Consider the following 288,358-nt stretch of genomic DNA (forward strand, 5'->3'; position numbering starts at 1 on the left):
TGTCGAGTACCAGTTGCATTAGTGCACCTAGATGTTTCATAGTTACCCTTATCCCCCTGACAGGGGTCAGTACCTGGATGTTTAGTTGTCCCTTCCCTGGCTGTAAAGTTTGTCAAATGTGCCTCTATCTGGTCTACTCTTTCCCTAACCCGTGCAAAAAGATCTAGCCTTTCAAATAATAAAGTTAGATTTTTTAAATCGTTCCCCCGAAGGTCACTCTTTTTGCTTAGGTCTTCTTTAGACTTCGTGGTACCTTTCCTCAGACTAATTGTTTTTTTACCCTGTTTGGCCAACTTGGGGATACTTGATACAGTATTCTTTGAAGTTTTCATACTATCTACTACTCCCTCAGTCCCTTTGTTCGATTTATCTATTGGGGTCGGGTTTTTTTGCCACTTCTGTGGTGGTTGGGAAAAAGAGTCAGGATCGCTAAGTATTGCATCGTTGGTGATGTTTTGGACTCACCCATTCTGTGATGTTTTATCATCTGTGCGCTCTCTTGGCATCCCAAACAGTCCTGCAGTTGTATTACCTGACTCAATAATAGTGCTTCATGTACCAGATACTATTGACTCTTCTACTGACGATATGTGTTTCTCTAATGCCCCCATTGCTACAGTGAGGTAACTTATTAGAGTTTGTTTTGTTTGTTGTGTATCGGGCAAGTTTTTTTTCCCCAACGGGTGTTGCACGCTTACCGCCTTTCTTTTCCCCATTCTTGAGCTTAATGTGTATCCTACAATCCTACAATCCATCACAATCAATTGCAATTAGTCACCGATCTCAGTCCTTCCTGGGGGCACAGAGAGATAGTCGGTCCTAATATAGCTCTGAGGTAATCAGTTAGGCCTTCATGTAAGCGTACATATGTATGCAAAATCCAGATTTTATATCATAAACCCCCCCTTAATACCACTTTGCCTAGTAGATTGTGGTGCTTAAGTCACACAGCCAAGAAATGAGGCCCAGCCCAGCCTCGCATAGGCTCAGTCGGGCTCAGACGGGCCCGTCTTGGCCCCATGTTGGCCCCGGACTGCGTCCCGCACGCGTCCCGTGCAGCGGGGTTGCTTGGTTAGATTTATGGCGCTCCTGTGCCCGTAGCCCCACCTCATGCACACCGCCAGGGACCGGAGGGAAAGTTCAGGCTACAATGTATCCAGTGACAGTGTCCAAAGAAAGGCTCATGCTTCGCCGGGTTGCTCGATTAGATTTATGGCGCTCCTGCACCTGTAGCTCCACCTCACGCAGACCGCCAGGGAACGTTCAGGCTACAATGTATCCAGTGACAGTGTTCAAAGAAAGTCTCACGCTTCGCCGGGTTGCTCGGTTAGATTTATGGCGCTCCTGCGCCCATAGCTCCACCTCACGTAGACCACCAGGGACCGGAGGGAAAGTTCAGGCTACAATATATCCAGTGACTGTATTCAAAGAAAGGCTCCCCAGTCAAAGATTTTACCTTTTGATTTCATCTCAAAAATGATGATCAAAATCCTTGGGTCAAGTTTGCAGGCTGTATCGGGTGAAGTTGTCTAGTAGCTGGAAAACCATTTGGATGAGGTCCAGGTGAAACCATCGTTTGAGGGGGAAGAAGTCAGACCAGGAAAAATTAAAATTTTGTGGCAGCCGGAGTTGTCTACTTGTGCAGATACTTTTCATGACTTTGTCGTATGAAGATTTCTACCTTCTGGCTTAGGGACTAATTATGAGTTTGGCTCGCTCCGGCAATGCAAAATCCGATGTTGAATCGCCTTCCAGATCAGGACTTTTCTCCTGGTCTGGCGAGCAGTTCTTTGGTGTTTTCACGGTGGTGCCTATGAAATAGGCATTGCAATGGGAACATCAAAATCAGTACCTGCTGCAGTCGATGCCGTACAGGTACTGTGGTGCATGCACATAGGAGCGCACAACATGTGCCCCCCCTCCATGCATGCCCAGGCCCAGAGGCAACAGGAGGCCCTGTAGGGCCCCCTTTGTTTCCTCTCCTCCACGGTTTTCATGGTGGTGGAACCGCCATGAAAATGGTGGAGAGGAAACTCGTAATATGCTTTGCAGGACCGCGGCAAGCATGCCAAGCCTCAAGACCTAGTTGCAATAGGGAAGTTGGAAGACTGCTGCACCCCTGAGAGTCTGGTGGTCCATAGACCACTAGACTCATAATTAGCCCCTCTTTTTTATGGATCTTAAATCCTCCAACAGGGAAATCCTGAAGCTGCTTCTTATAAAGTCCTCTCATAACTGGACGCCTTTGCCGTGAGGTCCCGCTGATGCTGTAGAAGTCTTGGAAGTGCCAATTTTTCAGACTTTCTGGTGCAGTCTCTCCCAGTCCTCTAGGATTTCCAGGGTCTCAGGGATGGTACTTTAGAGTCAGGACTCAGTCCAACAGAGGCCACTGGCTGGGTTCAGTCCAGTTCCAGTTGCAACTGGTCAGCTGCCTACTCCGGCAAAAAAGTCCGCTTGCAGGTTTTTGTGCAAATTTAGCCACACAGGAGATCAGATAATAATAACCCTTGGAGTCCACTTCTCAGTCCTCGGTACACGTGGGAGCAGGTACAGCTATTCAGGTCTCCTTACAGACAATCCTGTTGTGACAAAAGGGTGAGCCATGCATGCATCAACTGCTCTGCACTCTAAAGTCATGCACTCCATTTTCTTTGAGTCTAAGACACAAAGGATGATCCTATGAAAGGGTGTGTGGAACAGCAGATTTGGGAAAAATGTATTGATTGAAGATTGATTATAAACTTTGTCAAAAAACAATAGGCAGTATTTAAAAAAAAGGTTTTTGCAAGACTTTTTTTTCAAAAACTTTCATTTGCAGAAGACATCTCAAACCAGATGGAGATTTTGGTTGTGTTATTCTTTTGCAAAACCATTTTTTATATTAAAATCTTGCCCTTTGTGTTTTTTCAAATGTTATCAGTTTCATGAACTCCCCAAACATTGAGAAATGTTACCATAGATGTCCTGGCATGGTCATAAACAATGTTTCCAACTTTGCATACACATTACATATACATTGCCTGTGTTTGGATTGGGAGATCAGTAACTGTACTGAAGACTTAATCAAGGCCACAGGGGGTGTAGAATAAGTCTATTCTACCAGGAGTGAACCAGTGACTGGAGAAACTGACATTAATAAATAATGTGAACAAACTATATTTTTTATCTGTTTTGCCCCTATTATTACCCCTTCCTCACTATTTTGATGGGGTGATTACCACCAGCTGGTAATAACTGCCTTTGCATAAACAAGATTATGTCCTGTGTCTTTTGCCCGTAGGGCTAATTTGAACCTAACGCTAAAGTAATGGTAAATGTTATTTGCCTTGTTTTGCACCTAATCATAGGTCTGAATGCCTCATTGCTGTCACAAAACCTATGAGTAAAAAAAAGGAGCACACGTGACTTATACATGTGAATGCAGTATTGGAGAAAACTAGCAAACCGGTATTCACCCTATATAGATCACATGCTATCAACAATAAAATGCCAGAATCATATTTTGCATATTTGTAATTTGCTGACTGACATTTGATTTCCACAGGAATCAACCCACCGGAGACTGCATGATCCGCAAGTGAATTAAACATGGTGTCCATTGCCATGAACACAGTCTTGGTGGTTTTGCTGCTGATACTCTCTCTCATCAGCCAGGCCAAGGCTCAGGTACCAGGATGTTCACTTAAAAGCCCAAAAAGGACCAGATATATCCAGGATGGAGATGTCCTCATTGGAGCCCTCATTCCCGTACACATCAACTGGCAACAGCCTATTTACAATTACACGGAGCCTCTACAAAGACCACCATGCCCTGCGTAAGAATCAGACCCTCATTCTATGTCAATGGCTTGTACATATACATGCATGTGCCACTTGCATCTCACTGCCATCTCTTTGTGATTATATTTGTCTATGCTTTAGTGTGTGAATGTCTGTACATGTGTATATCTCTGCAATGAATAGCAACCTATTAGTGATTTTGTGTCTTTATTCATCTATGTGTTAGTGTCTGACTACATATTTGCTTATGAAAATTGCTATGATTTTGTAGCCTATCTATTATTCAGTAATACTTTAATGTAATGCTTTAAAGTTGTACATTTACTGATGTGTTCAACTGCAAGTGTATGCTTTTGTGACAGCCTATACCTGTGTCCCTCTGCAAACTCCTAAATGTATGTTCTTTAACATCTTTATGTCGTTGTGCACCTCACTGTGCTTCTGAATATTTTTCTCCAAACAACTCTGTACTTCTGTGCGTCTGCCTTCTTGCAGTCTTGATACAGATAACTTTAGCTATCTGTCAAAGTCAGTAAAGGTAACCAGTACTTTAACCTATATCTAGAGTGTTCTCTTGGTCTGTCTTCTGCACATTAGGGCATGCCTTCCCTGCACATTTGATCTCTTTGCTCCTGATTTGTTAGCTTTCCTTCCTATTCAGTTGTACTTCTCACCAGGTGTCAGGTGGAGATGAACTCACTGTAGATGGTGACTCAGCAGGGTCATGTCGTGCCATTCACTGAATCTGCCAGTGCTGAGTCTCTTCAAAGGGAAGAGCGGCTGGCAGAGTGGGAAAGTGTACTTGTGGCTTGGCGCAACACCTGGTGCATGTGGAGAAGAGAATATAAAATGATACCTGACTATAGGACTGCATTTCCCAAGACAAGAGAAATTAATGGGGGAGTAAGTCACTGTAATTCATACAGGAGACTGCTATTGATATGTTTTCAATACTCAAATACACAAAGCTTGCTCACCTGCAGGTTAATCAAGTGTCATATTGCAAACCAATAGAGATCTCGAAAGATGTGATTCTAAAATTCTGTAATGCTTGCAATAGTTTTACAAAATATGTACCCAGTTGATACAAAAAGGTAAATAAAAATGATCAAATTGTACTAATTACAAGACTTAACTCATATATTGATTGACACAATCTTGTAGTATCTAAAATCCTCCTCTGGCAGTAACAACCCTGGACTCTGCCAAAGCTCTTGACAGGGTCAAATGATTCAAGTTATGGGAAGTATTGGCTCAATTTTGAATCAAACTTATGCCAAGTATCTTCCTGCATTCACACTACAGTAAAACAGTAAAACCTGCATCGTTAAAGATTCAAACCCAATGGAGTAGATGTTCCTATGGTGAACAAGATGGAAAAGTATTAAAGTTTATTTAACTGGAAACAAATTGTCGAGATATTCTAATGTAAAATATTAAGGTAAATCAAACGCCCGAGCCCTACTAACTTAATTTTAATTAGATTTTGTAAATATTTGAAATGAAATTAAAATTATTTTTCTGAAGTTTAAATTAAACAAAAGTCATACCTAAATGAAAAAACTATATGTGTTATTATGTATGAACATGCTTTAAAAGAATAGAAAAGAATTACTATAATGTAATTCTATTTTTATACAAATGAATATTACTGTAATTTTAACATTCAAAAGATGTAATTAAACATCTTAATACAAAATAATAAATATGTTTATTTTTAGGGGTATATTTTCATTTAATTTAACATTACTTCCCGAGGCATTTTATTTTAACTCCCCACCTTCATTAGTTTCTATGGCAGAGTGTTGCGGTACATGTGGTTAGTCTTTTACTGTTCTTGACTTACTCCAGCTCTGAGCTGCACCTGATGGGACTTTTTTTGGCTGTAGTAACTTTAGAAGTGCAGTTTTTAAATAGTCATAGGCTAACTCTTTTGTGGGTGGGTGCATTTCCCTTTTTTAGTCCCTCCCACACACACACACCCCTACCATTTAGTAGTATGTGTTCATCTTTTTACAGCCCCTCCCACTGGTCCCTCCCACATCTACTACTAATTACTAAACTTACTTGTGTGACGATTTCCCCATAGAAAAGCTAGGATAGGTGGAGATGGAGATGTCTACTATTAGTTGGGGAATTGTATTTTATAGTAAGTACTAGTACTGTAGTACTACTTAATGTTCTACAAATACAATTTGTGAACACAGCCCTTGGTCTGTTGATAAAGAGAAATGGGTGAAGGAGTAAAAAGATGGATGGTTTATGGTATCAAGCAAATGCTATGAATTTGCAATCTTTTCAAACAGCAAGCAAGGTATGAATTGGCTTAATAAATTTACGTTTGCTATACTTCCTGGAATAGGTAAGACTTTAAAAGCAGCTTTTATGATCAAGTTTATTTAGGGTTTTATGTACACAAATATTTAACATGTGCCCATTTTAAAGGTTCCCATAGTAAATCTGGGGAAATACTGAGACCATTGCCTGTCCCACCCAGACCTTGGCATATGGTTTCAAGAGATTTTATTGTTGAGAGACCCAGTAGTCAAAGTTGTATGCTAATTCGAGTGGTTGTGGATTATTTATCTAAAATGGTTCATTTTATATCTTTGTTAGAAATGCCCACTACCAAAGATTTGGCACAGGTTTCTATACAAAGGATTGCCCGAATACATGGTGTGACACAGGTTTGGGTCACTGACAGAGGGTCTCAATTTACTTTTATAGTTTAGTCTTTATTATGTAAAGATTTAGACTTGAAAGTCTGTCCACTAATTATCACCCTCAGATGGACAGACAGACTGAGAGGTTAAATCAATGTGTTCAACATTATTGGAGATATCAAGCCTTGCAGCAAGATGAAGATTAGAATAAAACATTGTGTTTAGCAGTACTAACATACAATAACATTGAACATTCACCTATTGGAATGTTTTCCATTTGTTGTCTGGCCATCATCATCGTTGGTGCACAAACACCTATGTGAATTAACTAAGGGATGGAGATTAGCAGAAAATTCCTTACTAAAACAAGTTATAAATTCCACGCAGATCATAAACCAAAAATATTTTCCTATATATTGTGAGAATGAACAGTGTGTTAAACTGTGTTGTTCACTGACTGAGGTGTGAAATTTCTACATTACCCAAAAAGAACAAGTGATGGACGGAATGCTGAACAATACAAACATTCAACCCCCAGTCACAAAGTTCTGGGTTTAAACCATCATTTTTTGCTCACCACGCCACCCCAGTTCGGACCCAGCCATATCACTCTTCACCCTGCTCCTAATGGGAACAGTCCAGCCTGAACAGCCAAGTCAGGTCATCCCCGGACTGAAATCAAGCATCCTTGGACTGCTCTCGGGGTATCAACCCTCATCAGCCAGGCTAGTTTGAATCCAGTGGTGCAGTGAGCATGGGATCCATGTCTGGGCGTACCCTTGACACATAGAGCGACAAAAGCAAAAAGAACAAGTGATGGACAGAATGCTGAACAATGCAAACATTCACCCCCAGTTAAAAAGATCTGGGTTTAATCCATTGTTTTTTTGGTCACCACGCCACACCAGTTCAGACCCAGCCATATCTTGGCAAATCAGTCTTGACCCTGCTCCTGATGGGAACATTTCAGCCTGAACTGCCAAGCAAAGACATCCCTGAACCAGAAATAAGCATCCTGAGACCAGTTTTGGGGTATCAACCCTCATCAGCCAGGGTAGCGTGAATCCAGTGGTGCAGTACCCATGTCTGAGTATGCCCTTCGTAAAACCAAAGGAAATGATGGACGGAGTGTTGAACATTGCAAGCACTCACCCCCAGTCAACTGATCTGGGTTTAATCCATCACCGTTCTTTAGCCCACTCTGCCACCCCAGTTCAGACATGGCCATATGCAAATCAGTCTGACCCTGTGCCTCATGGGTACAGTCCAACCCGAACTGCCAAGCCATGTCTTCCCTGGACCGGAAACAAGCTTCCTAGGACCGGTTTCTGCCATAAGTTGGCAGGGTATGCTCAGACGTGAGTCCCTTGCTCACTTTGCCACTGGATTCAAGCAAGCCTGGCTGAAGACGGCTGAAAGGCCAGAAACCGGTCCTAGGAAGCTTGTTTCCGGTCCAGGGAAGGCATGGCTTGGCAGTTCGGGCTGGACTGTTCCCATGAGGCACAGGGTCAGACTGATTTGCATATGGCCATGTCTGAACTGGGGTGGCAGAGTGGGCTAAAGAACGGTGATGGATCAAACCCAGATCTGTTGACTGGGTGTGAGTGTTTGATTGGTTCTGATGCTCCGTCCATCACCACCCCCTTTTGTACCGCTGAGTATGCCCTTCCCAATTTGGGTGACAAAAGCAAAAAGAACAATGATGGACAGAATGCTGAATAATGCAAACATTCACCCCCACTCACAAAGATCTGGGTTTAATCCATCATATTTCTGCTCACCACGCCACCCCAGTTCGGACCCAGCCAAATGCAAATCAATCCTGACGCTGCCCCTGATTGGAACAGTCCAGCCCAAACTGTTAAGCCAGGTCCTCTCTGGACTGGAAACAAGCACCATGTGACCCGTTTTGGGGTATCACCCCTCATTAGCCAGGCTAATTTGAATTCAATGATGCAGTGAGTACGGGACCCATGTCTGGTCATACCCTTCCCACTTAGGGTGACAAAATACAAAAGTGCAAGTGATGGACGGAATGCTGAACAATACAAACATTCACCCCCAGTCACAAAAATATCGGTCTAATCCATCTATTTTTGCTCACCATGCCACCCTATTTCGGACCCAGCCATATGCAATCAGTCTTGACCCTGCTCCTAATGGGAACAGTTCAGCCCGAACTGCCAAGCCGGGTCCTCCCTGAGTTGGAAACAAGCATCATGGGACCCGTTTCAGAGTATCACCCTTCATCGGCCAGACTAGTTTTAACCTAGTGGTGCAGTGAGCACAGGACCCACGTCTGGGCATGCCCTTCCCACTTAGGGTGACAAAAGCAAAAAGAACAAGTGATTGAGAGAATGCTGAACAATACAATTAAACCTAGATCTGTGACTTGGGGTGAATGTTTGATATGCTTAGCATTCCGTTCATCAGCTGTTCTTTTTCCTTATATTTACATTACCCAGCACCAGGCTACCTAGGGGGGACTTATATGTAATAAAAGGGGGTTTAAGGCTTGCCAAGAGTGTTTAAATGCTAAGGCGACATAGCTGTTTAAAACTTCATTCAGGCTGCAGTGGCAAGCCTAGGATACATTTGAAGAGCTATAATAGACTTATAGGTCCCTTAAATATGTCAATTGGGTATAAGCCAATTTAACCATGGTTAGAGGAGAGAGCACAGCAACTTTAGTACTGGTTTGCAGTGGTAAAGTGCACATAGTCCCAAAGCCAACAAAAACCAATTCAGCAAAAAATGGAGGGAAAAAGATGAAAAGAGAGGGCCAGGTCCAACATTGCTCCAAATACTGTGGCAATTCAAGGGAATGCTGTAAATGATCATTAAATTAATGCAAGTTTAGATTTATAAATTGGCAGAAAACAATTGCAATATTTAGTAGTTTGGAAGGGGTTTGGCCATAAGGAATAATCACAAGAACCAGCTTCCAATATTCGTGCTCCACATTTGTTATGTAAATTCTGCGTGAGACATCCCGAATACACAGGAGTGCTGTTGCAGAGGTAACAGCCCTTGGGGCAGAGCTCTCAGAAAGCAGAGGTGGAGAGATGGCTTATCATTGGTAGTTACCTAGCAGGAGTGGAATGCAATACTCGAAAGCCACCTTTGCCAATTCTGTTCAAAGAATTGAGAAGATTGCAGCATTTGGAAAGTGTTGATGCAGCCAGAAAAAAGACTTCCACGTGTGTGAAAGACCATAAGGTATGATGCCTGTGTGTGGGGACACATTTCCCAAGAACCCTTGAACTCTCACAATGTTTGCCAATCGCTAGGGCTATCTTGGATTATTGGAAATCATTTTTCTAGTGCTTCATTACATCCTTGCTAAGCAATCATGCTATAATAGGTTGCAGATAGGACCTCTTTCTTTATGGATCTTTGATTTGTTTTGGAAGGACAATTACATCCCCTAGAGCTTTTTCAAAATAAATTCTGTTACAGAGAAGTAGTCTGGATATCAAGTAATTAAAAAAAAGAACCGTTTTTGCATAGTTTTATAACTATTAAACTTTTTGGACATTTGATTATTTTTTGCACAACTGAAATAATTCCTGCATCAAGTTTAATTCCAGAGAACATGTATAGGTATATGTAATGCACAATTACATTGCCCAAGATTCAAGTCAGACTTTAAGCTAATTATTGTCGCAAGACACATTCATAGGAATCTATAATCAGTTGTCTTGCCATCTGGGATGGAGGTTGGTAAGCAGTTCAGTAGTCTCCTATATCTTGCTATATTTAATTTTCAGGGAGGTCAGCTTCATATGAAGAACAGAGAGAGTTCATAACACAGAGATTTTTTTAAGGTATATAACATTTCACTGTTCAAGGTTTATGCCGAGCATTCATGGCAGGTAACCAAAGACCTACTATTTGCCATTAGTTACCCATCCTGACTAAGTCTGGGTGGTGAACTCCACTCCGCTCGAGGAGTTTGTGGAGTTTTCTGTACTTCGCGTTACGTGGAGCTGAGTTTTTTCTCTCGCTCGTGTTCGCCAACATCAAGTTGGTGAGCACGAGTGAGAAAAATACACTTCCCAGCGACATTTGTCCTGTTCGCGATTGTCAACATCAAGTTGGCGAACGTGGAAAATCAACCCTCTGGCGAGATTTCTCAACGCGGTGGTCAGATTTCTCATTGTGAGTGATCGCGTATGCTCGCGACCGCTGCCGTTGAGAAACTGTCTGTTCGTGTTGAGAAAGCTGCCGCTCGAGTAAAAATCTACACAAGTGACAGAAAGGAAGCAGCGCCTGCTTGCGCTGTGCATGGTGCCAATCTTGATGATTGCACAGTGCGTACAAGCACCTGGCACTGAATATCACCACGAACGGCATTTATCTTATGTACTCTGCATAGCGCAGCAGAGTTTTTTATGCACAACGCGGAGTTCTGCGTAGCAGAACTCAGCAAACTCCACCCAGGCTTAATCCTGACCTGCAGACATCCATACCCAGCAGAGTGATGAGGTAGAGTGAAAATCTCCAGTGTTTCCTCTTCTGTCCAATTTCCATTTCCACACTTCAAATATTTGTCTATTGTGTAATACTGTGGTGCGGTGAGTAGTGTATGTGATGAGGGTTATTCAGATATTTTGTAGTAAAATAATAATAATTTTTCATCTATATTAGCTTTGTAACATTAAATTGCATTAATATACATGTTTTAAAAAGTCAAAATACATTAATTTATTTTAACAACATTTACTATGGGGTTCTATTTTAACACCATGTGTGGTGCTGGACGTATTCCAGGTTTAAGCTGGAGTACCGCCACTATTGTTTTGGTCATTTGTGGGTTCAGGTCCTTTAGAAGTGCAGTTTGTGAAATGGAATGTGGGTGTAGATGGGTGCATGTCCCACCTTAAACCCCTTCTTACCCCTTGCTGAGCCCCTCCCATTTTGTATTAAGTATTTCCTATTTTCCATACACTCCCCTATCCCTTCTACATTTACTGCTAAAATGTGTGTGCACAGTTCTCCGCAGACAGGGCAGAGATCTGACAACATGAAAGTTAGGGGAAATTAAAACCTCTGCTGGTATAGTAGTGAATAGCATTTTATGGTAAATTAGTACTACTGTAGTACTATAAAACGCGCTACCAAAAACAGTTTGTGAATAGGCACCATTATGTTTACATTTAACATGATGCAGCATGCTGGTCATTTAGGAATTCTATTTCTCTAATATTTATTTCAGATATTCTGTTCCAAGATGGCCACCATTTTGCTTATGCATGGAACATGACTAACCCTGGGCGTAGTTCGCGAAGTAGCACTTCGCGAAGCTACGCAAAGTGCAGTTCGCACTACGCGAGCTACGCGTAGCACTTCGCGAACTGCGTAGTACCTTGTTCGCACTGTGCCAGATGTCGTTTTCAATGATTGCACAGTGCGGACAAGCAACCGGCACTGTGCAATCACTGAAAATGGCATCTTGCACAGTGCAAGCTGTAGTTTTCTGCTGCTCGAGTAGATTTTTACTCGAGCGGCAACTTTCTCAACGCGAACTGGTAGTTTCTCATCGCGAGCGGTCGCGAGCATACGCGACCACTCGCAATGAGAAACCTGACCTCCTCGCGTTGGGAATCTCGCCGGGAGGTTTATTTTCCATGCTCGCGATCGCCAACTTGATGTTGCTGATCGCGAACAAGGAAAAAGTCTCGCCGGGATGTCATTTTGCTTGCTCGCGGTCGCCAACTTGACGTTGAGGACCGCGAGCAAGCAAAAAATGACCGCAGCACTACGCAACACTACGCTACGCGTGTTCGCACTGTGCTACGTGCAGTTCGCGTAGTGCGAAGTAGCGCGAACTTCGCGAGCGTAGCGTAGTGCTTTACCCAGGCTTAAACATGACACAAAAGAATTTCCATCTTGGAACAGTATTATTATTTTAAACAATGCAAAAATATAGAATTCCAAGATGGTTGCACTATGGTATTGTCTTCGCCAGTCTTCATGCAAAGCAAATACCTGCATTGGCAAAGTGAAACTGATTGGCTTTGTCACTTCTGAATGGTGTTGCAAATGTTGTTTGCTATGCAGTCTTACGCTCTTTATTTCATTGTCTTTTGAAAACTATTGGCAGTCTCTTAAATGTCTGTGTTGCAGTCTGTCTATTAATCTTCTCGTGTTTATCTGAATATCTGTGCTTCCATGTCTGTCCTACATCTCTATGCTTCTGCATATTTCTATGCCTCTTTGCTTTTGTTCCCATAAACCTCATTAGGTGCTTGTTTCAACTTGCATATTTGCACCTGTATGTGTGTGTAAGCTTTGACTGAGTTTGTTTGTCTCCATCTTCTGCATACTTGTCTATATCTCTATGTCTTGTGCCATTTAGGTCAGCGATTTTGTGAGGATCCACATCTGTGTGGTCATCAACACCCATTTTCGGTTTTGAGTATTTCCGCACATCACTTTGTATCTGTGCTGCTATCTTTATCTGAGCATGCAAGCCTGTCTAGATAGTAAACCCTGTGCATGACCCTACATCTGTCTTTGTTTATGTGTGGGTCCATACATGTCTGTGCTTCCATGTCTCGCTGAATATCTTTGTGTTTCTGCTGATATATACCTTTATTGCTTCGTGTCAATGTATGGATAGGACGCAGATTTTCTATCTTTGCATGTGGCAGAGTATTTTGGTGGCATTGAAATATGCTGTGCAATTCATCTCAACTCGCTTTGAATCCACAGTTATGGTTAAACTGCCTAATTTATATGCCCGAACAGGCCCGCACACTGTACAGAAACAAAGCAGGAACGGCTATTGAGTGCCTAATTTAGGGTTGGGTGGAAATGGAAACCAGGAATTCTGAAAAGTGTCCTAAATCAGAGCACAACTCTCTGGTAGAAATTTCTTCTACATACTGTGCCTATTAGGGAAGATCTTCCACCAGTGTATCACTCCCAACCATAAATGCAGGCCAGAGTCTATTCACAATTCTTTGATATTTGGTGATCAAGCATCTGTTACAGTGCTGCTGCTGCTACTGCAAAAGCCATAGTGTGACTCATGCACTTCTGTTTCCACATCCCCTTCTCTTCTTTCGTAAGTGTGGTATGCCCTTCCCTATAATCTAGGACATATTGCAGAGGAATAAATCCTCCCTAAGAAGCAAAAAGGTCAAACTGAAGCCCCGTGCTCCTGTAATCTCTCCCAGTGCAAAGTACATTAGGTGCCTTATTGACCTCAGTTCTATCGGTTAAATGCTTAGGCTTGGAAAGGTAAGCACTTCAGGTGCTATGCTTGCAATTTCAGAATTTATGGAGGGATGTCCTACCTTTTCATGAAATTGTAAAACTCTGCTCCGTGGAACAAGGAGCTGCCATCCGCAAGCATCAAGTCTGAAAACTAAACCTTGTTGAGTGATCTGCTGGAAACGTCTGTCAATTCTGGGTTTGAAGATTATACTAGAGATGTAGAGTTATGAGATTAAGTTTATGGGAATAAATGTCATGGAAGAGCACCTAGAGGAGAGTATTAGTAGTAATGTGGTGGGGTATGAATATATGACAGTAAATGTCTACACACAGTTCACCCCAAGATATAGTAAAATGTCCAATGTAATTAGCCTTAGGTGATAACTCGTAATTTTCTGTAATCAGATCAGCCTGTCAAAAGCTTGACCTGCTGTGACTGTTTTGCCTGGAGAATGAATGGTTCTGAGACCTCAGTAGTGGAGTCAGGCTCTTGAATTTAGTTGACCCCTTTGCCTAGGCACTATTCTTGTGTTCTGATTAATATTTACCATTGAAGCAGGTCCTTGGACTTAGAAGACTTAACTGGTATGAGGGCATCACACTAAGTGCTGATCTAGCTTTGTCTCATAACTGAGGATGAGGATGAAGTTCAGCATGTTATTTTGAAAGATTTCTCCTTCGAACCTCTGAGAGTGTATGTGGCTGCCACTGAGAGACAGCTAGATCATCTGTTGGCCAATAGATGTATAACCCCCTGACAACATATTTGACATTCCTTGGGTACCTCAAATTGAACCAAGGCATTAGGACATTGTAGGTTCCTAGGAAAGACCCCAGAGGAGTTCCCAATAACATGTCTAATAATTCAGCTTTGTGAGTCTCTCCATTTCTAGGAAAATGGTCTCTTGGAAAACAGCAGATCTCCAGAGGCCTGTGAAAGAACAGTTTCTTTAGTTTACTTATCAATTGTTTTTAATATGTTTCAGAGTTCCTATTAGACCAAATGCCCCAATTGCATGTGCTTCCCCCCAAAAAAATCGTAAGCATTCCAATCGAAAAAGAAACATACTTGCTAAATGTGCTTTAAACTCTAAAATATCGAGCGTGCGATATTGGACTAATATGTAATTTGACAGACAGAGATACAGCCACTGGATGTAGGTTAAAAATGTTAGTTTAGAATAATTTAGGCTTTGAGCCCAGGACAAACAGTCCTCCTATCCAGTCCCCTTGAGCGGAGAAAAGGCTGCAAACATGTTTTGGGAACCCACTATCTTCCTTTTTAGCACTATAGAGCGACATCCAACAAGTTGAAAGGAAGAACGGACTGAGAATGTACAAGTATTTACTTTACCTAAAAACATTTTAAAAATGTACAACTATCGATCGGATTTCTTCTGGGTTATCTTCAACCCTGGTTTAAAAAATATCCATCCTCATTTGAATTTCTTCCATTCAACCTAGTCTCCGGCTCATCTGATTTGTGACAAAGTCAATGTTTCCTTATCTTGTTCCATCATGCAATACTTATCTTTCAATGATTTCTGTTCTCTCTCTTCAGGTTCAGTGTGTTGTCCTATGGCTGGGTCCAAGCCCTCATTTTTGCCTTATCGGAAATCAATGCAGACCAGAGCATTCTGCCAAATGTCACGCTGGGGTTTTTGGTCTATGACACATGCCTGATGCTTGAGCACTCTCTCCAGAGCACTCTGCAGATGCTGACAGGGCCGGAGACACCAGTTGTAAACTACCAGTGTGGTCGTGGGCCAGCAGTGTCCGCCATCTTGGGAGATGCAATATCCACTTACTCCATAGCAGTGGCTAGAGTTCTGGGTCTCTACAGACATCCTCAGGTATGTATTTCAAAATTTCAATTTTTTTGTATGTTAATATTACATATTACTATGCTAACCAGTTCTGTATATCATAACTAAAGCAGGCACATGGGTCAGCAAGCAGACACCAACCAAATATAGATCCACTTCCAAATGTTGAAGTAACACAGATAATGTAAGAAAAATACAAACAAACAATAAATGCTGTAATGTTGTTCAAGAATTTAACTTACTTACTTAAAAAGAAAAGACCTTTTGATTAAACATATTAACATTTGAACTCACTCCATTCAAGTCAAGTAATTTTTGCCTAAGCAATTTCTGCTTCGGATTAAGGATTTTACAGTTGGAGTTTATAAAGATTTTGCAGCCAGTCTTCTACCAAAGGAGATTTAAGGGCCTGATTACGAGTTTGGAGGTCCCATGATTTTCACATATAAAGAAATAAAAATATTGGAAACAAAAAACTTGTCAACTTTAAAAAAACATAAAATATATAAACAAAATAATGATTTGCACAATATTGACTACATTATTATCACCAATACAAATGAATAATCATCAATAAAAACTTTAGACAACAGTTTTAACATAAAATATTTACTTCAAATAAACAAAAAATATGTTACACATTTTTACCTGAATACATCAACCAAATATTAAACATTCATCCCAAAAAACTGTACACCTTAAATACATACAATAACTCTACCAAAACATTGCCTGCAAGCATTGAAATGAACCCTAGACATTAATAAATATATATATATATATATTCACTGAAAACACCATAGGTTTCAGGGGCGTTTTAGTTAGCTGGACATTTCCCTCGTACAAAACCCTAGAAATTCCCCTGTTATAGTTAGTTCAGCTAACTATAACTCACGCCCCCGCAATGCACTGCTGATGATGTCACATATTACATCACTCATGACATGGTCAGTGACATCACTGATGACATCACTGATGACATCTCAAATGACATCATTGATGACATCACTGATGACGTCATCCGTGTGATAAATTAGTGCATCTTCTCACACCCTAATATAACCTTTGATACACCGACTTAAAATTTCAGACGGCCATTTTGACAACCATAGATACTCCAATACCAATAACTACTCACCCACTCATTGACTTTTAGGTCTACATACATGTCCACTCACTCACCTCTACAGTCACTCATACTTACAGTCACTCTGTGCATTTATACACCTATATAGACACTCACACACCGCCAACCATCCATTGAGGTACTGACACATCTAGTCAGTCATGCAAATAATTAATCACAGTCCAATTTACCCACCTATACAGTTAAACACACTCAAGTTCACTTACTCATAAAAATACTAACAAATTCTGTGTCTTCCTGCAGAAAAAACAAACAGACCATGACACAGATATCCTTGCACTATGGCGTATACAGCCACTCCCAAAATCTCACACACTCAGATATAGATAGTTATATACTCTTTCACACATATACACTGCGTTTCACATATGTAGTTACTGACACATGTACAACTGAGATATACATTCAATCACTAACACACCCATACATACACTCACCCAACCATACAGTCCATCACAGATGCACTCTTAAAACCATGCACCCAGTGAATCACCCACTCACACATCTAGTCACAGAGTCACACACACCCTACCCACACAAACACTCAGGCACCCATACAGATACTCAGACAACTAATCAATAACCCATATAGACACTCATATAGCTATTTACAAAACCACGCAGCCACTTATACACCAACACACAGACACATACAGACATTCACACAGTTTAGTCACTAGTCTGCAGTAAGATACATTTAATGACTCACTTATAGAGTCAGTTACGCACCTAGAAAATCATCCATTCACACACTTGTACACCCACTTATTCTTCAACAGGCCTTTCCCTATGTATATTAAACATAATAAAACTGTTCAGAAACACATACTCAATGGATGATGTCATCAGTGATGTCATCAGTGATGTCATTTGAGATGTCATCAGTGATGTCATCAGTGATGTCACTGACCATGTCATGAGTGATGTAATATGTGACGTTATCAGCAGTGCATTGCGGGGGTGCGAGTTATAGTTAGCTGAACTAACTATAACAGGGGAATTTCTAGGGTTTTGTACGAGGGAAATGTCCAGCTAACTATAACGCCCCTGAAACCTATGGTTTTTTCAGTGAATTTCTAAGGTTTTTTAAATGCCAATTCCTAACTATAACGCCCCTGAAACCTTTGGTTTTTTCAGTGAATTTCAAAGGATTTTTAAATGCCAATTCCTAACTATAACGTGCATGAAACCTATGGTTTTTTCAGTGAATTTGAAAGGTTTTTTAAATGCTAATTCCTATCTATAACTTATCTCTGAAGATATCATGAAAAGCATTCTTTTTTAAAAGTAGGGTGCACATTAGTTTTGTGGAAAAGCATCTTTGTGATTGGTTAAGAAAAAGCAGTTTCAACGTGGAGTATATATCATAGGATAAAATTTGCTCAGCTCAAACACACCTGCTACTTGCATTTGGAAGGCACTGTTCGAACTTAAAACAATCGTCAACTTTTAACCTGCACGTGTCGTTAAATGTTCAAGAAAATGTTACAAAAAAATATCGTAAAGTTTTAAAAAATTGATGAACTTTTAACCTGCACGTATTGTAGAATGTTCTAGAAAGTGTGTTGATAGAATACGTTGCACTTCTATGTGTTGTTGAATATTAAAAAAAACGGTTCATATGGAAAATTAAAAAGAAACCAATAGAGAAGTTTTGAAACCTAAAAGAATAAAGGAACTATTCTAATTTATTCTTTACATGTATTTATGTGTGCAGCAACACAATTATAGACACAACAGCACTAGGAAGAGGAAGAAGCAGGGAGTGGGGGGAGGGGGGGAGATGGGCAGAATGGCACACATGCACAATTAAGTACAACACACATATAGACTAACAATGGCCAAAATGAAACACACCAACAAGCAGCACAAGTCACACAACCCGCCAACATCACACCACTGAATGAGCATAGAAGTGAAAACCACGCTGCATTCATACAGGATGTGTACAAAGGCCAGTCGTTGGTGTTGTGGGATGTCTGCGACCGTGGTCATCATAGATGAGATGCCCAGCATGTGGCACATGGTCGAGTTCACTGTGTGTTATGTTGCCAAACGGCTGCTCCTCCCTCCCACGAGCCCCCACACTTTTGTATGGTGAGCTGTTGTATCTCGTGCACTCGTACGGCACGCCATTGTAATGCCTATTTGCGCATGGCCTGCTACATTCCAACTACAACATCACAGTGCCGTTTGGAGGTGGTGCATGCCACTTCACAACATCGACTGCTGCGGCTCTTGTAACAGGCCACACCAGAACACAGAGACACACTTACCGCACTTCCTGTACACGGACATGTCCGAGACACCCCGTTCCCCTTGCCAGATAGGCACACCCCTGCACTGACCTGTGAACAACAGACCAGCACACGCCAGTTGTGCATGCAGGAGGATGCGTATGTAGCTACACATCCAGGCTCACTGCCAACGCTGAGGTGACAGCACACTGTGATGTTGCAGGGCTCGTGCCTATCATGCTAAGACAATGACCACAGGGACCCACTTACTAAGATGTGGGTTTGGGGGGCATTGGCGGTCCTGGAGTTGTTGAGATGAGTCTTCTGGCCCTCATGGGTATCCCTGTATCATGCTCATTGACTCTATGGCACCTGTGGGTGTTCTGGTGTGGTTCTTGGCTGTGTTTCCTTTCATGGTGCAGCTAGGTGTCCTGCTTAACACCAGCAGAAAGCAGGTGTAAAATCCCTGGTGCTAACGTGTCTTATCGCCGGAATTTGTTTCGCATTGCAATTGGTGTGAAAGTTGTGATGTGATTTTTTTCGTGTGCACAACAATATACGAACTGAGCAGTGTATCTCGTCAAGATCCAGCACCTGACACACTATTCTCAATCAATATAAATACAATGAGATTTCTTAATAGATTTTGTGTGTACACTGTAAGTGCAGCCAATACCTCAGTGCAATACAATACAGGATTTTAGTATTTAGAATAAATCGCAAAGGTGCACCTCGTGTCTTTTTGCATGGGAACGGCTACTCTCCATTTCATTATCAGCACTTTAACGGAAGTAAAGTTGAGATAAATCTAACACACTATTCAGAAGTTGGTGCAAACTGCAGATATCACCAGTATTCCAGCGATAAGTGCACCATGGTGGACTCCATCAAATAACAGTAATAAGAACAAGAAAGAGTCACACAGCAGTTAAGAGAACAACCAAAAACTTTATTAATTTTTTTTTCAATCTTTATTTTTTATAATAATAAATATATAAACAAAAAACTATTTTCAAACTTTATTTTTTTATTAACATATATATGAACAATAAACTAATAAACAAAATGTAACAACAATAACAAAAAACAACAAGGCGGAACACTACTGTGGGGACAATGGATGTCGGCGACAGACCTGGAAAATAAGAAAGATTGTTAAAAAAACAACAACATGGTATTCTCAACAAAATACCACAAGAAACAAATCACAGATATATAAAATGCATACAGCTAACAAAATTTTATAAGTTTAACTTACAAAAAGAATCTGAAGAAAATGTTTTGCAGAAGGCACCACACCAACAACGTATTTCTTCAGTGGTGAGGACATTTTTTCCAATGAGCAAACAAAGACCAATGCCACCTTCTTCACTCGCAAGATTTGCCAAAGAGTTCTGTTACGAGGGGATCCTAACAAAAAATACTCGTGCGGCACAGCAAGTATGATGAAACACCTAAGGACCCTTCATCCAAACAATCTTGCACGAGAAGAGTGCAAACAGATGAGAAACACTCCTGTTCTGTATCTGTAAAAAAGAATCACAAATAAATGTATATTAACCCCTTCGCTGCTGCGGACATTCCGCTGCAGCGCTGGGGGGGGGCAGGGGGGCAGCGCGGTGGGCCTGTGCTCATGACGGAGCCGCTCCGTCATGAGCCACAGTCGAGCTGTGCTCATGATGGAACGGTTCCGTCATGACTCCGCCCATTTGCGTTGTCCCCCCGCACAGGCGGGGAGACAGCGCCGCGCAGGCGGAGCGGCCGCCAACGGGCATGTCATGACGGAACCGTTCCGTCATGAGCACAGCTCAACCGTGGCTCATGACGGAACGGTTCCGTCATGAGCGGGGAAGGGGTTAATAACTTTCAAATTTATACTATTCCACTACTGTACAAACACATTTTATATAAAAACTGACTAAGAAACTATAGCCCTGAACCACAAGTGTGACGATCGTTAAAACACTACATGCACAGTGCATACTACTTTGAAGCAGTTCCTGCCCTAAAGCCTACCTCACTAAAAGACTACATGCTAACTGACTAAATGATTACAGTACAATAAGGAGACACACTGGGTGAGTAACAGGGTGTTTGCTAGAAGAGTATGAATACTAACTAGGGAATTGAAGGTGTGAAACACAACTGTGTAGGTGATTAGAGGACTGCATCCATACTGCATAGGCATTTAAAGCAGTCCATGTGCTAAGGCCTGGCTCACTGCATGACTACTTGGGTACTGACTGAATGATTAGAGTACAGCAAGGAGAGTGCCTAGGTGAATTTATAAGTGCTAGGCTTTTCGCACAGGGAATGGATTAGTACTTGGTACTGAATGGGTCACTAGAGGAGTGCAAAGGCAGTGTCAAGTGCTGGACTGTATGGATACTGACTAGGAAAATGAAAGTGTGAAAGACAAGTGTCTAGGTGGTTAGAAGACTGCATGCATAGTGCATAGGGGTTTGAAGAAGTCCATGAGCTAAGGCCTGGCTCAGTGTGTGAATACTTAGGCACTGACTGAATGATTAGAGTACTGCAAAGATAGCATCTCGGTGAATTTATAAGTGTTTGGGTTTTAGCACAGTGAATGGATTAGTACATGGTGCTGAATGGGTCACTAGAGGACTGCAAAGGGAGTGAGAGGGTATTTCCTGGAAGTGTATGGATACTGATTAGGTAATTGAATGTGAGAAAGACAATTGTGTAGGTGGTTAGAGGACTGCATGCATAGTGGATAAGGGTTTGAAGCAGTCCATATACTAAGGCCTGGGTCACTGGATGAGTACTTGGGTACTGACTGAATGATTAGAGTACTGCAAGGAGAGTCCCTGGGTGAATTTATTAGGGTTTGGCGCTGTGAATGGATTAGTGCATGATGCTGAATGGGTCACTAGAGGAGTGCAACGGCAGTGACAGGGTGTTTGCTGGAAGTGAACGGATACTGACTGGGGAATTGAAGGTGTGAAAGACAAGTGTGTAGGTGGTTAGAGGACTGCATGCATAGTGGATATGGGTTTGACGTAGTCCATGTGCTAAGACCTGGCTCAGTGCATGAATACTTAGGCAGTGACTGAATCATTAGAGTACTGGAAAGAGAGTGTCTAGGTGAATTTATAAGTGTTTGAGTTTTGGCACAGTCAATGGATTAGTACATGCTGTTGAATGGGTCTCAAGAGGACTGCAAAGGAAGTGACAGGATGTTTCCTGGAAGTGTATGGATACTGACTAGGGAATTGAAGGTGTAAAAGACAATTGTATAGTATGTCAGAACACTTTTATTTGAAGCAATCTATTTGGTACTTAGAAACTGACTAAATAATCAGACTACTTCTAGGACAGTGCTTAGGTAAAACTTTTAAATTTCCAGTTCTGCCACAGTGAACAGAATAGTACATGGTACTGCACCTTAGTGTCAAACCCTGACTCATTTTATCAATGCATAAGCAAAGACTAGCTTCTAATGCTACTAAAACTTGACAACATGAGAGGTTTTAAATTAGTTATCTGTCAGCAAATACACGGTGTTACCAAATGCTTCTCTCACAGTGGTTCTCAAATGCACACAGACTCACAGTGTGATTCTAGACAACAACCACTATACCTAGGAGTTTACCAAAAATCATTCACTACTCTGGAAGAGTTAATGGTACTGCACACAATCTACATATTTAAGTACACCACATCAGTGTCAAAGCATGACTCATTTAATCAACGCATAAGCAAAGACTGGATTCTAATCCTACTAAAACTTCACAACATGACAGGTTTTAAACCAGTTATCTGTCAGCAAATACATGATGTTACCAAAGGCTTCTCTCACAGTGATCCCAAATACACACTAACTCACAGTGTGATTCTAGACAAGCACCACTATCCCTATGAGTTTACCAAAACTCATTCACTACAGTGCAAGTGGGAAGGGAACTGCACACAATCTGCATATTTCACAACTGCAATTTACTGTCAATGCCTGACTCATATAATGAAAGCATAAGCCATAACTGTCTTCTAATGCTAATAAAACTTGACAACATGACATGTTTTACAACACTTATCTGTCAGCAAATACACGATGTTATCAAACACTTCTCTCACAGTGGTTCCCAAATACACACAGACTCACAGTGTAATTCTAGACAAACAACACTATCCCTAGCAACTTACCAAAACTCATTCACTACAGTGGAAGTGGTAAGGGAACTGCACACAATCTACATATTTCACAACTGCACTTTAGTGTCAATGCCTGACTCATTTAATCAACACATAAGCAAAGACTGGCTTCTAATGCTACTAAAACTTGACAACATGACAGGTTTTAAAACAGTTTTCTGTCAGCAAATACACAATGCTACCAAACACTTCTTTCACAGTGGTTCCCAAAAGCACAAAGACTCACAGTGTGATTCTAGACAAGCACCAGTATCCCTAGGAGTTTACCAAAACTCATTCACTACACTGGAAGTGATAAGGGAACTGCACACAATCTACATATTTCACGACTGCTCTTTAGTGTCAATGTCTGACTCATTTAATCAACACATAAGCAAAGACTGGCTTCTAATGCTACTAAAACTTGACAACATGACAAGTTTTAAAACAGTTTTCTCTCAGCAAATACACAATGTTACCAAACGCTTCTCTCACAGTGGTTCCCAAATGCACACAGACTCACAGTGTGATTCTAGCCAAGCACCAGTATTCCTAGGAGTTTACCAAAACTCATTCACTACACTGGAAGTGATAAGGTAACTGCACACAATCTACATATTTCACGACTGCACTTTAGTGTCAATGCCTGACTCATTTAATCAACACATAATCAAAGACTGGCTTCTAATGCTACTAAAACTTGACAACATGACAAGTTTTAAAACAGTTTTCTGTCAGCAAATACACGATGTTACCAAACACTTCTCTCACAGTGGTTCCCAAATACACACAGACTCACAGTGTGATTCTAGACAAACAACACTATCCCTAGCAGCTTACCAAAACTCATTCACTACAGTGGAAGTGGTAAGGGAACTGCACACAATCTACATATTTCACGACTGCACTTTAGTGTCAATGCCTGACTCATTTAATCAACGCATAAGCAATGACTGGCTTCTAATGCTACTAAAACTTGACAACATGACAAGTTTTAAAACAGTTTTCTGTCAGCAAATACACGATGTTACCAAACGCTTCTTTCACAGTGGTTCCCAAATGCACAAAGACTCACAGTGTGATTCTAGACAAGCACCAGTATCCCTAGGAGTTTACCAAAACTCATTCAGTACACTGGAAGTGATAAGGGAACTGCACACAATCTACATATTTCACGACTGCAATTTACTGTCAATGCCTGACTCATATAATGAAAGCATAAGCCATAACTGTCTTTTAATGCTACTAAAACTTGACAACATGACAGGTTTTAAAACAGTTATCTGTCAGCAAATACACGATGTTACCAAATGCTTCTCTCACAATCCTTACCCAAATGCACACAGACTCACAATGTGATTTTAGACAAGCAACACTATCCTAGGAGTTTACCAAAACTCATTCACTAGTCTGGAAGAGTTAATGGTACTGCACACAATCTACATATTTAAGTACAGCACGTCAGTGTCAAAGCATGACTCATTTAATCAACATATAAGCAAAGACTGGATTCTAATGCTACTAAAACTGCACAACATGACAGATTTTAAAACAGTTATCTGTCAGCAAATACATGAAGTTACCAAATGATTCTCTCACACGGATCCCAAATACACACTAACTCACAGTGTGATTCTAGACAAGCACCACTATCCCTATGAGCTTACCAAAACTCATTCACTACAGTGCAACCGCCAGTAGATAATATATATATATACATATATATATTATCTACTGGCGGTCGCCAGTAGATAGTTATAGTTAGGACCGTGTTTCCATAGGAAATCCGCAACATTCTATTTGGAATAACTTTGGCGCCGGTTGACGAATCCTCGCGAAATTTTCAAAATAGGTGGGGCGCTCCGCTCCGCTCCTACCCTGTAAGTCTCGGGGGGATTCGTCAAGCGGGGGCTGAGAAAAAAGGGGGTCCCAAAACGCATTTTCCCCATGCAATTTTCCATAGGGACCTTTAGTCCAAGGTACAGCCCGAACGGCTGAACAGAATTACTTGAAATTTGGCAGAGAGGTAGTCCTCAGATCAGGGATGTGCCGTTTGCATATATGGAGTCAATCTGTTCAGTAGTTCCTGAGAAAATTGCAGTTAAAAGCACATACCTATCTATAGCCGCGCACCGTGCGAACACCCTAACGTGCGCGAGCGTAATTGTGATTGGTGGTTACATGTTAGTCAACGTTCGAATCAGTCGAAATCAGGAAGTGTCGGCCGCCATTTTGTTTGTTTTCAGTGCGAGAGTGAAAAAGGAAGGTGGCGAACGTGAAAAGGGGGCAGGGTGGAGAGTTCCTGACCCCCTAGCCTTTGTCAGGGGGTCCCTGAAGGACCCCGAAGGCAGAAAAAAACATTTTAATTTTTTTTTTTTAAATCGCGGGGGTGCGCGCACCATGCGCGCACAGTGAAAAACCAAAAAAAATACATATATTTTTTTTTAATATGTATTTTATTGTAAAATAAATATATAAAAAAAATAATAATACATACATAACTTAGCATTTAAAAAACCGTACAAATTCACTGAAAAAACCATAGGTTTCACACACGTTATAGTTAGGAATTAGCATTTAAAAAACCTTGCAAATTCACTTAAAAAACCATAGGTTTCACACATGTTATAGTTGGGTGGATATTTCACTCGTAAAAAACCAACGAAATTCCCCCGTTATAGTTAGTTCAGATAACTATAACTCGCGCGGCCGCCACTCTATCACAAGGATGATGTCATCAGTGATGTCATGAGTGATGCCACTGATCATGTCATGAGTGATGTAATATGTGACGTCATCAGCAGTGGATTGCGGTCGCGCGAGTTATAGTTATCTGAACTAACTATAACGGGGGAATTTCATTGGTTTTTTACGAGTGAAATATCCACCTAACTATAACATGTGTGAAACCTATGGTTGTTTAAGTGAATATATATATATATTCATTCAAATTGTCCACAGACGAAGCGGCACACAAAGGCTGGCAAACCCCTCCAGCAGGAGAGAATTCTTTATTAGGCAGGCTGCTTCACAATCCTCGTATTTCATAAGTACTAGCCCAACGCGTTTCGGAGCCTCGGTGCTCCTTGATCACGGGCAAAATCAGCTGGCAGACGCAACCAACCAACAGGCTCTATGCATCATATATAGCCCTGCATGGGCCGCTGCATTGCCTTCTGGGACTTGTGGTTGGATGCCAAAATATTACACTGAATGTGTTCCGCCTTCGCCTTCATTATTTTCACCGTTCTCCATAGAACCTCGGGAATCATGAACGGCCTCATTAATGCACAAACCAGCCTTCCTGCATAGCGGTCTCAAGAATCCAAGACCTACAGTCCACATAGTTAATCCCAGTGGTGGTGCTCGCTTCCCGACCTGGACCAGCCGCAAAAAATATTCATTCAAATTGTCCACAGACGAAGCGGCACACAAAGGCTGGCAAACCCCTCCAGCAGGAGAGAATTCTTTATTAGGCAGGCTGCTTCACAATCCTCGTATTTCATAAGTACTAGCCCATCGCGTTTCGGAGCCTCGGTGCTCGTTGATCACGGGCGAAATCAGCTGGCTGACGCAACCAACCAACAGTCTCTATGTGTCATATATAGCCTTGCATGGGCCGCTGCATTGCCTTCTGGGACTTGTGGTTGGATGCCAAAATATAACACTGAATGTGTTCCGCCTTCGCCTTCATTATTTTCACGGTTCTCCATAGAACCTCGGCAATCATGAACAGCCTCATTAATACACAAACCAGCCTTCCTGCATAGCGGTCTCAAGAATCCAAGACCTACAGTCCACATAGTTAATCCCAGTGGTGGTGCTCGCTTCCCGACCTGGACCTGCTGGAAAAAATATTCATTCAAATTGTCCACAGACGAAGCGGCACACAAAGGCTGGCAAACCCCTCCAGCAGGAGAGAATTCTTTATTAGGCAGGCTGCTTCACAATCCTCGTATTTCATAAGTATTAGCCCAACGCGTCTCAGAGCCTCGGTGCTCCTTGACCCCCTACACTGCCGAACACCACTGCACTGCCCTAAACTCTGAAACACCACCCCCAGCACGACCCCCTACCCTGCCCGAACACTACTGCTCTGCCCTAAACCCTAAAACACCGCCCCCAGCACGTCCCCCTACACTGCCCGAACACCACTGCACAGCCCTAAACCCTGAAACACCACCCCCACCATGACCCCCTACACTGCCCGAACACCACTGCTCTGCCCTAACACCTAAAACACCACCCCCAGCACGACCCCCTATACTGCCCGAACACCACTGCTCTGCCCTAAACCCTGAAATACCAGCACCAGCACGACCCCTACACTGCCCGAACACCACTGCTCTGCCCTAAACCCTGAAACACCAGCCCCAGCACGACCCCCTACACTGCCCGAACACCACTGCACTGCCCTAAACCCTGAAACACCAGCCCCCGCACGACCCCCTACACTGCCCGAACACCACTGCACTGCCCTAAACTCTGAAACACCAGCCTCCGTACGCGGCTGGAACATGGCGACCGCTAGACGTTAGCGGCCGAAGGCAGAAGTCCGGAGGGCTGCGCATTCGCTGGAAAGCTGGCGTGCGAGTGAAGCGGCAGGAGACGCACTACACACCACAAACCCACTACGGAGAGACGGTGCATAGCGGGAATAACGGGAATATTGTTTGTTTAGCCCGCGGCGGAGAAAAGTAGGCACTTACTAGGTAATGCTTGCGGAGCTTGTTTGGGACGAGGGGAGATGCCTGGGAGCACAGCTGACACGCTGGGAGGAGGCAGCAGGGAGCAGAACAAACAGGGTTTCCCTGTTACAGTTGGGAGCCGAGAGGAAAGGCTCGAGCAAAGAGTCGGCTGTACAGACGAGCGGCCTAAGAGAGAGGGGAGGAACCCCCCTGCTTATGGAGAGAGAGACCCTTAAGGAAGGTGAGGCACCCTCCAGGTATACGCTGAGGACCAGAAACATCTGTGGTAAGAGTTTTCTTTCTACTTTACCGGATACTTTGTCTGATTTACCACAAGGGGAAAAGACTGCTGCTAAAGTAAAAAGAGGGCGACAGGGGGGCTCCTTCCAAACAAAAGAGACCAGGGAGACCATTAGGAAATCCAGAGAGGGAAGGAATATAAGGAAATCCTCCCTTCTAACTGCAAGAGTAAAAGTGACTCCTTCACTTAAATCTTTTTTTCGTGTTCTCCCCAATATGGAGAAGGATAAAACAGTGAACACAAGTTCTTATCCTGAAGAGTGTTTACCTAAAGATACAAGGTCGTGCAAAGCTAATTCGCCAAAGATTAATGGTATGGAAACCGCTGCAGGAAAAAGTCCTTCTAGTGTTTTAGGAGTGGAGAATAGGGTCTCACAACAGGATATAATAACAATTCCAACTAGTAATAAATACTCAGTTTTAACAGTAGTTGAAGAGTTGGAACTGTTACCATCACTACAAACGCGTGCGCAAAATCCAGAATCAATTTCGGAATCAGACAGAGATAATCAAGATTGTGTAAACTCTCCAGAAGGAAGAGTATTAGAGGAGGAGGCAAAGTCGTCACTGGCTAATATTCTACTGGAATTGAAGAAGGATATTAAAGAGCGTTTTGAAGTGTCAGAAGCTAATCAAACAAATATACAAGCATCCTGCCCATTATTGGCCCAGAAACTGGACGAGGTTACAACTCGCACAAAAAAATTAGAGGAAGAAGTCAGCGCCGTTAGACAAGATGTTGTGAAAAATATAACTGAGATCTCTAATCTGGGGAAACAAAACCAGATGTTAAGAGATGATATAGAGAGAATTGAGAATCATTCCCGAAGGAATAACATAAGATTTTTGAATATTCCTGAAAATGAAGAAGGCGCAGATACGAAGGCTTTCATTATTGGCCTGCTTCAGGAAACGATTCTGAAGGATAAGGCGGAGATTAATCTTGAGAGCAAAATACAGAGGGCGCACAGAGAGCCGTTTCGTCGTAACCCGCAGAAAACTAAACCCAGAAAGATTTTGGTAAATTTTCTTTCCTATAACATCAAGGAGGAGATACTAATGTCTGATGTATGTAGGGCTACAGAACAAAAACAGTGGGAGTTAGGTGGGAAGATCGAAGAACTTAGAAGGCTGGGAGCGAAAGTCCAGTTAAAATTTCCCGCTATGCTCCGTATAATGTGGAACAATAAAATGTATAACTATCGCTCAGTGGAAGATGTTGATGTATTAATAAGCAGAATGTCCAATGAGAATGGGTCTAAGTAAGAAATAGTGTGCTAGCTCACCAGCATTTTTCTTAAATGTATAAATAAGTTGTTTGATATTCCCTCCGGACTGTCCGTCAATAGGCATTGTTATGCCTAATAATGTAGGGAGGGTTCCTTGGGGGGGCACAGTAGTATTAAAATTCTTACTTGGAACGTGAATGGTATGAGATCTAAACCTAGACAGAGACGAATACTTGAGTATCTAAAGAATAGCCAGGCACAGGTAATGATGCTACAGGAGACGCATCTCTTGGCAAGTGAGAGTAAGGAATTGTTCGGGAAATATGGGTGGCTGCAAAATGTTGTTGTTTCAGATCAACGATTTTGTTGTAAGGGTGTGGCCATTTTGATTAAGAGCGGTTGTGGAATAGAAATATGAGAGTCAAATACAGATAGTTCAGGTAGGTGGGCCCTAGCCCAAGTCAGGTGGGCTGACATGGATTTTTTATGTATTGGCTATTACGGCCCTAATGAGGATAACTCTCAATATATTGTTGATTTAGAACTTAGGATGGCAGCAACCTCAGTTCCTGTAATCCTAGGTGGCGATTTTAATGTATTATTAGACCCAGTGTTAGATAGGTCTACAAAAAGAGAGAACATATCTGTCCCTAGAATGAGGAGTGCTCTGAAAAACATGATATCTGATTTTAATTTAGTAGATGTATGGAGGCATGTGAAGGGTAAGATAAGGGGCTATACATATCATAGTAAAAAATACCATCACTTTTCAAGACTTGACTATTTTCTAGTGGAAAGATCATTTTCAGCAAATATTAAAAAGATTGAGCATCTTCCCGTCCATATCTCAGACCACTCACCAGTAATGATAACTGTACAAGCCCAGAGTCCACAACCCCTCAGAAGATGGACCTTAAGGCGGGCATTACTATTAGAAGAGGGGGTGGAGAAAGCCTTAAAGGAAGCAGCGAGGGAATATTTTATTAACAATCAAGACACTGCTCCCTCGCATATTGTTTGGGATGCCTTTAAGGCGTATATAAGAGGAATTCTAAAAAGCCTAAACATATCTGAAAATCGGAAAGCACAAATAGAATTAGAGAACAGTGAAAAGGAGATCGGGATTTTAGAGGAGGCCTTACATTCTATGAGTTCAGAGGAAGAAAAAGCGAGGATAGAGGAAAGGCTGTCTGAGGTTCGATTGGAATTCAAAATGAAAATAGATCAAAAGTATAAAGCTAGATGGCAAGTGGCAAATATAAAAGAGTTTGAATACGGGGAGAACGCCGAAGCCTTACTTGCATGGAAAGCAAGAGTGGAAAGGTCTAGAAATGATATAAAGGAGTTAAAAAGGGAAACAGGAGAAAAGATGAATAACTGGGACTCTATGCAGGAGCATATAGTCACAGTGTTTTCACAGTTATATACGGAAAATATTGTTGCTAACCCTGCAAAATCTAGATGTTGGCTTAGTACACTCGATCTTCCGTTACTGAGTAAAGAAGGGAAAGACATGTTAGAAGCCCCAATTACGAAAAAAGAGATAGAAGGAGCAATAAAAAAATCTAAGAAAGGGAAGGCAGCAGGATTAGATGCTCTCCCGGCAGAAGTGTATAAAAGTTTAATTGACAAAATATTACCTGTCTGGGAGAAGCTGTTTAATCAGATATATGGAGGGGAGGTTCAGGCTCCTGATTCATGGCATGAGGCTTCTGTGGTTTTAATTTTGAAACCTACTAAGGATTCTACAAAGGCAGAGTCTTAGTGGCCAATCTCCCTGCTAAATGCTGACTATAAAATCTTTGTCAGCATTTTGGCAGGGAGATTATCCAGAGTAATCCCCCAATTAATACATGAGGACCAGAAGTGGTTTATCCCCGGAAGGCAAATGTGTGAGTTAACCCAACAATTAATAGAATGAATTGATATGGCGACGGAAAGATCCATCCCCTTGGCGGTGGTTGCATTGGACGCCGCTAAGGCGTTTGATCGAGTCTGTTGGGAATAATTATGGGTAGTCCTAGAGCATTTAGGGATGGGACCTCACTTTATAGCTACACTAAAAACATTATATAACAACTGTACAGCTAGAATTCTTCTAAATGGAACCCTTACTAAAAGTTTGAGGGACAAGGCAGGGCTGCCCAATTTCGCCCCTGTTATTCGATTTATATATTGAGCCATTTGCCCAGGCACTTCGTCAAGATAGCCAGATGAAGGCTTTCCGTGTAGGAATGTTTGAGAAAAAAATCTCATTATATGCGGATGATCTACACTTATTCACATCAGATCCGGTTATAACGATCCCAAGAGTCGAACAATTGGCGGCTGAGTTTGGGGTCTTATCGGGTTACTTGGTAAACAGAGATAAAACCGGGGTTATGTGTTGGAACACTCCTGATTGGAAAGGGAGCGTACAGACAGAGATCAGATATCTAGGAATTAATATCCTCAATGAAATACAGAATGTCCCACAGAATAATCTGGAAAGAATTATAAAGGAAATTGTAAAAATATTGGGAAGGTAGAAGAATCTGCCTTTGACGATATATGGGAGGGTTAATTTGATCAAAATGGTCATTCTCCCGAAACTTACATTTCTTTTTAACTGTATACCTTTATCTTTTCCGAGTGGACTAATAGACAGAGTACAGGGTAAATTGGGTAGTTTTGTTTGGGCAGATAGGAGAACGCGTATGTCTTGGAAAAAATTTAGACGCAGACTGGCGGAAGGAGGGCTCGCATTACCAGATGTAAAATTATATTGCATGGCATTTCAGTTCAAAAATTGTAGGATTTTACTATGTACAACAGGGCATTAGGTATGGGGTGGATTGTGTGAAGAAATGATTAAAGAGTGGGGAGGGAAAGGATTTTTGTTCAAGTTTGATGCAAAAAAAAAAATTTTTAAGATAAAATTAAAAATATTGAAGGCAGCTCTGTTTTTGTGGGTTAAGATTAGGAATATGTTAGGAATTGGGTACTATTCAGGGGGGTGGGGCAATATGGGACTCTCCAGGCACGCCTGAATTCCTGCAGGACCAATTGAGTGTCCCATTGAGGAGGGCAGGAATAGAGGTTTGGGGGGACCTGATAGCGATGAATGAAGTGGTCCCTTGGGAAGTTTTATGTAGTATGACAGGGGGATCCTTGTCCCGGTTTAAATTTCTCCAGCTGAAGTCTTGGGGGGAAGCGAATAGATCGGAAACAAAAAGTTTTTGGGAGTTTGAAATGAAATTAAAGAACGAAAATATAATAAAGAAGGAAATTGCTGGATGGTATCATGCATTACTAACCTCCGAGGAAGAAAAAATCAAGGCCCCCTATAAAATCTGGGACGAGGCGATGCAGATTCCTGATCCAAAAAGAGTTTGGCATCTCTCTTTCAGGCTGCTTTACAAAACAGTTAAACCAGCAAATTTGAAGAGAAATAATTTTTTCACGGTAAATAGATTATACTGGACTCCAAAAAAACTTAGCAAAGTTCGTGACTGATATCCCTCCCAAATGTCGCAGGTGTGGATTGCTTAGTGCTGATGATAAGCACATGTTTATTGAATGCCCCTTATTAGAAGAATACTGGACTGAGGTTGGTAGGATAATCAACGAAATTCTTAAGATAAACATCGAAGTTAACCTCTTATTAGTAATGTTCGGGGTAACAGATTCGTCTTGTAAGGACATTATTTGGGACAAACAAGCTTTGTTATTTTACTTAGTCCTTCTTGCCAGGCGGGAAATCTGCAAGAAATGATCGGAATCCTCTCCACCACAAGGGATAAACTGGTTGCGAGCAGTAAGAAGAACGGCGAAAACAGATATTGATTTAGAGCCCAATACACGATTATACTAAAAAATGTGGGTGGCCTTCCAGATTTGGGATGGAGACATAAGTGAGTAACCCCTACTGTCCAATGATTACACCTGCGGGGTCTGTGCAGCCAGGATCCTGGAAGTGCACGAGCGCAGGAGTTATGGATGTAATGCAATAGCCTGGAGAGGTGCGGATTGGTAAACAGGCTACTAATTTGCATACAAAGGTGGTATGAGGACAAGAAAAAAAAAAGAAACACCAGCCTCCACACGACCCTCTACCCTGCCCGAACACCACTGTACTGCCCTAAACCCTGAAACACCAGCCCCCGTACGACCCCCTACACTGCCCGAACACCACTGGTCTGCCCTAAACCCTGAAACACCAGCCCCCACATGACCCCCTACACGGCCCGAACACCACTGCACTGCCCTAAAAAATGAAACACTAGCCCCTGCACGACCCACTACCCTGCCCGAACACCACTGCACTGCGATAAATCCTGAAACATCACCCCCTCTACACTGCCCGAACACCACTGCACTGCCCTAAACCCTGAAACACCACCCCAGCAAGACCCCCTACACTGTGGAAACACCACTGCACTAAACCCTGAAACACCACCCCCAGCAAGACCCCCTACACTGCCCGAATACCACTGGCCTAAACCCTGAAACACCACCCCCAGCTAGGCCCCCTACACTGCCCGAACACCACTGCACCACTGCCCTAAACCCTGAAACACCACCCCCAGCAGGACCCCCTACACTGCCCGAACACCACTGCACTGCCCTAAACCCTCAAACACCACCCCCAGCACAACCCCCTACATTGCCCAAACACCACTGTACTGCCCTAAACCCTAAACACCACACCCCTGCATGACCCCCTACACTGCCAGAATACCACTGCAGTGCCCTAAACCCTGAAACACCACCCCCTGCAAGACCCCTACACTGCCCGAACACCATTGCCCTAAACCCTGAAACACCACCCCCACCACGACCCCCTACTCTGCCTGAACACCACTGCTCTGCCCTAGACCCTGAAAAAAAACCCTCAGCACGTCCCTCTACACTGCCCGAACACCACTGCTCTGCCCTAAACCCTGAAACACCAGCACCAGCTGGACCCCCTACTTTGCCCAAACACCACTGCTCTGCCCTGAACACTGAAACACCACCCCCAGCACGACCCCCTACACTGCCCGAACACCACTGCTCTGCCCTAAACCCTGAAACACCAGCCCCAGCACGACCCCCTACACTGCCCGAACATCACTGCACTGCCCAAAACCCTGAAACACCAGCTCCAGCATGACCCCCGCCACTGCCCAAGCACCACTGCTCTGCCCTAAACCCTGAAACACCAGCCCCAGCACGACCCCCTACAATGTCCGAAAACCACTGCACTGCGCTAAACCCTGAAACACAAGCCCCCGCATGACCCCCTACATTGCCCGAACAACACGGCACTGCCCTAAACCCTGAAACACCAGCCCTCGCATGACCCCTTACACTGCCCGAACACCACTGCACTGCACTAAACCCTGAAACACCATCCCCTCTAAACTGCCCGAACACCAATGCACTGCCCTAAACTCTGAAACACCACCCCAGCAAGACCCCCTACACTGCCCGAACACCACTGCCCTAAACCCTGAAACACCACCCCCAGCAGGACTCCCTACACTGCCCGAACACCACTGCACTGCCCTAAACCCTGAAACACCATCCCCTCTAAACTGCCCGAACACCAATGCACTGCCCTAAACTCTGAAACACCACCCCAGCAAGATCCCCTACACTGCCCGAACACCACTGCCCTAAACCCTGAAACACCAGCCCCAGCAAGAACCCCTACACTGCCCGAACATCACTGCACTGCCCAAAACCCTGAAACACCAGCTCCAGCATGACCCCCTCCACTGCCCAAGCACCACTGCTCTGCCCTAAACCCTGAAACACCAGCCCTCGCATGACCCCCTACACTGCCCGAACACCACTGCACTGCCCTAAACCCTGAAACACCATCCCCTCTAAACTGCCCGAACACCAATGCACTGCCCTAAACTCTGAAACACCACCCCAGCAAGACCCCCTACACTGCCCGAACACCACTGCCCTAAATCCTGAAACACCACCCCCAGCAGGACCCCCTACACTGCCCGAACACCACTGCACTGCTCTAAACCCTCAAACACCACCCCCTGCAAGACCCCTTATAAAGCCCGAACACCGTTGCACTGCCATAAACCCTGAAACACTACACCCTGCATGACCCCCTACACTACCCGAACACCACTGCACTGCCCTAAACCCTGAAACTCCACCACCAGCATGATCCCCTACACTGCCCGAATACCACTGCACTAAAACCTAAATCACGACCCCCAGCACGACCCCCTTCACTGCCCGAACACCACTGCACTGCCCTAAACCCTAAAACACCACCCCCAGCTTGACCCCCCACACTGCCCGAACACCACTGCAGTGCCCTAAACCCTAAAACACCACCCCCGGCACTACCCCCTACACTGCCTCAACACCACTGCACTATGCTAAACCATAAAACACCATCCCCAGCACTACCCCCTACACTGCCCGAACACCAGTGCACTGCCCTAAACCCTGAAACACCAGCCCCAGCACGACCCCCTATAATGCTCGTATACCACTGCACTGCACTAAACCCTAAAACACCAGCCCCAGCACGACACCTCACATTGCCCAAACACCACTGCACTGCCCTAAGCCCTGAAACACCACACCCAGCACAACCCCCTACACTACCCAAACACTACTGCACTGCCTTAAACCCTAAAACACCAGCCCAGCACGACCCCTCACACTGCCCGAACACCACTGCACTACCCTAAACCCTGAAACACCACACCCAGCAAGACCCCCTACACTGCCCGAACACCACTGCACTGCCCTAAAATCTGAAACACCACCCCCAGCACGACCCCCTACACTGCCCGAATATCACTGCACTGCACTAAACCCTGAAACAACACCCTCTGCAAGACCCCCTACACTGCCCGTACACCACTGCCCTAAACCCTAAATCACCAACCCCAGCAAGTCCCCCTACACTGCCCGAAACACCACTGCCCTAAACCCTGAAACACCACCCCAGAAAAGCCCTCTGACACTGCCCGAAAACCACAGCACTGCCCTAAACTCTAAAACACCACCCCCTGCATGGCCCCCTACACTGCCCGAAAACCACTGCACTGCCCTAAACCCTGAAACACCAGCCTCAGCATGACTCCCTACAATGCCCGAACACCACTGCACTGCCCTAAACCCTAAAACACCACCCCCAGCTCGACCCCATACACTGCCCAAACACCACTGTAGTGCCCTAAACCCTAAAACACCACCCCCTGCACTATCCCCTACACTGCCTCAACACCACTGCACTATGCTAAACCATAAAACACCACCCCCAGCACTACCCCCTACACTGCCCGAACACCAGTGCACTGCCCTAAACCCTGAAACACCAGCCCCAGCACGACCCCCTATAATGCTCGTATACCACTGCACTGCACTAAACCCTAAAACACCAGCCCCAGCACGACACCTCACATTGCCCAAACACCACTGCACTGCCCTAAGCCCTGAAACACCACACCCAGCACAACCCCCTACACTACCCAAACACTACTGCACTGCCGTAAACCCTAAAACACCAGCCCAGCACGACCCCTCACACTGCCCGAACACCACTGCACTACCCTAAACCCTGAAACACCACACCCAGCAAGACCCCCACACTGCCCGAACACCACTGCACTGCCCTAAAATCTGAAACACCACCCCCAGCACGACCCCCTACACTGCCCGAATATCACTGCACTGCACTAAACCCTGAAACAACACCCTCTGCAAGACCCCTTACACTGCCCGTACACCACTGCCCTAAACCCTAAATTACCAACCCCAGCAAGACCCCCTACACTGCCCGAACACCACTGCCCTAAACCCTGAAACACCACCCCAGAAAAGCCCTCCGACACTGCCCGAAAACCACAGCACTGCCCTAAACTCTAAAACACCACCCCCTGCATGGCCCCCTACACTGCCCGAAAACCAGTGCACTGCCCTAAACCCTAAAACACCACCCCCAGCTCGACCCCCTACACTGCCCGAACACCACTGTAGTGCCCTAAACCCTAAAACACCACCCCCTGCACTACCCCCTACACTGCCTCAACACCACTGCACTATGCTAAACCATAAAACACCACCCCCAGCACTACCCCTACACTGCCCGAACATCACTGCACTGCCCTAAACCCTGAAACACCAGCCCCAGCATGACCCCCTATAATGCTCGTATACCACTGCACTGCCCTAAACCCTAAAACACCAGCCCCAGCACGACCCCTCACATTGCCCAAACACCACTGCTCTGCCCTAAACCCTGAAACACCACACCCAACACGACCCCCTTCACTACCCGAACACCACTGCACTGCCCTAAACCCTAAAACACCAGCCCCAGCACGACCCCTCATACTGCCCGAACACCACTGCACTACCCTAAACCCTGAAACACCACACCAAGCATGACCCCCTACACTGCCCGAACACCACTGCACTGCCCTAAACTCTGAAACACCACCCCCAGCACGACCCCCTACACTGCCCGAATATCACTGCACTGCCCTAAACCCTGAAACACCACACCCAACACGACCCCCTACACTACCCGAACACCACTGCACTGCCCTAAACCCTAAAACACCAGCCCCAGCACGACCCCTCATACTGCCCGAACACCACTGCACTACCCTAAACCCTGAAACACCACACCAAGCATGACCCCCTACACTGCCCGAACACCACTTCACTGCCCTAAACTCTGAAACACCACCCCCAGCAAGACCCCCTACACTGCCCGAATATCACTGCACTGCACTAAACCCTGAAACACCATCCTCTGCAAGACCCCCTACACTGCCCATTCACCACAGCCCTAAACCCTAAATCACCAACCCCAGCAAGACCCCCTACACTGCCCGAACACCACTGACCTAAACCCTGAAACACCACCCCAGGAATACCCCCTACACTGCACGAAAACCACTGCACTGCCCTAAACTCTGAAACACCACCCCCTGCATGGCCCCCTACACTGCCCGAAAACCACTGCACTGCCCAAAACCCTGAAACACCAGCATCAGCATGACCCCCTACAATGCCCGAAAACCACTGCACTGCCCTAAACTCTGAAACACCACTCCCAACTGGACCCCCTACCCTGCCCAAACACCACTGCTCTGCCCTAAACCCTAAAGCACAACCCCCAGCACACCCCCCTCCACTGCCCAAGCAATACTGCACTGCCCTAAACCTTGAAACACCACCCCCAGCACGACCCCCTACACTGCCCAAATACCACTGAACTGCACTAAACCCTGAAACACCACCCCAGCAAGACCCTCTATACTGCCCGAATACCACTGCCCTAAACCCTGAAACACCACCCCCAGCATGACCCCCTACACTGCCCGAACACCAATACTCTACCCTAAACCTTGAAATACCATGACCAGCATGAACCCCTATACTGCCCGAACACCACTGCACTGCCCTAAACCCTCAAACACCACCCCCAGCACAACCCCCTACATTGCCCAAACACCACTGTACTGCCCTAAACCCTAAACACCATACCCCTGCACGACCCCCTACACTGCCGGAATACCACTGCAGCGCCCTAAACCCTGAAACAACACCCCCTGCAAGACCCCTACACTGCCCGAACACCATTGCCCTAAACCCCAAAACACCACCCCCACCACGACCCCCTACTCTGCCTGAACACCACTGCTCTGCCTTAAACCCTGAAAAACCACCCTCAGCACGTCCCTCTACACTGCCCGAACACCACTGCTCTGCCCTAAACCCTGAAACACCAGCACCAGCTCGACCCCCTACTTTGCCCAAACACCACTGCACTGCCTGAACCCTGAAACACCAGCCCCCGCACGACCCCCTACACTGCCCGAACATCACTTCACTGCCCTAAACCCTGAAACTCCATCCCCAGCACGAACCCCTACACTGCCCGAACAGCACTGCTCTGCCCTAAACCCTGAAACACCAGCCCCAGCACGACCCCCTACATTGCCAGAACACCACTGAACTGCCCTAAACCCTGAAACACCAACCCCAGCACGACCCCCTACACTGCCCGAACACCACTGCTCTGCCCTAAACTCTGAAACATCTGCCCCCGCACAACCCCCTACACTGCCTGAACACCACTGCACTGCCTGAACCCTGAAACATCAGCCCCCGCACGACCCCCTACACTGCCCGAATACCACTGCACTGCCCTAAACCCTGAAACACCAGCCCCCGCATGACCCCCTACACTGCCCGAACACCACGGCACTGCACTAAACCCTGAAACATCAGCCGCCGCATGACCCCCTACACTTCCCGAACACCACAGCACTGCCCTAAACCCTGACACACCACCCCCTCTACACTGGCCGAACACCAATTGCCTGCCCTAAACTCTGAAACACCACCCCAGCAACACTCCCTACACTGCCGGAACACCACTGCCCTAAACCCTGAAACACCACCCCCAGCAAGACCCCCTACACTGCCTGAATACCACTGCCTTTAACCCTGAAACACCACCCCATGCGAGGCCCCCTAAACTGCCCGAATACCACTGCACCACTTCCCTAAACCCTGAAACACCACCCCTAGCAAGACCCCCTACACTGCCCGAACACCACTGCACTGCCCTAAACCCTCAAACACAACCCCCTGCAAGACCCCTTATACTGCCCGAACACCACTGCACTGCCCTAAACCCTGAAACACCAGCCCACACATGACCCCCTACACTGGCCGAACACCACGGCACTGCCCTAAACCCTGAAACACCAGCCCCTGCATGACCCCCTACACTGCCCGAACACCACTGCACTGCCCTAAACCCTTAATTACCACCCCCTCTACGCTGCCCGAACACCACTGCACTGCCCAAAACCCTAAAACACCACCCCCAGCATGACCCCCTACACTGCCCGAACACCACTGCACTGCCCTAAACCCTAAAACACCATCCCCAGCACGACCCCATACACTGCGTGAAAACCACTGCACTATGCTAAATGATAAAACACCACCCCGAGCACGACCCCCTACACTGCACGAACACCACTGCACTGCCCTAAACCCTGAAACACCAGCCCCAGCATGACCCCCTACAATGCCCGATCACCACTGCACTACCCTAAAACCTAAAACACCAGCCCCAGCAAGACCCCTTACACTGCCCGAAAACTACTGCACTGCCCTAAACCCTGAAACACCACCTCCTGCATGACCCCCTACACTGCCCGAACACCACTGCACTGCCCTAAATCCTAAAGCACCAGCCCCAGCAAGACTCCCTACACTGCCCGAACAGCACTGCTCTGCCCTAAACCCTGAAACACCAGCCCCAGCACAAACCCCTACACTGCCCGAACACCACTGCACTGCCCTAAACCCTGAAACACCAGCCACAGCACGACCCCCTAAACTTCCCGAACACCACTGCACTGCCCTAAACCCTGAAACACCAGCCCCAGCACGACCCCTACATTGCCCGAACACCACTGAACTGCCCTAAACCCTGAAACACCAACCCCAGCACGACCCCCTACACTGCCCGAACACCACTGCTCTGCCCTAAACCCTGAAACATCTGCCCCCGCACAACCCCCTACACTGCCCGAGCACCACTGCACTGCCCTAAACCCTAAAACACCAGCCCCCGCACAACTCCCTACACTGCCCGAACACCACTACACTTCCCTAAACCCTGAAACACCAGCCTCCGCATGACCCCTACACTGCCCGAACACCACGGCACTGCCCTAAACCCAGAAACACCAGCCCCCGCATGACCCCCTACACTTCCCGAACACCACTGCACTGCCCTAAACCCTGAAACACCACCTCCTCTACACTGGCCGAACACCAATGCACTGCCCTAAACTCTGAAACACCACCCCAGCAACACCCCCTACACTGCCCGAACACCACTGCCCTAAACCCTGAAACACCACCCCCAGCAAGATCCTCTACCCTGCCTGAATACCACTGCCTTAAACCCTGAAACACCACCCCCTGCGAGGCCCCCTAAACTGCCTGAACACCACTGCATTACCCTAAACCCTGTAACACCAGCAACAGCATGACCCCCTACACTGCCCGAACATCACTTCACTGCCCTAAACCCTGAAACACCAGCCCCAGCACAAACCGCTACACTGCCCGAACAGCACTGCTCTGCCCTAAACCCTGAAACACCAGCCCCAGCACGACCCCCTACATTGCCCAAACACCACTGAACTGCCCTAAACCCTGAAACACCAGCCCCAGCATGACCCCCTACACTGCTCGAACACCACTGCACTGCCCTAAACCCTCAAACACCAGCTCCGCACGACCCCCTACACTGCCCAAACACCACTGCACTGCCCTAAACCCTGAAACACCAGCCCCCGCATGACCCCCTACACTGCCCGAACACCACAGCACTGCTCTAAACCCTGAAACACCAGCCCCCGCATGACCCCTTACACTTCCCGAAAACCACTGCACTGCCCTAAACCCTGAAACACCACCCCCTCTACACTGGCCGAACACCAATGCACTGCCCTATACTCTGAAACACCACCCCAGCAAGATTCCCTACCCTGCCTGAACACCACTGCCTTAAACCCTGAAACCCCACCCCCTGTGAGGCCCCCTGAACAGCCCGAACACCACTGCACCACTTCCCTAAACCCCGAAACACCACCCCCAGCAAGACCCCCTACACTGCCCGAACACCACTGCACTGCCCTAAACCCTGAAACACCAGCCCCCGCACGACCCCCTACACTGCCCAAACACCACGGCACTGCCCTAAACCCTGAAACACCAGCCCCCGCATGACCCCCTACACTGCCCGAACACCACTGCACTGCCCTAAACCCTGAATTACCACCACCTCTACACTGCCCGAACACCACTGCACTGCCCAAAACCCTAAAACGCCACCCCCAGAACGACCCCCTACACTGCCCGAACACCACTGCACTTCCCTAAACCCTAAAACACCACCCCCAGCACGACCCCATACACTGCGTGAAAACCACTGCACTATGCTAAATGATAAAACACCACCCCCAGCACGACCCCCTACACTGCCCGAACACCACTCCACTGCCCTAAACCCTGAAACACCAGCCCCAGCATGACCCCCTACAATGCCCAAACACCACTGCACTGCCCTAAACCCTGAAACACCACACCCAGCATCACCCCCTACACTGCCCGAATTCCACTGCACTGCCCTAAACACTGAAACACCAGCCCAGCATGACCCCTCACACTGCCCGAACACCACTGCACTGCCCTAAACCCTGAAACACCACCCCCAGCATGACCCCCCTACACTGCCTGAACACCACTGTACTGCCCTAAAACCTAAAACACCACCCCCCTGCATGACCCCTACACTGCCCGAATACCACTGCACTGCCCTAAACCCTGAAACACCTCCCCTGCAAGACTCCCTACACTGCCCAAACACCACTGTCCTAAACCCTGAAAAACCACTCCCTGAATGACCCCCTACACTGCCTAAATACCACTGCCCTAAACCCTGAAACACCACCCCCTGCAAGAGCCCCTACACTGCCCGAATACCACTGCCCTAAACCCTGAAATACCACCCCCAGCACAACCCCCTACTCTGCACGAACACCACTGCTCTGCCCTAAACCCTGAAACATTACCCACTGCAAGAATCCCTACACAGCCCGAACACCACTGTCCTAAACCCTGAAAAACCACTCCCTGAATGACCCCCTACACTGCCTAAATACCACTGCCCTAAACCCTGAAACACCACCCCCTGCAAGAGCCCCTACACTGCCCGAATACCACTGCCCTAAACCCTGAAATACCACCCCCAGCACAACCCCCTACTCTGCACGAACACCACTGCTCTGCCCTAAACCCTGAAACATTACCCCCTGCAAGAACCCCTACACAGCCGAACACCACTGTCCTAAACCCTGAAAAACCACCCCCCTGAAAGACCCCCTACACTGCCCAAACACCACTGCCCTAAACCCTGAAATACCACCCCAGCACAGCCCCCTACTCTGCACGAACACCACTGCTCTGCCCTAAATCCTGAAAAACCACCCCCGGCACGTCGCCCTACACTGCCCGAACAGCACTGCTCTGCCCTGATCCCTGAAACACCAGCACCAGCACAACCCCCTACACTGCCCAAACACCACTGCTCTGCCCTAAACCTGAAACCCCACCCCAAGCACGACCCCCTACACTGCCCGAACACCACTGCATTGCCCTAAATCCTGTAACATCACCCCCAGCAAGACCCCTTACACTGCCCGAAAACCACTGCACTGCCCTAAACCCTGAAACACCACCCCCTGCATGACCCCCTACACTGCCCGAACACCACTGCACTGCCCTAAACCCTAAAACACCAGCCCCAGTAAGACCCCCTACACTTCCCAAACACCAACGCTCTGCCCTAAACCCAGAAACACCAGCAAGACCCCCTACACTGCCCGAACACCACTGCGTTGCCCTAAACCCTGTAACACCAGCCCCAGCATGACCCCCTACACTGCCCGAACATCACTGCTCTGCCCTAAACCCTAAAACACCAGCCCCAGCAGGAACCCCTACACTGCCCGAACAGCACTGCTCTGCCCTAAACCCTGAAACACCAGCCACAGCACGACCCCCTGAACTGTCCGAACACAACTGCACAGCCCTAAACCCTGAAACACCAGCCCCAGCATGACCCCCTACATTGCCCGGAAACCACTGAACTGCCCTAGACCCTGAAACACCAGCCTCAGCACGACCTCCTCCACTGCCCGAATACCACTGCACTGCCCTAAACCCTGAAACACCAACCCCAGAATGAGCCCCTACACTGCACGAACACCACTGTCCTAAACCCTGAAACACCACCCCCATAAAGACCCCCTACACTGCCCGAACACCACTGCACTGCCCTAAACCCTGAAACACCATCTCCTCCATGACCCCCTACAATGCCCGAACAAATACTACACTGCCCTAAACCCTGAAACACCAGCCCCAGCATGACCCTCTACACTGCCCGAACACCACTTCACTGCCCTAAACTCTGAAACACCACCCCCAGCACGACCTACTACCCTGCCCGAACACCACTGCTCTGTCCTAAACCCTAAAACAGCAACCCAGCACGTCCCCCTACACTGCCCGAACACCACTGCACTGCCCTAAACCCTGAAACACCACCCCCAGCACGACCCCCTACACTGCCCGAACACCACTGACCTAAACGCTAAAACAGCACCACCAGCACGACCACATACACTGCGTGGAAACCACTGCACTATGCTAAATGATAAAACACCACCCCCAGGACGACCCCTACACTTCCCGAACACCACTGCACTGCCCTAAACCCTGAAACACCTGCCCCAGCATGACCCCATACAATGCCCAAACACCACTGCACTGTCCTAATCCCTAAAACACCAGCCCCAGGACGACCCCTCACACTGCCCGAACACAGTTTCACTGCCCTAAACCCTGAAACACCTGACCCCGCATGACCCCCTACACTGCCCAAACACCACTGCACTGCCCTAAACCCTAAAACACCAGCCCCAGCAAGACCCCCTACACTGCCCAAACACCAACGCTCTGCCCTAAACCCAGAAACACCAGCCCCAGCGAGACTCCATACACTGCCCGAACACCACTGCGTTACCCTAAACCCTGTAACACCAGCCCCAGCATGACTCCCTACACTGCCCGAACATCACTTCACTGCCCTAAACCCTAAAACACCAGCCCCAGCACGAACCCCTACACTGCCCGAACAGCACTGCTGTGCCCTAAACCCTGAAACACCAGCCCCAGCACAAACCCCTACACTGCCCGAACACCACTGCACTGCCCTAAACCCTGAAACACCAGCCACAGCACGACCCCCTAAACTTCCCGAACACCACTGCACTGCCCTAAACCCTGAAACACCAGCCCCAGCACGACCCCTACATTGCCTGAAAACCACTGAACTGCCCTAAACCCTGAAACACCACCCCCAGCAAGACCCCCTACACTGTCTCGTGGTGGTGTCCGCTGCTGCGGATCTATGCAGCTGTTATGCGGAGCAGTAGGGGCTTTTCATCTAGCAAGAGCAACTCTACAAAGACAATTCTTTCCTCGATGAAAACTTTGTTAATGGATTCAAGGCGGCGACCCACATGGGTTTACACTAACCACCAGTCCCATAATGCAACATCAATACTCACTTGAGTGACACCTGTTAAAGGAAATAAATGAGGGGTTATACTGGTGCTGACTGCTTGCCTTGTTTCTTTTAAGACTGTCCATGAGGAAGGGCGCACGCCCGAAACGCGTTGGACGGAGGGAACGTTTGAGGAGGATGTTCGTGGTTGCTGCTTTTGCCGATGGGCGTTTCCCTGTCTGCGAGTGCTGTCCCGCCGAGGGGCAACTCTTTTTCTGACATTTATGTGGCCGGCACGGCCACGGGACGGCACCACCACGAGACCCGAGTGGGTCCGCTGCTGCGGATCTATGCAGCTATTATGCGGAGCAGTAGGGGCTTTTCATCTAGCAAGAGCAACTCTACAAAGACAATTCTTTCCTCGATGAAAACTTTGTTAATGGATTCAAGGCGGCGACCCACATGGGTTTACACTAACCACCAGTCCCATAATGCAACATCAATACTCACTTGAGTGACACCTGTTAAAGGAAATAAATGAGGTGTTATACTGGTGCTGACTGCTTGCCTTGTTTCTTTTAAGACTGTCCATGAGGAAGGGCGCATGCCCGAAACGCGTTGGACGGAGGGAACGTTTGAGGAGGATGTTCGTGGTTGCTGCTTTTGCCGATGGGCGTTTCCCTGTCTGCGAGTGCTGTCCCGCCGAGGGGCAACTCTTTTTCTGACATATATATATATATATATATATATATATATATATATATATATATATATATATATATATATATATATATATATATATATATATATACAAACCAACAGAGTTGCCCCAATGGAAGAGACGGCCAGCTGAACTTCGTATTGCTCACTTTAATGAAATGCTGTAGATACATTCAAATGGAACAGGTTTTGCAATGTTCATCGTCACCTTAGCCAGACGCGTTTCGAGTTTCCCCTTATTCATTGGCGTTCGGTTCAGCAATGATTCCAGGCAACCAGGTGCTGCTAATAATATCTCTGAACCTCCCCCAGTGGGTGTGGTCACTCCTGCGGCCTTGTGGTTCATGTAGTTACACCAACAATAATCCTCAAATGAGTTTTGCCCAGAGTTCGCTTTTGAAAATTAATAAAACCCCAGTGGGTGAAAACAACAGTTCCAATCCAAATGCGCTGCAATTTTGTGCTTTTCATTAGGCATCACCTCCCGTAATACCAATGACCTCTCCTGAAGTCATTACGGGCCCGCTCTTGCAGTGCGTCTCTTCCGCGGCTGGGCCAGCCACTACTATCCAAACCAACAGAGTTGCCCCAATGGAAGAGACGGCCAGGTGAACTTCGTATTGCTCACTTTAATGAAATGCTGTAGATACATTCAAATGGAACAGGTTTTGCAATGTTCATCGTCGCCTTAGCAAGACGCGTTTCGAGTTTCCCCTAATTCATTGGCGTTCGGTTCAGCAATGATTCCAGGCAACCAGGTGCTGCTAATAATATCTCTGAACCTCCCCCAGTGGGTGTGGTCACTCCTGCGGCCTTGTGGTTCATGTAGTTACGCCAACAATAATCCTCAAATGAGTTTTGCCCAGAGTTCGCTTTTGAAAATTAATAAAACCCCAGTGGGTGAAAACAACAGTTCCAATCCAAATGCGCTGCAATTTTGCGCTTTTCATTAGGCATCACCTCCCGTAATACCAATGACCTCTCCTGAAGTCATTACGGGCCCGCTCTTGCAGTGCGTCTCTTCCGCGGCTGGGCCAGCCGCTACTATCCAAACCAACAGAGTTGCCCCAATGGAAGAGACGGCCAGGTGAACTTCGTATTGCTCACTTTAATGAAATGCTGTAGATACATTCAAATGGAACAGGTTTTGCAATGTTCATCGTCACCTTAGCCAGACGCGTTTCGAGTTTCCCCTTTTTCATTGGCGTTCAGTTCAGCAATGATTCCAGGCAACCAGGTGCTGCTAATAATATCTCTGAACCTCCCCCAGTGGGTGTGGTCACTCCTGCGGCCTTGTGGTTCATGTAGTTACGCCAACAATAATCCTCAAATGAGTTTTGCCCAGAGTTCGCTTTTGAAAATTAATAAAACCCCAGTGGGTGAAAACAACAGTTCCAATCCAAATGCGCTGCAATTTTGCGCTTTTCATTAGGCATCACCTCCCGTAATACCAATGACCTCTCCTGAAGTCATTACGGGCCCGCTCTTGCAGTGCGTCTATTCCGCGGCTGCGCCAGCGGCTACTATCCAAACCAACAGAGTTGCCCCAATGGAAGAGACGGCCAGGTGAACTTCGTATTGCTCACTTTAATGAAATGCTGTAGATACATTCAAATGGAACAGGTTTTGCAATGTTCATCGTCAATTTAGCCAGACGCGTTTCGAGTTTCCCCTTTTTCATTGGCGTTCAGTTCAGCAATGATTCCAGGCAACCAGGTACTGCTAATAATATCTCTGAACCTCCCCCAGTGGGTGTGGTCACTCCTGCGGCCTTGTGGTTCATGTAGTTACGCCAACAATAATCCTCAAATGAGTTTTGCCCAGAGTTCGCTTTTGAAAATTAATAAAACCCCAGTGGGTGAAAACAACAGTTCCAATCCAAATGCGCTGCAATTTTGCGCTTTTCATTAGGCATCACCTCCCGTAATACCAATGACCTCTCCTGAAGTCATTACGGGCCCGCTCTTGCAGTGCGTCTCTTCAGCGGCTGCGCCAGCGGCTACTATCCAAACCAACAGAGTTGCCCCAATGGAAGAGACGGCCAGGTGAACTTCGTATTGCTCACTTTAATGAAATGCTGTAGATACATTCAAATGGAACAGGTTTTGCAATGTTCATCGTCAATTTAGCCAGACGCGTTTCGAGTTTCCCCTTATTCATTGGCGTTCGGTTCAGCAATGATTCCAGGCAACCAGGTGCTGGTAATAATATCTCTGAACCTCCCCTAGTGGGTGTGGTCGCTCCTGCGGCCTTGTGGTTCATGTAGTTACACCAACAATAATCCTCAAATGAGTTTTGCCCAGAGTTCGCTTTTGAAAATTAATAAAACCCCAGTGGGTGAAAACAACAGTTCCAATCCAAATGCGCTGCAATTTTGCGCTTTTCATTAGGCATCACCTCCCGTAATACCAATGACCTCTCCTGAAGTCATTACGGGCCCGCTCTTGCAGTGCGTCTCTTCCGCAGCTGGGCCAGCCGCTACTATCCAAACCAACAGAGTTGCCCCAATGGAAGAGACGGCCAGGTGAACTTCGTATTGCTCACTTTAATGAAATGCTGTAGATACATTCAAATGGAACAGGTTTTGCAATGTTCATCGTCACCTTAGCCAGACGCGTTTCGAGTTTCCCCTTCTTCATTGGCGTTCGGTTCAGCAATGATTCCAGGCAACCAGGTGCTGCTAATAATATCTCTGAACCTCCCCCAGTGGGTGTGGTCGCTCCTGCGGCCTTGTGGTTTATGTAGTTACACCAACAATAATCCTCAAATGAGTTTTGCCCAGAGTTCGCTTTTGAAAATTAAGTTAAATTTATATATATAAATGCATCACCAATGAAGGCAGAAAGAAATAGCAGCAGATCAAGCATTTCTCACTGTTAAAACATAAGCATGATTAAGACATATTAAAAACATTCATGCCAAACAGTAAAAGCCTCTTTTTGGTAGAAACAGGTGGACAACAGGGAGGCGGGTGGGACAGTGAGGAATCTACAGGCAGATACTGTATCCACCAGAAAAAGCTTTACCGAAGGTCAGTAACTTGCTCTTCTGATGGATACTTCTGCCTGTTGATTCCTCACCTTTTGAATAGAATCCTCAATCCATGCCTCACTCGGAGGAGGGAATCCACCTGACTAGACCAAAAAATCTTGCAAAACAGATCGAGCAAAATGGCCATCCCTCCTAACCTCCGAATCCAATAATAATCGAATAATTATTAGTCGAAATTATATTGAAAATAATACTTTAAAAATACTTTTATTAATGAATTTAGACAAACACTTAAAGGAAAACTTTTATTTATAATTAATTTAAAGATATTTCATACTTTACAAATTACGCCGAAGTCGCGACCCCAGCGCGGCTTTTCAAAATGGCTACCGGAATGCACACAGCCATCGTGTAGGGTGCGCGAAGGGTGCGCGACTTTTGTATAGTATTTAAAAAAAATAAAGAATGAATATAGTTTTCCTTACTAAAAATTATTCACAATTTTTTTAATGTATATATATATATATATATATATTCACTGAAAAAAACATAGGTTTCAGGGGCGTTAGAGTTAGCTGGACATTTCCCTCGTACAAAACCCTAGAAATTCCCCTGTTATAGTTAGTTCAGCTAACTATAACTCGCGCCCCCGCAATGCACTGCTGATGACGTCACATATTACATCACTCATGACATGGTCATTGACATCACTGATGACATCACTGATGACATCTCAAATGACATCACAGATGACATCACTGATGACGTCATCCATGTGATAAATTAGTGCATCTTCTCACACCCTAATATAACCTTTGATACACCGGCTCAAAATTTCAGATGGCCATTTTGAAAACCATAGATACTCCAATACCAATAACTACATACCCACTCATTGACTCTTAGGTCTACATACATCTCCACTCACTCACTTGTACAGTCACTCATACTTACAGTCACTCCGTACAGGACTATTATATGCATTTATACATCTATACAGACACTCACACACCGCCAATCATCCATTGAGGTACTGACACACCTAGTCAGTCATGCAAATAATTAATCACAGTCCAATTTACTCACCTATACAGTTAAACACACTCAAATTCACTTACTGCTAAAAATCCTAACAAATTCTGACGCTCTTATACAATTACTGATACAAGCACACACTCATCCATACAGCCACTCCCGCAATCACACTCTCTCACATATAGATAGTTATATACTCTTACACACATATACACTGCGTTTTACATATGTAGTTACTGACACATGTACAACTGAGATGTACATTCAATCACTAACACACCCATACATACACTCACCCAACCATACAGTCCATCACAGTTGCACTCTTAAAACCATGCACCCATAGAATCACCCACTCACACATATATGCACAGAGTCACACACACCCTACCCACACAAACACTCAGGCACCCATACCAATCAATAACCCACGTAGACACTCATATAGCTATTCACAAAACCATGCAGCCACTTATACACCAACACACAGACTCATACAGACATTCACACAGTTTAGTCACTAGTCTGCAGTAAGATACATTTAATGACTCACTTATAGAGTCAGTTACGCACCTAGAAAATCATCCATTCACACACTTGTACACCCACTCATTCTTCAACAGGCCTTTCCCTATATATGGTAAACATATTAAAACTTTACAGAAACACATACTCACTGGATGACGTCATCAGTGATGTCATCAGTGATGTCATTTGAGATGTCATCAGTGATGTCATCAGTGATGTCACTGACCATGTCATGAGTGATGTAATATGTGACATCATCAGCAGTGCATTGCGGGGGCGCGAGTTATAGTTAGCTGAACTAACTATAACAGGGGAATTTCTAGGGTTTTGTATGAGGGAAATGTCCAGCTAACTATAACGCCCCTGAAACCTATGGTTTTTTCAGTGAATTTCTAAGGTTTTTTAAATGCCAATTCCTAACTATAACGCCCCTGAAACCTTTGGTTTTTTCAGTGAATTTCAAAGGTTTTTTAAATGCCAATTCCTAACTATAACGTGCATGAAACCTATGGTTTTTTCAGTGAATTTCAAAGGTTTTTTAAATGCTAATTCCTATCTATAACTTATCTCTAAAGATATCATGTTTAATGATTTTCATTGGATTTCTATATTTTTCAAATTCAGTGTGTCAATTTCATTAGTTATGTTTTTTTAAAATTCTTTTTTAACACTTTTTTTTAACCCATTTTTTCATTTAAATCTTTTCAAAATTAAAAAATAATATTTGTTTTTATTGAGTTTTTCAAACATATTTTTTATATTTTTAAAGATATTTTCTTAACTATATGTTCAAAACTTTATTTTATATATTTTTCCCATGTTTTTGGATCCGCGCACCCTATGTGCACCGTTCTTGATTCCTACGCGATAGCATCCACGCATGGTATGCGTTGGGTACGTGTTTAGTGCGCGATCGCAATGCGACCGGTACGCGACTCCCAGCCTATACGCGACACGTTTGATGTACGTAACGTGACATTTACGCGCTTCCGCGATGCGTCATCTGCGTCTGTGACGCGGTAGGTGCGCGGATTCCGCGAAATATTTAACATTTTAAAAAACATATATATGTATTTCATGTGAATATTAATTGAAGACAAACTCTAAACTAGTCTTAAAAGTAATATATTTTTACATCTAATCCTATATTTCTTTTTTAATCAATTTCGCGGATGCGCGCTGGGTGCGTGATGCGAAAGCGCAGGGTGCGTGGATCCCATGTGACCTGCAAAAAAAGAGGTTTGATTGGTTCATTACACTTCCTGTTCTAACTATTGAAAGACCCCACCCAATTCAATCAGTCTTCTTTCACCTTCTTTGGAGGAGCATCTCTTTGCAGACAAAAAGATTTTTGCGACTAAGATAACACTTAGCTCTAACTTTTTTTTCCTAACAATGGCTTCAGGGCAGCAGGCATCACCTGCATCTCCTCATACATCTGACGATGAATTTTTGGAGGAGGCACCACCCACACCATGTTTTTCTTCAGTGGTGTGGACATTTTTTACTTTTCCCGAGGGGCAAACGAAGACCAATGCCACCTTGGTCACGTGCAAGATTTGCAAAAGAGTGCTGTCACGAGGGGATCCTAACAAGAAATACTCGTGCGGCATGGCAAGCACCTAAGGACCCTTCATCCGAACAATCTTGCACGAGAAGAGTGCAAACAGATGAGAAACACTCCTGCTCCTGCGCCTTCCACCTCATCGCAGCCGAGCACTTCAAGAGTGCATCCATCAGCCAAAAACTTGGACATCCGTCCTTAATATCAATATTTAAAAGTGCTCTGCACTAAGTGCAATGCGACTTTGTGCTACGGTGAGCAGTCGATCGATCTGATCTGCCGCCGGCAAGAAAGTCACATTTGCTAGTTTTTTTTTTTTGGTTCCTCCTGTTTTGTTTTGTTTTTTTGTTTTTTCCAGAAAAACCCAAAAAATCACAAAATTGTTAGAAAACCCCCCAAAAAATATAAAAGAAGAAAGAAGAAAAAAAAAGTTCTTCTAAGAACTAACTTTCCTGGTTTAAAAAAAGAGCTAAATTTCTTTGTTAGTGTGTGAAAGTTTAGATGAATGTATGTGTAGTATGTAATTGGCTGAATGAATGCATTAGTAGCGTATGGTGAATGTATAAGTGTAGAACTATGAGGAAATGCTGCAGCATCACACAGTAACCTCTTTAACTGCAGTGTGCTGTAGTACTTCCAAAGCACAGGGATGCAACATATGTACATAAATATGTTGCAAATCTATGCTTCTCTCTGCACGGCTGCTTAAACTGCAGCCATGTGGTGACACAGGCACCCTTGCACCATAGTGCAAGGATATCTGTGTCATATGCTGTTTGTTTTTGTGCAGGAAGACACACCTTCCTGCACAAAAACAAACAGTAAAGGCATTTTTCTCCTTCAATGTATGCTGAGCATTGTAGCATGTATTGAGGATATAAAAATGTGGAGAAATGAAAACAATTCTCCTTGTTGTGCTTTCCTACACCAATTTTAGAATGGTGCAGCATTCACACACATATTGAGATTTATGATTTATGATAAATCTAGACATGTGTCTTGTTCTATGAGTATTCCGTGCAATCATGCACAACAACACTTATAGAACACCCTTTCAACGCAAAGTGGTGAGCATAATGAGGTTGTATTTACATGGAGTATAAAAAGTGCACAGAGTGCCTTTTCCTCTCTTTGTAAATATGAAAGAGTGTCTTGCACAATAACTATGTTACAAAAAGTGACATATTTCCAGTTTTAAAATTCCTTGCGAATGATAGAAGGTAAGCACAGAGTTTTGTCTGCAAAGATGTGCAAAGAAGAATGATTGAAATGATTGTGGTCCTTCAATAGGTACAATGGGAAATATTATGAACCCCTCAAATCTCTTTTTTTGCAGGTCACATGATATCTGATTATGGTCAGATTTCAAAGCTACATAGGTATAAACAGAGTGTTTTTAGAAACGTGTTTCAACTTTGTAGCTTCTTGCAGACCTCCTCATTCTGCATATTGAGACTTAGTTAAACTTACCTTCACAGTAATAGGAATAAAAAATGGTATACATTTTTTTCAGATTTTCATTGCAAACTAAATTCATATAAATTGCTTATTTTAAAATTTGGATCTGTGAAAGAAAAGGAAAAAAAATATATAACATGTAATAATACATTTTTTACAACACAGCATAATTTCCACAAAGTAATTTGTTATCCTTTTTTGCTGTTCTCAGAATATATTGAATTTCACTAAAAATAGTGATTTCAATCGTACTCATCACTTAACAGTGGGCAAAAAAAACAATCAGAAAGATTGTTAAAAAAAAACCAACATGCTATTCTCAGCAAAATACCACAAGATACAAATCACAGATATATAAAATGCTTACGGCTAACAACATTTTATAAGTTTAACTTACAAAAACTGTAAATGTTGCCGCTTTAAAATATTCACCAAATCTGATGATACATTTTTGGAGAAGGCACCACGCCCACGACGTTTTTCTTCAGTGGTGTGGAAATTGGTCACGTGCAAGATTTGCAAAAGATTTCTGTCGCGAGGGGATCCTAACAAGAAATACTCGTACGGCAAGTATGATTAAACACCTAAGGACCCTTCATCCGAACAATCTTGCATGAGAATAGTGCAAACGGATGAGAAACACTCCTGCTCCTGCGCCTTTCTGAGTTTCTTTTCTTTTTCTTTTTTTTTCTGGCATGATTTCTCTATTTTTACGTTGAAAAACAGTATCTGTAAAAAAAGAATCACAAATAAATGTATATTAATAACTTTCACATTTATACTATTCCATTACTGTACAAACACATTTTATATATAAACTGACTAAGAAACTATAGCCCTGAACCACAAGTGTGACGATGGTTAAAACACTACATGCATAGTGCATACTACTTTGAAGCAGTTCATGCCCTAAAGCCTACCTCACTAAAAGACTATATGCTAACTGACTGAATGATTACAGTACTATAAGGAGACACACTGGGTGAGTGACAGGGTGTTTGCTAGAAGTGTATGAATACTGATTGGGGAATTGAAGGTGTGAAATACAACTGTGTAGGTGATTAGAGGACTGCAACCATTGTGAATAGGCATTTGAAGCAGTCTATGTGCTAAAGCCTGGCTCACTGCAAGAGTACTTGGCTACTGACGGAATGATTAGAGTACAGCAAGGAGAGTGCCTGGGTGAATTTATAAGTGGTTGGCTTTTGACACAGTGAATGGATTAGTACTTGGTACTGAATGGGTCACTAGAGGAGTGCAAAAGGAGTGACAGGATGTTTGCTGGACTGTAAGGATACTGACTAGGGAATTGAAGGTGTGAAAGACAAGTGTATAGTATGTTAGAAGACTGCATGCATACTGCATAGACATTTGAAGCAGTCTATGTGGTAATGTATGGTTCACAACATGAGTACTTGGAAACTGACTAAATCATCAGACTACTGCTAGGACTGTGCCTGGGTAAAACTTTTAAATTTTCAGTTCTGGCACAGTGAAGAGAATAGTACATGGTACTGCACTTTAGTATCAAACCCTGACTCATTTTATCAATGCATAAGCAAAGCATAGCTTCTAAAGCTACTAAAACTTGACAACATGACCGTTTTTAAAACAGTTATCTGTCAGCAAATTCACAATGTTACCAAATGCTTCTATCACAATCCTTACCCAAATGCACATAGACTTACAGTGTGATTTTAGACAAGCAACACTATCCTAGGAGATTACCAAAACTCATTCACTAGTCTAGAAGAGGTAAGGGTACTGCACACAATCTACATATTTAAGTACAGCACATTAGTGTAAAAGCATGACTCATTTAATCAACACATAAGCAAAGACTGGCTTCTAATGCTACTAAAACTTGACAACATGACAGGTTTTAAAAGAGTTATCTGCCAGAAAATACACGATGTTACCAAATGCTTCTCTCACAGTGGTTCCCAAATGTGCACAGACTCACAGTGTGATTCTAGACAACAACCACTATACCTAGGAGTTTACCAAAAATCATTCACTACTGTGGAAGTGGTAAGGGAACTGCACACAATCTACATATTTTAGGACTGCACTTTTGTGTCAAAGCCTAACTCATTTAATCAACGCATAAGCAAAGACTGGCTTCTAATGCTACTACAACTTGACAACATGACAGGTTTTAAAAAAGATATCTGTCAGAAAATACACGATGTTACCAAATGCTTCTCTCACAGTGGTTCCCAAATGCACACAGACTCACAGTGTGATTCTAGACAAGCACCACTATCCCTAGGAGTTTACCAAAACTCATTCACTACAGTGGAAGTGATAAGGGAACTGCACACAATCTACATATTTCAGGACTGCACTTTTGTGTCAAAGCCTGACTCATTTAATCAAAGCATAAGCAAAAACTGCCTTCTAATGCTACTAAAACTTGACAACAAGCCAGGTTTTAAAACAGTAATCTGTCAGCATGGGGTAAGGACACTACACACAATCTGCATAATAAAGTACAGCACATTAGTGTCAAAGCATGCCTTATTTTATCAATGCATAAGCAAAGACTGGCTTCTAATGCTACTAAAACTTGACAACATGACAGGTTTTAAAACAGTTATCTGTCAGCAAATACACGATGTTACCAAATGCTTCTCTCACAGTGGTTCCCAAATGCACACATACTCACTGTGTGATTCTAGACAAACAACACTATCCCTTGCACTATACCAAAACACATTTCTTCATCTAGAAGGAGTACTACATTTTAGTATAGAAACATAACTCATTTCACAAATTCATAAACAATGACTGGTTTCTGATTCTACCAAAATATAAAAACGGCACAGTTATCTGTCTGCAAACACATGAAAAACACAAATGCTTATCACAGAATGGTTTCTACATGCACACACACTGTCAATAAGATTGTAGAGAGAAAAAAGTACTCCCTACACTTTAGCAGGAGAAATACATTAGTCTGATTAAAATCAAAACAGTCTACATACATCCCCTCACAATTAAATAACTCACCTTTCAAGTTGTTTTGTAGATTAAGAAGTATATCAGTCACACACCAGATATCAGTCACACACCAGATTTTCTTATACAGAATCTCTGCACTGTGCACCTTTAAGCAAAAACAAAGAATGGCAAAGTTTTCCTTTCATTTTCCACACATATACATGTAAACATCAAATCACAATCCTTCACACATAAATTCAAAAGCAAACACACATTTCTATTGGTTAAACATTTCAACCCTTTCCAAATGAAATACATTTCAACCCTTCCCCCAATCTGCCTTCTGCCTGTTACCATAGAAACAGGTCATGGAACACTGTACTGAGCACATAGGTCACAAGTTCAGCACACAATGTTGCTAAACAAGACAGCAAGTGTGCTTGACTTTTCAACATATCAGCTTATCATATATAATGTTCCTTACAATCAGTTTTTGTTAACCAATAAGAATCATGCGTTTAAAAAACAGAAATATACACCCTACCTTTCAGTGTAGAAAGTTGTCATACAATAAGAACATAAGAGGGTCCCTGAACTAATAAATACAATAGCAGGGAATAAACAGTTCAAAATACAGGGGAAAAAGCCCATATGACAAGATAACCTCTGAAAGAACCACAGAAAAATGAACAATAAATGATACTCTGTTTTTGTTTTATTTCTAAAAAATATATATATATATTGTTACTAGTCAGATTCTTTTTTTTTAATAAATCATTTCATTTTTTATACAAGAGAATTTTTTTTACATCACTGACAATAATTCAAACTAAAGTGAACGAAGCAATACAATTAACAAAAGACATATTTAAAAAGTGACAGAAATACAAATTACATCATAATCATAAACAGTTATGATCAATACAATACACAAAACATATAGACATACAATTTACGCCAATAGATACACAATTATGCCGACGCGCGTTTCGGAATCTTCCTTCTTCAGGGCGGTATAAGTGTGAAAAGGCGAAAAAAATGAAAAATAATATTCTACACTAAAACAACACTAATAAAACAATAACAAACATAAATTGGCTTTAAGCCTCGTCACAAGCAAAAGTGTTTTGTCTGTGGAAAAAAGAATAACGAGGTTATCAATGTTCATATATGCGAAAGGTATACATTTATCGAGCACTAAATGCTTCAATATTGCTAGAATGCGCGGAGAGGTTAAAGAATAAAACAAATAAAATAGACGGATATACAAAAGAGAAAAAGGACAAAAAATACAAAAAATATTAATGAACGTCCCTTAGTGAAAAAATAATTTAGACCACAAATGTGAATGTAAAAGGAAATAAGAACGTGTTAAAGGAATTAAAGGCAGTTACAAAGAAATACTAGTTCAGAGAAAAATAATAATAAGAAAGTGCAATCCCTGGAATAACACAAATAAAGAAAACATACTACACACTTGTTATCTTTAATAATGTAACTCACAATCCAATGAAGCCTGGGGAGGATAGAATTTAAGGACCTTCCCAAAACTGAAGACGCAATCAGGTGTCAGGTATAGGAATATCAAATATAATTCACAGTACTGTGAGGAGTCTGTTAAGAGAACATATATACAAAAGTAAATGCAAGGAGGTTCTGTGTTAAAACACACAGGTATCTTAATGCTAGGATACGTACTAGTGCATAAATAATTACGCCACACTTACAAGATGATCCGGGGTTGTCTGGATAAAAATATGGTCATAAACTCGCAACATCAGAGTTCATGCAGGAAATGCCAAATCGCTAATCCTGTCGCATTATGTCACCAAATAATAATATTCTGAAAAAAGACAGAAATTCTTAGTATCCAGGTGGCTAATAGGAGTTGTAATCAGTAGATGTAGAAGACCAACTGTTTCAGACTTACAAGATATTAATAGGTATACTTCCGATGGCGCTGCCAAGAACAAATTGTAAGCGTCCAATAATGTATCCCCAAAGATACGACAACCTCGCTGTGGCTCAGGTTCACAGACAATGTAGATTCAAATCGGTCTAACAGAAAAAACACGAAAACGTGATTTAAACAAATCGTTACCCAAAAATGTCTGGTTTATATAGAAAGCACAAGCTAAAATTAGCTATACTGGTGCAGTAATAGTCTCAAAAGTCAAACTGCAATTCGGACCAAAAGCTGGTCTATTTTCAAAATGGTCTGTCCAAGAAGATGGAGCCAAGAGGTTTTAATATAAAAGGGCCATTAAAGTCTGGCATCCAAAAAGCGGAGTACAAGCTAACGTTCGGAATAGATCTTAACTAAACGACTATTGTAAAACAGAGTCTCAGCAACAAGTACTTACTAGGCTCAGAACAAAATTAAATCACCAGTCAAGGGACGCCAAATAGAGAATTCCTCTTTTACCCCACCGCCGCGTAGAAGGATCTCAGATGGAATCAGGATTTAAATAGTACAGATCACACCTGAAGGCGATTAGGTGACACAGAGAGTCTAGAATTCTAACGTAAATGAAACGTATAATCACGGCCGCCATCTTTAAAGGGAGAACTCCGAGGATCTCGAATTCAGACATAAATGGAGCATATAGTAACGGCCACCATCTCTGAACAGGAACATAAAAAAATAGTGAGTGTGAGTTCACCAAAAACGGTCAGAGTTAAAGTTAACCGCAGGAATATACATTCCCCAAAAAAGTATTCAGAGAATAAATACAAAAACAAAAGAAACGTCGTGAAACGAATCAAGGTATTGGGCTTATAGCAATTCAAGATAACAGGCGCCATCTTAGATAGGGAACAATATGAAGAAAGGGCGATACTCCAACTAATGGTCTGTGCTCACGCAAAAGAATATAAAATAAAATAAAATATATACGCCGTTTTAGAAAGGAAAAAACGATCGAATTTATCACTGTCAAAATAAATCTGTATAATAGGTATAAACAAACATATGCATTTATATAGAATTATTTATACTGGATAAGAAAGATGGGAGAGTATAAACAAAAAGGAGATAGGACTAATCCGAATAAGAAGCCTACCAGTATAACAGCATGTGATAACGGGCGCCATCTTGGGACAGGAGAATAAAAATCAACCAAAAAATTGGTTCATGCTCAAACAGACCATAGATAATAAATAACCTTTAATTCAGGCCATTCAAAAAGACCCGCAATTATTACAGTTTGGTCAGAGAATGTAAAGACTAGTAGGGGAAGATCGAAAAAACGAGGCCACTACAATATATGTAGTATGTCGCCCTCTTAAAACGAAACACTAAGGGGGTAACTGAGGAACCCCCAAGGTGCTATCAAGACATCCAAGGTCAGAGTGTACAGGACAAAATTCAATATTACAAAAATAAATTAGACATGAATACTATGGATCAGGTAATCAGCTAATAAGCGAAAATGGTGATGAAAAGGTAGTCAAAAAGAAAACTGACTACATTGTCAAGTTGAGTTGATACCTAGGAAATATATAGTACATCAGAGGATGGCATTTTCCCAAGGAAGGGATTCATTAAGTCCATTGTCAAAGGTCTGGAGAGTAAAAATCCAAAAGACTTCTCTCTTCTTCCTAAGTGCTTCAGTGTTACGGTCTTTAGGTGTCTTTATGCATTCCAGGATTAACCATTGGAGGTCTTTTATCAGGTGCTGTTTTTCGGTCCAGTGTGAGACTAAGGGGGCTCCTGGACGTTTGTTGTTGATGGATGATTTGTGTTCGCCAATGATTTCTTGTCTTTTTTCCATTCTTTTTTCCTTGGATCCGCGCACCAAACGCGAGAGGATCAGTGCACCAAACGCGATAGGATGCGTGCACCCTGTGCGCATTTCGCCGTTTAAAAAGAAAAAACAAAGGGGCCCCAGGGGGTCCTTCTGGGACCCCCTAAGCACCTCTAAAGGGTCAGAGTATTTCCACTCTGCCCCCTTTATATGTTTTACACACTTATTCCCCTTGCTTCTTCAGCCTCGCTTCTACCGAGGCAGAAAATGTCCGCCAACAGTTCCTGGTTTCGAATGTAGACAGACACTCGACAGCCAATTAGCATTCAGCGCGCGATTGGTAGGGTGCACGCTCGGTTCGGGGAGGGTGTGCTTAAGGTGCGGGTAGGGTGCGCAGATCCTCCCCGGCCATAGATATATATATACTTTTAACTCTAATTTTCTCAGGAACTACTGAACAGATTTACACCATTTAAGCAAAAGGCATGAGTCTGAACTGAGGACTACCTCTTTGCCAAATTTGGTGTCATTCCGTTCAGCGGTTCGGGCTGTAGCTGCGACAACAGATCCTATGGAAAATTGCATGGGGAAAATGCGTTTTGAGACCCCCATTTTTTCTCGCCCCCCGCTTGACGAATCACCACAAACCTTTTAGGGTAGGAGCGGAGCGGAGCTGGCCAAAAGTTTGGAAAATTTCGCGAAGATTCGTCAACCGGCGAAAGACTTATTGGGAATAGAATGTCGCAGATTTCCTATGGAAAATAGGTCCTAACTATAACTATCTACTGGTGACCGTAGATTATATATATATATATATATATATATATATATATATATATATATATATATATATATATATATATATATATATATATATATGCATTAAAAAAAATAGGATTGAGGTACATCAGACTTACAATTGTTCATTTAAAAAGCCTTTGAAGTTCACTGGAAAAACCATAGGTTTCAGGCACGTTATTGTTAGAAATTAGCATTTAAAAAACAAGTAGAAATTCACTGAAAAAACCATAGGTTACAGGCACATTATAGTTCGAAATTAGCATTTAAAAAACTATAGAAATTAACTGAAAAAAACATAGGTTTCAGGAACGTTATAGTTAGTTGGACTTTTCACTCGTACAAAACCATAGAAATTCCAGCGTTATAGTTAGTTCAGCTAACTATAACTCGTGCCCCTGCAATGCACTGCTGATGACGTCACATATTACATCATTCATGACATGGTCAGTGACATCACTGATGACATCTCAAATGACATCACTGATGACATCATCATGTGAAAATCTGATGCACCTCCTCACACCTGAATATAACCTTTGATACACCCACTCTAAAATACAGACCATCATTTTCAAAAATATAGACACATCAATACCAGTTACTAATTATGCACCGACTGATTCCTAGGTCTACATACACATCCACTCATTCACCCATACAGTCACTCATACATGCAGTCACTCATCAATTCAACACTATCATATGCACTCATACACCTATTCATACACTCACACACTGCCACATATACAGTTACTCACACACTTAGTCAGTCATGCAAAGAATCAATCATACTTCCTTTTACTTACCTATGCAGCTATACAGATACAATCCCACTTATTCATACAGATACTAACACCTAATTACTCTCTTATAGAATCACTGACACAAATACACACTCATCCATGCAGCCAAGCTCACAATTACTGACTCTCACATATAGTTATTTATATACACCATCACTCATATATACTGCCTTTTACATATGTAGTTACTTGCACATGTACCACTGAGACATCCATTCACTCACCAACACACCCATACACACACTCACCCACCCATACAGCTGTATCCACATGCACTCTTGAACCCATACACCCAGTGAATCAACCACTCACACATCTATGCACAGAGTCAAACACCTCCCAGCCACCCATACACACACTCAGGCAGCCATACAAATACTCAAGCAAGCAATCAATAACCCATATAGACACTCATGCAGCTACTCACCAACCCATGCAGCAGCTTACACAGTAACAGACAGACTGATACAGATTTCACACAGTTTAGTCGCTAACCCATGCATTCAGAAAGACACATTTAATCACTCACTTATACAGTCAGTCGCGTACCTACTAAATCCTCCATACAGACACTTATACACCCACTCATTCCTCAATACAGCTTGGCATATATATAAAACAAAATTAAACTTTACAGAAACACACAGTCACTGATATCATCAGTGATGCCATCAGTGATTTCATTTGAGATGTCATCAGTGATGTCACTGACCATGTCATGAATGATGTAATATGTGACGTCTTCAGCAGTGCATTGCAGGGGTGCCAGATATAGTTAGCTGAACTAACTATAAGGCCGGAATTTCTATGGTTTTGTACGAGTGAAATGTCCAACTAACTACAATGTTCCTGAAACCTATGTTTTTTTCAGTTAATATATATATATATATATATATATATATATATATATATATATATATATATATATATATATGTTAATAAATGTGTATCTCACAAAAGCGAACTCTATCTCATACATCAAAAATAAAACCTAAATTAGCATTTGCCATACAAGGACTCAACTCATAAAAAACAAACTCAATCTAAACTAAACCAACCAATTAAATAAAACTATAAACAACTTTAACCAATAAAATCAAAGAAAAATTAAACCAACAATATAAAAGGCACACTAATTTAAACAAATGAATATTTAAAAATGACAAACGCTGCAAAACGTGGGAACTTTGCCAGATTCTCTCAATAAATGATTAAAGAAGACATATATACATCTCAACAGCTATACAATCAAGTAATACTTATATTTAAACTGAAAAGTAACTGTTATTAAACTTAAAAATGTAAATTATCAAATAAATATTAACACAGTCTGTAACTTTTATATTTTTAAATTGACGTCCTAAAAGAAAAAAATCTACAAATTCCAAACCAATGACCTTCTAGAATATAAAACAAAAATGAACCAGCAAAAAGATTTAATAAAATATACATAAATACCAAATTATAAACTCACCCAAATAGCGAGCAAAAATAAACCTAACAAACTCACCTCTGCAAACTACCAATAAAATACCATTTATACTTAAACTAACTCTTCTTTCTCTTTCAACAGAAAAGAAAGCACCTGCTTCACGCTAAAACGACCCCAAAGGAAAAGATGCAAAACCATGCAAAACATCTCAACAAAAAATTCAACTAACTTAACAAATTAATACTAATTGCATTTATAACATGTTAAAAGCAAACATGCAAAATGTAAAACATAGATATCTATACTATTATATCACTTACACATACAATGACAGAGGCCGCCACATTTATCACTTAAAAGAAAGCAGTTATTAAATGACTAGAGCTACACCTACAGCCTACAAAGTGCATCATCGTATAATATAAACTGGAAATGTCCTAGGAAACCCGCCTGCCGGATTACAAATTTAATTCAGGGTGGGCCAGCAGTGCTGCGGCAGTTTCATGGCAGTGTTATGTTAGACTCATGGGAGAGCCTAATAAGCATATAGGTGATGAGAGAGAGAGAGCATGCAGCATGCTCTTGCATCATGTTGGGCATGCCACACCCTGCAGGAACAAGGGTGCAGTTCCAGGGGGGATCACAACATGTGCCCCACCGCATGCACCCCAAGGCCCTGAATCGTCCAGGGGCCCTGTTAGAGCCCTCTCACCCGCATGTCCGCTATTCTTTCATGACGGGCTCCCCGCCATGAAAAGGGCGGTAGATATGCAGGTTGGAATATGCTTGGTGGTGGTGACATCGGCTTCACCAGCCGATTCAGGCATTGTCAGACCACTGCCACAGTAGGATCCTTCATCCTGGCGAAGGCAGGAGTCTTGTGGCTGTCCCACCACCATACTCATACTAGGGCAGACAGGTGGTGGTGCTGGACCGCCACAGTGAGTACGACGGTCCCAGGGCCACTGTACTCAATGAGGCCCTAAATATTATTCTAATGCATGCTATGGGAGGGCAAAAAAAAAAAGATAATGTTGTAATTCATGTAAAAAAACACAACCACCCCTCCAAATGTGACAGACATAGAAGTTAGAGAAATATTGCAGGATATAAGAGAGGCAAGCATTAGTTTCCAGGAACCCACAGGGAAAATCCATAAAAATATACTACCTAAAGTCCCCAAAAACATAACAGGCCAACTACCACCTATCTCCACTTTATAACCTTTAATAAAATGAACTGACAAAAGCCACCAGCAATATCCCACCTGCACCTGTAAGATACAAAGGCATACACATATCTGAACATTTAATAATTACACATAATGAGGAACCTTCCCTTTTACATGAGAATCTAAATAATGATTAATGAATCTTAATATTCTCTACAGAAACAACTTAGGGCATCATCATGATGTTGGGAGGAAACGTTCCGCCCGACAACATCTCGGATTTGGGATCTGACCGACTTACAGCCGGTGGTTCCACTATACAAATTTATCACATAAAAAAGATAAAACACATAATCAAAACAATTCCACATAATAATCACATTAAATTCACATAAACAATACATTGTCACATTTCCCACCCAAAATAAATGAGAAAAATAAAACTTACTGTTCTGTAGCTGCAGATCTTACTCCAGCTTATTGTGAAAAAATTGTTAACCACAAAAAGCAAGGTAAATTAATACAAATGCCAAGAAAATTTAAAATTTAAGGAATCCAATTGAACTCCCATGAAGCAATCCAAATCATTTAGGTTTCATAAAAACCCAACAAAAGTGTTCTAAAAAATGAACGGCTGAAGGAAACCTGAAAAAAAGGAAATCTAAGTTAAAACCAATGGTTTATTTTAAACTAAAACTGATTGTCTTAATAAAAAAATCATAAACTCCAATGCCCGTTGAAGGCGCTCATAGACAAACACCTGTAAAATAAATGTAACAAACCCACCCACAATATGGAACACATTCCAAAATATACATTACACTAAGGTCCTGATTACAAGTACTGTGGTCCCAGGACCGCCGTACTCACGGTGGCAGTCCAACCACCGCAAACACGGCAGGCGGTCTGACCATCGGATTACGAGTGCAGCAGTTGGACCGCTCCTAGCCCGATACATGACCACCACCACTGCCAGAATCCTTTGGTGACAGCAGTGTGTAAAGTGGCAAGGAATGGAGGCGGTTCTGCTGTGCCTATTCAAAACTGCCTTTCTGCTGATCTTTTCATAGAGGTGGCCCAATAAAGGACCACCTGCCATTTTTACCCATTGGGCATTGTGATGGGGGCACATGTTGTGCCCCCATGCCTGCACTGTTGTGCGTGCACTGTGTGCCATGCATGACATGGTGCATGGTAACAGCGCATGCATGACAGTGCAGGCTCTGCAATACGCTGGCATTGACTTCAGGCTCACTCTGTGAGCTGAAGCATGCCGCCAGACAGCCACCGGCACACTGCCAGCCCGGCCGCCTTCTCATATTGCAGCAGCTGGGAAGCCACAGGCTTGGCTGGATTCTCCCTACCGTTGCAATGGCGGTCCGTCAGTTGGACTACCTATCTAGTAATTGGCGCATTAATCATCAAAATATAACTGACATCACATAATTTAACATAGCATATTCAAACATTACTAAAACAATGCACAAAAACGCAAAACAACAAAATAGTTTAAAACACTTACAGCAATACATCTAAATAAAGCAAACAGCCAGAACCAACACTTTCTCCATGTTTAAGCCTCCTCCTAAATCACCTTTGCACTCAAAACCCTTAATAAATCCTTAAAAAGGACTTACCTGTTCTGAAGAACAGCAACACATTACCGTGACCTGGTTCCAGGTTCCAGGAATATAGACTCAAAAACTAACACAAATAGATTTTCAAATAGAAGGAAGTGGTCCAAAAAATGTCTGCTAAATGAAAAAAAAAGACTATCTCCCCAAAGAAATGTATGGAAAATATTGTAAAGACGTTTAATAAATGTTAAAAAAAATATGAACAATATAATCATATCAAACAATGTTATAAAAAAGGATGCTAAACTTCTAAACTATAATTAAATAATAGTATAATATATGTACAATTATTTAATATATACTAATAAACCATGTTGAAATAATGTTAAAAATATGTATATAAAAAAAGTTAGGATGTAAACAAATTGGTAACAATGAAAAATAACAGCTGAAAATATACAACGTAGAAATGTATATAAAATGTGATTGACTTTTTTATTATTAAAAACTAATAAAATTATGTATAAACTTGACTTTATGTTTTTACATAAAGTAGATATGTTTCAAAATGAAAAACTATAGAATAAATAAAAATTGAAAACAAACTCTTTATTATACAAAAGGTGTGACATTTACTATTCCCACTGTAATCTAAAACAATTTGGGGGAAGGTGTTGGACACTAAACGGGTAACATTTACTATTCCCACTCTGAGCTAAACGAAAGCTTGGGTCATTAAAGGGCTGACATTTACTATCCCCCCTCCATTCTAAACAAACTTGGGGATGGTGTTGGACACTAAAGTCATGACATTTACTACTCCCACTCCAACCTTAACAAATTTGGGGGAAGATGTTGGACAATAATTGGTTGACATTTAATATTCCTATTCCAATCTTAGTCACATTGGGGAAGGTGTTGAACACTAAAGGGGTGACATCTCCTATTCCCATTCCAATCTAGGGCTCTTTTAAAAAGGTGTTGAACCCAGGTGAAATTTACAATATCCACTTCAAATGTAAAATTTTGCACACAGTAATGCAAATTTAACATTTTAAATACAAAATCAATACTCCATACTCAGACACATTTTTACTATATATTTAAATACAATGTTATCTAAAACACAATACCCAAGACTACAAACCTATATATACCTATTTTAATATTAAAATCTAGAAAACGAATACATAACTATTAATAAATAATATATATTCAAAACGTTTACTACCATTCATAACGTTTAAATCATAAAATTACACATAAAATCATACTACAAAATTAACAATCATAAAAAATGCTTTGACACATTTTAAAATTTGAAAAAGTTACACATTTTTTTCAAACAAGAATACAATTTAAAAAAACAAATTCCCAAAATGTTATAGTATTTGATACAAAATATTTACAATTCAACACTACAACATAACTTTATTTATAAATATTTAACTTTATTTGAAGTTTAATACCATCATTACATATTGTCCTTAAAATTAAATGGAATTAAGCTGTTTACAAGATATTATTATAACAATGTAAATTTAATGAATGCTAAATTATTAATTTCTATATCTTTAAAATTATGACCTTAAAAATAACTGCAAAAGATACATTTTGTGAAAATCTCCCCACTTCTATACCCTAAAACCCCCAAATCCTGCTGGTAACAAAAAACATAAACAATTAATTTTATGCTTTAATACAACTAAAAAGTACACATTTATATTATTAAAAACACTAATAAATAAAAAACAAATATATACAATCAAACACACTACAAAAAAGTATATACTAATGAACACTTACAAATGATATTACATACAACATGTTCTGATAATTATTAATGATATTTAAACAAAACTAAAAATGATATTTTTACCTTTGGTATACCTGTAGACAATATTTTTGTATCACAATATTGTTTCTGGTATTTTGTGCAAATACCAATAAGAAAAAGATCTTCATTACGAGTGACGCAGTCTTACATGGTACAATAGTCTCTCTTGGACAAGAGTTATGGACAGCGACACTGGAACTGAATGTCAGGAGAGGGCCCTAATAATGTGTCAGGGTGGAGTAAATTATGCCGCAAGAAAAGGCATGTTATGCAGCATAATGCTGCTCATTTTTGTAAAAGTATAACCTCATTATTTTGTCATTTTTAAACTTGATAACACTGTCTGGGCATTGGTTGCACCTCATCAGTACCAGTTGAACACACAAATATAGTAATTAGCAACATAAAGGTGACCAGTTCAGCTTTACAAAGGGCCTTCAACTGTGCAGCAACATGTGTTGCTCCATTTATAGTAACATTTGAACTGTTCAAGCTAAAAAACATATGGTTTAAAATCTGCAGATGATAGGTTTTGTGGCAAATGTGGCAGATCTCTAATTATGCAAAAATCGATGCATCCGCACAGTCACATATTTCCAGTGAGCCTTGTTATTGGATATGCAGACTCAAGATGCCATAAGGTTGGGTCTCAGTTCCCTAGAGCTTTCAGAGCTGTTGCAGGGGCTGCTGGCAGCTACACAGCCCATCTTAGGGAAATCAACAATCCCCTTCCCTGCAAAGGCAGAATCCTGCCATCACATGTAGTACTACCAACCCACGAGCTTTCACCCTGACAGTTTTTGTCAGCTCAGGGCACATATAAAATGTTAGTGTTTTTAAATTGAGTAGGAAGAAAAAGCATGGAAAAGGACACAGGGGGATATTTAATATTTTTTCATGCAACACGACACAGCAAGGGAACCTGCATCCATGTTTGACACTGGCTAGCTAAGTTTTAGTAAGTTATCCGCTGTAGAAAATATTTGGATTAATTTGTAATTATTTAGGATGTCATATCAAAAGAAAGAATCTTCATTAGGAGGACACCTGAGGCTTGAGCCGGGTGCACAGTGAGAGCGCGCGACATATGAGCGAGACACAGAGTTGTTTTTAAAACTGTATCATTTTACCTGCTGCCACGAAATTGTTCATTGTTATTTGCACATGAGGATTGCTTAAGCCTTTTTTGCACAGTTCGTTAATTTTAGCTGCTTAAAACGGAGCCGCCATTTTAGGAGCCCTGAGGTTAGCGCTCTAGGCTTCCTCATCAGCCCCTATTTAGGACGATGCTTTCGCGACCGCGCTGAGGACACCTGAGGCTTGAGCCGGGTGCACAGTGAGAGCGCGCGACATATGAGCGAGACACAGAGTTGTTTTTAAAACTGTATCATTTTACCTGCTGCCACGAAATTGTTCATTGTTATTTGCACATGAGGATTGTTTAAGCCTTTTTTGCACAGTTCGTTAATTTTAGCTGCTTAAAACGGAGCCGCCATTTTAGGAGCCCAGAGGTTAGCGCTCTAGGCTTCCTCATCAGCCCCTATTTAGGACGATGCTTTCGCGACCGCGCTGAGGACACCTGAGGCTTGAGCCGGGTGCACAGTGAGAGCGCGCGACATATGAGCGAGACACAGAGTTGTTTTCAAAACTGTATCATTTTACCTGCTGCCACGAAATTGTTCATTGTTATTTGCACATGAGGATTGTTTAAGCCTTTTTTGCACAGTTCGTTAATTTTAGCTGCTTAAAACGGAGCCGCCATTTTAGGAGCCCTGAGGTTAGCGCTCTAGGCTTCCTCATCAGCCCCTATTTAGGACGATGCTTTCGCGACCGTGCAGCGGACGCGCGCAGCGGGCGCGCCTAAGGCAAGCCCGTCTGCACCCGTCCGCGGCCGGCCGGGGACAGGGGCCACAACCCCTGACCAAAAAGGGCTAGCAATCCGCTGGAGTGCTCGGCAACTTCGAGCCTTCTGCCCACCTCTCTCTAAAGCATGTTTACACAGTCTTAAGGCAGAAGAGTCTGGTAATTGTAAAGAATGTCAATACAACTGGCGCATTGAGCCTGCGCATAAGGCCAAGAACAGCAAGCTCTTATGTGGTTTGCTCAACACTAGATCAATGCGGAAGCACAGTCTCGACATTTACGAGCTGCTTATAGATTTGAAACTGGATTTACTATTTCTTACGGAGACCTGGCTCGACCCTGACTCTGAACCTGATATAATAGCCTCTCTCCCCATTGGATACGCATTCGCTCGCTCAGATAGGATTGTGGGCAGAGGTGGTGGAATAGCCATTGCTTACAAACAGCCACTATACTGCCAGCTCGAACCTCTTGCAATTGCTGATAGTGAGACGGGTATCTTCTCCATTAAGGTCAATGAGGGAAACACAATGAAGGGCTTTCTGATCTATCGTCCTCCGGGTCCTTTTACTCAGTTCTCCAATAACCTCATTGATGGCCTGACTGAGACCGCTCTACGTAGAGATAAATTTATGCTCTTAGGCGATCTTAACATCCATTGGGATGACCCGCTGGACAAAGGAGCAACTGATCTTTGTCAACAACTACACTCCCTCCAACTAGAGATTAAATCTAAAGCCCCCACCCATCAAAAGGGACACTTACTGGATCCTATCTTTGCGAATTGGGAAGATATCGAAATCAAGGTTCCCGTTCCTGTTTCGTGGTCTGACCACTTCCTTGTTCCGTTTACATTAACTATCCCTCTTAGCAATAGTCATAAGAGGACCAGCTCTAAATTTATGAGTCGTAAATGGACCGCCTTCTCCAAATCTAAGTTCGACATTGCTCTGTCCATTGGTGGCAAACCAGGAGGTGAGGATGCGACATCTGCATCTGAGAGACTAGATGCTCCTATAAATAAAGCTCTCGATGACATTGCCCCTCTCTGCCATAATAATTCGCACAGAAGGCATCAGAAATCCGCCCCTTGGTACAGTAAAGAACTTTGTTTAATGAAAGCAGAATGTAAACAATATGAAAGACAGTGGAGATTGGCCTATCTCGATCAAGATAAACAAAGATACAAAGATAAACGCAGAGAATATCATACCCAAATTAGGCGTGCTAAAACTAACTACTTTTCCGGTAGGATAGATGAAGCCAATAATTCTACCAAGGAGCTTTTTAAAATCTATAAGGAAATCGCTGTCTGTGGTGCCTCGGTGGACCCGTCCTTGGTCTCAGAAGATACCTGCAATCGTATCGCTGCCTTCTTTTCGGATAAAGTGGATACCATCTACTCCACGTTCTCGGGAGGGAAGGAAAAGGGAGCAGCTTTCACTGAGAGTAAATCAGCAGACATAGGTACGATCAGTCTGACTAATTTCCTTGTCCCTTCCTCGAACGAGCTCCAGCGGATCTGTTGCTCGATTACCTCAGGATCCCCACGAGACCCTGCATCTCCTAAGCTTCTAGCAGAGAGTATAGAGACTCTTGAACCTTATATTAGAGATGTTCTTGATCTCTCTTTTAGCTCCGGCAGTGTACCTCAGAGCTGGAAACAGGCTGTAGTACTTCCGCTCCAAAAAAAAAAGCCTAATCTCAGCTGGGACAGGATGGATAATCTCCGACCCATCTCTCTCCTCCCCTATATGGCTAAAGTGGCAGAAAAGATAGCTAATCTTCAATTGATGGCATTTGTGGAGAAAGCCAATCTGCTTCATACTACTCAGTTTGGTTTCCGGGCCCATCACTCTACGGAGCTTGCGCTACTCTTGGCCACTGAAACCGTTAGGAAAGGAGTTGATGAGGGGCATACTATGGCCCTCATCTTATTGGACCTTAGTACAGCCTTCGACACTGTAGCACATTTCATCTTGCTACAGTGTCTCAATAAAAGAGGAGTTACGGGCTCTGCACTTAGGTGGATCCAATCCTTTCTCACTGACAGGAGCTTTCAGGTTAGACAGGGAGAAGATTACTCTTGTATGTTCCCTCTTAATCAAGGGGTTCCACAGGCCTCTGCCCTGAGCCCCACCCTGTTTATGTCTCCCCGATTGCCACCATGGTGGAAAGCCACAACCTCCAATTAGTGACATATGCCGATGACACACAGCTGATCATCTTGCTATCACGAGCACCTGATGTTGCTGCATCCAGCTTCAGAGATTGCATGCAGGAGCTTGCTTCCTGGATGTCTACTAACTGCCTGAAGCTGAATGGGTCGAAAACTGAAGTGCTCGTGGTGGGAGGTGCACCGAGTGTGTGGTCATCTGCATGGTGGCCAGACTGCCTGGGACCCACCCCTGTGCCGTGTCAACAGGCAAAAAATCTGGGAGTGTTATGTGATACTGATCTCGCCTTTACTGCCCAGATCAATCGGGTGGTTGGAACATGTTTTGGCATGCTTAAAAGTCTAAGGAAGACTCTCGATCTACTTCCAGTCAGTGCTAGGAAGACTCTTGTTCATGCCCTAGTTACATCCAGACTCGACTATTCCAATCTTCTGTACCTGGGCGTGACAGCAAAGGGCCTGAATCGTCTCCAGGTTCTTCAAAACGCCACAGCTCGATTGGTATTGAGGCTTCCTAGACGTACGCCATCTAAAGCCACCTTGAAGACCTTACACTGGCTGCCCGTTAGGGAGAGGATTATTTTTAAGGCACTTTGTCTGTGCCATCGCATTATGATGAGCAGGGCGCCTACTCCCCTCTGCAATCTTATTACCCCCTATAGACCGGAGCGGTCGCTCCGATCCTCGAGCACTGGACTAGCTGTCATCCCCAAAATTCGGAAAGCTCGAATGGGAGGGAGATCTTTTAGATTTCTTGCGGCCAAGAACTGGAATCTTCTCCCGGTAGAGCTGCGCCTCGAACCTTCAGAGAATAAATTTCGCAAAGCACTAAAAACTCACCTCTACCGCTCAGCACTGATGTGACCTTCTGTTTGATTTGCCTCTATTCACTCCTCTCAGCGCGGGGACACACCGGGGTGCGTAACCATGCGCTTTACAAAATTCCATAATAATAATAATAATGTGTAATTGCTAAAGGTTCATGTATGTGTATATCATGCTCTCTTCTAAGAGCAGGTGGGGTATCACTGATATTTTTCTGCTTCTGTTATTGTATCTGAAAATAGTGTAATAGTATAAATATATATATTTTAAAGTTTGTACATTTGTTATTTACATGTAAAAATATCTAACTGCTTGTATTTTATTTACTTACATGTATGTTCCCTTAAGATGTTTCACATGCTTTTGCAACTTTTCCTTTGGGGTGTTCTAATATAGAGCAGGTGCTTCATTTTCTATTGGTTGAAAAAAAAGTCATAAGTTCCATTTTAAATGTTAATTTGTTGGTAGTTTATAGAGATTGGGATCGTTAGGTTTATTTTGATCACTATTTGGGTGAATTTATAGTCTTCTATCAATTTATATATACATTGGGCTTCATTACGATGTCGGAATCGTTTTCTACCGACTCTGGTTCGGGTAGTCCGACTGAGTGATTACGATGTTTCCGAACACCATTTCGGTCGGACTCCCATTGACTTCAATGGGAGCCTGTGTTCTGACCAACAATACAGGCTCCCATTGAAAAAAGGGCTACATCATTAATCTCAATGTCAAATCTAAATACACTACATTAAACCAAACCACACCATAACAAAACATCATACCTCACATTACTTCTCCAATATATCACTAATAAGGCATACCAAAAAATACAACTGGTTGACACCAACACACCGTACAACACAAAGCCCAATGTTCAACCCAAAAACAAACAGGTCAACTAGGAGACCAACAAACTAATGAGAACAGTGAGGCAGAGAGCTATAAGGCTGCATATATATATATATATATATATATATATATATATATATATATATATCAGCAGGAGTGTTTGACTGGCCTTTTGGGCACTCTAGCACTGCCAGATAAGCTAGCTTTTTTGAGCTCTGATGAGACCGAAAAACAACCCTTTCATTTTTTCTTATTTTTTTAAATGTTTATTATTTATACCATGCAATACAGCAATAATCAGTACAGTTCATGAGAGTTTTGCTAAGATCATAAAAATGGTAATAAAACATTCGAAAACATTTAAACAGTTATAGACAAACAAGGTGATCCGATAAGATAATAGCATTAAATATCCTCCGGAAAGATTAAAAGGTACTTATAATCTATATTTGATAATGCAGCCACAATTCATTAAGCCATGAGTCTTAAAGGTACGTCAAATCAAGCTAAAGATTGAATCAGAATAAATTAGTTCACAAAAAGAACACCAAATGGAGGCAGAGGTAGTACATATTACACAGATGTTACATTGATGTCCAAAACCGAGGGCCCAAAGATGTTATGGTATATACAGTTTTTTACTAAATATATAGCCCTTGCCTTTTTTACCAACACTAACTGCAGAGAGACACTGGTGCCAGCACTCCCAGCTACCCCTTAGACGCCCATGCTAGCATATGTCCCCAGATCCTTCTCCCTCGTTTCTTAGCCTGCTTCCCCTTACAGATGTATAAAGCTCTTTCCTGATTGGCAACATGGAGCATACGGGCAAGCCAAGCAGAGTAGGAAGGGGCGTCTGGATCTTTCCTCTTTATAGCTATCAACAAGTGGGCTACTGCCACTGAGATGAAAATAAAATATGTGTAAGTCTGTGCAAAATGGTCTTTCTCATCATAGACTAGGAGCATCATAGCTGGTGAGATAATCACTCTGCACCAATACTTGTTGCAGGAAACTTTCAACTCCCCTTTTTAAAGGGTTCAATTTACCACAGTCTTAAAACTTATGGACAAGATCTGCAGGGCCTTGCCCACACCTTGGACAGTGGTCGTTTTTTCTCTGCTCCCACCCAAATAATTTTGCCGGATTAAAATAAAATTAATTGTTTTTTAGTATTGGGCCTTCAGATTGGCTGAAAGAAAGATCTTTTTAGCAGGAGCAATTAACATACATAAGTCTGTATCGTTTTCCACTAGTTTCCTGGCCCAATTAGATTCAACCTGTACTAGGTCATCTGGGGCAGCCTCAATGAAGATCTTATATATGTGCTTTATCCAACAGTTTCTATAAAAGACAGCTTCTAAAAGAGGGATCTTATCTATAAAAAACACCTCAAGCTTAAGCTGTTTGATACTTTTTGTAAAATTTGGATAGAATTAAAATAGGACAGAGTGTCAATACCATATCTCTCTTGTGGCTCAGCAAACGAATCCATACTGCTCGTATGAAAAATATCCCCTATTTTGCTTATGCCAGCATGATCCCATTGATTTCCCATCCCATCATAGAGAGGGGACGGAAAAGCTGGTGATCGCCACAATGGTGTATATTTATGGAACCTAGGTATCTTCAGCAGCTTGCCTACTTTATGTCATACATTTCAGGCTGCTCAAAGAGACTTTAAGCGTGTTTTTTTATAATAACTAAACTCCAACTGTCATAATAGCACCCCGAGCTGCTCGTCCAATAGCTACTTCGTATATGGAGGGTGGGGCTTCTGCTTCTTGTGTTTCTATGTATGCTTTATCTGGCATAAACAAAATACCCATCTGCTGTAACATTGTGGCCCAATAATAAAATGAAAGTTTGGAACCGTCCAGCCCCCTCGCTCCAAGGGAAGGATTAGAAACTTAAGTGATCTTCTAATTTTCTGATATTGCCATATGAAATTAAAAAACAGTGCATCAAGTTTAAAAAAAAATAATAGGTTCAATCTCAAGAGGAATGGATCGAAATAGGTAAAGAACCATCGGGAACATTACCATTTTAAGAACATTACATTCCCAATAATTGAGAGATGCAGCTTCTCAATTCTTCTTAGATCCCTATTTATTTTAACTATCTGAGGGTCTATATTCATTGGCTGAATGAAATGCACATTGGATGTCATCCCAATCCCATGATAGATAGCCCCTTCCCTCCTACGCGGATCCTGAAGAGCAATGTTCTTAGTACAAACAATCTGGGTCTTCTCTGCATTTACGCAATACCCAGCCTGTCTCCCAAATTCCTTGGCCATGATTTTTATCTGTATAATTGCGTTCCGTGGATTGGGGTCACAATGGCTTTGTCATTAGCATATACTAAGACTTTAGTGTCATAGCCCCGGACCGATACTGCTTTAATCATCTGATTTGACAGAATTGCTCTCAGGAACGGCTCAATGTAAAGAGCAAAAATAATCGTCGAGCAAGGATACCCCTGTTTTGTCCCTCTAGCGACCTCAATCCTTTCGGAGTTCCTGCCCATCATTTGTATTCTGGCATGGGGGTGCCATTACATGGCTTTATTAGCAGTTATTATTCAAGGTTCAAAGCCATTCTGCCTTAAAATGTCCCAAATATAATCCTAGGCAACTTGATCAAAAGCTTTTGTGCATCAAGGAGGATCAGGGCCATCTGATCTCCTGAAACCGCAGCTATATTAAACAGAGTAATAACTCGCATGATGTGATCCGTGGTAACTCTCCCTGGTATAAAGCCATGTTGCCACGGACTTACCAGGCTAGATATAATCTTACCTAGTCGAACCGCAAATGTTTTCGAGTATAATTTGGCATCAGAATTAATAACGGAGATAGGGCGATGTGATGTGCGATCCTCTGGGGGTTTCCTCTTTTTTAGGAAGACAACTACATTGGTGCCTAACCAGGATTGTGGAGGTTGCCCCTTATGTTGCAAAGCCAGAAATAGATCTAATAGTAGTGAGGCCAACTCTGCCTGGAGCATATTATAGAATTCCATGGGGATTCTATCCCGGCCAGCAGCCTTCCCTGAGGCCATTATCTGGATTGCCTCTGTAACTTCTCCTAATGTTATATCCACCTCCAGTTCTTGCAGTATAAGGAGAGTATCCCCTGCTGTCCCACCAGCAGTGCTTCCCCCTTAAAACTCTAAGGTGTTTTCATGTGTTTCTGCCCAGTATAGTTCCCCAGAAAACACTGAAAATATCCCAATAATCTCCTTTGGGTACGTAACGTATGTCCCATCCTTCTTTTTAATCTTGGCTATGTTGTTTCTATTTATTTTTTGTTTTACTCACAAAGCTAAGTGTTTACTAGTGGTCTCTCCATACTCATAGTTATCTCTAATATAGGCCTGGTAAGCTTCGGCTACTTTTTTATTATAATAGGTATTAATCTCAGCTTTGATCCGAATAACTTCTATCTGTAGTTGGGCTTGCAGCTCTTCTTGTCTACAGGTTATTGCAGTCGTATGTTTCTCCTAGAGAGAGGTAAGTTGTTCGATCAGCTGATGGGTCTCATCTTGATGTCTTTTCCTATGGTGTCTTACGAAGCTAACAACCTCACCCCTTAACCCTGCCTTGAACATGTCCCAAACTACTTTCCTCGAAGCACTATATCTAGTCATATAAAAAAATGTTGAACCCAACCCCTGACATGCTCTATAAATAAATCATTAACAAACAGTTCCCTGTCGGATGTCCATTTGGGCAGCAGTTTCATGTACACTTTTGCCATAATATGGAGAACAAAGAGATTTTGATGTGAGAGTATTTTGAGAAACTTCCTAATATTAACATCTCCAAATAGGATGGAGGACACAAAAAAGTAATCTAGCCTTACATATTTCTTGTGGGGAAATGAAAAATATGTATAGCAGATTCCTCGAGGCCCAGACATCCACTAATCCAATTGACAAGAGCTCCCTCACGACCTATATTTCCTTTTTATCATATGACATCAATTCAATATGGGCTGAACATACAATTGCACCAACCAAATATGGAATTATACACATAGTTTTGATTCTTAGCATTATTTATTTATTTTGTTTTTTGTATTAAAAATAGTTTTTTATCATTTCTTTTATCAATTTTACACATAAAATGTATTTAATAGACATATACATGATATACATGTGTTTTTGCATCACAACAACATTGTCATATATCAACATCATAAAACCCCCAGGTAGAGAGACAACAAACAACCTACCAACACATTTTCATACATACACATCTGTTCAACTACATCCATACCGCACTCATAATTATGTATGTCAGGAGAGTGGGAGACATAAGATTATTTTTGGTCTCCTCGACCATTTGAGCTACTGCCTAAAGCAGGATCTGAATAGCAATGGTCGACGCGTTTCGGTGGCTTGAGGTGTAAGTAGACACCACCTTCCTCAGGACCTGCCAGATATCAGACCAGAATCTCTCTACCCAGGGGGACCTAAAAGAATGCAGATATAATAAATATACAGCCCAATAATGTCCAATAATATTATATCGATTGGACCCACATGTACAATATACATTCAACAATTATAGAGAGTGTTACAATGACTCTCTCCAAATAGTGTAAAAAGACAAGAATCGTAGGTGTCTCCCATGTGTCATTACCAAAGAGGAGCCTGTTCATCCTGCCCATACTTACAGGGGGCTGAGTGAACAAAATAATGAGCAAGAAAAAAAAACGTTTTGCATTCTTATTCAACCACCACCAAAAATATACCAAAGAGTGATTATTTAGAGAGAGATATACCTTAAATACCATACCAAAAAGTGCTCTCAACTATACAAAAGTACAGACTGGGCACCATTACCTCAAAATACTATATATACTTACTCCCACTAATACTCCATCGGCAATTAATTTAAAGTTGTCCACTATGCCATGAGTCTTTTTATTGCTGTTTTCTGTCAAGAATGGACAAAGGAGAACTATACTGATAATAATCTCATCCTTAATGTATTCATTATTCCAACAGTAGACTACGAGATTACTCTGCATCTTACCTAAAATTCTCTAACTTGCTGTATGACATGTGCAATTTCAGAAGCAGGTGTATAATCACAAAGGAGAAGTCCGATATAGGGAGCAATAAAGAGGTTTTTATTTTTATTTTCTAATATAGCGAACCTCTATTAAAATAACCTAACAGCAGTTTTTATCTACTGCTTTTTATGATGAACCATGCTTTTTAATGAAGTACCTTTTGCCTTCATTTTAGTGACTCTCTATATCCTGTATTTTAGTGTCTCGCCAGTCTATTTAAAGCAACATCTTGAACGGAGGGATAAGTGCAAGAACATCTTGAACTTAAATCCACCAAACCTATAAAGCAAAATTAAAAGAATTCAGTTGGGGGAAAAAAGGGGGGAAAAAGAAGACCTTTATATATAAAAAAGTCAAGGGCAACATGCTAACGAGTCAAAACAGAATTAGAGAGCTCTCTTCAGTTTAACACGACCTCATATAGAAACAGTCGTTTTACAGCGCGGCACCGCTGGAGGTTAAGGAGGTTATTTCAAAATATCATAAGAAATGTTTTAAACATTCTATACGATCCCACAATTAACTTCACAAAGGGGCTTCTTCACTCGTATCTGTACCTATTGTACCAATTTTAACCTTTGCTCATAACAGCTTGTCTGTTTTTCAACCTAAACAATCCTATGATCGCTTAAGTTGTTGCCGTTTTAAAAAAGATACAAAAAGGCACAAGGGAAAGTCCCCAACTCTGTACACAGTCACTGAACCAAGCTTCAAAAACCTACATCGGTATTCACAGGGACCATACCTGCTCACCACCCACCAACAGCACCTTTAAATAAACTCTCTGTAGAGAAACTCCCATCTTCTGCTTAGCCAGTATTATTGTGGGTGCTAAACCTTACCTTTTTCCTCCAAGTGAGATCCTGACTGGCTTCACAGCAGGGGAACCGTCACGCAGCGTGCCGGATGGAGTAAATAACTCTACTGGGCCTGGGGATTTTATGACCAGTGCCGAAACACAGGAAGGCACGCAAATCGCAGTCAGGTGTGCGTGAGCTACTAGTTGACACTATCGAAGGACTATAAACTCATCATGCATTCACGCCATCTTGGAGTGGAAAATGCCTTTCACAAATCGAGATCTACGTTATTCTAAAACCATTTTTATATTCACAAACCATGATACCTTTCTACTAGTAGTGAATATCATTAGTTAAAAATGAAAAGGAGACATTAAAAAATGTTTCCAATAATGAACTATGCCGACCTTGATGGGGGTACAAGGAAGTCCCCGATGCTGATATCAACCTTCACTAAACAACTCTCGTCCACATTAGATCAAAACAGACGGGAGAGCTATTTTTAGTTAGTTTTTCAATTACCGGCCCCACCAAAATAGGGGGTCCTCTTATTTTGCATACCAGACATCCACTAAACCATGACTGGTTGTTAATGCAGCTAATGCCTTATGGACTTGTGGCTTTCTCCCCTGATATTTATTATAAAGGGATCTACCAGCATCCATATGAATATTTAGATCCCCACATATAATTAAGGGTTCCATCCAGTTCTTCCAGTACCCTGGGGTCATCTTGATTAGATCCATAGATAGTGCAAATTGTCAGCCCAATAGATAGTGTTACAGTTGCCCATCATTGCCTTTTATCTTCCAGGACCCGCCTGGCTGGAGCCAGATTATTTGCCACAGAAATAGCCACCCTTCTAATCATAGTAGTCTGGGTGGAGCAGGCCACCATTGTATATCCTGGGATTGAAATTGATCCTCTCCTATCCCACGGAATGTGGGTTTCCTGTTGACATATTATGTCAAACCCTAGAGACCTTAATGTCTTGTCCACCCTGCGACATTTTACCTTGTCATTAAGACCACCAATGTTTATTGAACAAATAGAAATTCCACCCATACTTATAACAGAAAAACAAACAAATACACATTCTGAAAATAGCTACACTAAAATCATTACATTTTTGCTGGTTCTCTGTTTTTTTCTCCCCCTACTACACCAACCCACCACCATCGACCACCACCACTCTCCCCCTTGCCCCCTCCCCAACCACCATTGCAGACCCTCCTCACCTACCCTATCCCTCCCCCTTTACCTCCCCATTAGCAAGGAAATACCGACCTATTTTGGTCTGTGATGGATGGAAAGTAGCTTCCCCCAACCAGTGGCATTAGTTACCTATCAATTATTTAAGCATAACCTGTTGTCCCAAACCCCTATGCCCATCTACAGGAGCCTGTACATCATTCATGAAAAACCTTAAGAGTGGGATATACTGGTTGCCCTGCCATACAGCCTAGGAATAGAACCCACCATCCACAAGAAACTCCTTGGAAATTAAATCTGAGGTGAAGAATCTAGTCCGCTACCCCCAGATAACTTTCAAGCAGGCCAGGTTCATTAAGAAGGCCTGTGTGCCCTTATCCTGAAATGGATTAATCATTTGGTGCAAGCACCTACGCCGCGCGACAGTTATGTGACATAAATCCGGACTGGTTAAAAATGAAAAGATCTCAACAGACTTTTGGGCTTCCGGCCTAGCTTTCTTGAAAATGTTCTGTCTCAGTAAGTAGTTTCTAAAGTATACCAGCACGGGGTTTCGCTTCAGGTTTTGCTGGCTGTCACAGGGTAAAGGGGACCTGGTATCCTCTTTGGACCTCGTGGTGCCAGTCCCATCCTTCTAGATCGGGAAAAGTTTGGCTCAGCAGCTCTACCATGTACATCCGCATGTCAGATCCTTCCCTTCCTTCAGGAATCTCTAAAAACCAGAGGTTGTTGCGCCTTTCGCAGTTGTCTTGGTCTTCCAGCTTCCACTGGATGTCAATAACCTGGGATGCATGGCCTTCCGTTTGCCCACGGGTGCTGGCAATATCTGTCTCAAGGGCAGCAGCTCTGAGCTCCAGGTCTGACAACCGTTCAGTGATAGCCGTACATGCCTTGGCTATCTTCCTGACAGACCCCTGCAGTTTACGTGCCGCCGCCGGTGAGCAGCGGCTTTCCTGCCGAGCCTCTTCGCGATGTGCCATAACGCACGTTAAAATCGTGTTCAGAGTAAGGGATTCTGCTGAGTGAGCCTCTTGAAGCCCCGTTTCACCACTTCATACCAGCTGATCACCCAAGGAGTAATCCCATTTGAGATCTTCACTGCCTTCACGATCACCTACCTCCTCCGGTTTTCCTGGTCACTTTTTGTTCAGCAGCTGCCAGATCGACTGAACTAGTCCCCGGAAGACTCTCAGTTTCACTTAAATCCGTGCTTGACTCTGACCCATCTACAGACCAAGTTCCGTCTGGTAAGGAGAAGAAACAGTTGTTTGTCTCTGAGTTGTGTTCCCAGTCATTGCCCACTTCTCCCCCCCCTTAGACTGGGGAACTGAGTGGCGGATTCATTTCTCCTTTTGGATTACGCTCACAGGGGCTATCACTCCTCCCCCCGGGGCTTCAAGAGTTTTCATATGGGCTGTTTTCCCTTGTGTGTTATTGCCCGTTGTGACCTTTGCATGATCTGAGATGCCCTCCTGAGGGATTTCTAGTGGTTGGGCGCCTTCTCCTGTGCTTTCCCATGCTGTGTTTCTTAGATTATCCCTATGTCACCCTCCTCTACCAACACCCCTTTGATTCTATCTATTTTTTACCTCCTCTGCTGAAGATCAGGTCTCATGCATCATCTCCCCAGAGGCTAAAGTTAAGGGTTAGACCGGGGCTGTGGCATCCACCGCTGAAGCAACACCCTCATCATGTTGTGTGCGTTCTTGATCCTGTGCATCTCTCTGAATTCCTTCCTGTGCAGGTGGCAGAGTGGATCAGTGTCGATTCTGCCCAGACGCTGACTTGAAAGGGGAGCCGCATAGCAACTCCTGCACAGTAGCACCGAGCAGGCGTTGATGGGAGGTGCGGTCCATCTCCTCTCATTCCCCTCCGCTGGGAGCTCTGTCTAGGTTAGGTTCTGGTGTTAGCACCCCAAACATGGAGCAGAAGTAGACACTGCAATCGGGTCTGCAGTCGGCTCCGACGTGACACTCTGAGCCGGGGGGGGCAATCACCCTCCCCCTACCAGCAGTTGGCTTGGGTTCCATAGCGGGAGCTGTACACAGGATCAACTGCCGGCGTATCTGGTCCACAGGGGCTGCAACCTCCAGAAACACATCGAAGTCCAGCACCAGATCCGCTTGCCACTGCAGGATGACCTCAAAACACGGTAGGCTGAGAGTGGATTCTATCTTTGCATGCACGCTGATCATTGCCACTATGCCCGGCATACTTTGGCACTTATGCTTTCCAGGTATGGCTATAAACCTGCCGCCTGGTCAGGGAGCTACAAAATGGCCATCTCAAGTGGCGGACATCTTCCTCAAAAGCAACCTTTTCAAGTGAGTCCATCTGGTAATGCCAAAATTCTGGACAGGCAAGCCCAGCCAAACACTGACTAGAAGGTTGGAGGAGTTGTTTTTTTCGGGAAAATGACAAACATGAGAACAGAGGGTAACAAGATAGGGAACTCACTATAGAATGACAAGAGGCTGAAGTTCACATGTAAGAAGACATGTCAATGAAATAGAGTCTACTAGAATCATTGAAAAAAACGTTCATCCCAAGCCCAAAGAACAAACAATCTATACACTCTTATCTTATCAGCGTCAAGAGTTTGAAAAACTATTGCTAGAAAGAGAAATTTCTTGTTTAAACACTCTCCGTCTGCTATTCATACACTCACCCATTCTTGCCCATTTTGGAAGTGAACTAGCGTGCAGCTCATACAAAGATCCAAAAGACAATAACAACTGACCATAACTATACAGTAGCTCACTGTCATTCAGCTGAGGGTCATAAAACGTGAAATCTGAGTCACAAACACCCTATGGAGACAACTTATGACGTGACATTTTAATACCTGGGAGGGGGACTGGGAAGGTTGAATGATCTCAGCAAATCCATTTCAAACCTGATGAGCTCGGCTTTGGTGAGAGGTGTCACCTTCCAAGCCACACTTTTTATTACTTCTAAGATAAGGGCACAATCAAACAACCTCCTCCTCCCGAAGAAACTCATTTGGAAAACCAACATGTGCAGACTGAATAGTACCTCATGAATGCTCAAGATAGGAAACACAGCATCAATAAATAGCATAACTTATCATGAAATATTATAACATGATATACTTATTAATGACCACTCTTTGAATGCAATAGGCACCCTTGGCAGACCTTTATATTGGCTAAATAGTGAAGACAGATCTTTAGTGACTGCTGAGATGATAAGTGCCACAGTGCCATGGTTAACATATTTAGTCAGACTTGGCTTTTTAGCCAGAAACATGTGCTTTGTGTTGCTTGTAGTTTAACATTATAAGTATTGACATAGGATTAGCTAAAGGTATCACATATGACTAGGTACTACATTTCAGCTATGCCTCTGTGAGACCAACTTAATAATATAGATAATTGCATGTATATACAATTTAGCTATGGATGCAAAAAAGGAATCAACAAATGTAAAGCTTATGTTTTAACAGCAAACAAGTCACCAATATTTGCAGTACCCTGAAAGCCTTCTTGTCTTGCTTATAGCATGTGACATTTCTTTGACTATAATGACATATTTTCATGGCTGTTGTCTTCTTCCCCAGATCAGTTATTCCTCCTCCTCCCCAATTCTCAGTGACAAACAGATGTTCCCGTCTTTCTTCCGGACCGTTCCCAGTGATGATACCCAGGCACAGTTGCTGGCTGAGCTCGTGATTCACTTTGGGTGGTCCTGGATTGGGATGTTGTCCACAGAGGATGACTATGGCAGACTGGGTTCTCAGATCTTGAGAAGCAAGCTTCTAGAAGCCGGTATCTGCATCGCCTTTGATGAATCATTCCCCATCGTACCAACAGAGTCCAAAATCCTCTTTATTACAAATAAAGTCAAGAGATCCTCAGCTCGTGTTATCCTTGTCTTTAGTTCTGACCCTTATTTGACACCAGTAATGAAGGAACTTGTGAGGCAGAATGTCTCTGACAAAGTGTGGATTGGCAGTGAAGGTTGGTCCACCTCTCCCATTTTGTTAACGGAGGGATTTGCCAAGATGCTGAAGGGCACCATTGGCTTGACCCCGTACACCCGTCAGATACCAGGCTTTAATGAATTTCTGCTCAAAATACATCCTTCTACATTACCAGATGACATTTTTGTGAAATCCTTCTGGGAACAGGCAATAGGATGTCATTGGCCAAACCAAGAATCCTTTGTTGCTCTGCCCAGCGGTGAGCTAATCAAAACCGAGGTCCCATGTACAGGATATGAAAAGCTGGAAAAGTTCTCTAGCAAATACTATAACGACTTTGACATGAGAAGGCACTACAGCATCTACATTGCTGCTTATGTGGTGGCACACTCTTTAATGAACATGGTCTCCTGTATGCCAGGGCACAGGTTATTTCATAATGATATGCGCGCCACTCTCAGTACTTTCAGACCCTGGCAGGTGAGTGGAGTTCATTGTTTCATTGTCAAAAAGAAAATTAATAATGATTTCCTTCACAGATGACGTACTGTACGATAATAGAGGCCAAGGTTCCGGATCAAAAGCCATATAAATGATCATCATCAATCTTGTAACAAAGAGGCCATTTGCTTAGTACAGAGATCACTGTGGGTGATGGTGTGGGAGGACAGAGGGAGTCCAGGCCTGTACATTAATTATAAAACATAATTCATGGCTAACAACAACAATGTTTATTTTGCTGTTTTTAACCTGTCTTGATTGACTTGCAACCCTTTAATTTAGCATATCAATTTGTGAAAATTTAAAAGCAAATATGTATTCAGCTGTTGTTAGTTCTGGGAGTTTTCTGAATATGCAACATATTAAAACTGTTCCACCCTCCAATGTTCCAAAAATAATTTATGGATTGTTTATAGTTTGAAAAGCAGGGTACTTTCTCCTATGCCTGACAGAGTATCCTGGCCACCAAAATGGCAGTTCACTTGCCCTATTTAGGGTTCGGAAGACTGTCATCTTTTCTCCAACAAAGACCCATTGACTGAGTCGATGGAAAGTTTCTTTCGATGGCCCAGGGGAGCAGAAGATATCTGAGGAAGAATATTGCACTGCCCACCGTAATTAGTAAAGATAGTGTGATTACTTCCTTTATTATTATTGAGTGATGATGAGGGAGCGTGAGAAATTGGGTAGTTGGTTGACTGAGGTGTCAGCCCTGGTCAAGCAAAAACCATAATTCTTGTCAGGGTGAGCCAAAAGCGAATCCTAAATTAACTTGTGGTCAACCTCTGGTAGTTGGCACAAAGCAGTCAAACACTAATTAAGTGAGAATGCCACCCTAAAAAAATCCCAAAGTTAGATAAATAGACCTTTCTTCAATAAATAACACAAGATAAAAATGACAAAAATCCAACCAGTAGGACTTGAGATATTCAAATTTAAAGAGTTCAGTGAAAAACCAGGACAAATACACAAGTTGAGACTGACCGCGAAGGAGTGCACGCCGACTACGGAGAGCCAGTTAGGCAAGTTGAAAACGGCACTTTAAATCCTGATTTGCTGAGTGTTGTGAGGATCTGCTGTGAAGATGTGTCACACAGCAGAAGCAATACGTTGGATCTGAGATGCAGCTAAAATGTGATGTGTGGGCCTGCACTGTCATTGACAATCCCATTGGAGGGGCTTACGATGGAAAGTCCGGCATTGATGATGCAGTACGCAGTCGGTGTGATGTGTTGGTTCTGAGAAGCTGCAATGCTGCGATGCAGAGTCTAGCATTGCCGTCTAGGCTTCCATTGACAGGGAATGAGAGAGCCTGCACTGAGAATACGTTGCGCACCAGGTGTTCCAAAGGCAGTTGCGGGCTGTGGCAGCAATGCCGGTCTTTGCAGCAGGTTCAATCCATGCAGCAACTGTGATGTGTCAGTTCTGCTCGGGTTTGCGCCATGCAGCAGAGTAGATGCATTAGCTCTGCTGGATCCACAGAGGCTGGGAAGCACCTTATGCTCACTTCCAAGGGTCCAGGACTGGGGTGGGACAACGTAGCGAGGATGACTCACAGATGGCACAGTCCAGGTGCAGATGCAAGTTTGTTGGAAGCCTTTTATGTCCCTGAGAGCAGTTCTTTCAGAGCAGCAGTCCAGCAGAGTAGCAGTCCATTCAGCAGCACAGTAGTCCTTCTTCATGTCAGAGTATCCACAGGTCCAGAAGTCTACTGAAGAGTTGCTGTCTGAGGTCCAGTATTTATACCTAATTGTGTCTTTGAAGTGGCAAGACACTTCTAGAGGCATGCCTTTTAAGTGAACAGGTTCCCTGCCTTCCTTGCCCTGGCTTAAGATTAACTACAGGGGCTATGCAGCCCTTTGTATGGAGACAGGACACAGACTATTCATGTGTTGGTGGGGCTTGGCCCAGCTCCTCCTTCCCATCCTGGCATTATGGCCCATCCTAATCACCTCTTAAGGTTTGTCTGTCTAGGTAGGTGGAATACACAAACTCCAACTGTCACCCACACCCTCTCATGTGACCTAGAGACACACTGCAGGTACCAAATGGCTAAGGCAAAAACAATTGCAAATTTTCTAAAAGTGCAAAATGAACAGATGGACGGAATGCTGCTCGTCATGCCATTCCAGTTGCTCCCAGCCAAATGCAAATCAGTCTTGACCCTGCTTCCCTTGGGAACAGTGCAGCCCGAACAGCCAGGTCAGGTCCTCCCTGGACCAGTAACAAGCATCCTGGGACCAGTTTTGAGGTATCACCCCATATGAGCCTGGCTAACTTGAATCTGGTGGCATAGCAAGCACGGCAGTTAGGACGACAGATGCAAAAAGAACAGATGATGGATGGAATGCTTAACATTCACCCCAAGTCATAGATCTAGGTTAAATCCATCATTTGTTTGCTCACCATGCCGTTCCAGTTTGCCCTCTGTCATATGCAAATCAGTCTTGACCCTGCTCCCCATGGGAGCAGTCCCGCCAGAACTTCCAGGCCAGTCCCTGGACCAGAGACAAGCATCCCGGGACCAGTTTCAGGGTATCACCCCTCATCAGTCAGGCTAGGTTGAATTATTTTTTTGCTTGCCATTACAGTTTGCACCCAGCTGTAAGTGGCATTTTTAAAATTGTAATTTAAAATCCAACTTCACCCTTAGTTAGGATTTAAAACTACGACTCCAGAGATACCAAAAAGGAACCAGTTACTTGTTCCCATTTGAAAATTACATTTCTAAAATGTACTAGGGTAATTCCTATGATATCCCATTAATTATTTTACAGATTTTATTGGGTTTTAAACAGGCATACAATAATGAGGTGCTGATTACAGGTACAATAGGTGAAGGCAAAGAAGAAAAAAAAAGGAAAGAAGCAAACACTTTTAACACAGTGGCTCATTACTCCCAGTTGTGGAATGGAATAAGAAAAAGAAACATTTCAATGGCCAAAATACCCAATCTCGGCAACCCCATGGTAACAAGTATAATAAAGTTCTTTATTAAACCATATAGTTTGCTTCTATCAGTCCTTGTGCTCTCTGTTCAACTCTAACCCTCCCACAATGAGTCTCCCTCCCTCCCCTCCCTCCAGGTGTATCGCTTATAATCGGTCTATATCTTTGTACACTAGGATTGCCCTATATTTGATCTGTCTCTCGCCCTTGTGCTACTGTGCCGCTAAGGGCTGGGTTGGAGGACAATTGAGGTAGTGCGCCCAGACTAATGTGCTGCAATCGACTGGATTCGGTGTCGGTGTGTAAGGGTGTTAGTCACCATTGTCAGGGACCTCTTCAACTAGGCTGTCTTCCCTTTCCTCACCCGGATGCTTTAGGAGCTCCACCAATGCTATCCATGCCCTAGCTCTTTCCAAAGATTTTTCTCTGCCTGTCCTTTTTACTATTTGCATTCTAACTGCTCCCTTGCATTCTGCTCAATTTTAAATGATATCCCTTTTAGCCAATACTAGTCCCAGATCTAAAAACGTACTCCTGACCTTGTCCCTGGCTGTGTGGGGGAACCAGTGTAGCAGACAGTAACCTGGAGATGCTACTACCTCCCTATCTGTCACATTCGTCAAGACTGTGGTCATTCCTTCCCAGAAGCTACCCAGGTTTGGCCAGTCCCAGAACATATGCAGAAATCCTGTACCCTCCAGATTGCAGTGGGGACAAGCAGCTAATTGTGTAGCAAAGAATTCATTAATCCTGCCCGGGTTGAGGTACGCTCTGTGCAAGACATAGAAGTGCAGTCACTGGAATCGAGCGTTCCTGGTGCTTTTCCAAGCTCTCTCCGCTAGTTCAACCCAGGGTTTTTCAGCTATTGCCTCGCCCGGATCTGCCTCCCATTTGAGACACAACTCAGTCAGGTGCTGTAGTTTTTAATGTGTTATGCGTCTGTAGAGGCAAGTGACCGCCTTAAAGGGTTCTGCTGCTGTCACTAGGTATTAACAGATGGCTGACGTCTGGGGTTCGGAGAGTCCCTCATAGCAGTGTTTTCTTATAGCTGCTGTGAGATTTGAGTGTAGGAGAAAATCTCCCCCTGGCAGGTCGAACCTCTCCCGGAGATCGCTAAATTGGAGCATAGTGCTCTCTTAGTACAAATCTCCTATGGTGGATATTCCCACTGCCCCACAGGCCTCTAGTCTATGTCAATTCCACCATGGGGTAGAGCCTCACATATAGTCAGTAGGATTTTCAGTCCGTAGGGGCACCAAATCCGTGCTCGTCGCAGGGCTCTATTCCAGAATTTGCCGGATGATCCCGTATAGGGAGCTTCAACAGTATCTGCCGTAGGAGCTGCAGGCTCCGGGCGTAGTCCCTCTGGCTGTCCGTCCCCCTGAGTCACCCCGCCATCCACTTTGTGAACCACTGCAGCTGAGCCACAGGATAGTAGGCCTCAAAGTCAGGCACAGCCAAGCCTTCCTCCGCTCTGGGCCACATCAGGGTGCTGAGTGCAACCCTCTGTCTCCCAGTCCCCCATAAAAACCCAGAGATCATGGTTTTGAGTTGGGTATATAGTCGGGCTGGTATCCAAATTGGGAGTGTTACAAAGTAGTACAAAAATTTTGGCAAGGTTACCAATTTAGGAGGGCAACTCGGCCCGCCAGCGAAAGTGGGAGGGTCCCCCAGAAGTTGAAGCTACTTTTGGTGCCCTGTAGCACTCTCTCATGTTGCTTTCCAACAGATCCCCTTGCGTGTGGTATATTTGGGTGCCCAGGTAAGTCAAACATCTATCCTCCCACATCACACCTTCAGTCATTGGTGGCCCTACTCTGTTCGTGTCAACAGAACATGTTTCCTTTGGAAGAACCGCTAGTCTAATACTAATAACTGTATATCCTGTTACACATCACGCTTACAAGCATACAATCTATCAGCATACATAGAGGAAGCAGTATAATTCCATGCCACTAGAATTGAAAACGGTAGTTTTATAAAAATATATCAATTTATTGCTCAAATGGTTCCAGATAAAAGTTAAAAAGCATAAGCTTGGCAGTACATGAGTGAACAGTATTTCTCTTACATCAGAATATTGTCAAAAAACACAAGAATTGCATACAAATAATCAATAAAAACATATATCACATAAAGAACAAAGAGAGTACATGTAAAAAAGACAAAAGACTATGTAAATAAACGGCCCACATCCATGATAATATCATTAAAAGGTTGAGACCGGATACCATACAAAAAATATGAGCATTCAATGGTCCCAGTTTCCTCACAGATTGTGTTCCTTATGTAAAGCATTTCGATGGTGCCTTTATATAGCCATCTTTATCAAGACCGAGTCATTTGTAACTCTCTCAAGCAAAAGTTGAAAACCAGGAAAAGTTTGGCCCACCTCTTGTTGTAGTCAAAATGAAAACAAGACGTATCTGGATTTCGGAATGTCTGATAGGTTCCTAGGGGCATCTACCTCCTTCTATACTATTCTGATTCTTCCAAACAATGTGTGTGGAATCGTAAAATGACCTATTAACCGTTAGATATGGCACCTTGCAATATATTGGGTTCACAAGTGTCAGTGCCAACGGTCGGGTGGTAGAATTAAAGAATCGTAAAACGAGCTGTGAACCGCTAGGTATTGCACATCGCAGTATGTTAGGTTCACCGGCATCAGTGCCCTTGGTCAGGTGGCAGGATTAAAAATCTTTAAAAAGTTCTAGTATATCGTTGGGAAGGTATATGTCCGAGTAATCAAGAGCAGCTGTCGGTACACCTTGTTAGTTGATAGGTTGCCCCAGCATAGATCCCTTTTATAATTAGGGTTTTTACGTCTGTCGGCTGTCCATCCACTTGACTCCGCTCATCGTCCAGGTGAGAATTCTCACGATGAGTGGAAAACCTGGTCATCTAGTGCTTCAGGTCTCAAGCTCCAGACAGGAATTTTGGGGTCTTTCACGGGTCCACTCCAGACTTACCAATATCGGGTTATGGTCTGAGACTGTTCTGGCCGGGTATTTACTAGATCTGACTCCCCCATGCACATCCGAAGAACACAATATAGCATCTAAGCGAACATGGAGCTCATGCATCGCTGAGAAAAAGGAGTAATCCCTCTCCCCAGGGTGTTGGGACCTCCAGGAATCTATCAGCCCCCATCTCCGCTGCCAATGTTGGCAGGCCTCTGCTATTTTATGTATGGGAGCATCGGGGTGTGGGGCATGAGAACGATCCAACCCAATATCAGTCACACAACCGAAATCGCCACTCAGTAGTACTGAGCCCGTCAGAGCCGAGGCCGGTGTTTCCGATAATTGCGACAAGAATGCAGGTTTCTCCGTATTAGGTGCATGCAAACTCCCAAGTACTATGTCTCTGCCATCTAGTCGTCCAGAAACAACCACAAACCTCCCCTCAGGGTCAGTTATCTGTCTAGTGCATTGGAAGGGCACCCCTGCCCTCACCCAAATCAGGACCCCCCCGGCGAAGGCCGAGTAGCAGGTATAAAAGACTTGCCCCCTCCACCGACGTTGAAGTGCAGCGCCTTTCTTTGCTGTTAAGTGGGTCTCTTGAAGCAGCGCAATTGGCACCCCCTTCCTGATCAAGTATGCATGAATTTTGTGGCGGCACAGAATAGTGTGCATCCCCCGGAAATTCCAGGATAGACACTTATTATCTATGGGGATACCATTGTGTGAAGTGGAGCATTCCCCTAGTGATTTCCCCTAGTACGACACACCTGGCCCAAAACAACAATCCCTGAACAAAATGAACCCCCCAATTCCCCCTCCCCAGCACAGGTACACAAAAACTAGTTCCCATCCAAACTTAAACTCAATACTAAGAAGTCTTTTGGTAGTGGTGAGGTTATGTAGCTTACCCTACCAGGCCCAGAACTCTTCCAGGCCGCCCCCCAACATCGTGACTTGTTCGGAAGCCCTAGTGTCCATGCCACCGCTCGTCCGCCGTCATGCCGGGCACCACGCGTAAATCACACTCGGCCTCTCGGAAGACTTCTGATGAACTGCATGGGTCGCCCCTCCTAGACACTTTTGTCTGCCGTTTGAGGCATGGCTTCTGGCAATTTGGTCTCCGAGTCCTCATTTGCACTGACTGGCAATGAACTTTCCAATATGTCCATGTTGGGACTGCTTTTGCTCGAGCCAGGGCTGGTGCCCCCCCTGGCTAAGTTCCGTAATTGCCTGCAGTACTTTGCGCCGCTCCTCGAGTGCTTGCTTCAGTTTGTGCCTTGCTACGTCAAGTCCGGTGATGAATTTCGTCCCTCCTGGCGGGAATCTAGCCATTCCCATGCCTCTTGTGGAGTATTGAAGAGCTGTACTCTCGAGGAATCGGTCACCCGGAGGTGAGCTGGGAACATCATTGCATACAGGATCTGCAATTGCTGGAGCTTTCGCTTGAGGGCAAAGAATGACGCCCACTGACATTGCACTTCTCTGGTGAAGTCCGGGAAGATCATCACCTTATTGTTATCCATCTGCAGGTCCTGTTTTCGGTGGGCTTGCTGAACGATATGGTCCTGGTCCCTGAAGTGGAGGAGTCGTGCCATAATTGGTCGAGGGGGGCTCCAGGCTTGGGTGATCTGGCACGGACCCTATGAGCTCTCTCAAGGGCATAGAAGGGGAAAAGCCCCTCTGGGGCCACCTCCACTTTGAGCCAGTGCTTGAGGAATCGCACCACATCCATGCCTTCTACCCACTCCGGAACTACCACTATTCGTAGGTTGTTTCTGCGGGATCTACAATCACTGTCCAAGGCCCATACCTCTGGGACCTTAACCTTGGCTTCCACCAGTTTCAGCGATTTCTGCAGAATGGACACCGCTTCCGGAATGTCAGTGAGTGCCTTTTTAGTGACTACAACACGTTCTTTGGGCTTGTGATGATCATTTTTCAGCAGGCTGAGGTCAGAACCGATCGCGCAGATTTTCGTCTCCAGCGCCTCGCTGGAGGCCGTAATGGCCTGCATGATGTCCGCTAGAGTAGGCTTCACGGGAGCCGCATCCTTCCCAATCCCTCCTGTTTCATCTTCATCATCCGTCGGATAACCAGTGCACCCCCGTGCTGACGGTAGTATACCCCTTCTTCCTGGGGACTTTTCCCATGTTTCACCGCAAGCGCGCACCCTTCAGGCCCCAACGGGTTCACTTATTCAGGAGGTAACCGGTTAGTGTTCACTACTGCCTATTGGCGTGGCAGAGCTAGGTCAAGTATGGAGTTCTGGTGGTACAATAAAGTTGGTTGCTCCATATGCTAAGCGGCCAGGGGCTAGGGGCTAACGTATCTGCCGATCCGTCCTGGGCCTGTATGCCCCGGTACCCCTCCTCGCAGCTTCCACTGGGCCCTTGCAGTGTCTTCTGATGTCGTCCTGGCGTTCCCTTCTACTCCACTGTCGCTCTCTCCCACAGTGTGGTGGACCACTGGCTCAAGCACACTTCAGTCCAAAACCCCCTCCGGCGTCTTATGGTTTATGTTCTCAGAAACAGGGGCAGTGCGTGGGGTCTGCTCCAAGCGCCTCGATTCAGGATGGGGCCCAGAGGTTCCTGCAGCACAGCCTGATCGGGGTGTATTCTATGGCCTATCAGCCCTTCATATATCAGGGGCCTGAACTGAGGGCCAGCACCGTCTTCATATGTTACTTGATTCTCCTCAGGGTGCCAAGGTCACCACAGTCCCCCCAGGGTATGCCGCCGCACCTCCTCAGACTGCTCCGGTCGGGCTCCCCACCAACAGGCTCACACTTCTCACATCTGAGTGCCAAGCTCTTTCTCAGCAGGGGACATACTGATGTCGCTCAGGAGCGGGCACCCAGCCCCTTTCGGCGTCAATCCGAGTTATGGGCCGCTGCGTAGCTACCGGCCATTCTCCTTGCAGCTAGGGGCTCACTTGGTGACGCGTCCTGGACCTCCTCTCATCTTCGATAACGCCAGGATCCGCCTTCTCAGTTTGTGGTCGCCATCTTGGCTCTTCCTGAGTATCTCCGAGCCGGGGTGAGTTTCACCTAAAATGTCAACGAGAGGGGTCTGCTGAGGTTTTCCCCAGGATCAGCACAATCCCTGGGCGTTCCGACGCTCGGATTGTACAAACTATTCACGCCCGGGGCTCAGGATTAGTAGCATTGGGGGACACGGTGGACGAAGCACACGCACACAGCTTCACTGAGACTCACTTGGAGTCCAGGTGCACACGATCACAGGGCAATCCTCACGAAGGTCTCAGGCTGCACGAAGCACACGCACACAGTGTCGCTGAGACTCACTTGGACTCCAGGTGCACACAATCACAGGGCAATCCTCACGAAGGTCTCAGGATGCACGAAGCACACACAAACAGCATTGCTGAGACTCACTTGGACTCTGGGTGCACACGATCCCAGGGCAATCCTCATGAAGTTCTGAGGCTGTAAGAAGCACACGCACACAGCGTCGCTGAGACTCACTTGGAATACGGGTGCACACGATCACAGGGCAATCCTCACGAAGGTCTCAGGCTGCACGAAGCACACGCACACAGCATTGCTGAGACTCACTTGAACTCCAGGTGCACACAATCATAGGGCAATCCTCACGAAGGTCTCAGGCTGCACAAAGCACATGCACACAGCGGCTCCCAGACTCACTTGGGCTCCTGGTGCACACGATCACAGGGCAATACTCATGAAGGCCTAAGACTGCACGAAGCACACGCACACATCGTCGCTGAGACTCACTTGGACTCTGGGTGCACACAATCACGGGGCAGTTCTTCCGAAGGTCTCAGGCTACACGAAGCACACGCACACAGCGTTGCTGAGACACACTTGGAAACTTTTTTGTTCCTGAGTTTCCACAACAGGGAGCCAGCTCTCCTCGGGACCTTGGAGACACGTTACTTCAGGACACAGCACACAGCAAAGTCATTTCAAGCAGGAGGACACAGCACACAGCAAAGTCCCTTAGCCTCTCCTTAGTTAAATCAGTGAACTGCAGGCCAGCCCCAGAACACACAGCAAGGGTCAGTCCTTCTCTTCAGTCTCTTCAGCTGTTCTTCCTTGGCAGATGTTCCTCTTGAACGCAAAGTAGTTTCAATCCTTTTCAGTCTTGATCAGTCCAAAATTCAGGCGTTTCAGCTCTCATAGTTATACCCCTAAATGTCTTTGAAGTCTTTTTGTTCAGGGGACATTGACCCCTGTCCAAACCAGTTCTGGGTGTCTCCCTCTCAGTGACACCTTCTTCCTTTGAAAGTGGGGGTCTGGGTCCTCAATCACTCAGCAGGAGATGGAGCCCAGCCCAGGCCTCTTCACTTCCAGGTGCTCCTCCTACCCCCTACACTCCAGATGCAGGTCAGCCGTGGCTGTCTCACCTCCCCTTCCACTGGGTCAAGACATTCCCCAGATCCTATCACATTCAAATCCAGACAGTCAATCCGCAACCAGGCAGAGACACAGAGGGGCCGATTCCAATCCTGGAAAAAGGCCGTACGAATCGTTGTACGGAGCGTTTTCTCCGAAAGACTCGTACCCGGTAAACTTTCCGTACAACCTAGGAAGTACGATTCGTACAGAAAGCCTATTTCTGCACGTTTCGTACAAAATACCGTACGGTTAAAAAAAACTTTACGATTCAGATCCGGAACAGCCTGTACGCGACGCCCATACGTATTTAAGCAGCGTTTTCCAGCCCAGCAAGTACGATTCGTCCCTACGTCACTCCGTACGGCTCTTTTTTTTACGGGAGCCAATAACAGCCGTAAAAGCTGAGTCCCCAGGGGTACGAGTCATACAAGCATACACCCCGTGCGTTGTGTATGTACGCACCGTACCCCCAGCGCGTATGTACGCACCGTACCCCCAGTGCGAATGTACGGTGCATACCCCAGTGCGAATGTACGGTGCGTACCCCCAGTGCAAAGGTACGTACAGTACATTCGCACTGGGGGTACGCACTGTACATTCGCACTGGGGGTACGCAGCGTACATACGCGCTGGGGTACGGTGCGTACATACGCGCTGGGGGTACGGTGCGTACATACACAACGGTGCATACATATGCATAGGGGGGCCTGTACGACTCGCACCCCAGGAACAACTTTTCCCGGGATACGAGTCGTACAAACTTCGCTTCGTAGCGGGTAAAGTCATTCCCCGTGTACGGGACGTTTTCCGTACGAATCGTAAAACCGGAAAGTCGGTCCGGATCGTACTTGTACGCTCGGACTGTATTTTTACGATTCGTACGGAAAAGTGTCCAGGTCCGTCTCGTACAACTTTTCCCGATACGATTCGTACGGATCGGACCGATCCGTATGTATTTTTCCCATACGAATCGTACTTCACGGGTTGGACGTGACTTGTACGATTCGTACGGAAAAAATTACGGATAGGAGTCGTACGGAAAAAAAAATTACAGGATCGGATTCGACCCCAGAATTGTTAGAACAAAAACACAGCCACTTCTAAAAGTGGGGTTTCTAAACACACAATTCAAAAACCACCTTCACAAAAAGATGTGTTACACAATCCTATGGGAAGATAGGCTGGAAACATATTACAGAGCCTCCCCCATTCCTTCTTATGGGCAAGATAGCCTTGCAACAGTGAAAAACGAAATGGAGAGTATTTCACTGTCAGGACATGGTACACACCTCAGTACATGTCCTACCTTTCACATACACTGAGCCCTGCCCAGAGGGGTACATTGGGCCTACCATAGGGGTGTCTGATGTGCAGAAAAAGAGAAGGGTAAGGCCTGGCAAGTGGGTGCACTTGTCAGGACAACAAGGCAGTTTAACAAACTGCACGCAGGCACTGCAGTGGCAGGCCTGAGATCCCTTTTCAGGGCTAATTATGTGGGTGGTACAATTAGTGCTGCAGGCCCACTAGTAGCATTTGTATTACCAGCCCTGGTACACATAGTGCACTTTACTAGGGACTTTTACAAGTAAGACAAACATGCCAATTGTGGAAAACCAATTACCATTACACTTTATACAGGGAGCACTTGCACTTTGCCCAAAGCATCTAAGCCAGTAAAAAGCAATCCATCACAGCATCAAAAATGGAGGAGGTAGAGGCAAAAAGTCAGGGGTAATCATGCCAAGAAATGCCAGGTCTAACAGTGGCACAATCAGTGCTGCAGGCCCACTAGTAGCATTTAATTTAAAGGCCCTGGACACAGGTAGTGCTACTTTACTAGGGATGTACAAGTCAATTAAATATGCCAATTGGATATAAGCTAACTCTACCACATGTTAAGGAGAGAGCACAAGCACTTTAGCACTGGTTAGCAATAGTAAAGTGTGCAGAGTCCTAAGGCCAGCACAAACAGGAGATCTGAAGGCAAAAGGTTATGGGGAAACTCTGCCAAGGATGCCAGGTCTAACAGGGAGCAATGCCATGCCAACCTCATCTGTAATTTTGGTGAAATTACATCACGGATTTCCACAAGTATGAAGTCGCGGGTGTATGAAATCTGAGTAGGAGGTTTCCACAGAAGACAGGGTGTACTTACCCCTATTGTAACAACTGTAGTAATTTGCGACAGGTGTTTTGGTATTCCCGTACTGCAGACCATGAAATAGTACCTCTTTTTGACACTTGACTCTCATTACACAATGGAGAGCAGTTCATGGCATACTTAGGGGATGGCAGCACCGAAAGCAAAATTCAATATCTCACTGTTCAGCTAGTGCCTACTTTTTAAAAAGCCAAAGTAGTTAATTACACACACACTATTAAATAGTGCACACAAATTAACAAATTATATAAACAAGCATTTGCAAAGCATTAGGTCTCGCATTTGCAAGATTTTGTGCTATTGACATTGTAAATGACAATGCCTTTTATTTATATGTTTAAAAAACAACAGATAAATAACAGGCATTGTCATTTATAATGCCAATAGCACAAAATCTCGCAAATGCGAGACCTAATGCATTGCAAATGCTTGTTTATGTTACATGCAAAGGATGCTATATCGCAGTATTCGGGAATACATCATATCGTTTCTTAGAGGCTCTGGGAGTACATTGTACGTGCACAACCAGCCGACTAATGCTGTCTGTTGTAGCATCATAGGAATGACCTCAGATGCTCCCCACTCGTCATCAACATAAAAAATACCTCGTGACTCCCCTTCCTGATGCCGTTATGTAAACTGGTCGCAGTGAAGATTGGTATTAGCGGGTGCGCAATGCAATAGGTCTCGCATTTACGGGAGTTAGAGCTATTGACATTGTAAATGACAATGCCTTTTATTTTTCTTTTCGTTTTTAAAACATAAATGAAAGGCATATTCATTTACAATGCCAATAGCTTGAAGTCACGTAATTGCGAGACCTATTGCATTGCAAATGCTTATTATATAATTGGGGGCCTGAAATTGTCACACTTTTAAGAATGTGATGAATGGTAGTGTGTTGGTGCTGCCACTGGCAGCCCTGGCAGGGGCAGTGGGTAGTGCAAACTTCAGTGGCCTCCTGAAGAGGACCCAGGCACTTTAAAAAAAATGTAATTAAGCACAGCACAGATAGATGGGAAATTACATTTCCTCAGTCTGGCCCTTTGACTTATGCTTTGCTGATTTAAGGGGTTATCTACTGTTTTTTGTGTCAAACATTCTGAACAAAAAAGCCCCAAAATCGTGTTTTAAGTCACATAAGTATTTCCATATACTATACTCGTTAGAAACATTTCCTAGCCTGAGTTTTCATTTCACACACTTTACATTTCACTTTTCAATGCAGTGCATTATTGCAATTGCACAGACAAAAGAAAAGCGGCTCACTGAACCTTGTTGCTATCAGGCAATGCACAGTCTCAGTCGAATCACTTCAATGGATTTCTTTTCTAACAGCAGCAAAAAGATGAAAACAGTTATGAGTAAAATTCCATTACTGGACCGTGGCGCTGGCAGCCAGGGACGCAGCCATCAATAGAAAAGCAGGTGTGCTGGTATGGAGGAGCGCACCTAGAGAGGAGATTAAGCGAGCTTCGCTGCCGCCCAGCTCGGCCTCCGCGCGCAGCCCTGTAGATCCACCCTTCTGTGTCTCTGGCGATGCTGGGCCGGAAGCACAAGTTCCGGGAGCGCGCGGCCGCGTGTGCCCGCCCGTTGAATAGGAGCAGCATGGCGGCTGAATTAGAATTGCTAGCTGCGCAGTATGATGGCTGAATTAGAATTGCTAGTTGCTCTTGCGCTGGATCACAAGGAACCGTCACCTGTATTACTGAAATAACCGCTCCGCCGAACCCAGACGCCTTTCTTCCACCCTGCGCACCAGCTAGGCTCGGGACATGGAGATTATGAAGCTTGAGTTTCCACCCCTGCCACGGTTTAAAGAGGACTCGGAGGTAAGAACCCCAGAAGTACTGCTACTGATAAGGGGTGTTGTGGGTACTTATGAATAATGCCAAGGTGTGCTGTGATTACCAGAGACAAGCACTTACTTCGGTGCGCGTTGACGAGCCGGCAACAGGAGGCACAAGCAAGTGCTGGAAGCTACCCTAGCCTCTGTCATTGACCCCTAATACTTTTGACACTTTCAGCAGCCATTGAGGCGTGCTTTGTATATATTTGACATGTAGACATGTAGGTACGGGAATGTGCTGGGCGTACTTAAGACTTGTAGGCACTGAGTTATGGTCTTCATATCACAGAGACCAATTTAACAAGCTGTCTCTGTGGAGCCGACGGGGGGAAGGGAAAGTGAAAGTGCATGAGGCTTCTGAGGACGGAAGGGGGACAGGAGATGTGCACATCGCGTGTCTGTACGTGCATGTTCACGGGCGCGTTCACAACCTCCAATCGCCCTGCGCGTGCCCATCTCCTGTCTCCCTTCTGAGGCAAGTCAGCAACAATAGATCTCGCTGGCGACAGCGCTTTCGCGCTGCGTCGCCAGGCGAGACCTAAAAAGGTACCTGGATGCCTATGGTGACATCCTTCAAGAGTCTCACAAACAACAAGGGGTACACACCAAAGAAATGTCCTGAGCACACTGGCACACTGGCATCCCTGAAGCCTATAAATACTATACCATACATGCGTGTAACATGAGATGAAGCACCCATCAAATAAAAGTCAAAACCTTTAAGAATGGCACGCCTTTGAATGATATAAGGAAATAAATTAATTGATTTACTGTTACCAGGATACATAGCAATAAGGTTCACAATATTCAGAACAATGCAATGTGAGTGTTTCTTCTACCTTACTAGAGCTTAAAAGGTATGCAGCCTTTGTGCATCATCTTTTCTGCTGATGGGCATTTCTCCACCTGCATTAATATGTGTAAATATTAATGCAGCAGCTACAGGTGGCAAAATGCCTGTCAACAGGGAACAAGAGGAAGTGGGGTACATAGGAGTAGACCCATAAATAAAAAATAACATAGGGCAATCACTACAGGGCAAATATTCTTGCCTGGAGTGTATCGGTGTTTGCCAAACAGTGAAACATCCACAACTCAGCTACAGAGCATTCACCGGACCTATTAACAGTGTATCATGGAGAACAGAGATTTTGAAAGGTCCTATATTCAGGAATTGTTAAAGGCTGTAAAGTCTACCCATTCACCACATTCAAGAAATATGCATTTTCATGGTGTCTGTATGCCTTATGGGGCACACCTTTGGCTGAAATCTAGCTCCCTGTGGCTGTGGAGATACGTCTGCAGCAGGGAAAGATGTTTCTTCTGCCTGGTGTCTCTTTTTGCTTCTCACAATACACACGCTGAAGTGACGATTGCAGCTGGAGTTCTGAGGCTTCTGGTGCCCATGTTCCATTTGGTGACTGCCTATTGATGCACTGGACCCATGTGTGGAGACAGACTCTTCCAAATGCTTGACACACTTCTATTCAGCTGGGATTTGGAGCAGGCATTACTCTTGGCATCCCCCATGTTGGGGAAGTGAGCTCTTTTCACTATCTCTTTCTCTGCTTATGCCTCAGTCTTCTGGGTTAAGATGGGACTGGAGAGGAGTGCAGAATGTCAGGGGACCACCCTTGACACATGGTCTAGTTATTTAACCAAGAGGCTACCTACCAGGCAGGATGTGTTGTTGCCAAGGGCATAGTCCACCTCCTCAGGGAAAACATTGAAAGAAGAGTGCCAAGAGCTCAATAAGCGTTGCTCTTGCTAGGCTCCTCATCCTCCATCAAGGGGCTTCTTTAATAAATTTAGCAATAGGGTTTATCGTCTTTTGTCCTTGGTGGGACATTCTGGCCACAAGTGGAATTTATTTTGGGACTCCTAGCCTCTAAACTTTCAGCAAATGTTGGGAAAGTTATTTTAACTGCTCTCCCTCAGATGATGGAGAGCTCAGAGGGCTACTATCCTACTTATTTTGTAAGGATCATTTATGGGTCCAGAACCCAGCTGTCCCCTTCTAGCATCAGGGTTCTGCTTTCTCCTCGGGGTTGCTGGAAATCCCCATGGCCCAGGGTCTTTTTTTAGAAGTACCCTATGGCATTCACGGCAAGTTTCATCACATGCTTGCCTTCCTGGTCACATGCAGAAACTTTGTTTGACCAACAGGAGTCATTGAATCTCCCTCCATGGGTCCCCATAAAAGGATCAGTCCAGAGAAGGTACAGGGGAAACCCTTCCTCCATGGTCCCAGCAAGTCCACCATCTACTGTCTCTTAGTGTTAGTGGAGAAGCTGCCCCTGCAAAATCTCCATGAGCAAGACATGGCCAGGCACGTCAGTCAGTGAGTGAGTTAATTAGTCCACGCAGATTCCTTCCCACCCTCTTCCTCTCCTAGGCAAAGACAAATGAGCAAATTGTCTGGTATGAGGGCTTTGATATACCTTCTGGACAGTCGAGTAAGCAACTTGCCACTGCAAAGCAGTTCAGAACCTGCATCTCATTAAGGGTTGACTGAGGAAAATACTGCAGACCCCAAAGTATGAAGGAGAGCAAATAAAGCTTAAGCAATTTTATATTTTTACTTTGGCACTTTTCATACACAGGGAAGGAGAAATTAATGTGTTATTTATTTTGAGCCAGTGTGAAGTTATTCTTTTGGCACAGTGTTCACCTACAATGTGAATACAGTAAAGTGCTTCATATTTACAGAATAATTGGTGACACCCACAGCAGAAACCTGAAATCAAAAAATTCTGGGAGAAATAGTTCAGGTCATATTTCTGGATTTCAAAATCCCAATTTTCATTCATGGCATAGTTTGCTAAAAGTGTCTTCAAATTTGCTGATTAAGACAGTGCTTTTCTTTCCTTATCACAGTTTTACAGGATGAGTTTATTCCACTTTCAAACCTGGTAGTCATAATTTCACCACATTAAAAATAATTTCAAAGAACTATCCAGTCCATTTATGTCTCCCTTGCCTGTCAGATTCAATGAAGGCTTCATTTATTAATTAACCTCCCTGTGTTTCCATTCTCTTGTGATTATGTAGCTATTGTCCCCAGTACAGGGTGTGTAGAAACATGAGTGACATTACTATGGTTTTTATTGCCAGGATGTGGCCTGGTTAGTTTCTACTGAACCTGAAGGAATCCAGAATGTGTGTGCCTAGAAGGATCCAGGATATGTCTGAATAGTGTGGTTTCCTAGGTACTATATTTCAAAAAGCATTCGGAGATGACTAACCGCATCATGGTGGTGCTGTGTAAAACACTGTGAGTTATAGTCTACAGTGGCCCTGTCCCATTACTTTGCTAAGCAGGTGAAATGAGGATCAGTGATGGTTATGGGGTCATACGGAAACAAGTTGCTTAACTGCTTTCATGAAAACGAGCCTCCGCAGTGGAATGCTTCCACCATTGATGTCTGTCATATATCCTGCTAGTCTTCTATTTATTTTATTCCAGAGAGTGGGAAAATATGGTATTTCTGTTTGGAAGCTGGGAAATTTAGAAAGATATTGAAATGAGTGTACCAATTGGGATAGCCATGCTTTTCCAACAATTATCTGACTAAATCATATGCTCAAACAATGGCCTGAGAAGTAAAAAATACATGAATTTATTTTTAGAAGGTTAGCTTATGCCAATGCCTCATTAAGCAAGCATACACATGCCGCGTAGTAAAGAGGGCACACAACGGATATAGAAAATTAATATGACCCGTTATTTCGCATGCTATTAATTCGCATGCCATTACTACGTGGTTATTACTTAGCAATAACCATTACTACGCAAGTTTTTAGTTTGCATACCTTTACATTGCAAGTGTTAATGTATGCAAACTAAAAACTTGCCTCATAATAAAAACAGACATTTACCCCAACACTACACTAAATACTAAATACAAATACACTACCCTACACATAACAAACTCTAAAACACTTCCCAAACACTACCCTACCCTAAACCCTAAATCACTACCCCAGCACAACCCTGCCCCTACCTCCAGTCCTGTCTCTACTCCCAAACACTACCCTTCCCAACCCCCAACACTACCCTAAACCCTAAACCACTTCCCTACACTACACAACACCACAAAACTACCCTAAAACATAAAACATTACCCCTGCACAAACCTCCCCGACCCCCAGTCCTGTCCCTACACCAAAACACAGCACGACACCCTGACACTACACTAAACCCTAAAACACTACCCTACATTACACTAAGACCGCAACACTACCTAAAACACTACCCTGCACGACACCCCAACACTAACCTAAACCTTAAAACACTACCCTACACTACACAAACACCCCAACACTACACTAAATCCTAAAACACTCCCCCTGCACAACCCTCCCATGACCCCCAGTCCTGTCCCTACACTCAATCACTCAATCACTACCCTGCACGACCCCCGACACTACCCTAAACCCCAAAACACTACCCTACACTACACTAACAGCACAACACTACCCTAAATCCCAAAACACTACTCCTCAAACACAACACTACACTTAATCCTAAAAGACTACCCCCTGCACGACCCTCCCCCTACCCTAAACCCTTAAAAACAAACCCTCTTACCTCTCTCTCATTGTGTCCTCTGTTCTCCTTCCTGCGTCATCAGAAGGGCGGTGATCGTTGCACGTCGTTGTGAGGAAATGCCTCAGTTGCCTCACAAAGATATGGTTCGCATTACAACGCATGCGTTGTAATAACATGCATAGAAATGGCTATGCGTTATTATAGCGCATGTAATGACCGCGTAGAAATGGATGTTTACCATAAAAAATATATAATGACACAAAAACTTAAAAAGTAGGGAAAAATTGAACAAGATGGCATCTGTGTAACACTCTGCTACACCGCCTCCCGCACTGAGACATCCATTGGCCATCGGCTATGCCACCTGGCTAGGGGACGCTGTTACTCAACCCTTCACATCTCCCTGGACGGAGCGGCTGCTGTGTCCTGTGCGGGGCGTCTGCTGTTACTCCCCAAACTGCTGCAGCCCAGATCACGGCTCTGGGCATACTTACACTCTGGTCAGCTGTTGCTTTCCTGGCTTTCTCTGCGGCCCCCGCGGACATCTTTCGGCCGCTCAAAGAAGTTAATCGCCACTGGAGGCGGAGTATGCCTGCCCGTGGTGTGAGGGGGACTAAAAAACTGCACCAGGTAACGCATGGCCCGCCATTACAGGGGGATCGACTTCCGACTTGGACCCTGTGTCGAGAGGTAAATGGGAGACCGGGGCAGTAAAAAGGCCACAGTGAAACATGGGGGTAGCGCTTAAGAATGGTGTGGGCTTCCAACCTTCCATTGCCTAATTATTTCCTATCACAAGCTCTTCCGGCCCAAAACCTCTAACAACAAACCTTGATGGAGGAACTGAACCCACTGGGTTGGCTATAGGTAATATGGGATTACCCAGTTTACTAGAGCAGTCTGACCTCAACCTTTCAGAAATCATTGAGTTAGAGCAAACAGCAGACCCCGTAGCCAAGCTGCTCCTACTATTGATATATCGAGCTTAGAGTCTGTAGCTCCCCCCCTGCTAAAGTCTCTATCACCCAGGCTGGGCCACTTTCTAATGGGAGTGAACAAATAACCAACAACTTCACTGCCACCACTATTGCCACAATTTCAAATCAGGTGGGGACAGACAATAGGCAAGCTAAAGGGGCTGCCAAAAAATTACAAGGGGGACTTAGAAAGCTGAACAAAACCTACTCAGACATTGGAGAACGAGTCACTATGATGGAAGGCCGTACCGAAAGTTTGGAAGCTGAAGTCACCACCCTAAAAGATCTGTGCTCCTCTCAAGGGCCTTGGAAAATGGAGGACCAAGCGAACAGACAGCGGCAGAATAATCTTGGCCAGCTGGAGATCCCTGAAGGGCTGGAAGGGAAGACCCCCACCGGTACATCATGAAGCTTTTGAAGGGAGCTTTCTCCGATCATGCGGAGTGGAATTGGGATCATGAGATCCATCGGTTCCATCGTTTCCCCTTCATCCTGAACAAACAACATACCAATGGTGGAGCGAAATTTAGAGCTTTTCTGGTCTTTTTTGAAAATTTTCCACTTAGAAGAATGGTATTTGAACATGCCCGACTGAACTCTCAAAAGGGTTTTGAGGGAGTATCTTTTTTTTGCAAAGCCTGACTTTTGTCATGCTACTGTTGAGCGTAGGTGGCAGCTTCGCCAACTATTTTCCCCCTTTCGGCAGCTGGGTGAGCAAGTTTTTTTAATAAAGCGTGCTAAGCTAAAAGTTATTATGAATGGCTCTCAGTCTCAACGTACTTTCACGTCAGAAATCAAAGCCCAAGAATACTTATGTGAAATTAAGGCAAGAAAAGGGCAGAGCCAATGATCGATAAGAACAAGAGCAGATAGACCTAGATTTTTCTTTTACTTTTACTCCTTCTTTTCTTCCGGCCTTGTTTGGGGATAGGTTGAAGAGGGGGGATAGCGGGTTTCAGGGGGACTAAAGAGGGGAATAGGGTCTTAGGGGGGAACTTAGGTTTAGATAAAGTTTAGATAGGGTTGAGGACCCTTTCTTTTTTTTTTTCTCCTCTGCTATTGCCTTCTCCTTCTCTCCCCTCCTGCCTTTACACTGCTCTTATTTATTGCCCTAAAAGGGATAATAACTTTAACAGAGTTCATAGCAGGACCTGGTGGTGGGGTTTTATAATAGGCATTCATCAGTCAGGTTATTCCTGATTGCTCTATTTTGTGGGGGTAGGGAGTAGGAGGGGGGGGCTGGGGCAGCAGAGGGTGGGTTGGGTGGGGGTGGCTTTTTATGTTTTGTGCTATGGTATTATTACCAGGATTCATTCTTTGTGTGATGATTTTTGTTTGTTGGGGTTTTCATGTGGTTCCAGGATTGTTTTGACATATATGTTTCTCATACATGCTACATCATTTACGAATTTAAAACTGATGTAATCTAGTAAATGTAATGCTCTTTTTAATTGCTTCTTTGAATGTGTGCAGTTTAAGCGATGCTCGGAAGAGGCAGAAGGTTTCACAGGATTTGCGCTTACTTGGGGCCGACATTGTCTGCATCCAGGAGACACACATTGAGGGATCAAAGATACATCTTTTAAATACGATGGGATACAGTTTAATTGGAGGGATATCTCAGGAAGTGCGTACGAAAGGTGTAGCTCTTTTGAGCCAGCGCAATCACTCACTCTAATCCATCTGAATTAAATCTGATCCGTATGGGATATGGGTTTTAACAGAATGACAGCTACCATCTAAATACTCTTTTACCCTATGTTCAATATATGGGAGTATAGCTGACGACCCCGAAGTAATTGATTGGGTTTCCTGTGAGCTAGCCCACTGGCCTCTCCCCATTATAATATGCGGAGACCTTAACATTAACTTACCCAGTAATTGGGGGATAGACACCCAATCGCGGTAGGTCCTATTACACACAAGGGCTTGTTGATGCCTGGTCCCGCATAAAAACGAACCAACCTGGATATACCTTCTATTCCGCACCGCATCATTCATTTCCACAACTTGATTATTTTCTCATTTTATCTTCTTTAACTTGGGATTGTAGCATTGAGATTACCCCACGGTTTTTGTCAGACCATGATCCCTTAATTTTGGGCAACAGGGTGTCCGCTTTTAGTAGGGAAGTTCAGTCTCGGAGGTTTGAGAGGGCACTATTGTTCGATTCAGAATCATATGAAGATGTGGATTCAAGACTTCCTTGAAAGGAATGTTAGCTCCTCTCCCGTCATGGTTGTCTGGGACACCTTGTAAGCGTGCATTCGAGGGTAGACAATACAGTTCTCTTTTAGGAAGAAGAAACAAGAGAAATTGCGGATTCTAGAGCTCCAGAAAAAGCTACCGAAGGCAGAGGAAAAACTTATTAGCGCTGTTCAGTTGGGTGGAGCGATCAAGCAAAATCAACTGGAAATTGCAGCAATAGAGCAGAAATAGAAACAATCTTGGACGAAAAAGCTGCTGTGCAATGGGCCGCTGCACGTGAAAAAATCTATGAGTGCACTGAGCAAATTGGCCATCGGCTAGCCGTGAGAAGCAGGCAGCATATTACCAACAATGGTATACACTCTATTCAGGCCCCGGTAGGGGGATCACTAGTGACCCGAATATAATTCGAACAGCTTTCCAGGAATTTTAGCAAGGCTTATATACTGAAGAGGGCACTCACTCACAAGAGGCTAGGCAGAAAGTGATTGATGACTTTCTGGATTCAGTTGTGCTATCACAGCTCAGTCCAGAAGACCGTGATCAACTAGAGGATCCCCCTCCTGGGACAAAATCGCTAGGGCTATGTCTGGTTTAGCTGATGGCAAAGCAGCAGACACGACTGCATACCTTTTGAATTTTATAAAGTTTTCTCCTCCCACATCAAGGATATTTTTAATACTCTTATGTTTCAAATATTCAACGGCGCGACCCCTCCTTCATCATAGGCAACAGCTAAGAACATTATCTTCCCTAAAAAAGATAAATCTCCTTTGGAAATGGTCTCGTACCGCCCAATTACACTCATCAATGGAGATTCTGAGATCTACTTCAAGATACTCGCCTTCCAGCTCTTTATTAGAATCGAAAATCTCGTCTCCAAGTGGCAACACAGGTTTATTCCTAAAAAAAGCACTACGGACCACATCCGGAGGACCATTACTCAGGTCGATGCGGCACAGGTTACAGGGGACCCGATGGCGCTAATACTTCTCAATGGTAAAAACAGCATTCGATCGGGTCTCCTGGCTGTTTATGTGGGGCGTTATGCAGAGATTGGACTTCAAGCTCAGGGCCGTTCAGGCCATTTTGACCTTATATCTAAATCCTATGGCTAGGGTCTTGATAGACAGGCAACTCACTGAGCAACTTAGAATCACACGCGGAACTCAACAGGGCTGTCACTGTTCCCCTTTGCTTTTTGCAATATACATTGATCCTTTTATCAAAAGACTAATCAGCAATATGGAAATCCCGGCCCTATCGTGATTTAGCTTTGAAACAAAGGTTATGGCATATGCAGACTATTTAGCTTTGGTGACCCCGGACCCTGAGAAAGCTTTAACAGCTATAGAACAAGAAGCCCAGGTCTTTGGGGAGGTCTCTGGGCATGCGTTAAACAGGGTAAAAACCCAGATTATTGTCAACAATAAAATCAATTTAGAGTTGTTTCTAGGGCAAAATACCTAGGGGTGAATAGTCTGGCCGAAACAGATTCAATAGTTTGGATCCGCACACTTTGGAGACAAAAAGAGCATTAACCCGGCTCAACAACTTACACTTGTCAATGATGGACCGGTGCAATGTCCTCAAAATGATCTTTTTCCCTAAAATGTTATATTTTTTCAGACCCATCTCTCTCGAATTTATGTATGAACATTTAAAGAAATTTGACCATCTCTTTTCCCAATTCATATGGGCTAACTTGCAGCCAAGGAGATCATTCAAATTTGTATCCCTTCCTCGAGAAAGAGGAGGCTGGGCGCTCCCAAACCTAAAACTATATTATTGGGCAACGTTCCTGCAGACATGCCCAGTATCGAAACAAGGACAACCGTTAACAAACTGTATAGAAACACACAGTCACTGGATGATGTCATCAGTGATGTCATCAGTGATGTCATTTGAGATGTCATCAGTGATGTCATCAGTGATATCACTGACCATGTCTTGAATGATGTAATATGTGACGTCATCAGCAGTGCATTGCGGGGGCGCGAGTTATAGTTAGCTGAACTACCTATAACGGGGGAATTTCTATGGTTTTGTACGAGTGAAATTTTCAACTAACTATAATGTCCCTGAAACCTGTGTTTTTTTCAGTAAATTTCTAAGGTTTTTTAAATGCTAATGTCTAACTCTAACGTCACTGAATCCTATGTTTTTTTCAGTGAATTTCAAAGGTTTTTTAAATGCCTATTTCTAACTATAACATCCCTGAAACCTATGGTTTTTTCAGTGAATTTCAAAGTTTTTTTAAATGCTAATTTCTAACTATAACATACCAGTTGCGTTTCCAGAGTGGCAGAAAAAGGTGAGCGTGGCCTCCGAAACACCTCTTAGCAATCCCACTGTGTGGGATTTACTGTAGGTAACAGGAGAAGTAGTTAGCCCCCAACGACAACCTTGGGGGCCAACTACCCCTTTTATTACCACCTGTAAGTCCCACACAGCAGGATTGCTAACTTCTTATATCAGGCCCCACCCCCTCCCAGCACCACTGTGCAAATGCGCCCCATGGCGCGATTTAAGTTGGGGGATTAAGTCCCCTTGAATCCTGAGGGTCCCTGGGGTCCAACTAGCCCACCAGGTATCTCCAGTAAGAGCCACAGGGATGCCTTGCAGAGAGGTGAAAAAGGGGTGTGGCCTCGGACCACCTCTCTGCAAACCAGCCCTGTGGCGCTTACTGGAGGTGTCTGATGGGCTATTTGGACCCCAGGGACCCTCAGGATTGAAGGGGAATTAATTCCCCAACTTACAACGCTCCAGGGGGTGCGTTTGCAGAGTGCTGCATGAAGGGGGCTGGGCCTTCGGTGCGATGCCGGCTTTATTTTTTCAGAAGGGGGGCTGTGTGACCCCCCATTCTTTTTCCATTTTTGGGGCCTTTGGGACCCCATCCCCCAGGGCCTGACCCCTATTTAAAATAAATAGATAAATAAATGGGAAGGGGGCAGCGTGGCCCCCCCTCCCATGGCCAATTTCGACCTGGGGACTCCATCCCCTGGGCATGGCCACATATATATATTTTTTTTCAAACAAATTTAAAGAGGAGGGCTGCGTGGCCCCCCTCCTGAGGCCTCTATTAGCCCTGGGGACCCCATCCCCTGGGGCTGTGCCTCTTTTTTAAAAAAAAAATATTGAGGGAGGGGGGCCTCGTGGCACCCACCCCTGGCTACTTCTGGCCCCAGGGACCCCAACCCTGGTCCTAGCCCTCTCTGTTGGGGACCGCGGGGGGAGCCCCAATGCCCCCACAGTCCCGCTGGCTCACCACCTCCTGTGGGAGCCAGCATTGCTCTTCCACAGGGGGAGCTGCTGACATACTGACGTGGAAAAGCAATCAGCTTTGGATTTTGGAAACGAGAGCAGCAAACATGCACTTGCATCCAAAATCCAAACCAGTGTTTGCTATGACAGCAGTGTCCCGGGGGTGGGCACCCCGGGAAACTGCAGGAGCCGGCCCTAGGGGGTGGCGGTCCCCAGGGCCATCAAGGTCTCATGGAGGGGGGCCGCTTCATTTTAAAAGCCTGGGGGAGGTGGTGGTCCCCGGTCGCTGGGGGTCCATAACGGACCCCCGAATTTAAATATAGAGTGCCACGGGAAAGTGGTGATCCCAGGGGCGAGTGGGGGGGCTCAAGCTCCCCACACATCTTTTGGTATTTAAAAACAGAGCCCCGAGGTGGTGGCGGTCCCTGGGGCTGCGTGGGGGGCCGCGTGCCCCCGTGGTTTATTGTCAAAACCCAGCAGAGGTGGTGATCCCTGGGGCAGCATGGGGGGATTGGGACCCCCCCACACTTTTTTTTACAGCCCCAGGGAGGTGGTGGCTGTGGGGGCCCCCGTGGTCTCCGCTAAATAATTTGCGAGTGCCACCGGGACCTGGCCCACCCGGGGGCTTTTTCAAAACGATACGCCGTTGCCTACGCTTTGCTTTTTTAATAATTTTGGCGGGATTCGTGACCCCATCGCGATTTCTGCTGATTTTTAAAAACTGCTTTTTTTGGCCCTGGTGGTCCTTGTGGGACAACTTGAGCAGGCCTAGGGGGTTAGGGGATTTCTACCCTGCCCCCTTTTTGATTTTTAACCTCTTTTTTCACTTGTTTCTCGATATCTGCCAACACTTGCTGGTTTGGAGTGTTGACACTCAATTAGAATGAAGCTCGTGCTCGGGAGGGTTTGCGAACCCACCGCTGCCCTAGATATCAAAACTTTTTCTTTTTCTAATTTCTTCGGAACTACTTAATGGATTAACACCATTTAAAAAAAGGGCTCTTTCTGAACCGAGACCTACATTTTTGCCAAATTTGGTGTGATTACGTTCAGCCGTTCGGGCTGTAGCTTTGTCTAAAGTTTCCTATGGAACATTACATGGGGCAAATGTGTTTAGGGACCCCCATTTTCCTCGGCCCCCGCTTGACGAATCACCCCAAAACTTTTAAGACAGGAGCTGACCAGAGCGGGTCACTAGTTTTGAAAATTTCACGAACATTCGTCAGCTGGCGCCAAAGTTATTGGGAAAATAAAAAATGTTTTTTCTATGGAAACTAGGTCCTAACTATAACTACCTACTGGCGACTGCCAGTAGGTAATATATATAAAAACATGTGGTTTTTTTTAACACCTCCATTTTTATTGCTTTTCATTTGGAAAACTACCTCAATCAGCTCCAGTCTTTTCCTGACTGCTACTGCTCCTTCACTTCAGAATGCTTAGAGTGTGGATTGTTGGCCACAGCTATGTCTATTGGGCTAAAGAGGATGCAAAAAATAGAGGTATTGACAGAGACTTGGGTTTGCCAAATGTGGAGATTACTTGCTTTGCCCTGAAAGGGTTAAAATGTCATCAGTTGCTGAAATTGGTTAAAACCATTGTGGAATATGGAGCTCCTCAGTCCTCACCTCATGGTAGTGCACTGTGGTGCAAAGGACCTAACAGGGGTAGTGCTGGAAATCCTAATGAAGGACACCTTTGCAGAACTGATATCACTTTTCCCTCACACTGTCTTTGTGTACTCTAATATATGCCAAAGACAGAAATGGAAGTGGTCATATCAATTCTGTCCGCAGATTGACAAAGCCAGTAAACATTTCAATACAACTGTTTCTGCATTCCTCATAGACCATCACATGGGCTATATCTATAACAAAAATCTGCGTTTTGACATGCATAGAATTTATAGAAATGATGGAGAGCACTTTACAGACGAAGGCAACAGGGTGTTTCGAAGTAACCTGAGACTATGCATCTGGTCTTGTCAGAGCTACCCTAGTACACGAAATGTTTTTAAGTTTCTTCATAAAGATCCTTTTTTTTAGTTTTTGGGAAGCTTTGCGACAATGTCATAATGGTTGCGAATAAGTTGTGAAATCATAAAACAAAAGCAGACATTCAACGGCTGGGAGCACATTAAAAAATAATAACAACAAAATCCCTTCTAAACATTGCAATAAACATATTACTATGTACGTGCTTTTTTAAAAAAACATGTTTAAACTCATATCTTTCTACTACTAAGTTCTTTAAAAACTAGCTTTTAAACCTATGTTCTGTTTTCGCTGTTATTCACGGCATCGCGATGATGTCGTTAACTGTGACATTCGCCCCTTTTTCATAAAGTGTAAAACACATACATACATATATCTTACAGTATTTTACACACTAGGGGTTTGTAACTGTGTTATCTAATTTCATGTTTTTTTTACTGAGTTTCTATAAATCTATCTCTAAAACCTATTTTCCATTTTCACAGTGACTCCAGGAGTCACGATGACATCAGTAACTGTGACGATCACGCCTTTTTTACAGACTGGAAAATGCATGTAAGCAACATAATATTGAATTTTTGACACTATGGGTTTATTAATGTACAGTCCACACTCATATTGTTTTGTGAGTCTCTATAAAAAACATCTCTAAAACCTATTTTCCTTTTTCACCATGATGCCAGGACTCACAATGACATTGGTGCCCGCGATCACTGTGGATACCTCGTTAAAACGCAAAGCAAAAGCAGGAATCACATAGAAACCACAACATTCAAAAATTACAACTATATAATTGATTCTAACCATCACAGTAGATACATCACTATCTAAATATCTCTAAACCAATTTATCAGTCTCTCGATATCTCCTTACAGTGTATATTAATGATTCACTGGGTTATGTGAGTGGATGCATAAGTCTCCAAGTAGGTCTGTGACTGGCTGCATGAGTCCTTCAGTAGGTCTTTTAGTGGGGGCTTAGTGGGTATAAGAATGGGTGCATGAGTCTTTGAGTGAGTTTGTGAGTGGATGTATAAGTCTCTGACTGGATATGTAAGTGGATGTGTGTGTATTTGAGTGGGTATGTAAGTAGATGCATGAGTGTCTGAGTGGGTATGGGAATGGGTACATGAGTCTGTGACTGGATCTATGAGTGGATGCATACGTGTCTGAGAGGGTCTGTCTATCAGTAGCTGTGTGAATGGAATCATGCGTGGCTCAGTGGGTCTGTGAGTCAGTGCGTAAGAGTCTAAGTGGGTCTGTGACTGGGTGCATGAGTGTCTGAGTGGGGCTGTAAGTGGGTGCCTGAGACTCTAAATGCTTATGTGAGCACACACATTGTCTCTGGGTGAGTCTGTGAGAGGGTGCATTAGTGTCAGAGTGCATATGCGAGTGGGTCTATGAGTGTCTCTGCGGATATGTGGACATGAGTCTGTGACTGTGAAAAGCAAGGGTACATATCTATATATATATATATATATATATATATATATATATATATATATATATATATATATTACCTACTGGCGGTCGCAGTAGGTAGTTATAGTTAGGACCCTGTTTCCATAGGAAATCTGCAACATTCTATTTGGAATAACTTTGGCGCCGGTTGACGAATCCTCGCGAAATTTTCAAAACTAATGGGGCGCTACGCTCCGCTCCTACCCTGAAAGTCTCGGGGGGATTCGTCAAGCGGGGGCTGAGAAAAAAGGGGGGTCCCAAAACGCGTTTTTCCCATGCATTATTCCATAGGACCTTTAGACACAGCTACAGCCCGAACGGCTGAACAGAGTTACTTGAAATTTGGCAGAGAGGTAGTCTACAGGTCAAGAAAGTGCCTTTTGTAGGTCTGGTGTAAATCTGTTCAGTAGTTCCTGAGAAAATAGCATTTAAATCAATATATATATCTGTGGCAGCTTACGGTGCGCTTACCGTGCGCTTACCGTAAGCTTACCGTACGCGTACGGTGCCGTGCGCGAGCTCAAATCTGATTGGTTGTCACATGACTGTAAACATTCGAATCGGACGAAATCAGGAAGTGTCGGCCGCCATTTCGTGTGTTTCACACAGAAAAAAAAATGGAGATAACTTGAAAAGGGGGCAAGGAAGAGAGTTACAGACCCCCTAACATTAGAAAGGGGGTCAAAGAAGGACAGAAAAGTACAAAAAAATCATTTATTAATTTTAAAAAAAAATCGCGGGGTACGCGTACGGTAAGCTTACGGTGTGCTTACCGTACGCGTACGGTAGAAAAAAAAAATAAAAAAATAAATAAAATTCAGATTTAAGTGTTTAGATATTAGGGGGCTCTAAAAAGAGCCGTTGTGTTTATGAAGTGATTTGATTTTTTAGTGGTACCTACAAGTAAGTACCGATGCAGAGTCTAAGGTTCAAGAGGAAGACTCTGTTCCCTTCATCAGTGAAGTGTACACCATCTCCTCTATAAATGTCTTGCATGTCGTAACGCAAGTTGTTGTGGTAAATGGAACCCATACCATAGTCTCGGAGGAAAGCAGAAACAGATTTGTTGACGTGCTTTCTTGCTTTGTCAATCTGCGGACAAAAATTATTGGACCAGTTCCATTTTTGCCTTTGGCATATGTTAGAATACGCAAAGGCAGTTTTAGGGAAAAGTGAAAACAGTTGTGCAAAGGTCTCCTTCATAAGCATTTCCAGACCTACCCCAGTCAAAGTGCCTAGGTCATTGCCACCACAGTGCACTATTATGAGGTCAGGGTGTTGGATTTGCATGAAGGATTTCACCAATGGCATCAATTGGTGCCACTTTAACCCTCTCTGACCAATCCATTTAATGTCTACATTTGGCAAAGCAAGGTCTCTCACCATACCTGTTTTCTCTGCATACTTTTCACTCCAGAAGACATAGCTGTGCCCTACAATCCACACTGTGAACATCTTCCAAGGAGATGGGGATGCACTCAGGAGGTGTATTTCAGTAGAATGGGAAAAAGAAATGAAAGACAGTTTGGAAATGGAGGCATACATATTTTTTAAAAATAAAAAGAACTCATTGGCTGTTTCATACCATTCTACACTAAAAACTAGGCTGTATGTGTCAATATATAAAAGCATGTTTTGTATTGGTACAGAAAAATGTGTTACCAAAGAACAGTACTATGGATTTGCTGTTAGGTTTGAAAAGTCAAGCACTCTTGCTCTTTGGAAATGAAACATTGTGTGGTGAACTTCTGACCTAACTCTACACAGCAGTGTTTCAAGAGCTGTTGCTATGGTAGCAGGCAGAAGTCAAGTTGGGGGAAGGGTACTAGGCTGAAGTCAAGTTGGGGGAAGGATACTTTTGGAAAAGGGTTGGTTTTCAACCAATAGAAATGTGTGATTACATTTGAAAAAAAGGGGGAAGCACTGAGATTTAAAATTAACATGTATATGTGTGGAAAAAGAGAGGGAAACATTGCCATTATCTGGTTCTGCTGAGAGGAGAGAGGTGTACAGAACAGAGATCCTGGCTCTGATAATCTGCTGTTTGAGTGCCACATTTCTTTCACAACTAACTAATTTTAAAGGTGAGTTTTGAGTTTGAGAGGGGATGTATATGGTAAATTAAGAAATGAATAATAGAATTGGAATTCCTTTTGTTGAAGTTGTGTTTATCGTTTTGTGTTTTGGGAGAAATTTAAATGTAAGGAACATGTAAAATAATATGGACTATGTTTTCACCATAAAATAAGGTGTATTGTTATAAATGAGGAATACTTTTAGGGTTTGAGGTTGCAGTCAGTAATGCAAATACATTCAGCATTACTAAGGCTGGTTGCCCTTGCTGGAGTGTAGTCAGTCACCCAGGTTACACATGTTTCTGGTGTCAAAAAGCTGTTTGGACATGTGCTTTTTTCAGAATCTGAAAAGTGGATTCAAAATGTGTCAGACTGTAAAAGTACATATCACTTGCCAAAAAAAGAGTAGTAAGTGTGCTTTCAAATTGGCAAAGAAATTTCGTTTTCTGACTAATATCAAACCATGACTCTGTGTGCAAAGAGGAATTATAGGCAGAGATTTATTGCGAATTACTCTGGTAATTTTACATTTGCATTAGATGGAAAGGGTGAGCTATTTTTTTCTGCAGAAGCAGACTCTTAGCACACACCCAGCTGCTTATCCTGTGGAATCATGCATAGTATTCACAACCGAGTGGGGTTTGAGGTTGCAGTCAGTAATGCAAATACATTCAGCAACACTAAGGCTGGTTGCCCTTGCTGGAGTGTAGTCAGTCACCCAGGTTACACATGTTTCTGGTCTCAAAAAGCTGTTTGGACATGTGCTTTTTTCAGAATCTGAAAAGTGGATTCAAAATGTGTCAGACTGTAAAAGTACATATCACTTGCCAAAAAAAGAGTAGTAAGTGTGCTTTCAAATTGGCAAAGAAATTTCGTTTTCTGACTAATATCAAACCATGACTCTGTGTGCAAAGAGGAATTATAGACAGAGATTTATTGCGTATTACTCTGGTAATTTTACATTTGCATTAGATGGAAAGGGGGAGCTATTTTTTCTGCAGAAGCAGACTCTTAGCACACACCCAGCTGCTTATCCTGTGGAATCATGCATAGTATTCACAACCGAGTGGGGTTTGAGGTTGCAGTCAGTAATGCAAATACATTCAGCAACACTAAGGCTGGTTGCCCTTGCTGGAGTGTAGTCAGTCACCCAGGTTACACATGTTTCTGGTCTCAAAAAGCTGTTTGGACATGTGCTTTTTTCAGAATATGAAAAGTGGATTCAAAATGTGTCAGACTGTAAAAGTACATATCACTTGCCAAAAAAAGAGTAGTAAGTGTGCTTTCAAATTGGCAAAGAAATTTCGTTTTCTGACTAATATCAAACCATGACTCTGTGTGCAAAGAGGAATTATAGGCAGAGATTTATTGCGTATTACTCTGGTAATTTTACATTTGCATTAGATGGAAAGGGGGAGCTATTTTTTCTGCAGAAGCAGACTCTTAGCACACACCCAGCTGCTTATCCTGTGGAATCATGCATAGTATTCACAACCGAGTGGGGTTTGAGGTTGCAGTCAGTAATGCAAATACATTCAGCAACACTAAGGCTGGTTGCCCTTGCTGGAGTGTAGTCAGTCACCCAGGTTACACATGTTTCTGGTCTCAAAAAGCTGTTTGGACATGTGCTTTTTTCAGAATCTGAAAAGTGGATTCAAAATGTGTCAGACTGTAAAAGTACATATCACTTGCCAAAAAAAGAGTAGTAAGTGTGCTTTCCAAGTGGCAAAGAAATTTCGTTTTCTGACTAATATCAAACCATGACTCTGTGTGCAAAGAGGAATTTATAGGCAGAGATTTATTGCGAATTACTCTAGTAATTTTACATTTGCATTAGTAGGAAAGGGGGAGCTATTTTTTCTGCAGAAGCAGACTCTTAGCACACACCCAGCTGCTTATCCTGTGGAATCATGCATAGTATTCACAACCGAGTGGGGTTTGAGGTTGCAGTCAGTAATGCAAATACATTCAGCATCACTAAGGCTGGTTGCCCTTGCTGGAGTGTAGTCAGTCACCCAGGTTACACATGTTTCTGGTCTCAAAAAGCTGTTTGGACATGTGCTTTTTTCATAATCTGAAAAGTGGATTCAAAATGTGTCAGACTGTAAAAGTACTTATCACTTGCCAAAAAAAACAGTAGGAAGTGTGGTTTCCAATTGGCAAAGAAATTTCGTTTTCTGACTAATATCAAACCATGACTCTGTGTGCAAAGAGGAATTATAGACAGAGATTTATTGCGTATTACTCTGGTAATTTTACATTTGCATTAGATGGAAAGGGGGAGCTATTTTTTCTGCAGAAGCAGACTCTTAGCACACACCCAGCTGCCTATCCTGTGGAATCATGCATAGTATTCACAACCGAGTGGGGTTTGAGGTTGCAGTCAGTAATGCAAATACATTCAGCAACACTAAGGCTGGTTGCCCTTGCTAGAGTGTAGTCAGTCACCCAGGTTACACATGTTTCTGGTCTCAAAAAGCTGTTTGGACATGTGCTTTTTTCAGAATCTGAAAAGTGGATTCAAAATGTGTCAGACTGTAAAAGTACATATCACTTGCCAAAAAAAGAGTAGTAAGTGTGCTTTCAAATTGGCAAAGAAATTTCGTTTTCTGACTAATATCAAACCATGACTCTGTGTGCAAAGAGGAATTATAGACAGAGATTTATTGCGTATTACTCTGATAATTTTACATTTGCATTAGATTGAAAGGGGGAGCTATTTTTTCTGCAGAAGCAGACTCTTAGCACACACCCAGCTGCTTATCCTGTGGAATCATGCATAGTATTCACAACCGAGTGGGGTTTGAGGTTGCAGTCAGTAATGCAAATACATTCAGCAACACTAAGGCTGGTTGCCCTTGCTGGAGTGTAGTCAGTCACCCAGGTTACACATGTTTCTGGTCTCAAAAAGCTGTTTGGACATGTGCTTTTTTCAGAATATGAAAAGTGGATTCAAAATGTGTCAGACTGTAAAAGTACATATCACTTGCCAAAAAAAGAGTAGTAAGTGTGCTTTCAAATTGGCAAAGAAATTTCGTTTTCTGACTAATATCAAACCATGACTCTGTGTGCAAAGAGGAATTATAGGCAGAGATTTATTGCGTATTACTCTGGTAATTTTACATTTGCATTAGATGGAAAGGGGGAGCTATTTTTTCTGCAGAAGCAGACTCTTAGCACACACCCAGCTGCTTATCCTGTGGAATCATGCATAGTATTCACAACCGAGTGGGGTTTGAGGTTGCAGTCAGTAATGCAAATACATTCAGCAACACTAAGGCTGGTTGCCCTTGCTGGAGTGTAGTCAGTCACCCAGGTTACACATGTTTCTGGTCTCAAAAAGCTGTTTGGACATGTGCTTTTTTCAGAATCTGAAAAGTGGATTCAAAATGTGTCAGACTGTAAAAGTACATATCACTTGCCAAAAAAAGAGTAGTAAGTGTGCTTTCCAAGTGGCAAAGAAATTTCGTTTTCTGACTAATATCAAACCATGACTCTGTGTGCAAAGAGGAATTTATAGGCAGAGATTTATTGCGAATTACTCTGGTAATTTTACATTTGCATTAGATGGAAAGGGGGAGCTATTTTTTTCTGCAGAAGCAGACTCTTAGCACACACCCAGCTGCTTATCCTCTGGAATCATGCATAGTATTCACTACCGAGTGGGGTTTGAGGTTGCAGTCAGTAATGCAAATACATTCAGCATCACTAAGGCTGGTTGCCCTTGCTGGAGTGTAGTCAGTCACCCAGGTTACACATGTTTCTGGTCTCAAAAAGCTGTTTGGACATGTGCTTTTTTCAGAATATGAAAAGTGGATTCAAAATGTGTCAGACTGTAAAAGTACTTATCATTTGCCAAAAAAAACAGTAGGAAGTGTGCTTTCCAATTGGCAAAGAAATTTCGTTTTCTGTCTAATATCAAACCATGACTCTGTGTGCAAAGAGGAATTATAGACAGAGATTTATTGTGTATTACTCTGGTAATTTTACAGTTGCATTAGTAGGAAAGGGGGAGCTATTTTTTCTGCAGAAGCAGACTCTTAGCACACACCCAGCTGCTTATCCTGTGGAATCATGCATAGTATTCACAACCGAGTGGGGTTTGAGGTTGCAGTCAGTAATGCAAATACATTCAGCAACACTAAGGCTGGTTGCCCTTGCTGGAGTGTAGTCAGTCACCCAGGTTACACATGTTTCTGGTCTCAAAAAGCTGTTTGGACATGTGCTTTTTTCAGAATATGAAAAGTGGATTCAAAATGTGTCAGACTGTAAAAGTACATATCACTTGCCAAAAAAAGAGTAGTAAGTGTGCTTTCAAATTGGCAAAGAAATTTCGTTTTCTGACTAATATCAAACCATGACTCTGTGCAAAGAGGAATTATAGGCAGAGATTTATTGCGAATTACTCTGGTAATTTTACATTTGCATTAGATGGAAAGGGGGAGCTATTTTTTCTGCAGAAGCAGACTCTTAGCACACACCCAGCTGCTTATCCTGTGGAATCATGCATAGTATTCACAACCGAGTGGGGTTTGAGGTTGCAGTCAGTAATGCAAATACATTCAGCAACACTAAGGCTGGTTGCCCTTGCTGGAGTGTAGTCAGTCACCCAGGTTACACATGTTTCTGGTCTCAAAAAGCTGTTTGGACATGTGCTTTTTTCAGAATCTGAAAAGTGGATTCAAAATGTGTCAAACTGTAAAAATACATAACACTTGCCAAAAAAAGAGTAGTAAGTGTGCTTTCCAAGTGGCAAAGAAATTTCGTTTTCTGACTAATATCAAACCATGACTCTGTGTGCAAAGAGGAATTTATAGGCAGAGATGTATTGCGAATTACTCTGGTAATTTTACATTTGCATTAGTAGGAAAGGGGGAGCTATTTTTTCTGCAGAAGCAGACTCTTAGCACACACCCATCTGCTTATCCTGTGGAATCATGCATAGTATTCACAACCGAGTGGGGTTTGAGGTTGCAGTCAGTAATCCAAATACATTCAGCATCACTAAGGCTGGTTGCCCTTGCTGGAGTGTAGTCAGTCACCCAGGTTACACATGTTTCTGGTCTCAAAAAGCTGTTTGGACGTGCTTTTTTCTTAATCTGAAAAGTGGATTCAAAATGTGTCTGACTGTAAAAGTACTTATCACTTGCCAAAAAAAACAGTAGGAAGTGTGGTTTCCAATTGGCAAAGAAATTTCGTTTTCTGACTAATATCAAACCATGACTCTGTGTGCAAAGAGGAATTATAGACAGAGATTTATTGCGTATTACTCTGGTAATTTTACAGTTGCATTAGTAGGAAAGGGGGAGCTATTTTTTCTGCAGAAGCAGACTCTTAGCACACACCCAGCTGCCTATCCTGTGGAATCATGCATAGTATTCACAACCGAGTGGGGTTTGAGGTTGCAGTCAGTAATGCAAATACATTCAGCAACACTAAGGCTGGTTGCCCTTGCTGGAGTGTAGTCAGTCACCCAGGTTACACATGTTTCTGGTCTCAAAAAGCTGTTTGGACATGTGCTTTTTTCAGAATCTGAAAAGTGGATTCAAAATGTGTCAGACTGTAAAAGTACATATCACTTGCCAAAAAAAGAGTAGTAAGTGTGCTTTCAAATTGGCAAAGAAATTTCGTTTTCTGACTAATATCAAACCATGACTCTGTGTGCAAAGAGGAATTATAGACAGAGATTTATTGCGAATTACTCTGGTAATTTTACATTTGCATTAGATGGAAAGGGGGAGCTATTTTTTCTGCAGAAGCAGACTCTTAGCACACACCCAGCTGCTTATCCTGTGGAATCATGCATAGTATTCACAACCGAGTGGGGTTTGAGGTTGCAGTCAGTAATGCAAATACATTCAGCAACACTAAGGCTGGTTGCCCTTGCTGGAGTGTAGTCAGTCACCCAGGTTACACATGTTTCTGGTCTCAAAAAGCTGTTTGGACATGTGCTTTTTTCAGAATCTGAAAAGTGGATTCAAAATGTGTCAGACTGTAAAAGTACATATCACTTGCCAAAAAAAGAGTAGTAAGTGTGCTTTCCAAGTGGCAAAGAAATTTCGTTTTCTGACTAATATCAAACCATGACTCTGTGTGCAAAGAGGAATTTATAGGCAGAGATTTATTGCGAATTACTCTAGTAATTTTACATTTGCATTAGTAGGAAAGGGGGAGCTATTTTTTCTGCAGAAGCAGACTCTTAGCACACACCCAGCTGCTTATCCTGTGGAATCATGCATAGTATTCACAACCGAGTGGGGTTTGAGGTTGCAGTCAGTAATGCAAATACATTCAGCATCACTAAGGCTGGTTGCCCTTGCTGGAGTGTAGTCAGTCACCCAGGTTACACATGTTTCTGGTCTCAAAAAGCTGTTTGGACATGTGCTTTTTTCATAATCTGAAAAGTGGATTCAAAATGTGTCAGACTGTAAAAGTACTTATCACTTGCCAAAAAAAACAGTAGGAAGTGTGGTTTCCAATTGGCAAAGAAATTTCGTTTTCTGACTAATATCAAACCATGACTCTGTGTGCAAAGAGGAATTATAGACAGAGATTTATTGCGTATTACTCTGGTAATTTTACAGTTGCATTAGTAGGAAAGGGGGAGCTATTTTTTCTGCAGAAGCAGACTCTTAGCACACACCCAGCTGCCTATCCTGTGGAATCATGCATAGTATTCACAACCGAGTGGGGTTTGAGGTTGCAGTCAGTAATGCAAATACATTCAGCAACACTAAGGCTGGTTGCCCTTGCTGGAGTGTAGTCAGTCACCCAGGTTACACATGTTTCTGGTCTCAAAAAGCTGTTTGGACGTGCTTTTTTCATAATCTGAAAAGTGGATTCAAAATGTGTCTGACTGTAAAAGTACTTATCACTTGCCAAAAAAAACAGTAGGAAGTGTGGTTTCCAATTGGCAAAGAAATTTCGTTTTCTGACTAATATCAAACCATGAGTCTGTGTGCAAAGAGGAATTATAGACAGAGATTTATTGCGTATTACTCTGGTAATTTTACAGTTGCATTAGTAGGAAAGGGGGAGCTATTTTTTCTGCAGAAGCAGACTCTTAGCACACACCCAGCTGCCTATCCTGTGGAATCATGCATAGTATTCACAACCGAGTGGGGTTTGAGGTTGCAGTCAGTAATGCAAATACATTCAGCAACACTAAGGCTGGTTGCCCTTGCTGGAGTGTAGTCAGTCACCCAGGTTACACATGTTTCTGGTCTCAAAAAGCTGTTTGGACATGTGCTTTTTTCATAATCTGAAAAGTGGATTCAAAATGTGTCAGACTGTAAAAGTACATATCACTTGCCAAAAAAAGAGTAGTAAGTGTTCTTTCAAATTGGCAAAGAAATTTCGTTTTCTGACTAATATCAAACCATGACTCTGTGTGCAAAGAGGAATTATAGACAGAGATTTATTGCGAATTACTCTGGTAATTTTACATTTGCATTAGATGGAAAGGGGGAGCTATTTTTTCTGCAGAAGCAGACTCTTAGCACACACCCAGCTGCTTATCCTGTGGAATCATGCATAGTATTCACAACCGAGTGGGGTTTGAGGTTGCAGTCAGTAATGCAAATACATTCAGCAACACTAAGGCTGGTTGCCCTTGCTGGAGTGTAGTCAGTCACCCAGGTTACACATGTTTCTGGTCTCAAAAAGCTGTTTGGACATGTGCTTTTTTCAGAATCTGAAAAGTGGATTCAAAATGTGTCAGACTGTAAAAGTACATATCACTTGCCAAAAAAAGAGTAGTAAGTGTGCTTTCCAAGTGGCAAAGAAATTTCGTTTTCTGACTAATATCAAACCATGACTCTGTGTGCAAAGAGGAATTTATAGGCAGAGATTTATTGCGAATTACTCTAGTAATTTTACATTTGCATTAGTAGGAAAGGGGGAGCTATTTTTTCTGCAGAAGCAGACTCTTAGCACACACCCAGCTGCTTATCCTGTGGAATCATGCATAGTATTCACAACCGAGTGGGGTTTGAGGTTGCAGTCAGTAATGCAAATACATTCAGCATCACTAAGGCTGGTTGCCCTTGCTGGAGTGTAGTCAGTCACCCAGGTTACACATGTTTCTGGTCTCAAAAAGCTGTTTGGACATGTGCTTTTTTCATAATCTGAAAAGTGGATTCAAAATGTGTCAGACTGTAAAAGTACTTATCACTTGCCAAAAAAAACAGTAGGAAGTGTGGTTTCCAATTGGCAAAGAAATTTCGTTTTCTGACTAATATCAAACCATGACTCTGTGTGCAAAGAGGAATTATAGACAGAGATTTATTGCGTATTACTCTGGTAATTTTACAGTTGCATTAGTAGGAAAGGGGGAGCTATTTTTTCTGCAGAAGCAGACTCTTAGCACACACCCAGCTGCCTATCCTGTGGAATCATGCATGGTATTCACAACCGAGTGGGGTTTGAGGTTGCAGTCAGTAATGCAAATACATTCAGCAACACTAAGGCTGGTTGCCCTTGCTGGAGTGTAGTCAGTCACCCAGGTTACACATGTTTCTGGTCTCAAAAAGCTGTTTGGACATGTGCTTTTTTCAGAATATGAAAAGTGGATTCAAAATGTGTCAGACTGTAAAAGTACATATCACTTGCCAAAAAAAGAGTAGTAAGTGTGCTTTCAAATTGGCAAAGAAATTTCGTTTTCTGACTAATATCAAACCATGACTCTGTGTGCAAAGAGGAATTATAGGCAGAGATTTATTGCGTATTACTCTGGTAATTTTACATTTGCATTAGATGGAAAGGGGGAGCTATTTTTTCTGCAGAAGCAGACTCTTAGCACACACCCAGCTGCTTATCCTGTGGAATCATGCATAGTATTCACAACCGAGTGGGGTTTGAGGTTGCAGTCAGTAATGCAAATACATTCAGCAACACTAAGGCTGGTTGCCCTTGCTAGAGTGTAGTCAGTCACCCAGGTTACACATGTTTCTGGTCTCAAAAAGCTGTTTGGACATGTGCTTTTTTCAGAATCTGAAAAGTGGATTCAAAATGTGTCAGACTGTAAAAGTACATATCACTTGCCAAAAAAAGAGTAGTAAGTGTGCTTTCAAATTGGCAAAGAAATTTCGTTTTCTGACTAATATCAAACCATGACTCTGTGTGCAAAGAGGAATTATAGACAGAGATTTATTGCGTATTACTCTGATAATTTTACATTTGCATTAGATGGAAAGGGGGAGCTATTTTTTCTGCAGAAGCAGACTCTTAGCACACACCCAGCTGCTTATCCTGTGGAATCATGCATAGTATTCACAACCGAGTGGGGTTTGAGGTTGCAGTCAGTAATGCAAATACATTCAGCAACACTAAGGCTGGTTGCCCTTGCTGGAGTGTAGTCAGTCACCCAGGTTACACATGTTTCTGGTCTCAAAAAGCTGTTTGGACATGTGCTTTTTTCAGAATATGAAAAGTGGATTCAAAATGTGTCAGACTGTAAAAGTACATATCACTTGCCAAAAAAAGAGTAGTAAGTGTGCTTTCAAATTGGCAAAGAAATTTCGTTTTCTGACTAATATCAAACCATGACTCTGTGTGCAAAGAGGAATTATAGGCAGAGATTTATTGCGTATTACTCTGGTAATTTTACATTTGCATTAGATGGAAAGGGGGAGCTATTTTTTCTGCAGAAGCAGACTCTTAGCACACACCCAGCTGCTTATCCTGTGGAATCATGCATAGTATTCACAACCGAGTGGGGTTTGAGGTTGCAGTCAGTAATGCAAATACATTCAGCAACACTAAGGCTGGTTGCCCTTGCTGGAGTGTAGTCAGTCACCCAGGTTACACATGTTTCTGGTCTCAAAAAGCTGTTTGGACATGTGCTTTTTTCAGAATCTGAAAAGTGGATTCAAAATGTGTCAGACTGTAAAAGTACATATCACTTGCCAAAAAAAGAGTAGTAAGTGTGCTTTCCAAGTGGCAAAGAAATTTCGTTTTCTGACTAATATCAAACCATGACTCTGTGTGCAAAGAGGAATTTATAGGCAGAGATTTATTGCGAATTACTCTGGTAATTTTACATTTGCATTAGATGGAAAGGGGGAGCTATTTTTTTCTGCAGAAGCAGACTCTTAGCACACACCCAGCTGCTTATCCTCTGGAATCATGCATAGTATTCACTACCGAGTGGGGTTTGAGGTTGCAGTCAGTAATGCAAATACATTCAGCATCACTAAGGCTGGTTGCCCTTGCTGGAGTGTAGTCAGTCACCCAGGTTACACATGTTTCTGGTCTCAAAAAGCTGTTTGGACATGTGCTTTTTTCAGAATCTGAAAAGTGGATTCAAAATGTGTCAGACTGTAAAAGTACATATCACTTGCCAAAAAAAGAGTAGTAAGTGTGCTTTCCAAGTGGCAAAGAAATTTCGTTTTCTGACTAATATCAAACCATGACTCTGTGTGCAAAGAGGAATTTATAGGCAGAGATTTATTGCGAATTACTCTAGTAATTTTACATTTGCATTAGTAGGAAAGGGGGAGCTATTTTTTCTGCAGAAGCAGACTCTTAGCACACACCCAGCTGCTTATCCTGTGGAATCATGCATAGTATTCACAACCGAGTGGGGTTTGAGGTTGCAGTCAGTAATGCAAATACATTCAGCATCACTAAGGCTGGTTGCCCTTGCTGGAGTGTAGTCAGTCACCCAGGTTACACATGTTTCTGGTCTCAAAAAGCTGTTTGGACATGTGCTTTTTTCATAATCTGAAAAGTGGATTCAAAATGTGTCAGACTGTAAAAGTACTTATCACTTGCCAAAAAAAACAGTAGGAAGTGTGGTTTCCAATTGGCAAAGAAATTTCGTTTTCTGACTAATATCAAACCATGACTCTGTGTGCAAAGAGGAATTATAGACAGAGATTTATTGCGTATTACTCTGGTAATTTTACAGTTGCATTAGTAGGAAAGGGGGAGCTATTTTTTCTGCAGAAGCAGACTCTTAGCACACACCCAGCTGCCTATCCTGTGGAATCATGCATAGTATTCACAACCGAGTGGGGTTTGAGGTTGCAGTCAGTAATGCAAATACATTCAGCAACACTAAGGCTGGTTGCCCTTGCTGGAGTGTAGTCAGTCACCCAGGTTACACATGTTTCTGGTCTCAAAAAGCTGTTTGGACGTGCTTTTTTCATAATCTGAAAAGTGGATTCAAAATGTGTCTGACTGTAAAAGTACTTATCACTTGCCAAAAAAAACAGTAGGAAGTGTGGTTTCCAATTGGCAAAGAAATTTCGTTTTCTGACTAATATCAAACCATGAGTCTGTGTGCAAAGAGGAATTATAGACAGAGATTTATTGCGTATTACTCTGGTAATTTTACAGTTGCATTAGTAGGAAAGGGGGAGCTATTTTTTCTGCAGAAGCAGACTCTTAGCACACACCCAGCTGCCTATCCTGTGGAATCATGCATAGTATTCACAACCGAGTGGGGTTTGAGGTTGCAGTCAGTAATGCAAATACATTCAGCAACACTAAGGCTGGTTGCCCTTGCTGGAGTGTAGTCAGTCACCCAGGTTACACATGTTTCTGGTCTCAAAAAGCTGTTTGGACATGTGCTTTTTTCAGAATCTGAAAAGTGGATTCAAAATGTGTCAGACTGTAAAAGTACATATCACTTGCCAAAAAAAGAGTAGTAAGTGTTCTTTCAAATTGGCAAAGAAATTTCGTTTTCTGACTAATATCAAACCATGACTCTGTGTGCAAAGAGGAATTATAGACAGAGATTTATTGCGAATTACTCTGGTAATTTTACATTTGCATTAGATGGAAAGGGGGAGCTATTTTTTCTGCAGAAGCAGACTCTTAGCACACACCCAGCTGCTTATCCTGTGGAATCATGCATAGTATTCACAACCGAGTGGGGTTTGAGGTTGCAGTCAGTAATGCAAATACATTCAGCAACACTAAGGCTGGTTGCCCTTGCTGGAGTGTAGTCAGTCACCCAGGTTACACATGTTTCTGGTCTCAAAAAGCTGTTTGGACATGTGCTTTTTTCAGAATCTGAAAAGTGGATTCAAAATGTGTCAGACTGTAAAAGTACATATCACTTGCCAAAAAAAGAGTAGTAAGTGTGCTTTCCAAGTGGCAAAGAAATTTCGTTTTCTGACTAATATCAAACCATGACTCTGTGTGCAAAGAGGAATTTATAGGCAGAGATTTATTGCGAATTACTCTAGTAATTTTACATTTGCATTAGTAGGAAAGGGGGAGCTATTTTTTCTGCAGAAGCAGACTCTTAGCACACACCCAGCTGCTTATCCTGTGGAATCATGCATAGTATTCACAACCGAGTGGGGTTTGAGGTTGCAGTCAGTAATGCAAATACATTCAGCATCACTAAGGCTGGTTGCCCTTGCTGGAGTGTAGTCAGTCACCCAGGTTACACATGTTTCTGGTCTCAAAAAGCTGTTTGGACATGTGCTTTTTTCATAATCTGAAAAGTGGATTCAAAATGTGTCAGACTGTAAAAGTACTTATCACTTGCCAAAAAAAACAGTAGGAAGTGTGGTTTCCAATTGGCAAAGAAATTTCGTTTTCTGACTAATATCAAACCATGACTCTGTGTGCAAAGAGGAATTATAGACAGAGATTTATTGCGTATTACTCTGGTAATTTTACAGTTGCATTAGTAGGAAAGGGGGAGCTATTTTTTCTGCAGAAGCAGACTCTTAGCACACACCCAGCTGCCTATCCTGTGGAATCATGCATGGTATTCACAACCGAGTGGGGTTTGAGGTTGCAGTCAGTAATGCAAATACATTCAGCAACACTAAGGCTGGTTGCCCTTGCTGGAGTGTAGTCAGTCACCCAGGTTACACATGTTTCTGGTCTCAAAAAGCTGTTTGGACATGTGCTTTTTTCATAATCTGAAAAGTGGATTCAAAATGTGTCAGACTGTAAAAGTACTTATCACTTGCCAAAAAAAACAGTAGGAAGTGTGGTTTCCAATTGGCAAAGAAATTTCGTTTTCTGACTAATATCAAACCATGACTCTGTGTGCAAAGAGGAATTATAGACAGAGATTTATTGCGTATTACTCTGGTAATTTTACAGTTGCATTAGTAGGAAAGGGGGAGCTATTTTTTCTGCAGAAGCAGACTCTTAGCACACACCCAGCTGCCTATCCTGTGGAATCATGCATGGTATTCACAACCGAGTGGGGTTTGAGGTTGCAGTCAGTAATGCAAATACATTCAGCAACACTAAGGCTGGTTGCCCTTGCTGGAGTGTAGTCAGTCACCCAGGTTACACATGTTTCTGGTCTCAAAAAGCTGTTTGGACATGTGCTTTTTTCAGAATATGAAAAGTGGATTCAAAATGTGTCAGACTGTAAAAGTACATATCACTTGCCAAAAAAAGAGTAGTAAGTGTGCTTTCAAATTGGCAAAGAAATTTCGTTTTCTGACTAATATCAAACCATGACTCTGTGTGCAAAGAGGAATTATAGGCAGAGATTTATTGCGTATTACTCTGGTAATTTTACATTTGCATTAGATGGAAAGGGGGAGCTATTTTTTCTGCAGAAGCAGACTCTTAGCACACACCCAGCTGCTTATCCTGTGGAATCATGCATAGTATTCACAACCGAGTGGGGTTTGAGGTTGCAGTCAGTAATGCAAATACATTCAGCAACACTAAGGCTGGTTGCCCTTGCTAGAGTGTAGTCAGTCACCCAGGTTACACATGTTTCTGGTCTCAAAAAGCTGTTTGGACATGTGCTTTTTTCAGAATCTGAAAAGTGGATTCAAAATGTGTCAGACTGTAAAAGTACATATCACTTGCCAAAAAAAGAGTAGTAAGTGTGCTTTCAAATTGGCAAAGAAATTTCGTTTTCTGACTAATATCAAACCATGACTCTGTGTGCAAAGAGGAATTATAGACAGAGATTTATTGCGTATTACTCTGATAATTTTACATTTGCATTAGATGGAAAGGGGGAGCTATTTTTTCTGCAGAAGCAGACTCTTAGCACACACCCAGCTGCTTATCCTGTGGAATCATGCATAGTATTCACAACCGAGTGGGGTTTGAGGTTGCAGTCAGTAATGCAAATACATTCAGCAACACTAAGGCTGGTTGCCCTTGCTGGAGTGTAGTCAGTCACCCAGGTTACACATGTTTCTGGTCTCAAAAAGCTGTTTGGACATGTGCTTTTTTCAGAATATGAAAAGTGGATTCAAAATGTGTCAGACTGTAAAAGTACATATCACTTGCCAAAAAAAGAGTAGTAAGTGTGCTTTCAAATTGGCAAAGAAATTTCGTTTTCTGACTAATATCAAACCATGACTCTGTGTGCAAAGAGGAATTATAGGCAGAGATTTATTGCGTATTACTCTGGTAATTTTACATTTGCATTAGATGGAAAGGGGGAGCTATTTTTTCTGCAGAAGCAGACTCTTAGCACACACCCAGCTGCTTATCCTGTGGAATCATGCATAGTATTCACAACCGAGTGGGGTTTGAGGTTGCAGTCAGTAATGCAAATACATTCAGCAACACTAAGGCTGGTTGCCCTTGCTGGAGTGTAGTCAGTCACCCAGGTTACACATGTTTCTGGTCTCAAAAAGCTGTTTGGACATGTGCTTTTTTCAGAATCTGAAAAGTGGATTCAAAATGTGTCAGACTGTAAAAGTACATATCACTTGCCAAAAAAAGAGTAGTAAGTGTGCTTTCCAAGTGGCAAAGAAATTTCGTTTTCTGACTAATATCAAACCATGACTCTGTGTGCAAAGAGGAATTTATAGGCAGAGATTTATTGCGAATTACTCTGGTAATTTTACATTTGCATTAGATGGAAAGGGGGAGCTATTTTTTTCTGCAGAAGCAGACTCTTAGCACACACCCAGCTGCTTATCCTCTGGAATCATGCATAGTATTCACTACCGAGTGGGGTTTGAGGTTGCAGTCAGTAATGCAAATACATTCAGCATCACTAAGGCTGGTTGCCCTTGCTGGAGTGTAGTCAGTCACCCAGGTTACACATGTTTCTGGTCTCAAAAAGCTGTTTGGACATGTGCTTTTTTCAGAATCTGAAAAGTGGATTCAAAATGTGTCAGACTGTAAAAGTACATATCACTTGCCAAAAAAAGAGTAGTAAGTGTGCTTTCCAAGTGGCAAAGAAATTTCGTTTTCTGACTAATATCAAACCATGACTCTGTGTGCAAAGAGGAATTTATAGGCAGAGATTTATTGCGAATTACTCTAGTAATTTTACATTTGCATTAGTAGGAAAGGGGGAGCTATTTTTTCTGCAGAAGCAGACTCTTAGCACACACCCAGCTGCTTATCCTGTGGAATCATGCATAGTATTCACAACCGAGTGGGGTTTGAGGTTGCAGTCAGTAATGCAAATACATTCAGCATCACTAAGGCTGGTTGCCCTTGCTGGAGTGTAGTCAGTCACCCAGGTTACACATGTTTCTGGTCTCAAAAAGCTGTTTGGACATGTGCTTTTTTCATAATCTGAAAAGTGGATTCAAAATGTGTCAGACTGTAAAAGTACTTATCACTTGCCAAAAAAAACAGTAGGAAGTGTGGTTTCCAATTGGCAAAGAAATTTCGTTTTCTGACTAATATCAAACCATGACTCTGTGTGCAAAGAGGAATTATAGACAGAGATTTATTGCGTATTACTCTGGTAATTTTACAGTTGCATTAGTAGGAAAGGGGGAGCTATTTTTTCTGCAGAAGCAGACTCTTAGCACACACCCAGCTGCCTATCCTGTGGAATCATGCATAGTATTCACAACCGAGTGGGGTTTGAGGTTGCAGTCAGTAATGCAAATACATTCAGCAACACTAAGGCTGGTTGCCCTTGCTGGAGTGTAGTCAGTCACCCAGGTTACACATGTTTCTGGTCTCAAAAAGCTGTTTGGACGTGCTTTTTTCATAATCTGAAAAGTGGATTCAAAATGTGTCTGACTGTAAAAGTACTTATCACTTGCCAAAAAAAACAGTAGGAAGTGTGGTTTCCAATTGGCAAAGAAATTTCGTTTTCTGACTAATATCAAACCATGAGTCTGTGTGCAAAGAGGAATTATAGACAGAGATTTATTGCGTATTACTCTGGTAATTTTACAGTTGCATTAGTAGGAAAGGGGGAGCTATTTTTTCTGCAGAAGCAGACTCTTAGCACACACCCAGCTGCCTATCCTGTGGAATCATGCATAGTATTCACAACCGAGTGGGGTTTGAGGTTGCAGTCAGTAATGCAAATACATTCAGCAACACTAAGGCTGGTTGCCCTTGCTGGAGTGTAGTCAGTCACCCAGGTTACACATGTTTCTGGTCTCAAAAAGCTGTTTGGACATGTGCTTTTTTCAGAATCTGAAAAGTGGATTCAAAATGTGTCAGACTGTAAAAGTACATATCACTTGCCAAAAAAAGAGTAGTAAGTGTTCTTTCAAATTGGCAAAGAAATTTCGTTTTCTGACTAATATCAAACCATGACTCTGTGTGCAAAGAGGAATTATAGACAGAGATTTATTGCGAATTACTCTGGTAATTTTACATTTGCATTAGATGGAAAGGGGGAGCTATTTTTTCTGCAGAAGCAGACTCTTAGCACACACCCAGCTGCTTATCCTGTGGAATCATGCATAGTATTCACAACCGAGTGGGGTTTGAGGTTGCAGTCAGTAATGCAAATACATTCAGCAACACTAAGGCTGGTTGCCCTTGCTGGAGTGTAGTCAGTCACCCAGGTTACACATGTTTCTGGTCTCAAAAAGCTGTTTGGACATGTGCTTTTTTCAGAATCTGAAAAGTGGATTCAAAATGTGTCAGACTGTAAAAGTACATATCACTTGCCAAAAAAAGAGTAGTAAGTGTGCTTTCCAAGTGGCAAAGAAATTTCGTTTTCTGACTAATATCAAACCATGACTCTGTGTGCAAAGAGGAATTTATAGGCAGAGATTTATTGCGAATTACTCTAGTAATTTTACATTTGCATTAGTAGGAAAGGGGGGGCTATTTTTTCTGCAGAAGCAGACTCTTAGCACACACCCAGCTGCTTATCCTGTGGAATCATGCATAGTATTCACAACCGAGTGGGGTTTGAGGTTGCAGTCAGTAATGCAAATACATTCAGCATCACTAAGGCTGGTTGCCCTTGCTGGAGTGTAGTCAGTCACCCAGGTTACACATGTTTCTGGTATCAAAAAGCTGTTTGGACATGTGCTTTTTTCATAATCTGAAAAGTGGATTCAAAATGTGTCAGACTGTAAAAGTACTTATCACTTGCCAAAAAAAACAGTAGGAAGTGTGGTTTCCAATTGGCAAAGAAATTTCGTTTTCTGACTAATATCAAACCATGACTCTGTGTGCAAAGAGGAATTATAGACAGAGATTTATTGCGTATTACTCTGGTAATTTTACAGTTGCATTAGTAGGAAAGGGGGAGCTATTTTTTCTGCAGAAGCAGACTCTTAGCACACACCCAGCTGCCTATCCTGTGGAATCATGCATGGTATTCACAACCGAGTGGGGTTTGAGGTTGCAGTCAGTAATGCAAATACATTCAGCAACACTAAGGCTGGTTGCCCTTGCTGGAGTGTAGTCAGTCACCCAGGTTACACATGTTTCTGGTCTCAAAAAGCTGTTTGGACATGTGCTTTTTTCAGAATATGAAAAGTGGATTCAAAATGTGTCAGACTGTAAAAGTACATATCACTTGCCAAAAAAAGAGTAGTAAGTGTGCTTTCAAATTGGCAAAGAAATTTCGTTTTCTGACTAATATCAAACCATGACTCTGTGTGCAAAGAGGAATTATAGGCAGAGATTTATTGCGTATTACTCTGGTAATTTTACATTTGCATTAGATGGAAAGGGGGAGCTATTTTTTCTGCAGAAGCAGACTCTTAGCACACACCCAGCTGCTTATCCTGTGGAATCATGCATAGTATTCACAACCGAGTGGGGTTTGAGGTTGCAGTCAGTAATGCAAATACATTCAGCAACACTAAGGCTGGTTGCCCTTGCTAGAGTGTAGTCAGTCACCCAGGTTACACATGTTTCTGGTCTCAAAAAGCTGTTTGGACATGTGCTTTTTTCAGAATCTGAAAAGTGGATTCAAAATGTGTCAGACTGTAAAAGTACATATCACTTGCCAAAAAAAGAGTAGTAAGTGTGCTTTCAAATTGGCAAAGAAATTTCGTTTTCTGACTAATATCAAACCATGACTCTGTGTGCAAAGAGGAATTATAGACAGAGATTTATTGCGTATTACTCTGATAATTTTACATTTGCATTAGATGGAAAGGGGGAGCTATTTTTTCTGCAGAAGCAGACTCTTAGCACACACCCAGCTGCTTATCCTGTGGAATCATGCATAGTATTCACAACCGAGTGGGGTTTGAGGTTGCAGTCAGTAATGCAAATACATTCAGCAACACTAAGGCTGGTTGCCCTTGCTGGAGTGTAGTCAGTCACCCAGGTTACACATGTTTCTGGTCTCAAAAAGCTGTTTGGACATGTGCTTTTTTCAGAATATGAAAAGTGGATTCAAAATGTGTCAGACTGTAAAAGTACATATCACTTGCCAAAAAAAGAGTAGTAAGTGTGCTTTCAAATTGGCAAAGAAATTTCGTTTTCTGACTAATATCAAACCATGACTCTGTGTGCAAAGAGGAATTATAGGCAGAGATTTATTGCGTATTACTCTGGTAATTTTACATTTGCATTAGATGGAAAGGGGGAGCTATTTTTTCTGCAGAAGCAGACTCTTAGCACACACCCAGCTGCTTATCCTGTGGAATCATGCATAGTATTCACAACCGAGTGGGGTTTGAGGTTGCAGTCAGTAATGCAAATACATTCAGCAACACTAAGGCTGGTTGCCCTTGCTGGAGTGTAGTCAGTCACCCAGGTTACACATGTTTCTGGTCTCAAAAAGCTGTTTGGACATGTGCTTTTTTCAGAATCTGAAAAGTGGATTCAAAATGTGTCAGACTGTAAAAGTACATATCACTTGCCAAAAAAAGAGTAGTAAGTGTGCTTTCCAAGTGGCAAAGAAATTTCGTTTTCTGACTAATATCAAACCATGACTCTGTGTGCAAAGAGGAATTTATAGGCAGAGATTTATTGCGAATTACTCTGGTAATTTTACATTTGCATTAGATGGAAAGGGGGAGCTATTTTTTTCTGCAGAAGCAGACTCTTAGCACACACCCAGCTGCTTATCCTCTGGAATCATGCATAGTATTCACTACCGAGTGGGGTTTGAGGTTGCAGTCAGTAATGCAAATACATTCAGCATCACTAAGGCTGGTTGCCCTTGCTGGAGTGTAGTCAGTCACCCAGGTTACACATGTTTCTGGTCTCAAAAAGCTGTTTGGACATGTGCTTTTTTCAGAATATGAAAAGTGGATTCAAAATGTGTCAGACTGTAAAAGTACTTATCATTTGCCAAAAAAAACAGTAGGAAGTGTGCTTTCCAATTGGCAAAGAAATTTCGTTTTCTGTCTAATATCAAACCATGACTCTGTGTGCAAAGAGGAATTATAGACAGAGATTTATTGTGTATTACTCTGGTAATTTTACAGTTGCATTAGTAGGAAAGGGGGAGCTATTTTTTCTGCAGAAGCAGACTCTTAGCACACACCCAGCTGCTTATCCTGTGGAATCATGCATAGTATTCACAACCGAGTGGGGTTTGAGGTTGCAGTCAGTAATGCAAATACATTCAGCAACACTAAGGCTGGTTGCCCTTGCTGGAGTGTAGTCAGTCACCCAGGTTACACATGTTTCTGGTCTCAAAAAGCTGTTTGGACATGTGCTTTTTTCAGAATATGAAAAGTGGATTCAAAATGTGTCAGACTGTAAAAGTACATATCACTTGCCAAAAAAAGAGTAGTAAGTGTGCTTTCAAATTGGCAAAGAAATTTCGTTTTCTGACTAATATCAAACCATGACTCTGTGCAAAGAGGAATTATAGGCAGAGATTTATTGCGAATTACTCTGGTAATTTTACATTTGCATTAGATGGAAAGGGGGAGCTATTTTTTCTGCAGAAGCAGACTCTTAGCACACACCCAGCTGCTTATCCTGTGGAATCATGCATAGTATTCACAACCGAGTGGGGTTTGAGGTTGCAGTCAGTAATGCAAATACATTCAGCAACACTAAGGCTGGTTGCCCTTGCTGGAGTGTAGTCAGTCACCCAGGTTACACATGTTTCTGGTCTCAAAAAGCTGTTTGGACATGTGCTTTTTTCAGAATCTGAAAAGTGGATTCAAAATGTGTCAAACTGTAAAAATACATAACACTTGCCAAAAAAAGAGTAGTAAGTGTGCTTTCCAAGTGGCAAAGAAATTTCGTTTTCTGACTAATATCAAACCATGACTCTGTGTGCAAAGAGGAATTTATAGGCAGAGATGTATTGCGAATTACTCTGGTAATTTTACATTTGCATTAGTAGGAAAGGGGGAGCTATTTTTTCTGCAGAAGCAGACTCTTAGCACACACCCATCTGCTTATCCTGTGGAATCATGCATAGTATTCACAACCGAGTGGGGTTTGAGGTTGCAGTCAGTAATCCAAATACATTCAGCATCACTAAGGCTGGTTGCCCTTGCTGGAGTGTAGTCAGTCACCCAGGTTACACATGTTTCTGGTCTCAAAAAGCTGTTTGGACGTGCTTTTTTCATAATCTGAAAAGTGGATTCAAAATGTGTCTGACTGTAAAAGTACTTATCACTTGCCAAAAAAAACAGTAGGAAGTGTGGTTTCCAATTGGCAAAGAAATTTCGTTTTCTGACTAATATCAAACCATGACTCTGTGTGCAAAGAGGAATTATAGACAGAGATTTATTGCGTATTACTCTGGTAATTTTACAGTTGCATTAGTAGGAAAGGGGGAGCTATTTTTTCTGCAGAAGCAGACTCTTAGCACACACCCAGCTGCCTATCCTGTGGAATCATGCATAGTATTCACAACCGAGTGGGGTTTGAGGTTGCAGTCAGTAATGCAAATACATTCAGCAACACTAAGGCTGGTTGCCCTTGCTGGAGTGTAGTCAGTCACCCAGGTTACACATGTTTCTGGTCTCAAAAAGCTGTTTGGACATGTGCTTTTTTCAGAATCTGAAAAGTGGATTCAAAATGTGTCAGACTGTAAAAGTACATATCACTTGCCAAAAAAAGAGTAGTAAGTGTGCTTTCAAATTGGCAAAGAAATTTCGTTTTCTGACTAATATCAAACCATGACTCTGTGTGCAAAGAGGAATTATAGACAGAGATTTATTGTGAATTACTCTGGTAATTTTACATTTGCATTAGATGGAAAGGGGGAGCTATTTTTTCTGCAGAAGCAGACTCTTAGCACACACCCAGCTGCTTATCCTGTGGAATCATGCATAGTATTCACAACCGAGTGGGGTTTGAGGTTGCAGTCAGTAATGCAAATACATTCAGCAACACTAAGGCTGGTTGCCCTTGCTGGAGTGTAGTCAGTCACCCAGGTTACACATGTTTCTGGTCTCAAAAAGCTGTTTGGACATGTGCTTTTTTCAGAATCTGAAAAGTGGATTCAAAATGTGTCAGACTGTAAAAGTACATATCACTTGCCAAAAAAAGAGTAGTAAGTGTGCTTTCCAAGTGGCAAAGAAATTTCGTTTTCTGACTAATATCAAACCATGACTCTGTGTGCAAAGAGGAATTTATAGGCAGAGATTTATTGCGAATTACTCTAGTAATTTTACATTTGCATTAGTAGGAAAGGGGGAGCTATTTTTTCTGCAGAAGCAGACTCTTAGCACACACCCAGCTGCTTATCCTGTGGAATCATGCATAGTATTCACAACCGAGTGGGGTTTGAGGTTGCAGTCAGTAATGCAAATACATTCAGCATCACTAAGGCTGGTTGCCCTTGCTGGAGTGTAGTCAGTCACCCAGGTTACACATGTTTCTGGTCTCAAAAAGCTGTTTGGACATGTGCTTTTTTCATAATCTGAAAAGTGGATTCAAAATGTGTCAGACTGTAAAAGTACTTATCACTTGCCAAAAAAAACAGTAGGAAGTGTGGTTTCCAATTGGCAAAGAAATTTCGTTTTCTGACTAATATCAAACCATGACTCTGTGTGCAAAGAGGAATTATAGACAGAGATTTATTGCGTATTACTCTGGTAATTTTACAGTTGCATTAGTAGGAAAGGGGGAGCTATTTTTTCTGCAGAAGCAGACTCTTAGCACACACCCAGCTGCCTATCCTGTGGAATCATGCATAGTATTCACAACCGAGTGGGGTTTGAGGTTGCAGTCAGTAATGCAAATACATTCAGCAACACTAAGGCTGGTTGCCCTTGCTGGAGTGTAGTCAGTCACCCAGGTTACACATGTTTCTGGTCTCAAAAAGCTGTTTGGACGTGCTTTTTTCATAATCTGAAAAGTGGATTCAAAATGTGTCTGACTGTAAAAGTACTTATCACTTGCCAAAAAAAACAGTAGGAAGTGTGGTTTCCAATTGGCAAAGAAATTTCGTTTTCTGACTAATATCAAACCATGAGTCTGTGTGCAAAGAGGAATTATAGACAGAGATTTATTGCGTATTACTCTGGTAATTTTACAGTTGCATTAGTAGGAAAGGGGGAGCTATTTTTTCTGCAGAAGCAGACTCTTAGCACACACCCAGCTGCCTATCCTGTGGAATCATGCATAGTATTCACAACCGAGTGGGGTTTGAGGTTGCAGTCAGTAATGCAAATACATTCAGCAACACTAAGGCTGGTTGCCCTTGCTGGAGTGTAGTCAGTCACCCAGGTTACACATGTTTCTGGTCTCAAAAAGCTGTTTGGACATGTGCTTTTTTCAGAATCTGAAAAGTGGATTCAAAATGTGTCAGACTGTAAAAGTACATATCACTTGCCAAAAAAAGAGTAGTAAGTGTGCTTTCAAATTGGCAAAGAAATTTCGTTTTCTGACTAATATCAAACCATGACTCTGTGTGCAAAGAGGAATTATAGACAGAGATTTATTGCGAATTACTCTGGTAATTTTACATTTGCATTAGATGGAAAGGGGGAGCTATTTTTTCTGCAGAAGCAGACTCTTAGCACACACCCAGCTGCTTATCCTGTGGAATCATGCATAGTATTCACAACCGAGTGGGGTTTGAGGTTGCAGTCAGTAATGCAAATACATTCAGCAACACTAAGGCTGGTTGCCCTTGCTGGAGTGTAGTCAGTCACCCAGGTTACACATGTTTCTGGTCTCAAAAAGCTGTTTGGACATGTGCTTTTTTCAGAATCTGAAAAGTGGATTCAAAATGTGTCAGACTGTAAAAGTACATATCACTTGCCAAAAAAAGAGTAGTAAGTGTGCTTTCCAAGTGGCAAAGAAATTTCGTTTTCTGACTAATATCAAACCATGACTCTGTGTGCAAAGAGGAATTTATAGGCAGAGATTTATTGCGAATTACTCTAGTAATTTTACATTTGCATTAGTAGGAAAGGGGGAGCTATTTTTTCTGCAGAAGCAGACTCTTAGCACACACCCAGCTGCTTATCCTGTGGAATCATGCATAGTATTCACAACCGAGTGGGGTTTGAGGTTGCAGTCAGTAATGCAAATACATTCAGCATCACTAAGGCTGGTTGCCCTTGCTGGAGTGTAGTCAGTCACCCAGGTTACACATGTTTCTGGTCTCAAAAAGCTGTTTGGACATGTGCTTTTTTCATAATCTGAAAAGTGGATTCAAAATGTGTCAGACTGTAAAAGTACTTATCACTTGCCAAAAAAAACAGTAGGAAGTGTGGTTTCCAATTGGCAAAGAAATTTCGTTTTCTGACTAATATCAAACCATGACTCTGTGTGCAAAGAGGAATTATAGACAGAGATTTATTGCGTATTACTCTGGTAATTTTACAGTTGCATTAGTAGGAAAGGGGGAGCTATTTTTTCTGCAGAAGCAGACTCTTAGCACACACCCAGCTGCCTATCCTGTGGAATCATGCATGGTATTCACAACCGAGTGGGGTTTGAGGTTGCAGTCAGTAATGCAAATACATTCAGCAACACTAAGGCTGGTTGCCCTTGCTGGAGTGTAGTCAGTCACTCAGGTTACACATGTTTCTGGTCTCAAAAAGCTGTTTGGACATGTGCTTTTTTCAGAATATGAAAAGTGGATTCAAAATGTGTCAGACTGTAAAAGTACATATCACTTGCCAAAAAAAGAGTAGTAAGTGTGCTTTCAAATTGGCAAAGAAATTTCGTTTTCTGACTAATATCAAACCATGACTCTGTGTGCAAAGAGGAATTATAGGCAGAGATTTATTGCGTATTACTCTGGTAATTTTACATTTGCATTAGATGGAAAGGGGGAGCTATTTTTTCTGCAGAAGCAGACTCTTAGCACACACCCAGCTGCTTATCCTGTGGAATCATGCATAGTATTCACAACCGAGTGGGGTTTGAGGTTGCAGTCAGTAATGCAAATACATTCAGCAACACTAAGGCTGGTTGCCCTTGCTGGAGTGTAGTCAGTCACCCAGGTTACACATGTTTCTGGTCTCAAAAAGCTGTTTGGACATGTGCTTTTTTCAGAATCTGAAAAGTGGATTCAAAATGTGTCAGACTGTAAAAGTACATATCACTTGCCAAAAAAAGAGTAGTAAGTGTGCTTTCCAAGTGGCAAAGAAATTTCGTTTTCTGACTAATATCAAACCATGACTCTGTGTGCAAAGAGGAATTTATAGGCAGAGATTTATTGCGAATTACTCTGGTAATTTTACATTTGCATTAGATGGAAAGGGGGAGCTATTTTTTTCTGCAGAAGCAGACTCTTAGCACACACCCAGCTGCTTATCCTCTGGAATCATGCATAGTATTCACTACCGAGTGGGGTTTGAGGTTGCAGTCAGTAATGCAAATACATTCAGCATCACTAAGGCTGGTTGCCCTTGCTGGAGTGTAGTCAGTCACCCAGGTTACACATGTTTCTGGTCTCAAAAAGCTGTTTGGACATGTGCTTTTTTCAGAATATGAAAAGTGGATTCAAAATGTGTCAGACTGTAAAAGTACTTATCATTTGCCAAAAAAAACAGTAGGAAGTGTGCTTTCCAATTGGCAAAGAAATTTCGTTTTCTGTCTAATATCAAACCATGACTCTGTGTGCAAAGAGGAATTATAGACAGAGATTTATTGTGTATTACTCTGGTAATTTTACAGTTGCATTAGTAGGAAAGGGGGAGCTATTTTTTCTGCAGAAGCAGACTCTTAGCACACACCCAGCTGCTTATCCTGTGGAATCATGCATAGTATTCACAACCGAGTGGGGTTTGAGGTTGCAGTCAGTAATGCAAATACATTCAGCAACACTAAGGCTGGTTGCCCTTGCTGGAGTGTAGTCAGTCACCCAGGTTACACATGTTTCTGGTCTCAAAAAGCTGTTTGGACATGTGCTTTTTTCAGAATATGAAAAGTGGATTCAAAATGTGTCAGACTGTAAAAGTACATATCACTTGCCAAAAAAAGAGTAGTAAGTGTGCTTTCAAATTGGCAAAGAAATTTCGTTTTCTGACTAATATCAAACCATGACTCTGTGCAAAGAGGAATTATAGGCAGAGATTTATTGCGAATTACTCTGGTAATTTTACATTTGCATTAGATGGAAAGGGGGAGCTATTTTTTCTGCAGAAGCAGACTCTTAGCACACACCCAGCTGCTTATCCTGTGGAATCATGCATAGTATTCACAACCGAGTGGGGTTTGAGGTTGCAGTCAGTAATGCAAATACATTCAGCAACACTAAGGCTGGTTGCCCTTGCTGGAGTGTAGTCAGTCACCCAGGTTACACATGTTTCTGGTCTCAAAAAGCTGTTTGGACATGTGCTTTTTTCAGAATCTGAAAAGTGGATTCAAAATGTGTCAAACTGTAAAAATACATAACACTTGCCAAAAAAAGAGTAGTAAGTGTGCTTTCCAAGTGGCAAAGAAATTTCGTTTTCTGACTAATATCAAACCATGACTCTGTGTGCAAAGAGGAATTTATAGGCAGAGATTTATTGCGAATTACTCTGGTAATTTTACATTTGCATTAGTAGGAAAGGGGGAGCTATTTTTTCTGCAGAAGCAGACTCTTAGCACACACCCATCTGCTTATCCTGTGGAATCATGCATAGTATTCACAACCGAGTGGGGTTTGAGGTTGCAGTCAGTAATCCAAATACATTCAGCAACACTAAGGCTGGTTGCCCTTGCTGGAGTGTAGTCAGTCACCCAGGTTACACATGTTTCTGGTCTCAAAAAGCTGTTTGGACGTGCTTTTTTCATAATCTGAAAAGTGGATTCAAAATGTGTCTGACTGTAAAAGTACTTATCACTTGCCAAAAAAAACAGTAGGAAGTGTGGTTTCCAATTGGCAAAGAAATTTCGTTTTCTGACTAATATCAAACCATGACTCTGTGTGCAAAGAGGAATTATAGACAGAGATTTATTGCGTATTACTCTGGTAATTTTACAGTTGCATTAGTAGGAAAGGGGGAGCTATTTTTTCTGCAGAAGCAGACTCTTAGCACACACCCAGCTGCCTATCCTGTGGAATCATGCATAGTATTCACAACCGAGTGGGGTTTGAGGTTGCAGTCAGTAATGCAAATACATTCAGCAACACTAAGGCTGGTTGCCCTTGCTGGAGTGTAGTCAGTCACCCAGGTTACACATGTTTCTGGTCTCAAAAAGCTGTTTGGACGTGCTTTTTTCATAATCTGAAAAGTGGATTCAAAATGTGTCTGACTGTAAAAGTACTTATCACTTGCCAAAAAAAACAGTAGGAAGTGTGGTTTCCAATTGGCAAAGAAATTTCGTTTTCTGACTAATATCAAACCATGAGTCTGTGTGCAAAGAGGAATTATAGACAGAGATTTATTGCGTATTACTCTGGTAATTTTACAGTTGCATTAGTAGGAAAGGGGGAGCTATTTTTTCTGCAGAAGCAGACTCTTAGCACACACCCAGCTGCCTATCCTGTGGAATCATGCATAGTATTCACAACCGAGTGGGGTTTGAGGTTGCAGTCAGTAATGCAAATACATTCAGCAACACTAAGGCTGGTTGCCCTTGCTGGAGTGTAGTCAGTCACCCAGGTTACACATGTTTCTGGTCTCAAAAAGCTGTTTGGACATGTGCTTTTTTCAGAATCTGAAAAGTGGATTCAAAATGTGTCAGACTGTAAAAGTACATATCACTTGCCAAAAAAAGAGTAGTAAGTGTGCTTTCAAATTGGCAAAGAAATTTCGTTTTCTGACTAATATCAAACCATGACTCTGTGTGCAAAGAGGAATTATAGACAGAGATTTATTGCGAATTACTCTGGTAATTTTACATTTGCATTAGATGGAAAGGGGGAGCTATTTTTTCTGCAGAAGCAGACTCTTAGCACACACCCAGCTGCTTATCCTGTGGAATCATGCATAGTATTCACAACCGAGTGGGGTTTGAGGTTGCAGTCAGTAATGCAAATACATTCAGCAACACTAAGGCTGGTTGCCCTTGCTGGAGTGTAGTCAGTCACCCAGGTTACACATGTTTCTGGTCTCAAAAAGCTGTTTGGACATGTGCTTTTTTCAGAATCTGAAAAGTGGATTCAAAATGTGTCAGACTGTAAAAGTACATATCACTTGCCAAAAAAAGAGTAGTAAGTGTGCTTTCCAAGTGGCAAAGAAATTTCGTTTTCTGACTAATATCAAACCATGACTCTGTGTGCAAAGAGGAATTTATAGGCAGAGATTTATTGCGAATTACTCTAGTAATTTTACATTTGCATTAGTAGGAAAGGGGGAGCTATTTTTTCTGCAGAAGCAGACTCTTAGCACACACCCAGCTGCTTATCCTGTGGAATCATGCATAGTATTCACAACCGAGTGGGGTTTGAGGTTGCAGTCAGTAATGCAAATACATTCAGCATCACTAAGGCTGGTTGCCCTTGCTGGAGTGTAGTCAGTCACCCAGGTTACACATGTTTCTGGTCTCAAAAAGCTGTTTGGACATGTGCTTTTTTCATAATCTGAAAAGTGGATTCAAAATGTGTCAGACTGTAAAAGTACTTATCACTTGCCAAAAAAAACAGTAGGAAGTGTGGTTTCCAATTGGCAAAGAAATTTCGTTTTCTGACTAATATCAAACCATGACTCTGTGTGCAAAGAGGAATTATAGACAGAGATTTATTGCGTATTACTCTGGTAATTTTACAGTTGCATTAGTAGGAAAGGGGGAGCTATTTTTTCTGCAGAAGCAGACTCTTAGCACACACCCAGCTGCCTATCCTGTGGAATCATGCATGGTATTCACAACCGAGTGGGGTTTGAGGTTGCAGTCAGTAATGCAAATACATTCAGCAACACTAAGGCTGGTTGCCCTTGCTGGAGTGTAGTCAGTCACCCAGGTTACACATGTTTCTGGTCTCAAAAAGCTGTTTGGACATGTGCTTTTTTCAGAATATGAAAAGTGGATTCAAAATGTGTCAGACTGTAAAAGTACATATCACTTGCCAAAAAAAGAGTAGTAAGTGTGCTTTCAAATTGGCAAAGAAATTTCGTTTTCTGACTAATATCAAACCATGACTCTGTGTGCAAAGAGGAATTATAGGCAGAGATTTATTGCGTATTACTCTGGTAATTTTACATTTGCATTAGATGGAAAGGGGGAGCTATTTTTTCTGCAGAAGCAGACTCTTAGCACACACCCAGCTGCTTATCCTGTGGAATCATGCATAGTATTCACAACCGAGTGGGGTTTGAGGTTGCAGTCAGTAATGCAAATACATTCAGCAACACTAAGGCTGGTTGCCCTTGCTGGAGTGTAGTCAGTCACCCAGGTTACACATGTTTCTGGTCTCAAAAAGCTGTTTGGACATGTGCTTTTTTCAGAATCTGAAAAGTGGATTCAAAATGTGTCAGACTGTAAAAGTACATATCACTTGCCAAAAAAAGAGTAGTAAGTGTGCTTTCCAAGTGGCAAAGAAATTTCGTTTTCTGACTAATATCAAACCATGACTCTGTGTGCAAAGAGGAATTTATAGGCAGAGATTTATTGCGAATTACTCTGGTAATTTTACATTTGCATTAGATGGAAAGGGGGAGCTATTTTTTTCTGCAGAAGCAGACTCTTAGCACACACCCAGCTGCTTATCCTCTGGAATCATGCATAGTATTCACTACCGAGTGGGGTTTGAGGTTGCAGTCAGTAATGCAAATACATTCAGCATCACTAAGGCTGGTTGCCCTTGCTGGAGTGTAGTCAGTCACCCAGGTTACACATGTTTCTGGTCTCAAAAAGCTGTTTGGACATGTGCTTTTTTCAGAATATGAAAAGTGGATTCAAAATGTGTCAGACTGTAAAAGTACTTATCATTTGCCAAAAAAAACAGTAGGAAGTGTGCTTTCCAATTGGCAAAGAAATTTCGTTTTCTGTCTAATATCAAACCATGACTCTGTGTGCAAAGAGGAATTATAGACAGAGATTTATTGTGTATTACTCTGGTAATTTTACAGTTGCATTAGTAGGAAAGGGGGAGCTATTTTTTCTGCAGAAGCAGACTCTTAGCACACACCCAGCTGCTTATCCTGTGGAATCATGCATAGTATTCACAACCGAGTGGGGTTTGAGGTTGCAGTCAGTAATGCAAATACATTCAGCAACACTAAGGCTGGTTGCCCTTGCTGGAGTGTAGTCAGTCACCCAGGTTACACATGTTTCTGGTCTCAAAAAGCTGTTTGGACATGTGCTTTTTTCAGAATATGAAAAGTGGATTCAAAATGTGTCAGACTGTAAAAGTACATATCACTTGCCAAAAAAAGAGTAGTAAGTGTGCTTTCAAATTGGCAAAGAAATTTCGTTTTCTGACTAATATCAAACCATGACTCTGTGCAAAGAGGAATTATAGGCAGAGATTTATTGCGAATTACTCTGGTAATTTTACATTTGCATTAGATGGAAAGGGGGAGCTATTTTTTCTGCAGAAGCAGACTCTTAGCACACACCCAGCTGCTTATCCTGTGGAATCATGCATAGTATTCACAACCGAGTGGGGTTTGAGGTTGCAGTCAGTAATGCAAATACATTCAGCAACACTAAGGCTGGTTGCCCTTGCTGGAGTGTAGTCAGTCACCCAGGTTACACATGTTTCTGGTCTCAAAAAGCTGTTTGGACATGTGCTTTTTTCAGAATCTGAAAAGTGGATTCAAAATGTGTCAAACTGTAAAAATACATAACACTTGCCAAAAAAAGAGTAGTAAGTGTGCTTTCCAAGTGGCAAAGAAATTTCGTTTTCTGACTAATATCAAACCATGACTCTGTGTGCAAAGAGGAATTTATAGGCAGAGATTTATTGCGAATTACTCTGGTAATTTTACATTTGCATTAGTAGGAAAGGGGGAGCTATTTTTTCTGCAGAAGCAGACTCTTAGCACACACCCATCTGCTTATCCTGTGGAATCATGCATAGTATTCACAACCGAGTGGGGTTTGAGGTTGCAGTCAGTAATCCAAATACATTCAGCAACACTAAGGCTGGTTGCCCTTGCTGGAGTGTAGTCAGTCACCCAGGTTACACATGTTTCTGGTCTCAAAAAGCTGTTTGGACGTGCTTTTTTCATAATCTGAAAAGTGGATTCAAAATGTGTCTGACTGTAAAAGTACTTATCACTTGCCAAAAAAAACAGTAGGAAGTGTGGTTTCCAATTGGCAAAGAAATTTCGTTTTCTGACTAATATCAAACCATGACTCTGTGTGCAAAGAGGAATTATAGACAGAGATTTATTGCGTATTACTCTGGTAATTTTACAGTTGCATTAGTAGGAAAGGGGGAGCTATTTTTTCTGCAGAAGCAGACTCTTAGCACACACCCAGCTGCCTATCCTGTGGAATCATGCATAGTATTCACAACCGAGTGGGGTTTGAGGTTGCAGTCAGTAATGCAAATACATTCAGCAACACTAAGGCTGGTTGCCCTTGCTGGAGTGTAGTCAGTCACCCAGGTTACACATGTTTCTGGTCTCAAAAAGCTGTTTGGACATGTGCTTTTTTCAGAATCTGAAAAGTGGATTCAAAATGTGTCAGACTGTAAAAGTACATATCACTTGCCAAAAAAAGAGTAGTAAGTGTGCTTTCAAATTGGCAAAGAAATTTCGTTTTCTGACTAATATCAAACCATGACTCTGTGTGCAAAGAGGAATTATAGACAGAGATTTATTGCGAATTACTCTGGTAATTTTACATTTGCATTAGATGGAAAGGGGGAGCTATTTTTTCTGCAGAAGCAGACTCTTAGCACACACCCAGCTGCTTATCCTGTGGAATCATGCATAGTATTCACAACCGAGTGGGGTTTGAGGTTGCAGTCAGTAATGCAAATACATTCAGCAACACTAAGGCTGGTTGCCCTTGCTGGAGTGTAGTCAGTCACCCAGGTTACACATGTTTCTGGTCTCAAAAAGCTGTTTGGACATGTGCTTTTTTCAGAATCTGAAAAGTGGATTCAAAATGTGTCAGACTGTAAAAGTACATATCACTTGCCAAAAAAAGAGTAGTAAGTGTGCTTTCCAAGTGGCAAAGAAATTTCGTTTTCTGACTAATATCAAACCATGACTCTGTGTGCAAAGAGGAATTTATAGGCAGAGATTTATTGCGAATTACTCTGGTAATTTTACATTTGCATTAGATGGAAAGGGGGAGCTATTTTTTTCTGCAGAAGCAGACTCTTAGCACACACCCAGCTGCTTATCCTCTGGAATCATGCATAGTATTCACAACCGAGTGGGGTTTGAGGTTGCAGTCAGTAATGCAAATACATTCAGCATCACTAAGGCTGGTTGCCCTTGCTGGAGTGTAGTCAGTCACCCAGGTTACACATGTTTCTGGTCTCAAAAAGCTGTTTGGACATGTGCTTTTTTCAGAATCTGAAAAGTGGATTCAAAATGTGTCAGACTGTAAAAGTACTTATCATTTGCCAAAAAAACAGTAGGAAGTGTGCTTTCCAATTGGCAAAGAAATTTCGTTTTCTGACTAATATCAAACCATGACTCTGTGTGCAAAGAGGAATTATAGACAGAGATTTATTGTGTATTACTCTGGTAATTTTACAGTTGCATTAGTAGGAAAGGGGGAGCTATTTTTTCTGCAGAAGCAGACTCTTAGCACACACCCAGCTGCTTATCCTGTGGAATCATGCATAGTATTCACAACCGAGTGGGGTTTGAGGTTGCAGTCAGTAATGCAAATACATTCAGCAACACTAAGGCTGGTTGCCCTTGCTGGAGTGTAGTCAGTCACCCAGGTTACACATGTTTCTGGTCTCAAAAAGCTGTTTGGACATGTGCTTTTTTCAGAATCTGAAAAGTGGATTCAAAATGTGTCAGACTGTAAAAGTACTTATCACTTGCCAAAAAAAACAGTAGGAAGTGTGCTTTCCAATTGGCAAAGAAATTTCGTTTTCTGACTAATATCAAACCATGACTCTGTGTGCAAAGAGGAATTATAGACAGAGATTTATTGCGTATTACTCTGGTAATTTTACAGTTGCATTAGTAAGAAAGGGGGAGCTATTTTTTCTGCAGAAGCAGACTCTTAGCACACACCCAGCTGCCTATCCTGTGGAATCATGCATAGTATTCACAACCGAGTGGGGTTTGAGGTTGCAGTCAGTAATGCAAATACATTCAGCAACACTAAGGCTGGTTGCCCTTGCTGGAGTGTAGTCAGTCACCCAGGTTACACATGTTTCTGGTCTCAAAAAGCTGTTTGGACATGTGCTTTTTTCAGAATCTGAAAAGTGGATTCAAAATGTGTCAGACTGTAAAAGTACATATCACTTGCCAAAAAAAGAGTAGTAAGTGTGCTTTCAAATTGGCAAAGAAATTTCGTTTTCTGACTAATATCAAACCATGACTCTGTGTGCAAAGAGGAATTATAGACAGAGATTTATTGCGTATTACTCTGGTAATTTTACATTTGCATTAGATGGAAAGGGGGAGCTATTTTTTCTGCAGAAGCAGACTCTAGCACACACCCAGCTGCTTATCCTGTGGAATCATGCATAGTATTCACAACCGAGTGGGGTTTGAGGTTGCAGTCAGTAATGCAAATACATTCAGCAACACTAAGGCTGGTTGCCCTTGCTGGAGTGTAGTCAGTCACCCAGGTTACACATGTTTCTGGTCTCAAAAAGCTGTTTGGACATGTGCTTTTTTCAGAATATGAAAAGTGGATTCAAAATGTGTCAGACTGTAAAAGTACATATCACTTGCCAAAAAAAGAGTAGTAAGTGTGCTTTCAAATTGGCAAAGAAATTTCGTTTTCTGACTAATATCAAACCATGACTCTGTGTGCAAAGAGGAATTATAGGCAGAGATTTATTGCGTATTACTCTGATAATTTTACATTTGCATTAGATGGAAAGGGGGAGCTATTTTTTCTGCAGAAGCAGACTCTTAGCACACACCCAGCTGCTTATCCTGTGGAATCATGCATAGTATTCACAACCGAGTGGGGTTTGAGGTTGCAGTCAGTAATGCAAATACATTCAGCAACACTAAGGCTGGTTGCCCTTGCTGGAGTGTAGTCAGTCACCCAGGTTACACATGTTTCTGGTCTCAAAAAGCTGTTTGGACATGTGCTTTTTTCAGAATCTGAAAAGTGGATTCAAAATGTGTCAGACTGTAAAAGTACATATCACTTGCCAAAAAAAGAGTAGTAAGTGTGCTTTCCAAGTGGCAAAGAAATTTCGTTTTCTGACTAATATCAAACCATGACTCTGTGTGCAAAGAGGAATTTATAGGCAGAGATTTATTGCGAATTACTCTAGTAATTTTACATTTGCATTAGTAGGAAAGGGGGAGCTATTTTTTCTGCAGAAGCAGACTCTTAGCACACACCCAGCTGCTTATCCTGTGGAATCATGCATAGTATTCACAACCGAGTGGGGTTTGAGGTTGCAGTCAGTAATGCAAATACATTCAGCATCACTAAGGCTGGTTGCCCTTGCTGGAGTGTAGTCAGTCACCCAGGTTACACATGTTTCTGGTCTCAAAAAGCTGTTTGGACATGTGCTTTTTTCATAATCTGAAAAGTGGATTCAAAATGTGTCAGACTGTAAAAGTACTTATCACTTGCCAAAAAAAACAGTAGGAAGTGTGGTTTCCAATTGGCAAAGAAATTTCGTTTTCTGACTAATATCAAACCATGACTCTGTGTGCAAAGAGGAATTATAGACAGAGATTTATTGCGTATTACTCTGGTAATTTTACAGTTGCATTAGTAGGAAAGGGGGAGCTATTTTTTCTGCAGAAGCAGACTCTTAGCACACACCCAGCTGCCTATCCTGTGGAATCATGCATGGTATTCACAACCGAGTGGGGTTTGAGGTTGCAGTCAGTAATGCAAATACATTCAGCAACACTAAGGCTGGTTGCCCTTGCTGGAGTGTAGTCAGTCACCCAGGTTACACATGTTTCTGGTCTCAAAAAGCTGTTTGGACATGTGCTTTTTTCAGAATCTGAAAAGTGGATTCAAAATGTGTCAGACTGTAAAAGTACATATCACTTGCCAAAAAAAGAGTAGTAAGTGTGCTTTCAAATTGGCAAAGAAATTTCGTTTTCTGACTAATATCAAACCATGACTCTGTGTGCAAAGAGGAATTATAGACAGAGATTTATTGCGTATTACTCTGATAATTTTACATTTGCATTAAATGGAAAGGGGGAGCTATTTTTTCTGCAGAAGCAGACTCTTAGCACACACCCAGCTGCTTATCCTGTGGAATCATGCATAGTATTCACAACCGAGTGGGGTTTGAGGTTGCAGTCAGTAATGCAAATACATTCAGCAACACTAAGGCTGGTTGCCCTTGCTGGAGTGTAGTCAGTCACCCAGGTTACACATGTTTCTGGTCTCAAAAAGCTGTTTGGACATGTGCTTTTTTCAGAATATGAAAAGTGGATTCAAAATGTGTCAGACTGTAAAAGTACATATCACTTGCCAAAAAAAGAGTAGTAAGTGTGCTTTCAAATTGGCAAAGAAATTTCGTTTTCTGACTAATATCAAACCATGACTCTGTGTGCAAAGAGGAATTATAGGCAGAGATTTATTGCGTATTACTCTGGTAATTTTACATTTGCATTAGATGGAAAGGGGGAGCTATTTTTTCTGCAGAAGCAGACTCTTAGCACACACCCAGCTGCTTATCCTGTGGAATCATGCATAGTATTCACAACCGAGTGGGGTTTGAGGTTGCAGTCAGTAATGCAAATACATTCAGCAACACTAAGGCTGGTTGCCCTTGCTGGAGTGTAGTCAGTCACCCAGGTTACACATGTTTCTGGTCTCAAAAAGCTGTTTGGACATGTGCTTTTTTCAGAATCTGAAAAGTGGATTCAAAATGTGTCAGACTGTAAAAGTACATATCACTTGCCAAAAAAAGAGTAGTAAGTGTGCTTTCCAAGTGGCAAAGAAATTTCGTTTTCTGACTAATATCAAACCATGACTCTGTGTGCAAAGAGGAATTTATAGGCAGAGATTTATTGCGAATTACTCTGGTAATTTTACATTTGCATTAGATGGAAAGGGGGAGCTATTTTTTTCTGCAGAAGCAGACTCTTAGCACACACCCAGCTGCTTATCCTCTGGAATCATGCATAGTATTCACTACCGAGTGGGGTTTGAGGTTGCAGTCAGTAATGCAAATACATTCAGCATCACTAAGGCTGGTTGCCCTTGCTGGAGTGTAGTCAGTCACCCAGGTTACACATGTTTCTGGTCTCAAAAAGCTGTTTGGACATGTGCTTTTTTCAGAATATGAAAAGTGGATTCAAAATGTGTCAGACTGTAAAAGTACTTATCATTTGCCAAAAAAAACAGTAGGAAGTGTGCTTTCCAATTGGCAAAGAAATTTCGTTTTCTGTCTAATATCAAACCATGACTCTGTGTGCAAAGAGGAATTATAGACAGAGATTTATTGTGTATTACTCTGGTAATTTTACAGTTGCATTAGTAGGAAAGGGGGAGCTATTTTTTCTGCAGAAGCAGACTCTTAGCACACACCCAGCTGCTTATCCTGTGGAATCATGCATAGTATTCACAACCGAGTGGGGTTTGAGGTTGCAGTCAGTAATGCAAATACATTCAGCAACACTAAGGCTGGTTGCCCTTGCTGGAGTGTAGTCAGTCACCCAGGTTACACATGTTTCTGGTCTCAAAAAGCTGTTTGGACATGTGCTTTTTTCAGAATATGAAAAGTGGATTCAAAATGTGTCAGACTGTAAAAGTACATATCACTTGCCAAAAAAAGAGTAGTAAGTGTGCTTTCAAATTGGCAAAGAAATTTCGTTTTCTGACTAATATCAAACCATGACTCTGTGCAAAGAGGAATTATAGGCAGAGATTTATTGCGAATTACTCTGGTAATTTTACATTTGCATTAGATGGAAAGGGGGAGCTATTTTTTCTGCAGAAGCAGACTCTTAGCATACACCCAGCTGCTTATCCTGTGGAATCATGCATAGTATTCACAACCGAGTGGGGTTTGAGGTTGCAGTCAGTAATGCAAATACATTCAGCAACACTAAGGCTGGTTGCCCTTGCTGGAGTGTAGTCAGTCACCCAGGTTACACATGTTTCTGGTCTCAAAAAGCTGTTTGGACATGTGCTTTTTTCAGAATCTGAAAAGTGGATTCAAAATGTGTCAAACTGTAAAAATACATAACACTTGCCAAAAAAAGAGTAGTAAGTGTGCTTTCCAAGTGGCAAAGAAATTTCGTTTTCTGACTAATATCAAACCATGACTCTGTGTGCAAAGAGGAATTTATAGGCAGAGATTTATTGCGAATTACTCTGGTAATTTTACATTTGCATTAGTAGGAAAGGGGGAGCTATTTTTTCTGCAGAAGCAGACTCTTAGCACACACCCATCTGCTTATCCTGTGGAATCATGCATAGTATTCACAACCGAGTGGGGTTTGAGGTTGCAGTCAGTAATCCAAATACATTCAGCATCACTAAGGCTGGTTGCCCTTGCTGGAGTGTAGTCAGTCACCCAGGTTACACATGTTTCTGGTCTCAAAAAGCTGTTTGGACGTGCTTTTTTCATAATCTGAAAAGTGGATTCAAAATGTGTCTGACTGTAAAAGTACTTATCACTTGCCAAAAAAAACAGTAGGAAGTGTGGTTTCCAATTGGCAAAGAAATTTCGTTTTCTGACTAATATCAAACCATGACTCTGTGTGCAAAGAGGAATTATAGACAGAGATTTATTGCGTATTACTCTGGTAATTTTACAGTTGCATTAGTAGGAAAGGGGGAGCTATTTTTTCTGCAGAAGCAGACTCTTAGCACACACCCAGCTGCCTATCCTGTGGAATCATGCATAGTATTCACAACTGAGTGGGGTTTGAGGTTGCAGTCAGTAATGCAAATACATTCAGCAACACTAAGGCTGGTTGCCCTTGCTGGAGTGTAGTCAGTCACCCAGGTTACACATGTTTCTGGTCTCAAAAAGCTGTTTGGACATGTGCTTTTTTCAGAATCTGAAAAGTGGATTCAAAATGTGTCAGACTGTAAAAGTACATATCACTTGCCAAAAAAAGAGTAGTAAGTGTGCTTTCAAATTGGCAAAGAAATTTCGTTTTCTGACTAATATCAAACCATGACTCTGTGTGCAAAGAGGAATTATAGACAGAGATTTATTGCGAATTACTCTGGTAATTTTACATTTGCATTAGATGGAAAGGGGGAGCTATTTTTTCTGCAGAAGCAGACTCTTAGCACACACCCAGCTGCTTATCCTGTGGAATCATGCATAGTATTCACAACCGAGTGGGGTTTGAGGTTGCAGTCAGTAATGCAAATACATTCAGCAACACTAAGGCTGGTTGCCCTTGCTGGAGTGTAGTCAGTCACCCAGGTTACACATGTTTCTGGTCTCAAAAAGCTGTTTGGACATGTGCTTTTTTCAGAATCTGAAAAGTGGATTCAAAATGTGTCAGACTGTAAAAGTACATATCACTTGCCAAAAAAAGAGTAGTAAGTGTGCTTTCCAAGTGGCAAAGAAATTTCGTTTTCTGACTAATATCAAACCATGACTCTGTGTGCAAAGAGGAATTTATAGGCAGAGATTTATTGCGAATTACTCTGGTAATTTTACATTTGCATTAGATGGAAAGGGGGAGCTATTTTTTTCTGCAGAAGCAGACTCTTAGCACACACCCAGCTGCTTATCCTCTGGAATCATGCATAGTATTCACAACCGAGTGGGGTTTGAGGTTGCAGTCAGTAATGCAAATACATTCAGCATCACTAAGGCTGGTTGCCCTTGCTGGAGTGTAGTCAGTCACCCAGGTTACACATGTTTCTGGTCTCAAAAAGCTGTTTGGACATGTGCTTTTTTCAGAATCTGAAAAGTGGATTCAAAATGTGTCAGACTGTAAAAGTACTTATCATTTGCCAAAAAAACAGTAGGAAGTGTGCTTTCCAATTGGCAAAGAAATTTCGTTTTCTGACTAATATCAAACCATGACTCTGTGTGCAAAGAGGAATTATAGACAGAGATTTATTGTGTATTACTCTGGTAATTTTACAGTTGCATTAGTAGGAAAGGGGGAGCTATTTTTTCTGCAGAAGCAGACTCTTAGCACACACCCAGCTGCTTATCCTGTGGAATCATGCATAGTATTCACAACCGAGTGGGGTTTGAGGTTGCAGTCAGTAATGCAAATACATTCAGCAACACTAAGGCTGGTTGCCCTTGCTGGAGTGTAGTCAGTCACCCAGGTTACACATGTTTCTGGTCTCAAAAAGCTGTTTGGACATGTGCTTTTTTCAGAATCTGAAAAGTGGATTCAAAATGTGTCAGACTGTAAAAGTACTTATCACTTGCCAAAAAAAACAGTAGGAAGTGTGCTTTCCAATTGGCAAAGAAATTTCGTTTTCTGACTAATATCAAACCATGACTCTGTGTGCAAAGAGGAATTATAGACAGAGATTTATTGCGTATTACTCTGGTAATTTTACAGTTGCATTAGTAGGAAAGGGGGAGCTATTTTTTCTGCAGAAGCAGACTCTTAGCACACACCCAGCTGCCTATCCTGTGGAATCATGCATAGTATTCACAACCGAGTGGGGTTTGAGGTTGCAGTCAGTAATGCAAATACATTCAGCAACACTAAGGCTGGTTGCCCTTGCTGGAGTGTAGTCAGTCACCCAGGTTACACATGTTTCTGGTCTCAAAAAGCTGTTTGGACATGTGCTTTTTTCAGAATCTGAAAAGTGGATTCAAAATGTGTCAGACTGTAAAAGTACATATCACTTGCCAAAAAAAGAGTAGTAAGTGTGCTTTCAAATTGGCAAAGAAATTTCGTTTTCTGACTAATATCAAACCATGACTCTGTGTGCAAAGAGGAATTATAGACAGAGATTTATTGCGTATTACTCTGGTAATTTTACATTTGCATTAGATGGAAAGGGGGAGCTATTTTTTCTGCAGAAGCAGACTCTAGCACACACCCAGCTGCTTATCCTGTGGAATCATGCATAGTATTCACAACCGAGTGGGGTTTGAGGTTGCAGTCAGTAATGCAAATACATTCAGCAACACTAAGGCTGGTTGCCCTTGCTGGAGTGTAGTCAGTCACCCAGGTTACACATGTTTCTGGTCTCAAAAAGCTGTTTGGACATGTGCTTTTTTCAGAATATGAAAAGTGGATTCAAAATGTGTCAGACTGTAAAAGTACATATCACTTGCCAAAAAAAGAGTAGTAAGTGTGCTTTCAAATTGGCAAAGAAATTTCGTTTTCTGACTAATATCAAACCATGACTCTGTGTGCAAAGAGGAATTATAGGCAGAGATTTATTGCGTATTACTCTGGTAATTTTACATTTGCATTAGATGGAAAGGGGGAGCTATTTTTTCTGCAGAAGCAGACTCTTAGCACACACCCAGCTGCTTATCCTGTGGAATCATGCATAGTATTCACAACCGAGTGGGGTTTGAGGTTGCAGTCAGTAATGCAAATACATTCAGCAACACTAAGGCTGGTTGCCCTTGCTGGAGTGTAGTCAGTCACCCAGGTTACACATGTTTCTGGTCTCAAAAAGCTGTTTGGACATGTGCTTTTTTCAGAATATGAAAAGTGGATTCAAAATGTGTCAGACTGTAAAAGTACATATCACTTGCCAAAAAAAGAGTAGTAAGTGTGCTTTCAAATTGGCAAAGAAATTTCGTTTTCTGACTAATATCAAACCATGACTCTGTGTGCAAAGAGGAATTATAGGCAGAGATTTATTGCGAATTACTCTGGTAATTTTACATTTGCATTAGATGGAAAGGGGGAGCTATTTTTTCTGCAGAAGCAGACTCTTAGCACACACCCAGCTGCTTATCCTGTGGAATCATGCATAGTATTCACAACCGAGTGGGGTTTGAGGTTGCAGTCAGTAATGCAAATACATTCAGCAACACTAAGGCTGGTTGCCCTTGCTGGAGTGTAGTCAGTCACCCAGGTTACACATGTTTCTGGTCTCAAAAAGCTGTTTGGACATGTGCTTTTTTCAGAATCTGAAAAGTGGATTCAAAATGTGTCAGACTGTAAAAGTACATATCACTTGCCAAAAAAAGAGTAGTAAGTGTGCTTTCCAAGTGGCAAAGAAATTTCGTTTTCTGACTAATATCAAACCATGACTCTGTGTGCAAAGAGGAATTATAGACAGAGATTTATTGCGTATTACTCTGGTAATTTTACATTTGCATTAGTTGGAAAGGGGGAGCTATTTTTCTGCAGAAGCAGACTCTTAGCACACACCCAGCTGCTTATCCTGTGGAATCATGCATAGTATTCACAACCGAGTGGGGTTTGAGGTTGCAGTCAGTAATGCAAATACATTCAGCAACACTAAGGCTGGTTGCCCTTGCTGGAGTGTAGTCAGTCACCCAGGTTACACATGTTTCTGGTCTCAAAAAGCTGTTTGGACATGTGCTTTTTTCAGAATATGAAAAGTGGATTCAAAATGTGTCAGACTGTAAAAGTACATATCACTTGCCAAAAAAAGAGTAGTAAGTGTGCTTTCAAATTGGCAAAGAAATTTCGTTTTCTGACTAATATCAAACCATGGGGCATATGCATCAACATTAGCATTTGCGATTCCTTATTAGCGAAAAATAAGGAATCGCTAATAAGGAATAGCAAAAGGCTATGCATGTAGGAATCGCTATTCAAATAGCGATTCCTTAACATTCCTTATTACCGAATCGGTAATACCGAATCGGTAATAAGGAATACCTACCCATTCATTCCTATGGGCTTGGAGGCCCATAGGAATGAATGTAAAGCCATTCTGTATTAGCGATTCGGTATTACCGAATCGCTAATAGCGGGAGCACTTTCAAGGGTGCCAGGGTGTCAAAAGGACACCCTGTTGCACCCCTGAAAATGATATGTGCACATATGTTGCACACACACATGCTCTAAGGGCATGTGTGTGCGCAACATGAAACTTTGAAAAATGCACAAAAGTGCATTTTTCAAAGTTTTTGCAAATTACCATGCAGTTCATCTTCATGGTAATTTGCTCCCCTTATTAGCGAAATCGCTAATTTTTTAACTTTGATGCATTGCATTTAAGGAATCTCACTTTGGGATTCCTTAAATGCAATCGCTATTTAAGGAATCGGTATTTAAGGAATCCCTATTTAAAGAATCGCTATTTAAGGATTCCTTAAATACCGATTTCTGCTTTTGGGTTGATGCATTGGGATTGGGTATTTTTAACTTAATACCGGGAGCTAATAAGGAATCGGTATTTTACCGACTGGATTTTGGCTTGATGCATAAGGGTGCAAGACTCTGTGTGCAAAGAGGAATTATAGGCAGAGATTTATTGCGAATTACTCTGGTAATTTTACATTTGCATTAGATGGAAAGGGGGAGCTATTTTTTCTGCAGAAGCAGACTCTTAGCACACACCCAGCTGCTTATCCTGTGGAATCATGCATAGTATTCACAACCGAGTGGGGTTTGAGGTTGCAGTCAGTAATGCAAATACATTCAGCAACACTAAGGCTGGTTGCCCTTGCTGGAGTGTAGTCAGTCACCCAGGTTACACATGTTTCTGGTCTCAAAAAGCTGTTTGGACATGTGCTTTTTTCAGAATCTGAAAAGTGGATTCAAAATGTGTCAAACTGTAAAAATACATAACACTTGCCAAAAAAAGAGTAGTAAGTGTGCTTTCCAAGTGGCAAAGAAATTTCGTTTTCTGACTAATATCAAACCATGACTCTGTGTACAAAGAGGAATTTATAGGCAGAGATTTATTGCGAATTACTCTGGTAATTTTACATTTGCATTAGTAGGAAAGGGGGAGCTATTTTTTCTGCAGAAGCAGACTCTTAGCACACACCCAGCTGCTTATCCTGTGGAATCATGCATAGTATTCACAACCGAGTGGGGTTTGAGGTTGCAGTCAGTAATGCAAATACATTCAGCATCACTAAGGCTGGTTGCCCTTGCTGGAGTGTAGTCAGTCACCCAGGTTACACATGTTTCTGGTCTCAAAAAGCTGTTTGGACATGTGCTTTTTTCATAATCTGAAAAGTGGATTCAAAATGTGTCAGACTGTAAAAGTACTTATCACTTGCCAAAAAAAACAGTAGGAAGTGTGGTTTCCAATTGGCAAAGAAATTTCGTTTTCTGACTAATATCAAACCATGACTCTGTGTGCAAAGAGGAATTATAGACAGAGATTTATTGCGTATTACTCTGGTAATTTTACAGTTGCATTAGTAGGAAAGGGGGAGCTATTTTTTCTGCAGAAGCAGACTCTTAGCACACACCCAGCTGCCTATCCTGTGGAATCATGCATAGTATTCACAACCGAGTGGGGTTTGAGGTTGCAGTCAGTAATGCAAATACATTCAGCAACACTAAGGCTGGTTGCCCTTGCTGGAGTGTAGTCAGTCACCCAGGTTACACATGTTTCTGGTCTCAAAAAGCTGTTTGGACATGTGCTTTTTTCAGAATCTGAAAAGTGGATTCAAAATGTGTCAGACTGTAAAAGTACATATCACTTGCCAAAAAAAGAGTAGTAAGTGTGCTTTCAAATTGGCAAAGAAATTTCGTTTTCTGACTATTATCAAACCATGACTCTGTGTGCAAAGAGGAATTATAGACAGAGATTTATTGCGAATTACTCTGGTAATTTTACATTTGCATTAGATGGAAAGGGGGAGCTATTTTTTCTGCAGAAGCAGACTCTTAGCACACACCCAGCTGCTTATCCTGTGGAATCATGCATAGTATTCACAACCGAGTGGGGTTTGAGGTTGCAGTCAGTAATGCAAATACATTCAGCAACACTAAGGCTGGTTGCCCTTGCTGGAGTGTAGTCAGTCACCCAGGTTACACATGTTTCTGGTCTCAAAAAGCTGTTTGGACATGTGCTTTTTTCAGAATCTGAAAAGTGGATTCAAAATGTGTCAGACTGTAAAAGTACTTATCATTTGCCAAAAAAAACAGTAGGAAGTGTGCTTTCCAATTGGCAAAGAAATTTCGTTTTCTGACTAATATCAAACCATGACTCTGTATGCAAAGAGGAATTATAGACAGAGATTTATTGTGTATTACTCTGGTAATTTTACAGTTGCATTAGTAGGAAAGGGGGAGCTATTTTTTCTGCAGAAGCAGACTCTTAGCACACACCCAGCTGCTTATCCTGTGGAATCATGCATAGTATTCACAACCGAGTGGGGTTTGAGGTTGCAGTCAGTAATGCAAATACATTCAGCAACACTAAGGCTGGTTGCCCTTGCTGGAGTGTAGTCAGTCACCCAGGTTACACATGTTTCTGGTCTCAAAAAGCTGTTTGGACATGTGCTTTTTTCAGAATCTGAAAAGTGGATTCAAAATGTGTCAGACTGTAAAAGTACTTATCACTTGCCAAAAAAAACAGTAGGAAGTGTGCTTTCCAATTGGCAAAGAAATTTCGTTTTCTGACTAGTATCAAACCATGACTCTGTGTGCAAAGAGGAATTATAGACAGAGATTTATTGCGTATTACTCTGGTAATTTTACAGTTGCATTAGTAGGAAAGGGGGAGCTATTTTTTCTGCAGAAGCAGACTCTTAGCACACACCCAGCTGCTTATCCTGTGGAATCATGCATAGTATTCACAACCGAGTGGGGTTTGAGGTTGCAGTCAGTAATGCAAATACATTCAGCATCACTAAGGCTGGTTGCAATTGCTGGAGTGTAGTCAGTCACCCAGGTTACACATGTTTCTGGTCTCAAAAAGTTGTTTGGACATGTGCTTTTTTCAGAATCTGAAAAGTGGATTCAAAATGTGTCAGACTGTAAAAGTACTTATCATTTGCCAAAAAAAACAGTAGGAAGTGTGCTTTCCAATTGGCAAAGAAATTTCGTTTTCTGACTAATATCAAACCATGACTCTGTGTGCAAAGAGGAATTATAGACAGAGATTTATTGTGTATTACTCTGGTAATTTTACAGTTGCATTAGTAGGAAAGGGGGAGCTATTTTTTCTGCAGAAGCAGACTCTTAGCACACACCCAGCTGCTTATCCTGTGGAATCATGCATAGTATTCACAACCGAGTGGGGTTTGAGGTTGCAGTCAGTAATGCAAATACATTCAGCAACACTAAGGCTGGTTGCCCTTGCTGGAGTGTAGTCAGTCACCCAGGTTACACATGTTTCTGGTCTCAAAAAGCTGTTTGGACATGTGCTTTTTTCAGAATCTGAAAAGTGGATTCAAAATGTGTCAGACTGTAAAAGTACTTATCACTTGCCAAAAAAAACAGTAGGAAGTGTGCTTTCCAATTGGCAAAGAAATTTCGTTTTCTGACTAATATCAAACCATGACTCTGTGTGCAAAGAGGAATTATAGACAGAGATTTATTGCGTATTACTCTGGTAATTTTACAGTTGCATTAGTAGGAAAGGGGGAGCTATTTTTTCTGCAGAAGCAGACTCTTAGCACACACCCAGCTGCCTATCCTGTGGAATCATGCATGGTATTCACAACCGAGTGGGGTTTGAGGTTGCAGTCAGTAATGCAAATACATTCAGCAACACTAAGGCTGGTTGCCCTTGCTGGAGTGTAGTCAGTCACCCAGGTTACACATGTTTCTGGTCTCAAAAAGCTGTTTGGACATGTGCTTTTTTCAGAATCTGAAAAGTGGATTCAAAATGTGTCAGACTGTAAAAGTACATATCACTTGCCAAAAAAAGAGTAGTAAGTGTGCTTTCAAATTGGCAAAGAAATTTCGTTTTCTGACTAATATCAAACCATGACTCTGTGTGCAAAGAGGAATTATAGACAGAGATTTATTGCGTATTACTCTGATAATTTTACATTTGCATTAAATGGAAAGGGGGAGCTATTTTTTCTGCAGAAGCAGACTCTTAGCACACACCCAGCTGCTTATCCTGTGGAATCATGCATAGTATTCACAACCGAGTGGGGTTTGAGGTTGCAGTCAGTAATGCAAATACATTCAGCAACACTAAGGCTGGTTGCCCTTGCTGGAGTGTAGTCAGTCACCCAGGTTACACATGTTTCTGGTCTCAAAAAGCTGTTTGGACATGTGCTTTTTTCAGAATATGAAAAGTGGATTCAAAATGTGTCAGACTGTAAAAGTACATATCACTTGCCAAAAAAAGAGTAGTAAGTGTGCTTTCAAATTGGCAAAGAAATTTCGTTTTCTGACTAATATCAAACCATGACTCTGTGTGCAAAGAGGAATTATAGGCAGAGATTTATTGCGTATTACTCTGGTAATTTTACATTTGCATTAGATGGAAAGGGGGAGCTATTTTTTCTGCAGAAGCAGACTCTTAGCACACACCCAGCTGCTTATCCTGTGGAATCATGCATAGTATTCACAACCGAGTGGGGTTTGAGGTTGCAGTCAGTAATGCAAATACATTCAGCAACACTAAGGCTGGTTGCCCTTGCTGGAGTGTAGTCAGTCACCCAGGTTACACATGTTTCTGGTCTCAAAAAGCTGTTTGGACGTGTGCTTTTTTCAGAATCTGAAAAGTGGATTCAAAATGTGTCAGACTGTAAAAGTACTTATCACTTGCCAAAAAAAGAGTAGTAAGTGTGCTTTCAAATTGGCAAAGAAATTTCGTTTTCTGACTAATATCAAACCATGACTCTGTGTGCAAAGAGGAATTATAGACAGAGATTTATTGCGTATTACTCTGGTAATTTTACATTTGCATTAGATGGAAAGGGGGAGCTATTTTTTCTGCAGAAGCAGACTCTTAGCACACACCCAGCTGCTTATCCTGTGGAATCATGCATAGTATTCACAACTGAGTGGGGTTTGAGGTTGCAGTCAGTAATGCAAATACATTCAGCAACACTAAGGCTGGTTGCCCTTGCTGGAGTGTAGTCAGTCACCCAGGTTACACATGTTTCTGGTCTCAAAAAGCTGTTTGGACATGTGCTTTTTTCAGAATCTGAAAAGTGGATTCAAAATGTGTCAGACTGTAAAAGTACATATCACTTGCCAAAAAAAGAGTAGTAAGTGTGCTTTCCAATTGGCAAAGAAATTTCGTTTTCTGCCTAATTTCAAACCATGACTCTGTGTGCACACAGGAATTGTTTTTAGATATTTAATTTGTGATGGTGTTATTGTGATTTTCACTTGTAGGAAAGGGGTACATAGTATTTTAAGATTTGAAAAGATCATAAAAAATGTAGTAATATATTTAAATAAAATAAAGGAATTTTTTTTTAGTTTTTTTCAGGTATTGCTGAAGAGCAGTGAACAAAATTTAAGATGCCTACAAAATCCAGACTAAGGAAAAACCACAAAAAAAAACTATATTTGAAGACAACTGGAGGACCTAAGTTAGTTGGAGATGCTCATGTTGGGAAAAAGAGAAAGTCTTCTGGTAAGCAGACAAAAGATTTTTTAAGCAATATCTTCAAAAAAAGGAAAAATGTACAAAATGTCTGTACTGGAAAGAATGTTTTAAATAGAAAACAACAGGAAAAAATTGAGCATTTAGTTAATGCAAATGTACCTTCAGAAACAATAAAGATTAACTTAAAAAGAAAAACAGCGTTTAAAGAGATTCGTAGAAAAATGTTTCAGAGAAGAGTTATGTCCAATTTGATAAAGGATGTGAAGAAATATAAGAAAAAAGCTAAATTTTATAAAAGAAAAAAAGAAATTGAAGCCATTGCAGCAAAGGCTTTAGAATTAAAAAGGAAACTATTCATTTTAATTTTGAACAGGATGCGTACATTAGATAAAATGGTCAATGTACTGAAATCACAAAGCAAAAGGAAAAGACTAGTGAAAAGAACAAACTTTTGTAAAGTGTTTTTAGGAGAATGGATGCATAGTTCAAGTAGTGAACCTTTTTTTAATGAAGAGAGTTATTTTCAAAGTAATAGTTTGCTGCATGCAGTTGACACCAGAGGTCGTGCTTATGAAGTGAAAAATGGTTGTATAATGGAGAAGGAGAAAATGGTTCCAAGAGATGAGGTACAAGTGATGGCGGATGAGGCTATGGGGAGACGTCCTAAAGCCCCAGTGTACACTTGGAATTGTAGTAGTATTTGCACTGTGCGTCAGGAATCTATTGATACATTTCGTGAGTTTCTAAGAGAATATAGTAAAAAAAGTGTTAAACAGAAGATTAAGGTGCTTCAAAGTCTAGATCCATGCAGAGTGAGAGAGAATACTGGTTTGCAGGGACATTCTCTGGCTTGTCTATCTAGAAAAGTGTGTAAAAGTGTTTTTCATCATTTTAGGATGCTGGCTGTTCATCATACTGAAATGAGAAAGTTTGTGAGACGGTTGTATTTTGCTAAAAGTCCAGCAATAAAGTTAGATGAATTGAATAGGGCTCTGTTCCGTGCATCGGTATCAGATGTAGAGAAGGTTACTGATGAAATTCAGTTTTGTTACTTTGGTCCAGAACAAGAAAGTGCAGAAAAGGACACAGTAAATGAGGAAGAAGTGGAAGAGAATGTAGAACCCTCTGTAAGTAAGGCATTTAATGATCACATAACAAAATTTGCAATAATCTCTAATGAAAGACCAAATATTACTTGTATTTGTTGCCGCAGAACTCATTATAGAAAACAAACCAGGAATGTTGATCTCTACAGAAAAAGTGAAAATGAAGATAATTATAAGTGGAAGGATTTTGCCACATATATATTTCTTGAAAATTGTTTTGAATTGGGTGAAGATCAGCGTATTTGTAAATACTGTTACAACAAGTTAGAGGAAAATAGAATGCCGACCAGAGCTGTACATAATAATTTAGAATTGGATGCTATTCCTGCCGAACTTTCTGAATTAAATACATATGAGTCTATACTTATTCAATGTGTTCATCCTTTCCAGACCATAGTACGTATGGAGCCCAAAACTGGTAAATTACCTCCTTCAGATTTACTGAGAGGTTTAAAAGGTAGAGTGGTGTATTTGCCCTTGGATTTGAAAAAAAATATGGAAACTATTGATGCAGATACTTTGGAAACTGAACCATTAGTTATTCTGGTTAATGGTGTACCTACAAAGAATAAGAAGATTTGGCAGGAGCTGGTAGATGTACGGAAAGTACAAAGAGCAAATTTGTATTTGAAAAGGAATAACAAATGGTATGAATCAATTTATATAGAAGAAGAAGAAGAAGATTTACAAGAAGACACAGAAACACCAACTGGACAAATTGAAAAAGTGGACAAGTCAAAGGAAGAAGAAATTTATGAACATTTTAGCATACATCCTCTTCATTCAAAAGAAGTTATGGTAGACAATATTGATCTGTTTCAGATGAAAAAAGCCAAAGGAACTCCCGTGAGTGTATGGGAGGAGAGCTTGGAAGCTCGATGTTTTCCCCAGCTGTTTCCTACAGGAAAAGGAGGACGATACGATGAACGTCCAGAACAGATTCCAGCTTCTGAGTATCGAACTACAAGACTATATGCAGAAGATCCCAGATTTCGACAAAGTATTCCTTATTTGTTCCATCTTTTATTTGAAAGAGACTTGTCTGCATTATCATATGCAGTAAATCACATTTTAAAAAGTGGAGTACATTTACAAAATGTGTCTGCTAAGGATTTTATGGAGAAAGTGCAGCACCGAGATGATCATTTGGAAACACAACTGATCAATCTGATGGCTTGTCAGCGTGGGACAAATGAATATTGGTACCGATGCCATGGTGAATTAAAATGCATGTTACGGAATTTAGGAACACCAACATGGTTCCTTACCCTAAGCTGTGCTGAGTACGCTTGGGATGATTTAATGGATTTTCTACGAGAGGCAAATTCAAACATTAAAAACATCGAATACAAGACAGCAGGAGAACTGTGCTCATTGGATCCGGTTAATGTTTGCAGATATTTCAATCATAGATTTGAGGCTATGATGTCCTTCATCTGCAATAAAAAAAATCCACCTCTTGGAGAAGTAGTGGATTTCTTTTGGAGAAAAGAGTACCAGGCAAGAGGTGCTCCTCATATTCATATGCTGTTGTGGATCAAGGATGCCCCAAAGTTTGGAACAGATACTGATGAAGCAGTGTTATCTTTCATTGAAGAATATGCAACTTGTGCTATACCAAAAAGCACAGAAGAGAAAAAGTTAAAGGAGCAAGTTTTACGTTTCCAAAGTCATCGGTGTGGAAAATACTGTCGACGGAAATACAAGAGCAAAGATAAATACTACACTAAATGTCGATTTGGATTTCCTAGACCTGTTCTTTCAAATGGAAGAGTAAACAGTTTTATGTCATCTGTGAGACATACTATTACAAGAAAATCACCTAAGAATACCTACAACCTTAAAAGAAAAGAAGAATCAAAAAATATAAATGACTACAACCCAGTCGTTTTATCCATGTGGAATGCTAACATGGATATACAGTATGTAGCTGACAATTCAATTGCTGTTGCTTGATATGTAACGTCTTACATTACTAAATCAGAAAAAACTGAAATGAAAGAAATGTGGGAAGAGATTTCTCACGAGAAGACTGTCAGTAAGAAGCTGTACAGTTTCAGTTTAAAGATGTTATCGCATCGAGAAATTGGATCCTACGAATGTTCAGATAGGTTATCTTCTGCAAGTCTCTACTCGAAATCAAGAAGAATAATTTGGGCAAGTTTAGGCCTTGCAGCAATGAGAAATCGGGTACTGAAATCTGTTGGAGAAATTGAATATTTGGCCGAGAATGACCCAGAAAGTACAGATATTTTGAAATCAAACATGTTGGACACATATTATCCCAAGAGAAGTCTTCATCTAGAGAACATGTGTCTTTATGAAGTGCTGCAGAACTACATTTATTCACGGAAAGCCACAGAAGACATCAACAATGGAAAATATAAAGTCATTGGTGAGGAAGGATGTTTGGTGAAGCAAACAAAAGGAAGTTTGATAAAACACAGGAAGCTGAGTTGCGACACTACTGACAAAAAGGAATTTTACTACTTGGCTCTTTTACAGCTGTTTAAACCATGGCGTACAGAGGATGAACTACTGGGAGAATTTCAAAGCTATGAAGATTCCTTTAATGCTTGCAAAGACACCATAGAATGCAGTACTTTCACAAATTATGTGCAAATGTTAAATGAAGAAATTGAACAGGAAACTACAATTGCAGCTGAAGTAGCTAGAGACAGTTCTCAAGACAGCCAAAGTTCAGGAACACTCAGTCAAGATCCCCTAGGACAACCAATCGTTGAAAATGAAGCTGCAATAGCCATGAATGAAGTGGAAACGGCTATGAATCAAGCTCAAGAAGAATTTATAGACTTACCAAATTTGGAAAGACAACTGAATGAAGAACAACAACAAATTTATGAAGAGATCAGAAACAAAATTGATCACGGATTACTACATGAAAAAAAAGAGTGCTCATGCACATCATTTCATCCAATCAGGATGTATGTAAGTGGACAAGCTGGAACTGGAAAAAGTTTCTTAATAAAAGTCATCAGAAGCTACCTACAGCAAAAAATGGATTCAACTTTGTCTTGTGTGGTTACTGCTCCAACTGGGTTAGCAGCATATAACATAAAAGGAATCACCTTACATCGTTTGCTAATGTTACCAGTGGAGCATGAGAACAAAATACAATACCACAAGCTAACTGGAGAAGCATGCTTGGAAGTTTCAAGAGTATTGAAGAAGATGCAAGTTCTCATTATTGATGAGGTGAGCATGGTATCAAACTTAATGCTTGCCTTTGTGCATTTAAGAATGCAGCAAATTCTAAGGACAGACTATGACATGTTATTTGGTGGAAAACATGTCATAGTTTTTGGGGATCTTCTACAGCTTACTCCAGTTAAAGGACAACCAGTGTTTAATACTGTGACACATGAAGACACAAATAAGTCATTGGGAAGCATTGGTAATGCAAATATTTGGTCCTTCTTTGAGTACAAGGAACTTACTACTAATATGAGGCAAGCAAACGATGAAGAATATGGAAGTATTCTGAAAGATATCAGAATTGGACTACTCACTGAAGCTGGCACAAAAGCATTAGAGAGTCGGTTGCTACATAATTTATTTCCAAAGGAAGAAATAGTTGCAGAGAAGATATACAAGAACATTGCAGAAAAGAAAAGTGTCATCTGCTTAATGCCAACTCTACATGAATGCTCAATATTCAATGAGGAGCTTTTGAAATTGGAAAAGGAAGAGATTAGGAAATTGGAAGCAGTTGACAAAATTCAGGATGGAAGAATTACTATCACAATAACAGGCAAACTGAAAAATAAATTGGATTCACTAGAGAAGAACATTTCCAAAACTGCTGGATTAGAAAAAAATCTATATGTTTGCATGAACTGTAGAGTATTTTTAAGGAGAAATTTGGATGTTGAAAAAGGCTTAGTAAATGGAGCTATGGGAAGAGTTGTGGGTTTTATTAATTATCAGAAAAAAGATGGAATTGAATGTTTAAAAATAAAATTTGATCAGATAGAAGAAGTTATAGACATTTGTCGTTGTACAGTTCGTTTCATGCTTGTGAAAGACTTATATGTACAAAGGAAACAGTTTCCGTTTTCTCTAGCATATGCTGTAACTATTCACAAGTCTCAAGGATTGACTGTAGATTGTGCATTTGTAAACATTGGATCAACTGTGTTCAAAGAAGGTATGGCTTACGTAGCTTTGTCACGAGTGAAAACATTATCTGGTTTATTTATGATAGACTTTGATGATTCAAAAGTTAGTGCTGATACAAACTGTGTAAAGGAGTATAATAGATTATGAAGAACCTATGCTCCTCATTTAGGTCAGTATCCTGTGTTGGAGAAACGTGTAGTTTCTCGAAAAAGGAGAATTGAGAATATCTGTAATGAGGATGTAGAGAGGAGGAAAAAAAAGAGGAGTGAAGAAATTGCAAGCAAAAAGAAAAAGGAAAATGTTGAAGAGGTTGTAGGTTGTCATTTTGAAAATAGCTCTGGTGTCAACTGCTACGCTAATGTAGTGCTGAATGTTGCATTTTATCTGGAAAGTTTGCAAGAGCAGATAATAGTAAATTAGACAAAAAGATTCTGTTCTGAGTTGAGTCTCCTTTTTCAAAAGCTGAGTAATGATAAAACTCAAATAAAAAGTGCTACTGAAATTAGAAAACTTTTAGATGTATGTTCAGGACGAACACAGTTTTCTCAAAATGTACAGCAAGACGCACAGGAATTCTTGATGTATTTTCTTGAGGTACTGGAAGAAGAAGGGGTGCCATTTGAAAATATGTTTAGTGTCTCTTATAAATGGGAACATAGTTGTGAAAACTGTTTCAATACATGTGGCTCTAATGTTGATTCTGAAAGGTTTATTTATTTAACATTGCCAGACAGTAAAACAGTCACTTTTGCTAAATTAGTTAAAGATGCTAATCATAGCATGGAATGCGGTGAGTGTAAATCTGACATGTTTTCAACGTTAATTTTAAAGGAATACGGACAGTATGTAATTTTAATGATGCAACGATGTAAAGCTGATGGTTCAAAATTGGATACTTTAATTAAGAAGTTTATAGGACAGCAATTATCAATTTCAGGAAAAACTTTTGTAACAGTTGCAATAATTTTCCATGAAGGACCTACTGTAACTTCTGGACATTACACAGTTTATCTTAAATGTGAAAAAGGCTGGACACTGTGTAATGATTCCCAATTGATTTTCAAGCAACGTTTTCCTTTTGATTTAGCAAATTCCTATCTAATCTTTCTGAAACCTAAATTTTAGAGAGACTTGGCAAGATCTGTACAAAACAATTTTACCATTTTATTGGATTACCATTGGAATTTACAAATAAAAAGATTTTTCAAATTACCATTTGGCCTAAAGGAAAGGTAACCAATTGTATTGTGGACTTATTTAATTCCTAATTAATCTTTCGGAAACCAAAAATTTTAGAGCTAATCGGTAACATCTGTACAATTTAAATTTTGGAATTTTATTGGATTACCATTGGAAATTTCATCAAAAAAGATTTTTAAAAATACCATTTGGCCTAAAGGAAAGGTAATCAATTGTATTGTGGACCTATTTAATTCCTAATAAATCTTTCGGAAACCAAAATTTTAGAGAGAATCGGTAACATCTGTCCAATTTAAATTTGGGAATTTTATTGGATTACCATTGGAAATTTAATCAAATAAGAATTTTAAAATTACCATTTGGCCTAAAGGAAATGTAACCAGATGTTTTGTGGAGTGATTTGAGATATATTATTGTTGTGATTATGCTTCTGTAACAAAATTGTCAGACGGTATTTTAAAGAAATAGTTATTGTTATTAGATGAAATTTTTTGGGAATATTTTGCATTTCTATAATGTTATGTTTTAGTGAGAAGAGATTCTGGGCTTTTTTAAAACAATCTTTGAGATTGTTAATTTTTTTTTGCCCGCTGTTAAGTGATGAATGCAATTGCTTTCACGATTTATAGTGAAATGCAATATATTCTGAAAACAGCAAAAAAAAGGCAAAAAATTGTTTTTGGGAAAATATGTAAATACGTGTACTGTATTATAAAATGTTTTATTAAATATTAATACTTTTTTCTTTTGTTTCCAGATTGAGAAAGAAAATTTTCGAAAAATAAAGCCATTTTTCTAATCAATTTCAATTAAATTTAAAATTATAATTAAATTTTTGGGTGGGTCAGGTAAGTCAAAAATTAGATGGTCCCTTTCTTCCACTTCTCCTCAAACAGATTTTCAGTATTTAGTTATTAACCCTCAAGGACCTTGTAATGTGATAATTGTTTTTTAGTGTTTTTTTTAAAACGCGTACGCGTACGGTAAAAAAAAAAAAAAAAGTTTTTAAGAAAAAATTAAAAAAAGTTGAGAGGTAAGGTTGGCTCTTAAAAGAGGCGTTGTGTTCATGCAGGGACAGAGGAAAGGAAGAATGGGAACATTAGCTGGTAGGACAAATGTGCTGGTCTATTTTGTTGTTAATGAGGGGAAGACTGGTCTCCCTATGAACAATTAGACCATGGCAAAATGAACACCGCATAGTAACCCTCGCAAACCGATGGTTAGTTTCCACAGGACCAGAAAGAGGTGAATCTGCCCCCACAGATGAAGGGCTCTGCTGAGCTTCCGAAGAAGGACTCGGCTGAGCTGCTGTGGATGTGCTTGCTTGACTTACTGAAGGGTTGCCTTCTAGTATGTCGTGCATGTGTCCTAGGATGTACATCCTCAAGGTGTCTCAACATAGTGTGATTCCCGAAGGAATACTTCTTGTTGGGATTACCTCTCGAAAGTACACGCTGGCACAGCTTGCAAGTCACCAAGGCAGCATTGACTTTTTTCTCGCCCTCAGGAAAAGTAAAATACTCCCATATAAAAGAGCTCTTCTGTTTCCTCTTTCTCTGCCTGATGGTGGTGCTGCTAGCCTCACTCTCAGCAGAAGAGTGCTGGTCTGCCATCGTATCCCAAAGACAAGTCAGCTCCTTCTCCTAAGGGATCACAAGCAGAAATGAGGGGAATGGGTGTGGTGTAGGAGAGTTCTAGAACTGAAACTACTTTGAACCAATCAAAAGTTTTGTTTCTTGATCACATGACCCACCGTGCGCGTACGTTACGCTTACGGTGTGCTTACGGAGCGCTTACGGAGCGCTTACGGTAAAAGTACGCATGCGCGTAAAAAAGACACGCGCTCGCGCGCATGCGCATAACGGGCACGCCCCAACACTTCCGCGTAACGTGCGCGTGTAGCGTACACGCTTACGCGCCACGTACGCAGTACGCACGGCTACGTAAATTGCGTAACCATACATAAAAAGAGTAGAAAAATTACGAACATTACGCAAACCGTACGCTTACCGTAAGCTTACCGTACGCGCGCTTAAAAAAAAATTAAAAAAAAAAAAAAAAAGGAAAAAAAGAATCTCTATGTTATACTAATATATCTTACCTGTTTGGAAAATAAAAAAATGAGAAAGATTAATATATTGCAGAATTTTTTACAATTAAGCATAGTGTTTTAAGAGAATATAAAGTAAAAAAAAAAAAAGAAAAAAAAAAAAACACTTGCAAATTCAAAAAAAAAAAAACACGTTTAATATAAGAATTAGTAAAAAAAAAAAAACATACAAAATCAATGAAAAAACCATGGGAATCACACATGTTATAGGTAAGAATTAGCATTTAAAAAACCATACAAATTCACTGAAAAAACCATGAGTTTCACACACGTTATAGTTAGGATTTAGCATTTAAAAAACCTTGCAAATTCAGTGAAAAAACCATAGGTTTCACACACGTTATAGTTAGCGGACATTTCACTCATAAAAAACCATTGAAATTCCCCCGTTATAGTTAGTTAAGCTAACTATAACTCGCGCACCCGCAATCCACTGCTGATGACGTAACATATTACATCACTCATGACATGGTCAGTGACATCACTCATGACATCACTGATGACATCTCAAATGACATCACTGATGACATCATCCTTGTGATACAGTGGCAGACCTCCTCTCACCCTGATATAACCTTTGATACAAACATTCAAAAATAGAGACTGAAATTTTCAAAAAAATGGACATACCAATATCAGTTACAACAACCTATTCAGTAATTCCAAGATCCACATACACATCCACTCATTCACCAACAGTCCTATACAGTCACTCATACATGTACTCACTCATCATATGTACTCATACACCTATACATCCTGTTACACATTGTCACTCATCCATAGAGTTACTCACACACATAGTCACTCATGCTAATAAAGAGTCAAACATCCATTTACTTGCATATTCAGTTATACACACACCTCATCACGTACTTCTACAGAAACTTACACATACTTACTCTTTTAAATAATCACTAATAAAAACACATAATTATTCATACAGGAACTGTTTCAATCTCTCACTCTCACACATACTCACTTATATACACCAATAGTCAAATATACTTCTTTAAAACATATTTAGTAACTCATAAAGACACTATTGAGACAGTCATTCACTCACTAACACACCCATACACACACTCATTCAACCATACAGTCATGCACACATGCTGTCTTCAACACATACAACCAGAGAGTCAATCATACATGCACCTATGCACTACGTAATACCCCCCACCGAACCATGCAGACACTCAGACTGATACTCAAAAAACAACCTAAAATCCAATATAAACACTCATGTAGCTACTCACCAACCCAAGCAGACACTTATACACAAAGTGAGAGACTGATACTGATAATTACATATTTAAACATTACTCACTAAGCCATGTATTCACTAAGATACACTTAATCAGTCAGTTACACAATCAAATTTTCAAAAACAAATCATCCTTTTAGACACTTATATACCCATTTATTTTTCCATCGACCTTGAGATATACATATATAAAACATATTTCATTTTCAGAAAAATACACATTCACTGGATGATGTCATCAGTGATGTCATTTGAGATGTCATCAGTGATGTCATGAGTGATGTCACTGACCATGTCATGAGTGATGTAATATGTTACGTCATCAGCAGTGGATTGCGGGTGCGCGAGTTATAGTTAGCTTAACTAACTATAACGGGGGAATTTCAATGGTTTTTTATGAGTGAAATGTCCGCCAACTATAACGTGTGTGAAACCTATGGTTTTTTCACTGAATATATATATATATATATATATATATATATATATATATCTCAAACTACACTCCTTCATTGTAGACCGAAGTAGAGCACACAAGCACACACGGGTCCAGCAAGTAGTTGCTCCTTAATAGCACTTCGGCATGCCGCGTTTCGTCAGTGCTTAATTTGAGCCGGACCTTTCCGGTACTGAGCACCGGCACTTAATTGGTTTCTGGTGCTCGGCACCGGGACCTAATTGTCAATACCACTATTAGGGCAGTCTGCCACAAGGTGGCACTGCTCATGTAGTTTAGAGATGAGAAGTAATTCAGTTGTTAAGGAAACCAATATACATAAAAAAATTACTAATACCTGACTCCCCAGCCATTCCTTTAGCTTTGGGGACCTGGAATATTCTGAACTGTCGCATTTACATTCTAGAGAGATGGTTAGTAGCTGTTTTGGCAGTGATGACAAGGGCGATGGGTGGTGCAAGCTGCAGTGGCCTCCTGGTCAGGGCCCTGGCACTTAATATTTTACAAATTAAGCACTGCGTTTCGTCCACATGACTCATCAGATGCCAAACACTAAGTACTGTCCAAGCCCACTTTAAAACAAACTGCCCCTTTGCAATTGGTTGAGGCGCTGCTTAGGTTAGGCGAGGGAGATAACATAAAACCCGGAGCTCTGAGTCCATATGGAGCAGACACACATCGTTAGTACTGCCCAAGTGGGCGGTGTCTGCTGTTTTCTCCACACCTACCTTGATCTCACCGTGAGCAGCGAACAACTTCCAGGGACCCTCATCCCACCGCAAACAGCCTGTTTTCAGCCAGCAGCCACCACTTAAGGAAGAAAGTAGTGGCACCCTGCAGAATCACAGTCCAACACTTCAGCTGGCAGGACACTTTTACGGGGAAGTGGTGGTTTCGGCGTTTCCAATTTTGTTTAGAAGTTCTAACAGGTTGCCACAATAGCCGCAACACTTAGGGATGGGTACTCTTCGGTGCTTGTGGCCGCACCTAAACACCAAACCACACTCCTTTGTTGTAGACAGAAGTAGAGCACACACGGGTCCAGCAAGTAGTTGCTCTTTAATAGCACTTCGGCATGACGCGTTTCGTCCACATGGCTCATTAGATGCCAAACAGCAAGTATTGTCCAAGCCCACTTTAAAACAAACTACCCCTCTGTTATTGGTTGAGGAGCTGCTTAGGTTAGGCGAGGGAGATAACATCAACCCAGAGCACCGAATCCATATGGATCAGACACACATCTTTAGTACTGCCCAAGTGAGCGGTGTCTGCTCCTTTCCCCACACCTACCTTGATCTCACCGTGAGCAGCGAACAACTTCCAGGGACCCTCATCCCACCGCAAACAGCCCATTCTCAGCCTGCAGCCACTACTTAGGAAAGTAGGTAGTGGCACCCTGCAGAATCACAGTCCAACGCTTCAGCTGGCAGGACACTTTTACGGGATAGAGGTGGTTTTTGCGTTTCCAATTTTGTTTAGAAGTTCCAACAGGTTGCCACAACAGCCGCCAAAACACATTGGGATGGGTACTCTTCGGTGCTTGTGGCCACACCTAAACACCAAACCACACTCCTTCATTGTAGACAAAAGTATAGCACACACTGGTCCAGAAAGTAGTTGCTCTTCAATAGCACTTCGGCATGACGCGTTTCGTCCACATGACTCATCAGATGCCAAACAGTAAGTACTGTCCAAGCCCACTTTAAAACAAACTGCCCCTCTCCAATTGGTTGAGGTGCTGCTTAGGTTAGGTGAGGGAGGTAACATTAACCCGGAGCTCCGAGACCATATGGAGCAGAAACACATTGTTAGTACTGCCCAAGTGGGCGGGGTCTGCTCCTTTCCCCACGCCTACCTTGATCTCACCGTGAGCACCCAACAACTTCCAGGGACCCTCATCCCACCGCAAACAGCCCATTTTCAGCCTGCAGCCACTACTTAAGTAAGTAGGTAGAGGCACCTTGCAGAATCACAGTCCAACACTTCAGCTGGCAGGACACTTTTACGGGAAAGCGGCGATTTCTGCATTTCCAATTTTGTTTAGAAGTTCCAACAGGTTGCCACAATAGCCGCCAAAACACTTAGGGATGGGTCCTCTTCAGTGCTTGTGGCCGCACCTAAACACGAAACCACACTCCTTCATTGTAGAAAGAAGTAGAGCAGAAACGGGTCCAGCAAGTAGTTGCTCTTTAATAGCACTTTAGCATGACGCGTTTCGTCCACATGACTCATCAGATGCCAAACAGTAAGTACTGTCCAAGCCCACTTTAAAATAAAACTGCCCCTCTGCGGTTGTTTGAGGCGCTTCTTAGGTTAGGCGAGGGAGATAACATGAACCTGGAGCTCCAAGTCCATATGGAGCAGACACACATCTTTAGTACTGCCCAAGTGGGCGGTGTCTGCTCCTTTCCCCACGCCTACCTTGATCTCACCATGAGCTATGAACAACTTCCAGGGAACCTCATCCCACCGAAAACAACCCGTTTTCAGCCTGCAGCCACCACTTAAGTAAGTAGGTAGTGGCACCCTGCAGAATTACAGTCCAACACAACTGCTGGCAGGACACTTTTACAGGAAAGCGGCGGTTTCAGCGTTTCCAATTTTGTGTAGAAGTTCCAACAGGTTGCCACAATAGCCGCCAAAACACTTAGGGATGGGTACTCTTCGGTGCTTGTGGGCGCACCTAATCATCAAACCACACCCCTTCGCTGTAGACAGAAGAAGAGCACACACGGGTCCAGCAAGAAGTTGATCTTTAATAGCACTTCGGCATGACACGTTTCGTCCACATGACTCATCAGATGGCAAACAGTATGTACTGTCCAAGCCCACTTTAAAACAAACTGCCCCTCTGCGATTGTTTGAGGCGCTGCTTAGGTTAGGCGAGGGAGATAACATGAACCTGGAGCTCCGAGTCCATATGGAGCAGACACACATCGTTAATACTGCCCAAGTGGGCGGTGTCTGCTCCTTTCCCCACGTCTACATTGATCTCACCATGAACAGCGAACATCTTCCAGGGACCCTTATCCCACCGCAAACAGCCGTGTTCAGCCTGCAGCCACCACTTAACAAAGTAGGTAGTGGTGGCACCCTGCAGAATCACAGTCCAACACTTCAGCTGGCAGGACACTTTTACTGGAAAATGGTGGTTTCGGCGTTTCCAATTTTGTTTAGAAGTTCCAATAGGTTGCCACAATAGCCGCCAAAATACTTAGGGATGGGTACTCTTCGGTGATTGTGGTCGCACCTAAACACCAAACCACACTCCTTTGTTGTAGACAGAAGTAGAGCACACATGTGTCCAGCAAGTAGTTGCTTTTTAATAGCGCTTCGGCATGATGCGTTTCGTCCACATGACTCATCACATGCCAAACAGTAAGTACTGTCCAAGCCCACTTTACAACAAACTGCCCCTCTGCGACTGGTTGAGGCGCTGCTTAGGTTAGCCGAGGGAGATAACTTGAACCCCGAGCTCCGAGTCCATATGGAGCAGACACACATCGTTAGTACTGCCCAAGTGGGCGGTATCTGCTCCTTTCCCCACGACTACCTTGATCTCACCGTGAGCAGCAAACAACTCCCAGGGACCCTCATCCCACCGCAAACAACCCATTTTCAGCCTGCAGCCATCACTTAAGTAAGTAGGTAATAGCATCCTGCAGATTCACAGTCCAACACTTCAGCTGGCTGGACACTTTTATGGGAAAGCGGCGGTTTCGGCGTTTCCAATTTTGTTTAGAAGTTCCAACAGGTTGCCACAATAGCCACCAAAAAACTTAGGGATGGGTACTCTGCAGTGTTTGTGGCCGCACCTAAACACTAAACCACTCTCCTTCATTGTAGACAGAAGTAGAGTACACACGGTTGCAGCAAATAGTTGCTCTTTAATAGCACTTCGGCATGACGCGTTTCATCCACATGACTCATCAGGTGCCTGTCCAAGCACACTTTAAAACAAACTGTCCCTCTGCGATTGGTTGAGGCGCTGCTTAGGTTAGATGAGGGAGATAATATGAACCCGGAGCTCCGAGTCCATATGGAGCAGACACACATCGTTAGTACTGCCCAAGTAAGCGGCGTCTGCTCCTTTCCCCACGCCTACCTTGATCTCACCGTGAGCACCGAACAACTTCCAGGGACCCTCATCCCACCGCAAACGGCCCGTTTTCAGCCTGCAGCCACCACTTAAGTAAGTAGGTAGTTGCACCCTGCAGAATCACAGTCCAACAATTCAGCTGGCAGGACACTTTTAGGGGAAAGCGGCGGTTTCGGCGTTTCCAATTTTGTTCAGAAGTTCCAACAGGTTGCCACAACGGCCGCCAAACCACTTAGGGATAGGTACTCTTTGGTGCTTGTGGCCGCACCAAAACACCAAACCACACTCCTTTGTTGTAGGCAGAAGTAGAGCACACACAGACACGCTTTTGACTGCATTCAGACAGGGCAGCAGGCGCTAGCTGACATACTCCTTACGATCCCCCCAAAGGCACCAACAAGGATCTTTTAGCTGTAAATATAATTAGCGCTGGCCTAAACAGATCGTGAACAGCCCACGGCTTTTAAACCTAATCGGAAATTCGCGCTTTAACATTTTTAAAAGTCACACTCACCCCCTCGCTGTCTCTCCTGAGCCGTCTCCCGGGTCCACCACGGGATATCCAGGTTGTGTGGAGGGAGGTACTTCCGGCGGAAGGAGGTCAGCGCACCAGCCTTTTCCTCACTGCTCACTACAAAAACTCATGGGCAACGGAGCGCGCAGTGGACCTGCGCAGCGGACACGCCGGTGGTGCGCCAAAGGCGCGCCAAACGCAAGCCCGTCTGTGCCCGTCCGCGCCTGACAGCCGCCTGCCGCCGGAAACCCTGCGCAACTCTCCCCAGACCTTGGCGTCCAAGCCAAACGTATCTACTCAAGTAAAGAGCTGATATCGATTGGCAGCAGCTCCCTCCCCCCCCCCTCCGCTGCCACAGCAAAGGGTCAACTCTACCTCCTTCCCTGGAAGGCTTTTTTTCCTGTCCCCATTGTAAATTTCAAAGCACACTCTGCGCCACAGACTACTGCAACACTTCTCTATCCCCCTCCCTGCCCTCCTCACACCACCCAGAGAACACTAGGCGGGCACCTTCCCCCAAACCCTCTGGGAATACACCCCCTACTCGGTGCCACTGGCAAGGATTCTTAGGAAATGTCAGATCCCTCCCCAAACATGCCGTAGAACTATGGGATCTCCTGGAAAACGATTCACCAGACATTGGCTTTATCACCGAGACATGGTTAAAACCCTCTAGCACTCCAGCAATCACCATTGCCTTACCAGAAGGGTATAAAATCCTCAGGCTCGACAGACAACCCAGAACCGTTGGTGGAATTGCAATTATTCACAATGACCGGGCAAAAGTATCCATACTGGAACAACACTCCAATAATACGATCGAAATCCTGATTTTCAAACTCGACATCTCCCCTCAAATAAACTGGAAGGGAGCCCTGGTCTACCGACCCCCGGGCCCCCTAGCCAACTTCTCTCTCTTGCTATTGGAATTACTTGCCCCCCATGTGATTTCCTCCACCAAACTTGTGCTAATGGGTGATTTCAACATCCATAGCGAACTAATTACCAATACTGATACTACATCCTTCCTCAACGACCTTTCCACCCTCAATCTTAATAAAATTAACCATGGCCCCACCCACTCAGCCGGACACGCACTGGACATTATCTTCTCCAACTCCCCCCTTCTCACATGCAATGCCCCTAAGACAATCACCTGGTCTGATCATGCCATCATCAATTTCCAGATACAAGAATTTATTACGACCCAGCACTCTGTCACTCAAAATCGTCCCTGTTACAGACAATGGAATAAGATCAACCCTGACACTTTTACCACCACTTTCATCGCACCATTAAACTCCCCTCATGATAAATTAGAAGACAACCTAACACACCTCAATCAATCTGCCTTGGCAGCCTTCGATAAAATTGCTCCTATAAAACAGAGCTCTTCCAAACCCACATCACCCAAGGCAGCATGGTTCTCCCCGGAACTCCATATAGAAAAAACCAGCTGTAAATATCTTGAGAGAAAATGGCTTCGCACCAATCTCGAAGCTTACAAAGAAAAGTACAGAACCGCCTTGTCCATTTACCATAAAAACATTAAATACACCCGCAAGTCCTACATAGCCCTTCAATTCAGTACAGATAAAAACACTCCTAGAGCTATGTACCAACTTCTGAAAACCTTCACACATCCCACAGCTTGTGAAACTACTGAAGTCCCCTCTCAAACACTGCGATAAAATTAGCGACCACTTCACACAAAACATCGACACCATCTATAACAAAATCATTTCCTCAAAGAACCCCCCCTCTCTAGATATCAACCCAGTCACCCCCCGCACTTCCCACCCAACCTCTCCACCCTCCTAAAATTCCCATCACTCACTCAAGAAGACACCGAGTCCATAATGGCCAAAATCACCTCCGGCTCTCCCTTAGACACAATTCCGGCCAAGATCATGGCATCCTTAGCAAAACAACTCTCTCACCCAGTCTGCTCCATTCTAAATCAATCTCTAGAGGAAGGCCATCTACCTATCACTTGGAAAGCGGCTCAAGTCATCCCCATCAGGAAAAATACCAACTTACCCTCAGATAACTTGTCCAACCTCCGCCCCATCTCCCTCTTGCCTTATCTAAGTAAAACCATCGAAAAACATGTGAATAAACATCTCTCCGACCACATCGAAGCTATCGGCTACCTTGACCCGACCCAATCTGGCTTCCGCCCAAATTATAGCACTGAGTCTGCCCTCATAGCTGTCACTGACAACATCAGACTCACCTTAGACCAAAACCAACCTACCCTCCTCGTGCTATTGGACCTTTCGGCACCGTTCGATACGGTCGACCATCAGATTCTGCTCACAAGAATCAGAGAGGCAGGAATCGGAGGAACGGCCCTGAAATGGATGAATAGCTTCCTTACTAATCGCTCCCAGACCATCAATCTTGGGCCTTTCCGGTCTAAGCCTCAAAATCTGACCAAGGGAGTCCCACAGGGTTCATGCCTGAGCCCGACCATGTTCAACATATACATCTCCCCCCTGGCTACCCTATTGCGTCACCATGGATTCATCCCAATATCCTACGCGGATGATACTCAACTTACTTTGTCCTTCAACAAATCCTCCCAGACAGCTGAGCACACTTTTTCTTCCGGCATGCTGGCAATCTCCCGCTGGATGGAAAACAACTTCCTCCAGCTGAATGCCGGAAAAACGGAAGTTATGCTCTTCGGTGATGCCCCCCTCTTGTGGTCCCCACATTGGTGGCCCCCAGAACTGGGCACCCGCCCCCACCCCGGCAACATCAGTAAAAAACCTCGGGGTGTTTCTTGAACAGCACCTCACCTTGAAAAAACACGTGTCACACACTGTGGGTTCCTGCTTCAACATCCTAAGTCTCTTGAGGAAAGCACTTTCCTATCTCCCTGACTTTATCAGAAAGACTCTCACTCAGACTCTAGTGCTGAGTAAAATAGATTATTGCAATGCTCTCCTAATCGCAGCCAACGAGTCTTCATTGCACTGCCTGCAGGTGGTACAGAACACAGCTGCACGTTTAATCTTAAATGCCCCAAACATATCTGCCTCTCGTTCCCTCCTCTATCAACTACATTGGCTCCCCATACGACTTCGCATAAAGTTTAAGATCTGCTGCCTCGTCCACAAAGCAATCTGGGGACAAAGCCCTCCCTATCTAGCTAAGAGACTTCACCTCTACACCCCCATCCGATCCCTACGCTCTAGCTCCCAGTCACTCCTTCAAGTCCCTAAGATTAGGAAAGCACGCACAGGAGGAAAATGCTTCTCCTATCAGGCCCCCCGCATTTGGAACCAGCTTCCGCTGGCCCTAAGACAATGCCCCAACTATTGGAAATTCAGGAAAGCTCTCAAAACCGTCTTATTTCCAGCCTGAGTACCTCTAATTATGCTTCACTGCCGTATCCGATCGCTGATATACCCCCCCGGGGGTGATTCACTGCGCTTTATAAATAATACATCAAATCAAATCAAATCACAGGTCCAGCAAGTAGTTGCTCTTTAATAGCACTTCAGCATGACACGTTTCCTCCACATGACTCATCAGATGCCAAACAGTAAGCACTGTCCAAGCCCACTTTAAAACAAACTGCGATTGTTGGAGGCGCTGCTTAGGTTAGGCGAGGTAGATAACATGAACCTGGAGCTCCGAGTCCATATGGAGCAGATACACATTGTTAGTACTGCCCAAGTGGGCGGTGTCTGCTCCTTTCCCCACACCTACCTAGATCTCACCGTGAGCAGCGAACAACTTCCAGGGACCCTCATCCCACCGCAAACAGCCCGTTTTCAGCCTGCAGCCATCACTTAAGTAAGTAGGTAGTAGCATCCTGCAGATTCACAGTCCAACACTTCAGCCGGCAGGACACATTTACGGGATAGCGGAGGTTTAGGCGTTACCAATTTTGTTTAGAAGCTCCAACAAGTTGCCACAATAGCCACCAAAACACTTAGGGATGGGTACTCTTCGGTGCTCTGCAGAAGAACGTAGCAAGAGTTGTCACAAAGTCAGTCTGAGTGGTTATGTACCTTGGGCAGATAGACAAGCAGGTTGTTCCTAGTGTTCTCTCAGTTCCATTATTTCCAGGTTTTGGATTTTGGCTATCTGGGCACCTTTAACACTTCCACCAAGGGTCTAGGACCAGATGGGTACCCCTTGGGGGTAGGGCTCACTCAAGCCGAGTCCAGGCGTGGGTTCAAGATGGTTGGAGCCTTTCCTGTCACTAAGGCTCTGATCTGGAGGTCAGCCAACTAGCCCTTGGAGTGACTCTGGTTGTCCTGGGTTTAGTAGTAGAAGAGGGCTCAAACCGCAAGGCAGCCTTTGAAAGTTCATGGCAGGCTTTAGGCAGCAGAGCAGTCCTTCCAGGTGCAGTAAAACAGTCTTCTGAAGTACACAGCAAGCCACAGCAGCAGGCAGTTCTCTGCAAGTTCTTCAACAGGTCCTGAAAGTGAACTGAATTGTGGGTCTCAGGGCTCGATTTTTATACCTGGTGATCTCTATGAAGTAGGAGAAGTTTCTAGAGAATTCCCCTTGAAGTGATTGAAGTTTCCTGTTGCCGCTGCCTTAGCTCAAAGCTGGCGGCATGAGAAATGCAGGGGTAACAAGGCAGAGCACAGCCTATTCAGTTGCAAGTGAGTCTGTGCCCAGCTCCTCTCCCTAGCTGATGGCCAACCCAGGCACATCTAATCCCTCTATTGTATGACTTGCTTGGGGGAGTAACCAAAGTCCAAAATGTCAGCTACACCTTCTCATGTGACCCAGGAACAGGCTAGAGGCACCAAATAGGGCAGACATTGCAACTTTCGAAAAGTGGCATTTTCAAATTGTAACTTAAAATCCGATTTTACCACTAAAGAGGACTTTTAATTACAATTTCTCAGGCACCAAACACAAAAAGTGTACCTGTTCCCGATCAAAAATGAGCACTTACTAAATGTAATAAGACAACCCAATGTTATCCTAAGGGTGAGGTAGTCCTCACAGTAGTGAAAACAAATGTGGGTGTTTTTCACAACTGGACATGTAAAACTGAAAAGTACATGTCCAACCTTTTATTTACAATGCACCCTGTCCTATGGGCTGCATAGGTACAGAATATAGGGATGATTTATATGCACTACAAATGGAGTTTAAGGATTAACAAGGAGTTATATTGCCAAGTAGAATTGGCAGTTTACAACTGCATGCAGGCTGCCCTGACAGGTCTGGAACATCGTTTAATGGGATACTTAAGTGAGTGGTACAATACGTCCTGCCTACTAGTAGGATTAATTTACTGGCTCAATATATATGGTTTATGATTTACCAGGGACTTAAAAGTAAATTAAATATGCTATTCAAGTGTGTGATAATGTTACCATGTTTTAGGAAGTGAGCCGAAGAACTTAAGCCCTTGTTAGCAGTGGCAAAGTGTACCTAGTCCTAAAGCCAACAAAAAGAATTGAGCAACATAGACAGGTGAAGGCAAACATTTTGGAGAAGGCCACCCTAAGACTGACAGGTCTTACAATATTCACCTATTGTCCTCACTTTAACCACCGATGTCATTGTTCTTCGCATTGTTGTTCATGTTCATTTATGCTATTAATCACTGGTCTAATGTATTTAATACAAGTGGGTAACTACTAAAAATACATTATTAAAAGATTTACTTCCTAGGCTATTATATGTGCATATCATTTGATTAGAAAATTTCTATCGATTTTTGACCATAGCATCTAATGTATAGCTAAAATAAAAATGCTATTAGGCTCCCTCATTAAAGCAGAGCAGGTGATAGCAGCCAGCAGGTAGCAGTGACCAAAATATCTTCTGTTTAGGTTTAGAAGCTAAGCATGTATTGCTCCCATCTGGACTGTGATAAGGCCTGACTGATGAAGGCGATGTTTGGGTTCAGATGCTCTGCATGTTTTGTTGCGATCTTTACTCGAATAGGGACTCACACACTTTACACTTTTGGTTTTTAATGGGCGCCAAACACACACAACCATGCAACAAATCTTTGTAGAGTGGTGATAAGGACTCGGGAATAGTGCGGGCTTTGGTGGTGATATTCCCTCAAAGCTTGACAGAGGTACAACACTTGATGTATGCACTCTTTCTTTTCTTTGGCGATTTGGTAGTGTGCAACGTTTTGGGGTGTTTCTTTTTTATCATGGCTTGCTCCACTTCTTTTGGCTACTTTGGGTTCTTAGTGCTACATGTAAATCTGGAGACCAACATTTAAGGCAGTGTTTGCTATCCTTCCTCAACGTATCATGTTTTTTTTTTTTTCTGGAAAATTTTATTTGGAACAATAGGCATTACACAAATACATGACCTGTACAAGGTTAGCTTCCATCCGCTCTAATACTTCTTTGACATTTGGAATGAAGTAGTTATACATGACCTTCGGGGGGATTCCCCGCGACATTACCTCACAACAACCCCGACACCCTCCACCCCAAACCTTCAATCAGACATTTGAATCGCCTCCTCTCTCGGCGGTTCACATATATACCCTCTGAATTTATTCCAACTTCCCCAGATTCTTTCACATTTTTGAGGACATCCCCGATGCACATATACCACCCTTTCCGCCACCATTGCTTCATCCAGGTCCCTACACCATTCCTGCAGCGTAGGAGACTCATCCGACCCCCATCTCCTCGCAATATTCCTTTTAGCAAACACAACGTATCATGTTTTAATGTTTTTGCTTCTTTGTACTCTCATTTTTTCATCAATATGTTCAGTACTCTTATATTTATGGAGAGAGGCACTTGTCAAATGCTTAAGGTCTCTGTTGCTTGTTCTACAAATTGAGGATTTAAGCACTACTGTGGATAAAAAAATAATTTTCAGTGGTTGTCATATTAAATGTTTCGGCTCATTCTAAAGGGTGTATTGTGTTTTTTGTCTCCAAGAGCCTTTGCTTGTCTAGACTCTTCATTTTTGGCTCAAACAGTTCTTGCCTCTCAAAGAGTACAGTGAGAAGTGATAATGTGACATGTGAGCATTGGAAATGCTGCTGGCTGTGCCTGGGGAAGATCTAATAGAGCACGAAGGGTAATATGTAATTCAGCAGGACATGGTTTCTGAACCCCAAAGAACCAATCCCTTCCCTCTCCTTAATTGATAGTTGTATTCACAAGGTCATTTAAAGGATAGTAAGATCGTCTTGGTGGTCTTCAATGTGCAGAGTTTAACAAACTTTATGAGTTGCTACTGAGATTATTCCATTAGGCCCTGTTGTGTAACAGGAATTTAATTCAGGGAAAAATCCAAACAAAACAGTCATGGAAGCAGTGCTATCAGTATGAATGCAAGCAGAATTTACAGAATGTGAGCACCAGTTGTTTAACACAGGCAGTCCACGTACATATTAGGTTGAATTTTTTACCCGAGCAGATCATCAAGGTAATTTTTTGAGTGTGAATCGCAAGTTCCGAATGTGAAGAACAGTTCTTTTAACATGAATGCTCAAAAATAATCTCAAACATGCACATTTGTACTGTAATGGCCCCTCAACGCCTGCTACCTGGGTGCCTGACCTGCACTGGGGTAGTGGGTCTTATTGGGCCTTAGTTCCATGTACAACTTGGCTTCCCTGTACCCTTTTCTCTTTTTTATTTTTTCTTACCCCCCCTCCCTGTCAAAATGTACTGTTTTGCTTAGTACTTACATACTCTGGTTCCAAAATGTGCTTATGTTGTATGATTTTGTTTCAATAAAACAATTATCACACAACATGCACTTTTGAGTGCATTTGTTATCTGAATGGAGCGTTCGAACAAATTTCCTGCATTATGAAAAAAATGTTTTTAAATCTGGAGGAAAGTGTAATAGAGACTGGGAGGATACTGCACATACAGTTGCAACTTCCTCTTCTTGTCCTTAAGATACTTTCCTCTGCTTTATTGAGCACTTGGCCAATTTGGATTTTGATTTTGAAGAGAACACAGTATTATCGTTCGCCTGCAACCTCTGCTACATCCACACCCTTGGAATCTTTTACATTTTGGGAAAAGTCAAGTAAATTCAAAGCAGTTCAAGGAAGGGCAGATACAACTATTTGTGTTCCTTTTTACATTTTTATTTTTTTTATTTTATTGTGTTTGTTGTTGGATGGCTTGAACTGTTTTAATTGATACTGTTTGCACATTTTTTGGATGACTGATTGCAATATGTAATTTTTCTATTTCTTTCTTCTTTTTTCATGAATATATACAGATTTCATAATCATTCTAATGTGCCGTTGTTAGACTTTTTGGGGTCTGGTCTGCACTCTACTAAGCAGTAATCCTTGGCTGTATATTTTGATGAATGTATACTGATGCTGAGCTCTGGGATGTTTTAAAATAATTTTAGGGGCTCGTGGATGGGCTTGTAGTCAAGCTACATTTAGGTTATTTAATGTGCTTGTTGGTGGCTGGGCTAGAGCTGGCTCATGGAGCTCAGGCCTATATAGCCAGATATTGATTTCCCTTTGTCTGCTGCTACCTTTATTCCCACATGCTTGCTCACCATAATGTATGATTTTGTGTAGATTATTGTGTTTTTCTGTAAGTATTTTTGAAGGGTAATTGTTGTTGTTTTGAACTGTTTGTGGTTGGGGCAAATTTTTTAAGTGCATTTTCGTATTTTACCCTGCTGATTTAATAATGGTATGTTAGGCCCAGGGCAGCCCCAAGGGTTAAGACCAGGAGGCGCTTTTTAGTAGAGTAGGCCGGGTCCTGGCCCTGCCTCCTGAGGCCAGTTAAATATGGGTTTCGCAGTCCCTGGGGCAAGCTGCAAGTGCCCAGCAGCATGGTGTCCTGTGCCACGGTTGACCAGAAGGCGCTTTTCAGGACGTCTGCAGCAGGAGGCAGCTGGGTCCTGTCCCCTCCTCCTGGGACCTAGAGAATATGGGTTATACAGTTTATCGTGCAAGCAGCAACTGCCCGGCAACACGGTATCTCGTGCCACGGCAGACCAGGAGGTGCTTTATAGAATGTTGGCAGCAGGAGCCAGCTGGGTCCTGGCCCCTCCTCCTAGGACCAGTAGAATATGGATTTTGCAGTTTGTGGTGCAAGCAGCCAGTGCCCAGCATCACAGCATCGCACGCCGCAGTAGACCTGGACGCAGTTTATAGCACGTTGGCAGGAAAAGGTGGTCAGGTCCTGGCCCCTCCTCCTACGACCTGTGGAATATGGGTTTTGCAGTCTCTGGTGCCAGCAGCAAGTGCCCAGACACACGGCAAACTCTATCTTATGTAGCATCAGCTAACAGCAACTTCCTCGACTCGTCAGTTACAGGCATCCACGTACAGCGGATCTATCGCTGTCGCGGGTGAGTGTTTGTTTTTCTTGCTTGCCGCCATTTCCTGGTCCCAAAGGACACGCCCACTTGTGTTGGCCACGCCCCCTTCCAACACTCTCCCTACTTCCATAAAAGATGTATACTTACCGGAAGCGCAGCGGACGAGCGCAGCGGGCGCGACGTTTGCGCGCCGGACGCGCCGAGACCGGGCCTATGGCCACCCCTCTTAGCCCTACTCCACCACGCACTCCTTCAACCCCCACATTGATCAAATACACTTCAGCTCAACTCCGTAATATTAATCCTCCGGCGAACCTTTTACATCATGTACCACATCTGTTATATACGGACCCTATGGTAGGTCCTCACAAATGTCCAACATGCACCTTTCATACCCCCCTGCTAACACCCCTTCACAGGTCTTAGCAGCACTCATCAATGTCCGTTCCCTCCCTAAACATAAAACTGAAATCGTAGAGTTCATTGTGTCACATACTCTTGATCTCTTATTCATCACTGAGACTTGGGGTGACGACTCCTCCGGTCCGGATTTTAAGGCAGCCACCCCCGAAGACTATTGCGTGCACAGACTAGACAGATCTATAAGAAAGGGCGGCGGTCTAGCCATCATCTATAGGAATTGCTTCACAGTCAAAATTATCGATCTTAAATACAAAGACTGTGAGGCCTTTTCCTTTTCCATCAGCCTCTCTGGCAACCAGTCATTTGTAGGCACGCTACTCTACCGCCCGCCTGGGTCCAGATCTAAATTCCTCAACAACCTTAACAACTTAATCGAGGTCACAGCTGGAGCTCCACAATACACCATATTAGGAGACTTCAATTTTCACCTTGAATCCCCATGCGATACTGACACCATCGCTCTAATCAACGATCTATCAGCAGCCGGACTTCAGCAAACTGTTCATCAACCCACACACGAGGCAGGCCATACCCTAGATGGGATATTCACTAATAACCCTTACATTCTGATTTCAGATGTGATCCCTCTTATCTGGACTGACCACTCAGCAGTCTGCTTCTCCATAAAAATCAAATCTCCTCTACTTTCAATCGGATTATCTCCTCCTATCCCCTTTAGAAATTGGAAAAACATCAATACCTCCCTTCTTGCCTCTATGCTGATCGAGAGCATCATCCCCACTGAACCTAATCCGTCACTAGCCTCCAGTTACTACCTTAACAGCTTACATATGGCTTGTTCTCAATTAGCACCTCTAAAAACTTCCCAACGTAATAGAAAGTCTCCTTCTGCCCCTTGGTTTTCGGAATCCCTACGTCTTCAGAGACAGCATTGCAGAAATTTGGAAAGACACTGGCGCCGTTATTACAATCCCATTGACAAAATTTCATACAAAAGCGCCCTCTCCAAATATAAAGACCTCATCACTTCCGAAAAAAACACATATTATACTTCCCAAATTAATCAGGCAAAAAATTCCGCAAAAAAATTGTTTCAAGTGGTTAATCAACTCTCAAACCCCCCTGCCCCCCACTCTGATCTATCTCAATCCCTCTGCAACTCCCTTGCTACTTTCTTTAAAGACAAAGTCACCTTAATCTTTTCAGCCTTCACCCATAAATCTTCCTCCACTACCACAACAAATCAACCACCACCTTCTAATGCTCCTTCTTTCTCTGTCTTTAAAGCAGTCACTGAGGAACAAATCCTCCGTTTAATTTCCAGCACTAAATCAGGATCCCCCCTAGATCCTTGCCCTCCGGCTATTCTCAACCTTATTCCAGAAGCCATTGCCCCTGCTTTGACTAACATTTGCAACGCTATGTTCACTACTGGCTCATATCCCTCAGTGTGGAAAGAGGCTATCATCAAGCCACTTCTGAAAAAACCTACCCTTGATCCCTTTCTTCCATCCAGTTATAGACCTATCACATGTCTCCCCTACCCAGCAAAATATTTGAAAAAGCTATGAATATACAACTTTCTAAATTCATAGATGAAAATAACTTACTGGACGAAACCCAATTTGGGTTTAGGCAGCGACATGGAACTGAAACCGCTTTAATAAAAGCGGCAGATGAAATAAGAATTACACTGGACAAAGGAGGAGCGGCAGTATTAATACTGCTAGATCTTTCTGCTGCCTTCGACACGGTCGATCATGCCACCCTGATCCACCGTGTCTCAGCAATAGGCATTCAGAACAAGGCCAAAGAACTCCTCGCCTCCTTTTTGGCCAATCGCTCACAGGCAGTAAAAATGGGCCCTTTTACTTCCCATACCTTCACCCTTCCTTGCAGAGTACCACAGGGCTCCTCGCTAAGTCTGACCCTATTTAATATATATGTTTCGGACTTGGCGAGGGTGATTAAGTCCTACGGCATTGCCCTCACGACCTATGCCGACGATACCCAATTGGTCCTATCCGTACATAATGACGGAATGACAGTTGCTGCAAACTTTCAAAAAGGAATGCTTGCAATTAGTTCCTGGATGTCATCAAACTGTCTCAAATTAAACTCTGACAAGACAGAGGTGATGACATTCGGGAAACTGGAACCTACCTGGTCCCCTCGATGGTGGCCTACTGAGATGGGACCTCCACCTGAACCTGTCACCAAGGTTCGTAACCTTGGAGTTATTTTTGATAATAGACTGACCTTCCACCATCATGTCAACTCTGTAGTTTCCGCTTCCTTCTTCACCCTGAAAAAAATCAAAAAACTTCTTCCCTACCTTCCTATTTCAGCTGGTAAAACTCTAATCAGAACCTTGGTTTTCTCCAAAACAGACTACTGCAACGCCCTCCTTCTTAACGCCCAGGAAAAAGTTCTTAACATGCTTCAGTTAGTACAGAATGCCTCAGCCAGAATCCTACTGGGCATTCCTAAGTTCACCTCTAGCTCCCCGTATACTCAACAGCTTCATTGGCTTCCCGTGAGGAACCGGACAAAATTTAAGGCATTGTGTATTGCCTATAAAGCCATCAATAACTTAGGCCCACAATTTCTCAAAAACGCCCTCTGCCCACTAGAAAATCCAAGAACGCTTCGTTCCTCCACAGCTCATCTGCTTAAAGTCCAACGAACAAAAAAGGCCACTGGGGAGACAGATGCTTCGTGATTTCCACAGCCAAACTTTGGAACACACTCCCCCTCTCCATTAAAACTGCCCCAACGCTTATTAGCTTCAGGAAGAAACTGAAAACCTGGCTTTTCCCACATTAAAATCTGCCATTGCTATCGTTCTGTTACAGAGCGCCGAGACACCCCCGGGTAGTTGTGCGCTATGAAAATTGCTAAAAACATAAACATAAACATAAACAAACATAAACATCAGCCCATGCTAGATATGGCACCATAATAGGGGTGCTCTGAAGGTTCACATACTCCCTTACAGAGTCCTTAGATGGCTCACCTTCCTCTCTAGGCAGACATTTCCTAGATTGAAATACTTTTCTGACCCAGGCTCGATTAGCCTTGGACATAGTGGAGGGGGTAGGAAATATTCTGGTCTCCCCAGATTAGACATTTCCTGCATATTATATTGTAAACCTTATATTGCAACCCTTTGTCACAAGCAAGACAGTCAGTGATCACCTCCCTATTAAGGCCTGCATGCAGGTTCGCCCAGACAGTAAACCATAGCACCCAAGGGGCAGTTTAATAGGATCTTTTACATACTCACAGAGCTCCTGGTATCAATATGGAAAGGACAAGCCGGTGAAACTTCCAAAAGGCGGCACAGAACCCCATTCTCTTTAACCCCTTGAGTGCCCCGCCCTTTCCACGCCTTGTGCCGGGCGTTTCATTAGCGGGCGGGGCTCATGACGAGATAGTCTCGTCATGGGCACAGCGCAACCGCGGCCCATGACGAGACCATCTCGTCATGGGCACTCAAGAGGTTAATCTGCAGGGCTGTGGTGTTAGAGTATCCCCAAATGCCAGCCTCATAAGTGAGAATGGTGAGGCATTTGCTCCTAAAGACCTCCAACAGAGGGGCTATAGGCTTTCTACCAATATGTGAGGCGAAGCTGTAAATATAATCAGAGGTACTGGCAAGCCTTTGAGAGGCTTTAACCTTACAAGGTCCCTAATTCTCCCTAGCTTCGAAGACCACACCCAGGTATGAAAAATCCTGGGTAGCGGTGACAGGATGCCCCTGCAGAAATACGCTTTTTGGCTTCAGTGATTTGGGGCCACAGGCAATGGTGTAAGTTTTAGAGTGATTGGTGACAGGACCCATGGACCAGATGAAGCTGACAAACTCCTGAAATATGATGTTTAGACTCTTGACTCTTCTCCCAATAAAACGTCATTGTTCGCATAAAGTAATTCATTTTGTACAACAGAATCCCTTTCTGAACTAGTGCATGTCAACATGGTATCCCATATCCTCTACCCAAAACAAGGTCCTCCTGTTCTGGCACAGTGGTCACACATATAAGACTGTCTGCCTCTGCCCCAGACAGCTATTGACTGACAATCTATGCCTTTTCAGGTGGTCTTTTCCTTGGGTTTTCTGGTCCAGTGGAACACATCTGTGGTTCCATTATGATATCCTCAGTTGATCATTTCTGCCCAGGTGCTCATCCTCTACATGTTCCAGTGTTGGCCACCTAGCCATTAAATAACCTAAGTATTAGGATATGTTAGAAGCAGTCTTATGTTTCTGATAAGGATATTCAAGTTCTGGAATCATAAACCATTTTATTCTGATAAAGATTCAAAATATAAATACTAGATTGAAACATAGGTATGTGTTTTTTGTCTAATTATAATCAGAATACATAACAGAAACTGTTCAGATTCATGCATGAGATGTTTTTTTAAATTACTTTTTCCTTTCTCACTAAATTATATTTCACATTCTTGACACATTTTATCTGTTTATTTTGGCATGGGAACCTTGTGTTCTGCAGTTGTAGGTTTCACCCTTTCAGAGGGCCTTAATTCTACAAGCAAATGCTGAAACACCCACTGTGGATATGATTGATCTGTGAACATTTGTCACAGAGAAGTCACTGCGTAATAGTGCGATCCAAAAAGGTCAGGGGGCATATCAACAACGATTAGAGATAAACATCGCTAAGCGCGTTTAGCGATGTTTATCCAATCGCTGGATTTCATCGCCGTGATAGCGCTGTATCAACAACGCCTTTCACAACGGCGATAAGAAATCCAGCGATAGCGGGGAAATCGCCGTTTTGCATGGAACATCGCTAGTTTTGCAGTGATGTTCCCTACAAAACGGCGATAACCTTGCTGATACGACCCTGTGGTCGTATCAGCATAATCCACCCCCTATGTTAAGCATAGGTAAGTCAGGATTTTAGCAGACGTTAGTTTTTGGTGAAAACCGACGTTTTTGCCAAAATCTAACGTGTGCTAAAATCCTGTGGGCTGCCTTGTAAATATCGCGATGTGAACATCAGCAATATTTTGCAAGGTAGTCCATCCGGGGTACGCCCAGTGATGCCCACTTTGCATCTCATTAGAGATGCAAAGGGAGGCGTTTATGCATGTTAGCACCCTCTTGTAAATAGGGCGATAGATTTATCTCCACTTTTTTGGCTTTTTAAGCCAAAAAAGTGGAGATAAAGCCCTTGTTAATATGCCCCCTGGTTCCTCTTCTTTGTAAACAATATCTCAATAGATCTTTTTGAAACTTTTCAGAGCTCAGGATTTTCGCTTCTAAACTGTTTTTATATTGGCAGAATTTATTTATTTTTATCAAATAGAAGAGTGATATTAAAGCAAGCTCCAACGATGCCAAAAGAATGACTAGGTATGAGGTAATGTAAATTATTTACCTTATCTGTATGTCTCAACATTACCTTTCTTGTTTATTTTCTGTCTGCCAGCTCCTGCATTCCATGAAGAGTGTTCGGTTCAAGAACAAGATTGGAGAGGAAATGTACTTTGATGAACATGGGAATCCACCTTCCATCTATAGCGTCCTAAACTGGCAGATCAAACCTGATGGTGGCATCCACTATGTGAAGGTGGGGACCTTTGATGACAGGTTGCCCAAAGGACAAAAGCTCTCAATCAACATGTCTGCAATCCAGTGGAATCAGCCGAGCACAGAGGTACCAAGATGTACTCAGTGCAAGGGTTTATGTCCTGGAAATAAGATGAGGAGGAATATACTGAGATTAAGTATTTAAAATGTGTATATCAAACTCATTTATTTCCAGTTGCAGATGAAAAAATTGGGGGGAGGATCGAGAGTTGTGAGAAACAAAAAAAGATTTTGCATTAATGGCTGAAACAGCTGCGGCCGAAGCAGGTAAGAGCCGTGGTGCGGTGGGGCTCGGTGAGGGGGGATTGCGACAGACAAGGAGGAGGGAAAATGAATTATTTATTTAATTTTCCCTCGTAGTTGTGTGTCAAATCCCCCCCAACCCAGCTCCACAGCTCTCACCTGCACTGACCGTGGCTGGGCTGAAATATATATTTCTCAATCATTAGCAAAATGGTGGAAGGTTATTCTTTTTCATTCTCCTGTTCCACCAGCAATCTCATAAATACACTTAGGGTCTGATTACAATAGTGGCGGTCGGACCACTGACAGGCTGTCAGTGGTGATCCATCTGCCTTATAATGATACTGGTGGTCGGACCCATATCTATCAGATGCAAGACCGCCGCCTCCACCAGGATCTTAGATACAGACGGTTCGGCGGTCGGCGGAGCGTCCTAGAATGGCGGGGGTGACGAGGCAGGCACTGCGATTGTGATTTCAATATGTCTTTCCAACAGCCTTTTTATGGCGGGAACCCTGCCAAGAAAAGGTTGTCGGAAAGGTGTCGGGCCCCAAACAGGGCTCCTGGCCATCGTAGACCAATGGAAAGTGTCACTGTGGGCACATGTAGTTCCCCCACTTATCTCTGTGCACCATGTGCCATGCACATGTTGTGCATGGCACATGATGCACGACGTGCAGTAGGTGATGCATGGTAATGGCATGTGCTGCAGCCCCATTCCATGGCTGCAGCATGCCCCTGAGACGGATCCGTCAACTTTCCCATTGCCAGCCCGGCGTTCTAATCCAAATACAGCGGTCGGACCGCAGCCTGCTCGTTGGGCAGCCTTCCGACTGCCGCAATAGCGGTTGGTGGTCCAACCTCCCGGCATCGTAATGATGCCCTTAATAACAATGGATAGATCAAAGTCCACCAAAAATCTAGTGCTCTAAATAACCTTGTAAATTAAATCTTTATGATGTATAATTTTGGCTGCTGACCTTTATATAGTATGTAATTCTACAATAGGTAGGTCTCTGCTTCCTTAGTATCACAAATTTGAAAAAGTATTTATCTAAGGGAGGCCATTCAACCACTGATTACGAAAGAAATTCTTACGATACAGAATGTATTCTTGCGAAAAAACAAAAAACAATGTGGACGGTTAGTCTTTAACAGCTTTAAAAGTGACTTGGATTGATCCACCTACACTTTCTCAAATGCTCAGCCTCTTTATGTCTGCAGCTTAAGTATATGAAACAGATAGTTGAACAAAAACATGCTTGAACCTAGTACTTAATTATTACTTTATGTTTAGGTGGATTGGATAATGGATTCAGTGTGCATATTGTTAAATTTTATGGACAATTTTAATTTACACTGATCATGTCCCGAATTAGTAATGCAATAAAATGTTACTATGACTGAGCATGATTTTATCCTTTGCTCATTTTAGATTCCCAATAAAATTGTGAGTTTCTATAACACTGTGAAATGCAAAACAGTATATTTTTACCTAGTGCAGTAAAATGTTTACATACTGTAAAATCTTTTCAGATTAAGGGCCTCATTACGAGTTTGGTGGTTGAGGGAACGGACAGCCACGCCAGCGGACTGCTCCCACTCTGCCAAATCTGTGTGAGCACCGCCTGCCGGATTACAAGTTTCCCTCATGTCTGGCGGACTTTTTGGGTGGTCCTAGGTGGTGTCTCCCAAAATGAGCACCCTAATGGAATCGGCAAAAACAGTTCCTGCATGGCATGGACTATAAAGTCTGCGGTGCATGCACACAGGGTGGCACATGTTGTGCCCCCCATGCATCTCCATGTATATGGGCAACAGGGGGCCCACAGGGCCCCCTTTGTTTCAGGACTGCCAGCTTTTTCATGGAGTAAAGACCTCCAGGACACCGCTGGCGGTCCTGAAACTCATAATGTGCATACGCATATTGCTGAGCCCCTGACCGCTGAAAGGCGGTTCTCAGGGGGTTGCGGTGGTGCAATGGCAGTCCGACTACCAAAGCTATAATTGGGCGGTCGGACCACCAGTGCAGCAGTGGCTTGATGGCCACCGCCAGACTCATTATTAGGCCCTTAAAGTAAACAAATATCGAGAAAAAGGCTAATAATTATTATTCCAAGAAAAACAGGACATTTTAAGTGAACTTAAGCAATGGCTGTGGATTTAAAAACACTTTGGGGAAGACTTTTGAGGTGGGGTTGCATCACTTTTGTGGCGCAGCCCTGATGAGAAATAAATGCTGTCATTTACTGAGCCGTGCAAATCTACTTAGCTTGATTTAGCAAATACAAAATTACGTAAGGCAGCACATAGTAATACAGATAAAAGCACCAGGAAGGGTTATGTTAGCAATATTCTGCAGAGTGCTGCCTTGCATTACCTTGCCTTTGGGATGGCATTACCTTGCCTTTGGGGTGGCATTCCACAGGTGGAGCGTGGGTATTCCCAAACATTCACTAATGATTTTTTGCACATTTCCAGATCAACAAAGACTTATAAACTGGGAATATGTCAACATGCTATGCCTTCCCCAGTGAGGAGTAATGAGGAGAAATGTCTTTATTTCTCCTAGTTATTTCCTCTTTCCATGTGTGCTGCATTTTGCATAACGCATGCAAGGTGGGAGTGCTGGATGGTAACATGACAAAAGTAATGGTTCAGCATGATTAGCAGGGTGTGGATTTGCTAATGATGTAGAGAGGATTGATCCGGGATTGTAAAGAATGACATGAGGTGCTCTACACTTAATTCATATTATCTACCATCCTAGTATGTTGCAGGACCTAATTCTGTGCAAGGCAGTACATGCAATATTTTACATGATATTTGACATCTAACACATACATTTTCTTATGTGTTTTGATGCCAAATTATTTTTTGTGTGAAATATCTACAACGTAAACAAGTGTTTTGTGCATGAGTCCAATGCCGGCAGGATAGTGATGTTTACAATCAATTCACATTGGCTCATGGTTTTTTTGTGCTGAAAGACACCACTTTTCAGGAAAGGCCATAGATGGTACTACTTGAAGTTAATTGGTTTCTAAACACATGGATTGTTCCTTTTGCTGAAATAGTGGTTATGACTCACAAAGACACTGATGTAATAGTAATAAGTGTCAAAAATGCGGCTACAGCTAATGGACAAGCCGTGCAATGTACAGAGCGTGTCCTTGCTGTATTGGACATCCCACATTTCTCTTTGATCTTTGTGCCATGTGGGTATTACGGGATACAATGCATTGGCCATATGTTACTTCCTTGTGGAGCAATTACTTGTGCATTTCCAGACTATGGTCAAAATACAATGACTTGTGTTTAGTTGTCAAGTATTTTTGCTATTTTCCTTAACCATGACATTGCACGTGACAGACTTTGACTCACATAAATCAAATACCATTTTATACAAATGTGTGTATGCATTATTATGTTATAAGATTCTTTATATTGCTCAATGTGATATTAAGTGTTAACTAGTTATGAGAAATGTGAGGCCATACTAATTGTGTCACAGGCATCTAATTCACATATTGGATATTGTGAATGATAGGTTAGCAGAAGGTTTGTCCTATTCCAATGCTCTATTCACATTCACATACACTTTTTTAGGGTGTGATGATGAAACACAAGCATGTAAAAATGTGCAAATTAAAACCACTCCCTGTGCATCATGTCATATCATCGCTCCTTAACAGTAGACAATGGCTCTGTTACTGGAGCTACAGGTAGCAGGCACATGTTATAGAAGCACATGGAATTTAAGGCAAATGCTGGTTTTCTTTCTTCACTCTGGATGGTAATCTGTGCAATGCAAGATAACCTTGCGTGCATACAATCAGTAATGCCTTATATGTAATGTTTGTATTATATAGAAAACCCTGCTACACACAACACCCTCCTCACCTTGTGTGACAATTATCAGTTTGACAATCATATTCCTCTGTTTCGTATCCATTGCCTTTCTTTAACAAGCAGAAGCAATAATGGTGTCTGTATATGCTAACCTATGTATTCATTTCTATAGTGATGTGTGTAATATAGACGTAATATATTTATGATGTAGTGTAATATAATGAAACGTAATGTGATAAAATGGCTCCCTGAGCAAAAATAAAGCCCAATGACTTCAAGTTGTTACTCAGTGTTTTAGACAATATTGCACCACTGTGTTATTCCTCAGTTGGTCAAGTGAGCACCAAGTTTCATCCTTCCAATGTTCCATGGGCCAGCAGCTCTCAGGTCAGGAACTCTGAAATGCTTCATTAATTATCTGTACTTTATTGTTGTGGGGTAAAGCCTAACTATTCTTTGTAGTCGGTCCTGCCAAACTTTGAACATACATCTACTGAGTTTTTAATTTTTTTGATTAGGAGTATTAGAAGTAGGGGTGGGCGGAACTTGCAGAGTTTCACTAATTCCACAGAATTACCTAAAAACGCAGCGAGATTCTGTGGAGTTTAACGAGTGCTGCAATCTGGCGCTGGTTTTGCCGGGAGCTGGCTCCCGGTGTACAATCAGTGTGAATGGCACAATGCGGTGCGCCAGAAGGCACTACTTCTTTCTGCCAGTCGAGAAAATGTTCTACTCACGCGGCAGCTTTCTCAATGCAAACAGCAGCTTTCTCAACGGGAGTGGTAGCGACCTGGCGTGACCGCCCATGTTGGGAAATCTCGCTGGGAGGCAGTGTAGCTCTTGATTTTCTTACTCACGCTTGCCAACTTACCGTTGGCGGGCTGTGAACCAGAAAAACTCCACCATGTGGCAGTTGGCAGGGTATTTCTGGAACTCCACTCTCCAAGCAGGGCACAAACTGGGCAAAACACAACAAGCTCCGCTGGAGGAGCGGACTTTACCGCCCACCTCTAATTACAAGTATTGCGATTGCACCGACCATCAGAATTGCAGTCAATCTTATGAAAAAAAAGTATGTACCCTGCTGTAGGAGAAGCTGATACATGCCCTTTCTACCGCTTTTATCTGTATTACTATGCCTGTCTGGTAAGAAGAGTGAAATGTAGCTTCTAAACCTTCCATGAAAGAAGGTGTATATGAGAAGAAGATGTCTTTATTGTTTGGTTAATTAAATCCTTTACAAAGACATTAATCATTTGCATAGCAACTAGTGTTTAAAATCTCATGGCTGAAGTAAAAACCATGCGCAAGTAAGAAAAGTTAAACATTTTTAAAAAAGTGGCCATAGTGATATTTTGGTCAGCTAGAGTTCAAGGGCCGGCTTAAAAGGTCATTTAATTCCTAGTTTCCTACCAATTCATATTGTGTATCACCTCTCTTTGTGAGACATGAATTGTAGTTCGATGAAGGTGAAGCTGTCCCACACAATTGAGTATGGTTCACATCAGGGGAGTCACTCAAAGTTCAATTTGCCATGGTGCCCTTGTCTGGGCTTTTAATGAGCTGTGTGATTACATGTAACTGGGTTGGTGTATATGCTGTTTGCAATAACAGCATTTCTCTGTTTCCACTATGTGTAAACTGCACTGCATAATAATCCCTAACTTGTTCCAGCACTAAATCATGTTTAGAGCACAAAAAAGTATGCTTGAGACTTAATCAGCAAGAGCATACATAGCCAAAACCTGCCCACAACAACCACAAAGCCTATTCTTTCAACATGCCCCCGTTTGGCAGTTCTGCTTGAACAAAAAACAAAAACAAAATAAAAAGAAGGCAAGTAAAACGTTTTTAACACTTGCAATACAGTAACTAGCATTGACACTAAAGTTTACTTTATGAACACCAACCTATGCCTAAAAGTAATTTACCCAGTCTCCATGTCTGGCCATGGCTCGCACAGCATACCCATAGCAAACACTCACCTAATACAATATTACAACTCCCAAAACCTAAGGTCAGTAAATGAATGGACATTTTTAACAAATGTAGATGACTAAAGAAACTCAACCATCTTCTTGATCCTAGGACCACCAAAGTGACCCCAAGGGCTAGTTGGCTAGCCTCCTGTGTGGGCCAAAGGGAGATAACAAGCTCCTGAGGCCATGAATCCTGCTGCTGGCCTCTGCTGGAGTAAACCCTAAGCCCCCAAGTGGTGCCCCTTGACCTGGACCCTTGGCAGTGGTGTGGGTGGTACTTCTCCAAAAACCTATGACTTGGAAACTTTTTCAACACAAACTTCTTGTAGAACTGGCCTGCCTGGCAATTTGCCCAAAAGTTTATTGTCAGTCTGCTTGACTTTGCTGTAGCTCCTGCTACGTTCTTTTCACAGCAGCAAATCTTGTTCAGCAGGGCCTCCTGGCAAATGTATCCAGCCTCACTGAGCCCTTTTTGGCTACAGGCTGCTGCTTTGTCCCATTTGAGGTTTTCATCTTTCAAAATGTTGTCTAGGTCCAAAGATAAAAAGCTTCACTGAGCTGAAAGGCAACTGACTTCTCATCAACAGGGATGATTGGCCTGGAAATCCAGCTTTTCCCACTTTGAGCTTCTCCTACCTTCTTTGACGGCTTCATCATGATCTTGACCTGGTGTCGACAACTCCTCCTCAGATACAGCCTGGCTTGCCCAGCTGAACCCTACCTTCTCTGAGTTTTCTTCAGACATTTAATGAAGTCTGAAGGTAAACTGAGACCAGACCCAATCCACCCCTTGTGTCTTAACCGTACTCCATTGTGGTCGGTCTTATCTTTTGACTCTGACTTCGCCTTGCATGACCAGATATCTGCAGTTGGCGCTTTGATCTTTTAGGCACTAGATTTCATTAGAAACTTAAAAAATTCATAACTCAAGTTCTACTGATTAGACTTCATTTGCTTTGGTGTCATTTAATTTAATACCTTGTTCTCTATTTTTCTAAATTGGTTTGGGATTTCTCTTATGCAGTGTTTTCACTTTATTTCTGGTTGTGTGGTGCATTAATACTTTACACAGTTCTCTAAATTAAGTCTGACTGCTTTGTACCAAGCTACCAGAGGGTGAAGCACAGGTTAATTTAGTTACTTTGTGGTTCACCCAGACAAGTATTGTGGTAATTGTTTTACTAGGGTTTGCACTCCCCTCTATCAATAGCCCATTTTCTTACATTGCTGTTCAGTGATAGGATCTAGTACTTTGGCATGTGCAGTGCCACTCATTGTTGTGTGCAAAACTAAAAATACACAAAATATTCTGACTTCAAATTCAATTGCTGTTCTATATTCTAGTTAGTTTTTGATTTGGTTATTTTTTTTTTTTTCTCCAATTTTAAGACCTGCCTCACATCCTTTTCTCTACACTGGAGTTGGATCTGAGCAGCACTTATAGCCTCAACATGGTAGAGCTGTAGCGGCATTGCAAGGGGAGGGGGCTGAATGTGTGGAAGAAGGCCATCAAAATGGATCTCCAAATAGTCCTTGGAGCCTTGGAGGTGTTCAGGAGGATACAAGGCACACCTGAAAAGGAAGAAGTCGATAACCCTGAGGATGATATGGTGGACTTAGAGGAGGAGGAAGATGAGGAGGAGAATATGAAGGGGGAGGGAGAGGAGCAGTATGACCTGGTCACAGGTCCTACGTTGTAGCAGCAGGATAGTCACTTGCCCAAGGAAAGGAGGCCTCTGTCAAGGGAGGGAGCAGTGTCCTTCTCCAGCTTGTCCCCAGATGAGGTGGATGACAGGAGGGGCTGAGAGAGCGTTTCAGCAGCAGCTGACCAAACTGAAATTGGTTGAAGCAGAGATGAAGCTGAGGCTGACAGGGCCTTGGAGGAAAAGAAACTTGCCTTGGAGTAAAATAACATTCTGCTGGCTCAGGAGATGGGTCACAAAAAGCTGGACCTCAAGGCCAAACAACAAACAAAGTCCAGAAGTAACGGTGGCAGCAATAATGCAGTGTCCAGAAGAGACGGGAGGGTTTACATACCCAAAGACCTGGCGCCTTAACTTTGCTATGGGGATGACATTGACAAGTGACTTGAGGCTTATAAGGTTGCCTTAGAAATGCACAGGGTTGCTGAGAAGGATTGGAGAACCAGTCTTTAGAGGCACCTTCCCAATGAGTTGAGGATTCACTACTGGCCTTCATGAAAGAGACTCTTGTCAGGAAGCATGGCCTTACCACTAAGAATTATAGGCAGACGTTCTTGGACAGCCAGATGCAACCCCACCTGTCCTAGGTAATTTATGTGGATTGTTTTTGCAAGGGACCAATGTCCTGAAAAGTGTAGGTTTAAGCCTGGCTAAAGGTTTATTTTGCCAGGTCTAAATTGCAATTTAAAACTTGACTACAGGCTGCAATGACTGGCCGGAGACATGTTTAAGGTGCTACTTTAGTGGTTGGCACAGTGAGTGCTGCAGGCACAATAATAGCATTTAATGTACATGTCCTGGGTACATGTAGTACTATATACTAGGGACTTATAAGTAAATTACATATGCCAATCATGTGTAGGACCATTTTACCAAATCTGCCAAAGTCCAAATCAGGCACAGAGTTTTTAAATAGTGATTGCATTGCATGGCTTTTTGACCAGTGTCAGATAGGTCCTCTTGAACACTCTTCTACACCATTCAAATCTAGACATGAGCACTATTATTAGAACACAAGGGACAATGGACATGGCCCAAAACAATACCTTAATTAATTAATAAATTCACAATAGGAGCCTAAATATAGCCCTAGCTTCAGAGTACAAGAAGATGCCATTGCAAGGGTCCCCCTGCAGAAACTAATATACAGTGTCTCAATGTTTCCCAAAGGAATGTCACCATAGTGATGGGAATTACATCATAAACAGACCTACACTTGCTTTTTTTATGATGACCACGTACTATGTAAATGAGTTCCATTTAAATTCTTGGCATGTAAATTTTATTTTGTGTCGATATCCTGAAAATCTGACATTGATCAACCCTCTTGGACATACCTTGGATGAACTTGCAAGAGAGCATTTGCTCAAGCCAGGTCAAATGCAATACTGTGACTGCTGTTATTGATGTAATATCTGCATCAACAATTAAATAATTGCTTTAGCCACCTTGGTTAAAATGGGATTGCCAGTAAAGTTTTAGCATTTGCTTAGGGATTTGATCATGGCAGGGACAAAAGGTCTGCTTGCTATGCCACGGAGACCTGTGTCCACACATTGGATTATAGAGTAGCAAGGAGCTCAAAACACACATTATCTCTCCTACCACAGGGCAAAAGGAGGACCGCATTGCCTGAGTCTAGCTCACTCTCTGAACTCTTCTTGTGCTCTCCCACAAAAGATAATCAGTCACGAAACTGAGGAGCAGTCAAAAAAGTACAGTATCTGCAATTTTGTTTAAAAAAGCCCTAACTTTGTTGAGGAATTGTTTCTTATACCTGTCTTCCTACTACTTGTGGCTTGGCCATCAGAAGCAAAGGACGTTGATGGTGGAAAAGTGTTAGCGTAAGACAGTTCACAACAACTGTGAACAATGCTTCTAGTGCAGCTGAATGTCTTAAGGTGGTGGTGGAGATCAAGCACAACAAATAAATAACATTGGTGATGGGCATATGTTCTTAAACAGTGCTCTTGATAACTCCTAATGTGCTTTAGGTTTACATACCTATTCCCACACAAATCACTAAACACAAAGAAACCTAAAAGACATATTTAAGCACTTTCTCTCATCCTTTCACCAGGTTCCAAGGTCTGTGTGCAGTGAGAGTTGTCCTACTGGCTTTTGGAAGGCTGCTCAAAAAGGACAGCCCTCTTGTTGCTTCCACTGCAATCCATGTTCGGAAGGAGAGATTTCAAATGGAACAGGTGAGTGTTTGCATAGCCTCTGCCACAGTAGAGCTGGAACGATTTTCTTAGTATAGCCCTTGGCCACTACCATCAACTTTTTAAAGTCTTGGGGAATCAGCACACATTAGAAGTGAAGCAGAGGTACAATGAATGGTCTACTAATATATTTTTAACTATATTTTTACAAATGTCTGACTAGATGTGGCTTGATTGTGGTATGTCATTTATAGATGCTTCATGCTCCATCAAAAAGTCTCATCCATTAACACAAAATCAGCAGAAACTATCAATGGATAACCAGCTCGATTTTGACTGGGTATCAGTAAGACATCAATCACTTTCATAACAATGGATGTCTCCTTTAAGAACAAACAAAACGAAGAGTCTCAACATATATGGGCATTGTACTGTGAGGCTTCGACCTCCAAGTGAGCAGGTTCCATCACAACCTCCATTAGTGATTGTGGGATAAAGCCACAGCTGTGCAGACCTTACTGTGCAGACGGCTCCCCGTCAACACCAGGAAAACAGTTACCCAAGCCTTAATCACGAGCAGACTTGACCATGGCAATGAGCTTTACACAGGAATCACCACCAAACTCCTGAAGAGACTCCAGATGATGAAGAACTCAGCTGTCAGACTCGTCCTCACCACCCCAAACGGACCCACATCACTCTCCACCTCAGGAACCTCCACTGGCTCCCATCCAGAAAAGATGCCAATTCAAGATAGTGATACACGCCTACAAGTTCCTCCACGACCAAGGACCAGCATGCATCAGCCACCGCCTGAACAAACACCAGCCCTCCAGATACCTGCGCGCTCCACCTGCCTCACCCTCAGTCACATTCCCTGCATCTGTCGAAGCTACAGCAGAGGACGCTCCTTCTCCTACTTCACCACCAAAGCATGGAACAACTTTCCCCCCACCTCCATACAGCACCCTCGCTAACAGAATTCAGAAAGGGACTCAAGACCTGAATATTTGACTGATCGCAGCAGGATCCTTTTTGAACACCCTCTCATGTGATTAGTTGCGCTCTACATAGTCAGACCAATTGATTTATTGATTGACAATATCTCAAAAAGTCGGAAAAGAGTAATACCATAGTTGAAAAAAAATTTTTTTTATAAATAACATATTTACAAGGCGAGGTGACGACCTCTTGATGCATATGGAAATCGAGCTGTTTGAGGTACTGTGTGGCTTCCAAAGACCAATATCTACATTGGATAGTTGAACTAATATTATATCTTCTCATTCTGGTAAGTACACATGTATTTAGAAGAATGTCAATTAAATAGAGAATGTTCGTTTTCTTGCTCAGTCTCAAATATTTCAGTTAAAATGTATTTGTGTACAGGCATCCAGAAATACTGGTGCCATACACTTGTCAACTTTTGAGTGAGATTTTGTTTGCAGTAATGTTTTGCTTCCACTAGGATGCTTTGGCCCTCTGTTGGATCCTGTTAGATTTTATCAAAATGGTGCAAAAAAAATTAGATTTTCAGTAAAAAACGTACAAGTGTTGCTGTTAAATCACTGTGGTGTTCGATTCCATATTGGACTGTATTCTGGTTCATTTGGAACATTTCTCAAGTAACCCATATAGGATTTATTCCGAAATACATCTTTCCCAGAAGAGGCCTCGTGGCCTAGCCCCTTAGGGCAGAAATCCCATTCTTAGTGATTGACTTGTATTTGTACCAACTAATTCTACTGGGTAGCCATTTCATAGTTCCCAAACAAACTATAGTCCATTCGGTCTACCTACACACTTCCTAGCTTGAAGCTTGTGGCATTAAGGTGTTCTTCACACTTTTTGATTCACCAACAGCAGAATATCTCAGTAGGTTCTTGTAGCCCCTTTTTAAATGCACTCACTTTTTTAATCAAAGACCCACAAATCAATGTGGCTAAAACCACCACTGGAACAGTTGGAAGGATAGCAGGACTGTCACAAGGAACAGTAGGACGTATTATAATGAAATTTATGAGTAAGCAGAAAGGGTATTACCACTTTGATCCCCTCTGTCCTTATCATTGAAAATATAGCAAGTAGAGGAACATTGATCCTAAGGCCATAACAATGGCAACAAGCAAAAAGAGCAAACTAGACAGTGAAAGGAAACCCAACATAAAGTGCTTTCACTTCAAAGACCAGAATTCTAGGGGGTGACCCCAATACCAGGAAAGTACCTAAACCACAAAGGTGGGTCAAGCCTTTAGGAGGATGGCTGAACAACAAAGAACAGAGCCCACCTATTAACGTAAAATGCACAAGAAAGGGAATAGATGGAAACAATCCATAGACACCCATTTCCCTTTTGCAGGGCGAGGATGATGAAACTAAACCTACCCGACTAGAAACCAAAACTGAAAACAGGTAGGCCTCAACTGCCACATATGAGTAAAGTTGAGTAGATGTTTTCAGTATGAAGGACAGTCAGTTAGCAACGTATGGAGGCAACATTGAGGTTTTAGGATTCAGTGCCTGCCAATGCAAGGCCTTCCTCAATGCCATCATGCATTCTGACATGGCGCCGCAAGACATTTTTAGGATAATGGCTGATGCGGGATCTACATTGTAAATCTGAGAAGGAGTGTAAATACGTGGGCTCTTTCCAGAACCTCTTCAATTTAAAGAGTGAGTGTGTTTGCTGCTTCCTTCTGGCTGATATGTAGATGAACTAACATAGGAGATATTTGCTCCTAACAAACCCCTTTCCATCACCAGCAAACCTATGTTAACCCTCCCTCATATCATCCACCAACAACACCCTCCTCCTCCTTTTACCAAAAACACACACTCAAATAGTTGTTACAATCCAGCACTACCAAATTTAATATAAACACTCATAACATTTGTCCACCCCCTTTCACACACCACATACACTGTTCTCCAATGAACATCACCACCGATTTTACCATTCAACTTCCACTAACCAACAGTACTTTACATATAAATCTTTCACAGACAATATCTCATTTTACTACTCCACAAAAACATAACATAACACACACTAGCAAAATCTCATACACACACAGACACACACACAATTTCATATTATATTCTGTCACACAATAGAAACATATACCAACTCCCACCCTCATGACTACACAAATACTCATCCTAAACCATCTTTACTCCCAAATTGTTTATCATCACCAACACCTCCCACAAATACCCCAACACAACCACTCTCATTCACCCTTCCTCTCATCCATTGCACAATATTGAGCCCTAAAACATGGCTCACATGTTCCAACACCACCCATACACCACCACCCATACACATTCCACCCTAAACAGATGCAAACAAAATAAACAACATGCCACTCTTCACAACTTCGCATTTCCTTGACTATTATACAACACGACTTCTCTAGAAAAATAGTACAGCTCACCAACTCACTCTCAACCACCATCACCACATCTACACACGAAGACCCAAGAAAAACCCTTCTAAGCCTGCTGGACAGGATATCAATATAGAGAAACACTATTGCTATCCTCTTTCAGTTAATGTAATCACAAATTACATATCTACTAGAATTTGAAAGAACATTGTTTACTCTTCTGAAAAACAAAGTCACACCACCACAAAAACACAATCTCTAGACTGCCTTCTAATAAATGCTTGATCACTCTCAAGCAAGTACTACATCTAGGACATACTCACTGACACACAACTTGACTTACACTTCATAACTGAATCATGGTTTGGAGATGACAAGGACCCAGTGTTGCATGAAGCCACTCCTCCAGACTATCAAACTGTCACACAAAATCATGTAGGCAAAAGAGGAGGTGATCTAGCTGTTAAATTCAAGGAAACAATACATCTCACCAAAGCTGACATTTCCATGTAAGGTTGTGAGGCCCTCATCACCAGATGCAACCCTACACAATCTTTCTCTTGTAACTTCCTCCTTCTTTACAGGCCACCATCTAGCAATGCAACATTCCCAAACACATTTCTGGACAGTTTCAAACCGGTGTGTTAAACAAATAATTTCACAAACCTAATATCCCCAATCTAAAAACTTTCATCACTGGCCCAGACACACTGAACCTACATTAGATCCTCCACAAACCCACAAACATCACTGGACATCCAGGATGTCATTTTTGCAAATCTAGAACTAGTTAGCTTTGAAACGAATACTTAAGTCAAATGGTCAGACCATCATTTGGTAGCTTCCCAACACAAAACACCACAAATCAACATACATAAGGCTACCTTACATGCGTCCATCCATCAACCATGAAACAAACACAATTTTGAATACTTGGAAACATAATTAAAACCCAACACAGATCTAGACACAGTAAATTCCATTCAAAAACTGTGAGTGGCTCCAGGAAGCTTTTTATATCCTTATATCACTAAGAACAACAAAACAAGACACAAGAAAACAAGCACCTTGGAGGAACGCAGAACTAAAAAAGATAAAAACCACAAACTGCAAATCTGCGATGCACCTGGCTCAAAACAAATAGCAATGAAGTCAAACTTCACCTACAAAAACTTATTAGAATATACAAGTCAGAAATCAAAGCTAAAAAAGGTACTATTCAGACTGAGTTCAAAATGCTAAATGTTAAAATATACAATTTTATAAAATGTTCCCAACATTTTGTAATTTAAATGCACAGAACAAACTCATCCCATTGCTCAAGAATTTACTGACAAACTGGAAAATCATTACACAACCAAAGCAGACATGTTGTACTCCTATTTTAAACAAAGGAAAACCAGCTGCAATCCATTTCCAACTATCCCCTCCAAGAGTAGGCTAATCCAGCCTCTGCATTCATTTAAACAACTATCACAAAGTTAAGTTATGGATCTTGTCAAAGCAAGCAGGCTAGCTTTCTGCCCTTCTGATCCTTGTCAACCAAAATTCTTCAAGAACATTCTAATAACTACATATGCTGCCATACCTGTAAGAAGAATCATAAATAATTCATTTTTTATACGGTTCCCACTAAAAGGTAAGATTGCATATTAGGATGACAGAACTTCAGGACGTGGGGGACTGAGTCCATATATACCATTAGAAACTGTCAGCAAAATTCCTAGCTACCTCACAGTGCCTCACCTGAAACCCCAGCCTTCCCAAGGGAACAGATGATTTCAAAAATCTCGAGCATGACACTCTCACTCCCAAGGAATTCATGGAAACACATGTCCCCCTTTATTTGCATTATTCATGCATTCCCAGGGTAAACACAAGGAAGATTTGAATAAAGGTTTTCAAACATTTATTGAAACAATCGTATTCTTGCATAGAGAGAATGAGCTTCGATGATTAGCCAGATGACACAAAGCATTGTAAACAGCAGTACCAACATAGTGAATAAAAGGAATAATTCAACCATGGCAATTTTATCTCCATATCACCCTACCTGCCACTACCCAGACTCTGACAGCATTGCTGGTGTACTTTCTGCCCGATCTAGGAGGATAGCCAGAGGCCAACATACCTGGAGATCCAAGCCTGGGAGCCAGTATAGAGTGGAGTTGGCAATCCTTCTCTGCAAGATCGAAGATCAGCATCAGCAGAGCTGCATTTGAACTGTATTCATTCCAGGATGGTTGTGACTGAAGTGCTCCTCTGACCCCTGCAGTGCAGTGCACTATATATAATAAACCACACTGTGTTAGAGACACAGCTCTGATGGGGGGATATGTCTAGGTTTCAGGAGAACAGACAACAAAAGCATCGAAATATATTGTTCTATGTTTCAAGCCTAGAACAGAATGTACAAATTACATATCAAGAAAGGCTAACTAAAAACAAGCAGCATGTACATTGTATTCTTGAAATAATATTGTGTAAGCATAACGTGTGTAAAATGTCATTGGAAACAGCAATGTGAGCCTACAACATAGAAAATAAACAATGTAAGACTAAGCTAAGATGTAGAACTAAAGTAGGCTCAAGAAGACTTCCTGACCCTTTAGCTACAGGAATCTTTTCAGAAGACTTAAAATGGCATACATTCACCTATTCTTAAAGAAAAAGCTTGGACTCACATGACTCCAACAACTACAGCTGATTGCAAGTGGACCTTTCCTGTGCAAACTGATAGAGCAGCATTCACTCAGATGGCACAATTCACTGAAGATAACTCCATACTTTCTGACTTTCAAACAGTAGTCCATCAGGAAGAGGGACTTAATCTGCCCTCATCACCATCTGGGATTACCTTAAAAACACAGACTGTAACAGGTAGCTGCACTACTTCTGTCGGACTTCTCAACTACCTTCAACACAGTAATCCAAAGCCTCTATGAAGCCAGCATAGAGGGGACTGCTCTCGACTAGATCACATCCTACTATTAAAACAGAACAAATGTCATCCAACTCCTCCTTTCTTATTCAAACCTTACTTCACAATATCTGGTGTCCCTCAAGGTTCTATCATCTCACCTATGCTTTCCAATATCTACGTAAAGTTATTAACAGCAATGATCAATTAATTTTAGCTCATATACTATAACTATGCAGAAGACACACAACTACTTCTTAAACTGGAAAGCCCCGTAGATATTGTAAACTCAAAAATCTTTAGTTGCCTCAGAGCTGTTGATCAGTGGATGACCTGGAGCCATCTCAAAACTTAAATTCTGACATATTGGCGATTGGAAAAATGATTACCTACTCTGAACCTGAGCTGACAAACTGGGATAACCTTCTAAAGTATCTAAGTAAATAAGAAATCTTGGAATTACCATGGACTCCAAATAATAAATTAATGCAGAAGTGGAGAAATTAGCAAGATCAAGCGTCATTACATGAAAACTCTACGATGCATATATCCCCACCTAGGATTTCCACACAAGGTCCGAACTACTATCTCTCATGTACTATTTAAACTTGATTATGCTAATGGCCTTTACCATGGATTGTCTTTGTCAACTATTAATAGATTACACCAAATTCAGAATTCTGCTGCCATACTACTCCTACATGAAAAGCCACAAGTCTACATCTCCCCTGCCGCGAGGGCCCTACATTGGTTACCAGTTGCCTTAAGATCCACCTTCAAGCTGCTTTGTAACACTTACACAGCAACACATGGAACAGGACCAATTTTCATCAAGAATAAAGTAACCAACTACATTCAACAAAGCAACTGCCACTCCAGATTGGCCCCTTGCTTCAAAACACCTGCACACAAAAAAAGAAACACGGGTGGTACATCTTTCTCTGTTCAAGCAGCCAAACTATGGAGTGCCTTACCTCTAAACATGAGATCCACAGATGAGGTGTTGAAGCGCTTATTGTTGAGTAGCACTCTACTCCAGTACCCCAATATAGTATGAGGACATAGAAAGTGTTAATTTAAGTGGTGGACAACATGTGAGTCAGTTAGTTTGATTGATTTGGTTCATGGAGGGATAGAGGAAGGAAGAGTCTAGAAAGTGCTCTTTGGGAGATCATAGTAGTAAGATGATGTTTGGGATGAGTCAAAGGAGAATAGAGGATGGAAGAGTCTAGAAAGGGGTAAGAGAGATCATAGTAGTTAAATGAAGTTTGGGATGAGTCAAAGGAGGGATACATGAAGGAAGAAACTAGAAAGTGATATGTTAGGATCATAGTAGTGAAATAAGGCTTGGGGTGAGCTAGGAAGCACTAGCAGAGGGTAGAGTCTAGAAAGGGTAATTAAGGTAGATCAAAGTAGTTGAATGAAGTTTGGGATGAGTCAGAGTGGAGGTAGAGGATATATTAAGAGAGGTATGGGATGAGACATATGAGCAGTGCTGTGGGCAGGGTGCAGTGCATGTGAAAGGGAGGACATGCCCTGATGTGTGTGGCATGCCCTGATAGTGAATTACTGCCAATTTCATTTTTCACTATTGCAAGGCTACCTGTTCCCATAGGACAGAATGGGGAGTTGGTTTATAACATCTTGTAAATATAACTGGCCCTGGGAATGAGATAGGAAAATAAAGTTTAGTATGCCTGAACTCAGAATGTTAAAGTGCATCTTTTATTGAGGGTGATTTATACATTCTGTGTTTGAAAATAACACTTTTAGAAAGTAGGTATTTTCTTGCCTAAATATCCAGTGTGCCTCTGCTAGGTTTGTGTATTGCATGTCTGGCTTTTGGATGACAGGGGCTGGAGAGGGGCAGTGGCTCCTGAAGTCTGATGAGTCAGGGCTGGGCAGAATAGACCTGCGCTGCATTTAGAGTAGGAGATTTCCTTACACCTGAATGTGCCTGGTCTGCCTTCAACAATGCTATCTCCACCTCCTGTCAGGAAGCTGCACCAGTGAGGACAGAACTGGTTTTGGCTGGGTACAGACACTCTCTGCCTTCAGAGAACAAAGGATTTTTGTGTATATAAAGAGGGTCCCAGACTCCAGACTTTTAGATCATGTCTGGGAAATCAAGAGGAACCTTTGCCAAGGAGAAGAGCCGGAGAAGCTGAGGAGGAATACTGCCCCTGGGCTGTTTGCTGTCTGAGGTTGGCCTGCAGTGGCTACTTGCTGACAAGGAAAGGAGACAAGGACTTTTCTGCTTGCTTTGTCCCTTTGCTTGAAGATAAAATCTCCAAGGGCTTGAACTGAGCTTGCCCCCCCGTTCTAGAGGTTTTAGCAACAGCAAAGACCTCACCGTGTCTGTGGGCACTGTCTCTGATCGTCTCCGCAGAAGAAAAGGGTAACCGACTCTGTAATCAAGTCCGTCAAAGGATTCCGTGTCCCAAAAGCACCGCCGTGAGCAACGCCTCGCTTAGCAACGCAACCCTGGTCTCACTGACCTCGTCAACGAGCCGCTGCTTGCACCGTGTCCTGAGGCCACCGCACTCTGCAATGCTTCCCTATATGCTGCAAGGACGTCACCGTCTCCGTCGCTGCCTGACCCGAACATCGACAGGTTCCGTCGCTGCACCGTGACCTGCCAGCACCGTAGCGATCACTCTCTCACCCTTCAATGCTAGCCCTGGTCTCATCAACTCCGTCAACGAGCTGCTGCCTGCACCGAATCGTGAGGACATCATCTGCCGCAACGCTCCGTTTCACAACACAACCATGACGTTTGCCACGACTGACTCGCACCGACGTATTGGTTACAACAATAAAGGTACTGTGTCCGAGTCTGTCGACGCTTTAGCTGGCCCGTGTCAACATGGTCGGCTGAAATTGTTAGACACTGTCGTATTCAGTATCGTGGTAGCCCCAGGAGGAGCTGTCAAGTCGTAGGAACTGTGTTTTATTGATTTTCCTGCAATTTAAAGGTTATTTTGTACAAGTACTATTTTCCAAGAGTATTGTATGTTTGATTTTTATCGTATTTGGGCTTGTTGGTTTAGATAAAGATTTGCTATTTTTCTAAAACTGGTGTGGTATCCATTTGTAGTGGTTTCACTGTATTACCGTATGTGTTCACAAATGCTTTATACACTGCCTCTGAAATAAGCCTGTCTGCTTGTGCCAAGCTACCAAGGGGGTGAGAAGGGGTTATTTTAGGAGTGTATCCCCCTTCCACTGACTAGAAGCAAGGGCCCCTATTTGGACAAAGGCACCTACCTCTGCCAACTACAGACCTCCATTTCTAACATGGGTGGAGCGGTGGGATCCTGGACTTGCATTTGTGATTTGCATACAGTGATTGTTGTACATTACTAGCATAGTGCAGACCATTAAGTGACCACATACTTTTACTGAACGTTTTCGCTTGGATTGTTTTTCTGCAAAGTAAAGAACTGCCAATTTTGTCATCATGACCAAGCCAGCATCCTTTGCATCGATTAATATTGAATTTGAGGAAGATAGGGTGGAAATCTACACTGAAAGCTATCTGCAAGAAATTTAAAGTCTATGTGAAAAGTCTCACCAGGAAGGATGAATACCAAAAGGCGCTGAGGGCCTGGTTGGAATCCAGAAATGCCAGTGGGCGGGATGAGGAGCCTCTGGTGAAGGCAGAGAATGTGGATGAGCAACAGGAGGGGCAATTGAATCTGCCAGGAGGGAGGGTACCTTCCGTGGATTGCAGCAGTGTTTATCAAAGGGGTCTGTCTCCAGAGGAGTTGGAAGACAGAGAGAGAGATAGGGTGCATGAGAGGAAGCTTGCTAAGCTCAGGCTTGGGAAGGAGGGTGACATAGAAAATGAGAAGTTGGAGTTGGAAAAGCAGAAATTGGCCATGGAGGAAAAGAGGACGCTTTTAGAGCATGGGAGAGGGTTGAGGGAGTTGGATCTGAAAGCGAAGAGTTTAGAGATCATTCGCTCTGGTGGCAGCACATCATCAGTGCCTGGGGAAGGAAAGGTATACATTCCCAAAAATGTTATTAAGAATTTTATAAAGCATGAGGACATTGGTCCGTGGTTCAAGGCCTATGAAGTAGCAATGAGGTCCCAACGGGTCCCTGAGAAAGACTGGGGAGCGGGATGTTGGGCTGCTTTGTCAGCGAAGGGAGGGAAACCTTGTTGAACGTGCCCACTGAGGATCGGATGTCCTATCCCCCATGAAGGAAGCCTTGATAGCCAGGTATGTGTTGACCCCAGAGCTTCATAGGCAGAAATTTAGAAACTGTAGGAAGCTGGTCCCAAATGCGCAAGCACTCTAATACTCATTGTAGGTCTTGCCAGACTTGCCAGGCAAGTGGCAAGAGTTGGAGAAAGAGTAAGGCTCCTCTCCAACGTTTCCCTGTGGTCAGCACACCCTTTGAGAGGGTGGGTATTGACATTGTGGAGCCTCTGGCTCTCAAGACAGTCATGGGCAACAGGTTCATCCTGGTCTTAGTGGACCATGCCACCCAGTACCTGGAAGCCATCCCTCTCTGACTGTAATAGACCCCATGATGGGTCGGGCATTGATGGGCATTTTCTCCTCTGTGGGGTTCCCCAGAGAAGTGGTGTCCGACCGTGGTACCAACTATGTATCCAAGTATATGAAGTCCCTGTGGCAGGACTGCAGTGTAAGCTACAAGTTCACCACTCCTTACCATCCCCAACGTAATGGGCTGGTTGAGAGATTCAACCAGACCCTGAAGGGCATGAGTATGGGTCTTAGTGAGCCCATGTGGCATAAGTGGGACGTCCTATTGCCATGCCTGTTGTTCTCATACAGGGAGGTACCGCAAACCTTGCAATCTCCTGAGGCGGAAGCCGGGAGACCTCCGTTTTTTAAAATTTGATTATTTCTTGTGTCACCTTTGATAAATCTGTATTTTAAGCGCACTCACCCGGCAGGCACCTCAGCAGCGGGCTCGAGAAACGCTCAAACAGCGACCCCTTCGCTGCAACGAACAAAGCAAAAACTCACTTTTTGCCGCCATTGACGGCGAGGAACCGAGGCCACGCCTACCTTAGGCCACGCCCACCCGCCACAATAAAAAAACGCTGTTGACAGCGTACATCAATCAGAACCTTGCAATCTCCTGAGGCGGAAGCCGGGAGACCTCCGTTTTTTTAAAATTTGATTATTTCTTGTGTCACCTTTGATAAATCTGTATTTTAAGCGCACTCACCCGGCAGGCACCTCAGCAGCGGGCTCGAGAAACGCTCAAACAGCGACCCCTTCGCTGCAACGAACAAAGCAAAAACTCACTTTTTGCCGCCATTGACGGCGAGGAACCGAGACCACGCCTACCTTAGGCCACGCCCACCCGCCCCCTTCCCCACCTATAAGGATGTGCAATCACCGGACGCGCAGCGGACGGGCGCAGCGGGCGCGCCGTCAGCGCGCCGAAGGCGCGCCAAAGGCAAGCCCGTCTGGGCCCGTCCGGGCCCAGACGGCCTCAGGCCTAGACACTATGCCCAAACCGCAGAAACGTATCTCTTACACCCAAGATACACTGCTTGCCTGGAATCCTAAAAAACATCCCCAGTGCAATTACATCCTCAAGGAAGACGCCCCCTTTGCAGGATGTATCCTCTGTAACAAATCTGAGGAAACGGAACGCCACCAAGAACTCCGGCTTGGCCTCCTGAATTGCAGATCCCTAGTAAAACACGCCCACGAAACCAACATCCTCGTCCAGGATCTGATGCTAGACATATTGTTCCTGACCGAAACATGGCTGACCCCGCACAGCGACTTCGACATGGTCAATGCAACACCCCCCGGCTACCAAATTTGCTGCCTGAATAGACCAGTCGGGAGAGGTGGTGGTCTAGCCATACTCTACAAAGACCATCTCAAATGTAGAGTTGAATGTGGAACCGTCAAAGATTGTGAAAACTGTAATTTCACCATCCAGATCTCACCATCTATCTCCCTCTCGGGACTGTTAGTGTACCGTCCGCCAGGCTCTCTAGGAGAATTCACCAGTACTCTGATGGATTACATTTCACTCAAGACTATTTCAGTCTCTAACTTCCTCCTCATAGGGGACCTTAACATGCACTTTCTTGACCCCGCGGACAATGCCGCAGCCAACTTACTGGCTGATCTCACCACAGCCGATCTCCATCTTCGAAACTCTAAGGCCACCCATGAGAAAGGACAACTCCTGGATCCAATCTTCACCAACATCAAAAACCTAAATGCCCAGGATCCCACCTCTCTACCTTGGACAGACCATATGCTAATCCCTATGCACTGGTCACTCAAAACGACACCAGCACTCAAACAGAAAAGTAGGATCCGAACTAGACGGTGGTACAAGTTAGTACCAGAGGAATGGGAAGCCAAATTACGTGAAACTAGCAGCCCTCTACCCACGGACCCGAACACCGCGGACAGAGAATTTTACAATTGGCTAGCCCACCCCCTAGACAGTCTCATCCCACTTACCAATACCTTAAAACACGTCAAAAGAATCATCCCCGCTCCCTGGTATACACCTGCCCTCAATGCCCTTAAGAAGGAATGCAAAAAGTCAGAACGTACCTGGAGGAAAAGCAAGTCAACGGCAGAGAAAAGTGCTTACCAATCCTCCATGAAAACGTACAAACGTGCCCGCCACAACGCAAAATGTGACTTCTACGAGGAAAAAATAAAAAGCTCCTCCTGTTCAGCCAAGGAGACTTTTTCCATTCTCAAAGAGCTCCTCCATGTCCCTGATCCCCCGCAGGAACCCATGGACCCCCAAGCAGCGGAGAAAAAATGCATCAAGTTGGCCACCTTCTTCGACGAAAAAATCAAAAAAATCCTCACCTCCCTTCCTGCCGCTAACTCTGATTCCCTAGAGAGAGCTAAGGAACAGCCGCCCCTACCCAACAAGCCTTATCTAGCGTCGTTTGGTCCAGTCACAGAAGAGGAAGTGATGGCTACACTCACATCAACCAAGAGCGGAGCCCCTAGCGACCCAGTCCCCATACGGTTCGTCAAAAACATATCTCAGACCATAGTCTCCCAATTGACAGCCCTCATTAACATCTCGTTGACACAGGGAGAGGTCCCTTCAAACTGGAAGGAGGCTGCCGTAAAAGGGCTCCTCAAAAAGCCCTCTCTAGACCCGGCAGATCTATCCAACTATAGACCTATCTCACTCCTCCCCTGGATAGGTAAGGTCGCCGAAAAACTTGCACATAAAAAATTGTCGCACTTCCTGGAGTCAAATCAACTTCTCAATGACTCACAGACAGGCTTTAGACCAGGTCAGGGTACGGACACTGCTCTTCTCGTAGCAGTAGAAAAGACCAGGGAAATTGTCGATACAGGAGGATCAGTGGCAGTGGTCCTCCTAGACCTAAGCGCGGCCTTTGACACGGTCAGTCCTCAGGTCTTAATCCAACGCCTCGATAACATCGGGGTAAAAGACATGGCGCTGAAATGGCTCTCGTCTTTCCTCTCCCGACGCTCCTTTCAAGTTTGGGAAGGTGAAAGCCGCTCCCCCTCCATCCCCCTCCAGTGTGGTGTGCCACAGGGCTCATCCTTGAGCCCCACGCTGTTTAACGTGTACATGGCCCCACTGGAGAAAATGGTCTCACCTTTTGGAGTCACCATCGTCGGCTACGCCGACGATACACAGCTGGTGGTGACGCTCTCCCACCCCAAGCTAGAGCCCTCCAATCTCCACGACTGCCTTTCCAACATACATCAGTGGATGAGTGACTCTGCCCTTAAATTAAACGGCTCCAAAACAGAGATTCTGCTCCTAGGGCATAACACCACGACCCTCCCCCATAACACCTGGCCCGCCTGCTTGGGTGAACCCCCCACCCCCAAGACGGAGGTCAAGAGTCTCGGAGTGTGGCTGGAGACTGATCTCACCTTTAGGACACAGGCAAGAAAGACGGCCGGCATATGCTACGGACTACTTAGATCTTGCAGGAAGGTGATCCCTCTACTGCCTTTCCAGTCGCGTCGCCTGCTGATCCAAGGCCTAATTTTATCTAGGCTGGATTTCAGCAACGCCATTTACCTGGGATCCCCAGAATCCACTCTCCAAACTCTGCAAAAAGCTCAAAATGCCGCAGCCCGAATTCTAACTAACACCCCGGCCAGAACATCTGCCAAGCCCGCATTGAGGACGCTGCATTGGCTCCCCATCAGGGAAAGGGTAACTTTCAAGGCCCTTTGTCTGGCCCACAAGGTACTTCACAACTTGGGCCCCCCAATCCTAAATAACTGGATCAAACCTTACAGACCCACGAGAGCTCTTCGTTCCGAACATGGAAACTTCATCACGATCCCCAAGGTAAAGAAAGCCCGTGTAGGCGGCCGTCGTTTCTCGGTCAACACGGGAAAAAAATGGAACGCACTCCCCCTGAGCCTCAGAGCAGAACCAAATCTCCTGAGATTCAGAAAATCTCTCAAAACCCTACTCTTTCCCTGAGCTATTTTCTCTTTTCTCTCCCGACTCTCCCCCCGGTGAGTAAGAGGTTCAGCGCTGGGATACCTTTTGGGTGACTACGCGCTTTAGAAAAACCTAAAATAAATAATAAATAAAATAATAAATAACGTCCTGAAGGTTTAGTCCCTTTGAGCTCTTGTATGGGCATCCTGTGACATGACCTCTGAGTCTGGTGAAAGAAGGATGGGAGAAAGCTCCCAGTAAACCTCCCAAGGATGTATATAGCTACATACTGGCCTTCTGAAACTGGACTAGGCGGTTCAGGCAACTTGCTCAGGCAAACATAGGAGCCAGCCAGGACGAGATGAAACATTGGTATGATCAGAATGCCACTCTCATCCAGTTTCAGCCTGGACAGAAAATTTGGGTCATGGCCCCAGTGGAGCCTTGTGCGCTCCAGGATTAGTGGTCCGGACCATTTGAGGTGGTGGATGCAAGAGTAACGTCACCTGCTTGCAGTCTCCTAGGAACCCTTTGTGGGTCCTGCATGTGAACCGCATGAAGCCCCACTTGGAGAGGTTCGAAGTGGGCATGCTCCTAGCAACAGATGCTGGGATGGAAGAGGAGACTGAGCCTCTTCCTGACCTCCTGTCTGCAAAGGAGCACAATGGGTCAGTGGACGGTGTATCACTCTCCCCCGCCCTGACTCCTGAACAGCAGAGTGACTGTTGCCAACTGTTGGGACAGTTTGCTCCTCTGTTTTCCCTGACCCCTGGTGTCACTCAGCGGTGTGTCCATGATGTTGACACTGGGGACAGTCCTCCTGTAAAGCACAACATTTACAGAGTGCCTGACAGGGTCAAGGCTTGCATCTAGGAGGATGCCTCCAAAATATTAGAGCTAGGAGTGATTAAGCCCTCAAACAGCCCTTCGGCAAGCCCAGTGGTCTTGGTCGCAAAGACTGCCACATCGGGTGCCACATCAGAACTCCGGTTCTGTGTGGACTACTGAGGGCTCAATTCAGTCACCAGGACTGATGCACACCCCATCCCCAGAGCTGATGAGCTCATCAATTGGTTGGTAGCTGCCCGGTACATCAGCAGGTTTAACTTATTGTCTGGGTGCTGGCAGATTGCCTTAACTGATGGGGCAAAGGAGAGGTCAGCATTCTCAATGCCAGAGGGGCACTACCAATTCCGGGTGATGCCCTTTGTGTTTAAGAATGCCCCTGTCACCTTTCAGAGGTTGGTCAGCCAGGTGTTGGCTGGACTGCAGGATTTCAGTGCTGCATACCTGGATGACATTGCAGTGTTCAGTTCCACTTGGGAGGAACATCTGTACCACCTCTTGGAAGTGTTGTAGGCTCTGCAGAGGGCAAGCCTCACGATCAAGGCAAGTAATTGCCAGATCGGGCAGGGTTCCGTGGTGTACTTGGGACACCAGGTAGGGTGCGGCCAGGTGGCGCCACAGCCCAAGATTGATACCATTCTGGCTTGGGAACCCACCACGACCCGGATATTGGTGAATGCTTTCTTAGGACTCACAGGGTATTACAGGAGATTTGTCAATTTGCTATGGCACCATTGTTGCCCCCTTGACAGAGCTGACTTCCAGAAAGCAGCCCAAGAAAGTGAACAGAACTAATGCCTGCCAGAAATCTTTTGATGCCCTGAAACCTGCCATGTGCACGGCGCCCGTGCTTAAGGCTCCCAACTTCTCAGAAGAGTTCATTGTGCAGACAGATGCTTCAGAGCATGGTGTGGGGCTGTGCTCTCACAGATGAATGAAGGAGGCCCAGACCAACCTTTAGCCTTTATTAGTAGGAGGTTACTTCCACAGGAACAGAGGTGGTGTGCGATTGAGCGTGAGGCATTTGTTGTGGTCTGGGTTCTGAAGAAGCTGGGGCCATACTTGTTTGGGACTCACTTCTGGGTTCAGACAGACCAGAGGTCCCTCAGATGGTTGATGCAAATGAGGGGTGAGAATCCAAAGCTGTTGAGGTGGTCCATTTCCCTACAGGGGATGGACTTTATGGTGGAACACTGCCCTGCTACAGAACATTCCAGTGCTGATGGTCTGTCCAGATTTTTCACCCTTAGTGAAGGGAACTCCCAAGAGGGTGGGTAGTTCTCCACACATTTCAGCTGGAGGGGACACTGTTAGACCTGGCACCATTGGCGTGGGTCTCCCCTGCATTTTTTGCCTTTGCCGCCTGTGTTTTTATTGTGTGTTTTTACTTCGTTTTGCTGGTCTGGATGCTTTGGTCACTTTGCCACTGCTGTTCAGTGCCAAAGTGCAAGAGCTCCCTTTGTAAATTAACTGTTATGGATTGGTGATTCCATGATTGGCTATTTGATTTACTAGTCAGTCCCTAGTGCAGTGCACCGCGTGTGCCCGGTGCCTGTAAATCAAATGCTGCTGGTGGGCTTGCAGCACTGATTGTGCCACCCACAAATGCAGCCTGTAAATGTAACTCTGGCCTGCCATTGCAGAGCCTGTGTGCAGTCTGGTACTGCCATGTCGACTTGGCAAGTGCACCCACTTGCCAGGTCCTAACCTTCCCTTTTCTTACATGTCAGGCACCCCTAATGTAGGCCCAAGGTACCCCTGTGGGCAGGGTACAATGTATGTGAAAGGGAGGACATGCCCTAATGTGTGTGGCATGCCCTGATAATGAATTACTGCTAATTTCGTTTTTCACTATTGCAAGGCTACCTGTTCCCATAGGACAGAATGGGGAGTTTGTTTATAACATCTTATAAACATAACTGGCCCTGGGAACGAGGTGGGAAAATAAAGTTTAGTATGCCTGACCTCAGAATGTCAAAGTGCATCTTCCAGCTATGGCAACATAAAAATGTTGGCTGCCAATCAATCTTTTTGTGATGATTTGGCAAAGCACTTCTCAGAAAAGGTGGAAACACTCTATAATAAATTTACCAAATCTAAAAATATTTCTAATATATCAACTGACAATAAGAGCAGTCCGCCATTAGAGGCAACTAGAATTCGCCCAGAATTTACTGTTCTATCAAATTAGGATACAATAAACTTACTGAAAACCGCTACATCAGGTTCCCCATATGACCCCTGCCCATCTAACATACTTAAGATAGTAGCAGAAGTCTCTGTGCCCAAATTAATGCTTATGCTTCTATCCATGTGTAGAACAGGCATTTTCCCAAGTATTTGGAATAAAGCCTTACTAAAAAAACCTCATTGGACCAAAGGTATCTAATAAACTAATAAACTATTACCCAATCTCCAGTCTTCCACTACCAGCCAAAATAGCTGAAAAACTTTTGAATGACCAGTTGATGACTTTCATTGACTCAAACAAATTGTTGGATACAACCCAATTCGGCTTTCGGAAAGGCCATAGTAGTAAGACAGCGTTGATAAAGGCAACAAAAGAGGTTAGGCAGATTTTAGATCAAGGAAAAGGTGCAGCCCTCGTTCTGCTTGATCTCTTGGCAGCCTTTCATACAGTCAGTCATGAATTATAGTTAGCACGGCTAGCAACTTGCGGGGGTCACTAATCTAGCATGGGACGTGCTAAAATCTTACCTAACGGATCAGAGCAAATAGCAAAACTGGAGAATTTTGTCTCTTGTCTTTGTCTCCCCTCCATGTAGAGTCCCGCAGAGGTCCTCACTGAGCCCTACTCTTTTTAATATCTATGTTTCCCCACTAGGAAATATGATAAGAAGTTTTGGGTTCTCTCTTACATCCTATGCCGACGATAATCAAATTATCGTCTCTATAGGAAAGAACGATATAGGCATAGAGTCCAGATTTCATGATTGCATGCTGGCTATCCATAACTGGATGGACAGTAACTGTCTTAAATTAAACACAGAAAAGACAGAAGTCTTACTTTTTGGACCACAAGTTTCTTTCTGGGGTCCAACAGTCTGGCCAGCTATTATGGCCCATATCCCCTCCCCTGTGGAAAAGGTTTGAAACTTGGGGGCGATCATCTATAACAGACTCAATTTCACTGATCAGGTAAATAAACTCACTTCTTCTACTTTTTACATTCTCAGAACAATTAAAAAGGTTTTGCCCTTTATACCACATAAACTAAAACAGACATTAGTCACATCGCTAATTATGTCCAAGATTGATTATCGCAATAGCCTGCTTCTGACTACTCATAAGTATAATATCAATAAACTTCACGTTTTGCAAAATGCGTCAGCCAGACTTCTGTTAAAAATTCCCCAAAATTGCTCAGCGGCTCAGGAATTTAAAAAATTGCACTGGCTCCCTGTTAAGCAAAGACTAACTTTTAAGGTACTATGTCTAGATTGTAAAGCATTCCAAAATCTTGGCCCCGAATCCCTGAACCAGAGTTTCAAACAATATCTCCCTGCCAGAAATCTTCGATCAGGATCTGCTAACTTATTAATACTCTCAAGGTACAAACAAGTACAATGGGGGGAAAAGAGCATAGTGCTGGAAGTGCTGGAAGCATATATAGCAGTGGCCTCTTCTCAATGAGGAATCATTTAATTATTGTTTATCCAGGGTAAATTCAGGCTCGCCTCTGGATCCTGTACCTGTTAATTTTCTAAAATTACTTTCTCCACCTATACTGAGTCTCTGTAGAGCTCTCCTAAATGCATCAATACGGGAATCGCATGTACCAATGGATTGGAAACACGCAATGGTGATTCCATTACTAAAAAAACCCAATGCCGATCCTTCGGTTTTGGCAAATTTCCGCCCCATTTCATTGCTTCCAGTATTTTCTAAAATATTGGAAAAGCATATTAACTCTCATTTAACCACCCATATTGAAAAATCGGGATATCTGCACCCCTCCCAATCAGGTTTCAGAACGCACCACTTCACTGAAACTACTCTTTTGGGAGTAACTGAAAAATTGCGGCAATGTTTAGACCAGGGTGAGACCATGGCGCTCATTTTTTTTTTTTTTTTTTTTTTTTTTTTTTTTTTGAAACCGTTTATTGCAGGTTGTAAAAGTTACAGGTATGGGCCTACAACCACCCGGCCGGCCGCTAGAATGACAAAAACATACTGCATACATACAGTAAAAGTCTCTCGGCAGTGCAGAGCAGTGAAACAGGAGTAATCCGGCGCTCATTTTATTAGATCTGAGCGCAGCATTTGATACCGTGTCTCACCCTATCTTGCTGAACTCTCTTCAGTTAACAGGTGTTGAAGGTCTAGCTCTGCTTTGGCTGTCCTCTTTCCTGAGTGACCGTTCATTTCAGGTCTTTTCCTCTGGGGCTTGTTCCACCTCTCGAGTTTCTGCATATGGAGTTCCCCAGGGTTCCACTTTGAGTCCACTACTTTTTAATATCTATGTGCATCCCCTTGCCACCATTGTTGAGGACGCAGGACTCACCCTCTACTCCTATGCAGATGACACTCAAATCATCTTTTCGTTATCCTCCCCTAAAGACAACTCGATATCCTCTTTACGGAACGGTCTTCTCCAAGTTTCGAAATGGATGAATGCCAACTGCTTGAAATTAAACGGGGATAAAACGGAGGTCATCATTTTGGGGAAAGATGAACATCTCTGGAACCTCTCTCATTGGCCTCAAGAAATGGGTTCATTTCCCCAACCGGTTACCCAAGCCCGTAATTTAGGCTTCATCATTGACAGCCAACTCTCTATGAGACAACAAGCAGTAAGCACCGCAGGAACCTGTTTCTCCATATTACGATGGTTGCGGAAAATAATTGGGATACTTCCTTTTTCTACCCAAAGAACTGTAGTCCAGTCCCTTATAATGTCCCGACTGGATTACGGGAATATTCTTTACTTAGGTTGTAATAAGGAACCTGTTAGGAGGCTGCAAATGGTTCAAAATTCTGCAGCGCGCCTTCTTTGTCATATTGCGCGAAGAGACTCGGTTACTCCTTTTCTGCAAGATCTTCACTGGCTCTGCGTTAATAACCGCATTAAATTCAAAGCTCTTTGCCATATTTTTAAAATTAAACAAGGTGCAGCTCCAGTATACTTGAGAGAACTTATCTGCCCTTACATACCGCACCGCGCTTTGCGTTCTTCTACCCAGGGTAATCTAATAATCCCTAGGTTTAAATTGACAAGAATGGGCGGACGCTCTTTCTCGCACCTCGGTCCAAAACTTTGGAATTCTCTTCCTAACCATGTGAAGTCGGAATCCTCCTATCTAAAATTTTGTCGAGACATTAAGACATGGCTCTTCATTCAGCAAATGGCTTGAATTACCTAGTCTAATTTAAGACTCATTGCGCCGGGAAACCCTATCTGGGTAGCTGTGCGCCTAATAAATGTAATAATAAATAAACACACTGATTCTCTCCATAAAACCAGCATCCAGTCTGCTAGCTTTGCAGGAAAGCGTTAAAGACCTGGCTGTTTAGATCCCGATAATTGGGACAGGTAACATGCCTAGCCTGAATTTGAAGAGTGCTTAGACGCTTCTGGGCAGTAATGCACTATAGAAATAGAGTTAACATAATATAACAATGCTTCTCAGAGGGATAGAGGTAATGTCCCCTTCTTGTATGCCTCTGTGTATACCACCAACAGCCTGGGCACCTGATCTGTGCATATTCTTGGTCAAATTGGGCTGGTAGTCCATCTGGACCTGGCGTTCTGTCATGTGGGAGGTCTCAGATAGTCTCGACTGTCTCTTTGACCATTATGGGTTGAACCAAATATTGTCTGTGCCCTGCATCCAGCAACACCAGTTCTATTGAGTCAAAGTACCCTGCAAGCTCTTGAGGAGATTGGGAACCATTGGAGCTACACAACTCCTGAAAGTATGTGCTGAACTCTGTTAGGATTTCAGAGGAGATTACATTTTTGCTACTTGTTATTATCTCGGTGATGACTGATCTCCCCATGTATATGGTGAGTACAACGCTGTGTATCTATGCTCTCTCCATCACGCATGAAGTCTATGTTGCATGTATGCATGAAGTTGCATTTTCTGAATTAGAGCTACGTCTATATCATGTCTCTGCAGATGTACTATAATGTGGCACATTTTGCTGGAATCGTTCAGCCCCTTCACCTTCCAGGTTATAAATTTGGTCCCTATCAATTCTTTTGCTACCCTTGAGATTATGTGTTGTGACTGCAGGACTAAAGTTGGTAATAATGTGGAACACGTATGTGCATGAGAGCACCACGTGCCATGGATCATGGTCATGTAAAGTGCAAAATGGATGTGTGACACGTCAGTATTCCACCCTCCCCCCACTCCGGCCTCCCCAAGCAGCCATAGATTAACAACTTACCCATCTTGCCTCCCCACTCGGTAACTAGCCCATAACAAGTACCTCTCATGTAGCCGACCCTAACATAGCCAGCTGCATTGCAACTACTGAACAGAGGAATGGCCATGGTGGAGGTACCGAGGGTCCTGCGAACCCCCAATCCTGTTGCACTGCGGGCCATGGTTCAGCCCGCGGTGCTGCTCACTATATCATCGCAGGCCAGGGTGCAGCCTGCAACACCCCATGTGGTGCCTCCTTTGTTTTGGGCAATTTGCAGGTTCTGCACGGCAGCCCACTGTTCCAGCATCGCAGTTACACTGCACGACACTTATGTCTAGTCAGGCACTCCGAATACAAAGTAGGAACACTGCAGCTCCAGTTTTGGAGCTGCGGCTTCCAATACTTTTATGGGGCATATTTTCACTCACCTTTTGTTTTGCACATTTCACTGTGGCTTCCAGTATATTCTCCTGGTGACATCATGTTACTTCTTCTTTCTATGAGTCCTCAGTCCTATTTCCCAGAGGGCCTTGGGAAGGTATTTTGTTTTACCATTTCTAAGATGGCGACCTTTCTTCTTCCTGATGTTTCCTTTTCCATATCCAAGATGGCAACGGCTTATTTCCTGTTACATCACTTTCTGTTACATCATTTCCGGCCTATGGGCATTTAAGGGACTGAGTTCTTCATTTCCCGGTGTTGCAACACTCCTTGCTCCTGCTGGTGTGTTCTCACTCTTGCTAATTACCTTTGCTCCTACTTGGTGTATTTTTGCTTCACGTTGGTGTACTTTTGTTTCCGATTGGTGCTTCCAGTTCCAGGTTGGATTCCATAACACCTTCTACTCCTAATTAGAATTATTGCCTTCTATCCTCCACTCCTTGCATGTTTTTGTTGTTATTTGTGGGTACTTTCATTCCTTTCCATTCCTGGAGTCTCCGCCCTCAACAGAGGTTTTTGCCTACAGGGCTTATTCCTCTTTGGACTCCTTTTGGAAGGCACAGTCTGCTTTGGCTTTTCATTGTCGGCAACACCGTGGCCAGAAAGGGTCACCCTGAACTCGGACAGACCAGAGCCCTCAAAAACTGAAGTCTAGAACCTCTTCAACATGCCAGAATGGGTAAGAACATTACAAGTTGTGACAAATCCATGGGTAGGGCTGGTGGCCAGGATTTCAGCTTTATCAAACGTAGGGTCCAGGTGTCAGTTGCGTTGTTCCAAGTTAAGGTGGTCATCCCAGTGGACCCTCTAAGGGTTGACTTTCTCGCCGTAGTGAATATTGTTGGAGCCAGCCTTGCTTGCTCTGCCTTGAATATCTGGGAGCTGTCTGTTAGTTGTTAGAGTGCATTGTTTTGTCTGGCACGTTTCACTCCCTCACACAGAACCATCTTCTGGTGCACAAATGTTTCTGCTTGCTTCAGGTCTGAGAAGAGGTGTGCCATGCCGTCAGAGGTCATCTTTATTTGGGTGGGTAGAGAATGCTGTAACTCATTCCCGGTGCCAAGAGCCCTCACTTGACTGGGAAGTACTTGTTTCTTCCTGCTTGGACTGAAAACAAGAAGTCGAGGTACACAAAGATAGGGTTACCATCACATTGGAGGGATTCCTGCTCTCTAGCAACTTGGATCTCTGTGTCGTGATCTTTATAGTTGAAGAGCTGCAATATAATGGGTCGAGCAGGTGCATCCGGTGGGGTACACGGCCTCCACGCACAGTGTGCTCTCTCCACCAAGAATAGGAGTGTGAAGGACGTTGCCCTAAACAGCTTCTTCAGTATAGTCACCACATAGTTCTCCATATGGCCCATATTTGGAGTTTCGGCTATTTCAATTATGCAGAGGTTGTCCCTTTGTGATCCCGATTTGAGGTCTTTATTTTTGTCTTTGAGCATCTCTAGTATTTTTTCCATATAGAGGAGCCTCTCACTCAGACCTCCAATGCAGCACTTTCACTCTGTCAAAGCAGGTGCTCCTATCAGAGATCCAGTTCAATTGCCGACTCCTCAATTACCTGTTTTCAGCTTTGGGTGGTCCCACCTTGTACCGGGCACTACTTTCTGTGCTCCTGGGGGGGTATGAGCAGACTCCCAGTCCAGCAGCCACGCTTTGTCCGCAGTTACCTAGGTGCCTCTGCCTCCCGCTGTTCTGTCTCTTCTCGCATCTTCCACTTGGACTTCACTGCAGACTCACCAGTTGGGATTCCTTGCTGGCACCGCCTCTCAGCCTGAAGATGCGTGTCATCTTCAATCACCGATATTGCCCCCTATGGGGCGCTCAAGCAGGGTCAGTGCTCCCAGGCCTCTCTTTGATGCAACCACACCCAGGGTGCTGTGGTGGATTCCTGCATCAATGATCCCACCTTACGCAGTGCAGAGTTCTTACGGTCTGATAACCAACAAAGAAAATCAATGTTTCTTAGGCTTGACAAACTGCTATCGCATTGCGGCGATGTGTTTGGCTTAGAGGAGCCTGTGTACTTCCTGCTTCCGGGACTCGTCAGGTAGCAAAGCTGAGGAGACGGCAGCTGTGAGAAGATATGTGTTTTTTAAAAATGTATCTTTTGTTCCCTCCTCCACCCCGCCACCCCCGTTCCCTGCCATCCACTTATGGATAGTATGTCATTTGGGCACAGTTACTGGGTCTAGTTTTGCAAGAAAGGACGAGAGAAGATTTTTTAATCTGGCCTGGGTAGTCACCTAATCCTATTTGTGCTTTGCATTCTGCAACCTTTAGTTATACAGCTGTACATCAAAAGCAAAACCGCAAGCATAACAGCACAGAATTAAACGTGGCATCATCAACCGCAGCCAGCACGTTTTAACTAAATTCATGTTGCATTGCAAGACCGTGCTCCTAATGGCAGCAAAATTACAGAAAGCAAATTAGTGCTACCAAAAGTACCAGGAGTGGTTGAAGGTGCTGGACAAGACTTGTGTGCAGATGTGTAGAATGCTTTTTGAAAAAGACTATAGTCATATTTGTTCAATTCAGTCCCTTCAATTTGTTGTGTTTTCCTGCAGTATTTCACACCAAGCGTCGGAGTCAAATGACCAGTGATCCAATATATAACAGAATCAAGCTACGTTCAAATCTGGATTGTCAGTGAAATCAAGCAAAAAGTTACCTGATTATTTTAAGCAGTGGCCATTTAAAGAACTCATGGAAGTACTAGACCTACCACCAGCACCCTGTTTGTCATCCATACAGGGAAGCTTGCCTAAAATTGCCATTATAATCTGTCTGAATGATTACAAAATAACATAATGGTGTAAGTCAGTGGCATTCAGTGGGGCCATTGTTCTCAGTCCTTTACCTCTCCCTATACTTGAGGTGCACCCATAAACCTATCCATAGCCATCTATCTATCCATGGCAATCTATCCATAGTTGGCACCAACTTTCTCAGGTGAAAATTCAAGCACCTGTATGGAGATGCTTATTGTGTTTTTATTGTACATTGTTTGTATTTCGGGTTAAAATATATATTTCTCCTCTACAGCAACTGAAGGATAAGAAACTGTCAGCTAACCTTCTGCACACAAAAAGTCAACATACAATGTAACTTCTCTTCTTTAGCCAGAACGCACTCACTTGGTCTGGCATTTCCACTCATCCCCTTAATATATATCAACATTCTAATAACCATTCTAGGAAAAAGTTCACCATATCAGACTCACATTTCTTCAGTACAAAAAGAATCATGTTAATGTACAGCAAAGTCATGGAGCACATATTTTATTTTAGTCTACAATGCTTTGAAACACACGTTCGACGCGACGCCTGCCCCAAATCAGGCGCCCGCCTGACGTTCTCTGCGTGACACCGGATGCCGACGCAGGACGTATGCGACATTTCGAAAACATACCGAACACAGGTCAGGCATTCTTCTATTCCTTCATCAGCGCACACTGGGACACCGGAAGGTTCACGGATGTTTCCAATTAGCTCTAATTCAATGGCCTTTCCCGCAATATGCACATATTAGCGCACTATATATACCGCTTTTCTCCCCAGCTCAGTTATCGCCCGGGAGGAGAGCTGAATACAACTAGGTGATGCAGCGGAGAGCGCACCTTGATGCATTAAGGGAATGCAAGACGAATGTGTGATGTATGCTTGTGTATGGAACAAAGACCTCCTATTACTTTTGTATACATTTGGTGTACATTTCTTTAACATGGCTACTTGTGCTTTTTAATTCTCTAGGGTTTGACTACAGGGGCTTTCCCTTTATTCCTCCTCCCATGGAGCACGGTGGTTGAAGTCCGTGGGTAAGATGTGAGAGATAAAGCTCCAAATTTTAATTCTTTCTGTGTGTGCACCTATGACAGGCTCGTGCTACACACTTGACCACACATGTTAATTTGGGTGGTGTGGTTCCTAATGGGTTTTTTTCAGTGACCAGAGCATACTGATGGCTGTCTTGTGTACAATTTCTTTTTTACAATGTTACAGAGGGCCCCCGGAAGTGGAGAGTGGCAAAGGTCACCCCACCTAGTGGTTTTCTCACCACAGATTTGGTAAGAACGGAGCCCTTGATAATATAGGTCCTGATGAATGCCATGTACCACTTTAGTACACCAGGCAGAAACATGTTGACCAAATTGAATATGGCGAGGGGATAATAAACTTCCCCATATCACCGTCCACTGCTTTTTAATACTATACAGTTACCTTCTCCATTAAAATTTAATTTGGCTACTGTAATGGTTTTTAAACTCACTCACTTTGGGCCCCACTTACTTTAGAAATTCATCCCTGTCGTCAGGTGAATGCCCACCCTCTATCAAACCAAGTTTTTAAAGGGTGATGACGGCCGATGATGAAGCATGACACCAGGAGGTGTGTGAGGCCAGTCCTCAACCTTTTGTGAGATGGCTACACTCACACTTACAAGTCAACCTTGAGCACCTTTAGGTCACAACACCGGGAGCGGCCTCATTTGTGTATAACAAAAACTTTTTTAATAGAAAACACAACCAGCCAATCAGTAGTTACCAATTTTGCATATCACGTTAGCACACTTTTGATGACATTTGTCTTTTTGGGATGCCCACTTCAATGCTTTTAGGAAGCCCTCCCAAACACATCAGTGCACTTGAATTCAAGAATTCATGGCTGACTATTGAGTGTTAGACCACCTCTCCTTAACTCAGCATAAGATGAAAGTTATTGAAATAAAAATAAATATAGACCTGTTTTCTTTTCTACTTTCTATTTATTTCTCTTATTCAGGGTGGGAGGGAGGAATGATATAGAGCTTCTCTTTATAATGTTAATGTACAACTGGAGATACATGTTTAAACTATTTACATTTGTTATGTATCACTAACTGAAATGTGTTAACTTTTCTGAATTACAAAATAATTTTTTTTTAAAACGATATGTTCATAAAAAATCAAGTCAGTAGGGGCCTGATTGTGACTGTGGCAATGCAGCGCCGGCTCCCCTCCCGCCGCCGCACCGGCAAAGCCATAGCCGGGCCGCCGGCCAGATTAGGAGTTCCCTTCTGTATAGTGGGCTTTTTTTCGCATTCCCATGGCAGTGCCTCTAAAAATGAGCCCTGCAATGGGAACACTAAAAACATTTCCTGGTGGAAAATAAACTTCTAATATGCTTGACTGGAACACTGCGTTCCCACCAAGCATATTGATGCCTTTCACCCCCGCAACACCACCAGGGAATGGTGGTTCCCTGGCGGCTGCAGCGGGGCTATGGCACTCTGACTGCCCTAGTCATGAAAGGGCAGTAGGGAGACCGCCACAGCCACACGCCATGAGTCTGACAGTCCATAGTCCGCCAGACTCCTAATCGGGTCCTATGCTTCTAGTGAGCCTCTACATACTAACTCATGAAAATGTACCCATCTTTCATGATACTTAAATATTTAAAATTGTGAATAAATTGTTTACAATTGTTTGATGCTAGTAAGACCCAATTTATTGAAAAGTACACATATGGCAAATAATATATTTCTCTTGCAGATTCTATCAGTTGCAGGGCATGTCCAAGTGAACTTTGGCCTGATTGGACAAGAACGGAGTGCATTCCCAAGAGAATAGAGTACCTTTCCTATCAGCAACCTCTGGGGGCTACCCTCACCAGTGTTGCCTCTATTTCCTCATTGTCAACCGCTGTCATTTTGTTTGTTTTTCTCAGGAACAGTGACACTGCCATTGTTAAAGCAAACAATAGGGAACTCACCTACCTTCTCTTGGGAAGTCTTCTATTGAGTTTTCTCTGCACTTTTCTCTTTATTGGAGTTCCTCAGAAAATAACCTGCTTATTCCGCCAATCTGCTTTTGGGATCATATTTGTTCTTTGTGTGTCTTGTGTACTGGCCAAAACCATTATGGTAGTGATTGCATTCAATGCGACAAAGCCCAGCAGCAAGATGAAGAGATGGTTGGGTCCTAGCGTTCCTGTGGTTACAATATCTGTTGGCACTCTGGGTCAGGCCCTCCTCTGTGCTGTCTGGCTGCTTCTCTGCCCTCCATTCCAAGAGAAAAATATGAAACTAAAGACTGGGACAATCATCTTCCAGTGCAATGAATGTTCTGAAGCTGCCCTTTGGAGCATGCTGGGATACCTGGGGTTCTTGGCTTGTGTAAGTTTTCTGGTGGCTTTTGTAGCACGGAAGTTGCCTGACAGTTTCAATGAGGCCAAATGGATCACCTTCAGCATGCTCGTCTTCCTCAGTGTTTGGATGTCTTTTATTCCAGCATATTTGAGCACTCAAGGGAAATACATGGTGGCTGTGGAGGTCTTTGCAATAATTTCTTCCAGTGCTGGATTGCTTATCTGTATATTTTTTCCAAAATGTTACATCATTTTATTGAGACCGGAAAGAAACACAAGGGAACACATACTAGGCAGAAGAATGATTAAAAAAAAATAAAACTACCTAGCGATCCACTGTGCATTTTCCCCAAACTACAAAGGTTTTCTCTTCATGACAACTCTTTGAGATGCTAAGGAAGTAGGCCAGGGGGAAAAAGAAAGAATCCTGTAAATCTTTCACAGACTCTCTTTTTTGTGATATATTTACAAACAATAAATTAATATAAGACCTATTTGTCGGTCCCTTCATAGTTGGCTTACAAAAGTGCTTATTTGTCAATCTGTGTCACCTGTGTGCAGGATATTGCTGGGAGGATTGTCTTGTTTTAAATGTGGTTTTCTCCACATTTAAGTTAAAAGTGCTGACTAGGTCTTTTGCTGAACGTTGATGCCTGCTGTGATTTCAGCAATAACCTGTATGACAACATAACCTCTTTTAAATTAAATGTATTATAGTATTCTGCACAATGAAGACAATTTGTTCTGTATTCATCGTGTGTGCAAATTACATGTTTTACTACAGCCATACAATAAAGTCCCTATAACAGTTATTATTGAACTTTGAAAAGATGATTTTACAAAGCATTGAATGGATCAACTAATACCAGTAGATTCATCTTTGCAAGTATTCAGTATGCCGGCCCTGGTCAAACTTCCTACGCCTACTTGTAGATGAACATTTTGACAACACATCCACATTCATATTCATACAAGTTCAAAGAGATACCATAGTCCTAGATTACTTTAACTTTAACTTTTTCTTTTACTTTCTCTGATTTTTCTCATTTACCCTTCTTTAAAAGCATACATTAAACAGCGTTATAAGGAGAAGAAAAGATAAGCACTATTCTCTAAACTAAATAGAGAATGCAAACTAGGGCACAAGATGATTTCAGTTATAAGCACCACAGCGGGATGAGATTCAAGGTAAGTTCCTCTGACCCTTTCATAGTGGCAAAACTTGTATACGTGTGCAGAAAAGCTGCAAACACTTCTTACCATACATTAAGCAAATAGAAATGTCTACAAAATGAGATTGGACAGAACAGTGAAACATCTAGCAAATAATTGGGGCACCAAAATATGAAACAGTCCAGATGTATGTATATTCCAAGCATGACATATCAACAGTAGAAGACTAGTAGGCAAAGTTAGTAGGTTCTCTGCCCTGATTAATAGTTTTACAATATTAGACTAGTAGTTTGACGTTTCTTCCTGAATATCTTTAGGTATCTTGTGTTGTGAAAGCATGCTTGAGAGTGCTCCCTGATCTATCCAAGTTTACTGGAAGAGGTTCATCATCAACGCGCCAAATGATGAATAGTATCAGACTGACTTAATAGCACAATATGAAAAATTACCACATTAGACAATGCTGATTGGCACCATGGTGTTTTTATTTTGAAATGCTGACACTTGTGGAATCGCATATTTATCCTTGTGAAAAAGGCTGTGTATTTCTCTTGTATTTGTTTCTTAAACCTTTAGCCACCATTTATAGAAAAGCGTTTTGAGAATTGTTTAAAGATATCATGCCATTTTTAGAACTTATTTCAGCCCGCTTTAACCACTGGTAGTTTTGATGTGGATATCAAGTTCCTCACCATGAAGGTCGTATTTTTGGTCGCCATCATCCCTGCTGGCCAGATTGTGGAGCTAGGGTCTTTTCTGCACTCTCCTCTGTTCTTGTGGTTCCTGCTGGACAGTAGTGTGTTGTTCCTGGATACTAAGTTTCTGCCCAAGGTTCTCTCGGTTGTCAACCATTCCCCAGAGGTGGTGTTGCCTACTTTTCCTCCGGTCGTGGAGTCTGGGGTGGATTCTACTCTCTCGCTGTTGGATGTCCGGCAGGCTGTCTTGTATTTGGAATGGACTGCATATTTATGCTGCTGTGACAACCTGCTTGTCACTTTTGGTCCTGTCCGGACTGGTCATAATCCTTCTCTCTCCACCCTGAGTAGGTGGATCAAGCAGACCATCTTGCTGGCCTATGATGGTCAGGGTTCTCAGGTGTCGACCCTGGTGCAGGGCCGGTCTACTAGGGGTCTGTCTGTCTCTTGTGCCTCTTTCAAGGGTGTGTCTACTGAAGACATCTGTAGGGTTGTGACCTGGTTCTCCCCACACATGTTCATGGATCACTGCCGGGTGGTATTGAGCAGTTCTTCTGCTGGTGGTTTTGCTGAGGCAGTTCTCAGGGCAGGTTCTTCCAGCTCTTGATGTTTCCGTCTTCTGTGATTCTTCTTGGATGTTTCCCAATTGTTCTAATTTTTGGATTAAATCCTAATGTTTTTCATTATCCCCTTGTTTGTGGTTTCTTGGGAGTTTCCATGAAGCCAATGGGCTTGGGTATGTGCTCACTTTGTAACCGGTTACTTACAGGTGATCTTTATTACTCCAAGTATTGTTGCCACATGACTTCCCATCCCTCCCTCTATTTTCTATTGGGCCGACTCTCCCATACTGGGTCAAGGGTGACGTTGGTCTGCCATGTTGGGGAGGGATGGGCAGTATGGGATGCTAACTTTGCTTTGGAGGGTTCTGGTGTGGAGCTGAAGCTCACTGTGTAACTCATGTGGAGAGGAAGACAACACTCGGACTAATGAATATTACTGGTAAGTAATGGGGGCATTCCCACTCCAAACTAAACCAATTTGGGGAAGGAGTTGGACACTAAAGGGGTGACATGTACTATTCCCCTTCCAATCTAAACAAACTTGGGGAAGGTTTTGGACACTCAAGGAGTAACATTAACTATCCCCACTCCAATATAAACCAACACAGGGAAGGTGATGAACACTAAGGGGGTGGCATTTACTATTCCCACTCCAATATAAACCAATTGGGGGAAGGCTTGGGCGCTAAAAGAGGGAAAATGCACTATTCCTACTCAATGCAGACCGTCTCAGGGAAATGGTGGACACTAAAGAGATGACATTTACTATTCCCATTCCGATCTAAGCAAACCTGGAAAAAGGGTAAAAAATGTTAAATGCAAATACATTAAATCCAATTCAAAATAAAACTTTTCACCTAGATTATTATATATTATAAAAATAAAATGCTAAATAAATTCCACATATTATCACACTTTAGTAAATGTTTTTCAAAACCGACAGCCTCAATCATAATGAGGGCCTGAAGGGGTGACATTTACTATTCCCACTCAAATGTAAACCAACTTGTAGAAGGTGTTGGAGACTAAAAGAGTGACATTTACTATTCCCACTCCAATATAAACCAACTCAGGAAAGGTGTTGGAAAGTAAAGGGCTGATATTTACTATTCCCACTCCAATCGAAACAACTTTGGGGAAGGTTTTGGACACTCAAGGCATAACATTTTCTATTCACACTCACAAATAAACCAACACAGGAAAGGTGTTGAACACTAAAGGGGTGACGTACTATTCCCACTCCAATATAAACCATTTGGGGGACATCCTTGGACACTAAAAGAGTGACAATGTACTATTCCCCTTCAATGCAGAGCACCTCAGGTAAGGTGGTGGACACTAAAGAGATGACATTAACTATTCCCATTCTGATATATACAAACCTGGAAAACGTGTAAAAAAACTCAAAAATGCAAATTTATTAATTTCAATTTAAAATAAAACTTTTCACCTAGATTATTACATTTTATATATAAAAAATGCACAATAAATACCACACATTATCACACTTTAGTAAATGTTTTTCAAAAATGACTGCATCCATCGTAGTGAGGTTCTAAAGGGGTGACATTTACTATTCTCACCTTAATGTAAGCCACCTTAGATAAGGTGTTGGCGACTAAAAGGGTGACATTTACTATCCCATTCCAATATAAACCAACTCAGGGAAGGTGCTAGACACTAAAAGGGAGACATTTTCTATTCCCCCTCCAACCTAAACAAACTTGGGGAAGGTTTTGGACATTCAATGGGTGGCATGTATTATTCCCATTCCAATATTAACCAATTCAGGAAAAGTATTTGACACAAAAGGGGTGACATATGCTAATTCCACTCCAATCTAAACTAATTTGGGGAAATGTTGGACACTAAACGGGTGCCAGTTATACTTCCACTCAAATCTAAACTAATTTGGGTAAGGTGTTAGACACTAAAGGAGTGACATTTACTATTGCCAGTCCAAACCAAATACATTTAGAGAAGATGTAAGACATTAAAGGGAGGACGTCTACTATTCCCGCTCAAATATAAGCCAACTCAGGGAAGGTGTTGGACACCAAAGGGGTGAGATTTAGTAATCCCACTCCAATCTAAACCAACTGGGGGAAGGCATTAAACATTAAAAGTGTGAAATTTACTATTCCCACTCAATGTAGTCCTCCTCAGGAAAATTGTTAGACACTAAAGGGATGATATTTACTATTCCCACTCCGATTTAAACTAACCCAGGAAAGGTGAAAAAAACTTAAAAATGCTAATTTATTAAATCCAATTCACCTCGATTATTACACTTTATAAATACAAAATGCACAATAAATAGTACACATTATCACACTTTAGTAAAAAAATATATATATCAATTACCACACTAATCTATACTACCAGTATACATAAAAAGAATTTGAATTTTAAAAATAAGAAACATATTTTATATAGTAATAATATTTGCAAAATGGTATTTATTGTTTTCTACCATTCATAATGTTTTTTAAACTGCAATTACATTTGTTTTATATAAGCATATTTTCTAAATAAACGTATACAACAATTTGTAAATGTTTCCCTTTCCTTTATAAATATTTTTCTCAGTTTATTAATGCAATTATAACAAATTCTAAACATCAAAAAGAAAATAAATGTAATACTTGAATTTCTAAAAAAAAATAAAAAAATCTTATTAAAAACAGTAAATGTAAAAACTAAAATAAAATATAATATAATAAACTACAATTTACAAATAAAAATGTAGCATCATTTTAAAATGACATTCTTTTAATCAAAATTCTAATTTTAAATATTCTCCATACCCTTATCCCCTATTCACCCAAAATCCTGCTACAAAACAAACCAATGATTAATTAACAACATTGAACTAACTAAAAAATGCAAACTATAACAAGTTAATAATTAAAAATAAATACAAAATTAAAACATCTTAAAAAATAAAAATACAGAATGTTAAAATTGAAGGCATAACATAATATTTAACACTCAAAAACTATATTATATCTAACTGCATTCATATTTTCTACATCAATATTAAAAATAACATTTAAAACAATATTTTTAAAGTCAATATTCCTGATTGTGATATATTTAAAATCCTGATATTATTGACACAATATTTCTCCAGCACAATCCGATGCCACAGTTCACAACTTTCTTGTTTTCTGTACCAGGGGTCATAGATGTAGACAAGTCCATATTATCGCCCTGAGGACTTCTTCTTGCATGAACTCTCCTCCTCTGCCTGGCAGCCTGTCCTGACCACAGCCTCCACAACAAGTCTACAGCACATCCTTCTACAGCACACGTTTCCTCAAGCGTGAGTAACGCAGATTGGAGTAGCAGTTAGCCCGGGCCTTTAAGAGCAGCCTGGTTATACACTTTTCAAGTGATGAATTCTTTGAACAGGTAATTCCAGAGACACTTATCCCTGTAGATTTTCGGGCCTGATTATTGACCATTTACCCCACTAAACTCACTAAACATGGAACGCAATTGATTTGTCAGTCTTTTACCACTGTAAGGTCATGATGTAACCATCTACTCTCCTGCAACTCAGACCATACTTTCTGTCTTATAACTAGTAGTGTGTTGTGAGGACACTATGAGCTTGAAGGTAAGAGGTCTCCCAGGTCCACTGCCAAGACACTGGACACACTTGCTGCACTGAGGATTGGATAGAAAGTGGGGAGGAAGTAGGCATTCTGCTGTTGGGTAGAGCAGGGATAGCATGGATAGAGACACATTCGTGCAGGAGCTTTGGAGCTTCACCCCTGTCACATGTGCTTTGAGTCTGCGAGTGTAGTGAAATCCTTTGGTGACCCTCTGCAAACCTAGTTGATCTGTCACCCCAGATTGAGCTGCAAGAGCTGGACATGGAGCCCAGCAGTATTAAAAATCTGAAAAAGGGGTTGAATAGCAGAGGAGCACCAGACCCCACCACAACAGCACTGCCACTGAATACAACCACAGTACAATCTACCATTATCATGTCAAATATCACACCAACAGACAAGAAAAAAACACCATCTCGAATATGCAATAACAACAGCAGATAAAACAACATAATGTAACCCAGTATCTGAACTGTGCATGAGCACACACATATTATTAATAAAAAATATAACAATAAAACACAATAAACACAGTAAACAAAATCAAAAAGACACAACAACGTTCATCAGCCAAACTGTGCAATAATGACAGCATGGCACATAATATCACAAATAGCAGCTAGCACATTACAATAACGGTATAGTACAGGCACAGTAGCAAAATATAAAACACTCAGAACACCTAGAATGGAACACTGGCAAACAACTCAATGCACAGCCTCAAACGGTCAACACACCAAAACAGAAATTAATGATATTAGTAACTGAGGTAAAACAATGGGCAATAGCACAATGCTAAATTAACAGAACAAAATCAACAGTACAACAATATCATACCAACATCATACCAGCAACAAAGAGCACATTGCAAAAAGAATACACCATGAAGGATACACACAACAGCAAAATTGCACGTCAGGCATACATGGATTAGAGAGAGGTGACACCATCACCACAGGGGATAGATATCCTCTCCCCCTTATATAAGACACTATTAGGTCAGCTAAAGGAGTTTAAAAAAATTACAAAACCAGATCTCTGGGGACCTACAATCTGCTAAAATATTTATAAGGGCAATAAGTAATAGTTGAGTGCAAAACTAGCTAAGGTCACCATAAGTATCTCATAATTATATTTGGTTTGTACAACACTCCTACAGCATTCCAGCATTTCATTAAGGATATATTTAGAGACACCTTCATGATTTTATATCATGGTGGTGTCTCCCTCTATCCAGAAGCTATAAAACAACATAGTCCTAATGTTGGAGAAGTTGCATAGATTTAAAAAAGCATTTTCTGTATGTGCCAAGGTAGACGTGTGTGTATCTGAGGCCAAACAAATTAACTTACTGGGTTTTTAGATTTCTAGTGATGGCATAAGCAAGAGTATGGACATGGTGAAAGTAGTACACAAATGAACAACACCCACAACAGCGAAGGAAGTAAAGAGAATTCTATGATTTGTAAACTTTTACAGACATTATTTGTATAGATTGATCGATGATTATATGAGATCTCTTGCACATTTTACTAAGAAGCAAATAACCATTCAGTTGAGGACCCAATCAAGGTTTAGATTTTTAGACTTTAACATTTCCTCTCACAACACCACCAATTCTAAGACTTGGCGCAATGCAACTCTCATTCTTTGTAGACACTGATGTCTCTGTTTTTGCAATTTGGATGGTTTTGCTACAGATAGATTCAGAAGTAATAATTTCAGTAGCACCTTAAATAGTTCTCTTGAACATTATCTTCATCGGAGCAGTATTACATCATTTAAGATCGAGAACTTTTTGAAATGATTGATAGATCCAATCACAGTTTGCATCAATCAAAAATATCTTTTATAGTTATGGCTGATGAAGTGTTTAAATGGCAGGAATGCAAGATGGTCTTTTCTCAAGATTACTGTATGAAGTATGCTATAGTTCAAAAGATTGTCATAGCAAACTGGATGCTTTTTATAGAGAAAAGAAATATGAACCGAGTCCAGTGCCCAAGTTTTAAGATCATGCCAGCTTCAGACAAGGGCAAATTGATAAAGAACAATTCTACTGAAGGATTCAGCGGTAGGAAATAAAGTAGATAAGCTGCTTCATCACAGAAAACCCTTGTAATTTTGTCATTAAGAACTACAACAACAGACGATAAAACAGAGTTATTACCCGCCCATTAAAATATCCTATAGACAAAGAAATTACCAAGTCAATACTGGTATGACAAGAATAGTCACTGATGGAGCCCACGCAGCAATGGTCTCTGATGTCTGATATTTCTGGACTTTGTCATAGAGTTGCCCCTGTCACAAGGATCTGATGCACTGCTAGTGGTGGTAGGCTATTGTACCAAGTTAGGTCACTTTGTTTCTTGAAAAGATTTGCCCACAGCAATAGAATTTGGCAAGTTTTATCTCCATCAGATATTTAAACTTCATTGGAATACTGATTTTATTATCACTGTCATGGTTTGTTGCTCTTCTTTATGAGGAATTGATGAAGAAAACTGGGGTAAACATTTCTCTTCTGCTACTTACCACTCAAAAACTGATAGACAAACAGAAAGGTTGAATGTGTCCATTGAGTAATACCTCTGATCCGTCTAAGTGAACTATCAGCCAAACTAGATTAACAGCACTTCCATGGCAAAATTTGCATATAACAGCTTGATTCATACATCCATTGGAACCTCTCCTTTTTTCTGCACTCATGGCATAAATGTACACACCTTTGCTGCATCTCATATTCCGACATGTGTTACCTCAGTCACTCAATTATTGAAACATCTAAAAAGAAGTTAGGAAGGGGGCGTGGCCGAACTGAGGAACATGGCGGACGCGTGAGCCGAGCGCTCCGCATCATCCCCTGTTTTCTCCTCACGAAACGGGCAGTCCCCGACGAGCTGACAAGCCTCCGACCGTCCCTCTGAGGTCCACAAGCCGAGGGGCGCCCTGGAGGACTTTGGAGCCTGTTGGAGACTCCAGCTGGACGTGGCGATTAGCAGGCTATTAAGGCCTGAGCGACGACTGCTGAGGAAGACGCCGAGGTGCATTGGAGTCTCCCCGTGAGCGGAGGGGGGCCTTTCATCGAAAGCCTGCTTCTGCCCCCATGCTTCATGGCATGCTGCACTGGACAGCAGCGGGCAGAGTAGTGGCAATTCCTGTGAGCAGGGTAGAAGCTGGGTCCCCGCAGTGAGCCTGTGACTCGCTAAGAGCTGCAGACGGGCCCTCCAGTTTGGCTGCTGAGAGAACGACGTGACCGGTGCACTACCTGGCAGTACCCTGGAGCTAGAGTGCCTCCTGCGGAGCTGGAGTGCCTCTCAGGGCCTGGGTGGCAGCTGAGAGCCCTGGGAGAAAAGCTGCTACAATTGCTGCCCCACCCGGAGACAGCGTGTTGACGCCTGGGGCCTATCCCTTGTGAGTATGGTGGCGAAGAGGCAGCCTGGGCCTTGGCCTTGGCCTTGGCGCTGGATAATGTGGTGGCCTCCCTGCCCTAGAACGCTATCGCTGCCGAACACAGTGGCAGGAGTGCGAGAAAGCTGGGCGAGACCTGCTACAGTAGGGCCCCTGAGTGGGTTAAGGGGAAAATGGGATAGAATTAGTGTCAGAGAGCTTACAGATGCGGAGTGGCGCAGGGTTCTGCACTATCCTAAGAAGATCTCCCGCAATACACGCTTAAAATATATACAATTTAATTACACACACTTGGCTACACGACACCCCACCGCCTTAATGTGACCTATGGGTGAGAAGTTCATCTGTGCCCCAGATGCACGCATCCAGATGCGAACTTTGGCCATATGACTTGGGACTGTCAGGGCCTGTGCCCATTCTGGGAGACTGTGCTTGGAAAACTCTCAGACGTGTTGGGTAAAGTGCTGGCTCCCACTGTGCAGACTTGCTTACTGGGCCTTTTCCCCAGAACTCCAAAGTGTAAAGTTGGGAATAGGATGATTGATCTCGCATTGGCCCTGGTAAAGCGCAGAATTGTGATGGAATGGAAGTCTCCGAGGGGGCCTCAGTTTGAGGCCTGGAATAGAGACGTTATCATGTGGGCTAGGGCAGAATACAGAGCACTCAGCTGGGAAGAGGCTAAGGACATTAAGAAGCACCCAATAGCAGAACGATGGAGGGAGGTGTTGGTAACATGGGAAAGTCCTGAGGATGCTGCGAGTGGTGGAACAGGTTCTGATCCTGGCCAAGTCCCCCCCTGGACAGTGATCAGCGTGATAACCCTGCAAGGACACTAGAAAGCCCTGAGCACCAACTTACATGGTAGTTGATTGTAGATGATCAATGGGCAGTGGCCTGCTGACCAGGCATGGTAGCTTCGACAACAATGCAAAAGCAGATCAGAAAAGACATGTTGATTCGCACTGTAGAGCATCTTCCACATATGAAGTTGGTGAGAAATTCTGTTCATCCACTACGCATCTCCACTTACCAGGATTCCATCCTATCTTTACCCTAGATACTTAGGTCCTTTTCCTGAATTAAGACTAGTGGGGTAATCAGCAGTCGAATTTCTTAAGATATGGAACATTCATGAAGTATTTCATGTCCCCTGGATAAAACCTGCCATCTATATCTTCCTCTTCCCATAACAGTTGATGTTTCTCAGGAATATGAGTTAGGGGCTATTTTAATCTCTTGAACATCATTCAGACAATTTTAGTTTGTAATTTCCTGAGAAGAATATGGTGCCTCCAAAGGATCCTGGGACTCCGCCTCTATTGTAGCGGTACAAAAGGGGGTGGTGATGGACGGAGCATCAGAACCAATCAAACACTCACACCCAGTCAACAGATCTGGGTTTGATCCATCACTGTTCTTTAGCCCACTCTGGCACCCCAGTTCAGACATGGCCATATGCAAATCAGTCTGACCCTGTGCCTCATGGGAACAGTCCAGCCCGAACTGCCAAGCCATGCCTTCCCTGGACCGGAAACAAGCTTCCTAGGACCGGTTTCTGGCATTTCAGCCGTCTTCAGCAAGGCTTGCTTGAATCCAGTGGCAAAGTGAGCAAGGGACTCACGTCTGAGCATACCCTGCCAACTTATCGCGAACAAAGCGGTAAAAAAGATAGTGGTGATGGACGGAGCATCAAAACCAATCAAGCACTCACACCCAGTCAACAGATCTGGGTTTGATCCATCACCGTTCTTTAGCCCACTCTGCCACCCCAGTTCAGACATGGCCATATGCAAATCAGCCTGACCCTGTGCCTCATGGGAACAGTCCAGCCCGAACTGCCAAGCCATGCCTTCCCTGGCCCGGAAACAAGCTTCCTAGGACCGGTTTCTGACATTTCAGCCGTCTTCAGCCAGGCTTGCTTGAATCCAGTGGCAAAGTGAGCAAGGGACTCACGTCTGAGCATACCCTGCCAACTTATGGCGAACAAAGCGGTACAAAAGGGGGTGGTGATGGACGGAGCATCAGAACCAATCAAACACTCACACCCAGTCAACAGATCTGGGTTTGATCTATTGTAGCCCCAGGTGAAATGTGTATTCTGCCGGAGTAATGGATATTGCTCTTTTTACACAAATTTTTCAAAAATTACACAACTGTGCCTGTTTGTGTAGTTAAGAGTACTTTGGCAAAATCATCCTACTGCAGAAGGACAGGAAAAACAACCTTAGCAAGCACAATTAGCTGATGGCTGCTGCTGTTCATGTTGTGTTGCATTTATAGCTTTTTATCCTAGAGCAAAATTCATCCTGGGCCTATTTTGGAAGCAAGGGTGCAGTTATTGGTAAGAAAATACAGCAAAATGTTCAATTACACGTCCCAAATTACTTCATATAATATTGTGCAGTTTTGCTGTAATTTAGTGTAATTACACTCAGCAAGTTATGTGAGTTATGCCCACCCCTACCTTTTTGTCCATGCTCCTAGACCTGTCTCCCAGTTAGTGAAACAAATGTGATTTTATAACTGTGATAGAGTGTCTTTTGGGTAAGGTTGTCAGTAAAGATCCTTTGACCCTCATTTAAGATCAGAAGAGGGCAAGCAAGAGTGATATATACAGGACTGGAAATTGGAAACTTGTAAGAGAAGGTAAAGGCATCAGTTTGGGGCTGAAGGCAGGATATCCGGGGCATGAGTAGAAGACCAATTATAAAAGAGAAAGATACTTTGGAACATCTCCTAGTTGTTGTTGGCTCTATCTGCTCATGCATAGTCTGTTCCCCATATCTTGTATCCCTTCACTTGGTTATTTTCTCCCCTTCTCTGTCCCTTGTGCCCCATAACTTTGCCCCTTTGCTTCCAATTTCCTTTGCTTCCCTAAACTGTTACATTTGCATTCATATTTAACTACATCCATAATATTTTCAAAGAACTGCTGCCTGCTGCAACTTATTTTCACCTTTGTCCAATGCTGCTATACACCTCAGCTTATGGGTAGGGTGGGCAGTAAAGCCCACTTCACCCGCCCCTACCCATTCGTTGAGTTTTGCCACTCTGTGCTCCTCTTGGAGCGAGGCGTTCAGCAAAAACAAAATAGTATACCGCTGCTTAAAGTAGTTATCTTTCACAAAGTCCAGTCTACAGGACTCATAACATATAGTCCGTCCTCTTGTAGCTTCTGGTTTGTGCAAGAAAGTGTGACCAACGCATCAGATACGTAGTAAACAGATGTCTCTTGATATAACGTTCCATTCTGTTATATGCGCAGTCTGATAAAGACTTCGAGAGTCCCTTGTTGAACATTCCAGGTTCATTTCTGTGGGGCACCTGCATATGGTTCCTCCATGCTATTGGAAGTTCCTTAAGTAAGGTGCAGTAATTGAGAGCACAGCTGGGATTAAAGTGAGCTCCCTGCCTGTGCAGTTGGGCCAGGTAGAGACCCTGTTCAGTCTACTGGAGAAGCTACGCTGTAAGTAATCAAAAATGGATACTTGGTAGCTTACTTGTAAGCAGACTATGGTGTCCATCCTCCAGTCCAGCCTGTGTCACGTGTCCCCCTGTACCAGGCTTTAACAGTGCTCAGATTATTTAGCAAAGAACTGTAATGTCTAGAATGGTCGCGAGAGCAGGCAGCAGAGAGCTGAAGAAAATGCTGTATTATTTGGAAGCTGGCGCGTTTGCACTGTACAATTTAAATTTATAAAGTGCAATAACGTTTATTCATGAGTATGAACTGAAAACTTGGGGGCATGTAGATGACGTCAAAGGTTGTAAAGAGTGGGGGCATGAGCTGGATGGAGATAGGGGAGCAGACAGAGTACCTTGGTGTTTTAGGTTTATTTTTAAGACTGTGGCTTACAGTCAGGCAAGCTGTTCTAGAGTTTGAAGGGAAACAGAACACAAGAGAGGGGCATTGTGATTCGTGAGAGCCAGTGTGAATCAAACAGAGGCCCAGATGGGGAAGAGCAGTGAGACGAGCAATGGACCAAGAGCAGAATCGGGAAGGAGGATCCATAAACCCAGAGAGAGCCACATATCACTCACAGAGGGCAGTGCAGACATGGAAATGCACAGTTTTTGGACTCTCATCTGAGACTGCTGACGATCCTTGAACTGTGCCAGGAGGGCATTTCTAGCGTTCAGTAATAATGCTAGATGCACACCCAGTGTAACACTTAACATGCACAATATCTTGTAGTACAAGGCAGTAGAAATGGACAATGCACATTTCAATTCACTATCTTGTGACAACGGGAATTACTGCTGTATAATGACCGGTTAATTACTGGTAATATTCATTACCCCGCATCTTAGACCTCCCCATCACAGTCTTTACACACATGAGCAATAACTCCTCCCTGCAGACATCCCCACAGACACTGTTGTGGACACTGTCTTTGCATGAATCAAAGATCTGATAGACAAGAATTTTACCTCCCTTTTGGGAACATTTAGATCATCTGGACACTATGATGAACAAGATGAATCAACAACAAGTGACCAATCGGACTGTTGCTATCACAGGGGAGGGTTCTATTCCCTTAATTGAGGCTGGGCCTAGTCCTGATTCACCAATCCAATTCCATTTTTGTCTAATGGTCCTCTTATCGAAAGTTCATGCATAATATGTAGAAATGTCGAGGAGTGTCCCTTACTAAAGCCTCATGTTGTGCCAGAACACCTTCCCATTTTTAATAGTTTACGAAACCTGTCCAGGACTGTCACAAATTAGCCCCCCACCCATCATTCCGAATCAGTGATTTGCCTACCGAGCGTGAACCCAAAGCAAGGCAGTTTAAGTAACAGCGCATCTGATTCCCTGAGAAAGGGAACCTTCGAGCCCAACATGGAGGTCTTAGGATTGCCGCCAGCAGCATGCCGTTATGTTTTGGTGCTGGCAGGGGTGCCAACCCTTAAGAAAGAACAGGGGGAGACTTGGGATCAACTGCATAATAAATGTGTGGACTGGCAATCCAAACACAGGAGGTTTAAGGTGCCAGATATGAATAACATCATCATGGTACAAAGAGTAGGGTGGGTGGGCGCATCACCAAAGAACATAGAGGGGGACTGCATAGTGATACATTTTTGCAGACAGTCCACTGTCAGATCACTATTGAAGGCACAGGAGGACTTTACTATTAATCCCACGCAAATTTTCCCATTACTGTTGGGCTATTTTTATAAACCGATTCCCTGGCCCTCGATAAAAGACGTCCCTTACCCGATCACGCATAATAGGTTTTTAGCACTGTCTGATATGGATAACCACGAATGGCTGATGCCGTCACTGGTAACCATTGAGACCACCTTTATACTGAATGCCCATTTGTATTCCTTAGAGCCAGGTGAACATGATACGTTAAATAAAGCAACTAATGATTTAAATCTAAATATATTAAGTTGGAATGTCGCTGGTGTAGTGTCACAAATAATCCTACCAGATTGGCTAGACATAGTACGAGAGCAGGACATTCTTATATTTCAGGAGACTTGGGCTACGCAAGATTTATATATCGAAGGGTTTGAATGTTTTAATACTCTTGCCTCAATTCCCAAGTTTAGTCGCCCTTCTGGTGGTGTCTCAATTTGAGTCAACATTGTTGCGGTAGGTAGCTTCAAGGTTTTAGATACAAACAATGACAAATTAAAAACAGCATTAGTATATAGAAGGGGTGTATCCAAATGTTTAATTAATTTTTATAATAATGATTTTCATTCTGCACCTAATGTAAATTTTATTAATTTGTTCAATTTTATTACAACCCTACAACATCGTAACAGATTTGGCAATATAGCTGGTATCTGTTTGGGGGGTGACTTTAATGCCAAGATCCCTAGGGAAATCATAGGACCCAGTACTATGGTGCATTCATGTAATAGGGGCATTGAATTACTGGACCATCTACTTAATCATAATTTTATCAATGTGATGGAAATTGCTGCTATAACTAATAATAATAACCCCCCCTGGACCAGCATTTAGAGGTAGGGGTAGTGCCTCTACTATAGAATATATTTGTATTCCTCCTATTCTTGAAGATTTCTTATTGAAGGCTGAGGTTGTCCCGACTACTCATGGGGTCCACAATCCTAATAAAATAGTATTGAGAATCTCCCCTAAGCCGACATATAATAATGAGTGCCGCGCTAGGAACTTGACCCCCTCTACAGACAACCTAAGATTGGTTTGGCAAGAAGCCAATAACACTGATCTCTTCTCCAAGTTTGTAAGAGACTATCCGAGTCTAATTGACTTGTGTCTGTCATTCCAAGACTTTAATCCCAAGGTAATTGGTGCCTTTTCAAAATTATGTGAGGGTATCAAATCTATATTATCCAAACCAATCGCGAGAGTACAACATGGACCGAGATGGTCTAACTGTGACTGTTCATTAGTTATTAGACAGCTTCGCAAAGCACTCTCAACAAAACCCAGAAATCCTTTCCTTGTCAAACTGCTAAGGAAAAAGTACAAGGTAGCCATTTCACATAGGAAGGAAGAACTTGTGAACGACTACTGGGACGCGCTTGCACAGGCTGCCACATTAAAGAATGACAATGTTTTTTGGGCTGCGGTCAGAGACATAAGATCCATGGGACAATTATTGACCCCGATAAGCTGCAGCATAACTAGTGAGACATGGGAAGCCCATTTTTCTATAATTTACTCAGCTCCAACACATAATGAGGCCCCAGTAGAGCACTTGGTACATTCTGGAATTCCAATATCCTTACTCGAAGTTGAAGATGCCATCCAACAGAGTCTGGGGAAAAAGCTCCCGGACCTGACTGGCTGCCTATCGATTTGTTTAAGTATAAACCCGAGTTCTGGGTGCCGCTTTTATTAAATGTTTTTAATATTTTAACTAATGCCCCGCTTCCAAGTACTTGGTCAACAAGCATTATTGTACCAATTTTTAAAAAGGGTGACTCTTCTCAGCCAAGCTGCTACAGACCGATCTCCCTGTTAGATAAAACAATGAAAATTTTAGGGAGGATCTTATACAATAAGATAAAAACATGGGCTGAGGAGGAATGTATCTTACAACTGTGCCAGTTAGGATTTATAAATAAAATAGGCACAACCGAACTGTGCCTAAATCTTAACATAATTATTGGGAATTACACTATAGCCCAGCAACCCCTAATATATCTGGCTTTTATGGATCTTACCTCAGCCTTTGATTTTGTGAATCGGTCTCGTTTATGGTCTATTCTTTTAGAATATGGTTTGAATGAGGTGTTAGTTCATTTTTTAGCTTATCTGCATACGGACTTGGAAGCCCGGGTGAGGATCAATAAGGGTGGGGAGGTTTCAAACGACATCGGAGTTGGCAGAGGGGTCAGGCAGGGGTGTGTCTTGACCCCTCTGCTTTTTATTCTATATATTAATGACTCACACAAATCTTTGACAGTACTCACTAATGATTTTCCTAGAATCAATGGTAAGATGCTTCCTGCCCTATTGTACGCTGATAATGTGGTCTTAATGGGCCGCACAACCAATGCTTTACGTAACCTAGTGCAGGGTTTTGTGGATTTTATGGCTAGTTTAGATCTATGCACCAATTTAAAAAAATTGCTCATCATGTCTTGTGGGTCGAAAAAGTATCTTTTAAACTCCATCACTGTGGACATTGAGAAATTACAACGCACTTGCACTTTTCCCTACCTGGGGCTAGTCTTCGCTGCTAATTGTTCTTGGGTTGACTATGTGGTATATAGTAGGATGAGGTTTTCTAAAGCAATTAATTCAATTCTTGGCACATTAGAGCAAAATAAGACACGAAAGGGAGGTCCAGAAAACGACTGTGGCAACCTAAATGTCTATTGAGGATGTCTCACACACGACATCTAGTTATCTTTTAAAATTAATAGGCCGCTGGGAGAGAGGACTCCTCTTTGATTTAATGGCTGGCACAGTTACATTCTTACTTTGTTTCCCTTTGGGGTATAATGTTAACCTAGATCAATTACTATTCCCTTGTGATGGTCGGAGCGGGCAAACAACACTTCACATTTTATTTTACTGTAATTTTTATATGGAATACGCAAAACGGTTTTTGATACTGTTTTTAAAAAAATCCTTGCTTGCTCACTTAGAAGTAGCCTACATGGAAATTCTTAAATTGGAAGATAATGAATTCACTTTTCATGTAGCCACCTTTTTAAAAGTTGCAGTATGCGCCAGTAACACAATGTGCACTTTATGAAGGTTGTTTTATCGAATTAATCTTTATATATTGCCATCATGTTTAATATGAATCAAATGGATACTGTTTGCAGATTAGTTCTTAGCCTCCCTGCAATGACCACGAATGATTTCAAGTAAGAGGGCTTTCATTGAAAACTGCTTTTATCTGTTCATAATATGATGCTTGATTATGTATGATTTTATATTATTGCTATTATGATTAATAGATTTGTGTATTTTTTTGCTTTTATGTAAAGTGTGGATACACTTCTATCCGAATAAAGATTTTTGAAATTGAAATTGAAAAATAAAGCTTACTTCCACTCCTCTTTGCTGCTGCTGCAGGCACAGGCTCCCAGCCTGCCCTGCAGCCAATCCTGAAGCTGCTCCCACTTGAGAGCAGCTCCAGGATTGGCCTGAGCGCCGATGATGTGCCCTCCAGGACAGAGTGGGAGTCTGTGCCTGCTCTCTCCAGCCCCAGCAATGCATCTGGGGTTAGTGAGGGGGCTCTGCGCATTTGGTTTTTGGCTGGCCTAAGACCGCTGGCCAAAAACCATGGGGCAGATTTACAAGCCCCTTGCGCAACTTTTGCGTCACTTTTCCCATGTTAAAAGTGACGCAACAGTGGGGCAAGGGCCTTGTAAATCTGCCCCCATTTTGTGCAGTGTAGGTAGAGCCCGCCACTCCCCCTGCAGTGGAAGCCCCGCCCCAAACCCCGGCACAAGCAAAATAAAAGGATGATAAAATGGGTTTTAAACCCGTTTTATTATTGCTTTATTTTTACACTTTTAAAGATCTGGCAGGGGGAGGAGACGCTCCTCCGCTATAGTGGAGGAGCCGCTGCGGCATTTATGGCAGCTTAGAGCTAGCTGCCTTGATTTTGGAAGTAAACAGCGACGGCCCGTATAGGGCGTGTTACCGATGCGGTGACGTGGGGAAGAGGAGGGGCAGGGTGGGGGGCTGCAAAATGCAGCATACGGCCGATTGCAGGTAAGTTACAAAAAAAAAAAAAAAACGAATTTCGTTGCGCGCGCAGCATCGCCAAATGCGATGCAGTGCGCGCAACAAAATTCGTTTTCTTTATTTTTTTCGGAACTTACCTGCAATCGGACGTATGCCACATTTTGCAACCCCCCACCCTGTCCCTCCTCTGCCTCAGGTCACCGCCCCGGTAACACGCCCTATACGGGCCGTCGCTGGAAGTAAACAATAAAATAATGCATTATTGTTACTTCTAGGCTAAACTTTCACCTAATCAGTTCACAAGGATGCCCTGGTGCGTTAATGGGAAGTATTTGCATGGCATAGAATTTGTTTACAATACATTTTTTATACTGAGCTTTTGTGCAAAAAACTATGTGGCGCTCAAATGCCATGGACGTCGATATAAGCATACCATGGTTTCCATCCCAAGGCAACAGTTTCTAGGTTCTTGATTGCTCTACACTTGAATTCGCTACCATATAAAAGCGTATATGTTTACATTTCGCAAACAATTTGATATGGCTATTGCCCTTTTTATTTATCATACCTTGACTGCATGTAAAGGACATAAAAGTCACATGACTTTCTCCCTCTGTAGTTTTAAAAGCCATTTCACAAAGCAGGGATTGTAGTTTTAAAACCTAAGATTCCCCAAAAGCACTCCACAGCCAGAGTAACTCACACAACAGGCCTTTAATACACATTGCATCTTCTCGCCACTGTGTCTTCATGTTTCCTGTTGGTTTTTATGGAAATTATTCACCAACTATCTTCACAGGCAATTTGTTGTCTGATTATTTCACTCGACCTTCTTTCGACTTCTGCTGATGAACTTTCTCGGTTATTATTTCACTGCTCTAGTATTCCCTTCCATGGAATGACAGAATGTTTTATAGATTTAATTAATTTCCTTAACTCTTAAAATGCAGAATTTCTCACACACTGCTCTTTCTTTTTATGCACATAGCAATACTCCATCAGCTCGAGGAACTCCATGTAATATGACAACTTTTTTGGGGCTTCTCACTCCCCGAACTCTGCCTAGGCCCACTAATAGGGACGTTGGTCTGTATCCTGGTATGACTGAAGGTAGTCAATTCAATTCAATATGCCTTATTCGATTTTTTACAAAAAATCATTAAAGCAGGAACAATAAAATCAGGTATTTGTCGTACATATTTCATATCTAATAAAAACACAAGTGTTTACTAATTGTTATTATACAATTGTCTAATCAGGCTGCTAATCTTATACGGTGTCATAAAAGCATTCATAATTAAAATTTATAAAATCATAGTTTTTCTGCATCCAATTACATTCCTTAAAAATCATGCTATAGACCTGGTAAAACCCTCATTGTTTAAAAATTGCAAAAACAATAGTGCAGGACGATATTGTCTAAAACCAAGGGGCAGATTTACAAGCCCCTTGCTCCACTTTTGCTTCACATTTCCCATGTTAAACTGACGCAAAAGTGGCGCAAGGGCCCTGTAAATCTGCCCCCAAGTATCTTTAAAATTGGCAAAATTAACCTCTTTCTTTGTACTGAGTAGAATTTACAGAAAAATACCACATGTATTTTGGACTGCACTGACACGTCATCACATGGACAATTACTTAGTGTTTTTGACCAGTCGTTCATTGCAGGAAAAGATTTTAATCGATGGAAGATACCAAACCTAAATCAGGTAAGACAAATCTATCCTGTATACCTTCGATTTTTTTTTTTTGTCCTCATTACTACCATGGTTTCAATGCCAGACCAGATTAACCTACACACAGCTGTCTCAGTTCATAAGAGAACTGGCAGGGATATATAGCCAAGATAGTAGATAGACAATATCCCTCAGCTATTGCAGCCTCAATCGTGGAAGGCGAAGAACCAGGCGCTTCCCTTCTTGTAAACCACCTTGTACCTTCGATTTTTTTTAAGTAAGGCTGCATGTCATATGTAGTCACTAACAATTGATTAGACTGTACTGTTGGCCTCCCTATTTCTGCGGAAAATCTGATTGTCTCTAATAGAGTCATACGCTCTCTTTTAAAATCTTTTCTAGTAAAAGAGAGTGTAGAGCTTTGATCCTGAAGGTAGTCACAACACTCTCCTGCCAAGTGAGATGTAAGCTCATATCTCCATAGGTATGTATATGTGATTTTATAAATTTGTTCCTCTGAGTCTAATAACTGCTTCTCAGTATTGTCTGTCAATATTACTGAATAGTGGTTGGAAGAAATTGGGTTATAGATTGAGGGGGTGGAAGCCCCACTCCAACAACAACCACAATCCTCGTGAAGGTGAACCACAAAAGTCACTAAATTAACCTGTGCTCAACCCTCTGGTAGCTTTGCACAAAGCAGTAAGGCTTAATTTAGAGGCAAAGAACAAATTATTTATACAGCACACAGCGAGTAAGAAAGTGAAAATACAACACAGCACAATAAAATTCCCATACTAATTTAGATAAATACAACTATACCAGAATTAACACAATTCTAATCAGTAGAACTAGACATATGTAATTTTAAAGTTTTAAGTAGCTATAGCACCGAAAAGCACTTGTGTTCATGATAGAGCCGGGGATAGCAATAAGTTCAGGCCTACTGCAATGAAACGCGGGCCATATACACGGACAAGGTTAGACCTGCTGAAAAGTTCTGTATCATGGTAAAGGAGGACACGAAGATAAGAGAGAGTTTCCGGGATGGTGGTCGCTGTAGTGCAAAAAGGAGGTCTGGCATCGCAGATGGTCATCGCTGTGGAGCGATGATCCGGTTGGGTATCACAGATGGTTGTTGCTGGAGCATTATGCTGGTGGTCACTGCAGGCTGTCATTACTGTAGCTTGAAGTGCAGATTTCATACTGCTGGTCGTCGCTGGCAATCGATGTAGCATGAATAGTCAGGTTCACCGGAGCTTTGTGCTGACGTTCATCATAGGCATCAGAGTCATGGCGGGAACAGGCATGTTTATTGTAGCAGAGCCTAAAAGTTCAAGATGCCACCTTTCCTCACATGAAGACTTGAAGTGATCCTATTTATAGAGAGGGGGGACACTAAGAGCTGATTAATAGGTCCAGTGACCCTTGCTCCCGAAAAGTAACTAGTACACAAAGGGAGTCACTGTTCCTTGTAGAGGATGAAAGAGGAAGAAACTTTTTTTTTCATGTGCTATTCTATCTGTGGGGGACAGTATGTCCTCAACATAATGCCCTCACACACCCCAAAGGATGTCATATTTCAACATTTGGGCTTTTCTCCTCGTCGGGCCGGCGCTGCAATGCCCTACGGGTCCCCCGAAGGGTCTCTTTATCGGAGATCTTTTGATGAGAAGCCGTTTGGGTGCGGGGGTGTAAGTGGCAGTGAAGTCTAAAGTGGTGTGTTAAAAAATGACTGGAGGGAGAGTGGGTACTACTTTTTAGGGTGATCCCTCTTTCATTGCTAAAACAAAGTGTGTAGTGCTGTAGGTGATATTATGTCCCTCTGTAGCTAGGTATATGTCCCTAATGGACATATATACCGGTCAACATGTTTCGCGCAGTGTGTGGCCTCAGAAGGAGATCCAAAGCGCTTCTTCAGGACCAAAGGAAGGTTAATTTTAGTATCAGTGGCGGCCTGAATTAACCAGTGCCACCAAGTTTGTAAAAGGGAGTAGCGTTTCTGAAAAGAAAAAAAGTGTAGGACAAAAGTATATTATGGTTAATAACTTATCGTGATAGGTTTTTCGGGTCATCCATTGGAGGGCCTGGTGCGCATTACCCTTAGCGTGAGTATTATTGCTATAGGTTGGCACAAGTACATGTATAATAACAGTGATGCGAATAATTAAAATGATTTTTCTCAGCATAGTGACAGACATCTATAAATAGGTATAAGATCAATGATTAGATTTTGCCTGTGTAGTTCTATATCCATTTGTTTACTCTGGCGTTCAAACAGTACCCCTAGGTAAAGTATCTAGGTTGATGTGACTTCATAAAAATGCTCATTCATAAGGTAAGTATATGAACCATAGCTGTCTAGGTAGATAATACCGCAAAGTAGGCCCCACCTTTGATGGCAAACCTCTAGACACTGTTGTCTTGTTTTTTTCCAAAATACATCATGTTTCACACCCCTTAATATTAGAGTTAGGACCTCATGGGATCAGTGAGGGCACTCCGGAACTGTGAAATGAGAGAAGGCAAAGAAAATAGTGTTAAAGGTTTTGTTGTATCCCGCTGTTGTTGTCAATAAAGTTTGTTGTTGAGAAACAAAGCCGCATTGTTTTGAAGAATAAGAAAAACTTAATAGCTGTTATACAGAGTCCAAGGGACGATCCCCGCATGCTGGAGGGATTAGCTCTGTACAGTTAGGGGGAGTTGACAGTGCACGGAGTTGTCACATTATATTCAACATACATGGTTTTGTCCTCGAACAGAGTGTCTGAGGTGGCCTGTATTCTGAAAAAACAACATAGGTGTTTTGTGGGTCTCTATAGTTTACACATCATTATGGTAACTTTGTTTTTAGATTTGGGATGAGAAGAGGTTGATGGTAAGGTGGTCATTAGGCTACACTACCTCAATCCATGGTATTTCGTCGTTTAGACCATGGGTATTTGTCCGTAGGCGGTAGACCCATCTTTGTTCTTTTTAAAATAGTGTCCTATAAGAACATGAAGGATTGGACTCTATGACAGTCCAGGTCATATGATCTGGTGTGTGTCCTGTTTCGCTGCAGTGTCTGCTCATTTTAGTGGTGTTTTTCTTGCACCTTATATTACTTCTGTGTTCGTTCACTCTCGTTCTCACAGCTCTGGTTGTCATTAATATATAGAGGAGGTTGCAAGGACATTTTACCATGTACACACAGTTTTTGTGTTACAGTTTGTATGTTTCTTCTGTGTCCACTCCTGGTTTTTTAGTTGCAGAGTTGTGGTATGTGTTGTTAGGGGGCAAATATTGCAGGTTCCGCATGGGTAATGCCCTTTGACTTTTGGGAGGTCCCACAGTGTCCTTTGATTGTCCAGTTGCACATGGTTTTTTTTGCTTGCCCTGCTTATGCCTGCCGATTTTGGCTAGGTCCTGTTTGCAGACATATTCACCAGCATAGTCACCTTCCTGCACTTCGTATCCTGAGGTCCAATCGCTGCCTAATGCATGCAATACCTGTAGCCAAGTTCCTTGGGGGCCATGTGAACACTGTGCAGAAAATCATTACCCATTGTCTAATTTTCTCCGGGGTTACTAATTTTACTATGAGCATATCAACCCTAGTTCACTATCTTGCATTACTATTTTAGCTTTTATCTTGCTTGTTAAGTTGATAATGCTTTTCAGTACTTTTGTGCCCTAAAAATGTATCTGCGACTATCTAACACCAAAATTGCACAGTACTTCATTGTTTTAATCTATTTATTTTATAACTATTACTTATACTTGTATCGCACTTGCACTTTTGTGGACCTGGAGGATGAAATAAAGTTATTTGAATTTGAATTTGACTCCTCCAGTCATCCTCATCAATAATCTTTATTCGGATTAAAATTAATATATAAAAGAATGTAAGAACAATTTATAAAAAACTCCATACATTCACATTAAAGCTTACATCAACAGTACTTATACTCCAATTTTAAGCATAAAAGCAAATTCCCATTTCAGCAGCAAAATGTGTCAATACGTGCAACCGAATAAAACAAATCTGCCTTATTAATATTATTCCTTCTCATTAATGAGATTTTTGAGGAGAGAAATACTCTTCCTCCTTCTAAATGCCATTAAGATATATAAGGATACAGCATGACATACTCATAATTAAAAGCATTTAAATAGTTAGATAAACTACATTGGTAGAAGCAGTGGTTTCAGGTAATGCCTTCTGATGTCTGTATACAATTTACAAAATAAAACTAAATGCTAGGTAGATTGAATAATTTTCCTATCAGACGGACATTTATATTTTTTCTCTCTCCAGACCCCCTCTGTAGGAAAAGCAACCATGTGATGATTAATACCTAGTCGTAAATGCAAAAGTTAGAACCTATTTTGGTCATTGGTTACAGAAATCAGGGGGCATATTTAGAAGGAACTTGTGCCACGGCACGTCATTTTGTCTGATGCAGCGGCAGTGCTTTCTTTGCTCTATAGTTACAATCTGACACATCTAGGCAGATGGTTCACTTTTCATCAGGAGGCGTCCTTTTTTCCTTCATCTGAATCGGCGGCGTCACGTTAGAATTCATATATATCAAAGTAGGTGTTCCTTGTAAAATCCCCCGTACAGCTGATGTAGTAGTATTTATGACTTTTTCCAAAAATCGTGCATTGTCGTGAAGTGGGTTGCTGCACTTGAGAAGCATCACAATTCCTATCCCTTTAAAATCCAGACATAGCAATGACTCATTGACTGTTGCAGAGGAATTTGACCAGCTGAAGTGAGTTGAAACAGTATAATCTGCAATCCATTCACATCCCCTCAACAGGTAAGTGCACACATAAGTTAGGTAACAAAGTAAATCATACATTATACACCATTAATGACTAATGTGACACATACATAACCATAGTAGTACACATAAGTTCACATGCCCACTTGTGTGACATCAAGGACAAATGTAATAGAGTCCAAGGTGAGTTTTTCAATTTTTTACTCTATATTACTTTTGGCCCCATGAAGTAGACTACTAGCTTCAGTCAAAACTGACTCATTATCTTTTTCTATTGCATTGCAGCATTGCTGCAGTTTTATGACCATCTACAGCAATGCACTTCTTTTGGGCTGGATGCCTTGCAGCATCCTCCGCACGGATGCATCATAATTTCTGATGCATCCTTTAAACCTTGTGCCATTGAGCACCCTGCATTGTAAATATGGTTCAGCCATGGCATCATTAGGATTTTTTACACAGGCACAAGTCATTTTGACTCATTGCTGCCTTGGCGAAGCGATGTATCATTTCTTGTAAATAAGGCCCCAAGTACCTTTGAATGCCTTGTTCGGCATGTCTTAGGCAATATCTATGGACACTCACTTAGGACAGTTCCGTCTGCTCCCCTATTGCTCCTCTTCTTCCTACAAAGATAATTTTAATTCCTTCTTCCTGTATTGCAAGATACAGGTAGGGTTCTCTACAGACAATGTTTCTGCTAGCTCCGATAGTAATTTACTGAGATTGGCTAGCCAGGGTATATTAACATGCTGATCATTTGGTAGGCAGTGTTCAATTACAACCAACATTGCCTCAGCAATGCCAAACGGCAACAAGATAGCACATCAAGACCACATCCACAAACACGTGAGTGGTATCGCCTTCATCCACATAGAAACCATCCACTGCACCACCACCACATGCAACACCACCCCGATCATGGAACACCTCAACTTCCAACTCCAAACTCGACCTCTTAGCATTGCTCAACACCATATACGTATCGTATGGGAGAGGGTGTGGCATAACAGCCAGAACTGCCAACTTTTGAGCTGACGACTCAGGCTCGTGTCTCGGGATTGGCTCAACATCCTGTGATTCTAGGCAACTCACTTAATCTCCCTGTGCCGAGGAACAGTGCCTAGAAACCCTCACGGGTGGTTAGCCATGCTATGCAGAACCCCGTATTTATTCATCCGACCACACTCTGATCAAGAGGCTTAGGCACATTGTAATCCAAGGAGATGCCCTCAAATGGATCGCCGCCTTTTTCACCGGAAGAACCCAAGGTCTCTGCCTACCATCTTTCACCTTAAACCCTAAGAAAATAATCTGTGGCATCCCTCAAGGCTCACCCCTCAGCCATACACTGTTCATCACCTACATGACCACCTTGGCCAACATTGCCAGAACCCATGGACTAAACATCATATCCTACACCTAGCTCATCCTCTCACTATCAGAAGACCCCTCCACCATGATGACCAACTTCCGCAAGTGCGTGATTAGTTTCACCGACTGGATGAAAGACAACTGCCTAAAACTCAACACAGACACACGGAAGTGCTGAACTTCTGGAACAACACCTCCCCATGGAACACTGCATGGTGGCCTCCCAAACTAGGACCCTCACCCATTCTGACAGACCATGCCTGCAACCTTGGCATCATTCTGGACAGCAAGCTCACCATGAAAAGCCAGAGCAATGCTGTCTACACCTCCTGCTTCCTCACTCTTTGCATGGTCTGTAAGAGCCTCAAATGGCTCCCTGTCAACACCAGATGAACCGTCACTCAATTCCTAGTCAACAGCTAGCTGGACTATGGCAACACAGTCTACATAGGAATCACCTTGCACCTCCTGAAGAGATAGCACACCATACAGAATTCATTGGCTAAATTCATCCTCAACATCTCAAAGCATACACACATTACCTCCATCTAAGAAACTCCACAGGCTCCCCATTCAGATGAGATGTAATTTAGGATGTTGATCCACACCCACAAAGCCTTACACAACCAAAGATCATCATGAATCAACCACCTCCTAAACTTCCAACAACCCTCCAAACACCTGTGCTCCACCTCCCTCTCCCTCGCACACACACCCTGCATCAATCAAAGCAAAAGTTGAGGACGTTCCTCCTACTACCTCTCTGTGAAGTACTGGAACAACCTCCCCCTTCACCTCCAGACCTCATCCTCTCTATGTGAAATTTAGAAAAAGGGCTCAAGACCTGGCTGTTCAACTGAACCCTCCTCCTTAGCAGCAGGATTATCAGTGTCTGGTTACCACCAGGGGTGATTAGCCGTGCTTTGTAAATACTGTTTTTGGTAAATAAAGTTTGTGCCTGCCTTACTCCAGATGTTATGCCAAGTTATAATTGAATGTATCAGTATTATAACTTCTACATAAGGTACATCTAATTCTTTATGTATAACATGGGTTGTAGTGGTTTGGGGGACTGCCTATAACCTATGTAAAAAGAGATTCTCCTGTATCTGCAGTACTGCACTGTTTGTGATGCCCCATAGAGCCTCCCCATATGTTATTGTTACCCCTGACATATGGTTTGATACAGTTGTAAAATTTCCCTCATTTGTTATTCCCTATTTGCCTGGCAAACCTAAAAATAGCTTCAGTTGCCCTTAAAAATGTTAGTATTGTATTTTTTAACATGGGCCCCATTGTTTATAAGATGAGAATTGAATACCCAGATACTTAAAATGATGTGTTTCCATTAATGTGATTCCCTAATACATGTGTTCTTTTATTTAGTTTTCACCTTTTCACATACCATTGTGAATGTTTTCCTTAAATTTAACTCCAAATTGTTCTCTTCCATGTTCCATGTTCACAGTGAACCTATCTATCAAACGCTGCAGTCCATTTGTGGTCCTGGATAACAATACTGCATTGTCTGCATATAGAAGAAGAGTGGTTGACCACTTACCTGCTCTTGGGGCATCAGCATTTACTTCTTGCAGAACCATGTCTACTCCATTTATATATAGGAAAGACAGAAATAGGGTGAGGATGCACCCTTGTCTAATCCCTCTTGTGACTGTGAACCTAGGGGTACACGTCCTGTTTATACCATGTCACACACATGCTTTCAAAGCATCATACAGTCGTGAAAAATGCGAAATGATATCCACTGGGGCACCCAATATTTTCCATAGTTTGCCACAGCTATGCATGATTACCAAAATAAAAGCCCAGCTCAGATCTGCAAAACAGACCTGCATGTGCCCTTCCTTGGCTGTTGTATATTTACTGATGAGGAGATTCCATTGTATACATTATTTCACTACCCCTCCTAAACCAACACAGTGACTGTTACCACAAAATTATCCAAAGCCTGTTTCTATTCCATCCAAGATTATACTCCCCATAAGTTCGGTAGATGTGTCCAGGAGGGATATTGGGCGAAAGCATTTTGCAACCCCCCCCCCCCGTCACTTTTCTTCAAAATCGGCACTGTAATGCTCTCCAACCATGATGGAGGAGAAAACCAACGGGCTGCCCTGTTACCAACTTGGCACGTAATAGCAGCCCACATTGATATCTGGGACTTCTACATGTCCACTGGGACCCTGTTGGGGCCAGGGGCATTTCCTGCTACTCTTTTCTCAATTATGGCACTCATTTCCTCCACACTGACTGGCTCTAGATAGTACAATTCTGGTTGTTGATTTGGTTCTATCTGCCATGCCTCCCTTATGATCTTGGAGTTAAAAGTCCCTCCAAAGTGGCTAATCCAATCTGCTGGAATAAATAGTTCCTCCACTTTAGGTATTGATTTGTCCATAAGAAATGGCATGTTAATGGTTTTCCAGAACAGTCGGTTGTCGTTGGTCTTTGCGGCTTGCTCCCAATTAACCCAGACCTGTTCCTGCAATTCTTTTCTTCTATCCAATGTTTGTTTATAAATATGTCTTAACACTTTAACCTCTTTCTTGTTTCTGGGTATTACCTGCAATTACTTTCTAAGACTTTGATTTGCCTGTCTGCAGTGATGTTAAAACCACCCTAGGTGATTTTTTGTTATATCCTTGTTATTCATTCTTAAATTATCAGCAATTGCTCTAGTTATGTTTCTAAAAGCTACCACTCTCTCCCCTGGTTCAACATCCCATTCTGTGCAAGTAATAAAATCTTCCAGTTTCTCTTTTACAATTATTTCAAGAAAGGAGGTTTCATTTACCCTCGTCCATTTGAGACTCATACCATTACTATTCCATGTTTCAATATTGGCTGCTAGTTGAGGTCTTTTGACAGATTTAGGTTTATATTTAGTACTAGTTTTCAAAGGAAGTGGTCACTAAAAAAATTCGGTTCAACCATTAATGAGTTAAATAGTTCCACACCATTTTCCAAAAGTAGGATGTGATCAAAAATTGAACTTTTACCATTCCCAATATAAGTTGGATGAGGAATTTGTGGCCATCAGTATTTTGTTCCAGTAGTGTTAGGTTATATATCAATATAAACTCATCTATTGCTTCTCCAAGGAATCATGCAGAAAATGCAGGTGGTCACTACCTGAATCTTTGGTGTATTCACAAGCCTCTCTTGGTGCAAAGGAACATATGTTATCATTAAAATCTCTTACCCATGTATATGTACAACTAACCTCGCAATCTCTCATAAAAGATTCCAATTCATTCTCCTTGGAAATAATGACCATATTTAGTGTTTTGTTGAATATATTTTTGGGATAATTTATAAGCACAAAATCCTGCCTCCTATCTATTTGAATATGCAGGAACTGAAAGAACCATGTTTTGGTAGAGGTTTTCTTTATAATTATTGGTGCTGTTGTAGATATTAGCACTGCCATACCACCCTTGTCCCTTCCACTATTCAAGGACATTGCTGGTGAGACAATAGTAGAAAGCCTTACACATTAAAAGCACCAACGTCCCATGTTTCTTGTAAGCATACTAGCTGTAGTGAATTTATAATACTCAACCGTTCCTTATACACTATTTTGTTTTAGCTCTGGCCATATTCCAGGAGACTATAACACGTCTGTATCATTATTTTCCAATGTCTCAGAGCTTCCAGAAAATATCTCCACACTCCCTTCTCACTGGCCATTTATTTCTATTGATTTCCTATAGCCCAACTTCGCATTTATCAATTCTGAATCCATTTAGCTTTACTTGACAGTGGGCCAAATCTATTTGAATTAGTTTTTCTTGATTATCTTCCTTTCATTAGAACACAGTTTGTATGGGTTTGAGAAAAAGGTCTGTGAGATGGGACAGGGGCTTCTTCCTACTTTCAATGACTGGAGCATTATGATCCTGTATGCCGCAGTACGGCCTCTGGCAAATGTTGTATTCTGCCCATTCAACCTAAATCCAGACCCGGACATATTTGATTGCCTGTGCAGTCTACTTGCACAGCATGCTGTGGATGATGTCACCATGAGTGATCATGACACTAACATATAACTGGGTGTACCAATGCTGATGGCTGTTTCTGCTAGGATTGTGCCATAGAAATGAGGGCATCTGTATATTGTATGGTTATTTTAGTACATTTACTTCCTTTACTGTATTATACAAATGCCACATTGCATACATCACTCGTATGGTCCACAAGTTATGTATACTGTAACAACGTCTCACTTTTTAAAAATTAGTTTTAAAGAAGGGTAAAAAACATCATGCTTTTTTCAGCCGAGCACTGGTAGTTTCTTCATCACTGCAGACTGGTGAGTGGAAGTCACTCTTTAATCAGGTTGGTGCCCCTCAGGCTCAGACTCTCCCCTGAGGCATGAACAGTACTAACCAATCTTGGCCACTGGCTGGTGTCCATTCATCGACTTGTCACCAATTACCACCCCCCAGCAACCAGGCTCAGGTTGTGCTGGCTCTTTGGGGTTCCAGCAATCACAGCAGGTTACAGAGCAGGTACCTCTGTCTCCCATGTTACAGCACAAGGTTAGGGATGTGGAAACACCTGCATGCTGAGAAATGAAGTAAAGACACTGAACTGTGCATGCCTCATAATTCATTGGTGAATTCAGGTGCAAAAGCACGGGACACTGACATATCTCTCTTCAGTCCCTCTCCTAAATTTATAGAGTGAAATTGTGAGGTAGGCTGGGACCCGTTACAACATGGTGATTGTGTTTGGTGCTGTCCCAACCCTTTGTCACTGCCTTTGCTGTCTAGCTTGCACTTAACTACACATGAACCGGTCCATCACCTCCTTGTCTCTTGCAGAAAGGCAGACAAGTCAAGACTGTCCACAAGCTCAATCCTAAGTCCCTCGATGGTTATTTAATACACCATTTCTTGTTACTTTCCTTCTTACAAATGATGCCTCTGAAATAAAGTCTAGCTGAGGATCTCCAGCTAAATACTTACATAGGAGGAAAATACTGTCAAAATGTCAATAGATTTGGGCGTTTCAAGATAAACTCATGCCTGCGACACCCATTCCTTTCTACACAGAGTAGAGCTCCTTGCAGTAATCTTCCTCCTCCATGGAGGTGCTGACCCAGAACCCCTTCATGGCGTGTGCCAGTTCTATGCCTTAGGCATACCTACCCTATCATAGACAAAGCTGAGTCACTCATGCAACAGTTTTTCTTGACTGTGGGCACATAAACTCAGCTTTAAGAGGTGACTTTATGTTCTTGATCAACTTCGCAGTGCACGACCCCCTATGGTAAGACTCCTCACTTCTAGTTCTTAAGCTTCCTTGAATGAAACACTCATTTCACTATTCTCTTTATTTGTAACACGCTCTTTGTGGAAACGTTGCATTTTACATCCCAAAGCCATGTTTAGGCTCTCACAGGTATGGAGTTGCACTTCCTACAATACTTTTTGGACTACCTGACAGCAGCTAATGGTGCTGCTTCAACCTATCAGGACATGTTAAAAGGTTTGCCTTCACTATCTACTTCAGTCCAGATAACATGTGGGACTCTTCTCTCATGGATTCTTCTCAAGGGCTCTGACCCTGAGGCACTTCATCTGGTAAGAATGCCCTACCATTTTTGGACTACCGTGTTCGTGTACTATGTACATATCGGCCACTGCCGAATTGATTGATGGCAGAGACTCATACTTTGGCACTCTTCACTCATTACAGAGGGACTGCATTCAAGGAAGCTGAGTACTTTAAGGAGAAGGTAGCAAGTATGTGAAAGGGCACTACTGGGAGGTTTCTCACCTTGTTCTCCTCTTCCTTTTCCCTAATCTATGGACTCTACAATCTCATTAACCTTCCAAACATTTCATTCAGATCATTTTTAAATGACTGCCCATTCAGCTGTTGCAATGTGCTGCACCAGAACGCATTGTCGCTTTGTATCAATTAGCCTCTGAGTTGAGTATGGAGGGGACCATGTATACCCTTGGTTCCTGAATCACTCCTGGACACCAGGAGAGGGCCTGACATGTAAGAAGTAGCACATCTTCTGTTACAGCAGAACTGAGTTGTAGAAATTCAAGAAATAACAAACGTCAAAGATGAGCACTGCAGGAAGGCATGCTCACTGTATGGTCACTACAGTTCAACCTTCACTATATATTGCTAGCCTTGAAGTGTTGTATTTGCATGTGTGTTTTAAATTTGCACAATAAAACCATGTGTACTAATGGCGGAACTAATCAGACTTGCTCCTCAGTAGTCAAGATCTGTAATTAAAGACATGGGATACTGGTGCCACTTATCCCATTGGACTTAAATATCCCTTGTTGTTTGTCTATTTATATAACTGTACATTGTTGGACGTAAACAAGGGGTTACTTGTGGTGCCATATAAATCTCACGATAAATAAATGCATTCTTGAATACCCTTTGTCCTTCGGAAGCTGAATGGTTCCAGAATCTGTATTCAAATCATTACAGAGCTTTACCCATTGCCCAAACATCTGGCATGTTCCTTAACACTAGCGAATGGCTGAGGTCATTAATCAGATCCTCAAAATCTGGATAATCCATCCTTCCCTTGCATGCAGCCATATATAAAGAATATTGTTTATGCAAAGATCTATCTAATAGAACAGCCTTCTAAATGTTGTACATACGCCAGAGTTTTGTAGAGTTGAATTTTTCATCGCACAGGTTTCTTCAACTTGTTCAACCAGATAGTCATCGCTCTTCACAGACACAGAGCCAAGTGTCTTTGTATCAGTTATGAGCCCTAATAATACTTTTTTCAATTTGTGCATGGCACCCCCACAACTTACCTCTTAGCATATGTCCAAGTACATCTATGTACAAACCATGCTATGAACCTGCATGCAATCCTTCTACTTTTCCAATTCGCAGATTAGTGCTGTCAAAATCTTTGCCATGGCATGCCTGCCTCCTTATCATTTTTAAAACACATTATCCTCCATTCACATTCTACTCTTTCAATATTCAAGGGCCCATTCTATGACAACAATCACCAGAAAAATATGCACAGTCCCATCCCCTGAAACCTTCGGTGTAACCCTCAAATCCCTCCTTGCCAGATTTAAGGCTCAAAATGGGGGAACTTTTGCTGCACTGGGCAACCGAGCGCTTCCCACTTCTACCCAAGCCCATCTTCTTAATCTTACCTACCTCCTCTATTGAAAGATGTGAATGTGTATAATATGGAGTATTCTCATTGTATAATGTATAGTAATGGAATTTACTCTTTTGTAACTTCAGTTGGTTCTTGCACACCAGTCATGGTTCATTTATACTCTCCTCTGGAATTTCCCATCAAACTGCCATTTCTATGAATGACCCATTTGTGGCTTCTACATAATTTCTGGAATAGATAAATAGATATAAAAACACGCAGATCCAAAATTAGAAAGAGAATTATCAGAGAATGCATGAATTTTGTGTTGGCTGCATTCTTTTTAAATACCATCCTGGTCCTCGCTCAAACATATCTGTTAAGTCTGAAGCTGATCCACTCACACCAAGAGGCCATGAAAATTGCTATAGTAGTGGGGTTGAAAAACAGGTAGCATACTATTACAGCAAGAGGTACCTGCTATGGTGAAGGGAGGGTCTCATCTCTTACTGTAGGCTTTCCATGATAAAATCCCTCTTTGGAAAAATTGGTCAAGCATGCATCAATGACAGATCTCTTCGCAATCATGAAGCCATTTTTCATTATTTTTAGACATTCTTTATCTTTTTGTTTCTAGAAGTTCCTTTCCCTAGTAGGTGTCCTCTAGTGTTCAGATCTGGTCTCAGCAATATAATGTAACATTTGGGGAAAAATATGCAGGAGAGCAGCCCAGCACTGGATGATATTATTGCAAAGACCTCCACGGCAACCACATATTTCCCTTGTGTACTGATATAGCCTGGGATAAAAGACAGCCACACACTGAGGAAGACAAGCATACTGAATGTGATCCATTTGGCCTCGTTGAAGCAGTCAGGCAATGTTCGTGCTAGGAAAGCCACCAAGAAGCTTATGCAAGCCAACAACCCTAGGTAACCCAACATGCACCACAAGGCAGTCTCTGCACATTCATTACACTGGAAGATGATTGTTTCAGTCTTCAGCTTCATGTTCTTTTCTGAAAATGGAGGGCAAAGCAGGAGCCAGATGATGCAGATAAGAACCTGAAGAAATGTGCAACCAGAGACAGTAACCACTGGAACACGAGGACCGAGCCATCGCCTCATATTACAGCCGGGCTTTGTGGCTTTGAACGCTATGATCACCATAATGGTTTTAGCCAAAACACAAGATATGCACAGGGAAAATATTATGCCAAAGGCAGGCTGGCGGAGTAAGCATGTGATTGTCTGAGGTTCCCCAATGAAGAGAAAAGAACAGAGAAAGCTCAGTAGCAGAGCTCCCAAGACAAGATAAGTGAGCTCACGGTTGTTGGCCTTGACAACAGGAGTATTTGCATACTTAATGAAAATGACCAGAATGGCAATTGTTTTGATTGAACACCCTATGGCTACATAGGACAACATAATCCCAAGAAGCTCCTGATACAATAGAAATTCAATATTCTTCGGAATGCATTTGTTTCTCTCCTGATTGGACCACTGGTCTTCTGGACATGCCCAACACTTACTTGATCCTGAAAAAAAAATGAAATTAATATAAAATAGATTCAATTTTTTTTTTCAACAAGACACCTTTTTTGCATGTGTGTTTGATGGTGCTAGAAATTCTGTTATGCTGATTTCTGATGCTTCAAAATGTCATGTATAAGCCCCATGGAAACTGCAAAACGACCACACGGTGGGAGGAAACTCCCCTGTTGTGGGTTCAGTAGTTTTTAATTGCTCAAACATACAATTCTGCTTTGGGATTTTGTTTTTGAAAAATCACAAACAAGTTAAAAGACTGATCAACTGTACCATCATTTTGACTGTACCATTCATTCAGTCTTTCCACGCATTGACATGAGCCTCTGTGATGACATTTCCTGCCAATACCCAGAGAGGTCCGCAGGGCAGGCAGACCTCTCTAAATCTGAAAGACAGATACCCATTCAGGGCAACTGAATATTTTAAATAGAAATTAAATCAGACCCGAAGGGTAAATTTACAGTTTTTGCTGTTCCTTGCCGCCAAGTTTTCATAGCAGTAACGGAGAATGAAAACTGGCCATTTAACCTCCCTCTCTGTATTGGACAGGCGGTTGTAAGGCAAAAGCTCTGTCTCTAGCATAGTTAAAGTCTGCCCACATGTAAATTAGGCGGGTGGACCTTGGGTTTGGCTGTGCGGGTACTCCGTTGTAGTTGCGTCGGAGTACCCTTTTAGCCAAAATTCTAAATCAGCCCCTATCTTCCAGAATCACTCTTGGACATTATGCCCAAAATATACATTTTGTTTTCTGCATGATACCAATATTTCTCTACCTGTTTCATTGGAAATTTCTCCTTCGGGACATCGGATGCAGTCAAAGCAGCAACTTGGTCGTCCATCCTGGGCCGCTTTCCTGTAGCCAGGAGCACAGTTCTCACTGCACACAGATTTGGGGACCTTTGGATGGGATTTAGGAAAACCACAACATTTCCAAAAGAATAGGAAAACAAATTATAATGAATTAGATGCCATAAAGTATGCAATCACATTGAAAACAATAACAGATGTCATTTTGTTTTTTACAAAAAATAATCAAAATGTAATGCTTATGAATATTGTCTGATATTGATGATGAGGGAATAAAGAGTTATCAATTTACATGCAGCAAACTACCTTTTAATGACTGATAACTGCTTGTTTACTATGATTGAAGCTGCACATAATGCACTCATTGTTGGATTTTTTAAGAATCTTATTTGCCCTTTTATATTTATTACTGTCATATTGTTTATATTAGAAGCAATAGTGATGCATTGCTTTATTAATATTCAGCTACAACGAAGCACATTTCTTTTGGAATACTGACAATTTTTTTTCAATTTCAGAATATTTTTCAAAAAATGTACCAACTGAAAACATATAGTTAAAGGCATAATTCCAGCATTAGGTTTCCGGTGGTTTGCGTCTGCCCTTGTGTCTATGTAAGCCTGTAATGATCTGAGCCATGTTTGGGCAGACAGTCTGAGAAGATTTGAAAATTGTCAGGACCTTAGGCCTAGGCCAGGATGAGTCAACAGGCTTTGTGTATTCATGTCTGGCAGTCAAATACATTTCATGGTGGTTAAGTATGTTTGGTATTAAACATTTTATGGGGGAAAGTGGCACTGCTCTCCAATTGCATTATTCTAGTCAAATGAATGATCCAGAACTGGGCTCTGTACTTGACTCTATAATAAAGGATATCATGCAAATGAAAAGTGCATCACCCACAATGCACTGTTCTGGAAAACTAGAGGTCCCATGGGAGGCCTCTGGATCTATTCAATTTTGCAGATCATTTTGCCAAGCAGCATACTCGAAAAGTAATAGATTTACATTTGTAGATAGTAAGGATTTTCACTCTTCAACCTTCCAGATGCTGTGGCCATGCAGCTGGAAATTGCAGCTCAATGAGAATTGTGTTGAGAAGTATGTAATTTTCAGAGGCTTCCTGGGTCAGAGGGAGAGGGAGAGCCCAAACAGACCCAGGATTTGAGGTGGGAAGTTCCTTCCCTTATGTCGACAGCATGTGTTTACTTAATTGACGCAACAATGCTTGGTAATCTATGTTGTAGAAACATTTGAGCATCTCTTTGGGGAGAATGAACAGAGTTATGAACTTAAAAATAAAAAAGCTACACCACATACCAAAAATAAGAGGAATCTCTTAGAGAATCTAAAGGTACAGAATGGGAGATTAACAGAAAGTATATTGATTTGATCCCCATAAGGGGGCATTAGGAGTGACAATCCGATGCAGATGATTGTCTTTGTCAAACAAAGTTTCTGATTGCTCACTGATTCAATTTTCCATAGGATCCATGAGAACAAAACAAGAGGGAAGCATTACACTGTCCATCTTTAAGTGTAGCAAAACTGGTAGCTTCAGCCAGAAAACATACTGTACCTTATGGACCTAGTATACTGTGATTAGGGCGCCTAGATGAAGGTAGAATTACCATGTGCCTTACACAAGACCTGTTGGATCACATCATATCACCAACGCATGCATGCTTGATTGTGTGCATTACTATTGGATTATATTCTCCTTAGTGCACAATGACTTCCTTTAGCCATGCATGTCTTGTTGAAGACTAGTTAAAGAGGAAGGACCTTATTATATGTGGAAACTTGAGTTACGGCCATGCAACAATTGAAAACAAGGCCTGTACTGTACCTCTGCTGTTGTCATGCCCCACTGAATGGCACTGTCGTTGATGTACATGTCATGCCCCTTGGACACTGCAGACATTATACTTCCAATCTTTACATACGTTATGGCACCATCAGAATCTCTCTGCCAGTTGATGATGTCATATCGCTCTGGAGGGTTCCCCTGGTGGTCGAAAAACATCTCCTCCCCTTCTTTGTTCTTGAATCGTACGTGCTTGATGTAATGCAGGATCTGACGAGGTGAATATAAAGAATTAGTTTCCCAGCAATAGGCAACTAACATGGCGCTGTGATGATATACCAATGCTGCACTCATGAAACCAATATGGTTGCACGTGCCAAAGAACATAACTATGTTCAAATAAATTAAACACAGGAATTGACATGGTATGACATTTGACCACAATGACAACACTCAAAACAACATCACACAGCATCCAGTCCAGACAAAAAATAAAGAAAATAATCCAACAAGGTATTAGATGAGATGAAAGAGAGACCAAGGAGAAACAACAGCAACAAGTTGCAAATTATGTAGCATATGTCGTGCAGCACTGACTGGGTATCAATCCTAAAATTAGACTAATAACTGGCCTGACATTGATATTAAAGCATACTGAAAGTGATGAATGGAGCACTGATTTATTCTCAGCCGCTTCTAATTACTCAGAGCTGCATCCTAGTCCATTGTACAGTTTGGACCCAGCCATATGCATATCCATATTGACCCTGCTCCAATGGGAAGGTCCTCAGTAAACTGGAACATATGCAAACCCCTACTTAGGGCTCATCAGACAGGTAAAGCCTGGTTCCAGTGACACAGTGTGCATAGCAACCATGTCTAGCAATGCCCATCCTCCTTAGGCCGACACACTAAAGAATACAAAAAAGTGATAGATGGAAAGCTTGAAATAATCTCAGCCACTAGTAATTACTCTGGGTTGTATCCCAACCATTGTTATTTTACACACCATGCCACCTCAGTTTGGACCCAGCCCTATGCACTTAAGTCTTGTTCATGCTCCAATGGGTTGTAGCCCAGCCAAGGACTGCCAGGCCAGGCCCTCACTGAACTTGAACGTAAGAAACCTAGAACCAAAGTTGGGGCTCATCAGCCAGGAATAGCTGGGTTCCAGTGACACAGTATGCACGGTACAAATGTCTGGGCATAACCCTCTGTCGGACCTGGCCCTCTGCAGGGGAACCTCCAAATATTTTGTCTTTGCCCTTCCTGTTTTCCGAATCCATTTATGTTGACCTTAGGACTATGTGCACTTTACCACTGCTAACCAGTGCTAAAGTGCTTATGCATTCTCCCTTAAACAAGGTAAAATTGGCTTACACCCAATTCTCATAATTAATGTACTTATAATTCCCTAGCAAAGTGGAACTACATGTACCCAATATGTGTAAATTAAAGGCTACGAGTGGGCCTGCAACACTGATTGTGCCACCCATTTAAGTAGCCTTCTGAAAAATGTCTCAGGCCTGCGATCGCAGCCTGTGTGCACAGTTGTAAACTGCAATTTTGACCTGGCAAAATAAACCTTTTTCCAGGCCTAAACATTCCTTTGCAATACATACAAGTCACCCCTACAGAAGGCCGTAAACTGCCCATAGGGCAGGGTGCAATGTAATTAAAAAGTTGGATGTGTTCTTTTAAGTTTTGCATCTCCAAGTAGGAAAAAATCTAAATTAGTTTTTCACTACTTAAAGGCTTATCTCTCCCATAGGATAACATCGGGCTACATTACTATATTTAATAAGTGATAACTGTTGAATTTGCAGTAGGTTGGAATGGCGAGTTTAGTTTTTAAAGAATTGTAATTTGAAAACCCTCTTTAATGGTAAAGGCACAATTCTGAAAATAGCACATTCTTGTCCTAACCATTTCATGCCTATAGCCTGTTCCTGGGTCACATGACTAGGTGTGAGCGGTAGTTGACCTTTGCGTATTCCTCCCAGACAGCCACACAATTGAGAGACTAGCTAGGCGTTGGTAGAATGGGCCATCTCTAGCAGGATTTGGGGGCAGTGCAGTCACCTACCAGACTTGCACTTCAAAGGGGGCTGCCTCAGCACTCTCATAAAGGGTTTCACTAGTCTTTTGTGACTCCAGACAATCTGGGGCCAGGACAAGGATGAAGGAAATTCCAGATTCAGCTACGGGGGAAAACTCTAGAATCTTCTCCTGTGTCAAAAGCTGGCACCATGTTTAAATATTCGAGCCTCAGATTCATCTTGTCAGATCACTTCTGGACCTGTGGAAATCTCAGAAGAAGGACTGCTTTACTGTCCTGCTACTGGAAGGATGGCTCCGCTGCCTTGCTGCAAGAAGGACTGCCCTGCTGCTTATGGAAGGAAAACTGGACCTGCACCTTGAACAGAGGACCATTAGAGTGACTCCAAGGGCTAGTTGGCTGACCTTCTGTTCTCAGCTAAAGTGGACTCTGGCTGCAGTGGGTCCTGACCCTCCAAGAGGTGCTCACCAATCCTGGGCCCTTGGAAGTGGGGCTAAAGGTGATGCACCATCTTAATTGAGATCTCCATCAAAACCAACTCAGTGCGACACACTTCGACACAGGAACTCTTAGCCCTTGCAGCTCCTCATCTGAACAAATGTAGAGCAACGCGACTTGATGCAGGACCTCACTTTGCACCACTCACGCTGCTCCTCATCAGAACCAAAGCAGCATGATGCAACTTGACACAGTACCTCGCATCTCAGCCATCACAGCTCCTCATCGGAACCTATGCAGTGAGATGCTTCTCAACGCAGATCCCCACATTGCAGCCCTCTCAACCCTTCAGCAGAACCAATGCAGTGAAACTCAGCACGACACGTAACCACACATCAAAAGACATATGGTACAGTTCTGAGCTGGACTAACCTGGTCCCTCTATCTGACTCGTGCTCCACCGCAGTCAGCCTGAACTTGTGCTTTTTCTCTGTCCAGCGCATCAAGATAACCACAGTTCAGTCTGTCTGCTTTTATGCACTATTTTTTCCTACATCTTTAAAATTAGAAATCCCCATTTCTACGGAATAGATTTGTCATTTTGGTATCATTTTATTTATTAAAAATGCCTTTATTTTTCTAAATTGGTGTGGCATTTTCCTTGTGTTTTTGTTTTCACTTTATTACTGTTTGTGTGCTGCATAAATAGTTCACACATTGCCTCTAAGTATTCGAGAAACAGAACCGCGGCCCGGATGCCTTTTCATTCCTCTTACATGGCTGGCAATGTGAGAAATCTCTTGGACATAATGCAGATAAAAGGCATTAAAACCGTGCTATAAAAATACAATCGTTGAAATGTGAATGTGTGTTTCGATTGAAGTGGAACCCTCTCAAATTAACCTAGGATGGTTTGAAGAAACTGCTGTTTGCTCAATCAGCACCCTATACTCTAAAATACATAACCTTCACCTGGTCTTGATGACGTTCCTCTGAAACGATAAGAGTGGAACCGAAATGTCGACAGACTGAAGCTCTGCAGGACATCATTTCATACTAAAAAACCGGAGTGGGCTGAAATATCTAAAAACAACCATATTTCCCTCAAGCTTGTTCCTTCTCCTTTTTTAAATTTTGTTATTAGTATTGTATTTGTGCTTTTAAGAAGGGATGTTTTGGGTCAATAAGGCATTTAGACATTTAAAATATTTTGAAATATAAAATAAAAATGAATTGGTTTGTGTAGATGCTCTCTTCTGATTTCTTTTTTTTAAAGAAAGAGAAGTGGGATTGTTTAACCCCATGATTTGGTATGCCTATTTTGTTTTGTCTACGGCGTATTTGTTTATATGCTAGTTTAACTGGTTACCCCAAGCCTTTGCAACATTAGTTAGCAGGGTAAATCTTACTTTCTAGGGGGCATATCAGCAACACCCGGCGATAATTATCGCTCAGCGCTCTTAGTGTGAGGATAATTATCGCCGGGTAACGTGGATTTTTATCGCTGAGATAGCGTGCTATCAGCAACGCTTATCTCCTCAGCGATAAAAATCGTAGCGCTAACTGACTAACGTGAGATTATCGCTGGAAACCCAGTGATAATCTCACGTAGTGTGGCGTTAGCTTGCTGATAGGGCCTCACAAACTTAGCCATGATATCCACCTTCCATAGGATATCATGGCTAAGTCAGTCCTGAAGCAGGCGTAAGGAAAGTAGCGATAACAGGGGTTATCTCTACTTTTCCTGCCGCTATGCTTCATAGCGTGGGGCTTGATGATTGGAGAAATGTCGCTTAGCGACATTTCTCCTGTCATGTTAGGTCAGGAATGCCCACTTTGCATCTCATTAGAGATGCAAAGCTGGGGGTTAGGAATCCCCACGCTAAAGCAAGGTTTCACGCGTTAGCGTGGCATTGCTAATTAGGCGATAAAATTATCTATAATTTTTTATCGCCAGCTTGTAAATATGCCCCTAGATTCTCAAACGAGACTCAGCACATCCTCTAGTCTCAACATTATGAATTTTGTTTTTGTTCCAGAGCACTGAGGAAACAGGTGTTTCTTCCTGGATCAGCATTATGGGTGTTGCATAAAAACCTGCACCCTTGGGGTTGTCCCCAAATATATTTACAAGAGAAAACATAGGAGAATTTATCTGAGGAAGAGACCTCACCTTGAGGGAAAACAAGCACCAATTTCCAAAGACATTCCCCACTTCAATGGCCAACACCCAAAGTGAAGTGGTCATATTTCACCCAGTATATTCCACACCCCAGACACATTCATAACGAGGGTTATGCACCTTTACTAAAACATACATTGGACTGACTGAACTTTTCTAACCAAACACAATTCCACCAGACCACCTTGATTTAGTTAGATGAGAATCTCATAACCATATTGAAAGGGCTCCCAAACTCCAAAGACTCAATGCATCATAAATAATGATAATAACATGAATAACATTTTCAGAGAACACCCTGATTGTTAGTTACATTGTGGTATGAGAGAAGTCAGAGAGCTAAGGTTGGTTTTCAGACAAGGGCAGTACATTCTAGCTTCTCACCTGGCCTCCTTCAATAGTGGGGCCAACACAATTGAGTGCAAGCATGCTGCTTGGTTTCCTCTCTAGTTTGCCACCTTTTTGTAGACTGTGATTTGATCTGTGCTTGGGAGTAATGTGGGCATCTGTGAGATTACTTCATGTATGGGCTTATCAGAACAGTTCAGTTTTCAAATCTAGTACCACATGTCCTTAGCATCAAACTACCTGTTTACTGAATGTACATTGCAAGAATGAATGTCATCGACAAAATGTAACTCTTGATCATTAATTTACTTGTAACATGCCAACATTTGCCAAAACCACTGCAGCGCATGTACAAACGAGTATGCCAACAGAGAAGGTCATCAGACTTAAGGTCTGTTCAGGGATTAATTAGGACTATTGTTCAAGGTAGACAAACTGGGAGCTTGGAATGAGCTGATAGGACATGATATATTATGAGGTGAGGAGACGTACTGGACATAAAAGAGGGGCAGGGGGCCGATAAAGGGACCCGATATTGCTTATGGATCGTAGACTTCCTCGAAATGTTTTGTCATCGTTGCTTTTCTAAAGTTGGGCAAGAGGGGGTCCAAAGAATTCCACAGACTGGTATCCTGAACTCTCACGATCCCCTCTCATGGTTCTTTCTTCTATGTTTGGCATGTCGCTTAAATTGCGGAAATGAGGTCTGAAGTTGCACCCGGATGTGTTGTACAGAGATAAAGAAGACAATAGTTTTAAAAGGGTTTGGATACAGTACACAGTACATTGAATTGAAGTATTTCTTCAACAGGGAGCCAGTGCAGGTGTTTCAGGGTGGAGGTAAAGTCCTTTTTCACACACTTTCAGTTTTTGTTTGCATTCTTTATTGGCAAGGCACTCTGCCCAGCTTTGAAGGGCATTTGAAAGGGAGTACAGCCTTTTCATGGTCTCCTATTGTCATTACATTGGTTTTGGAGCATCTTCAGATACCTTGGAGGTTCTCAACTACTACATTCTCCTTTGTGTCCCTAAATACTTTTTGGCACTCCGCAAGAACGTTTTATAATGTTCTTTTTCTATAAAAATGTCTTCATAACAATTTCAGAATACATAAAGTGATGAATGGAATGCATGAATTAATCTCAGTCACTGGTAATTACTCAAGCCGCATGCTACCCAGTTTGGATCCACCTATATGCAAATCATTCTTGTGCCTGCTCCAATGAGAGCAGTCCAGACGGAACTGGCAGGTCAGGTCCTGCCTAAACCAAAACACAAGCAACCCAGGACCGGTTTTGCCCTAGTTAGTGCTCATCAGCCAGGTTTAGCTTGTCTAAGAGGCATTTGTTTATCTGTGATCACTGTAGTGTGCTATATATTTGGATGAATGATCTAATGGACCTATCTGTTTTGTTCCACTGGGTGCATTATATGATGTACATGTTCACAGCAAACATGAAGAGAATTAGGATATTTTTCACCCCTTGAGGCATGTACTAATCTTTGATGTGGCTCCCATATTGTCTGCTTAGTACCATAAAGCCTTAGTTATTAAATTTTTTTGTACAGTCTGGTCCACAAAATATTTGAAGAACCTGTTTAGTCTTCCAATCATATTTGAGCAAGATCACAGATCTCAGTCATATGCAATAACAGGTATGTTATTTAATCCAATTGGATTCCATGTCCAAAATGACGTTTACAAACGTTTTAATGTAAAACAAATGATATAGATTGACTTATGTGTAGTGAATCAGCAACTTTATATTGTTAATACCTCAAAAAACTACTGGACTAAACGTATTGCTCTAACAAAAATTACAAAAAATATGAACAAACTTGGGGATTTCAGCTACAACTGTGATACATTGAATCCCTCTGAAAACTCCCTAAAAAATGTGTATCAGAACAGGAAAAGTAATTTAAAAAATAGTGCATGTTTTCCTCAACTGTTATTGTTATTTCCAAAGTCAGCAATTGCTATGTACAAGACATCTAAACCATATGTACAATGGTGCTATTTCTCTTCTGTGAAGAGATTCCACATTTGTACTCTTGTAGCGCATGCTGATATATCGGGGAACAACCTTTACAACACAACTTTTACAACGCACTACACTTACAATGCATTTTTTACAACGCACAATCCATTACAACGCATGACATTACAACGCATGACACTACAACGCATTTTTAAAAACTACCTTTACAACGCATTCCATTACAACGCATACTACCATTACAACGCATACCATTACAACGCATAATATTAAACTACACTATCCAACACTTTCCCTACTGTTGCACCCCCTGGAGTTAGAATAGTAATTTTTACCCCTATACTATCCAACACTTTCCCTACTGTTGCACCCCCTGGAGTTAGAATAGTAATTTTTACCCCTATACTATCCAACACTTACCCTACTGTTGCACCCCCTGGAGTTAGAATAGTAATTTTAACCCCTATACTATCCAACACTTTCCCTACTGTTGCACCCCCTGAAGTTAGAATAGTAATTTTTACCCCTATACTATCCAACACTTACCCTACTGTTGCACCCCCTGGAGTTAGAATAGTAATTTTAACCCCTATACTATCCAACACTTTCCCTACTGTTGCACCCCCTGGAGTTAGAATAGTAATTTTAACCCCTATACTATCCAACACTTTCCCTACTGTTGCACCCCCTGGAGTTAGAATAGTAATTTTAACCCCTATACTATCCAACACTTTCCCTACTGTTGCACCCCCTGGAGTTAGAATAGTAATTTTTACCCCTATACTATCCAACACTTACCCTACTGTTGCACCCCCTGGAGTTAGAATAGTAATTTTTACCCCTATACTATCCAACACTTTCCCTACTGTTGCACCCCCTGGAGTTAGAATAGTAATTTTTACCCCATACTATCCAACACTTACCCTACTGTTGCACCCCCTGGAGTTAGAATAGTAATTTTAACCCCTATACTATCCAACACTTTCCCTACTGTTGCACCCCCTGGAGTTAGAATAGTAATTTTTACCCCTATACTATCCAACACTTACCCTACTGTTGCACCCCCTGGAGTTAGAAAAGTAATTTTTACCCCTATACTATCTAATACTTACCTTAAATGCAATTTAATATTATGCGTTGTAATGGTATGCGTTGTAATGGTAGTATGCGTTGTAATGGAATGCGTTGTAAAGGTAGTTTTTAAAAATGCGTTACAAAAAATATGAACAAACTTGGGGATTTCAGCTACAACTGTGATACATTGAATCCCTCTGAAAACTCCCTAAAAAATGTGTATCAGAACAGGAAAAGTAATTTAAAAAATAGTGCATGTTTTCCTCAACTGTTATTGTTATTTCCAAAGTCAGCAATTGCTATGTACAAGGCATCTAAACCATATGTACAATGTTGCTATTTCTCCTCTGTGAAGAGATTCCACATTTTTACTCTTGTAGCACATGCTGGTATATCACCTCACAGAGAAACACAGATTTGCATCATTCAAAACTTTTGCATGACTTTATCAATTTTAAGCAAAGTTTGGAGAAATTAAGTACGTTATGTTATGTTAAAATTTCTTATAAAGCGCACATACACCTATTGGTTTCTTGGCCATAACCTAGGATATTGGCAGAGCCCCATGTGTTTGATCACCTACTGGGTTCTAGATATAAGCTTGGATATATAACCAAGTCTTGAGAAGCCTCCTGAATCTAGAGAATTCAGTGCAGGTTCTGATGTCCAAGGGAAGACTATTCCAGAAGCTAGGTGCCAATACTGCAAACCTACAACCACCTAGTCGTTTCCGTTTGTAGGAAGGAATGGTTAGGAGGCTCTTATGAGTGGAGCACAAGCTCCGGGAAGGTATGTATTTTTTAACAAGCCGAGATATGAATTTCGTGCTAGCACCATGCAGGGACTTAAAAATGAGACAGCCAACTTTAAATGCACATCTTTGTGGGATAGGAAGCCAATGTACTTTTTCCACAATGGGTGAAACATGTTCCCATGTGGGTTGCTGAAATATTAGCCTAGCTGCCTGATTCTGCACCAACTGCAATTTTTCTGCAAGATATAGAGGTATGCTGAAATATAAAGAGTTGGCATAATCCAGGCATGAATTCACCTTTGCTAGGACCACCTGGATCAGAGCTTCCCGAATAAGTAGTCTTCTGATTTTTCTGAGCTGAAGGAAACAAGTGGAGGTGACTGCTCCTATATGGGATTTCATAGTGAGGTCACTATTGATGATCACCCCTAGACTCTTGGCAGAGGGGGAACGAGTGGAGGGAGAGCCCAACTCACTTGGCCAAAAATGTGCGTTCCATGGGTTCAGGGGACCCCCTATCAGAATCACTTTGGTTTTGTCTGGATTAAGTTTTAACTGGTTACTATTCATCCAGTAGCGGATGTGCAGCATTGTTGCCTGGAATTCCGATAACGAATCAGGTAAATTATCGATAGTGAACACCAGTTGCAAATCATCTGCATAGTTACATGTGCACACCTTCCTGTTTTTCAGGCACTGAAGTAGGGGGAAAAGTTAGAGGTTAAACAAATGTGGGGGACAATGAGGAGCCCTGAGGTACTCCACATGTTGTTTCCATTGTTGGTGCAGAGAACTGGGAGAGATACACCAACTGGGTGCGATCTTCAAGAAATGACTCAATAAGTACAGCATAAGAAAGATGAAATACATTGAGTTCCAAAAATTTGGGTTTTGAATTTTAACATCCAAGGAGGTGGTAATTTCTTAAAACATTGCCAAGAATCGCCATCATGCCGGTTCCTTTCATTTCTTTTTGCAGTTTGGTGCAGGGTCTCCATGAGCATGATCGGGCCATCCTCCCAACTGTTTTCTGTTTAATTTCAAAAGAAAATCCTGAAGCAGATTTTTCTTTCCATATCCGACCCATGCTCCATCGTGGTTGACCTTAACTTTTGACTTAGCCTATCCTGACCGGTTGCCAGTGGTTGGCACTTTGCACTTTTGGCTCTAAAACTTAATGTAATCTTTATAAAATCATATCTCTGGTTCTCCTTATTGGATTTTTGTTGTTTTGGTCTCATGCTCTTCAGTAAAATATTCTCTACTGTTATAAATTGGAGATAGATTTTTATTGTTTTGTGTTTTCTTGTTTTTAGCAGTTTTTATACAGATACATACTTTGCAGATTTCTCCTAAATTGAACCTGTCTGCTCTGTGCTACAGCTACCATAGTTTGAGCTCAGGTTTAAATTATTGCGACCTTACTGGACCTTATACATAATTAGGAAATGATTACTTGGGGGAGACTCACACCATCCCCAACTAATGGTACACATTCTCACACCTTTATTTCAGACAATGGTCACTCCAATTATGCACATCCCTTTGAGGCCTCGGAAGAAAAGCAGAAAAACAAAAGGACAATCACCATTAGGTTTCTCTTGGCAGCAGCGGCCAGAAAAAAAGAATAAAACAGAACACCACAGCCTTACCTAACGGCCTTGGTGCAATAATCAGATTCCTAGCCAGCATTGTCCGGGTACCAGGGTGGGTCTATGGGCAGCTTCCTCCCTCTCCCAAATGTTAAGACGGACTCTATGGTCATTTTACATACATTTTCATCCCAGTTTTGCCTAAGCACCAGGGATGTTTCTGATTATTCCACCTTAAACCATCCCCAAAAGGCAGAAAGGGTTGAGATCCACCCCTATTTTAATCCGCCCACTCGCCTTCCCATTGGGCAAGAGGACTCTGTCCCCTCTTCTTGTTTTAATATGCATTTGTGGACTGGACACTGGGACAGCTGTCAACTGGTCTGGCTGTCCTTCTCCCACCAAAGCATGTATGAGAATGAAGACCAGAAGAGTGTTAAGTGCACCAGTGTCCTGCTGATGATCCAAGAAGGATGATGGGAATGGAGACTGCAATTATTTCTTCAAAGAAGCAGCTAATTGCACCAAGGGGGTGGCGATAGATGGTGATTATGTTTACTTTGAATGCAGTAGTGGCCAATCTGCAGTGATGATCAATGGTAAAGAAGAGCAGTTGTCAAAGATGTAACTGTATTTGTAAGTGATATAAAGAGAAGGCTGATTCCCCCTCATATACAGTTGGTGCACATATACTGTAAGTGCATGGTGTGTGAGAGAAATTTGTGAGTCAGTGTCGAAGAGTAAATAGGATCAATTCAAGTCTCTGTGAGGTCTTTAAAGTATAAAAGGGTGTTGTGTGATTTGAAATGTTCAGTGACAATGGATGCTTTGATAAACATTGGGTGGGCATTACAAAGACAGAGTGTTATCTAAAAGACTGGTTGTGTCCTTCTATACTAGCTCACTGAGATGGTGAGTAATTAGTAGGAATTATGTATGCTTTAAAATCGTGTGCATGCTGGGCAGAATTCCATGTGAAGATCCCCAGTAAGCTGGAATTGCTTATACTGGCCAGTATTGCTGAATGTATGTAAGACTTACTTCACAAAATGGGGAATTTCTTTGAGGACACTGCATTACCTGGGGAATCCTGAAAGGAATCCTGTGTTCTGAGTTCAATGTTCCCAATAACTAGCTACTCTGAGTAAGTAGCAAAGGGCAGCAGAGGTGCAAAGATGGCGGGAGGGTGTAGGGAGTGTAGGGGAGGGAAAGGGAGAATTAGTTTTGTCAGGATAGTCCTTCAGATCTCACCTTCTACAAAGAAGACTTGACATGGACCGGGGGATTAGACTTGACTGCTATTGCAGGGAAAGGCTCATTCAGCATTATCAGCTGGAATTTCCAGCAAATAAATTTAGACCCAGTGTTTCCACATCTAAGATAACTGGTTGTAAGAATACCAGGGAATTAATTATGAGGCAGAGCAGCACCTCATGCAAAGATACCACTCCACCTAATTCATAATCCTGCCCATGGAATGTAAATGCAAATGTGTGACAAATAGTTGGGAAGTCTGGTTTGCTTTGCAAGCTTCATGGTCCTGCTGCTCAAAGACTCCCCCATCCTCTTGGGTCTCAGGCCTCCTGTGTCTGAGACACTGTTTGCGATTCTCATATGGGTCTCAAATGACCTGCCTCATTAATATGCATAAGGAAGGTCGCAATTTGCGACCCAATAAGAATAGCCAGCACTCAAAGGGATGGTGGCCTGCAGGGTTTAGCAGACCACCATGTCTGTGACTGCTTTTAAAAAAAAGTTACTTTTTTTTAAATGCAGCCTGTTGTCCTTAAAGGAAAAAAGGGATACATTTAAAAAAGAAACATTTCTGTGTCATTTTCTAAGAGAAGGCAGTGGTACGTGGGACCACTGCCTGCTGTTAAAAATATTTTGCTGCCAACACAAAGGGGAAAGGGTCCCCGGGGACCCATTCATTTTTGAGAATGGCTTATCACCTACTTGAAGTAGGTGGTAATTGCGATTGTTTTGCAACTGCATTTGGGGTTGCAAAACAATCTTACATACCAGTGTGACTCGCTATTAGGAAGGGAAGCCCTTGGCACACCCCTTCCTAATTGCGACATGAAAGACTTCCAACCTGCACCTAGACTCTGCAACCTGTGAATATGCCCTGCCAAGTGGCGTGACCCCAGTGACCCTTGGACGTGGGCCTAAGGTGTTTGCTCTTGTGGAACCAACACATCCTCTGCTGTGGGAACAGAACAGGCGCATTGCCTTTGGAACCGACACATTGCTTTTGGAAACGTCGCATCTCAGCACCAACACCTTGCACAGCTACGTGGAGAAAATTAACACATCACCTTTACTGCATGGAGAAAACCAGCGCATTTCCTTCAGAACCACTACATCTCAGAACTGCTGTATCGCCTTCGGAACCGATGCCTCGTCCCCACTGCATGGAGAAAATCGACGCATCCCTTCTGCTGCAGGATCGATACAGGCTCATCACTTTGGCTGCATCCCGCATCTTGGTTGACTCAACTGGTATTATGGTACTTTTGTTCAGTGGACCTCAGAGGGTCCCTGTATCCGGCCTACGCTCTATTGCGGCCTGCCTGAAATTTTGACTTCGTCCCAGTTTGGTGCAACCAAATATCCCAAGTAAGCACTTTTTGCTTCTAAGAGCTAGTTTACAATTTTCTCTTTAAAAATGCATATCTCAAGTTCCACTTATAGCATTTTTGTCATTTGGATCTCATTTTATTTGTTAAATTAAGTTATATTTTCCTAACCTGTTGTGGTGTATTTTTGTGTGGTGTTTTCACAGATTTACTGTTTGAAGTGTTGCAGTAGCGGCTCATCAGCTAAGGCGGGAGAGCATCACCCAACTGCTCTGTGAGCAGTTCAAAAAGATAAAATAGAATTATAATAATGCAATGGCATTGTCATTTTATTTTTCCATACTGGCTTAGGTGCAGGGTGGGGCTGGGCTGGCCAGAGCAGGGTGAGAATTGGTGGGCACCCTCTAAGTGTGCATGACAGTTTGGCCTGCCCTATTGGACCACCCAAACAGTCATGTGCACTTAGCATACTCTCCACCAGGCTGTATTGCACAGTCTGGGTGGAGAACATGCAAAAGCCCCCAGTCACTGTCTGAGTGCTGAACTGCGGCACTCAGACCAATCACCACGCTGCTATCATGCTGCCAACAGCAGCGTTGTGATTGGCTAGGGGAGCCTGTGTCCTTACTGTTTCCAGTAATCAACCGAAGAGGAACGAGAGGCAGAGGCCAGCCTGCAGGTTTTACGTTTTTTGGGGTTTTTTTTCATCCCCTCCTGACCCCCATCTCCACCCCGCCACCCCCGTAAAACTGCAGCCGCCGCCATTGAAATGTTGCAAAAATACTTTACAAACTGCCTCTAAGTGTCACTTGTCTGCTCTGTTGCAAGCTACCAGAGGGTGAGCAAAGGATAATTTAGGGTTTGCCTGACACTTATCCTGCCTAGTGTTGTGGTTGCTGTTTGACTAAGGTTCACACCCCAGTCAACCAACAACCCAATTTCTAATAATACATTATTCCTCCATTATTCTGAGTTGAGGAGAACTCAATGGGGTATAAAGTATTATTGAAGTTTTGACACTTGAATGCCACATGTTTCTCTCTTAGACATCCTTTCACCACACAACTTACACAGAGAATACAAATGGTGAAATGTGCCTGGTGAAAATAACTCAGGCGTGCATTAATTTTATCACACTTGCTATCCCGATCAAGGTGCAAATGTAAGATTTTGCACGAACTGGGATTACCACATGACTCGTAATGGGCATTGAGTTGAGATGCCCCACAAGATATTGTTCAGTTGCTCTGGTTGGATGAGGTTTCTGACAGCTATTGGAGTAGTATGCTGTGCTATTTTAAGTAAAACACTTTAAAATGTTAGACACCTGGGGGATAACCTTGATATTTCAGACACAGCATGGCTCTACTACAGACCTCTACTCAAAAAGAGACAACAAATATCGGTGAAACAGCAACATTCATCCTACTGTTAAGTTTGTATTAAACCCAACCTTAATGGCATAAGTTAAGCTGTAGCAATTATCAAATAGCACACGTTTTTGTCTCTGGTAAAGCCTGGGGATTGATGGCTTGTAGCTAAAGTATAGATTTGAAAACAATTTTGCTAGTGAGAAAACAGTCCATCCTGCTACTTCAAGATAATTATAGCAAATACTGTGCCGCTGCTACCTATGTGCTGCAATCCATTCCCCTAGCTGCAACTGGTAGGAGATATCAACAAACGAGTGGGACTCTAGCCTTCGTCATCAGTGTATCACCGGTCATGGCATAAGGCCACCTAATCATTCATTGGGTCTCCTCACCTCCCATGGTCTAACATTCCTGATGTCAGTGCAGGTGTCGTTGATGAAAGGGCCATGCCCGGGTGCACATAACCGCATGGTTTTCAGGGCATGTGCTACTGCATACACTGCATTATAAACAGCATAGCTGATTCGAAGGTCAAGTATGTGAAAATAGGGGTCACTGAATATCTTCAAGTCCTCATGACCAGTGCACAAGCTTTGAGGGTCCTGGTCTTGGCTTGTGCTATTGTTTTCATGACTGGGCCACTGGCACTTAAAGGTGTACTCCCAAAATCGTTTAAGAAAGGGATCATTTGGAAAGACAGAAGGTTGAAGTCTGAGAAGAAACTCTCTGAATCCTTGCATTTCACCTTTTTGGATGGCAAACCCAACAGTACCTCTCAAGATTGTTGAAATGTCTACAGTGGAAACGATGGAAGAAGTTGACCAACCCTCTGAGGCCACCCACACTTTCCTGCTTGCATTCAATGTGTATAACTTCTCAATCACTGGCCATAAGTATGGATCGGAGGAAAATACCAGGATGACTTTTGCAGTAGACTTCATGACTTTGTCAACAATACGACCTATTTTGGTATCCTGCGCAATGAGAGGGATGGTTTCATGGAATGCAATGCAGATTTCAGACTTGGATAGTTCCTCTTTCAAAACCTGAGAACCAAGCTGGCCATAGTCATTCTCAGTAGACAGGAGGCCCACCCAAGTCCACCCAAAGTAAACCACAAGCCTTGCAACTCCTCGAGCCTGGAAATCATCACTAGGAAGTGTTCTGAAGAAGGAGGGGAACTGGAGCCTGTCACTGAGGAGGGTGCTGGATGCAAGGTAACTGATCTGTAAATAAGAAAACAGATTGTGATGATTCTATATGCGGGGCAGTAAACAGAGTGATGTTTTGTATCAGACAACTGTAGCGCAAGGAGATGGCAAGTGAGTTGGATACAAAAAAGGTCTATCTTTACAGCACTTTCAAATACTATACTAAAGCTGAATCAAGTTATTTTAATCCATTTATGGGAACATGTTGGACTGTCTGACATCACCAATAAGAATAGATAACTACTTCATTACTTTTCATTGATCAGTTAATCAAAGAAAAATAACTATTTTAAAAATAATCTTTGAGGGTGAAAAGGATATTGACAAATCTAATTCCTGTTCAAATTATGTTATATATTCTTACATAATCTTAGAAATTGAGGATGCCTTAGTAGATTTCATAGAATAATTTATAAAGTTCATGTATAATAGCCGTTCATCAGGATAGCAATTCTTTTGTGACTAATGGTTTATGCACAGGCTGATGTCCCCTGGTTGTGATATTATACTTGAGGCTTCTTTTGTGTTGATATCTGTCCCTTGTGTTGGGATTGCAATTTACCAGGAAAACCTTCAGGTATGTTTACAGATGTGGGACTTTTGTATATTTATTCAAAAATATTATCTCAAGTGGGGTTTCGAATAAAGCACATGATGAATCTACATGATATTCCAGCTACATATCCCCTCAGAACAGGCTAACTGCAAATTGTTAGATTTCCTCTGGACAATTGTCTTCACATTAGATGAGGAAAGGGTGCAAAAATACTATCTTTTGCAGTCAAGAGAATTTTCCATCGTTAAATCCTGAGAGCAAAGGTCTCTCGCGTCAACTTTGCGGTCTTTTAAACGTTTGACTAACATGACAGCGGCAAATGTGCACAAATCTGCTAGTCATTAATTTGTAGTAAGCATAGAAATGAAAGCAATCCTTCAATGGTCTAATCATTCAATGAATACATACCTGGGGATACCTGTAAAGTCCAAGCCACCTAGCAATAGCTATGGACTCTGTTGAGCCAGAATCTGCAATGACAGCTGCGAGCGGGGACTTGTTCTCGCAGCCATAATTTGGGAATCCCGCACTTCCTCCTGCCAAGAGCCACATGATTGCCTTAAGGGACCGTGCCATGGACAGGCATGAGTCATAGATCCGGAAGCCCAAGGTGATGTTTGGAAGGAAACCTTGGTCTTGATTAATTTCTGCCACTGCAAAATCTATGCCTCGCGCCCAATGGTAAGACTGTAAGTGAAAGCTGCAAGTAAAGGCCACATGTTACCAAGTCTGGATCTAGCAGTGAGGATAAGCATTAAACAAACTATTACTTTCTTATCCAAGAGAATCTGTTAGTATGCAGTTGATGATAGTCTGATCCTATATTAACTACTACAATTTTCATGTCTTAACCTGCAAGATGTGGCCACCAGTGTGGGCCACATTGAGGTGCCATAGACGCTGTGACTAGTCCCTGGACGTTTTACCAGGTGGGTTATCAAATTAGGCTTTCTTTTTCATGAATATAGACTTAAGTGTCATGTTTCGGCTAATACACTAGCCTTAAGGGGAAGAAAAGCCCTGTCCCTATTACTAGTGACCGGGATGGGGAAGAAACATTGACCGTACACAGTGAATACCAATACCATTGGAGAAGGTATATACAGGATGTGGTAAACACCTCATATTCCCCAGGAACATGTAAAACTGCTTGCGAAGTTCAGAGATTTCCACTCCAAATTCCTCCTGTTCCAGTATTTACCAACCGTTTCCCCAGCAGCGGCTGCTGCAGGTAAGAGCGGTCGGGTGGTGAGGCTGGGTAGGGGGGGTTTCGAGAGACAACCATGAAGGAAAATTAATTATTTATTTAATTTTCCCTCACGTTCATCTCTCGAAATCCTTCCCACCCGTCCCCACCGCCCCACTGTTCTTATCTGCAGCGGCTCCATTCTCTCCCACCCCCCTCCACCACCCTGTAAATCCGCTGAAGTTTAGATGGAAGAAATTAGGAGGTGCAGGGACAGGAGTTATGTCACATATTAGAATTTAATGGCCCACATGTAATCAGGGCTTTATTGTGTTCAAGAGGATAAAACCTCAAGATCACTGACTCTCCCTTCTTCAAACCACTGCAATCAATGTTTGACCGATGCCAGCTTTATTTCAATGTACCTGACATTTGCCAACACAATTGACAGCCCAAACCACTGAGTCCCTCTCAATGGATACAGTTCAGGCTAATGAGCAGGTAATTAAAAACAAATGAATCTCTAAATGATCAGATCCAAGCATGTCAAGTATGCAGTTTATTATGTCTCCCTCTTTAAAGTGCATGGAACCAAACAACCCTTTATTAAAAATGGGAAACATGAGTGTTATTTGAATCCAATAAATAATTCTCAGGCATTACAATATAGTGTTTACACCTAAATATTTTATTAGAGACAACCAGGAGATCCCAGACTTTGATCTGTACACTGTGCAATGCATAAGTAAGGTTATAAAGTGCATAAATACCTTCAACCCTTAAGGGATAGAGACCTAAAATGCTGCACTGGTTGTGCACTCATTCCATGGGATGAAGCAACCGATCGCTCACTGCTTTCTGAGCAATAAATGACAACACAGCAAACAAAGTTATAAAATAAAGAAGGAAAAATCTTTTATTTTCCACAGAGAGTGAATCAGTTCAAATTTTGCGGTAAGGAAAAAGCGCGAAATTCCTACATTACACATTCCGCGATGGAATATCACCAAACCTCTAGGACGGTTGGATGCACTACAGTCCCTGGACATTAAAGCCACTGGCTCAACATAGGCGCAAGCCATTGCTGTGTGTGTTGTAGATGGTTCACTTGGAACATTGATCAGCAACAGATGAGCCATTAAGGTGTGAGTGCCTATACTCTATCCATTCACTACAGGACTTTTTGGCATGGCACATAAACTGACCTGCATGTGCTTCAGTGTAGGATTAATTGTTCTGCCAGCTCCTGACACATTTTTCTTCTTGATGCTTATCAAACACTCTGGGCCTATTCACAAAAGCCAGTCGCAAATCGCAATCCAACAAGATGTATCCTTGCATATGTGTCAATTTACAGATTCGGAGAATCACAGCACTTCAGAACTACACCGTCCTTACCCCTGGGAAACTTTAATGAATTGCGATATGTCATTTTGCAGAGGTATTTCCACATGAGCATTTGAATGAAATGTACAACTGTGCCCCCCACCAGTGTTGAGGTCATCTATTCCTCTTCCCACTCTAAACTGGGATTTAGGCTGGTATGACTGAAATCGCTCATTGGATGAAGACCAACTGTCTAAAACTGAACACCAATATTGTGATCTTCAAGAACAGCACGTCACTGTGGGACTACACCTGGTGGCCACCATGGCTAGGAC

At 42.6% G+C, this 288,358-nt stretch overlaps 2 protein-coding genes across 2 annotated transcripts; one reads left to right on the forward strand and one right to left on the reverse strand.

The window, feature by feature from the left end:
• The first annotated feature begins 3,716 nt into the window (after positions 1 to 3,716).
• Positions 3,717 to 231,940, forward strand: LOC146782680 (extracellular calcium-sensing receptor-like). The gene is made up of 6 exons (XM_085638945.1): positions 3,717 to 3,815; positions 15,229 to 15,520; positions 84,367 to 85,209; positions 192,957 to 193,184; positions 202,975 to 203,098; positions 231,011 to 231,940. The coding sequence occupies exons 2-6, from the start codon at positions 15,350 to 15,352 to the stop codon at positions 231,922 to 231,924; spliced, it is 2,280 nt and encodes a 759-aa protein (XP_085495071.1). The 5' UTR covers positions 3,717 to 3,815; positions 15,229 to 15,349; the 3' UTR covers positions 231,925 to 231,940.
• Positions 231,941 to 265,789: 33,849 nt separating this feature from the next.
• On the reverse strand, positions 265,790 to 286,063 carry LOC146782681 (extracellular calcium-sensing receptor-like). Its single transcript, XM_085637176.1, has 5 exons — positions 285,920 to 286,063; positions 284,137 to 284,970; positions 269,388 to 269,615; positions 267,505 to 267,628; positions 265,790 to 266,718 (listed from the first exon to the last, which is right to left on the reverse strand). Exons 1-5 carry the CDS (start codon positions 286,061 to 286,063, stop codon positions 265,790 to 265,792), a joined length of 2,259 nt encoding a protein of 752 aa, XP_085493302.1.
• Between the last annotated feature and the right edge of the window lie 2,295 nt (positions 286,064 to 288,358).

Source organism: Triturus cristatus, chromosome 12 (genome assembly GCF_964204655.1).
Source record: "Triturus cristatus chromosome 12, aTriCri1.1, whole genome shotgun sequence".
NCBI classification, from domain to species: domain Eukaryota; kingdom Metazoa; phylum Chordata; class Amphibia; order Caudata; family Salamandridae; genus Triturus; species Triturus cristatus.

What these genes read in the sequence shown, in the direction of transcription:
- LOC146782680 (XM_085638945.1), top strand. Translation starts at nt 15,350, where the DNA reads ATGCTTGAGCACTCTCTCCAGAGCACTCTGCAGATGCTGACAGGGCCG. An exon ending in GGAATCAGCCGAGCACAGAG is followed by an intron (nt 193,185 to 202,974) that starts GTACCAAGATGT and finishes TCCTTTCACCAG; the next exon opens with GTTCCAAGGTCTGTGTGCAG. An exon ending in AGAGATTTCAAATGGAACAG is followed by an intron (nt 203,099 to 231,010) that starts GTGAGTGTTTGC and finishes TTTCTCTTGCAG; the next exon opens with ATTCTATCAGTTGCAGGGCA.
- LOC146782681 (XM_085637176.1), bottom strand. Translation starts at nt 286,063, where the DNA reads ATGTGGCTCTTGGCAGGAGGAAGTGCGGGATTCCCAAATTATGGCTGC. An exon ending in GGAATGTTAGACCATGGGAG is followed by an intron (nt 269,616 to 284,136) that starts GTGAGGAGACCC and finishes TCACCTCGTCAG; the next exon opens with ATCCTGCATTACATCAAGCA. An exon ending in GGGGCATGACAACAGCAGAG is followed by an intron (nt 267,629 to 269,387) that starts GTACAGTACAGG and finishes TCCCATCCAAAG; the next exon opens with GTCCCCAAATCTGTGTGCAG.